General features: G+C 38.0%; 3 protein-coding genes and 5 long non-coding RNA genes across 17 annotated transcripts; 3 read left to right on the top strand and 5 right to left on the bottom strand.

Annotated features, from left to right (window-relative positions):
- Positions 1–10,714: 10,714 nt before the first annotated feature.
- Positions 10,715–12,631, bottom strand: LOC108696984. The gene is made up of 3 exons (XR_001932364.2): positions 12,516–12,631; positions 11,943–11,993; positions 10,715–10,988 (listed from the first exon to the last, which is right to left on the bottom strand). It is a non-coding gene; the product is annotated as an uncharacterized LOC108696984 (long non-coding RNA).
- A 13,584-nt stretch (positions 12,632–26,215) lies between these two features.
- LOC121395409 lies at positions 26,216–29,094 on the bottom strand. Its single transcript, XR_005962463.1, has 3 exons — positions 28,903–29,094; positions 28,210–28,239; positions 26,216–26,417 (listed from the first exon to the last, which is right to left on the bottom strand). It is a non-coding gene; the product is annotated as an uncharacterized LOC121395409 (long non-coding RNA).
- A 5,603-nt stretch (positions 29,095–34,697) lies between these two features.
- On the top strand, positions 34,698–38,545 carry LOC121395408. Its single transcript, XR_005962462.1, has 3 exons — positions 34,698–34,807; positions 36,076–36,117; positions 38,304–38,545. It is a non-coding gene; the product is annotated as an uncharacterized LOC121395408 (long non-coding RNA).
- A 14,684-nt stretch (positions 38,546–53,229) lies between these two features.
- LOC121395407 lies at positions 53,230–57,877 on the bottom strand. The gene is made up of 3 exons (XR_005962461.1): positions 57,682–57,877; positions 55,308–55,355; positions 53,230–53,456 (listed from the first exon to the last, which is right to left on the bottom strand). It is a non-coding gene; the product is annotated as an uncharacterized LOC121395407 (long non-coding RNA).
- A 26,622-nt stretch (positions 57,878–84,499) lies between these two features.
- Positions 84,500–100,550, bottom strand: sncg.L (synuclein gamma L homeolog). Its single transcript, NM_001091732.2, is given in 5 exon segments — positions 84,500–85,160; positions 86,082–86,162; positions 91,249–91,376; positions 93,024–93,065; positions 100,368–100,550. Coding segments are annotated over 5 exon segments (393 nt in total). The 5' UTR covers positions 100,489–100,550; the 3' UTR covers positions 84,500–85,139.
- A 36,899-nt stretch (positions 100,551–137,449) lies between these two features.
- Positions 137,450–167,859, top strand: mmrn2.L (multimerin 2 L homeolog). 2 transcript variants are annotated; one of them, XM_018225519.2, is made up of 7 exons: positions 137,450–138,021; positions 154,094–154,216; positions 155,558–155,664; positions 156,294–156,368; positions 159,313–159,468; positions 161,159–163,036; positions 167,213–167,859. In XM_018225519.2, the coding sequence occupies exons 1-7, from the start codon at positions 137,741–137,743 to the stop codon at positions 167,593–167,595; spliced, it is 3,003 nt and encodes a 1,000-aa protein (XP_018081008.1). In that variant the 5' UTR covers positions 137,450–137,740; the 3' UTR covers positions 167,596–167,859. The 2 variants fall into 2 exon arrangements, with proteins under 2 accessions (XP_018081008.1, XP_041424865.1); XM_041568931.1 differs by lacking the exon at positions 159,313–159,468.
- Positions 167,860–190,132: 22,273 nt separating this feature from the next.
- On the bottom strand, positions 190,133–248,393 carry bmpr1a.L (bone morphogenetic protein receptor type 1A L homeolog). 9 transcript variants are annotated; one of them, XM_041568390.1, is made up of 15 exons: positions 248,240–248,365; positions 224,147–224,321; positions 223,037–223,139; positions 219,502–219,506; positions 210,192–210,355; positions 198,348–198,510; positions 196,747–196,849; positions 196,547–196,643; positions 195,099–195,195; positions 193,783–193,921; positions 193,510–193,702; positions 193,036–193,333; positions 192,669–192,844; positions 191,315–191,445; positions 190,133–190,956 (listed from the first exon to the last, which is right to left on the bottom strand). In XM_041568390.1, the coding sequence occupies exons 5-15, from the start codon at positions 210,250–210,252 to the stop codon at positions 190,831–190,833; spliced, it is 1,584 nt and encodes a 527-aa protein (XP_041424324.1). In that variant the 5' UTR covers positions 210,253–210,355; positions 219,502–219,506; positions 223,037–223,139; positions 224,147–224,321; positions 248,240–248,365; the 3' UTR covers positions 190,133–190,830.
- Positions 248,394–248,538: 145 nt separating this feature from the next.
- Positions 248,539–256,588, top strand: LOC108696281. Its single transcript, XR_001932216.2, has 3 exons — positions 248,539–248,805; positions 255,424–255,477; positions 255,979–256,588. It is a non-coding gene; the product is annotated as an uncharacterized LOC108696281 (long non-coding RNA).
- The last annotated feature ends 14,625 nt before the right edge of the window (positions 256,589–271,213 follow it).

Here is a 271,213-nt window from a genome sequence, read left to right as displayed (position 1 = left end):
AAAACAGTAAGTTCACCCCAGAAAACCATATATTTTCGGAAAGTACACATTCCAACGAATCCAAATTGGGTATGCATGTCTTTCTACGCCAAAGTACCAAGCCGCAAATCATTCCTAAATTTGGTGATTTAGGTGACATTTCCAAAAATCACCTCAAAATATCTACCCTGCAGCATCGTATTACCCACATACTTTTAGGTATCAAGACAAATCACCCCAAATATGAAAGCCTAGGGTCCTCTGAACAGTTTGATGCCCGATATGTATAGGTGTACCCAAGCACGTGGCATACAGGGGCCCCAAAAGGAAGACCCCATATAGTCTGTCATTTCAGGTACTGCAAAATCAACACATTTACATCGTTTTGGGGGGGGGGCAAAAGTAGAAAACAGTAAGTTCACCCCAGAAAACCATATATTTTCGGAAAGTACACATTCCAGCGAATCCAAATTGGGTATGCATGTCTTTCTACGCCAAAGTACCAAGCCGCAAATCATTCCTAAATTTGGTGATTTAGGTGACATTTCCAAAAATCACCTCAAAATATATACCCTGCAGCATCGTATTACCCACATACTTTTAGGTATCAAGAGAAATCACCCCAAATATGAAAGCCTAGGGTCCTCTGAACAGTTTGATGCCCGATATGTATAGTTGTACCCAAGCACGTGGCATACAGGGGCCCCAAAAGGAAGACCCCATATAGTCTGTCATTTCAGGTACTGCAAAATCAACACATTTACATCGTTTTGGGGGGGGCAAAAGTAGAAAACAGTAAGTTCACCCCAGAAAACCATATATTTTCGGAAAGTACACATTCCAACGAATCCAAATTGGGTATGCATGTCTTTCTACGCCAAAGTACCAAGCCGCAAATCATTCCTAAATTTGGTGATTTAGGTGACATTTCCAAAAATCACCTCAAAATATCTACCCTGCAGCATCGTATTACCCACATACTTTTAGGTATCAAGACAAATCACCCCAAATATGAAAGCCTAGGGTCCTCTGAACAGTTTGATGCCCGATATGTATAGGTGTACCCCAGCACGTGGCATACAGGGGCCCCAAAAGGAAGACCCCCATATAGTCTGTCATTTCAGGTACTGCAAAATCAACACATTTACATCGTTTTGGGGGGGGGGGCAAAAGTAGAAAACAGTAAGTTCACCCCAGAAAACCATATATTTTCGGAAAGTACACATTCCAACGAATCCAAATTGGGTATGCATGTCTTTCTACGCCAAAGTACCAAGCCGCAAATCATTCCTAAATCTGGTGATTTTGGTGACATTTCCAAAAATGACCTCAAAATATCTACTCTGCAGCATCGTATTACCCACATACTTTTAGGTATCAAGAGAAATCACCCCAAATATGAAAGCCTAGGGTCCTCTGAACAGTTTGATGCCCGATATGTATAGGTGTACCCAAGCACGTGGCATATAGGGGCCCTAAAATGAAGACCCCTCCTTGTATGTTCTGTCATTTCAGGTACTGCAAAATCAACACATTTACATCGTTTTGGGGGGGGCAAAGGTAGAAAAAAGTAAGTTCACCCCAGAAAACCATATATTTTCGGAAAGTACACATTCCCACGAATCTAAATTGGGTATGCATGTCTTTCTACTACAAAGTACCAAGCCGCAAACCATTCCTAAATTTGGTGATTTGGGGGACATTTCCAAAAATGACTTCAAAATTTCGACCCTGCAGCATCGTATTACCCACATACTTTTAGGTATCAAGACAAATCACCCCAAATATGAAAGCCTGGGGTCCTCTGAACAGTTTGATGCCCAATATGTATAGGTGTACCCAAGCACGTGGCGTATAGGGGCCGCAAAACGAAGACCCCCATATGGTCTGTCATTTCAGGTACTGCAAAATCAACACATTTACATTGTTTTGAGGGGGGCAAATGTAGAAAAAAGTAAGTTCACCCCAGAAAACCATATATTTTTGGAAAGTACACATTCCCACGAATTCAAATTGGGTATGCATGTCTTTCTACGCCAAAGTACCAAGCCGCAAATCATTCCTAAATTTGGTGATTTAGGTGACATTTCCAAAAATCACCTCAAAATATCTACCCTGAAGCATCGTATTACCCACATACTTTTAGGTATCAAGAGAAATCACCCCAAATATGAAAGCCTAGGGTGCTCTGAACAGTTTGATGCCCGATATGTATAGGTGTACCCAAGCACGTGGCATACAGGGGCCCCAAAAGGAAGACCCCCATATAGTTGTCATTTCAGGTACTGCAAAATCAACACATTTACATCGTTTTGGGGGGGGCAAAAGTAGAAAACAGTAAGTTCACCCCAGAAAACCATATATTTTCGGAAAGTACACATTCCAACGAATCCAAATTGGGTATGCATGTCTTTCTACGCCAAAGTACCAAGCCACAAATCATTCCTAAATTTGGTGATTTAGGTGACATTTCCAAAAATCACCTCAAAATATCTACCCTGCAGCATCGTATTACCCACATACTTTTAGGTATCAAGACAAATCACCCCAAATATGAAAGCCTAGGGTCCTCTGAACAGTTTGATGCCCAATATGTATAGATGTACCCAAGCACGTGGCATATAGGGGCCCCAAAAGGAAGACCCCCATATGGTCTGTCATTTCAGGTACTGCAAAATCAACACATATACATAGTTTTGGGGGGAGCAAAGGTAAAAAAAAGTGCATTCACCCCAGAAAACCATATATTTTCGGAAAGTACACATTCCCACGAATCCAAATTGGGTATGCATGTCCTTGTACTCCAAAGTACCAAGCCGCAAGCCTTTCCTAAATTTGGCGATAAAAGCAACAGTTTTTACATTTTTGAAAATTGCCTAAAAATATTGCAATTGGCTGCATTTATCTCACCCAATTTCTTACATACAATTCTAAAACACCATAAATACTGATGCCAAGGGTCAATTGAACCGTTTGATGCCCAATATGCATTGATATACCAAGGCAGCTGGCATGTGCGGACCCAAAATGAAAATAGTGCATATGATTTTTCTCTGCTGCCGATTCGCCTTCTGTGAACATAGACCCTTGACTTCATATTATATGCCTCAAGACCCTCCTAACAGCAAAGACCCCCCCAAAACCATATATTTTTGGAATGTACACATTCTGACGAATCCAAAAAAGATAAAGACGTCTTTCTACACCAAACTGCAAAGCTTTTCTAAACGCAGAGGTTTTTACATTTCTGAAAATCGCCTAAAATTGTTGCAGTTTGCCGCATTTATCACACACACTGTTTTACGTATAAAGAAAAATCACCCTAAATATGGACGTCAGAGGTCTACTAAATAGTTTGATGCCCAATATGCATAGATTTACCAAAGTATGTGGCGTGTACAGACCCCAAATGAAAAACATGCCTATGAATTTTCACGCTAGCCAACTAAGCTGCAGAAAAGAGAGCCCCAACTGTGCGTTATGTGCCATAAGACCCCAAAACTGTAAAAAGACCCCCAGAAACCCATATATTTTTGGAAAGCATATATTCTGGCGAATCAAACTAAGTAAAATAAATCTTTCTATACCAAAGCACCAAACAGCAAAACTATACTAAAGATACATAAGGAACAATAATGCATGGATAAAATTGCAATAAAACCACAAAAATAGCGTAAATCAATGAAATAACAAAATAATTGATCCGGCAGCGTAATTAGTGGCCGAAATCGATTATCCAATAGTCACGCTGTCAAAATAACATGCTTTTAGGCAAAACAAACAGTACAATGAATAAGTAAAAAAAAAAAAAAAAAAACCCTGTTTGTGAGTTTTTGTGTATACATATTTGTGCACTAATAAAAGTTGTCTGAGTGTGCAAATACATGTAATTAAGTGTAAATAAGTGTACAAAATCGACTAAGTGTGCTAAAATAAAAAAATAAAAAATAAAAAAACACAAATTTTTACTAAAATGTTCATGTAAGTGTATAAATGTACTGTAGGTATGTGTAAGTGCAGGTAAGTGTGTAAAAAAAAGTGCACTTACCGTTTTTGTAGCAGGAGGATCGCTGGAACCGAAGGACGACTCCTGGCAGCGTGTCTGCAGAGTTACTGCGCAGCAGGAAGTGACTGGGCGCGTGGTGCGACGAGGAGGAGGTAAGCCAGCAGCAGCAGCGCTTACATTGCGCTTCTGCTACTTTGAAGTCGGATCTGCGACAATCGCGTCGCAGATCCGACTTGACAGCCCCCCAGCCACGTTGCCCAGGGGGCTGTCTACCCTCCTGACTCTCTGCAGAGGCGGCAAAAGCCGCCGATGCAGAGAGAAGGGCTCAGCTGCAAAAGAACGTACGAGGTACGTTCTTGGCAGCCTGAGCCCTGAACCGCCAGCACGTACGCCGTACGTGCTTGGCGGTTAAAGGGTTAAATATGCATATGGGTAAATTTTAAATTCTATGGATTATTCATTACTACTACAGTGGGATTTAAAAAAGTGAGTTGCTGACCTTATTATAAGTATGTAGCCAGTCTGAGCTGATTGATACACATTTAAAGGGTCTGTATACCCAGAAATATAGTTCTGTTACTGAAGGTAAAATACATTTTAAACAATTTTCCAGTCTACATGAATTCAATTATTTTGAAGTTCATTTGAAATTACAAATATAACTAGATGGTGTCGTTTCTGAAGAAACCACAAGATGTTGGCTTTGAAACGCAAGAGGTGTTGGGGCCAGTCGCCCCTGGTGCATAGAGAGTACACAAAGTTGGTAGAATCTGGTTTAAAACTGTGAAAATTGAAGCAGATCAAATTGTACCATTAAAATCAATCCAAAAAACCTGATTGGCTGTTTTTGGCTCCACCCACTTTTAAAATTTGAACCCCAGTCCCCCTGTGACCGACTGTGCCAAGTTTGATGTCCCTGCCATTAACTGTGAAAGAATGGCAGCAACTTATATATTGACATTGATTAGCAATAGGTAACATTTGATTGGCTGTTTTAAGCTCCACCCAGTTTTCCGAATTTTAACCCCAGTCACCCAGTCATGGTCTGTACCAAGTTTGGGGCGTCTGGCTTTAAAACTGTGAGAATGGCAGTATTTGAAACTTTTACATTGAAGTCAATAGGTAAAATCTGATTGGCTGTTATTGGCTCCGCCCACTTTTCCTAAATTTTGACCACAGTCACCCAGTGAGTAATTGTGCTGAGTTTGGGACACTTGGCATGGACGCCATAATAATAGCAGCAATTTGGCGTTTTTCATTAAGGTCAATGGCTGAAGTCCGATTGGCTGTTGTTGCCCCGCCCCCTTTTTTTCCTAATTCTGAACCAGAGTCACCAAGTGACTAACACTTTAAGGTTTCGGAATCATGACATTTAACCTGTAAAAATGGCAGCAGTTTTATGTTTTTCTCTTGAAAATCAATGAATGACATTTGATTGGTTGTTGGTGGCTCCACCCACTTTTCCTAACTTTGAAGTGCAAACACCCAGTGAGCACATTTGTGATACTCGAGGTCCATGACATCAATAACGTGCAAATGGCAGCAATTTTAATTTTTCCCATTGAAATCATCAAAGAAATCTGATTGGTTGTTTTTGGCTCCACCCACTTTTCCAGATTTTGATCCCGGTCCTCCAGGGACCAACTGTGCCAAGTTTGAGGACCCTCCCATGAACAATCTAAGAGCGGCGACAGTTTTAACTTTTCCCATTGAAACAAATGGCTAATATTTGATTGGCTGTGGTAGACTCCGCCCACTTTTCAAAATTTTAACCCCAGTGACCCATGGTGCTAAGTTTTGGGTCTCTGGCTTTAACACTGTGGGAATGACAGTGTTTGACATTTTCTCATTGAAGTCAATAGGGAAAATCTGATTGGCTGTTTGTTGCTCCGCCCACTTTTTATAGTCCCCAAAATGTGACAGAACTTTTCAAGTTGACCCCATGACTAAGTGACCCAAGTTTGGTGAGTGTAACTTTAATGCTGTACGAGTGGCAAAAGTTTCAAATTTCCCAATGAAAGTCTATGGGGAAAAAATGGGGTCTTTGGGGGGCCACCACAGGGCCACGGAGGGTGGGATTGCTTAACAGAGCACAAGCAACCTATTCGGGTATGAGCCAAACAAGTGTGCAAAGTTTCATAATTGTACTCCTAAAACTCTGGGAGGAGTAGCGTTTAGAAAATTGCTAAAATTTCATTGGCTGTTGGTAGCTCCGCCCACTTTGGGGTGCCCCCCCAAAATACATATTTTTATTCGCTGTGGCACCAATAATATGCGGTCCGAGTTTGGGGAGTGTAGCTTCAAAACTGTACGAGCGGCAGCGATTTGAAAATTTTCCCTGTCAAAGTCAATACGATAAAAACGGCGTCTTCGGTGGTCCGCCGCACGGGAGCAGTGGGTGGGATCGCTTACTAAAGCACAAGCAACGTACTTTGCTATAAGGCGAATAGGTGTGGAAAGTTTGGCGCTTGTACCCCTAAAACTGTAGGAGGAGTAGCGTTTAGAAAACCGGGGGGCACTAATAATAATAATAACTAGAGAGGTACATTTCCTGAAGAAAATGTGAGTGGTGCTTGCCGTGGCAAAACTCAGGCCCAAATCTGATTGGCTGTTGTTGCCCCGCCCCTTTTTTTCCTAATTGTGAACCACAGTCACTCAGTGACTAACATACCAAAGTTTGGGAATGCTGTCATTTAATGTGTAAAAATGGCAGCATTTCTATTTTTTTCTATTGAAAATCAATGAATGAAATTTGATTGGTTGTTGGTGGCTCCGCCCACTTTTTCTAAACTTGAAGTGGAAACCCCCAGCGACCACATTTGTGATATTCAAGGTCCCTGACATCAATACTGAGAGAATGGTAGCCTTCTTAATTTTTCCCATTAAAACCAATCAAAGAAATCTGATTGGTTGGTTTTGGCTCCACCCACTTTTCTTAATTTTAATCCCAGTCCCCCAGTGACCAACTGTGCCAACTTTGAGGAGGCTGCCATTAACCGTCTAAGAGCGGCAGCAGTTTAAAATTTTCCTATTTAATTGAATGGCTGAAATTTGATTGGCTGTTGTAGACTCCGCCCACTTTTTGTAAATTTTGGCCGCAGTCACCCAGTGACCCACGGTGCCAAGTTTGGGAGCTCTGGCTTTATTACTGTGAGAATTACAGCTGTTTACATTTTCTCATTGAAGTCAATAGGGAAAATCTGATTGGTTGTTTGCGGCTCCGCTCACTTTTTTGGGTCCCCAAAATAGGACAGAAAAGTCACAACACCCCATTCCCGAATAAACTGAACGGTTTGACACCTCATTCATGGGTCTGCGACAAACTAATTATTCGATAAATTCCCCATTATAAGTCAATGGAGCAAATTTGGGGACCTCTCCTGCCCCGGGGGTAAAATGTATACCCTCGTGTGGGGTATCCTCTGACACAGGTCGCAAACCTCTTCAAATGTGGTAAATTTAACGTTTCTACAAGATTCCCTCTCTGCGCTAGAATCCGTCAAAAGTTGGCCTCAATGTTAATCTATGGGACTTTTCAGGGTGGTTAATTGCCCCCGCAAGGGGCAATTAACCACCCACCCCTTAGAAAAGTCATACCACCCCATTCCTGATTAAGCCGCACGATTTGACACCTCATTCATGGGTCTAGGACAAACGGTGCGGGACTAGTTACGCGCCAAACTTTCATACGGAAGAAGAATAAAAATAAGTTTGCAAGATAACAGTAGTGATGCTTTGCTTCGCAAGCACCACTAAATAAAAATAAGTTTGCAAGATAACAGTAGTGATGCTTTGCTTCGCAAGCACCACTAAATAACAGTAGTGATGCTTTGCTTCGCAAGCACCACTAATAAGTTTGCAAGATAACAGTAGTGATGCTTTGCTTCGCAAGCACCACTAATAAGTTTGCAAGATAACAGTAGTGATGCTTTGCTTCGCAAGCACCACTAATAAGAAGAAGAAGAAGAAGAACGAGCTGAACTAGTAGATCAAGATGTTGGCTTTTTCAAAGCCAACATAATGACTGTGTCTTTCCTTTGCGTAGTGCATAACCTTGACACAATTTAGCAGCAGTCAGCTCTTTAGCCAAGGCTGCAGTTCCCAAAAAACCTTGCACAACTCTTTAGCTCAGTTAATCACACAACATGAAAGTTGTTGTGGGAAGTGTAGTCGTAAGTTGGAGGGGAGCTGACTGCTGCAACAAACTAATACCACATTCATTAGAAAATTAATTTGTAATAAATGCATTTTTTTTATCATGCATTCAGCTTAGCAGATAGCACTTGCTTTACTGGCTGGATGCAAAAAGGGTTTGCTGACTGTGTTGGCATCTCCAACAGTCACTACTTTGCACAGTTTCTTTAAGTTTTCTAAGCCATCCAAAGCACTAAATATTGTGTCCTGTTAACTACCTGACATGGATCCCATATACTAAATCTCTTTACTTGAGTCAGAGCATATGCATAGCATGATGGATACCAATACGTATTAGGGCCCTACTGCAATATGAATCAGAACTAGCACTCCACATGAATGAGTTGCCTCATAAACTGAGCTTTGGATGACCTGCCCACTCATGTAATGGAACAATTGTATGGTGTAAACATTGACTCTCAAGCTTCATTCCAAAGAAGTCACACAAAGCCTGCTATCATGGCCAGCAACTGACATGATACACTGCTCAGTGTAGTCTGTAGACTGGATTTCCTCATGAACTGATCCAGAGATGTGCAACTCTGTACATAACTTTAGTTTCCCAGTGTGGATTTTGCTTGAAAAACCACAAAATCTTCGGATTATTGCACAAAACCCAGCACAGATCAGGATATCTTCGGGACTTCTCCCATTGACTTATATACAACCTTGGCAGGTCTGAGATGCAGACTTTTTCCATCCTTGGGGTATAATAAATCTAGAAAAAATTTGAGTTTTTTTCACAAAAAATTTGGATTTTTTGTAAAAAAAAAAAAAAAAACCCTAATTTTTTGAGTTTTTGGCATCCAGACTTTAATAAATAACTTCCATAATGTTTGGGGCTTGGGCCCTCCCCGCCAAAAATTTCCAGGTGAACCATGACACACAAATAATTGTGGATGACAAGTTATTACATTTGCATGGTGAATCACCCATGACCCCCCCTGCGAGGCCCTTAAATAATGGAAGCAGACTGGCTCCTCTATAGTTACGCCAATTGACATGTCATTGGTGCAGCCCCTGCATCTGAAAATTGTGGTTAGGGCAATCCTGTGGAAGCCACCTTTCTGTTCTTTGGTAACTGTAAAGGTACCAGACACAACTATGCACAGGGGCCCTATGCTACTTACCTGGTGATAAGTAAAACTAATTGCAGGGAAAGAAAGATTTGACCTTACAGCACCATGTGTTACTGCCTGAATCTCAGATTAATATACAAACCCTAGTTTACAGTAGCATTAAGTATTCAATTTTTGTTTTATCTATCCCAGCATGGATTAATGTATTGGAGACCTATAGTCTGATGTACTAACATACTGTTTGTGGTGAATTGGACCAATACTATTACCCATAGCAACGTTACATCACTGTGCTTTATATTTTATAAAGTGCAATAGACTGTTCAAAATGGTGATCTGTCGATGTGGACAAGTGCACTGGTATAATTGTAGTGCCTTTGTTAATAAATGGACTTTTTAGTGCCTTTGTTAATAAATGGACTTTGCAAAATTATGTACTTCTTGATGTTGGCAATGAACCAGTGAGACAAGTCCTAGCAGAGACCAACCCAAGAAATGTCTGGCTTTCCTGCCAGGTTCTGTTTTATTATAAAGAAGCCTTGACAGTAGCTTTGAAAACAAAAACATGTTCTCACAAAGACACTGCATTGTGAAATTTCTCTAGAAGTGAAATGATAAATTAGGATACATGAGGCACTTGCCTAAAAGGAACTAATACAATTTGCAGAAGACCCTTCCCTATAAGCTAAAAAACACTGACTTGCATTTTTTGGGTCAAACATGCTGATAAAGGTTATCTAAAGAGAGTCTTATAATTAAATACAGGTAGAGGATCCCTTACCCAGATACCCAATATCCAGAAAACTTTAGATTATGGGTAGGCCATCTCCCATAGATTTGTAAGCAAATAAATATTATGAAAATATACAGAAAAATATTTATTTTTCCTGGGAAAAAAATCTGAAGAAAAGGTACGATACAAATTTTCTCTAGATTTTTTCGTGTTTGTCCCTGATCTGATAAAATTGTGATCGTAAATAGGATCCAATCGTGGATTCTAGTTTGGTCAGACTTTTTTCAATAAAATAGTCAGATAAATTTGCACTTTGATAAATAAGGCCCCCCATGTTTAAATGTCTGTCTAAAGTTATGTTGATTAATGCAGAACACATTACCTGGAAAACTAGTCCCAAAGTATTCTTATTTATTATTCAAATAGCAAATAAATGTGATATGGAACCCTTTTCAGATTAAGGATTTGAGATATGATTCATTTCTAGTCTGTTTTTATTCCATAGACAGGGAGCAGTTTTTATTATCCACTATTGTAAAGATATTTACATACTTTTGAGCTTCCAAGCAGGTCACAGGAATATGTGCAACCAATGCTCATTCCCTACCCCATAACAGATAAATTACTTTTTTTCCTGCTCTACCGGATCTGAGGTGTTGGACAGAAATAGAAAATGGAAACAGTCAGTTTAATTGTACTATAATCACACTTATAGACAAATAGTTTCAGCAGGGGAATGTTTAATTGATTCGAAAAAATCATTTGTTATTTGAGATACATGGTAGCATGCTGATTGGTGAACAGATTTTTAATTTTGATTGAGATTTGAGGAGATAGATCAATGCAGTTAAACATTAATTTCTTCATTTCTTGGCTGAACCGCCTCCATGATGCTGTTGATGACCTTGGCTTTGTGTCTGACAGCCTCCACTATAGGTGACTTGAGCACCAGGCCCATGACTTTGTGTTTGACAAGGGTCAGAAATCACACAAGGGTCTAGGGAAGAAATAGGGAAGAAAAATAAAATGTACATTTAGCCCTGAAACCTTTGAAAATTACAATCATTACAATTGTTCTTGCTTCTTTTCTTTTAACAGAATTGCCAGATTTTCACCTATTTTTTATGGTGTAGTTAGGTTTAATAATGCAGATTAAAACCTTTATATAACAAGTAGTAATTTGCATTAATCCATCAATTTATTTTATGTTAGGGCTTATGTTTAAATCACACTTGTAAAAAGAGAACTACCCCTGATTTGCTCAACTATCTCAGTAAGTCAGTTTAGGAATGGGATGTGATTAACATGTCATAACATTTGATCTTGATCAGTTTGGGATCTTCGATTGCAAACTTGGACTGTCTAATTGGATACTGCTTAGACCTAGGACAAAGGAGTGATAAAGAAGTCCTCTTTTACACCCGATTAGCCACCGCATACTAATGGGAGGGGGTCAATTAACTTTTTAGTTGACTGATGAGCCCACATCTAGTGATGGGTGACCAATTCAGTTACTCTATTGTTAGCATGAGGATCATGGAGTGCAATGCTATTTTATATTTTACGGTTCTATTTTACAGCATACAGGTTTTCATCTTTATCCATTGCACAGAGCAATACATGAAATATGATCCCTGATTATGATCACTTAAGTAGTATGCATAATTTATCTGTTACATGCTATGCAAAAGTAGACCCTTGAATGCATACTTATATTACAGCTTAGTTCTATACTCTTTATTGGAACATCTGAATATTATATATAGTATATTATATTTAAATGCATACAAAAGCTCTTCAGCTATTCATGTTCTGGCCCTATAAGTACATAGCAAACAGATCAGGAAATAAATAATTCACAAACTTATTTTCAAGACATTCATTGTATTTAAGCATGGACAACAGAGAAAATTATGAGTTTGAAATGAATCTTATGTTCAGGTGCACCTACCCTGGCATGTTGGTACTTCAACACAGGGGGTGGGCTGTACTGGGACACATGCTAAAAAATAAAAAGACATACTTATTTAAGGCATAGTTCATACTCATGTATATATAGTATATCAGCCTCTTTGATTTGAATAATTATTTGAAATAGCACTTGTATTTGAAACAAGCATACAATCAGAATGGAAACTGTATTACAGAATTGTACAGTATTACTTAAAATGGTACATTCAAAGAGTTAAAGTACATGTTGCTCAATCTATTTATCAATCTATGTATGCTTTATTTATGTTTACTCAAATTTCAATTCAAAAAGCAACAGGCTAAGCCAACATGGTGTTTACTGGCCTCTGTTGCCTTTAATCCAATGAGCATTTTAATTAGGAACATTAACAACTGTCATACATCATTATTTCTGTTCAATCTTTATTTGTTAGAGCTAATATAGACAAGTCATTTTAATTACTGAATTGTGTTTTTTTGAAGAAATACAATTCATAGCACCAGAATAAACTGTCCTAAATGTTTTCAAGCTAAAATATATAATCAATATATTTTTGTTCAAAGCTGTACTTACGGTCCTTTGATTGATGGCTGCCTCCTTTGGCCGACATTGCTGATCCTTGGATGTAATCTGCTGAGAGAAAGGAGATCACAATTGTACTACAGACCTACTAACACTGTGCATCTTTTCTGCTATATATACAAACCTAATGTTTAGGTTTAACAATAAAGTAATATTCATGACCTTACAACTACCAATCAGATTAAATTCCAGATATAATTTACATAGTTTCTGTTATTATTTGCATAGCTTAAGGACAGGGTGTTATTCTTTGGAGTTTCTAATGCTAATGAGATGCCATAATTTAATTTTACTGATAATTTATAAACTTTAAGATGCATCTCACTGTAAAAAATAATTCAATTTCTATTATATAAAATAGTTTCCAGCATATACTAAATGCCTTTTAAAGATATTTAGGGAATATTACCTATCTATAATGTAATGCTTGTACAGGTCTGCCCAGTAAACTAGATTCTCATAATTTCTTTATGTAGTGCTGGCATCCTATATAATAAAGTTGAAGTGTCTCTGCGTCCAGTCCCTGTGTCCGTGGGATTGCGCTACTGCGCATGTGCCCCACGGACCGTCTCTGGCGAATGTTGGACTACATATGTTCTAGCGCCCGTTAATTTAACAGGCTTAATGTCTAGTATTCAATAATTGACCTTAGTCCCTACTACAATGGATCTCATTCCACATGGACAAATGGACACTTCATTTTAATAAGGAGCCAATTAACCTTTATGAAGCATTTGAGGAAAGCTATTCAAATAGAGGCATAGGTACTCTATGTGAATAGTGCCCTGGTAGTTTTTCACCAAAACTAGACTACATTAACCTTACCATTCATAGGCATTTGTGTGGTTTCTACATCATGATGGAAATGTGTTTTGTTTGCTTTTCCTAATGGCAGTTAGTGAAAAACAATTATTACTTTGCTGTATAACAGGAGACCCTAACTGAAACAAGCACTTTATTGGAGAAATATTATTTTTCTGGTTCTAATAATTAGGGTCTTCACCGTGTGCGATTCTGTTGCTAGGTGATACAGTGTAAAGCACAGACTATGCTTGCTTCAAAACACTGTAAAGGGAGTACATTTGGCACACAGTATGGAAGGAGTGCACACCTTAATAATGGGTTCCAGCAGCTCTTCAACTGAATCACATTTTTTTAATAGTTTAGTAAATAGTTCAGGACACAGGGAGAGGCAGCCAAACTCCACATGTTTTTTCTGTACCAGCTGAATAACTGAACTGAATAGCCTTAATTACCAACAGGCAGTCCCAGAACTTCTTTTGGAAGTATCAAAACTGTCTATTGGGGGAATGTAATATGTTTTGCCAGCGCAAAAAACCTGTGCAAAGACAGTTGCGAATGTTAGCCACCATGTTTGTGTCCTTTTGACTGATTTCAGACTTCAACAATTTCATCACAAAGTTTGTAACCAAATGGCTTTTGCGAACATTCACAGTGTTGTAATAAAATTTGCTCTATCACAAAGCGTTTTTTGAGACAAAATATTTAATGAAGCTCCAGAGCAGGTGTTAGCGCTAACTTTGCTTAGCCATAATGCACAATGCAAGACGCCATTTTAAATAACGCTTGCAACTTTTAATTACATTCTCTCTTATGAATTTATCACTAGTGATGGGCGAATTTGGGTCGTTTCCCACGTAATTCACGGCGAAAAATTTGCAAAACGGCGCAGTCTTTGTTGAAATGGCGCCGGCATAAAAAAAAACGGACGCCACCGTCCATTTTTTTTTGATGCCGGTGAATTTTCACAGTGGAATTTATTCACCGACAGCGAATCACGGGAATTTGCCGCAAATTTTGGCCTTGCGAATAAATTCACCCATCACTATTTATCACACTAAAGAAGCTATGCTGGTCACAACTGGTGGTGGCCATACACAGGACAATAAAAGCGGCTCTTTCCCTGCAGACCAAGTCAGCAAAATACTGACCTATGTATGGGAGCACCTGATGCATGGGCCTGCACAACATTGATTTGCATCTTTAACTGTTCTTTAATTTTTCTCGTGTCCTATTTATAAAGAATTTTGGTATCCATTTTAACCGAAATATCTCTGAAACCAGTTCAGATCAGGTTAATTTCCTATAATTTATTACTAGAAAAAAAAGATCAATATTCATTCAAGTGTTGAAATGCTATTAAAATAATGGCATCTCATTTTCATCTTACTATTGTACTTCCATGTGTTAAATGTTTCAACATCCCTCTGATGTGAAAATGTTTTGAAGCTTTATGAATGTACATTTTCCCACAAATTAAAGGATAATTTAAGTCCAATAAATTATTGTACTATTTGTTACACCTTTGGGTTGCGCCCAGATCAAAGAGGATCAAAATCTGACAACCCCAAAATCATGTAAAATCATATTGTTCTCACAGATTTAAGGGTCCACCTCATACTTTTAAAGCAAAGAAGTTCATCTTGTAGGGCAGCAGCAATTTAAAGACTAGGGAAATTCTGGTGTGCCTCTATATTTATTTTTAAAAATATGGATTGGAGAACAAAGTTGCTACTTCACCTTTTTTAATATCAGAAAGCAAGAAATCCCGATGGGTTCAAGGCTATGTAATTAATTCAGATGCATCTTGTATGGCTATTTAGAAACAGAATATGATATACTGTTCTTTACTAAACAGCCATTTAGTATCTGTATCTTTGCCACATTATCTTTTTAAAACTAGTCCTCCATATATGACACTGACCAAAACACCACTTAAGGTGGCCATACACGGGCCAATAAAAGCTGCCAACAGACCGAGTCGGCAGCTTATTGGCCCGTGTATGGGGCCCCCGACGGGCTACCCGGATCGAGATCTGGCCAAAAGTCAGCCAGATCCCGATTGGATGGGACTAAAAATGCCGTCGGATCGCGGCCTCATCTGTTCGTTGATGAGGTCCCGCGATCCGACCGCACGTTCCCATTCATTAGGATCCGATCGTTGGGCCCTAGGGGATATCGGAGAGAGATCCGCTCGTTTGTCGGATTTCTCCGTGCATGGCCACCTTTAGTGGGGATGAAGACAAAATAGGTCCTGAATGGATGCATCTAAATTGGCATAACTGAAAAAATAGCATTGTGAAATGTACATTCAGAATAAGGAAATGGCTAATTAATACTAAAATATCCACCTTAATAACACAGTGCCACAACAAAAAAAAAAAGGAAAGCTAGAGATTATAGCTATAGAGCTGTAGATATTCACTGTTCTAACCATACAATGTATTCTGAGTATGAACAGACTATTTAAGAAAATAGAAATAGAAAAATGTAGAATAATATTGGTGCCAGGAGGTACCAATACATGGTGATTGTTGATTTATGATGATTTAAAGTAGTACTATTAAACCTCATCCATTTAGCTGGTTGACAATTATGGGAGAGTGAGTTCACATAATCCGGGGAGCAGACAGTTTTGACAACCCTGCCTAAAAGGATTAATGTCTAATTATAATGACATTATTTATCATTAAACAGTTTTATGAAAATAAAGCAGCAATAAGCAGAACAATTTTGTTTTAAACCGAACCTCTCATGTACATATTCAGAAATAATTAAATATATATATATGTGTATATATATATATATACACATATATATATAAAACGACCATTTAATTGCATAGTGTTTCCACTAGAGGGATACAGATTATCACTTTTTTAAATTTGCCTGTTCATTCTACCTTATAAACTATTTTAGACATCACAACATTACAATGACAAGTGTCTCATTGATTTTTTATAATATTATACAGCATTGGCTGGTAGGCCAAATTTATTCCTTTGTTACATCTCACGATGTGCACATTTTCTTTGACTCTGCTGCCCAAGACAGAAATTCGATTAAAGTGTCCTTACTAGTAGGAGGATGTACAAAATCATATACATGCAAGGAAAAGCAATTTTTGAATAGAAAGTCCAAAATAGTCAGTGTATTCTGGCATCTTAATAATTAAACTGGAAGGGGAAAGTACTTTTACCTATACCATGCTGGCAAACTGTGTTAATGCCATGTAGGACTTTTTAGGACAATCATAATAATTTGAAACAAAAACAAGTTATGTGAATGTTGTGTTGTAGCCATGGGGGCAGCTATTCAAGGTGAATAGGGCAAAAAGGCATATGTTAATAAACAGATTTCATGAATGGCTCTTCTACATTAGAACTTATACTGTGATAGTGAACCCAATGGCATAGGGTACTGTTTGTAAAGCTGAAAAGTTCTGGGCTTCCTGCTGTAGTATCCAATTCCACACAGAATTGGCCCTCCTGTAATGCCCAAGGAATCAGGCATAAGTGGGAGTAGCAAGGAGGAGAATGTTTATTTCAGTGCAAGCAGTACATTAGTGTCAGCTACCATGTAAGTAGTATGGACATGTAACATAATTCACTATTCTCTGGAGAAGCATGATAAAGCATGGGTTTAAGAATGGGTTTTGGTTGGTATCAGTGCATAAGTATCACAAGAATGTGCAGGTGTCATTATGTAACATGTCTGAGCATGCAGGCCAAGCAGGGTGCAAAGTGAATTTGAACATTAAAGCAAGAAGCAATCTGACTCATAAACAAATGGTGGGGCAGTGTAAAGTGAAAATAACAGAGGAGAGCCTTCATGTTTTTCACATTTTGTCCCCAATCCAGCCAGCAGTGCCTAGTGGTAGATTGTAAGGGCAGGGCTGCCTTGTACACGTGGGCATTGCCTACATTTTAATTGGAGGTGCTGAGCTCAGGCATGTCCTCAGTGCAAGTGTTTTCTGAATGATCACTAAATTCTGAATTAAACCATACTGCTAAAGAAAGTATGAAATACTAAATGAACTGCAAACTATAATGCACTCTCAATGTTAACAGGATACATCATTCAGTAGAATGCTGTGATTTGCTTTAAAGAAATGGATCGCTGATGGTTAATCTGTAAGCATTTAGAATATAATTGCACAGTGTTTGTTGTATGACTTTATACTTTATACCTTTGTGTAAAAAGGTAATTTTTCCTTTTGCCAATATAAAACTGCTAACATATATTTAATGTTGTAAACCCTGTCAAAGTTTTTTATAGAATGGCAAGTCCCAGACTTGCATTTAATATGAATCTGAATCATGCTCTTCTTCCCTCTCTTTCATGACAATTTGCAATATAGTATTTTATGCTCTCTTAATCACAATGCTGGCTCAGTGCTCAAATCAAAGAAGTTTTTGGTTATTCATCTTGCAATTAAACATTTTGTAATTCCTGCTATTACTCCCAAACGTGTGTGCATTTATATGTTGTGTTGGCAATGATGCACACCAAATAAAAATTCTCATAGTATGACAAGTCCTAACCACCTATTGCATTTAATATGAATCTGAATCATGCTCTTCTTCCCTCATTTTTCATGACATTTCAACCATAGATAGAGTAGTGGATGAAGTACTGGATCAAGGAAGTTTTTGGTTATTCCTCTTGCAATTAAGTATTTTGTAATTAGGGCTGTTGTACTTCTAGTAGTGTAACAATACTACAGAGACATGAACACTATTGGCACATATCTTTAATTTAGTTTGTTGTTTTAAAGCACAATAGATCAGTAGTATATTATGACATAGTACAGTATGTATAAAAAGTAATCTGATTGAATCGGTTAATTACATTTAAAATGCAGTTGCTTTAAATGTTGTTATCTTTCTTCAGGGGGCTGATTCACTAACTTCGAGTGAAGGATTCGAAGTAAAAAAACTTCGAATTTTTGTGCTCCTCGACTATCGAATTGTCGTAAATTCGCCTGAATAGAATGATTCGAATAGATTGAGCGCAAAAACGCTGCAACTATTCGCCATTCGATATTCGAAGTACTGGATCGAGCGCAAAAACGATGCGACTATTCGCCCATTCAATAGTCGAAGTACTGTCTCTTTTAAAAATACTTCGACTGCCTACTTCGCCGCCTAAAACCTACCGAATTGCTTTAAAAGCCTATGGGAAAGTCCCATAGGCTTGTTTTCCAAGTTTTTGATCAAATAAAAAGGCATCCGAACGAATGATAATCCTTCGATCGAATATTCGATCGAGCGCCTATTCGCCTGGCGAATATTCGCCAATTCGACTATTCGCCGGCGCGTAAATTCGCCCGAATTGCCTATTCGATTCTATTCCCCAGTCGAATTTCGAGGGATTTAACCCCTCGAAATTCGACCCTTGATGAATTTGCCCCCAATTGTTCAATTGTTTTTCTAGTAGTTACAGAATCTAGCACAAAATTTTAAAAGGGTAGTTTACCGTTAAATTAACTTTTACAGTAATATTGTGATAAATTGCATCAATACATCACTGACTGCATTTGTCAGTGCTGTATTTGGGGGGAAATGGGGGAGGCATTTAGGCATCTTCCCTCCCACCCCTATCATGTTCCCTAACTTGCATTCAGACACACAATTAAAGGAGGTATTATGGATAGGGCTTCCTTGCACCTACCAATTCTGATCTCTGTGACACCTTGCTTGCATTTCTATACAGAATTTAAATAAATTAATCTTTTCTTTTTACTTAATTAATTACTTCTATAAACTTCATTAGCCTGGTTTCACATACATCACTTTTGAGATTGTCTAAGATCAGCTTCAGAACTACAGTATTGTAGTCCCCCTCACTTATGCTATTTTTGTCGAAAGTGTGGCAGAAGTGTGGTGAACACAACAAGTTCAGGGTAGGGTTGGGAGGCTGAATGGGGGTGGGGCAGTGGCATAACTGCAAACGCCTGGCCTCCCTGAAGATTTTTTTTGAAGGGAACCCAGTCACTTGTAATTATGCCATTGCTTAAGATCTTAAGGCAAGACTCCCATTGTTGATTTGATAATTTTATATGTTCTGAACATATTGTATTTTCATTGCCATTTTGTATTATAAATTCTACATTAATAAATGCTTAACTATTATAGCACTTAAAACAAAGTAGGTAATTAAATTAAAAAAAAACATTTGCAGTAGTGATGAGGGAATCTGAGGCTCATTGACTTCAAGGCGTTTCATGAATTTTTCACAGTTTCGCAATTTTTTTCACTGTTTCAGCGAAGGGAAACAGCAAGAAATTTGTGAAATACCTTAAAGTCAATGGGCATCAATTTTTCTTGTTCCAAATGCATTTAAGTCAATGGCCATTTTTTCTTATGGCGACTTTTTTTTTCTCTGCGACTTTTTTTTGTTCAAATGCAAAAAGTCAATGGGCATTTTTCTTATGGTGACTTTTTTGTCCAAATGCATTAAAGTCAATGGGTGTTGAAGTTGAAGTCCTTAAGCCATGAAAAGACCCAAAGCTACAAAAGGAGCCAAAGGAAACCAAAGAAGCTGAAGAAGTACCTAAGGTAAGTTCCACTGAATACCAATGTTTATTATTTTATTGAGCTCCTGCCCACCAATGTTTTTAAAAAATATTTTATGGGGCCCCTGACCACAAATGTTTTTGTAAAAACTTTTATGGGGGGCCCTGGCAGCAATTTTTTTAATGTATGGGGGACCCTGACTACCAAGGATTTTTTTTAAGCTTGTCGGGGAGCATGAACACCAATGTTTTTTTTAAAAAAAAACTTATGTGGGACCCTGACTGGCAATTGTTTTTTTTCAATTTGTTTTTTTATTGAGAAAATTTTACAACATCTTGAAAAATAGCATATTTATACACAGTGACACCATTAGAAGAACAAAATAGTATATGGTCAGTGGCATGAGTACGGAGGTTTTGATGGATTCATCGATACTATACATGTTAAGGAGTTCTCGGATTCTGAAGTAATGGTCCAGAAGAGCAGCCATGACCCTCCCAAGTGAATCCAAGATACAAGATTAAATCACAATTCCTCCACCTATAGAGGAAGCAACCTTGTGTCTACTGTGTGTTGAAAATGTTTAGAACCAGAAAAGAAAGAGGTGGCAAAAGAGAGGGAGAAAAGGTTTAGAGGGTTCCTAACATGGATCAGTGGGTTTGTCATTTTGTTGGTAGTGGTACATACTTGACTATCTCTCACAAATTGAGATATGAGGGAAGAAAGATCCAGCTCCGGAGGCGAGGTATACCTGGAAGATATTGATTTTGGTTCGATGTGGAACCCAAGTGTTTCTTATTAGTATGAATGTAGAAGGTGGTCCTATCACATTGAGGTTTTGGCTTGGGTATACACCACTCAGAGGTCACTAATTCTCTAGCCATATGGTTTTGAATTGGTCTTTTCCATAAATTGGAACCAATAGTACAATTTCTTTGTGAACTGTGTCGTATCCTTTTCTTAAGTTCCTCAAATTTCTGGATCTCCTTTACCCTGACCAGCCATTCCTTGATAGTAGGGCTTAGTGTAGATTTCCAGTGGAGGGGAATTAATGCTTTTGATGCGTCTAGCAGAATGGGTGTAAGGGATTTCCGATAGCCTTTCAGTGAGTGGACAGTGTCGTCTCATAAAAGAGCTAATGCAGTATTGAGAATGCTATCGCCCATAAGCGTTTCAATAGTATCACGGATAGAGGTCCAATAGTCACTGAGGGAAGGGCAGGAGTGAAAAATATGAGTGAGCGTCCCTGGGTGTTTTTTACATCTCCAGCATAGAGGGGAAGCAGAGGTGAATATTTTGGCTAATTTGGTCGGGTTACGGTACTATTGTGTTAGCAATTTGTAATTGAGTTCCTGTAGCTTTGTGCATCTAGAGGTTTTATGAGTTAGTTTTATTATTTTATTCCAGTTCTCGGTTGCTATGGGTTTGCCTAATTCCATCTCCCATTTTTCCTTCAATTTCGGTAATGGGTCGGGTCGAAGTTGTTGAATGAGCTTACAGATAAGCCTCTCGGGGGTGCCGCTTTCGATAGCCATATGCACTCAATAGGTGTCGGGTCTGGTCTTACATTATTATGAGGGAAGTAGGAATGAATAAAGTGTGTGATTTGTCTGTATTTAAATCGGTCTAGATCCATGATCGGGCGGTTTGGTATCAAATCTTTCAGTGTTTTAAGGGTATTGCCTCCACAGAAGGAGGAGGATCCTTCGTGGAGGTCAATACCCCATCCTTTGTAGTTGCTAAGATCTAGGCCTGGGGTGAAAGAGGGATTTCCGATGACCGGGGTATGTAGTGTTGGTTAATTTAACCATTTCCCAGATTTAGTAAGAGAGTCCCAAATTTGAAGGGTATATGTAAGCTTGGTATCGCCTTTATCTGAAATTACTCTATTTTGCGGTGAGAGCCACTGGAGTGCCCATAATGGGGACACTGATGAATTTTGTTCAACTCTTACCCACAGTTTATTATGTCTATGAAATGCCCAATCTAAGCATCTAATCACAATTGTAGCTCTATGGTATGTGTCCCAGTCTGAAAGACTCAGACCTCCCTGGTCTTTAGGGGCCTTAGCGTAGATCTAGCTATCCGCGGTGTTTTATTGGCCCAGATGAATTTGGTGGTGAGTGAAGTCAGTTCCTTGAGCGTACCAGGAGTTGGGGGATATAGAAGAGACTGGGAAATATATAGGAATCGGGGTAAAATATTCATTTTGAGAATATTGACTTTGCCTATCCATGAGAATGAAGGTTGTTGCCAGTTTTTAAGGTCTTGCTTAACTGCTAGCAGGAAGTCTTAGTAGTTCCGTTTCACTGTAGTTTTTAAATCTGGAAATATCTTGATTCCTAGGTAGGTGTATGCAGATGTTGTGCTTTTTATGGGAAAGTTAGACATTAGGTCCGTATATTCCGGGACAGGGATCGATAAGTTTTGGGCAACTGACTTGGATAAATTAATTTAAAATCACTTTCCGAAGTTCAGCCATAAGATTGGGAAGGGAAATTCTAGGTTGTTTAACAAATATGAGCAGATCATCAGCAAATGCTGCTGTTTTGCGTATTGTTTTTCCACTTTGTATCCCTTGTATATTGGGGTTTAGGCTTATCCTATTGAGAAGGCTTTCTGTGGAGAGAACAAATAAGATTGGGGAGAGTCGACAACCTTGGCTCGTTCCGTTTTTTATTTGTATGGGGACTGAAAGGTGACCGTTGACCAGTATTCTGGAGGGTTGGGTGTATAGAGTTGTAATCCAGCGAAATTTTGGGCCTAAAGTGGCATGTAGGAATGACCAGTCAAGTCTATCAAAGGCTTTTTCCGCATCCAGGGAGAGAAGCATGAGAGGGATGTTCTTATGTTTACAATAATGTGTAATGCTGAAGAGCCTATTGAGATTATCTCTTTCTTCCCTCCCTGGAATAAAGCCCACTTGTGCTGGAGATATTATGGTGGAAACGATCTGTGTTAATCTATTGGCAAGGACTTTTGCGTAAAGTTTAATGTCATTGTTCAAAAGGGAAATGGGTCTGTAGCTTCCAGGGTCTGCAGGGTCCTTGCCCTTTTTATGAATAAGAGAGATGTGGGCTTCTAAGGCTTCAGGGGGTACTGCAGCAGTTGGGGAGATGGAATTAGCGGCCTCTAGTAGGTGGGGCAGGAGCTGATCTCTTAGTTCCTTGTAATATGATTTGACGAGGCCATCGGGCCTGGGGCTTTACCTGATTTAGCTGTTTTGAGGGCTAGTAGGAATTCCTCTATGGTTAAGGGAGAGTCTAAGATATACTTTTCATCTTCTGTGATCTTGGGTAGGGCTGCCTCTGCAATATAGTCTTTACGTGCTTGGAGGTGAGGTGGTGGATATTTGGGGGGACAATGAATTTGGTAGAGCTTGGTGTAAAAGTGTGTGAAGGTGTCAGCTGTATCTGTGATAGAGATCGCCAAAGTACCTCCAGGTTTTCTCAGTTTGGTGATGTGATTCCTGAGTTGTTTTTTCCTGAGAGCAGAAGTGAGTATGCGACTGCATTTGTTGCCATGTTCGAAATACAGCAATTTACATAATTCTATTGCTCTGTTGTGATAAGAGTAGTGGAGATCTCGTAGTTGTTGTCTAGCTATGGTTAGGTCTTTGAGGACCAGATTGAGGTGGGATTGTTTGTGTTGGCTCTCTAAATTGTGGATTTTCGTTATGAGTTTTTGAGTTTTGGTTAAGTGGCTTGCTTTTTTCCTGCCACCGTGTTTAATCAAGTCTCCCCGAATGACACATTTGTGGGCCATCCAAATCTAAAGGCATTCAGTTTTATTTTCAGAAAAAAAGTGTTTTAGGGATTGGGTAATATGCTGTTTAATGGTCGCATCTCGGAGGAGAGATTCATTTAGTTTCCAGTGTGTAGATTTTCTGAGTGGGGTATGTCTTTTAAGATTACAGGTTATGGGGGCATGGTCGGACCAGGATATTACATCTATGTGTGCTTTTTTAAGATTTGGGAGTTCCCGATGGCTAATCAATATATAGTCTAGTCTACTATAGACTTGGTGGGGTTGAGAGTAGTAAGTTTAGTCACGGGCATTTGGGTTAATCAGCCGCCATGTATCCATGAGAGTTTGTTGTCTCAATTGGGACTTGATCGCCTCTAGTTTTTTTTATGTGATATGCTGGAATGACCCGACGAGGAATCATTGGTGGTTTCTAAAGTAACATTCAGGTCACCTCCGATTATCACCGTGCCTGCTGCTAGCTCAGATAGTGCCTTAAGGGTTGCAAGAAGGGCTTGGTGTTGATATGTAGGTGGGAGGTATACTGAAGCTAGTGTGTAGGTAACATTTTGTTTTGATTTATATTAAATCTGCCTAGGGAATCAGTTTTAGTCTCCTGAATAGAGAAACGTAATGAGTCAGCAATTAAGATCATGGTCCCCCTGGTCTTGGAGGTCAAGGGCAGGCTATGTCTAAGCAGTTGGAAACCCCGAAATCTGAGGAATGGAACATTTTGTCTTTTGAAATGAGATTCTTGCACAAACATAATGTTTACCTTAAGGCGTTTCATATCTCTGAGCAGATTATGGTGTTTGAGTGGTGTATTCAGGCCCCTAACATTCAATGAGCCGATGGTTAGATCACCCATTTGTTCTGAATTGTGGTGTCTGGCTGAGATGACCTCGCCTCCGGAGATGAGCTCCCTTATGGTGTTTCTTGTGGGAATGTTGCCAAGATTGTAAGGGAATTGGGTCTAGGAAATCCCCATTGTATGCCATTTCTTTCCAACCTTGTAGATCGGGCAACGGTAAGTCCAGTAAGGCACAGAACGCCTCTACTTCATCCGGTTCCTGCAGGCTATATTGTTTGCCATTCTTGGTGGCTATTAAGGTGAAAGGGAAGCCCCATCTGTAAGTGATGCTCTTGCTCCTAAGAACCGTGCTGAGGGGTTTCAGCAATCATCTTTGTTGAATAGTGAGCCAGGCTAGGTCTTGAAATACAGATACCTCATAGTCCCCAAATATGTAGGTCTCCGTATTGCACATTTCCCATATTTGACATTTTTAGCGCTGGTGTCGGTATTTTCACTGTGGTGTGGGATGGGCGGGATCCGTGGTGGGGCTTGGTCAGGATCTTGGATGGGTGGGAACCAGGGGGCCCAGAAAATTTTGCTGTATGGGGCCCTGTGATTTCTGATGTCGGCCCTGCCTGTGCTCAATTTACTTTTTGCTTATTGCTTTAAATGTCTATATTTCATGCACTAAACAAGCCAAATAATGAAATTCAATCAACTTTCACTTTCTAGTTTCCTGGTTCTACTGAGCCACAAATAAGTTGGTATAATAAGCTGCTCCCTACATCAAAGGCCAAGAAAGAATACTGCTTAGAACAGGCAGAATTCATTGTCAACATTCCTATCTACTATGCTTATGCTGAGCAAATGTGCAGATAAATACTTTATCTTTTTCTACCTCATCCAGCATTATATGCCAGATAATTTTGTATGTGTATATGGACAAAGCTCAGTAACTGATAGCAACCAGCAATCAGCTTCACCCATTATCATACTTACCAGTGTAAAGTTATTTTTATATTTTAAACCACAAGTTGCTGCAAAGTGTTGCGTATAGAAGGGGTAATTGACCAAAACACCAAAAATTACCAACATTACCAAACTTTTTGCAAGAGGTAAAAAATACATTCACTTGAGGGCATACAATTTAAAAGAATGGATAAAAGGTGAAAAGAAATATGGGGCTGTACTAGTATTGTACAAAAAATGAATGGCAGACCAACTGCACCTAACTTTGTGAAAGTATCTTGGAAGGAATTTTAGAGTAAGACTGTACAAGGAATTGTATACTATGCTGAAATTCTATAAAATAAAAAATTGAAGATTAACTTATTTGAAGGGGAGACACATTTCTCATATTTACCCAGGGTTAGGTTAAACAGTTTGGCAAAATATGACCATACTCAGCCACTGTCAGACAGTGTTAGGTGGTTGGCAGTTTTGACAGACAATCATCTATTTCATCTTCCTTTCCTGGCAGAAAATGTACAAGGTCCTGAGGCTCCCCCCCCCCCCACATGGGAGTCTGTTGTTCCATTCTTAATAATAGATTTGTCATTGGCATCTCATAACAATAGGGAAATTACTTAAAACTGTTCCATAAATGTTCATTTATAATGTGCATTTTGTTTATGCAATGTGTAAAAAAAATATGCTTTCTTTTTATTTAAACATTCTATTATTTTTTCTTTGTAGGGTTCACATCATAAATGTAAAGTTTATTTAAGTGACTCTGAGAATTAATTGTTGTTGTATAGGCAAGTACTATGTCATCCTTTTCTACCTTTAATTAGCATAGTGTGACAAAAAATAAAAGTTAAAAAGTGAAACAATAGTTAAACGATGAATTATTTTATTGATAGAATAGAATGCAATTGATACATTTTAAGAGTCAGACTTTAATATTGGTAATTTTTTGTAGGTACAGGAAGATGTAAAGTATGTCGATTATTGCCTCTTCATAGCAGGCAGTCCATAAGTTGTGCCATTGCTTCTTTCAGTGTTGACCTCCATGGGTCTGGTGTTGCTTACATGGATCTAATTAAAAAAAATAAGACAAAGATAAATCCCGTGTAAGATTAACTGAAATTCCAATAATGTGCCTGCCCTTTACATACAAACATATGTCAAAAGACAAATTAAAATGGCCAATAATATAGGAGAATTTCAATGTAAATCTTTATGTAAAGGGTTATGCTGGGCCAAAAGTTCCACTGTTTGTCAGATGCCATGTGTATTTTCATATACAGTAAATATGCGATAATATGTGGGCTTTTTTTCCTTTTTAAAACTTGTTATAATATTTCAGGGCTGTCCATCTGGAGGCCCTCAAGTCACACATGGCCCTGTAAGTAATTTTTATTGGCTCCTCTATGGCTCCAAAGACTTATCTGCATTCCAACCTATGAATTTGTGATATGTTAAATATAGTGGTTGAAAAACACTACTTTTGGTGGTGGAGTCTTTTTAAGTGGTTGAAAAACACTACTTTGGGTGGTGGAGTCTTTTTTTTTTTTGCTTATGTACATATGGTCTCATTGAAAACTGACATAATACGAATTCTAGCCAATACATTCTTACCTCTGTGTTCAATCAAAGAGTACCATATGGACTTACCCCCTTGTTTTTAGAACACAGGGCAGTCAATCTACCTGTGATCCTTAATATTTATTGTACAACCTTGGAAGATTTCCACTACTTTGCAATAACACATGAGAATTTTCTGCTCATTATTAATTTGACCCTAAAGCTGGCCACAGAGGCAAAGATATAGTCATACGAAACAAAGATTTGTGCAATTTTCAGACCATGTGTGGAGTCTCCCGACATTTTTTGTACCATGGCAATCGGTCCTTTAGTCAATTGGACAGGTTAACAGATTTATATTGTCTATGGATAAGATCTCTACATGCATTTCTCAATGGGAGATTGTCACAGCTATGTCTGTCAATTCATGGCCAGAACATTGTTTGATTTGTTTTTTTACTGCATTATTTAATCTGAATGGTTAGTAGTAGATTGTTAGACTTAACCGAACGATCGTTCATGGCACACAGAATAAAATCTGTGCATCTATCTTAAGTCTAGCTTAAGTCGGTATCAGGTGGTGTTGTTATATGGGTAAGGTCTAATGTTTCTGTGGCCTCCTTCTTAATATGCTGTGTGTTTTTTTATCTTTTAAAAGACCAAATACAACATATTGTAGATTGATGTGTAAGGTATGTTAAGGTTGTAGCACCCCACACCTGTCCCTTTAATGAAAGTCATGTTCTTTTGAAAATGGGTGTTCAGCTGGGCAATCTATCTCCTTTAAAAGCCATAAGCAAGGGAGGACTAAGCCTGTGTAACCAATGCTTTGGTCTTGTCAGTCTCTCTTCTTATAAAGCTAATGGTAATGGAGAATCAATCCTGTGACTGAGACCAGTGCCCAAGTCAGGAGACATGTATCCAGATAAATGCTACCATGTAGGGAAGTGGCAGCCTATGAAAAATATGACTGGAGATAAATATCTAGGACCACCATATGGGTATTTAAGTTAATGTGGTATGGTGTGGTATGGTGGCTTGCCATTTCTGATCATAATTTCACAACTAAAACCCCCTGTTTTTGAAAGTATATGCACTTGCACAGATACAAAATATTAATGAAAAGAGGAATGTGCTTTTATCAATCCCCTTTCTTTTATATGTTTTTTTTAGACATTACCAATAAGTGCTTTTTTTTGCAAAAGTTAAGACATTTCTTGCCTCAAACTCCGTCTAGTTTACATTGTCTTTATGCTTATGTTTTGCAAATAATTTTATATCTGTCTCATTAAAAGATCAGTACCTGGGCATTGTGGGACTGGCTTGGGGCAAGCTGAAAAACAAAAGAAAAAAAGATTGTTACTCAGCGGAAGCATCACATAATAAAAGAATCTGAAGTTTCAGAAAAACGGAATAGTCAGGGACATGCAATAAATTCTTCAATTACACTGCTCACAAATGATTTTAGGTTGTGTCTTTGCCAAGCAGGATCTCACTTCCTAATTTGTTGCTATTTTACACTTAGCATTGCACTATTTCTCCCAGACTAAACTTAATTTTATATAATGCTTCTATTAAGACATTACTTCATACCATTCAGTACATTATATTAAAATACATAGATAGGTTTATGTGTTACTCAGTAAAACATTAGCTTTTCTATGAGATTAATTAGACTATGCTGTTTTATATATGTTATGATGTCTACTAGTATTACATGTACAGAGCACATCTAGATGAACTCTTATATTCCAGCTTAATAATGCCAAAGATTTAAATGCACTTTTATCTATCAGGTAAAGAAAGAGTGGAATACAATCTGCTCTGAACATCATTTAACAAACATGCATTGTCAACTGAAACTGAATATTTTAACTGAATATTTCAAATAAATAATTTAGTAAAGAGCATTTTAGTGTATTTCATAATACATACACATTTGAAATAACAATAAACAGAGGCTTCTAAGGAGAATAGCAAAAAGCATTATACTTACGATCCTGACACTTCGGTGGAGGGCATGGGTTACAGGGCTGTGGAGGGCATGGATTGCAGGGCTGTGGTGGGGTTTGCTCTTGGCATTTCTTTTGTTGACCTTTAACTCCAGACATGGTTTGAAGTGTTTAAAGCAAAAGGATTGCAAGTCTCTAAAATGAAGTCTTAGATGGTCTGATTGCTACTCAGCTGTTAGTGCTGAATGTATTTATACAGAGTTGAAGGAAAGCAGTATGCAAATTAGAAACCAGGATATTCCTTGTCATGATTGGAAAACTAATTGAATAGTTCTAAATATGGAAAAGAATAAGAATAATTTGAATATAATTGTTTTGTTATTTCTCTTTAGGCCAAGGTGTGTCTTTAATGAAGGGTGTGTTCTTTGTATGCAGTTTAGGTGTGGAAAGAAATCATTAGTGTCAAAAGAATGCTTGCATAAATGGGGCAATCTGGATACAAAAAGCAAATTGAACAATTTTAAATAGTTTTTAGCTGCGCTCCCCTTATTTTCCAGTTTCATGCGTTTAGCCACAGGGGAGTGCAGGAGTGGACGCACTGAATTCTTTTCAATGGGGCTATACTCACACAGACGAAGGGACACAGTTGGGATGCAGCATGTTGCATTGTTCCTGTGTTCGGCGCTTACATGCGTCTGTGTGAGTACAGCCCCATTGAAAAGAATTCAGTGCATCTACTCCTGCGCTCCCCTGCAGCTGAACGCATGAAACCAGAACTTAGGGGAGCACAGCTAAAAACGCTCGTCTTTAAGAGCCCTAAAGCATGCCTTTTCCCAGTAAGGAAAGGCGCATTTTTGGAAAATCCAGGTCTGAAGCATTTCAAATAATACTTGTAGTAGAAATGAGGGCCTTCATTGATCTAAAAAGATGCAATAGTGGAGATATATATTTATGTTAAATGAATATTGCAATGTCACAGGGGACAAGAGTAAGAATAGATTCCTATAAGGCTTGGTTACCTCTAGATCAACTATCCAACTGTAAGACTGGCCTAATTTACTCTTTAGCAAAATAATGTGATTTGTACTTATTCACTCTGTATCCCCTTTGGTGAAGAAAATGCCAGTAGAGCATTTTAAATTAGTAGATTTTTATTCATAAAGTCATTTATTCTGTTGAACAATGGAAGAGTCAGTCAACATGAGCAATCAAGCGCCTTGGCACTACTGTTGTATTTTAGCAGCAATATTTCTTCCGACTTATAATCATTATGTGGGCAGTTGCCCAAGGAAGAAAAAAAGAGGGCATGAGATTACACTGTCATCAAATAGAGCAAATTTCTTACTGAGAGGAATTCAAGGGCTAATTGCCTATAAATCCCATAATGCCTATAAATCATATTAAGCTAATTTGTGACAAAACAAATACAAAGAACACCAGCAGTGATTAGCTAAGCAGTGGAAACTATTCATATTTTTAGCTCTATATTTTACTTTTTATGGCCAAAAGAAAACAAGCAATCTTCCAATTTTTCACTAGAGTTTTTTTAATTACAATTTATGAATCCATATTCTAGTCAGAACAACCAGTACAGCAGCTCCCACTTGTTTACCTTATCCAAAATAAATGAATACAAATAGGCTTACTGTATCTATTTGAATATGTTTTAGTGACAAATGTAAAAAAAGTCTCATATATTGGGCATATTTTGTCTTCAAAAGTATAACTATGTGATCGAGTACCTGGAAAACCATTATCCATTAAGCACAGCATTTCATGTGGTATACTGTTTAAAAAGATCATTGTTTTTTTCTTTTCTCTTTGTACTAAATGTCAGTGAGCTTCCACAAATTAATTTAATTTTTTAGGTTTACTTTGAAAGTGTGTTCCAAATTACAAAAATAACCCTATAAAACTTCATGTCCTAAGCAGTCTATATCTGTACATTCTGTTTTCATTATTATGGCAGTTATCAATCACTTATACTGGTATACACTCAACCAGATTCTTTCTGGATGCTGTGCAGTGTGTTTATTGTTTCATTACTCTTGTAACCTCCCTTATTGTTTTATGCAATGCCATGTTTCCAGACTTTACAAGAAAAAAACCACATCATAAACTCTTATTAAGCAATGCATACCTCATAGTTTCAGCCAACAGAAACAGTAATTATTATTGTTATTCACAATGAAAGAATTGATATATATGACCATAGCGGTGACTGTTTGAATAGCATCATCATTAAATATGTGTGAAGTCATTATTATAGACCTTTATTATAAGCATATAGTTTGAGTCCTTCAGAGACTTCTTTATAAAATTACATGAATTAAAACCCAATAACACAAATCACTTTTAAATGCTACTCTTCTCTATCTATGAGGAAAATCATATCCAGTGTCTGGATTCTGGTACGGGTATGGGACCTGTTAGCCAAAATTCTTGGGACCTGGGGTTATCCAGATAATGGATCTTTCCATAATTTGGATCTTCATACCTACTAGAAAATCATGGAAACCTTAAATAAACCCAGTAGGCTGTTTTTGCTTCCAGTAAGGATATCATATAATATCTTATCTTAGGTACAAGGTACTGTTTGTTATTATTTGGGGCAGTAGATATATTTGGATTTTGCCAAAACGTTTGTTACCGTGTCCCGCAACCTAATCTAAGGTCTGTTGGGCTTGATGAAGTCATTTGCACGTGGATAGGAAACTAGCTACAGAATTGGGAACAGAGGGTGGTAGTTAATAGTACATTCTCTACTTGGAGTAAGGTTCTTAGTGGGGTCCCTCAGGGCTCGTTATTGGGTCCACTTTTATTTAACTTGTTCATTAATGACTTAGGGGAGGGTATTGTAAGTAATGTATCAGTGTTTGTAGATGGCACAAAACTATCCTGCCCAATTAATTCCATCCAGGATGTGGCATCCTTGCAGGATCTTGACAAACTGGCAATCTGGGCAGCTAAGTGGCAAATGAGATTCAATGTTGATAAATGTAAAGTCATGCACCTGGGATGTAAGAATATCCAAGCCACTTATACCCTTAATGGGACTGCACTATGCAAATCCATTATGGAAAAGGACCTTGGAGTCCTTGTAGATGATAAACTTGGCTGCAGTAAGCAATGCCAGTCAGAAGAATCAAGGGCAAATAAAGTTTTGAGCTGTATTAAAAGGCAGGAAGGGGCCATTCTTTCACTTTACTTTATTGAGAACTATTAAGACCCCATCTACAATATGCTATATCCAGTTTTGGTCTCCAGTGCTCAAACAGGACTGAATTAAAGAGGTTCCAGAGAAGGGCAACTAAGCTGGTAAAAGGTATGGAAAATCTTATCTATGATGAAAGACTGCCCAAATTCTGGATGTTCATGCTGGAGAAGAGGCACTTAAGGGGTTATATGATAACTATGTATAAATATATAAGGGGATCATATAATAATCTCTCTAATGCTTTTTTTACCAGTAGTTCTTTCCAGCTGACGCAAGGTCACCCATTCCTATTAGAAGAAAATAGGTTCCAGCCAAATATTATAGCAAAAAGGGATTTGTACAGGCTGATACATTAGATAGCTTTAAAAGGGGGTTGGATGTTTTTTTAGCAAGTGAGCGAATACAGGATAATGGAAGATAGCTCATAGTACAAGTTGATCCAGGGACTAGTCCGTTTGCCATTTTGGAGCCAGGAAGTAATTTTTCCTCCCTCTGAGGCAAATTGGTGAGGCCTCAGATGGTTTTTTTTTGCCTTCCTCTGGATCAAATGGCAGTTAGGCAGGTTGATGGACGAACTTGATGGACGTTTGTCTTTTTTCAACCTAACTTACTATGTTACTATGACATATTTCTACAAAGGTGTAAGTCTCCAAAATGGCTTAATATTAAAATATATCCATAATATATTTGTGCAAAATTATTGAATAATATAAGAAGTACGTTAACAACAATAATGAAAATGTACCTATTGCAACATCCCATTGTTCAATTAAATCTATAAATTCTATAAGGATATGAAAATTCCACAATCTAAAGTTATTATATGAACACAAAAGAGTATAAATATCTCTAACTATATATAACACCTCCTTGTTTTAAAACACATTATAATATCTCAGTGTTGCATGAAAAATAAGAATACTTATCGCATTATATTATATATCATATAAGTAACCGCACATTTACTAAAATCATAATATATGCCTAGTCTATAAAAGATGTAATACTAAATTGCTCAACCCACTCATTTTAACTGTATCTAGAATAAATAACCACTTGACTCTTCTTTTGGACAATATTTTTTCCCCAATTTCACAGATTCAATTGCCTGAAAAGGTATAAAGTGCTCCTTAGCGTCATGTTTCTCAATTATATGCTCTGCTATAGCAGAGTAAGAATCTTCCCTATTGATGCAGGCTATGGGGCAAATTTACAAACCTCCGAAAATTTGCCAGCGGCGGCTTTGCTCACAGCACAACACTTCGCCAGGCGTAGATTCGCCAGGACAACGCTAATTCACTAAAATCCGAAGTTGCTTCCAAGTGTTACTGCATTAAGTGAAGAGAAGTTGCGCTAGCGTTGGCTAATTTGCATATGGCAGGAAGTTGAAGTTTAATGGACGTATACGTTGCAGCACATGCATTACACTACACTACACAAACCCAGGGAACCCTAATAAAATAAAATAAAGTTGTTATATTGCCCTACACATGAGCCCAGTGTATAGTTTATGTGCCATGTTAGGAAATTTAGGGGGTAAGCGGCTTACCCCCCAAAAAATTTACACTATTTTTCAGCCTATCACCATGACAAAGTTAGACCAAAAGTTAGGCACCCCCAAGTGACTACTTTTACTTACCTGACACCCCAGGCCAGTTCTCCTATCAGCAGTTCTTCTAGCGAGCACCACGGACCAATCCTCTTCCAGTTTCTTGGGTTTTTAAATTTCCCGGACCAGATGCTTACGCATTAGAGAGAAATAGTCAGCTTTTTCGTTCAGCATAATTCAGCATAATACAATACAATACAAAACAATACAATTCTTTTGGCTCTTATATTGATTAATTGTATCTTTTGTACAATGTACTGTTTTATCATTACAGAGAAAAATATATCATTTTAAATACATAATTATTTCATTAAAATTAACTATATCAGAAATGTCTTTCCTGTAATTTGGAACTGTAATTTGGAACTTTCTGGATAACAGATTTCCAGATAACAGATCCCATACCTATAGCTGCAAATACAAAGGTCAATTTTTCCAATATGCACAATATACAAAGTGGAGGCATCTAAGATTTTTGACTAAAATAATAAGTAGGCAATAAAAATATGGCACTGTAGTGTTAATAAGAAGTATATGTCACTGTGTAAAAATAAATACAATATGTAACATTGCAAAAGTGGATTTGAATAGTACCATGGTGAAGAACATAAAACACTGTTGTTAGATGTATATGAGTTATGTACAAGCAGATCCACAAGTACACTGTCCATATTTGTTGACCATACTTCCTACAATATGTTCTACTTTTGCATACACATAAGGGAACAGTTTATTTTTATTTTAATAAATGCAAACGATTTTTTTAAAATGTCAGCCATGCACAAGCAATACATCATTGTGAAATAATAAGCCATTAATTAGGCACACCCTGTCCTGAAGGGAAAAAAAAAACAGAACATTTCATGCAAATACTTCCTTTACTTCCTTCCATTCGAGTTTTTCCTTATCATTTTTGACCTCTTACGAGAATTATTCTTGTTATTTGCATACAGTTTTGTATAAATAATTGCAACACTCCTAACTAAAACCAACCAGAGAATCCTAAACCAAATCGTTGTGCCTGCAATCCTTTGCCTTCTAGCACAGATAACCATGTCTGGAGTTAAGGGTCAGCAAAAGAAATGCCCTGATCCATGCCCTCCACCACCAAAATGTCAAGATCGTAAGTATTAGATAATCTTTTTTCACAGCTAAGATGCTTTTGTTCCTCCACCAACTAATCTTTGGAAAAATATTAAAATTATCATTAGGATTTATAGGACTATTTTTATTACATTTTACAGTAAAGGATAGAAGTGTGCAACCAATTTTGCACTATTTTGTACAATTAATATTAAGAACTAATTCTTAAATAAAGACGTATGGCAGAAATGTACATTGTGCTGTAGGATTCTATACCAAACCAAGGTTAACACAGCCCTTTAGCATTGAAGATCTGTAGCTCCAAAGTTTCCCTCTGTGGGTCCCCAACTTCTGTTCTGCTAAGTCACTGTGCATGCTTTGTGCCACTGTCAGTTACTGAGCTTAGGGACTGACACACAATATATTGAATATATATATATATATATATATATATATATATATATATCATATAAATGTCACAATATATGGCTTTATTAGTAAATAATTCAGACTGATGCATGGCAGCTCAGAAACCAGTAAAATTAACATGATAATTTAATAATCAGCTCTGTAGTATCCAGTTACAGTATATGACAAGCAAACCTAATTTTCTGCTTATTTGTGATGACCCCTAAGCCAAAGCTTCACAACAGCTGCTCAAAGCATACTGAGCATGTGCATGTTGCAGACACTCCAAACAAGATGGGAAACTGACTTATTACTGTAGAGATGCTGAATCTTTAAGCTGTTGCAATAAGTTCCATCATGTTAATTTTTAGGGTTTATTTCTCCTTTAAGATAACATTTCTTTATATTATTATTTTATTAACATGTATTTATATAGCGCCAACATATTGCGTAGCACTGTAAAGTAACTGTGATTATACAACTACATCACATGAATTACATACATAGAATATATGGAGTAACAAACATCACAATCAATACAGGTACAAAGAGGTGAGGAAGGCCCTATGCATAGGCATACAGTCTAAAGGGAAGGGAGTAATACACAAGTACAAATGCCTTAGATTTGTCAAGCTTTATACAGTTAAAAATTTATTTTATAAAAATGTATTTACTGTATAATAAAATATCTACAGTTTGCCACATCTATTAACCCACAGCAACTAATCAGACCAGTAATGCTACAGATAATTGTTTGCTGTGGGTTACTAGACAAGTAGCAAACCTAAGACCACTTGTAACATTAACCCTTTTTATTGAAATTTAATGCTTGTTTTTGTAGAGCATTGCAACATTCTGTTTTCAAATATATTAATCTATGTATATTATTTTCTATTGCAGCCTGCAAGGATCCTTGCCATAAGACAGTCCCACAGTGCCAAGGTACTGCACTTTTCATGGTTCACTTAACTTACCAAATGTTCTGCAACACACAAAATTGGCTGATGTAATAATATACGCTGTTTGCCAAGGTCTGGTCCCCCATAGCAACCAATCAGAAGTATGTTCTGACAAGACCAGTACATATAAACTGCCATTGGTTGGTATGTTTCTAGGCTTTTTTTATTACATAGCCGCAAAAGAGAATATTGGTAATGTGTCATCTTTCTTTGATCTATTTTACTAGTTTACAACATTTTATGGACTAGAGAATAATATTCTGCATATATAAGGAGTATTTGGTTATGACTTATAAGTTTTCTGTAGGTATCAGAGATCTCAGATATAGATCTTTGGGTAAAGTTGAGTGGCGATGACCAATTAGAGTTTGTATCTGAGTACAACTTGCTAATGCTAATTGCCAAGATTCAACGTAAAGGACTCAAGCATTTTCAATATAAGTGACAGATTTAATCACGCCAGCATGGTCTTTCACTTATTTGCTGTAAAATCAATCTAGGTCTATAATCTTTTTATATGACAGCAAACTGAAACCAGATTGCAAACCAGACTATTAGCAAAGCAGTTTGCATCTTTACATTTATTTTGCCCTATTATTATGTATAAAATCAGAATATATCAGATGCTATGGTGAATACTGGGGACTCCCAAACAGTCGGGTCTTTAATGTTATACACAGTAAAATATTAAATAAATGTTCTAAATTATATTTTATATTTTAATTAAAATTACAAAGTGACATACAAATATCTATTTAAGAAGATTCATAACTACCATAATCTGCCTGTTGTGCAGTAATTATTATACATTTTGGTCAGAATAGGAAATGTATGTGAAGCTGAAATTGATGGAATAAAATGCTATTATATACTGCAGGTGTAAAAGTTTAGTACTGTCAAAACAGACCAATAATAAGTTGGTGATTATTTAATATCTTGTTGGCTTTTTGATTGATCATAGTATCAAGCATAGTATCAAAAACCTCAAATTAATTTACAGCAAAAGCTGAAAGCCAGCTGTGTTAACAGAAATGTTTAAACCTGTTGTTTTCACGATGATTTTATTTTAAATTGTATATACATATGGGAACTGTTATCCAGAATGCTTTGAACCTTGGTTTTTCTAGATAAGGGGTCTTTCTGTAATTTTCATCTCCATACCTTCTAAAATCGACTAAAAAATAATTTAAACATCAAAGCGTAGTTCACCTTCAAGTTAAGTTTTGGAATGTTATAAAATGGCTAATTCTAAGAAACTTTGCAATTGGCTTTCATTTTTTCTTTTTTATAGTATTTGAACTATTTGCCTTCTTCTGACTCTTTCCTTTGCTTTATATAATAAACAAATGCTACAAATGTATTCTTACTGCTACTTTTTATTACTCATCTTTCTATTCAGGTCCTCTCCTATTCATATGGCAGTCTCTCTTTTAAATAAATGCACACTAGCAACCAGATTTTAAAATTGCAAACTTGCTTGCTGCTGGACAAAAACACACAGAGCCGGAACAAGGGGTAGGCAGAGTAGGAACGTGCCTAGGGTGCAAAGCTGGGGGGGGGGGGCGCCAGACATGCACCTTCTCTGCCTCTCCTACCCCCTAGTCCGGTCCCTGCTCCCTGCTCTGGGGACGTGTGCAATGTTTTTCGCACATGTGTGCTGTGCCTTCCATCCTCTTCTTTTGTTTTCACATGCGCTGCAAATTTTTTCGCACATACACAAGCATTTTTTAGGCGATACAATTGGCCAGGCCGCCTGGGGCGCCGGGCACTGAAACGACACATAATAAAAAATGAAAACCAAGTGAGAATTGTCTCATAATATCACTCTCTACATCATACTTAAAGTTTATTTAAAGGTGAGAAACCCCTTTAAATAAACCCAGTAGGATTGTTTTGCCTCCAATTAGGTTCCATTTTATCATAGTTGGGATCAAGTACAAGGTGCTGTTTTATTATAACAGAGATGAAGACAGAAATAATTTTGAAAATGTATTTGTTCAAAATGGAGTTTATGTGAGTCTTATGTATCTTGGAGCTTTCTAATGGGTTTCCAGATAATGGATCCATATCTATAAAAAAATAAATGTACAGGTTAAAAACAAACATTTCTGAACTACTGTGCTATTGTGTATAACATTTCTTAATTATCATTTTATATCTTTTCCATAGACCCATGCCAGAAGACTCACCAAAAGCAGGTCCATAGCCAGGACCATATCCAGGACCAGAACCCACCCCATCACTAAAGGACATAATGAGATGAGAATCTTCTCCCAGCTATTGCCTTCTATGGATACAACAAGACAATGATCTGCTGGTGGCTGCAGCTTTCTACAATCTAAAGATGATTTCACAACTTAAAAATGAAAATCCTTGAAATTTACTAATAAATAATTTAATTTGAAAGGCCATATTATGTCTAAATCTGTTTTTTTTTTTGCTTTGGATCTCTTTATTTTCAATACAAAAACATTTCATTATACTGTACATCCTATCTAAAGTGAAATGTACAATATTTTACTACAAATCCCATTTAAGCAAAAAGGTAGCACAATAGACCATTCTGTTAAGCCAGATTCATTACGTTAAACCAGAAGTACAAAGACTAGATATCAATTGTAACTAGATGGTGTCGTTTCTGAAGAAACCACAAGATGTTGGCTTTGAACGCAAGAGGTTCTCTCGCCCCTGGTGCATAGAGAGTACACAAAGTTGGTAGAATCTGGTTTAAAACTGTGAAAATTGAAGCAGATCAAATTGTGCCATTAAAATCAATCAAAAAACCTGATTGGCTGTTTTTGGCTCCACCCACTTTTAAAATTTGAATCCCAGCCCCCCTGTGACCGACTGTGCCAAGTTTGATGTCCCTGCCATTAACAATCTAAGAGCGGCAACAGTTTTAACTTCTCCCATTGAAAAACATGGCTAATATTTGATTGGCTGTGGTAGACTCCGCCCACTTGTCAAAATTTTAACCCCAGTGACCAATGGTGCCAAGTTTTGGGTCTCTGGCTTTAACACTGTGGGAATGACAGTGTTTGACATTTTCTCATTGAAGTCAATAGGGAAAATCTGATTGGCTGTTTGTTGCTCCACCTCCTTTTTGGAGTCTTAAAATGTTACAGAACAGGTTGACCCCATGACTAAGTGACCCAAGTTTGGTGAGTGTAACTTTAATGCTGTACGAGTGGCAAAAGTTTCAAATTTTCCAATAAAAGTCTATGGGAAAAAATGGGGTCTTTGGGGGCCGCCATAGGGCCATGGAGGGTGGAATTGCTTAACAGAGCACAAGCAACCTATTCGGGTACGAGCCGAACAAGTGTGCAAAGTTTCATAATTGTACTCCTAAAACTCTGGGAGGAGAAGCGTTTAGAAAATTGCTAAAATTTCATTGGCTGTTGGTAGCTCTGCCCACTTAAGGGTTGTCCTCCAAAATACACATTTTTATTCGGGGTGGCACCAACAATATGCGGTCCGAGTTTGGGGACTGTAGCTTCAAAACTGTACGAGCGGCAGCGTTTTTAAAATTTTCCCTGTCAAAGTCAATACGAAAAAAGGCGTCTTCAGTGGTCCACCGCACGGCCGCAGTGGGTGGGATTGCTTAATAAAGCACAAGCAACGTACTTTGCTATAAGGCGAATAGGTGTGGAAAGTTTGGCGCTTGTACCCCCAAAACTGTAGGAGGAGTAGCGTTTAGAAAATGGGGGGGCTAATAATAATAAGAACTAGTAGATCAAGATGTTGGCTTTTTCAAAGCCAACATAATAATAAGAATAATAAGAATAAGAACGAGCTGAACTAGTAGATCAATATGTTGGCTTCTTCAAAGCCAACATAATAATAAGAACTAGATGGTGTAGTTTCTGAAGAAACCACAAGATGTTGGCTTTAAAACGCAAGAGGTGTTGGGGCCAGTCGCCCCTGGTGCATAGAGAGTACACAAAGTTGGTAGAATCTGGTTTGAAACTGTGAAAATTGAAGCAGATCGAATTGTACCATTAAAATCAATCCAAAAACCTGATTGGCTGTTTTTGGCTCCACCCACTTTTAAAATTTGAATCCCAGTCCCCCTGTGACCGACTGTGCCAAGTTTGATGTCCCTGCCATTAACTGTGAAAGAATGGCAGCAACTTATATATTGACATTGATTAGCAATAGGTAACATTTGATTGGCTGTTTTAAGCTCCACCCAGTTTTCTGAATTTTCACCCCAGTCATCCAGTCATGGTCTGTACCAAGTTTGGGGCCTCTGGCTTTAAAACTGTGAGAATGGCAGTATTTGAAACTTTTACATTGAAGTCAGTAGGTAAAATCTGATGGCTGTTATTGGCTCCACACACTTTTCATAAATTTTGACCACAGTCACCCAGTGAGTAATTGTGCTGAGTTTGGGACACTTGGCATTGACGCCGTAATAATAGCAGCAATTTGGCTTTTTTCATTAAGGTCAATGGCTGAAATCCGATTGGCTGTTGTTGCCCCACCCCCTTTTTTTCCTAATTCTGAACCAGAGCCACCAACACTTTAAGGTTTCACACAGAGGGCCCTGTGGCGGAGGGATTGCTTAACAGAGAACAAGCAACCTATTCGGGTATGAGCCGAACAAGTGTGCAAAGTTTCATAATTGTACTCCTAAAACTCTGGGAGTAGTAGCTTTTAGAAAAGTGCTAAAATTTCATTGGCTGTTGGTAGCTCCGCCCACTTTGGGATGCCCCCCCAAAATACATATTTTTATTCGGGGTGGCACCAACAATATGCGGTCCGAGTTTGGGGAGTGTAGCCTCAAAACTGTACGAGCAGCAGCGATTTGAACATTTTCCCTGTCAAAGTCAACACGAAAAAAGGCGTCTTCAGTGGTCCGCCGCACGGGCGCAGTGGGTGGGATCGCTTACTAAAGCACAAGAAACGTACTTTGCTATAAGGCGAATAGGTGTGGAAAGTTTGGCGCTTGTACCCCTAAAACTGTAGGAGGAGTAGCGTATAGAAAATGGGGAGGGGGGCGCTAATAAGAAGAAGAAGAAGAAGAAGCTGAACTAGTAGATCAATATGTTGGCTTCTTCAAAGCCAACATAATAATAAGAATAAGAACGAGCTGAACTAGTAGATCAGTATGGTGGCAGCCAAATTACACTGGTTTATATTTAAAGACTGGCAAAATCAGAGGTAGCTGAGTGGGTGAGAAGGAATAAGTTAAGGCAGGGAAATGCCAGGCTGGGGGCGGAGAAAGACAGGAATGTGATGTCAGGGGAAGAAGCTGTTCACTTCCTTATCTTCTGAGCAGGTAGAAACATGAGGCAGAGCTCTCTCTGTAATATAATGTTATTAGCTGCAGCATATAAACATTGATGCCTCAGTAAACTGCTGGCTTTGGGGGGTAGAACTATTTGGGCAGCTGTTTGTTAGTTTCTTGCTGTTTATTTACTGTTTTGCAGCAGTTAACTTTGCTGTAGTCACTGAGGCAGCATGGAAGTCAGCCTGGGCCCAACAGGCACCCTCTGTATTATATAGAAATCCAGCCTGTGACACTGAGCTGCTGCTACTGCAACTCATTAGAGTATACAGAGAGCTGCAGTTGGACTATACAGAGAGGGTGGTGGGCAGTATTTCTATAGATATTACTTGATTCAGCAGCCCATCTTCAGAGTCTCACCTCTGATTTTACTGGGCTTTATTGCGTTACAACATTCCAGCTGCCCTGTCATCATACCCTATAGAGGCTGAACACTGTCATTCAGGCTGTGCATAGGGCAGAATAAGTTCTACTGTGTGAAAACAGTTCAACCTGTGAGTTTATCATGGAACATGTGGCAGAGCTCTCTCTTTTACATAAGTGCATTCAGTGTTGGACTGGGCTGGCGGGACACCGGGAAAAAACATGGTGGGCCCCAGCCCTTGTGGGCCCCTCCGGCCCAGACCCGTCCACACAGCCTGCGCTCTGAGCCCCCGCCTGATGTAAACTGATACACACTGGCGGTGATTTACGGCTGGGAAGGGAGCAAGGGCCTTGATCCGCCAGCTCCCTGGCCCAGACCCACTGCACACAGCCTGCCTGCCCTCCACCCCCCAGCCTGATCGTAGAAATGGTGAGCACAGGTTAGGGGGGGTTGGGGTGATTTTCAGCTTAGGAGGGGGGCCCTGAAGGGGGCAGGGGGGGCCTGATACGACGGCTCTACTGGCCTCGCTGGCCCAGGTCCGTCCTCAACGAATACACTCTAAAAATTTCACCCCTGCCTGACGTGCACCGGTATGCGCTGGGAAGAAGTGATTTATGGCTAGGGAGGGGGGCGAGGGCCTTGATCCGCCAGCTCTCCTGGCCCGCAGGCCCAGACCCACTGCACATAGCCTGCCTGCCCTCCTGCCCCCCACCCCCTGCTAGATCGTAGAACAGGTAGGTGGGGGGGTTAGGGTGATTTGCTTAGGAAGGGGGCTTGAAGGGACGGGGGGCCCTGATGCGGCAACCAAGGTGGGCCCAGACCCCCCCGGTCCGACACTGAGTACATTTACTCCTCATTATACTGCTAGCTACTATTTATCTGCTGTTTTACAACAGTCAATCACACTGAAGTCACTCAGGCAGCATGGAGGATGGAAACTACATATAGTAATCCTCTGTTAAAATGTCTAGTAGGTTTCTAGATACAGAGGGGTAAGTATAAAGCAGTGACTGCTTATTGTAGCTTAAACCAGATGTAAATTACTATATTTAAGTGTGTGCATATACAGTATATATATATAATATATATATTTATTTATAGCAGACGCCAAAATACAATAAGTCTTGCAGTGCCTGTGGCTTGCAACTATGCTTGCCTTGGGGGGCTATGGCCAGAGTTGATTGGGCTGAGTAGCCAACTGGTATCAAAATAGGCTCTTGATGGGCAAGGGTCCGGCAGGATTAGTGACAAGTGGCTGCCTGGTTACATTTGACCACCTGACCACTAGCAATTGGGTGGCCAGCATATCAGGTAGTCCAGGAAGGCGGATGGTGTTTGATTATTGGCAAAGCACTCGTTTTGGGAAAAGGGGTAGGGATGTAGCGAACGGCGGAAAAAATGTTCGCGAACATATTCGCGAACTTGCATCAAAAATGCGAACGGTTCGCGAACGTCGCGAACCCCATAGACTTCAATGGGAAGGCGAACTTTAAAAGCTAGAAAAGATATTTCTGGCCAGAAAAATGATTTTAAAGTTGTTTAAAGGGTGCAACGACCTGGACAGTGGCATGCCAGAGGGGGATCAAGGGCAAAAATGTATCTGAAAAATACATTGTTGACACAGCGCTTCGTTTTGTGCTGTAAAGGGCAGAAATCACACTACGTCACTCAGGTGATGTTTCTGGACACGGAATGTGAAAAAGCTCACACAGCTAGGCGGCAGTTGTTTGAAGAACACACTGGGCAAACAATGCCTGCAAGGTCAACGTATACACTACAGCAGTGGATACGGAATATATTATTGCTGCTTGGAAAACGTCACTCAGGTGGTGTTTCTGGAGACGGTATTATTATTGATATTTAGACAGAATGTGAAAAAGCTCACACAGCTAGGCGGCAGTTGTTTGAAGAACACACTGGGCAAACAATGTCTGCAAGGTCAACGTATACACTACAGCAGTGGATACGGAATATATTATTGCTGCTTGGAAAACGTCACTCAGGTGGTGTTTCTGGAGACGGTATTATTATTGATATTTAGACAGAATGTGAAAAAGCTCACACAGCTAGGTGGCAGTTGTTTGAAGAACACACTGGGCAAACAATGTCTGCAAGGTCAACGTATACACTACAGCAGTGGATACGGAATATATTATTGCTGCTTTGAAAACGTCACTCAGGTGGTGTTTCTGGAGACGGTATTATTATTGATATTTAGACAGAATGTGAACAAGCTCACACAGCTAGGTGGCAGTTGTTTGAAGAACACACTGGGCAAACAATGTCTGCAAGGTCAACGTATACACTACAGCAGTGGATACGGAATATATTATTGCTGCTTGGAAAACGTCACTCAGGTGGTGTTTCTGGAGACGGTATTATTATTGATATTTAGACAGAATGTGAACAAGCTCACACAGCTAGGTGGCAGTTGTTTGAAGAACACACTGGGCAAACAATGCCTGCAAGTGCACTACTATTGGTGCACTACTATGAAGAACAGCAAACAGCACTGGACACGTTAAAGAACAGTAAGATAAGTAAAATAAAAAAATATATATATGTATATTAAAAAAAAAAATTACTCTGGTTGGTGCTGAACTACTAGGAGCAGCACACCAGTCCCACTCCCCAACACAGCTAGACTAATAGCACTGGGCTCTTATAGTAGCAAAGTAAAAAAACAAAAAAGAAAATAAAAGCAGTCCTTACAAGGACTATTGGGTTACAGGCAGCAGTCAGCAGATGAGAGATCAGCAGCAGGACAGCTGCCCACAGCAGCTACATACAGAGCACTGTAGTAGAAGGTAGATTACTAGCCAGCAAAGCTACCTAACCTAAAATGTCCCTCAAATCCCTGCAGAGTTCTGTCCCTACAATACAGAGCAGTATCAAGTAGATTACTAGCCAGCAAAGTTACTATCAACTGTCCCTCAAATCACTCAACAGCTCTCTCCCTACACTAGCTCTTCCAAGCACACACAGGCAGAATGAAAAAACGCTGCAGGGCTTCAGTTTATATATGGAAGGGGAGTGGTCCAGGGGGTGTGGGGGTGGTCCAGGAGGGAGAGCTTCCTGATTGGCTGCCATGTATCTGCTGGTCTGGGGTGAGAGGTCAAAAATAAGCGCCAGCTAAGACGAACCCAAATTGGCGAACGTCGCGCGACGTTCGCGAACATTCGGTGGACGTGAACAGTCGATGTTCGCGCGAATTAGTTCGCGGGCGAACAGTCCGCGACATCCCTAAAAAGGGGTAATTTCACTTCATGCTTTAAGTTTGCATAAAATCTATAGCGCCTGCAAAAAACTAAAATAATAATACTACCATACACTTATGGTTAGAGTTAGGAGTTAGAGGAAATTTCACTGTATCTGGGCAAGTATATACAGGGTAGCATTAACAGCCCCCAATATTATATCATATGGGCCTGCTATTGCAATTTCTCTTTGTGAGCCGCTATCAGCTGGCTATCAGAGCATAGGTCTCCACAGCATGTGTGGGCTGTCGGAGTGCGTGGCTCCACGGCATAGAAGGGCTGCAGGAGCATGGGGCTCCATAGCATGGAAGGGCTGCGGGGAGCACAGGCTCCATGGCATGGAAGGGCTGCAGGAGCATGGGGCTCCACAGCATGGAAGGGCTGTCGGAGCGCGGGCTCCACATCGCAGAAGGGCAGTCAGAGCTCAGGACTCCACAGCGTGGAAGAGCTGTCGGAGCATGGGCTTCACCGCATGGAAGGGCAGTTGGAGCTCGGATCTCCACAGTGTGGGCTGTCAGAGCACAGGTCTCAACAGCGTGGAAGGGCTGTCGGAGCATGGGCTTCACAGCGTGGAAGGGCAGTTGGAGCTCGGATCTCCACAGTGTGGAGGGGCTCCATAGCGTGTGTGGGCTGTCAGAGCACAGGTCTCAACAGCTCCATGGCATGGAAGGGCTGCAGGAGCACGGGGCTCCACAGCATGGAAGGGCTGTCGGAGCGCGGGCTCCACATCGCAGAAGGGCAGTCGGAGCTCAGGACTCCACAGCGTGGAAGGGCTGTTGGAGCATGGGCTCCACAGTGTGGAAGGGCAGTTGGAGCTCGGATCTCCACAGCATGGAGGGGCTCCACAGCATGTGTGGGCTGTCAGAGCACAGGTCTCCAAAACCTGTTTGGGCTGCTGGAGCACGGGTTCTCCACAGCGAGGTTGGGCTGCTGCAGCGGGTCTCCACAGCGCGGTTGGGCAGTCTGAACTGATCTACACATCGTGGATTGGCAGCTATGGGACCAGCATGCTAAGTGGTTGCTTGACCTTACCCTCTGAGCCAGGCAAAAACGGCTGGAGGGGGGTCTTTTACAGAGCGGATGCACTGCTATGGAAAGAAGCATGGTAAGTGTTGTTGACCTTACCCTTGAAGGTGGGCAGGGACAGCTGTGGGCCCCCAGAACTGATGGGCAGGCTGACTTGCACTCCATTGTTATTGAAAGAAGGGTAAGTTGGTATCTGGGATGGAATCAAATTGCCTACCATGTTAGCATCATAGTCCACCACGTGGGCAGAGTAAATGCCATGATTATCTAGGCCAAATCTCTTTAGTGGTTTTGGCTTTTTATGCTCATCCAGTGCTTTAGCAGTGAACTATTTGGGCTGATATGTGAGGCAACCTAGTAGGAAGCCCACCTTGCTATAACCTGTCCAATAATTATACATCCACAGGGGGGTAGCTGGCTATGCCGGCAATTGGACATGGTCATAGATTAGTTAAAGGTATTTCAACGAAGGAATGTATTTAACTATGTTTTGCATACCTACAATATTTAAATATATATATTCCATAATGTTAATGGTTACATTTATTCCATCCTGGGGTACAGAATGTATGATACAAAGGAAATGCTTAGATATTATGTGAATATTTAATTTTCATTCTTTTTCTATGTTTTATTAACCAATAATTATAAAGTTATGGTGGGGACGAACCCGACTGAAGGTTTCCAATTGGGCTCGTTGTGGCAGTAGGACCTTGCCAGAGTACTGCATAGGTACATTTAGAAGAGGGAAAAAGGAGGTTCTCTCCAGTGACTGCACAGTGGGTTGATTGATACCAACGCTACTACTGCTTGTGCTAGGTGACAGCCTGCTTGGATTTCCTATCATCAACACACTGCAGATTCAGGACCCACAGCAGGGCTGCTGAACCTCCCTCATGGTAGGAAATGCAGCTCCTGCTCGTAGCAGAGTTTGGGGCCATCCTCTTTGTAGGTAGAGGCAGCCTAGTACTCAGTGGTGGATATAATGACATAGTGCTGACCTCAATTGAGGAGCGGCAGAGCATAGTAGCGATCTCTTATGGAATTCTGGCTTTGAATATTGCCTTGGGGTGAGTCTGGCAAGGTCCTATTTATTTGATAAAATGTGAATAAATGCTGTGGCCATTTTCACCATTTCTGAGTCCTGATGTCTCTCATTATGGTATGTAACAATGGGGTTCATATGGGATAGCTGAAGGCGAAGGGTCAATTGAGGAGTCCCCTTCTCATGGCTGTGGGTGGTACATGTGAATCCCCTTGGATGCCCCCTAGCTTGCACATCATTCAACACCAATGTATGCAAGGTGCTACAGAGTCCTGTGTTTACTGTTGAGTGTCTCACTGTGCTCTGCTCCTTATAATCTGGCACAAAATACAGATCACAGTTTGCAGAAGCCATTGCCCTAGTAAGAATTGAACGGGTCGTAAGGGCAATCTGTTGTACTGCAGTGGAAAATGAGTCCTAGTGACTTTTATTACTACTGTCTATTGCACCTGGCTCACTAAGTAAAAACCTTTATCACTTAATCTGCTGAAGCACAGTGTCTTATATCGTTGTACCAACACATTGTAATGATAGCTTGTGATCACTATCCCCATGCTGACACATAATGACTGCTACTGTATTAACCTTTTGCACTTATGGTAATACATCAAATTCCAGCTGTTGCATTTGTGTCTGAAGTTAAGGGTCAACAAAAGAAATTCCCAGATCCATGCCCACCATGCCCATGTGATCCATGCCCTCTACCACAAATATGCCAGGTTCATATTACATAAATATTAGATCATGTATATTTCATGGTTGTGTTTTAACCTGAAATCATGTCTTTAGTTTTAATATATCTAATGTAAATTCTTAGATCACAAACCAAATACATATAAATACATTCATCAAGAATAGAGTAAACTGCCCCTGATTATGTAGGGAGGCTGCTCTTCCATATAAGATACAAAAAAATACAACTATTAATTAGACCCAACTATCTACTGTTGTACTATTAAGAAGGCCCCATAGCAAATACCCTACCCTATAAAGAGATGTATATACTGTATCATGCACTGATGCCTACTTCAATTCAAGACCATAAGGTTACCTATTATTAGACATACATGATCTGCTGGTATGAATTAGAGCTGCCATTCCACTCTTCTTTCCAGCTTACAGTACATATGATCTACAGATTCAAATCGAACAGTGTAACTATCAAATAGCCAGGAAAACATTGAGATCTGTCGTATTACTACTTTGTACTAAAACAAAAGTACCTTTTTATTATCCTAGTAGTATCACAGTAAATATTTTGTATAAATACTTAAAACTTGGGGCACTTTCCTATGCCTTATTGTTCTAACAATACGTTACCTCTTCTACAAGGTTATAAACTTGGAAACAGTAACTAGTAGATTTATTTCTGCTCAAAATAGCATTTATATAAATAAACGTTTTTTCTTTCCTAGCTTGTGTGTATATATATATATATATATATATATATATATATATATATATATATATATATATATACAAACAGTCCAAACATATCGGGGGGCAGGGGACCCCCGAAACGTCGCGTGATGTCTCCCATGATACGATGTCTCCCATGTAGATGAGTATACTTTACTGAACATGTTTTTATGATGGAACAATAAATGCTACGTTTTACAATTTTGGAGTGCGACTCTGCTGGAACATATATATATATATAAATATATATATATATATACCAAGAGAGAGAGAGAGAGAGAGAGAGAGAGAGAGAGAGAGAGAGAGAGAGAGAGAGAGAGAGAGAGAGAGAGAGAGAGAGACCATATTTGAAGCTTCTCCATTTTAATGCAGTGGGGGAAACAGAAGGTAGGTAGACACAGAAGATAGCAGACGTACTCCAGGACTGGAATGTAGTTGTTGTATCTCAAGACTCAAGTGTCCCAAACAGAGACCAAAACATTGACAATAAATATTTTCTTTTTTTACTATAATGTGTAGTCCTGGAGTGTGTCTGTTACCTGCTGTGTCCAGGCATGTTTTGATCAATATCTGGAGTGTTTGCCGTCTTGCAGTCAGGAAGTATTTTTCCCCCACTGCAGAAAAATGGAGAGGCTTCAAATACGGCTATTTGCCTTTCTCTGGATCAACTAGCAGTTGGGCAGATTATTTATATATATATATATATATATATATATATATATATATATATATATATATATATATATATATATATATATATATACAAAAAATAAATATTTGAATTTATTACTGAGAGACTAACATGTCAGCTAACAATCTAGCCTTTCTCAAAGTGCTAATACAATAAAAAAAAGTGCCTTATATAATCATATTGGTAGTAAAAGGATGATGTTACTACAGCATCACTCAAGAGAGACGATTATACAACCACACACATATAATCTGTATAATTTAGTATCTCATAAAGAAAGCCCCCCACGCATAATCTCAAAATAAATATTGCACTAAAAATCTATTTAAAGCAAATAAAAACAATTCAGCAAATATTGAGAGCAGCAAACCATTGTTGTGATAACGATCTCAACTGGTAGTTTAGGACCGATTCCTTGTTCTAATTGTCTAATTGTTAAACTCCCATTGTGAATTTAGGATGATAAATGAACATCCACATTGGTCTGAAATTGCCATTCCATTATATACTTTATATCTTGACAATCAGGAAAGTGATAACAGATTATAAAAATAGAAAATTGTTCCTTCTGGATTACCTAGTTTAATATTTTTCTGCCTCGAGTGTAGGAATAAAAATTTCAGATTAATGAAAAACTTCAATTCAATGTAGCAGCTCAAAGCCAATTAATTTAGTAGAAATACTTGTGCAAATCTGTAGAAGTGTTTTAACATGAACTTTGCTTTTAGTATAATCATTGAAAGGGTTACAAAAATTACATTATTGGCCTATTGGATTGCTCTGTATAAAATCTAAAGAATGCTTTTTATATATTTTACACAAATACATGCGAGAAGACTCACAAGAACAGAATGGTCAACCCCATCATTAAAGGAAATTGAGATAAAAAAATGTCAAACATTTATTGCCTTCTAGGATCTAAATGATACTATGAGATCAAAAATTACAGTTATTTCCTTCTCACTCTATTGTATTCAACAATGCAAATATCACCTAAAATCTTTAATAATATTATTAAAACATAAAAAGAAGCTCTTGTCTAAATCTATTTATATTCTCTATTTTCAGTTCAAATACATCATAACACATATGAGATAAAATCTAAAGTTTATTTGAGAATAGCTAGTATAATTAGATGGCTATTAGAGCACATCAATGCATTAATATGTACAGATATAGCAACGGGTAGTTCAGCTCAGGGTAGCTCATTTTATATATTGTAGTGTATTGAGATTACACATTATTAACATAACCACAATAATCCCTAGTCTAGGATAATAAATAGTGCTAATGATCAGGGATTTGTTAGCCTTACTATTAGATATTAATCTTTGTAGCCCTTTCTTTTATGTTTTCCATCTCTGGTTTTTTTTTCAGATTGAAGAATTTGGACAGATGCAACTCTGCTAATAATAGAACTATCACAGGTTTAAAAAACTCTAAAACCTTTTAAGCGATTATGAGAGAAATGTGTACATCCATTGTCTGTATTACAATACACCAAGATTCGACACCTCAAAGTGTTGTTTCTACAGCTACATTCATAGTATACTATACAAGCCCATAAATCTTAGCGTTGAGTCTGTCAGCACATATTATGGAATCATTCATTAATGCAGGTGTGTCTGACTCAATTCCCAAAGGGCAGATACTGTGAATGCTTCTCATAAAGATGTCAGGATTAAAATATTCAAGATGCAGATTTTCACACCTGCTCAACTGAAGAATTTTTTATTTTCACCTCTTAAGCATAAAGCTACCAAATTAATTGGATTGCAGAATTGTAATTTATCCCAAGCAGAATGTCCATGTATTTAAATGCATTGTCCCAGTATTAGCCACTTCTGTATTAAGCACATTCTGTATACATTGATTATACACAGACTTTCATCTCCAGAGACAACCTCCAAAAAAATAACTAGAATAAAAAAAATCAACCAACATGACATATATATGAAAAGGGTCAATATACTATTCATTTTCTATTCATTTTCTTCCAATTTTCCAATTGTGTAGTAATGCTTCAGTCTTAAACTTCTTCTGTGTGTGCCTCAGGATTATCAAGGGAATAGAGAAACATATAACATGAGTTGCTACAGTGGTGTGTATCTTTAAAAGTGATCATTAAAAAAAATAGATATTGTAAAAAAAGATATTATAAAAAATATTTTTACTGACATGGGCTGTTCATATTCACACCATTGTCTCAAGCTGAACATTTCAGTTAGCTATTTGCAGAAGCTGGATGCTTTCTTAACTGAAGTCACATCTTTTCAAAAGTCTTCTGAAGTGGTATAATCTCCGATCAGACTTCTTTCTGATAGTTCTATGGATGCATTTCCAGTAAAGGAAATCACAAAAATGTTATGTTGTCCACTTACTCTATCACGGTACCTGTGATTTGTAAATCTGTTTGCTTGATTTTGAACTGATCTAAAGTCTATGATCAACCATTTTTATGTTTTCGTTATTTTCCCCATACTTATTTACATCTAGTCACTAGGGGGCACATTTACTTAGCTCGAGTGAAGGAATAGAGCAAAAAATACTTCGAATTGGCTACTTCAACCTTCGACTATGACTTTGAATCGAACGATTCGAACTAAAAATCGTTAGACTATCGAATGGTCGAATAGTCGAAGTACTGTCTCTTTAAAAAAACTTCGACCCCCTACTTCGCCACCTAAAACCTACCGAGCATCAATGTTAGCCTATGGGGAAGGTCCCCATAGGCTTTCCTAGGTTTTTTTGATCGAAGGAAAATCGTTCGATTAAAATCCTTCGAACGAAGGAAATGCGGTAAATCCTTTGACTTCGATATTCGAAGTCAAAGGATTTTACTTCAACGCTCGAATACCCTCGATATTCGACCCTAAGTAAATGTGGCCCTAGTTGTCTATAGGCTGTCTTCTTGGATGACATCAGCTATTGAGGTATTGTCGGCAAATTAACTGCTGGATCAACTAGCAGTTAGGCAGGTTGAAATAGAGTTAAAAGGTTGAACTTGATGGACGGTTGTCTTTTTTCAACCTAACTTACTATGTTTCTATATTACATTTAACAGTTATGTATGTGGATACACAGTTATAGGTATATATGGAGAACAGTTTAGTGCTGGAACAGCATCCTTATTGTTTCCCTCTGCTCATTGATATTGTAGATGACAAATTCCTTCTGATTTTGACAGATTTGGGTCAATTTAGCACCCAGTTCAATATTGTACTTAGAAGACCAAGGTACTTTATTTTTAAGAGTTCTTTATTAATATCATAAAATTTAACAGATTTAACAAGAACCCAAAGTTTTGATAATATTAATAAACTGACTCCTGTTTTTAGTCTTGTATAGAAGTAAACAGTACAGAAAATATCTAAAATATCTAGGAACCATTTATTTTAACGTCATCCCATGAAGGAGTAATGTTAATTTCTGGGTATTGTCTTACCTCAAAAGAGTATGCATCACAGCCATTTGATTATTAATTTTGAGTCTGATCTTCATTTCTCAATAGGCAATGGCCCAAATGATACTGGCAGAATGAAAGCTTGAATATTGTAAAAATTATTTTAACTGTATCTCTATTAAATAACTCCATTCTTAATCACCATTTTTCTAAATCCTCGACTGATGTTTTCTTTTCCATGTACAATAATACCAAATAATTATGATGAGACCAATAAACAAGAGTACCTCAGTTACAATACGGTGTGCTCATACAGCAAACTGCTAGGTATAGACAGGTTAGGCACACTTATTGATAGACATAAAAAATCAAATACTACTATTATTTTTCCAGCCACTGTATTTTAAGCTGGAACAAATAGTTTTAGTGGAACAAATATAATTGTTTGTCTTTGTGAGATGATAAAAACCTTTAATTCACTTCTCATTAGCCCACTGAACTGCAATGTTAAAACTTTCTCTCAATAGAAATTTATTAGAAAGTCTGGATGAGTGTGGTATAATTTTGATTCAATTATAAGGAAAAAAAGTGTACAGCAAATGAGTTTATAGCTCCATTTATTCAGATATTATTCTGGATATCATTGGATAAAGCCTGAACAATTTATGCTATTCCAAGGGACTATGAGACACACCATAACTTGATATGAGCAAGATCTTGGACAGATGTCTTAAAATAAATAGATAACAGAGTAGTTATTTTAGTCCTTGTTTAACACTTCTTGACACATTTTTTGTCTTGGGTACAATCTTGTGGCTTGCAGGGATCTACAAATTAAAAAGACATAACATGATCAAAAACAGTTGACATTAAGGAAACTTCTTAATGCATATGCTTACTTTTAAATACTGTAGTAGAATTAATTTTAAATCATGTTCAGTGAACTTCAGTGTTGATGACTTATCACACAACAGATTGTTTAGAGTAATGTCATAATATGCATGAAGTTTGCCTAGATCTAGTAGCCAACAGCAACCAATGAGATTCTGTTTTCACTAAGCTAACCAGTAAATGGTATCTGATGATTGGGTGATATGAGTTATTAGACTATTAGTGAACATTTCACTTTTTAATACATTACACCATTTTGTTTTTCAGAAATATAGGTTATAAATATGTATTTATAACAAATACTGTATTTATAAAAATGTGTTCATTTGTAGAACAGTTTTGTTGTCTCCCTAATATGCAACTGAACCCTCATCAAATAATCTTTATGTGGGAAACAATTCTTGACCCTAGGCGACAAAAAAAAGCCCTAAATCATGAATTGGGCAGCATACACGGTTTTCAACAAATAGGGCTTGTGCAGAACGTATGTTTTGCCTTTTCTTTTAGCATAGATATTCAAAGTTCCTTGCATGTTAGACAATTAAATTATTAATATACAACCCCTTCCTTCTTACTTTGTTTTGACTGGTTTATTAGCAGCAGTCCATTATGCAGGGGGATAATCTGTGCACTGTTAATCTAATTATCTACCTAGAGTAGCTTCAAATTCCTTGTTTGCCCAGTTTAGCTGAAGAAAATTCACGATAGGTAAAATGTATGTATGTTTAAAACAATCCTTATTCATTGTTAAACAAGCAGGTATAATGCCCTTTTAATCCTAGTATTTATATCCAGTAGAATATTTCATTTCCTAATATCTCATATCTCCTATCAATCTTCACTTGAATAGACAAATTGGGTTATATTCAATCATTCTATGCTCTATTATCTTCAATAACAGAATCATGCTCCCTTATATAATTTATATCTTAATAAAGCAAAGAACAATATCCACTGTTTTGCAAAGTGAGCTAAGTCTGTATGCCTTATAAAAAAGCTTCTTGGGGTGGTAGATAAAGTTACCTGTGTCTGTAATCATCATCCAGGTCAACTATATAGAATGGACTGTATAAAAATAAGGCATAATATGATCATTTCGAGAATTGTTTAAAATCTGATCCGGCTCCTCACTTCAATTTGTAAACTCATTTGCAGTTTATTTATGTACAGAAATAATGAATATTTTGGTGAAAGCCACAACAATAATCATGTGCTTGACCCAGGAGGAAATTCAAAACTGAACTTTTAGCAAAGACATGCAGGGTTGCTAACTTGGTTTTCTGACAATGTTTTAAATAGGCAAATTTATATAAATATGTTCTGCTAGTACTTCTTTATTGTTGTTTTAAAGCTAAAGGACATCAAAAACTAAAATGTGTGACATCCCCAACGCACTTAGATTTTCACCTGGACAGTGTTCCTTTTTGTAACAAAAAAAAGAAAGTGCTGTGGTACCATGTTACTCCCAGGGATCTCTTGAGTGGGCTTGCTCATGGGCATTATTTAAAATTAATTTGTGCAAGTCTACTCATGGCGTTTTTGGGAATACAAGTAAGATGTCAGTGTGCCACTTTCTTAGAAGATTCCAGGGTCAGTGCATTTTTTTTGAAAAGGAAAACCAGACCAGGGGAAAAAGTGATTTAATTTACTGGGGGATGCCTACCATTTTGGAGCTCCTTAGTGAATCAGCCTTTCCTTGACCTTTAGGCTGAATCTTCTTATTAGAAAAGGAAATAACAATTAGAATACAAAGTCAGGTATGCAGTCTATAATGAAACATTAGGTACCTTTGCATTTTGGTGCAGGTTTAGGGCATTTTGGAGTAGTCTTGCAAGCTATGGAAGAAAAAGAGAAAAGACCTTGTGAGAAATATAAACAAAATAGCCACATATATATTTGTAAATTTAAATAGTAAGTGGCAAGTTCTGTGTTCCAGCTTATGTTACATTACTAAACATTCCATTAAATGAGATAGTGTTATAGTTTAAAGGTTATGCATATAGGTGACTTTCATACTGCATTTAAGTGACAGGTCACCAAATAACACAGCTTTATAAATAAAAATCAATTGAGACACTCACTTAGGCTACTAAGCATATTTCTCCAGATCTACATAAGTGTACCTTAAGGTGGATTTATAGGTATCTTTCCACTCATAGGCTAATACTGCAGGTCAGCTAGAAAGACTGGGACAATTAATCACATTTTTTTTCATTGTCCTACCTGCATCTGGTTGAATGTAGGTAATCACTGATTGGTTATTATGGCTTACTGGTCTGTCCAAATGTGCCTAGTATAGATAGGTACGCCCAGTCAATGTCTAAGACATCAACATTAATGTCCCAGGAAGATCCAAGGTTATCTGCTGCCTGACATGGCAGAGTTCAGGGTGCCCTTTGCCACCTGAGCTTCTTCATCCCATCCGGGTGCAAGTTTCCTCTAGAGCAGTGGTGTGAAACTGCATTATTCACAACTGTAATCCCCCGTATTGTTCACACCTGTAATCATTTTATTGTTCACATGTAAAGCCCTGTACTGTTCACACCTCAGACCCATACTGAGTGCCCATATTGTTCACCTGTTCACACCTCATACAAACTGCTGGAGGGGCACCAGCATTGTGTCACTGTGTGTAGTACAGTATGAACTGTTTATCTTAGAGTTGTCCCTGTCTCCTGTTGTATTCTGCCTTCTCTATGCTCCCTGTGTGCCAAACTCCAACTGCCCTATGCTCCTTGCATGTGCCATACTGTGTCTGCCCTATGCTCCCTGTGAGTGCCATACTCTGCCTGCTCCATGCTTCCTGTATGTGCCCTACTCTGCCTGCCCTATGCTCCCTGTGTGTCATACGCTGTCTGCCCTATGCTCCCTGTGTGTCCCATACTCTGCCTGCCTGGTTTAAAGTGGGTCCGGTTTAATATCCACTGGCTTTCACCACATAGGCTGAAAACATCCGGCCCTCAGTACCACAGAAGTTGGGCAGCACTGCTCTAGAGGAAAGTGCACTGATGAGATCTCTAACATAGAAATTAATTTCCTTAGTTTGGATCTTGAAGTCACATGGAATTAGTAGAAACATATTTGCCATTCTTGAAGAACAGCTATGAGCAGCATGGTGGTGCAATAGTCTGCAGTGCTGCATTGCAGCACTTGGGTCCTAGGTTTAATTCCAACCAGGACAGTATCCGCAAGGTGTTTGTATGTTCTTCCTGTGTCTGTGTGGGCTTCTTCTGGGTACACTGATTTCCTTCCACATTCCTTCCACATTCCAAAAACAAACTGGCAGGCTAATAGAATTTAATCCCCAAATGTAATAAAAGGCACTAGGGGCCCCATTTAAGAACACTTTAACATTCGGCTAGTAACAAATCATGAGAGTTCCTAAACTCTTGCATGGTTTCGTCATGTTAATACAAGCGGGGTTTTTTTTTTAAAAAAAAACCCAAAAACCTTGGCACCTAAAACCTGCCCAGGAGCTGTAATCCATAACAACCTATGAGATGTTTGCTTTTAAACAGATGACCATTAAATGCTACCAGCTGATTGGTTGCTACGGGTTACTGCACCTGGGTAAACGTAGTGCCTTACATTGTAAGCTCCACTTTAGGCACTCTTGCACAAACTCCTCTCTTGTGATCTCTGTACATACAGCATGGTCTTGAGCAATAAAAAAACGCTCCATTATTTATGGTCACTTTTTGCAACTAAAGTCATTTATGGTGGCCTACTGAAAGGTGTAATGTATTAGCATTTTCTGTTGATTTGTTTTGAAATGGATAACAGCAAGACCAAGGAATTCAAGGAAATTATTAAACTATTTCTTTCAAATATATATATATCTCTATAATATTTTATTGGTCCTCATGTCCAAACTTTATCTCTGCAACTATGATTTAAAAAAATATTAAGGTGTATATTAAATAAGATTTTGTTTGGAAACCTACACTGGCGTCTATATTTACGGTCCAAAATTAGCATTTGTTCATAATGCAGTTTATATTTGAAATGAATCTAAAGGCCAATATAGACAGCAGCCCCTCACATTTTCTATTGACTTCACTCTTATCTACCCAGAGGGGATCTGCATGCTAGTATATAAAAGTAATCAAAAATACAGTTTCAGTTGTCCTTTATATAATAATTAAGAGAATTATTACTTACGATCTTTGCATTTCTGGGGCTTTGGTTTTGGGCATGGGTCTGGGCATTTCTTCTTGTCTGCTTTTCCAGGCATGGTTTTATCTTGTTGAGTTCACAGAGCAGTCCTTATGAAAAATATGAAGTTATGAATTGTTCAGCTGTTGATGGTGTGTATATTTATACTTGTATGAGCAAAGATAACAATTGAGTTAGGGAGATCTTTTTCCTTGAGATGATACACAGTGCATTCCAAAATGGCCTATACATGTGTCATGAATGATAATTTAAATATAATTATTATGGATTATTTCCATGTGACTGGGTGTGTCCATTTTGAGACCAAGGCTCATGTTTGGATCATGTGTTTAATTAATATTGTATTTAAACTCATTTAACTAAGTAATTACATTTGTCTCCCAAACATACAAAACTTGCCTTTTCAAAAAAAGCAGAATATCTATCATCAGATGAGAATACTGCAAAAGTGTTGCCTTGACCCAACAAATATACATAACACAGTATAACTCTATTATTTCCTATCCTAAGGGTATTCTGTAAAATAAAAGATTTACTTTTTTAATGCTGACTATTGTTTGTTTAAATATACGGTATGTTCAGTATTAGTTTAAAGGGTATCAAAACTGAATATAGAAAATCATCATAACTGTAATGCACTTAAATCTGTTTTATTTTGTTTTCCCCAACCGTACTTTTTTCCTAGTTGCAAACATCACAACAATGCTGTGAATCACTGACTGATGTTACTTGTTCTAATTGACCAATTCCACCACAAGCCATTTAAAATTACCTTCTAACAAACAGCATGGTTAAGTTGCCATTAGTAAGATGAGGAAGTACATGAGTAAACCACATATATTTTAAAAAAATTAAACCTGCTTGTGAAAAATAAATTATTAAACATCAGTTACAGTTTCCAGATTCATATTTATATCAATGACTATTTTGCTGGTAGTCACTTGTAGTGATGAAACCTCATTTTCTTCTTCCTGTAAGGAAATATATTATAGTTAGACATTCCATGAGTCATAGTAAGATGAATCCTTTTCTTAAAGGCACAGAGATTTGTGGTACAAAAGGGCTTTGAATGGACAACTACAGATAAATTAAAGTACTGGTCAAAAATAATGGTGCCTCAATTCACAAATTACTTTGAAATAAACTGATCTACAAAATAAGTTTGAAGTTGATAAAATCAAGTTTCCACAATTCCTTATTTCACTATTTATATTACAAAATTTGTATTCTATTTAGAACTTAACATATAATTTCAGTTAATAAAAAATGACCCCAGTCAAAATATGTGGCAGCAAATCTTTAGAAAGAATAACTGAAATAAGAGGGCTTTGGTTCATTGTCTTGCTGGAATCATTATTTGCAACATAAATTGTAACAGAGATTGCCCATGCTTTTTTATAATTATGTATCTCACCTCATTGGACAGTTCAGACTAGTTCAGACTAGTTATGTGCATTAAAGATACCTGTAACTTATCATTGATTAGTTTACTTGCATAACTTATGTATTAAATGAGAATCATCTTAAAATTCAAATATTTCTTATAGTTAGTGCCGCTAACTTTGTCCAGTCCATTTTGGGATACCTATGTGAAGTTAGGTAAGATTTAGGGGCCAGTTTAAGAATGGTTTGCTCAAGTGATTTTCCATTAAGGAAACGCCATGTGAGTTTACTAATCATGTGGGGTTTTGTGCCAAAAAAACAGGGTCGACCAGTCAAAAATTGGTCCCTTCATAATTTTTTCCAGTTATTTTGTGTTGTTTCTTTGCTATGATTACAATAACATTGCTATTGCCAATATTTTTTCTGGTAGAACTGGTGCATGTTTTCGAAAAAGAGAGCAATTGTGTCAATATGACTGTATATATAAGTTCTACCTAGGGATGCTTTGATACCATTAAAAAAGCATAGTAGAGCATTACTGGTTACATGTTATATAAAAAGAATAATATAGGTGATTAAGAGAGCTGTCAAATAGACTGTAATTTAGCAAATTAATATGCATTATGACAAATTATTAGTTTATTATTTATATTAATCCAATTTACATAGCATTTTAGCAAGGATTGTACTGTGCCTTGACGCACACTTGGCACGACCTATGGAATATTTTTGTATCTGTGCAACACTATCAGTACCAGGTGGTAAATTAAAAAGTAGAACTTGATGAATAAATATATAGATTTTTTCAACCCAAATGACTATGTGGCAAACATATAACATTGTTTCCAAATGCATATGAGCTATCCATTGGGCTGTTGTTGTGGCAACACTGCGGGGGTTGGTTGCTGTGTGTTAAAGTATACACTAGAAATACTGTAAAAAAACATCTTGAGCTAAGAACACCTAGAGCAAAGAACATAGGTCTGCATCACTCTTTCAAATGTATGAAATGTCCAAAGTGCAATTAGAGTAATTCTTAAAAGGAACAGTAACACCAAAAAATGTAAGTGTTTTAAAGTAATAAAAATATAATGCCGTGTTGCCATGTACTGTTAAAACTGGTGTGTTTCCTTCAGACACACTACTATTGTTTATATAAATAAGCTGCTGTGTAGCAGGGAAGCCATTCAAAGGAGAAAAGGCTCAGTTTACACAGCAGATAGCAGATAAACTCTGTAGAACATAATGGTGTTATCTGTTATCCACTATTTAACCTGTGCCATATAGCCTTTTTCCAATTTCCGCCATTGCTACACAGCAGCTTGTTTATAAAAAACTATAGTAGTGTTTCTGAAGTTTTACCAGTACAGGGGAACAGTACATGATATTCAGGTGCGCTCCGCCAATGAGGCGAGCTGAGGCGCTCGCCTCAGGCGGCAGCGCCAGATAAGTTTCCAGGGGCGGCAAAAAGCCGCTCCTGTCACTTTAAAGAGCCGAATTTCCGGTTTTGAAACCGGAAATTCGGCTTTACTAGCGCGAGAGAGCGCAGTTGCGCTCTCCGCACTAGTGTTTCTGCCAGGGAAGGGGCGGCATTTAAGGAGCCGCCTCAGGCGGCGTCTTCATTAGAATCGGCGCTGATGATATTTTCATAACTTTAAAACACTTTCATTTTTTATGACTATGAAGATTTTCCATTCATCCAGGTCATGGTATATAATCATCATTTATTTATATAGTGCCGACAAGATACGCAGTGCTTTACCTTAGTTATAACAAACAGGGAATAAATGGAGGATAACAAACAAGGGATACAGAGTACAATAGGATTAGATGGTCCTACAAATTAGTGTTTACAAAGTAAATGTTATGGTACAATTGAGACTTTAGGATTTTAGAAACAATTTTGTGATTTTGATACAGCAATGATTGATTAATTAAGGTACATTGAATAAGCTTCTTTAAACAGGTGGGTCTTTAAGGATCGCTTGAAGGTTTGGAAAGAAGGAGAAAGTCTGACAGCTCGAGGCAGAGAGTTCCAGAGAAAAGCAGAAGCCCGAGAAAAGTCTTGTAGATGAGAATGGGCAGAAGTGATGAGAGGAGAAGAGAGGCGAAGATCAGAAGCAGATCGAAGGTTGCGTGAAGGAGTGTATTTGGAGATCAGAGATGAAAAATAGGGAGGGGCTTCATTATTAAGTGCCTTGAAAGGTAGTGTTAGTAATTTGAATTTGATTCTAGAGGAAATTGGGAGCCAGTGAAGGGACATGCACATGGGAGCTGCTGATGTTGAGTGGTGAGATAGATGAATGAGTCTAGTGGCCACATTTAGAACAGATTGGAGCTATGAAAGGTGACTTGTTGGTGTATATCTAATATAAGTAATTTAAAAAACAACTGGACTTGCTGGGTAATTATTGAATACTCATCCGAGCAGCTTCTTCTGTTCAACTGACTGGTGTGGGAAGTTCTCAGCAAATAGACTATTCCACTAATCCAATTACAACGGCACATTGTAACTCTTCAGAGAGGTGAAATCTGAAATTCACAGAGGTATTAGTTCTGTGATAGGATTATCAATGTGTCATGCAACTCCTAGAAACAGGTGTTACTTGTGAGAGTTGCATGAATGGATTTGTGAAGTGTTCTGAAACCGCCAGGGTACAGATGTTAGAACAGCATTGTATGTAGCAGACAGGTGGTGTCGAAGGCCCCCGCCTCTTTCAAACCAGCAGCCTTCTTTATCCAAGATTTGGACATCTTCAAAGGAGTGTCCCTTGTCTTTTAGGTGTAGAAAGACAGCTGAGTCTTGCCCTGTAGAGCTCGCCCTTCATGCTGAGCCATTCATTTGGTGAGCAGTTGTTTTGTCTCCCCAATGTATAGATCAGTGCACTTCTGACTACACTGGACTGCATATACCACATTGCTTTGTTTTTCTTTAGGCGTTGGATCCTTCAGGTGTACCAGTTTTTGTCTCAGTGTGTTGCTAGGTTTGAAAAACACAGGGATGTGGTGTTTGTTGAAAATCCTCCCGAATTTCTCTCTATGGGATGACTATGTTTCGCCTACTATGTGTTTCCGGGTGGTTATTACTTTTGGTGTTCCTTTTTGGGCTTGGTTGCTGCTGTTTTGAAATAGGACCAATCTGGGTAGATACACACTTTCAAAGCGCCTCTGAGATGTGTATGCTTGTCCTTGGACTCTGTATCAGTTGCCACACATTCCGCCCTGTGGTGCAGAGTTCTAATTACACCCAGTTTGTGTTCCGGCGGATGGTGGGAATTGAACAACAGATATTGATCTGTATGAGTGGGTTTCCTGTATACTTCCTCTTGGATGCATATCAAACAGTCTAAAAAGGCAAGTTTGTTCCCATGGACATCTTCCAAGAAGATGTCCACTGAGTTAAACTGAGTTCATTGGATCTGATTTTAACCCAAGTGTCATCCACATATCTGAACCAGTGACTTTGTGTAGTTCCCTGGAAAGTAAGTAAGGCCATCCTTTCCACTTCCTCCATGTACAAGTTAGCTACAATGGGAGAGACTGGAGAACCCATTGCACAGCCATGTTTCTGTCTATAAAAAAGGTCCTTGTACTTGAAGTATGTGGTGTCAAGGCACAAAAAAGCACAGATAACAGAAAAAAACATATTTTTTTCTCCTTTTAAAACACACAGTAATACACTTTCCCCTACTAAAATTAATAATGTATTATTTTCTTTTTGTAAGTCAAGTGTGGAAATAAAGTGAGTTACTGAATTAGTGGTCACATGCTTCCTGAAATGAGTAAGAATTGGAAACAGGTCATTAAAAATCTGATGCCTATAGTAATGATAATTGAACACATGATGACACATGAAGAAATCGTTTCTACAATGTTTGTATTCACAAAGCAAAACCTCAAGAAGAAACAGGAATCTCAAGCTCTTCCTATGTATTATGAATACCCTCCTACTTCAAAATGTGTACCTAAATGAATGAACTACCAATACAAACATCAAACCAACATATGCTACTCATGATGGAATGTTACACAGGCAGCTAGTAGAAAACAAGGAGTAGGAAATAGCTTTACTCTAGCCACAATGTTGTTCAACTGGCGGCCCACAGGCACCCCTTGTGTGGCCCCCCACACGAAAGTCTCCCTGCTGTGACTGCTTACCTTGTGGAAGCTTTAAAATGTATCAGTACTAAGATTAACTGGTCCCTACAAATGAGTTATTACTAAAATTGTCCACATTGGAGGTGTTAGACACTAATTGTACCTTATGCAGTATTGACATTGTCAGTTTATATACATCTATACCTCAAGATGAGGGAATTATGCATATTGAAGAGTGTCTTCTTGAAACAAATTTAACACGCACCATAGTGTACTTCTTGATTGATTGTTTAACACTGATATTGAAACGCAATTATTTCAGATTCGAAGACAAATTTTATTGGCAATGTCAATGTACATCGATGGGGGCGGCGGTCGCTCCCTCATTTGCGAATTTATTCGTCCACAAGTTGGAAAAAATGTTTTTCCTTAATGCAGAATTTAAAGAGCATATTGCACTCTATCTCAGGTTTGTGGACGATATATTGATTATATGGAAGGGGGACATTACTGTTTTTCAGGACATGGTAAATAAGGCCAATACTAAACACCCTTCAGTTAAATTCACCTTAGAGATTTTGACTCATTCTCTTAACTTCCTTGATGTAAAACTAACGCTTAACCAGGGCATTATTGAGACTGCTTTGTATCAAAAAGTTACAGATCGTAACAGCCTACTCCATGCCTCTAGTTATCACAATCCTCACTGCATTGCAGCGATTCCAAAAAGTCAGTTTTTGAGAGCAAGGCGGATTGCCTCGGATGATGCTAGATATTGGGAGGCGGCTGATACGCTCATTAACAGATTCAAAGCTAAAGGGTATAAGTTATATAGCCTATATAAAGTCGCAAATGATGTAGGAGCCACATCTAGAAGTGAATTATTAGCCCACAAACCGGTACCAAAAAATAATAAGAGAATGACATTTGTCAGTAAATTTTCATGAGCAAGTGCCCAGATAGAAAATGTGATTAAAAAGTTTGGCCCATGTTGCAGCATGATAAATCACTGAAATCACTGAAATGTCCTTGTAATGAAATTCCAATGTTTTGCTATACTAGAGGACAGACATTACGCGATAAATTGTGTCCAGCAGAACCTCGTAAGCCCAACAAATTACAGTCCCTCTTTCAAGGACCACCAAAAAAGGGTACCCTCCCATGCCTTAATTGCATATGCTGTTCATCTATCATTAAAGGGGAAGTTGTACACCACCCTATAAATGGTAAGGGATTAAAGCTTCATTCCTATGCTACGTGCGAAAGTGCAAATGTGGTATATCTGTTGAAATGCCCGTGTGGACTAGTGTATATAGGACAAACATCCCGTCCAGTTAAAGAGAGAATTAAAGAACATAGATCCAACATAAGTAATTTTAAAGTAGGGACTCAAACAGATACGCCCATTTCAAGACATTTCTCTTCTTTTAAACACAATTTATCACAGCTCAAATGGCAAGTGATAGAAGTGATTTGTAAACCACAAAGAGGGGGCAATATGCTTAAATTACTACTTCAAGAAGAAGCAAAGTGGATTAAAAAATTTAATATCTTACATCCAGAAGGTTTAAATGAACACTGGAGTATTAGCAGCTTCCTGTGAATTTTACACTATTTATACCTTGTAACATATTCAGTTATCCTTTTGATACATTTTTTGATCTTTTCCCTTCCAGATAAAATGGATACTTATTGACTAATATTATGAATGTGAAATTCTCTACTTAAGGGTAAGAATGTTTCTATTACAGATATTGAGACATCGTTTGATGTCCTATGATTAAATGTAGCTGGCTCAGGGTAGGCTCTTAGAGCAGTACCCAGGTAATTGTTTTTAAGTGTATTAAACTAATTTTTTTTATGTCATATTTACAGATTCACTGTCCACGTTATGGATTTGGAAATGCACAGTTATGTTTCGTGCTGTGATTAATATGAAACTTGTCTACACATTATGGGACTTTGTAAATTGTCTGTATAACTTTTTTCGAATGGGGTCAGGCTGAATAATTACCTAACAGCAATAACCTGCATCCGATTACTACTAATGATGGGTGTGGTTTAAACTATATAGGGTTGTGTGGTGCCTTTTTGTATTACACTTGACAAAGAGCCTAGCTTGAAACATGTTGTGTCGAATAAAGCACTGATTTTGCAGCAACCCACTGCGTTGGACTGAAATTCATCACTTTCTTGTTCTATAAGATTAACTGGTCCCTGCTTTGTTTACCCCTCAGAATCAGACAGTAAAATAAATTGTTCACACCTTTAATCCCCTTGCATTGTTCACTACTTTGAAACTTCTATTGTTCACACCGCTAAAGCCCTGTACTGTTCACACCTCAGTCCCAGACTATACTGTAAGTGCGCCCATCATTTACCTCTTCATACAAACTGCTGAAGGGGCACCAGGGCCAGATAAATTTCCCTGTCTCTTGCTGTATTCTGCCTGCTCTATGCTCCCTGTGTTCCATACTCTGTCTGCCCTATGCTCCTTGCAGGGATGTATCTACAGATGAAGCAGACCCTGCGGCTTCAGGGGAGCTCAGGAGGTAGAGGGGGCCCGTGAAGCCCTAATTAATGAGCCCTTTAAATATGTAATGGTAAAATAGGACAACCTCTGCATATTTGGTGGCCCTAAAATTAATTTGCTGTGGGGCCCAATAACACCTAGTTAGTTATTTGCTGGCTCCTTGTGTGTGCCATACTCTGCATGCCCTATGCTCTGTGTATGAGCCATGCTCTGCCTGCTCTATGCTGCCTGTATTTGCCATGCTCTGCCTGCAGGAAGTGAACCTGGTGGGAGCTTGTTAGCATTTGAAAATACTAGTTAACGGGTCCCCATGGTGTTTAATTATGTGCTGGGGTGCTGTGTTATCCACAGGTGAGGATGAGGCATATGGAATTAAAGGTATGTCTTAATATGGTTTAATAAACTTGAGAAAGGGGTCACGCCCCGAAACGTTGCATCCGCAATAAACGAGCAAGGTTTTACCTGCTGGAATTACCCATGTTGTGCCGGTGTGTCCTATTTCTTAATAAACTTGTTTCACATATGAGTGATGAGTGATTTCCCCTCAGTGTAAACCACTCCCGTTTTTAAACCACACCCACTTTAAACCATACCCATGTTACCACATGATCACATTATGGTAGTAGTACACCAAAAAAAACAAATGGTTGGTGCTCACTGCAGGGATATCACTTATCACTCATATGTGGAAAAATTGTGAGGTTTTTTAAGACACTACCATAAATCCTCACCTGTGGATAACACAGCACTCACCAGAACATGATTAAAACACCTTAGGGCCCCCTAACAACAATTTTAAAATGCCCAGAACAAACCTTACCAGACTCATGTCCCATGGGTAGGCAGAGTAGGGCACACACACAGAGAGCATAGGGAAAGCAGAGTATGGCACACACAGGGAGCATAGGGAAGGCAGAGTATGGCACACAGGGAGCATAGGGCAGGCAGAGTATGGCACACACAGGAAGCATAGGGCAGGCAAAGTATGGCACACACAGGGAGCATAGGGCAGGCAGAGTATGGCACACAAGGAGTATAGGACAGGCAGAGTATGGCACACACAGGAAGCATAGGGCAGGCAAAGTATGGCACACACAGGGAGCATAGGGCAGGCAGAGTATGGCACACAGGGAGCATAGGACAGGCAGAGTATGGCACACTCAGGGAGCATAGGGAAGGCAGAGTATGGCACACACAGGGAGCTTAGAGAAGGCAGAATATGGCACACATAGGCAGAGTATGGCACACACAAGGAGCATAGGGAAGGCAGAACAGAACAGGAGACAGGGAAACCTATAAGGACCACTCTAAGATGTACTACATACAGTGACACAGTGCTGGTGCCCCTTCAGCAGTCTGTATGATGCATAAACAGGTGAACTATGTGGGCAGTTTCAGTCTGGGTCTGAGGTGTGAACAGTACAGAGCTTTACAAGTATGAACAATGCAGGATCTTAAAGTCTGAATTTGAGGTGTAAACAATGCAGGGGCCAGTTAATCTCTGTAGTGATAGCCTTTAAAGCTTACACATGGTAAGCAGACACAGAAGGTAGACTTTCATGTGGGGAGCCACACAAGGGGGGCCCACGGACTGCATTACATAAAGAGTTCTTTTAGATTCAAACATGTTAGCTGAAAGCAAACAGTTAAATCTGCAGTGGTGTGCTTCTCTCTAAATTAATTTTCAACATGAATATCTGTTCTTACATTTTGTAGTATCTTAAGCTTTAATAATAACAGAAATATTGGCTTGTATGTGCCAAAAAGAACTCCAAAGTGGTAAAACCCCTCACGAACTGGCAGATTGACCAAGTTTAAGTATGTTGACAGACATGTTAATAGTCCCTACCCTATTTTATGGGGGAATGCAAAGTAGATGTGAACATCCAGATGAGCTTTTCCTTTAACTTTAAAACATTTCACGTTTAAACCTCCCCCTCCTGTGATTGGCCCAGCTCTACTTGCCAATTGTGATTTTTTGACAAGTAAAAATTGGAACAATTTCATAAATTACATTTTTATATAATTTTCATCTGATACAACTAAAAAACTTTCTAAATATAATCAATTTAACATTGTACAGGTATGGGATCCATTATCTGGAAACCCATTATCTAGAAAGTTCCAAATTAAGGAAGAACATCTCCCATAGACTCCATTTTCATAAAATAAATCAGATTTTTCAAAAAAATTTTCTATGTAATAATAAAACAGTACCTATGCTACCATATCACTTAATTCTTCCTCTTTGATTTCTCCACTTTCTAACAAAAGCGATTCTAACAGGTCCACATCTATATATAATCATAGTGCTTAATTTTACTTTAAACAGGTTTTTACCATACAATTTCTTTAAAATTAAATGTCTAGCAAAAAGGTGAAGATCTTTTACAACTTCAAATTTATCCAGCTGTGCTTTTAGGCAGAACCCCAACCAAACTGACCAACTTAGCCAAACATTACAGGATTGCTATACTGTAGCTCAAAACCCCCTTTATGGGCAATGTACTGCCACTTCAGTACAGGCAAGTCTGTCTATTTTGTGCAAGATCTGATTTGGTCAGTTCATGGCAGACGTCTTCAGATTTTGCTTGTCTTGTCTACAAAATATAAACCCTCTTATAGTACCACACATAAAAATATGATTCATAGCAAAATGTGGCTAATACACCCACATATCCTTTATCGCTGTACCATATGTTATTGATTGTCCTTCTTCTTTTAATGTCGCCCACAGGCACTGTTCTGTCTAACTGCTGTTACTGAGTCACAGACAGAAGCAATTTATCTTCTCAAAGTAGAAAACATTAACAAAACATTAAGATGTCTCTAGTGACAGTGAGGTTATACAATGCAAAAGTGAAAATATAAAGGTTTGCTAGAGTACAGATACTTTTTAGAAAAGGCCTATAGAGCTACTGATTGGTTGCTGTGGGTTACTGCACCAGGGCAAAGTTAATGCCTTCTATTTCATAAAGCTTTTGTATGTTTTATGTTGGGGCATTTGCTTAAAAAAAGCTTGTCCACCTAATTATGCCACATTACACAACATACGTATGCCCTAGGCACCCAGTCAGCTACCCCTGCCCTCCCCCATGTGAGCGTGTGTGCTTGTTACCACATGCATGCGCAAGTGCACATGCGCTATATGGGAGACGCATGCTCGAGTGTGCATGCACTATACGGGGAGATTAAAGAAAGGGAAGGGGAAGGGCAGGTTAGTGACAGAGGGAGGGGCGTGATGGAGGGGCGTGACGAGGAAGTGATGGACAGAGGGTGGGAAGTGACGGACAGAGGGAGGAAGGGGAGTGACCGACAGAGAAAGGAAGGGGAGTGATGGACAGAGGGAGTGGAGGTGAGGAGGAAATCGAGCAGGGGAGCAAACAAGCCGAACTAGGGGTAGGCAGAAAACTTTTGAACAGGTACCTGCCCAGCGCCCCCACATCTTTGCGCCCTAGGCAGGTGCCTCTTCTGCCTACCCCTAGTTCCGGCCCTGCATTGCTAAGTTACAGTACATGTTACTATGCAATACATTAGGGTCATTTTTTTTAATGTGGCAAAATGCTCAGAGTTTCTTTTGGATTTCAATTGCTAATCTGACACTTAACACTAAGGAGGGTTATTTATTAAAGTCCAAAACTGTCCAAAACTGAAAAAAATGTATTGATTTATTTTCAGATCAAACTACTTTATTCCAAAATCGCAACAAACTAGAGTAAAATACATATAATTAAAAATCCCACAAGGTGGAATGGTGAATTCAAAATGAAATATATTATAATGTTATTGAAGTATCAATATAGAATTGCTGAACGCAATAGAGTGATTAATAAAGAAGTACCCCACTCCCTCCCTTCCAATGTTCCCACACGTGCAGAACCTACCTATCTACGTGGGGAGCAAGTGGGAGATACTCTCGCCACCATCCACTAGTGATGTGCGTATGACCCAATACCTGCAGGACCCCTGGGTTTATCGGCGGGTCGGGCGGGTTCGGGTCGACCTCGCAGTGCTCCTCGCGGGTGGCGGGCAGGTGCTGGTTGAGCTCTTCTCCTGCTCTCCCCGCCACCTTCAAATGCCGGCATCCGACTTCCGGGTTCCCGTTTTATAGTCTCGTGTCTGCTCGTCATTGTGACGTCATCGACAGGGCGGGTCAGCACAGGTCTATAAAAGGACCCCCAGAAGCGGGTGCGGGCTGGCGCAGGTCATAGCAGGGTGGATTAGGGTTGGGTGCGTGTCAGGGAAACCCTGACCCGCACATCACTACAGTCCACCTATGCCGCCCTTCGTGTTTTGCTGACTGCTCAGCTTCATCAGGGGCATAAGTAATGGGGGCGATGCAGTTCGAAGTTTAAATAGGTATATGAGTTGTGTGTCACCAGTATCTTCCAGAAGTGCGATACCGTTGTACGTCAATATCTATTCTGCACATGCTTTGCCCTCACATCGCTGCTTACAGTTGCCGAACCTGTGGAACACTTAGTGCTTAACCGGTTTTTAGAACAATTTTGACGCAGACTTCTCTAGTAGAATGAATTAGCTAACTTACTATGAATTCGTACCTACTTATGCTTTATAATTAAATTGCATACGAAAATCAATTGCTGTGAGCCTGAATTAATTATGTAAATAATATATGAATGAATTATATGAATAAATATTAAATTACTGATTACTAATATTGTGCGTCTCCTAATTTTTATTTAGTGTAAATATATAGTGAAAAATAAATAGTAAATTAATTAACAATTCATTCTTTATTATTAAATTAATTATTTTCCAATTTTTTTATATATAGTATATATAGTAACAGACTGCCTATTTAACTTCCTCAATGACCTAAAAGATCCTTATGTATATAGATTTTTATACTTATATTCACAATAAATTATTTTTTTATAGAAATGGTATGAAGGTAAAGCCTTCATTTAAACCATATGGGGCTTTACTTTTAAGCCAATAGGTCTATTAGGCTTCACATTGAAGTAGTTTTTAATCGGTCTCCTCTTCTAGTTGTTGAATAAATATGGTCAAAGGCAATACATTTCATAACTTCAGTGTTGCCCCCATGGGATTCATTTATATGGTTTGCTACAGAAGAGTTCATTTTATGTTTAATGTCGCCGTTCAAGTCTGTGTTCAAGAATCCTCCTTCTAAATTCTCTTTTAGTCTTTCCTACATAATTTTTTCCACATGCACATTTCATAACATATATTACACCTTTAGTTTTGCAGTTCATTAAATGTTTTAATTTATAATCATCAATATCAGATCTTCCTTTAATTGATGATGCTTTATTTACCCATGGACAAGCTTGACAATTTCCACATCTAAAGCACCCCTTTAGCTTGTTCGTGAGCCAAGTGGATTTTGGAACGTTACTGTAGTGGCTGCGTGTCAACATGTCCGTTAAATTTTCGACTTCTCCTGAAGGTAATGCGGGGTCTTTCACCTATGACTTTTTTTAAATTCTCATCCTGTTCTAGGATATGCCAGTGCTTGTTCAATATTTGTGTTATTTCTTTGTGCTGCTCACTGTAATCACCAGTTAATTTAATGGAGTGCATATGTCCCTCATACTTTTTTGCCAATGTTTTATGTGGAATTAATAAACTGGTCCTGTCTGCCTCCAATGCTCTCTTGTATGCTTTGTAAGCCCCTCTGTTTAAATCTTGTATATAGCTTTTTAGCTACTTTTTTAAAATCATCTAGAGAGCTATACAGTCTTCTAACCCTCAGATATTGTCCTATTGGTATGCCACAGATTGTGTTATGGGGGTGTTGACTACTGGCATGTAAGAGATTGTTGGTGGCTGTCTGTTTCCTGAATACCAATGTTTTTACTCTATTTTCTTGACCCCTAAAGATATATATATATCCAAAAAGTTAACTTTATTTTTATTAATTTCAGCTGTTACTTTTAAGTTTATATCATTCACATTTAGTCTGTTAACAAATTCTTGGAACTTAATGGGATACTGTCATGGGAAAAAAATATTTTTTTTCAAAATGAATCAGTTAATAGTGCTGCTCCAGTAGAATTCTGCACTGAAATCCATTTCTCAAAAGAACAAACAGATTTTTTTATATTCAATTTTGAAATCTGACATGGGGCTAGACATATTGTCAATTTCCCAGCTGCCCCAAGTCATGTGACTTGTGCTCTGATAAACTTCAATCACAATCACAATTCAATATCTTATGCTCTTGGGGCCCTATTGTGATACCTCTGATTTCTTGTAATTGTCTTACAGCTTGTGCTACTGGTTCTATGCTTAGAACTGCCTGGTCCCGTTTGTTAAGGAGAAGGGCTCTGACAAGAAACCATTTACATTGACTTGGGCCGTCAGAGTATAATGCCATAATAGCAGTAATCAATGGGGTAGGTATTTTAAACATTTCCAAAACCTGTCTAAGATACAACCAATTTACACGATCAAATGCCTTTTCGGCATCCAATTCTAAAACCAGTGATGATGACTGTCTACTATGTAATTGCTGTATCAAAGTAACGAGCCGCCTCGTGTTATCGTGAATGTGAAGACCTTGTATGAAATCACAGCAGAATGGAAGAGAGCAGCACAACACCATTTTTGTTGCAGGTGGGGAGCTTCCCCATTTATTTTTCACCACAAGAAAATCAACGTTTCGGGGGGGTTTTCACCCACCCTTCATCAGGATAAACACACAGTGCAAACCATCACATTTTAAAGCCAATTAGGCCACACCCACCAACCACATGTTCCCAAGTTCCTGTATGGATCCAAATCGAGGCTTGGTACTCAGTCCTGTCCAAACACTAATTTGTGGGTCCATTTTGTAGTGTCACAAAAAAAGTTTTTTTCTTCAATAAATCCAGTCGAGGATGTACGTGTATAGCATCAGATAAACCCAAATATCTCAGTGCAAGAATATACAAATAAAGACTACAATGGTATATATAAATATATATTTATATAAATATAGACTCTAAAGGTACAATTACTCACAGCCAGCTGGGTTTTTTATCATTAGCTCTATCATTTCTCTTCTCCCTCTGGCCGGTTTATCTGTGAAAAGTAAAAAAGTGTTACAATTTTTTTATTAAAAATAACTTATTATAAGAAACAATTTAAACTGAAATGTTCATTAAGACCTTTAGGATGTAATGTTTCCAGAAAGCCTCCCTTTTAAGTAAAGCTAATTTTTTATTGATAACATTACTTGGAGACACCAACACCTCTTCCAAAATTTGCCATCTTATTTGTGAGACTGTATGTCTTTTATCAAAGAAATGTTTCGCAAGTATGGTCTCTTTTTTCACCTTTTCTTTAATCTTCTCTTCCTCAATTTTCTCTTTCGGCTTATAGTTTCTTATGACACTTTTATGCTCATTGAGTCTTATCCTAAATGCCCTTTTTGTTTGACATAAGTAGCCTAAGCCACAGGGGCATTTTAACAGGTAGATCACCCCTTCTGTATTACAAGTTGTGAAGGCTCTGAGTTTAATGGGATGCCCTCTGCTTGGATGGGTGCAGACCTCCCCCTTTATAATCCCATTACAATGGCTACAGTTCATACATGGATATGTTCCCACCCTTACGGTTTGTTTTTTTGTAATCAGAGGGTCCTCTGTGTAAACTTTTCAACCAATTCTTTTGCCTGTGAAGGGGCTCCCCAAAAGCCACTTTGTAAGAGCAAGACGCATAAAATCGTCAGATGCCCTTTATAGAAACCAGGCAAAAGAATTGGTGGAAAAGTTTACGCAGAGAGGGTATGGCAAGGCGGAACTAGAAGGTTACACACAGGAAGTAGTGACCCTCAAAAGGGAGGATTTACTTGAAAAGAAAAAAGACAAACAGAGAAACCTAGGGATTCCTTGTGTTACAACTTATGGTCCACATAGTTCCCTGATTAAAAAGGTGATAAGAAAACATTGGCCCATATTGCAGAATGACAAAACATTTGGGAAACTGTTCACTGAGGCCCCACTATTTTCTACAAAAAAGGCAGAAGTATTGGGGATCATCTAACTAAAACGGATGTTAGGAACCCTCTGATTACAAAAAAACAAACCGTAAGGGTGGGAACATATCCATGTATGAACTGTAGCCATTGTAATGGGATCATAAAAGGGGAGGTCTGCACCCATCCAACCAGAGGGCATCCCATTAAACTCAGAGGCTTCGCAACTTGTAATACAGAAGGTGTGATCTACCTGTTAAAATGCCCCTGTGGCTTTTAAGCATCTCTCAGGGGAAATTCCCTTGGGTGGCTGCTGCATTTAGGGCTCTTGTGAGATATGGAGCTAAGACATTACTGAATTTTTTATAGTACATGTTCGTATATCAATCAGGGCCTGGGGCTTTATTCTTTGGCATAGTCCTAATCATGTCTTCGGTCAATATCCGCTTAGTTAAGGATGACGTGGCTGTGGCGGGTAAAGATGGCAATTGTAGTTGATTTAAGAAATCCCTTATATCTTTCTCCTAGGGCAAAGCTGTAGTTGGGTTATCCTTAAGGTTATATAGATTACTGTAAAATTTAGCAAACTTGTCTGCTATATCTTTGGGATTAATTTTGAGTTTGTGAGAGGCATCTTGTATTTTCCCAATTCTATACTGCAAGGTTTGGCGAACAAGTTGTTTTTTAAGGATAGCTGAGGCCCTATTTCCCATAACATAGGTCGTGCTTTTGAGCTTCGTAAATTGGGCTTGGCACCTACCTAGAATAAGAAGGTTTACTTCTTCCTTAAGTTTACTCAGTTCTTCTAGTATAATATGTGAAGGGGCTATACATTTTTGTTGCTCCAGGGTATTGATTCGTAGGAGTAACTGTTCTTGCTTTTTCCTTGCCTGTTTTATTTTATATGATGCTATGCTAATCAGTTATCCTCTAATCGTTGCTTTATGAGCACACCAGAGGGTTAGGTCTGCCATATCCACGTTATCATTTAAGGAGAAGAAGTCTATGATATTTGACTCTATCTGTTTATGTGTAATGCCATCCATTAACAGGGCATTGTTTAGCCTCCATGGGGGTCTTGTAGTAAATTGATGTTGTTCTTGGAGTGAAAATACTACTAAAGAGTGATCTGTCCAAGTTGTATTCCTAATTGTACAATCTGAAATCAAGTTTAGCATTTGTGGGTGTGCCAAATACAGGTCTATTCTAGTATGCGATTTATTCTTTGCTGAGTAGTAAGTGAAATCTTTTTGTGTCGGATTTTGCACTCGCCATACATCGTACAAGTTGTTCTGTTCTAAGAGTTTAGTGAACTTCAAGGATTTTTTTTATAACTACTCTGCTGTAGCTTTTTGGTAAAGTCTCTACATTGGGGGTTCTGTCCATCTTGGGGTCGAGTATATTATTAAAGTCCCCTCCAATTATAACCACACCTTGTTTAAGGTTATGCGCCTGCTCTAGCACTTGTTTAAGGAATACATTTTATTCCGTATTTGGGGCATACAGATTTACTAAGGTATATACCTGCTGGTTAATATTACAAATAACAATTAGGCATCTGCCCCTGGAATCAGCCAGATGTCTCACACTTGTAATATTTAATGTTTTTTTATCTATAATAGCTACTCCTCTTTTTTTTGATGTTGAGGTAGCTGCTGCTATCATCTTATATTGTTTATTTTCAAATTTATTTTGGTCTTTAGTTCTAAAATGAGTCTCTTGGGCCAAATTAGGTCCGCCTGTTGTCTTTTGCATTCTGCTAGCATTAACAGTCTTTTTTCGGGGGATATTTAGGCCCCTTGAATTAACACTTATACATTTAAGGACCATTGAAACAGTATATGCTGCTAAGATGAATACATGTGGCTGAGTCCTTGGTCATAATTGCCCATACATCAATATATAACATACCAGTCTCCAAAGTAGGACAGGAAAAGTACAGGTTTAGAGGGAAAGAAAAGAGGATAGTATAAACAATGTTAACATACCATATGTACAATCTGGCCAAATATCTTGGCCTTTCTCTGTTTGCATACATGCCCTTTATGGGCAGAAAGTCCAGCAGTGAGAGATGTGAAGGGATTGTTTGGACCAGGTGTTAATTAGATCCTACACATCTCCGTCCCGGTGTCAGGAGTAGGTAACCCAGGGTTGGGTAGGGATTTTAAGCAGGCACCCATATGGTTAGGATTAGGCTTTGCTCCATTCTTTCTCAACATACATAGGCCCTTGTGATGGTAATGGCTGTAGCTGTGTGTCTGCTTGGATATTCCATTGTTTGAAAGCAGCTTTACCCTCAGCTACTGTAGAAATTATTTTTGTGGTATTCTGCCATTGGACTATTAACTTGTTCGGATAGCCCCACTTATAGTGTATTTCATTTTGGCGCAGGATCTGTGTAATCGTTGCCAATTCCCGTCTTTTAACCATGGTAGCTGCCGACAGGCCAGCATATACTTGGATTTTGTCATATGGTGATAGAAGCACCTTGTGCTGTTTAGTAAAGTGCATCAGAGCTTCTTTTATGTGAAAGAAGTGGATCCTAAGAATAGTGTCTCTGGGGGCCCCGCTTGGCTCATTTTTGGCCTTGGGAATCCTGTGGATCCTGTCTATTATTAGTTGTTCCCTTGGGGTATCTGGGAGTGCCGCTAGGATTAGATCCTGGGCATATTGGCACAATTAGGGCTGGAGGATTTCCTCTGGTATACCTCTCAACCACACGTTATTCCTCCTAGAGCAGTTTTATTCTGCAACCTTTCTAACTCCATATCCTGTGTGTTAACTGTGTCTGCCATGGAGTTATGCACTTCAACTGATTCTGCCATTTTGTTTTCAGGCGGTCAGTGCGTTCGCCTATTGCTTGTAATTCCATTCTTAAGTCCTGCACTGTGCGTTTAGTATCTGCGCATATGTCCTCTCTGAGCTGTATGAGCATTGCTTTTAAGTTTGCCTGTGTTAAACTTTGTGCAGCATCTGCATACCTATCTGGTTGTTGCTCTGTTTCAGCTCCAATCCGTGCAGGTGAAGATGCATTAGAAGAGGCACGGGCGCCATCTTGGTTGCAGTCTCTTAGAGAAATCTTCGGCTGGGACTCTTCACTTTATGCGACACCAGAACCGGAGCTACACAGATATGCATGTGTTCACATGCACGTGCAAACCACACACCCCCCCGCATTAAAAATTGTTGTGCGTCAAAATTATTCGGACTCCCATTGACTTCAATACATTTGGACAAAAGAGTTGTGTGTATAAAAATTGTCGCTCATGTCAAAATTAGCGTGTCAAAATTATTTTGATGCTCATTGACTTCAATGCGTTTCGTGAATTTTTTTGCACTTTCGCAAATTTTTCAGTGAAATGAAACGGGACAGATCTCCCATCACTGTTTTATTATTACAGAGAAAAAGAATATCATTGAATTATTTGATTAAAATTGAGTTAAGAGGTAGAGAGGTAACTTGTGTAAACATAGATACAATGATATTTGTTAGCGGCTTCCCTGCCCTGGAAGAGATAAAGTGTAACCAATAGTGTTCCATTCATATAGCCTATTGCTTGTTTAGTACTGAATTTGAAAGCTGTAAGATCTTGCTTGATTCAGAGGCTCAACAATTTAATTTTGCTTGTCTAACAACAGCTTGTTGGTGGAGCTCTGTTCCATGATCTGCAGTCTATGCTTTCCAGTTACCAGTCATTAGCAAGCTTCAGATTGATCAAAAGTTTATATATATATATATTTTGTGGCTTTGTTCATTGCGATTGCGAATAGCATATTCATTATACCTTTCATATGTTATTTTGGTGATTATAATGCAATTTTGGTGATTTTGGTGCATTTTTTAGGGATTCTATTGCATTGAAGGTGTTGTTAACTTGTTTCTGTCCATGATACCTATTTGGCCAAGCAAAAATATTTAAACTGTGGGTCTCTGTGCAATGCATAGTTTGGTATATATTCAAATTGGGCATCAAACTATTTAGTAGACCCTGCTGTTAAAATCTAGGATGTTTTATGCTGGTACGTTATGAAATGTGGGGCATAATGGGGTAAAATGCAAGCTTTGTGATGATTTTCAAATATAAATCGGCTTTCAGTCAGCTGTGAAAAATTTATATTCACTATTTTCATTTGGATGCTTCTGTATGCCATATAGTTTAGTAAATCTATGCATATTGGGCATCAAAGTGTTCAGAAGACCCATGGGGTTCATATTTATGATATTTTATGCTGATTTGTTATGAAATGTGGGGCATATAATGGGCTAAAATGCAAGCTTTGTAACGATTATCAGAAATTTAATAAAAACAGCTACATTCAGCATAGCTTTGCAGTTTGGTAGTTTGCAGTAGAAAGATGTATTTACCCATTTTAGATTCATCAGAGGGTCTCCATTCTGGGGGGTCTTATGGCACATAATACCAGGTACCTATTGCAGCAGAAGTGTCAGGTGTAAAAATGTACTGTATATGCACTATTTACATTTGGGGGTCTCTGTACACCAGATAGTTCGGGCATCAAACTGTTCAGTAGACCTCTGACATTCATAGTTAGGATGTTTTCTCTTGGTACCTAATGCTATGTGGACAATAAGATGCTAGAAAGTGGAAGCTTTGAGGTGATTTTTAGCTATTTCATCAAAATTTTGGGAAAGTATTGCGACTCAGTAGTGTGGAGTAGAAAGACATGGGTAACCATCTTAGATTGGTCTGAATGTGTACTTTACATAAATTTGTGGTTTTGAGGGGTCAACATTTTATTGTGTTTTTATCACACAAAAAATGCAGTAAATGTGATGACTATTCAGTAGCAATTTGTATGCACTAACTTCATTTTAGGATCTCTAAACACCAGATAATTTGGTAATCTTATGCACAATGGGCATCAAACTGTTCAGTGCACCCCTAGCATTCATATTTAGGATGTTCTCTTTGCAACTCAGTAGATTAGAGTAGAAAGTCATGGTTAACCATTTTAGATTCATCTGAATGTGTACTCAGTAAATGTGATGATTATTCAGTAGCTGAAGTGACTTCCGGGACAAGGTGTATGCACTTCATTTTGGGGCCTCTAAACACCAGATACTTTGGTAATTCTATGCCTAATGGGCATCAACCTGTTCAGTAAAAACATTCATATTTAGGATGTTTTTTGTTGCCTAATGCTATGTGGGCGATACTAACTTACAACTGAAAAGTTTGAGGTGATTTTTCAGAATTTTCACATATTTTCATAGAAAACACTGTTCAGAAAAGCTTCCATGTTTGGTAATTAGGAGTAGAAAGACATAGTTACACATTTTGGATTCAACAGAATCTGTACTTTCCAAAAATATATGTTTTTTTGTAGTGATGAGTGAATAAATTTGCCTGGCGCAAATTTGCGGCAAATTTCCACGTTTTGCCGCTAGCGAATACATTCACGGAAAAAAAACTTTGGACGTGCATCCAAAAAGTCGCTCGCATCAAAATTGTCGCACATCAACAGTATTTGGACGTCCATTGACTTTAACACCGGCGTCAAAATTTACGTGAGTGACTTTTCGGACAGGCGTCCGAAATTGACACGGGCATCAATTTTCGAGTTTTAATAATTTTTCGGCAAAGTGAAAAGGGAGAAATTCTTCCATCACTAATTTTCTGGGGTAAACCTATTGTTCTAGGATTTACTGCCTTTGGATTCCAGAATATGCCATATTCTACTGTACTGTTTTGAAATTCTGTAATTTAGTTTTTGATCTATTGTAGATAGATAGAGAACCCTGTGGGCCCCGGGCCTTGGTGGGCCTCTGGGGCCCTTGCTTTAATTAATTGTGGTCTGGGTGAATATTGTCTGCAGGCTTCCATTCCGCCCACAGTTGCTGCCTGCTGCCAGTACTGCCTACCACGTGACCATTCTATGCACCTGCTATACGCCTGCACGTAATGTAAATCCTACGTTATAGGCAGGGAGGCAGCCGGCAGGCAGGAATAGCGCAGCCAACGTCCCTGGGCCGCACCTGTTGCATTATATTAGGTGCGGTGGGCCTTTGACTGACTCTTCTGTGATCTTCTTCAAATTACGGTACTTCAGCAGCAGCTGCAGCATCACCGATCAGCAGGATTGGACTGGGCTGGCCAGCCTAGAACCGCTCCATGGAGCTGGCACGCCTAACCTCGCAGGGGCCCTGTGACTGGGTAGAGGGGCCCTTGGGGGGGCGGGGGCCCTGATGCCCGACCCTCCCAGTCCAACCCTGGGCACTTTCGAGACACTTGAGGCTTTTCCAAACAGTTGAATTTTTGTGCATAAAATAGTATATTTTTCTGGTATAAATCTTTTTTCTACCTTTGCCCCCCCTCCCAAAATGATGTAAATGTGTTGATTTTGCAGTATCTGGAATTACAGAACTGATAGCTCGAATGGAGTGTCTACATTTTGGGGCCCCTATATGCCACATGCTTAGGTAAACCTATGCATATTAGGCATCAAACTGTTCAGTGAACTCCTGGCATTCATAGAGTGTTTTACATTGGTACCTAATGATGTGTGGGAGATATGATGCTGTAAATTGGAAGCTTTGAGGTAATTTTTCAAAAAATTCACCAATTTCTATAAAAAATTATAAATTTAGGAAAGAATTGTAACTTGGTAGTTTGGAGTACATAGATATATTTACCCATTTTTGATTTTCCAGAATCTGTTCTTTCTAATAATGGGTAGTTTTCTAGGGTAAACCAACTGTTAGTGGAATGTTTGGCCTTGAAATCAGTTTGCCGTTTTGTGGAGCGATGCTTTGGAAATTTGGTAGTGTGCTGCATGGAGATTTTGATCTATAAAAGTGAGGAATCTCCATAAAACGATATATATATATTTGATATTGCCGTGTTCAGTAGACATAGATCTTTCCTAATCGGCTGTGTTTTCATACATAAAATAAATTATGTTTCTAATATATGTGATGTACTATCATCATCATCATCATTTATTTATATAGCGCTGTCAAGATACACAGTGCTTTACTGCAGTTATAGCAAACAGGGAATAAATGGTGGATAACAGACAAGGATTACAGAGTACAATAGGGTTAGAAGGACCTAGAGATTAGAATTTACAAACTAAAAGGTTAGGGTACAATTGAGACATTAGGATTATATAAACACTTTGTCATTTTTGATACAGCAATGATTAATTAAGGTGCATCGAATAAGCCTCTTTAAACAGATGGGTCTTTAAGGAGCGCTTGAAAGGAAGGAGAAAGTCTGACAGCTTGTGGCAGAGAGTTCCAGAGAAAAGCAGAAGCCCGAGAGAAGTCTTGTAGACGAGAATGGGCAGAAGTGACCAGAGGAGAAGTGAGGCGAAGATCAGAAGCAGAGCGTAGGTTTCGTGAAGGAGAGTATTTGGAGATTAGAGATGAAATATAGGGAGGGGTTTCATAATTAAGGGCCTTGAATGTGAGTGTAAGTAATTTGAATTTTATTCTAGAAGAGATTGGGAGCCAGTGAAGGGACATACATATGGGAGCAGCTGATGTTGAGCGGCGAGCTAGATGAATGAGTCTAGCGGCTGCGTTTAGAACAGATTGGAGTTGTGAAAGGTGACTTGTTGGAATACCTGTGAGGAGTAAGTTGCAGTAATCAAGGCGAGAGATGATGAGAGACTGAATCAGTGTTTTAGTTGATTCTGAACTGAGATATGGTCGTATTCGAGCAATGTTGCGCAGTTGAATACGGCAAGATTTTGCAAGTGTTTGAATGTGTGGTGAAAAAGACAGATGTGAGTCTAAGATAACTCCTAGGCAGCGTGCCTGTGTGGTGGAATGAAAGGTGGTGTTGTTTACGGTGAGTGATATCTGAGGGACAGGGGAAGATCTTGGAGGAAATATAATGAGTTCTGTTTTAGAAAGGTTCAGTTCCAGGTGGCGCTGTGACATCCAGGAGGAGACAGCAGAGAGACAGTCTGTGACTTGGGAAAGTATAGAATTAGAAAGATCAGGAGTAGACAAGTAGAGTTGGGCGTCATCAGCATAAAGGTGATACTGAAGTCCAAATGACTGAATGAGTTTTCCTAGTGAAGTTGTATAGAGCGAGAACAGCAGGGGGCCTAGAACAGAGCCTTGAGGAACTCCAACAGAGAGTGGGAAAGTAGTAGAAGTAGAGTTAGAGAAGGAAACTTTAAAGGAACGGTCAGACATACGGTCAGATGTAAACCATGAAAGAGCAGTGTCCCGAATGCCAGATGAGTGTAGAATGTCAAGGAGGAGTGTGTGGTCAACTGTGTCAAAGGCTGCAGAGAGATCTAGAAGGATTAGAATGGAATAATGACCTTTAGACTTTGCCAATAGAAGATCATTGGTTACTTTGGTGAGTGCAGTTTCAGTCGAGAGTGATGGGCGGAAGCCAGATTGCAAGGGGTCGAGGAGGGAGTTGTGAGTGAGATGCTGGATCAGGCGTTGGTAAACAAGCCTTTCTAGTAATTTGGATGCGAATGGAAAAAGGGAGACCGGTCGATAGTTAGTGGGAGAGCTGGGATCAAGGGAAGGTTTTTTGAGGATAGGAGTGATTAGTGCTTGTTTGTATAATGATGGAAAGGTACCAGTAGAGAGTGAAAGATTGAATAGGTGGGTAAGTGCAGGAGAGAGTGTATCAGAGATTGGGTGGAGAAGGCGAGAGGGTATGGGGTCAAGGGAGCAGGTGGTGGGTTTTGAGCTGGCTAGAAGTTTGCTAACTTCATCTAGAGTTGCAGGGGTGAAGGAGTGCAAAGTAGATGTGAGTGGACTGCACGTTGGTCTGAGATTGTTGTCGGACGGTATGCTCAGCCTAATAAGATCGATTTTTTCATTAAAGAAATGAGCAAGGTCTTGGGCGGTAACATTAATAGGTGGAGGAGGTGGAGGGGGGCATAGGAGTGAGTTAAATGTGGCAAACAGCTGCTGTGGTTTGGAGGACATAGTAGATATTAGATAAGAGAAGTATTGTTCTTTGGCTAATGATAGAGCTCGGTTATAGCAGGAGAGCATGAATTTGAAGTGTATGAAGTCAGGATCAGTTTGTGACTTTCTCCACCGTCGCTCAGCTGATCTACTACATCTTCTGAGGTACCGAGTTACACTAGTGTGCCAGGGTTGGGGTTTAGCTGGCCGGCTGTGACGGGTGGTAGAAGGTGCAAGGGAGTCAAGTGCTGTTGAAAGGGCATCGTTGTAGAGAGAAGCTGCCATATTGGGACAGGAGAGAGTATTAATATGAGATATGGATTGTGCTGATACTGTTGATAATTGTTGTCAACAATGTGACAACCTGATTGTTTTCATTTTATTAGACACTTAGAAGCCTAGTGGAAGTGGAATTACTTATTTTGAAAGCTCAGGTTATCCTGAAAAAAAAACATATATTGTTTTCCTGGGTAAACTAAAAGACCCCCCAAGGAAAGGCCCTTAAAGTGAAAGAGTACAAAATGTTCAAAAATGGTCTGGCAATAAAAGACCCAGTATTCTCTCTGATAGTGGATATGCTTTTCTAGCTTCATTTTTTGTTTGCTCTCCATAATTTGATATACAGGTATGGGACCTGTTATCCAGAATGATCGGGACCTGGGGTTTTCCGGATAACTGATCTTTCGGTAATTTGGGTCTTCATGCCTTAAGTCTACTAGAAATTCATTTACACATTAAATAAACCCAATAGACTGGGTTTGTTTCCAATAAGGATTAATTATATCTTAATTGGGATAAAGTACAAGGTACTGTATTATTATTACAGAGAAAAAGGAAATCATTTTTAAAAATTTGGATTATTTGGATAAAATGTAGTCTATGGGAGACAGCCTTTCCGTAATTCGGAGCTTTCTGGATATCGGGTTTTCGGATAAGGGATCCTATACCTGTATTTCCTTCTTGAAATGCATGTACATAGTAAGCCATGTTGGAGCTTAAATAAACAAGTTGTTTAAGAATAGCCAGTCCTGAACACAACAATATATACAAATAGATGAGTGGCATTTCAGTGTGTTTTTTAATTATATATTATATGGAGGTGGTTCTCTCCTCAATGCCTGCTCTCACAAACCGACATTGTGCACATCCTCTACATCGGAACATTCCGTCAATGTCCGATGTAGAGGCAACTTGCGCGACTCAGTCATTCGTGATGTCGACACAGCCTTATCTAGATGTGCAACGAAGGAAAATACTGTTTAAATCATTTTGACCTGTTATGAGGACATACTTGAAAAAGGGAGCAGTCAGCCCCTGAAACTTTGTGATATTGCCTCTGTACAGATGAGCATATACAAAACTATCTGCTGATGTTTTTTACAACACAACAATAACTGCTATGTTTTAAGAATTTTATATCGATGGTGTGCGACTCTGCTGGAATGGATATATGATATAATGAATTGACTCATCATGATAAGTTAACGCACCCAACTGCTGGCGGAATATTTGAGAGTACATTATGGTTTGCTGGACTGTGTATATATATATATATATATATATATATATATATATATATATATATATATATATATGTATATATATTTATATATATATATATATATGTATATATATTTATATATATATATATATATGTATATATATATATATATATATATATATATATATATATATATATATATATATATATATATATATATATATATATATATATATATATATATATAATGACAAAAAGAAACAGTCATGATACTCAAATAAAGTTATATTTATATGGCTGAATGATACAATACATGATACACATGATACAATAGGCTTCAATACAAAAAAAAATTTGTACGATATTCGGTGCGTGTATGGTGGGTGACAAGCAGACCGATATAGGCGGAAGGCTTGGATAACGGTCGACTCATCGATCGGGCTGGCCGGAACATTTTGATCCGGCACCTTTGAAGGCAGCCGCATATTGGCCATTATTAGTGCTGAATCGTCAGCTACAGATAGAATTCTATTGTTTCTACCTGTATATATGATGACTCAGCTTTACAAGTGTGGATTGAAACAAACAATCTTTCTTGAAAAGATCTTTTCCAGGAAAGATCGTAATTGTTACACCTATGGCCACCTTAAGAAAACTATTCACAGATGGAGTAATGCAGAGCACTGGATCAGTAGTAGGTGCCATCAAATAGATACACATACAAATGAAGATTGGCAGGAAATGAAAGAGTAAAAATACACTGTTAGTAAAACCATGCGGATTCAGAGCTCAGGGTCAAACAAAATTGTGTATAATAAATACAATGGAGATGTGAAGGATATATAACAAAGGATCAGGTGTGAGTGGTGCTATGTCAGTTGGGTTACAAAGCTGTACATTCACAATTATGACATGAATGCATACACTGATGGATTTGTTAGTTCAACAGGATTTTTTTTCAATTTCAGGTGTTGGTTGGCTTTAAGCCTGTGGTATTCTTGTGGTATTAATTGCTTCCCTTCAATGTCCTTAGCTAGTTTTTCAAAGATTCCCAGTGGCACACAAGGGTGAATGATTAATTCTCTCCATCACCAGCCTGAAAAGAAACAGAGACACTTTACAACTAGGAAAAAACAATTAAAAACAGGTATGGGGTCCGTTATCCAAAATGCCATTATCTAGAAAACTCCTAATTAAGGGAATGCCATCTCCCATAGACTCCATTTTAATAAAATAATGCACATTCCTTTTTCTTTGTATTAATAAAACAGTACCTGAAACTTTATTCCAACTAAGATATAATTAATCCTTACTGGAGGTAAAACAATCATATTGGGTTTATTTCTTGTTTGAATGATTTTTAGTAGGTGTGGGGATCCAAATATCTCTTATTTAGAAAACCACAGGCCCTGAGCATTCTGGATAACAGGTCCCATTTCATTAATGACACAGTGATTAGCACAGCTTCCCTGCAATATTAGAGCCTTGGGTTTTACTCCATCCACATCATCATGAAAAAGCATAATATGTTGTGGGCCTGTGTCAATGAGAGATATTCTAATAGGCAGGTGATGGAGGTTACAAGGTGCTGGGAAAAAGAAACTGAACTGTAGGGGAGTAAAAAGGGTAAGTCAAATTGGGATTTCTAATTTTCATAAATGATACTGAATAGGGTTGAATTATCTAGCCAAGTATTCATGCATGTCACATCCTACCAATAAACTAACATATTCAATATACTTCCCGCAGATTAAATTATTTTCCAAAGATGCCTCTGTTTTTTAACTGCCTCTTAAGCTTTCTTCTGTTACTGCACTCTTCTGTAACTGCTCCTCTACTTATTAATACACACACACAATGACATTATTGGTACATTTGCACAAAGACTCCCAATCATAGCAAAAATATTATGTGAAGGCAAGGGAGCAGGCAAGCAAGGGCATCTGACATATGAGGAAAATTCTGTAGATATCTAAACACCAGCATGTGATTGGCTACTGTTGTTTTGTATTTCTACCTGCTCAGTGCTTTCTGTAGCCTCCACTGCCAGATCTTCTTCTGCAGCAGGTTCTTCTAGCTGACCTGGGTGTAGATCGTCCTGTGTACAAGTAAAATATAAATGAAATAGTTGTTAACTCTGCTAGTCAACTAGTCATAACATTTCTTAGTCACTGTCTATAAAGATGTTTTTTTTCATATCCTAACAGAGAACATGAGAATATGTCTAAATAACTTAACTATGCTTTAATGCACATTACTGGGATATTAAATGCTTGTATGACATACTGTTGCAGAGGAATTCAGAAAAATGGTATATAAAGGACAGGTTTTAGTCAGTTGATTGAGGTATTGAACACTTGTCATATCATTATTTCCCAACTTTCTGTATTTTTTTTTTCTTTAAGACCTGTGTTCCCAGCTCCTCAACTCCTGTCTCCAGTTTAACCTTCAGTGCTTTTTCTGCATCTCAGCAGACATTTCACCAACCTTATTTTGATTTCTCTTTATGTCCTTATCCAAATGAAGCTATCAAAACCAATAATCCTATGCATAGAAGGGGGCCAATTGGTGAATTTTTAAGGCAAAATATCAATGAGGAAGCAGAATGATTGTACATTCTGTAAAATAAATTTATATTACATTGTTTTTAACATATAAGTCCAGGTCCACATGGGTGACAAATTTACAGGGGACTCTTAAAGATATCGGTAGGAGGATTAATCTCCATGTTATTGCTGACATCCCAGGAAAGTGACAGGCTGACCCATGGAAGGGGAAGCACAACATCCTTTTTTGGGATTTGTGGCTTAAATTTTTCTGTACTAGGTACTATGTGTGATGGCTACCATGCATCCAGAGAACACAGTACCACAATGAACCCAAAGTGCATGAAAGCTAACTCACTAAAGCACTATATTTCTAGTTCTTTTAGTCACTGCTGGTCTATGGAAATAAACAGAGAGTGGTTACTCCCTGAGAGTCATCTCTGCACACATTAATAAGTTCCACTGCAGGACCCTGGACACCTTTTTCAGCTGTTTTTTCATATTATTCAAATGAGCTTTTGCTTTAGAAACAATAAGATATGTAGTATTTATGTTATTTTTTCAAGAGCCTTTTGCTTGCCTATATTGAATAAACTACAATTTAGAAAACAATTAGAAACCACCACCTAGTGGCATATACCCAATCATGACATGTGAATGATATGGCGCATTGCATAAATTTGCCTTAATACGTAGAACACACCAATGAAACAGTGTGCTCCCATTATGACCATTTTCTTTATGCTAAAAACAAGTTATATTGGGATACCATATAGTAATTTACTTTTCAGGAGCATTTTAGTAATATGATGCATCAAAAGGGCATTTACCCATTTCATGATTTTTGGTAGTCTGAGACTATTTGTAATTGGCTTTCATGTTCTATTTTAGTGAATTTTGGCTGAGGTTTTTGCTCAGTTTGGAATTTCATCAACTATATGGTTGCCACCATCCAATCTACAATCAAGCAGTGGTTTGAATGAAAGTTTGGATTATGAATAAGTGCCTGTTAAGTTTATTTACAAACATTAAACCATTTACATTTTTAATTAATTTATATTGAAAAGATGCCTAGATTAACATTTTCTTTCATAATACATAAAAACTGTATTTGGGGGGACATTCCCTTTAAAACAAGGAGGCAATCGTATCAATGAAATATCATTACTAATGTGTTCACATTACTAATGATTCACATACCTTGCCCATTTTAATTTAATATTTATCTTCTCACAATTTTACACCTACCTATTTCTCTGGAAGTTTATCTCCCTGTAGCTGATTTCCTAGTACAGACCTGTGGAACTGGTTGCAGTGCTACTGTGGGAGATCTTATCACCCTATATTTTATTCACTTGTCTTCTTGCAAAGAGGAGCTTGTATTGTCATTATATAAGATATAGTATTTTTTATGTATTTATTTGTTAAAGGAACAGTAACAGGAATAAAAGAGCTTTAAAGTAAATAAAATATAATATACTGTTGCTATGCATTGTTTATGTGTTTGTTTTTTAAAGAAAACTGCAGTTTTTGTAAATACCCAATGGTGTAGCCATGGGGCAGCCATTCAAGCTAACAAAGGAGAAAAGGCACAGGCTTCTTAGCAGATAACAGATATGCTCTGTAGTAGAACACAATGGGATTTCACATCTGCTATGTACTGTAACTTGTGCTTGTGAATGACTGCTTGGCTACACAGCAGCTTGCCTATATAAACTATAGTAGTGTTTCTGCAAACACACCAGTTGTACCAGTGCTAGGAAACAGTACATTCAATTTTAAAACACTTGAAATTGTTGATGTTACTGTTGCTTTAAATGTAGGGTATTTGGAATATTTGGTTCCCAAACTGTGGGGTTAGTCCCACTAGGATTCCCAAAGCAATGACTCTAGCTCCAGTCTCAAGGTCAGTTAGTTGACCATTGGTTCTTCTAAGTGCCCCTAGAAGCCCAGTTGAGGGTGAGCAGTTCTTTTATATATCTGTTATCTTGTTGTTGGCTGAGGCAGTGATCTTCAACCAGTCAAGTGATGAGCAAAATTGTTCACCAAGCTTCGCCGCAAAAATGACTCCAATGAGTAAAAAAATTGTGTTGCGTCAAAAACATTTTGTCAATGCATTTCGGCAAATTTTAAGCAAAGTGAAATGGGTCAGATTTGCCCATAACTACTTGTGTGCTGTTGCTCACCAGTGGCCTAAAACCAGGTGCTTATTTTAAAGTCATAACTTGATTTCAAGCTTTGGAGAAATAAGGACACAAGTTTATAGATAAATAGATCTTCTTACACACTTACAGTACACATGGAGTTACCATATAGCCAATGAAAGCTTCTATATAGCAACCCTTGAGAACTTTTTTCTTGCCTGTGTGGTTCTCCCACACATTTTACATTTGAATGTGGCTCCCGGGTAAAAATGGTGGGGGACCACTGAGCTAAGAGATGCCCTGAGAAAATGCTGGGGAAGTTAGACCAAAATGATTTAAAAGTCACAAATATGGAATGTGGTGGGACCATACATATAGGGGCAGATTTACAAAATTCGAGTGAAGAATTCGAATGTAAAAAACTTCGAATTTCGAAGTATTTTTTGGGTACTTCGACCATCGAATTGGTTAAATTCATTCGAATTCGAACGATTCGAACGATTCGAAGTAAAAATCGTTCGACTATTCGACCATTCGATAATCAAAGTACTGTCTCTTTAAAAAATACTTCGACCACCTACTTCGGTAGATAAAACCTACCGAAGTCAATGTTAGCCTATGGGGAAGGTCCCCATAGGCTTGCCTGTGATTTTTTGATCGAAGGATTTTCCTTCGATCGTTGGATTCAAATCCTTCGAATCGATCGATCGCAGGATTTGCGCAAAATCGTTCGACTTCGATATTCGAAGTCGAACGATTTTAGTTCCCAGTCGAATATCGAGGGTTAATTAACCCTCGATATTCGACTCTTGATGAATCGGCCCCATAGTGTATGTACACGATCATTGAGAATTGAAATGTTTTTCTATAAAATTGTCATTACTATTTGCCAAAAATGAGTTTTATCAACTGAATATGAAACAAACACAATACAACCCTTGAATGGTATCTAGACCACTTTCTTACTAGATAAACATATGCTTTTCTGCTTGAAAAATATGAGGGTACCCTGTATAAGGGTAAGAGAAGGATTTTTTTGTGTTACTCAACAGGGAGCCATCGCTAACTGAACCTTAGTGCCTACACATTATTTTTCACAAATACGTTTTATTATTTTTTATTTTCATTTTTGAGATATAAATGCTTTGACTTGTGTGCATCCTCAACCTAACATTTTGTTTCTTACTGTAAACACCTCCTCCATACTGTTCCGTAAATTGCGAACTCCTTGCTGGAATCAGACAATTAGGCTAGGAGAAATCTGTCAATCACTCATAGTATGAATGTGTTAGTTTCATTAAAGGGAACAATGGTATGTTGAGGTGCTTACAAAAATTGTTAATAATATATGTAAGTGCAAGAAAAAAACTATTTTTGAAACAAATGTATTAAACATTCACTAGAATTTTGTGAATATTTATAATAGTGATAGTTCCCTTTGAAATAATCCAGACTTCTAGATAAATGGTCAATTATCCCGAAACAATTATTAAGAATTAAATCGGAGTTAATAAGAACAATTTGCTAAGAAAAGACCAACAGGAAAAATTATTGTTATAATGTGAGGGAAAGCATATTCCTATGTAAAGGTTTAACTGAATGCTGGTGTGTAAAACACATGCATCGCCATAGTAAACTAACTGGAAATATGCACAGGTTTCTAAAGAAGCAATACTGCCACCTTGTGGCAGGACCTATACATTGCAGTGTTGGCTAAAGGCACAGCATTTTCTCTTTAGGTTGCTAGTTGTTGGCATAATGACTCTCCATTTCAATTGTTTTTCCAAAATATCCCTGTGTGGACTGGCAGCCTATGGGAGAATCAGTATGTATGGTTTTTTATGCAACTAAAGCTTGCCTTCAAGCCAAGAATTAAAAAATAAGCACCTGCTCTGAAGCCACTGGGAGCAACATCCAAGGGATAGGTGAGCAACATGTTGCTCTAGAGCCACTGGTTGGGGATCACTCCTCTATGGTATTAAGGCACTACTTCATTTTTAAATATGACACAGAAAAAGCATAATAAACTTCACTCGTTTTGGAATTAACTTTATTGTGTTTACTATAGAGTACACTATATTCTATAGTAAAGACTATTTCATTTCCTGATCTCCCACTTATACATATTCAATGTAAAGTGAATATATATACCAAGGTGCAGTTTACACTGCTTTGTGTAGGCTAACTGCCACGTCTTTGCAAGACCTTTGAGTGCAGTTTTATGTTATATTTTGTGTATATACACTGTATGGCTGTGCTTTTGGTTCCTTTGGTTCCAGGACTAAAAAATGCAAATACTACTGGTGCTCCTTTTGGAATTCCCCATTTTCCTGTTACCAATTGGTTGTAATTCCACAACTACAGATTTGATCCATATCCCCTTCACAGTGAAATTGAGCCACATTCTCTTGTTTAATTCTCATGCTCTTGTTTTTGCTTCACTTCTCCCTCCAAAGAAAGGTAATGGGGAAAAAGTAAAAGAATTGCTGCATACCTTTTTTACTATACCAGTAGAGCTTACAACATTCTCTGTGCCTTCTACAGTCTTTGTAGCTACTTGATTTACTCCAGAAACCACAGCTCCGCCAACCACATTGGCCTGTTCTTTGGTTTTTTCAGCAACTAAAAATGACAATACAAGAGTAGATGTTTTAACAGTGGCTTCCTTCCTAGACAGTATTATATTTCCTTAGAAATCATGTTTTGACTAATACAGGCTTCCCTTATTGCTTTTATGTTTTTATACGGAAACAGCATTTATGCCAAACATCCTCTAAATGGTATAAAAGCATCAGGATGCATTGTTTTTAACATTTTACATATATATCAGCTAAGGTTTCATTTGTATTACATTTTAATTCCATGTTTACTGACATCCTGGGGGCATTTATTTAAGTATCCCAATAGTGACATATGTAAAATGAAATCATTATGGGGCTTTCATCTTTTCAAGAGATGCATTGTGTAAAGGGAGAGGTAGAATCTACCATGAGTTGGCACACAACAGTTAAAGGAGAAGCTAAACCTTAATAAAAAAAACCCTACCCCCCTACCCTACATAGACCTCCCTCCACCCCCAGCCTAGCTGTCCCCCGGGCAAATGCCCCTAATTTTTTACTTACTCCACCATGCAGATTCTGTCCAGTGTAGTTCACGGGCGCCATCTTCAGCCGCTTCGGTGATCTTCGGAATAGGGCAGACGATTTGGCAATTTCCGTGAGTTTCGGCGCATGTGCAGTTGTAGTGAAACGGAAAATTGCTCCAACTGCGCATGTGCCGCTTTGCCGGTCTCATTCCGAAGATTACCGAAGAGAAGAAGATGGCACCCATGAACTCCGCTGGACAGAATCTGCACGGATGGGTAAGTAAAGAGTTAGGGGCATTTGCCAGGAGGGGGCAGCTAGGCTGGGGGGTGAGGGTCTATGTAGAGTAGGGGGTAGGTTTTTTTTTATTAAGGGTTTGTTTCTCCTTTAAACAGCTCTGACCTGTCCAGGTGTAAATTGGGCTCTGATGGTGTCACGTGTCCAACAAGGTAAAATAGAGCCCAAGTCTAGCATACAATGTGACACAATAGTTGCTGCTTCATTTACAGTATTGGACTGGGACACCAGGGGCCCATCCAAAAACCTTAGACAAGGGGCCCACCATAAAACCTTAGACCACTATTATTCTTCATCTCCTCAATCAACCTCTATTCTCCTAGTCTGTTTTCTTTACATACTATAATCAATTATTCCATCTATTTAGCCTCTTTGTTCTCATACAAATAGGGAATGGCCATGAAATAGGCCACAAGTTTAGCAGCATGAGGGCCCACTGATATTTTGGCCCACCGGGAGTTGTCCTGGTATCCCGGTCGGCCAGTCCGACACTATTCATTTAGTGCCGGACCATGGTGGGCCACCACCATATAGGCCTCTCTATTTTAATCTATACAGATGTGCCAGGGATATGCAAATATCATTGTTCATCACCCTTTAATTAACGTTTGCCTCTTGGATAAGTGACTACTAGACATTTTAGGATCATATTCATGGAAAATAGTGGTGTTATTTGTATTTTATATAATCAAAGAATGTTTCCTTAAAAAAAACTTTCTAAATATTGTAGTATAATATATGGGGTGATTGTACAATGTCTTTGTTGTGTTTTTAGTAACAGAAGAATAGAAAATTGAATGTTTTCTGCAATTTGCTATACTTTAGTTCTGAACGGAGGCTTCTTCTTTCTTCTATGAAACACAAAATTCTTTGGGCCTTGGTTGCTTACCTGTATTCACACTGTGCACAACACCCTCTTTAGTTTTTGCTCCTGCAAAATAAAATGTCAGATGTTGTCATCACTATTAGGAAATTCTTGAAGAACCAGATCTCAATAGTAATTTGCATGTAATTGGAGGTGTTAGCTGAAATCTAGGGAGGAGCAGCATAAGGCTTATTTTAAACTTGACAAACATGCCTAGTTTCATAACAGTACACACCCTTGTTTTAATTCTAAGACCTATTATCAAAGATGAGACGTCTCACACATAAAACTACTTTAATGGGTGATTACATAAAGCTAATTTATCAAGGGTGCCCAAATGACAATAATTTCATTTTTGTATTAGTATTATATTTTGTATTATTCTATTGAAAAGGTGCTATGTATAGGAACTATGCTCAGCAGAAAGAATAGCAGTTACGCCTTTTCTCTGCAGTAATTGAGATATTATTTGAAAATTGTTTTCAGATTAACCCCTATCTGTAACAAAAGGTATTAGGTTTGACCAGATGCAGTAATCCTTAGTAGTAAATAAGATGTTTACTCTTAAATGGGTAGTAAGTGCAATGAATAGGGCATATACAGTACAAAACATAGCTTCTGTTTTAATCACAAAATATCTATAGTTTTTGTTAATTTTTAGCTAAACCATGCAAGCTACTCCATATTTGGTCCTTGCAAGGTAGATAATTAGTATACAATCCTGTACTTTAAACCTTTGTTGTTACAGTTTTGATAGCAGGAGTCCATTATCCTAGGGGATTATCTGTGAACTGTTAATCTAATTATCTACCACCTACCTTATCTATTTTTCATTGAATTTATGAGGGACAAGGTGGTGCCCCAGTAAATTGACCAGTAAATGCTACCTGTAGCATGGTTGCTATATGTGATTATACCTGTAGCACCTTTGTTACATGTTTTATGAGCACACTGTTACTTCTTTGCTTGATTCATTAGTAAAATGTTATTAGTAGAGAGTGATACTAAGAGGCCTATTCATGAAAATTCGAATTTGGGAAGTTTTCAAATTTTTTTCTAAATTTGAATTAACTAGGAATTTTACAAACACAAATGTTTGCTTATTTATTAAAATCTCAGAATAGAAAAAACTTGATTGAATAAAACCATGAAAACAAACTTGATTGCATCAAATTCATATTCTACGCATCATTTCAATGGCTCTACATACATAACAAAAAGATTCAAAGAACTGAAAAAAAAACACACAGATTTTGCCTCCCGCTGACTTCTGCATGAACTCACAAGCTTTTAGATGTTGAAGTTTTAGTAGAAAAAAATTTGAATCACTGTAATAATTCTAATTTAAACAATGATTTTATTACTGTATATTACCCCTTAGGCTGGCAGCATGGATTTGAATGGGTGGGGAAGGGTTCAATTAGCGGTGTTGAAAGTAAATGAGGGGTGACAATCAAAGTACAGTAAAAATGATTAAGTTGATTTGCTTGTTTATATTTTTATGGTTGAAGAATGTAAGGTTCATCAGAATTTTTGATATGTGGCTAAACGTAAGCCACTTCACACCATTTTTTTTAATAGGAAGTGTCACCCAATGTCACCCATGCCAGCTTGATTAATTGATCTGTGATGATCTGACTGGAAGATATTTAGATTTTTCAAAATGATCATTGGTAATGACAATAGCATGGAGGACAACAACAACTTATTTTAGGCTGTTTAAATATCTAATGCGAGACAAGGATCTGATCTGGAAATGGTTCCATCACTCTCATCCAGTGATGACTGCCTGGCTGCAGAGCCACCATCTGCTCAGGCTGTCTGTTTGTGGTGGTCCCATGCTGAATAAGCACACCTTTCTATGAAATTCTCACCTGTCACTGTTCAGTGACATTTTTATTGAACTGGGCAAGAGCAATTGGTAAACAAACACATTGTTTATAAAATCATTTATAATGTCACTGCAGTCTGCCGGTAGTGACAGGTCAAGAAACATCCAGATCACTGCTAGTTTAGCTGGTTCAGTGGTGTCCATGATTCCTGGCTTCTCATTGATGAGAATTCAGACTATTTCTCAGTGGCCTGTTGAACTTTCAGTGAGCTGCAAGATTGAAAACCTGGAAGTTCTGGACACTGAAGCTGTTTGGTCGATGTTTAGGCAGCTTGGCCCACTTAATATAATGCAACTCCTCTGTTTGGTGGGGCAAGTACCAAGGGTAGCATTCTACTTAACATGATCACCTGGATTTCATGAAATAATAGACTAAGCTTTCCGACTGATTGTAGAATCACAAAATTAAATGATTTATCATATTTTCTTATGTGTTTTCAGTACACAAAAAGATCTGAATTATGGGGAGGTCATCTCCTATAGACTCCATTTTAATCAAATATTTTTTTTTTCTGTAATAATAAAACGGTACCTTGTATTTGTTCCTATCTGGGATATAATGAATCCTTATACGAGGCTAAACAATCCCATCGGGTTTATTTCATGTTTAAATGATTTTTATCTAACTAATATTATGATTTAACCTATAAAGAACATTTCACACCATATTTTAGAGCATTTGGAACGTATCTGCAGTTTCTATTCACTGACAAGCACACCCCATGAGACATTTTTCCCTGTGCAAATTCCCAGAATAATTAGCTTTACACTAGACGTGTACGGTAGATATAGTTTATTGAATTAGGACATGAAAACCGCACCCAGAGTTTACTGCAGTACTCTCTGGCAAATGGACATTAAAAGCTTATGCTGTCATGATCTGTCTTGTTTGACTGCATATTGCAAAAGACTAGGAACAAATTGATTGTTCTTTAAAGAAAATCAATATTGAGATGCATTCAAATCATCCACATCCCCTGATCTTTATTTAAAAATAAAGATATATGTATGTGGAAGAATTATAATGGTACCTATTTTCGGAATAAATTAATTAAAATAAAAAGGGATAAGAGAATGAGCATCAAACCAGTAGTAACATTGTTACTACTTTATTTCCAATTCCAACAAAGTCACAACTGGAACCCAGTGTGCAAGCAGATGCTACAGTAATTGTACATAACATTGTGCAGCATCTCAAACATGTAGGGCAAATTTATCAAAGTGTTAAATAGTAAAAATCTGTCACACTATTCATTCCTATGGTAGAGACAAATTTATCAAATGGCGACTGCTAACTTTCAGCAATTAATAAATACGCCTTTATGGACAGTGATGGAATTTTACTGTGGTGAGCTCTACTTTCACACTTCTGGGGCATATTTATCAGAGACAGCCACAAGAGGGGACTCTACCACTCTATGTGCCATAGTATAGGGTAAAATTTATCCTAGAGTGGGAATTCTGCTTTATCTTATTTATCCAAGGATGAACTCTGCCCCTAAATATCAAACACACGCATGGGACCTGTTATGCAGAATGCATAACACACATGCTTGGGACCTGGGGTTTTCTGGTTAAGTGATCTTTCAGTAATTTGGATCACCATACTTAAAAAAAAACAAGTAAACATCAATTAAACCCAATAGGAGTGTTTTGCCTCCAATGGGGATTCAATTATATTTAAGTTGGAATCAAGTATAATGTAATGTTTTATTATTACAGAGTAAATGGATATCATTTTTAAAAACTTAAAATTAAACTTAACCATGCACAATTATAACAGTCGGATGAGCAATACAACAGAGGGTTCCAAGCCCAAAGGAAAGAAAAAAGCAGAACTGCACTGCGAATAAGTACTTACACGCGACTAAGTCCGAGGATCCTGTAAGTAATAACTAAGCAGAGACCCTGTGTCACAGTGGTGTACACCTGCTCTTTTGTTTTGTGTCTCTGAGGTTGAGCAGTGAGGTGGTGTGATTGGAGGGAGAGATCGCTAACCGTAAACTAAGAGGCACACTTCCAAACTCGACGCGATCTAAGAGGCATTAAAGGTCTTCGGACAAGTTAGAGACTTAATACTTTGTGAAACATTTATTATAGCTTTTTTTATTTTTAAAAACTTGAATTATTTGATTAAAACAGCTCTATCAGAGATGGTCTCCCTGTAATTTGAAGCTTTCTGGATAAAGGATTTCTGTAAAATAAATCCCATACCTGTACAAATGAATAGAGAGCTATGGACTTACCTTGTGTGAGTGGTCCATTCTATTTTCACCTTTAATAAATATGCCCCTTTTTGACCCACAAAAGTGTAAAGGATATATATTTATATAGATTTACCAAGTTATTTTTCTACAGGCAGAATATCTCTGGTGTAAGAAGTCCCTTCATCTGAAGCCTGACAGGCCTACCAAGCCAACTATATATTAATATGTCACTAATAAATACTCTATTCTGGGCATAACATACGTAGATACAATCACCTAAATGTGTTAGCTTGTTTAAAGATATAAAACTATGCTGCCATAAGTAGAAAAATGATACAGTATAGAGGCCCTTAAGCAGCATTACATAATTTCTATATATTGTTTTGTAAATGACCTTTTTTTCAGGAGGTGTCAAAAAGACCTATGACTAGACTTTTAACAGTGTGTCTAATGTACCATCTAGCTATTAAGGGTAACATAAACTGTTAATATATTTTTTTATCTAAAGTATTATAAGACTTTAAAAAGATAATTTGTTTTAATGTCTTTATCTGATCACTTTCTCAGCTTTTGAAAATATATAACCAGAAAAGCAGTTTGTTGTAGGAAGGTAAGGATAAATAAGGAAATCCCATTGGTTTATCAAAAGCATGTCAGTATCACAATAATTAAGGCACTATAAGTGTCACCATCATCCACTAGTATCCTAACTATGAGGAGTCAAAGTGCACTTGCCTTGTATCAAGAATGGCTATGCATGTCAAATAGGAGCTCACAGAATTAACAAATAAAACAAGTCAACACTCTGTTAGCACCTAATAATGAACCTGTTGTAAAATACAAGGATATTAGAAGTCAAGGAAAAGTTCAAAGACCATATAGAGGCCCGTGGCCAGTATTAATGTGACATATAACATTAAGTACCAATCATAACCAATCACTAATCACCATTTATGTTGATATACTGTATAGAATATTCTCGGCTGTTGGTTATTAAATATGAATACATAAAAATATATATACAACGTCCTATACAAGGAGCATTCAGAAGGATTTCATTAGTGAGCCAATTACAAACATCCATATATAATCTTATCATTGCTTCAGAATAATGTATAAAGGGATATTTCACCTTTACTAAACATGGTGGCAAATTTACTATATGCTGAAGTGGGGAAAACAGAGGGATTTCTGACAGTTCAATGTGTTTTTTTATTTAGTTTACTTTTTATCTTTTTTGTGCCAGTTCATGAAATAGTGCTTCACTGCTTTGAGCAGTCAAACTCCATTTCATGCTGTAGGGCGTTAGAGCTCATAGAGTTCTAACACCCCAAAGAAGTGTCAAACACCAAAATATTAGCAAGTATTGCATTACAATGAGTATAATTGTAAGGGAGGCTTAAGGGAAGATTTAGAAGATTTGACCCATGACCTATTTGTAGGTCTATAAAAGGGTCTTTATTGTCAGTTCTCAAAATTTCAAGATGCATTGTATGCCTTGAGAAGCACAGTGACTACAGATTTAGCCATGCCATCATGGTGACAGTATGGGCTTCTAGTTCTTAAGACTAAAAAAGTCTAAAATCTATTTTAGAAAACGGAAAAAACTACAAAAAGCCATGTACTTGGCCATTTTCACCTACAATGAACTCTTGTTTTTAGTTGATTGTTATGCAGTTTTTTAAATGATCATTGATATGATCATTGATTGGCAACATACCCAGGTATGGTTAGGTATTAATTATGTGGGAATCTGAATTAATGTAGTTGAGAAAAAATACAGGGGTGCTACTGCAGCTGAAACTGACACACCCAGATGAATGCTGAAAAACCAGTATTTGCTGCTTGCTCCACCCAAATATGGGTAATGCACAGATCTTATTCACTGCAGAGAGAATCAAAATCACCAAAATAGGCAATACATGCCGTTTTTTAGAGTTGCTTTATCTGTCTGCCTGGTTTGCAATTATTTTCATATATTGTCTTCCCAACATTTAACACATACTAGAGAATGTGTGGTTTACCCATATCGTGTCACAGTCCTTGATTTTGTTCTAAAACTTGCTGGAGAAAATAATCCAAAAATTCTAGCAAAATAACACTCTAAACATGTTGTAGTGAGAATGACAGACAAAGACAGACTGAACGACAAATCCATTTTATTCTATAGTCTATGATTTTTCTGTATCCAAGCAAAGTTAACTTTTAAAAAAAGTCAGCACTGTGGATAGTTCCTGTTTAATCATTAAGGACCCCTTTAAATTAAGGTTTGCGGCTGTTTTCACAATTTCGCATTGAAGCAGGAATTATTAGACTATAGAATTGGACAGAAAGGATGTGTGCTTTTAGTCAGCTTTAGCTACTACATTACGTATAGATTTAATTAAATGTTTTCAATTCTATCTCTTCTACTGCAGGAAATAAATCACTTAACGATATAAAGACGCACTTAATACTTGGGGGGGTGGGCTGATTTTTTCTAAATACTAACCAGTAACTATACATATGGTATAGGGCATGCTGCTGTATTTATCGAAAGGAATTTAACATTGTCACATGAATTAAATACCTAAGCAAGCAGAAAAGCAAATTAATTCTTAAAATAACGATGAATATTTAAAAGTTGCTGTTGGCCAGTGGCAAGGGGCACTATGTGTATTAGTTGAATAGAATCATCACAGGGGATATCTTAACAATAACTAACCGGTCTCGCCTACACATCAGAAAAACAGCTATAAACTGGTGTAGCTTGCAGTTTAAATGATTAGAAAAAAAGAGATCTGTAGCCTGCGTTGTCTTACTAAGGGATTACAGTTTTCTGCAAATACTAATAAGTGTGCAATTTGCAGATCATTGCTCTCATTCAGTAAATTTTATATCTCCATTCACATACTGTAGGATAAGTACATGCACATCCCTTACTCAGATATGTATGCTTTTCATTCATACAGTGACTGACAAGCAGTTGCATCACAGCTTTATTCTGGGTGGTGTAGTTCTGCAAAGTAAAACTAAAAGGAAGGATTTTCAGGGTGTAAATCTGATCTTTTTCTGTTGCAGCACGAAGGGGCATGTTAGCACACATACAATAGGATACTCCCTAAAAAAGTGCAAGAAGCACATCTTGCAGTATTTTTCCACATGTGAACTCAGGGCAGTTCTTGGAAGCATCTGACCTGTTATATGGGAAGCATTTTGGCTGAGAATTTCTAACTTACTGCACAATGTCCTTGTTTAATTCCCTTTATAAACTAGCAAATATGTACTTACCTACATACATGACCCCCTCCTTGGTTTTTTCTGCAGCTTCTGTCACACCCTGTTTGGTTTTCTCTGCTGCAGCAACCACACCTTCTTTAGCCATAGAAAAACCTTTCTTAAACACATCCATGTTGATTTGCTTTCTGCAGGGCAAACTTGGGGGTCCTCAACTTTGTGTGTGTCACACTTGAGGAAATGCACCGATCCTGTGGAGGGTGGGAACAGTCAGGCAGCTTCTTATTAAACTGGTGCACTGCAGTCTGGCCAATAACCACCAGAATCCAGCTCTAAAATATTAATGATATGGATTAGGATGGTACATCTAGTTGGGATAGGGGGCAGAGGAGGAGGAGGTTGAAGATGGGTGGGTGAGAGCAGAATACATTGGGGGAGGGGACTTAAAGGACCACTGGAACATTTCCAGCCACTATTCATGCTTGATTTTGCTGTGCTGCAGTAACAGCCTTTCAAGGGCAAGCTGCAGATGCAGAGAAAGATGCTGTAGAAGCACAACCTGCCTTAAGATTTAATCAGAAGAGACATTATGCAGATGGCTCTATAATTCGGTTATTATATAAAAAGTATCATATAACATTTTTCGAATTGTGTAACATTGTATGCAGTCGGGGTCGGCATAATGCACCTGAATTATTGAATGACCTTCAGGGTTATTGAATCTTCATAAGAATCTTCATAAGAAAATGAATGCCAGCCCTGCCACTGTAGGCCAGAGTTTGCAGTAAAATATTTATCTTCTATAGTATTCTATAGGTTATTCTAAAGGTTCTATCTCAAAAATGATAAACCACTGCATCCTGATATTTTAAAAAAAGTAAATTATAAAGGGAAAGCTAAAGATGTACTGATAAGGGCCCAGCTACAGTATGCATATTAGAGAAACTGTAATTCATTTCTTCACACTACAAACATGAAAAGATTTCCAGAATCCTTTCTCTAAACACACTCAGACGCATGTGAGCTGAGCTTTTAGCATTATTAAGCATTATCTAATAAAGTCTTTGAGCAGAACAGATATTAAAAGCATTGCAAGTGGCAGAAGCAGACATATAGCAAATTATAAAATATGCTGAGTCACAGTCTTTATGGCTTTGTGCACTGAAATAGTTGCCAGAAAAGGGCCTTTATAAATGAATATCACAATAATGATTAATCACAATAAATAGCACATTAATTAGGAAGCATTTATATTTCTGATCTTAAACAGAAACAAGCATTGCAAATCAAGAACATTTTGATTAAAGTGATTTGACATCCCTTTTGTACTATGCAGAGCTCTGGGTTGCATAGATGTGTTTCAAAAGGAGTCATGAAATATGGAAAGCCAGCTTTTAAGAGTCAGTGTTCTCACCTAGCATGGAAAGCCATATTATGGTATTATGAACACCCCTCATATTCCACACCCTATTTTTTTCACTAAATACTCTGTATTGATTGTTTTTCTCAGTTCTGGGAAACACCTTATGGAACAAGCTTGGTGGAAGTGATGTACTACCAATTTGTGTGGTTGCACAAAGTAGATAATCCAGTCTATGTACAGTTCTAGCTAAAATCCATGCCTATATCAATTCTGAGCTAAATATGGGTATGTAACATTGTCATGTCAGGGGTATTTTTTGTGCAGTGATGTCATATTCACATGCTTGAAGAAATAGAAGCTCTCAAGATTTCTTTGACTAGACAATATAAGCATAAACCATACCAAACCTGGATTAAGTCACAAGAGCAAAGCGGGTTCTGCGGGTTCATATCTGAAATAAAATGTTATATGGCTTCTAAAATTACCTACAAAGTACTTCAAGAGACCAAGTGAACTCCATGTATTTGCCAAGTAGTAAAGTGGCCTTCTTGTTTCAAGTTATATAAATGTAATGGAAGGTGCATAAAAAAAATTAATGTGGTATCTGCAACAGAAGCAAAAAGATGCTGATTGGACTATTTTTCTGTACCAGATTCAAATGGCCGTTATTCTTAACTAACCCTCTTTTTATAGGGGGCCATACTGATATATTTTATGCAAATTGCTTAGTAAACATAATAAATATCTCTAAAATTATCTGGTCAGCTTTAAAAAGGGCCACTATGGCTCAAATTGTACTTTGTACAAGGTTAACACATTTTATTATTCTGTATAATTACAGGTAGTTAGACATTAGACATTCTCGCCCCTTATTCATGCATTGCCCCAGTATTACCCTAGTTTTCTAGTTCTACCTTTGCTTTTCATAACTGTTTTATAGTCTCCTATAACTAAACTCTGGTAGTGAATTTTTGCCCTTGCCAATGCCTGCACTACAACTCTACCACCAGTATATGGTTTCAAATTTTAAAAGGTTGGGACAAGTTTAATAAACTCAATAGTGATGGCAAGTTCAGTTTAACCTATCATGTGTAATGAATAAAACTTGCAATGTTTCATCTCAGCATTTTTATTCATAAACCCAAAAAGCCCTACAATAAACAATCCAGTACCTGCTACCTGACCATAATTATAAAAATTGCCTCCCATTTGTCCTACTACAACTGAGTACAGTGGGAAGTACCTTGTGTTGGTTCTGGCCATTTTGAACAATAGTTACTACATGTATCATATTCTGAGTTTATTGGTAAGATTAGTGAGATATTAGTAAATTTAACTAACGTCCTATCAAAGGAGAAGGAAAGCTACGGAGGCATTTTATTGCCAATAGATTAGCTGCAATAGTGCAAACTAGAATGCTATATTTATTCTGTAGAATGTTTTACCATACCTGAGTAAAAAGCTCTAGAAACTCTGTTTGTTTAGGATAGGAGCTGCAGTATTAACGTGGTGTGACATCACTTCCTGCCTGAGTCTCTCCCTGCTCTGGGCTCAGATTACAGTAGAGAAGGGAGGGGTGGGGGGAGAGGAGCAAACTGAGCATGCTCTTGCCCAGGGCAATGAGGTTTAAGCTGAAGGCAGGAAGTCTGATACAGAAGCCCATGTGTACACAATAGAAGGAAAGAAATGCTGTGTTTCTTTTGACAGGGGACTCAGAGCAGCACTACTTTGGGGGTTTACTGGTATATTTAGATGGACCTTTCTGTTAAGGCTTACTTAGTTTTAGCCTTTCCTTCTCCTTCAAATGTGCATTGATTTGGATACACTGTAATATAAAGACAATATAAGATGTGCAGATTGACTCCTGTGTGGGGAGGAAGATTATGGTTTTAAGACCTATAACAGCACCAAACTTGCCTTTTACTGTATTTCCTGCAGTTGTCTAATCTCATCAAAGTGTTTTAAATGTTTTGTAAGCCCCACAAAGACAAGGAGATGTTCCAAGCAACACATTAAAGGAAAATAAATGTATTAGATGTAAGTGGAGCTAACAAAATCAATTAGCATTGTAAGGACTTTCTCAATGTCAGTCCTGAAAGCTTTAATTCTAGTAAAAAGGTACTGACTACTGAATGTTTACATTGCACTGGAAGATAGATCGCCCACAAAAAACATTAATTAAAGCAGCAGCATAAGATTTAAACTCAAATAATATACTGTATGTGTTTGTATATTATAAGCTAGGCTGGATAGAATCAGTTATAGCTAACTAATTGCAGCATTAAATGGGCCCTCTACACTAACATTTCCTCCATAATGGTGCCTAGTACACACATATACCTACTAAGCTGACATGTTTTATGATATCTACAGACTATGAGAAATCTTTACAGAATTGTGTCTGCTGAACAATTCCATTTTATGTTAATTCTCAATGGAGACAGAGAGAGAGCGAGATTGAGAGAGCGCAACATACTGGCTTCTGGCTTCTTTAAAGACACTAAGACAGTTATAACATAATAAGAGGACTGTGGAATATAATAATAATGGCAGCTTAGGTGATATCAAATATCGAGTAACACCTTCATAGAAACTATAGGGGGGGGAATAATTGTACATTCAATTAATATCTCATTAGCCAAATTCAAAGTGAAAAAAAATGTATAATCCCATTAAAGACCAAATGAAGCCCTAAAAATAGGTATTAATAATAAAACCTATATGCAAATGACGATGATGTCAAAATTATTCTCCATAGCTTTAGATTTTGTTGTTCTTTGACTTCCCCCTGTCGAATTGCTATAGATGCTTTTTGGAAATGGGCAAATACACCATTACACTGATGTTTAAGGAGTAACTTTGGTTCTTCACTGTTCTGAACCTCCAGGTTGCTATAGCGAACCTATTTACAAACCCTTTGATAGTCTTTAGTTCCTGTTTAAGTCAATGAAAACTCCTCCTGTTTTAAGAGTGCTAGCTGAAGTGTTTGCTCATTCTTGGAAAGTTTCCACATTGTTGCTTACTATATGTAAGGCGAGCTATAGGCTATCACTAAAAATGTACAAGACTCGCAAGCAAGCCTTATAGTTATGTCCTGTGTTTGTGACTATTCTTAATTTGTCATTATATGCATGACTTAGACAGCAGTGTATTATATTATTCAGCAGGGCATTATTATCAGCCTACTTTAAATGTACTGGATCTGTTGTTTCTAATGCTTCTGATCCTGGCTTTCCCATATAAGCAGTATTCACGGGGGCAGATTTACAAAGCTCGAGTGAAGGATTCGAATTAAAAAAACTTCGAATTTCGAAGTGTTTTTTGGGCTACTTCGACCATCGAATGGGCTACTTCGACCTTCGACTACTACTTCGACTTCGAATCGAACGATTCGAACTAAAAATCGTTCGACTATTCGACCATTCGATAGTCGAAGTACTGTCTCTTTAAGAAAAACTTCGACCCCCTACTTCGGCAGCTAAAAGCTACCGAAGTCAATGTTAGCCTATGGGGAAGGTCCCCATAGGCTTGCCTGTGATTTTTTGATCGAAGGATATTCCTTCGATCGTTGTATTAAAATCTTTCGAATCGTTCGATTCGAAGGATTTAATCGTTCGATCGAACGAATAATCCTTCGATCGTTCGATCGCAGGATTTGCGCTAAATCGTTCGACTTCGATATTCGAAGTCGAACGATTTTAGTTCCTGGTCGAATATCGAGGGTTAATTAACCCTCGATATTCGACCCTTCTTAAATCTGCCCCTTAATGTTGTGGACCATGCTAAAAATCCTTTTAAATGAATTTAAACAAAATTAAATTTAAGAAGAGACCAGCAAATCATAGAATAATTCATAGACAATTACATAGTCACTGCACTATAAGGAAAGGTATTGCTGTTTTTCAGAGCAAACTGCATGACAAACCTTATGCCTTTACTTATAATGCCTGATAATTAAAGGGTTTTAGTACTCTATACAGGCACCAGTCATTCATCTGTGTATATGGCTATTATATAGAGCATATTTACTTTAATGAATTAACAGTGCTAATTCTGGTTACTGAAGGCCTTGTTTTCATTGCTTGTGGCTGGCTGCTGAATGCGCTATAAAGGGGCACTATAGAATGTCTGCAACAGGGATGTGAGACCCACAATCTGAAATATGACTATTAGGTCTCAACTCAACCAGTCCAAGCTTAATAAAAGGAAGCTATGTCTACACAGGAACATCTTCTTTTGGCTGGGGTCAGTCTGTGCGAATTTCTGTTCTGAAACAAAGCTAAAACCAGAGAGCACTTTGTCAAACAAAGCAAAAGCACATTCACAGTGATAGCTTTAGAATTGTTTTTTACTTTAAAGGGCCCAATGTGGCACAGTAGCTAGCCTTATCACAATTTTGGGGCCTTTTCATTTCATACTAAAACAGATTACTATCTATGTAGGGGTTTTTATATGAGGTTTCGTGGATTCTTTCCTCTAATGATTAAAAAGCATGCCTGTAGGTTAGTTGGCTTCTGATGAAACTATGCTCATTGTACTTGTGGTATGGATATAAGATTGTAAGCTCCAATGTAGCAGGGAGAGCTAGACATTTGTTGGTACAGGTATGAGACCTATTATCCAGAATGTTCGGGACTTGGGGTTTTCTAGATAAGAGGTCTTTCCATAATTTGGGTTTCTATATATTAAATCTGCTACAAAACATTAAATTAACCCAAAAGACTCCCAATAAATGTAGAGACCCTTAGGGTTTAGAGTTTATCAGGCAGTTCCCCTATATAGTTGGACACCTAAGTGGTCCTTTGATCTACCCAGTGTCAGGAGTGCCTGATGACACTCCTGTCCTCTTTGGCACCGCATCCAAGATGGTGGCACCCATAGCTGCCAGGTCGATAGCGGTGCCTGCGACGTGGAGCATAGATGCGTGTCTTCATCACACCGCGTCTGGTGTGAAAATTTTAAATAAAAGCTTGCCCAGGTTATGGGTTCAATGCCCGATTATAGGTCATGCTCATAGTGTTCCTGGGTGTTACTAAATTCCTGATTTATTGATCCTTGGACCCTGACATCGATCTTTGCCGCCTGCCTACTGAATTTGCCTGAAACTTGACTGCACTACTTCTTAATCCTTTTGCTACCGCAAATCAGATTTTAACCCTTGGGCTTCATCCTTCGTCCAGACTCCTCCACTACCGGAGCCGCAAGGCCCATGGCATAGGGCAAGTGCTAGAGGCCATTCTCTTCTGGATGCCATCTGTTTCTCCAGTTACAGGAAATCATCCCACAGGAATGGCTCAGCCTGCGGCTTCATCGGTTGGTGAGCCCCCGCATCCCCCCCACCTCACTATAACGGGGATCCTCAGGCCTGCAGAGGTTTCGTGATGCAGTGCCTTATCCAGTTCGAGTTTCAACCTTCGCAGTACTCCAATAAGCGGGCTAAGGTGGGGTATGTGGGGGTGGGGGATGAACAGATTGGAGGGTAAACCCCTAGTGGGCAACCACTCTTTGGGAGAAGAACTCCCCCCTGACCTTTGATGCCAAGGCTTTCCTCCAATCCTTGAGAACCATGTTTGATGCCCTGGGTTGTGTCACTAATGCCTCTTCCTGTCTCCTATAGATCCAGCAAGGGAACCGCAGTGTCAGTGGGTAAGCATTTGACTTTAGAACTTTGATGGCTGAAACTAATTGGAACAATGAGGCTTATGGGGTTGCATTCTATCAAGGCCTGTCGAGCAGACTCATAGACAACTTAAGGTGGCCATACACAGGCAGATTAAAGCTGCCTATATCGGTCCTTTAGACCGATTCGGCATCTTATCTGCCCATGTGTGGGGGCTCTGGACGGGTAAGTCGACTCGTCTGGTGTCCAACCCTTCGGAAGGATATGAAAGACTTTGTGGCATCCTGTGCTATCTGTGCCTGTTCAAAACCTAGTCATTCTTGTCCATGGGGTGTTTTGCAACCTCTACCAATTCCTTCCCATGCCTGGACTCACTTAGCTATGGACTTTATTGTCGAACTGCCACCTTCCAAGGGGTACTTATTGACCGCTTCAGTTAGATGCACACTGCATCCCTCAAAAACTTTTCTTTGTACTAGACCTCTCTCAGTTTTTTATTTAATACATCTTCCGACTTCATGGCTTTCTGGTGGAGATTGTGTCGGACAGAGGTTCCCAATTTGTGGCAGTGCTTGTGCAAAGTTCTGGGTATTGTTCTTCAATTCTCCTCTGCCTACCACCCTTAGACAAACGGGGCACCTAAGAGAGTTAACCAAGCACTGTAGCAGTTCCTGAGAAGTCACGTATATATATCTGTCAGGACGATTGGTCCAATTTACTCCCTTGTGCAAATTTTGCTCATAATAATGCTTGTCATGCCTCCACTAGTGTATTGCCCTTCTTGACCACTTACGGGCAACAACCGCAAGCTTTCCCTCAGGACTTCCTTTTGTTGGATGTTCCAGCAGCTAATGATCATGTGGCCCACATGTCAGCCATTTGGTCTGCCACCAAAACAAATTTGGAAAAGAGTGCATTGGTCTACAAAGACTATGCTGACCGAAGATGGAAATCTTCTCCCCAGTAAAAAGTAGGGGACAAAGTGTGGTTTGCAACTGGAAACATTAATCTTAAAATTACTTCCTTCGAGTTGGGTCCAAAATTTGTTGCACCTTTTCCCATTGTGGAGATTGTTAATCATGTGGCTGTCAGACTTCAACTATCCCCTGAGATGCAAATCCCTAATGTGTTCCATGTGTCTCTGTTAAAACCGGCTATTATTAATCGCTTCTCTTCTGAACAATCTCCTCCTTCTTCTGTCACCGTGTTCCATCAACAGGACAATGAAGTGGAGAAGATTTTCGACTCTAGATTCTCCAGAGATTCACTACATTTCCTGATTCACTGGAAAGGCTTTGGTTCAGAGGAGTGGGCATCATCCTAATTCTTGAAAATATAACAGAATACCCACTTTAAATGACAAGTGCATGTCAACACATCAGAGGAAAGGGAATGTATTCCATTTCATAAGCTTGCAGACATATTTGGCAAAGTAAGGACTTTCTCAAGATTGAACATTGGATGCTTTGATTTTAGATTGAACATCATCCCCAGATGAGTCTGTTATAATGATTGCCTACAAATCACAGGGCAGCACCATTGATTTGTAGCATTCAAATAAATTATTTACATTTGTGCTGGGTCAGGTAGATGACTGTAACACAGGAGGGCCATCATTATATTGCATTAAAAAAGTTATTGGTTCATGTTTTATTTACTGGATACACCATTTTGGATATGTGATTTGCAGAGCATTGTTTGCATTTAACTAAGATAATAACTGATAATTCTAACTGTGATATTTACAAGCAGCAACACACCAATTTCATGCTTCAACTAACAAACTAAGGCTGACACAGCAGAACTCTGCCCTATAATAAATCAGAATTACAGTAAAATAAATTATGGAACAAAACCACCACATTAGAGCTTTCCACTGGTGTGCGTCAGAAGGTTTCATAAAATATGACAGCACTCTTTTCCAGTTTACTAATAGCACTTGTTTTTATGGTAAACATCTTTAGTAGAATCTGGCCGTATTCAGAATGTAAGAATAGAAGCCCAGAACTGGTGGTGGTAGCTAGAAAGCATTCATATCGGAGACTTTGTAATTATTCCCTGCATTTTAGCATTCTATAAGATAAGTATTTATCAGAAGGGATGTAGCAAAAGAGGCAGCAGACCTGACTAATGGAAGGCATGGTGGGGTCCAGACAGATGAGAAATATCTGGATATGTTTGTAATACGTCTCATCTTCCCCAAAGTTTGGAGGCACATACTCTTTACAGAATGTTTTGCAAAGTATTCAGGAGTATATTTGATTAGAACTTTCCAAATGGTTCAGTTCATCTATACTTATCATTTTATACCCTATAATTCAGTATCACTAAGGGACACTAATTTTTTTCCATGGACCCATAACCTTGCCAGATAAAAGGAGAGCTGGTTCTGTCAGTCAAACTGGGCTGGGGACAGTACAGTCCTTGCACATAGACTATTTACATTTGTACTATTTACAGTTGTCTTCTAGACGGATCATACAAGTCAAGCTCTATGGGAATTAGAGTCCTGAAAAAGAAGCGTTGATTACTGATACATTATTTAAAGGGCAGAACTAAAGGATCTGTTATTTGGAATGCTTGGAACCTGGGGATTTTCTGGAAAAGGGATAATTAATTTTATTCTCAGATTAATGCTTTCAAACATTGGTTCAGAGTCCATATTTAATTTATCAAGTGTCAATACATTTTAACAATTCTTAAGGACTTAACTATTTATTTTCCAGAACAGGAAAATAATCATCTGAATTGTTCTCTTTACATGGGAACAAGAATTCAGAAGATTCAGACAGAATAGTCTGAAACAGAATAGTGTTGGGAATCCTCATTGTCAAATCTCAAACTGATTGGAATTCTTGTGAATTCCCAAGAATAATATAATAATATATTAATAATAAATGTGCCTCAGAATTTTATTTGCTGGTAAAGATTAGAGATGTCGCGAACTGTTCGCCGGCGAACTTGTTCGCGCGAACATCGGGTGTTCGCGCTCGCCGGAAGTTCGCGAACGTCGCGCGACGTTCGCCATTTTGGGTTCGCCATTGTTGGCGCTTTTTTTTGCCCTCTCACCCCAGACCAGCAGGTACATGGCAGCCAATCAGGAAGCTCTCCCCTGGACCACTCCCCTTCCCTATAAAAACCGAAGCCCTGCAGCGTTTTTTCACTCTGCCTGTGTGTGCTGAAGAGATAGTGTAGGGAGAGAGCTGCTGCCTGTTAGTGATTTCAGGGACAGTTGAAAGTTTGCTGGCTAGTAATCGTTTTGATACTGCTCTGTTATTGGAGGGACAGAAGTCTGCAGGGGTTTGAGGGACATTTTAGCTTAGGTAGCTTTGCTGGCTAGTAATCTACCTTCTACTGCAGTGCTCTGTATGTAGCTGCAGTGGGCAGCTGTCCTGCTTCTGATCTCATCTGCTGACTGCTGCAATAACAGTAGTCCTTGTAAGGACTGCTTTTATTTATTTTTTTGTTGTTTTACTACTACTACTACTACTACTACTATAAGAGCCCAGTGCTATTAGTCTAGCAGTGTTGGGGAGTGGGACTGGTGTGCTAATCTGCTGCTCCTAGTAGTTCAGCAGCACCAACTTTAATTTTTTTTTTTAATATTCATTTTTTTTATTTTACTTTTTTTATTTTACTACCGCTGTAGTAGTGTATAAGTTGACCTTTTAGGCATTATTTGCCCTGTAGGCATTATTTGCACACTGTTTTCTTCAACCCGCCATCGAGCTGTGTGACCTTGTTCACATTCTGTCTAAATATCCATAATATTACCGTCTCCAGAAAAAAACACCGGAGTCACTTTTTTCAAGCAGCATTCATATATTTTACGTAATCCGTATCCACCGCTGTAGTAGTGTATACGTTGGCCTTGTAGGCATTATTTGCACACTGTTTTCTTCAACCCGCCATCGAGCTGTGTGACCTTGTTCCCATTCTGTCTAAATATCCATAATATTACCGTCTCCAGAAAAAACACCGGAGTCACTTTTTTCAAGCAGCATTCATATATTTTACGTAATCCGTATCCACCGCTGTAGTAGTGTATACGTTGGCCTTGTAGGCATTATTTGCACACTGTTTTCTTCAACCCGCCATCGAGCTGTGTGACCTTGTTCACATTTTGTCTAAATATTGATAATATTATCGTCTCTAGAAAAACCACTTGAGTTACTTTTTTTCAAGCAGCATTCATATATTTTACGTAATCCGTATCCACCGCTGTAGTAGTGTATACGTTGACCTTGTAGGCATTATTTGCACACTGTTTTCTTCAACCCGCCATCGAGCTGTGTGACCTTGTTCACATTTTGTCTAAATATTGATAATATTATCGTCTCTAGAAAAACCACTTGAGTTACTTTTTTTCAAGCAGCATTCATATATTTTACGTAATTCGTATCCACCGCTGTAGTAGTGTATACGTTGACCTTGTAGGCATTATTTGCACACTGTTTTCTTCAACCCGCCATCGAGCTGTGTGACCTTGTTCACATTTTGTCTAAATATTGATAATATTATCGTCTCTAGAAAAACCACTTGAGTTACTTTTTTTCAAGCAGCATTCATATATTTTACGTAATCCGTATCCACCGCTGTAGTAGTGTATACGTTGACCTTGTAGGCATTATTTGCACACTGTTTTCTTCAACCCGCCATCGAGCTGTGTGACCTTGTTCACATTTTGTCTAAATATTGATAATATTATCGTCTCTAGAAAAACCACTTGAGTTACTTTTTTTCAAGCAGCATTCATATATTTTACGTAATCCGTATCCACCGCTGTAGTAGTGTATACGTTGACTTTGTAGGCATTATTTGCACACTGTTTTCTTCAACCCGCCATCGAGCTGTGTGACCTTGTTCACATTTTGTCTAAATATTGATAATATTATCGTCTCTAGAAAAACCACTTGAGTTACTTTTTTTCAAGCAGCATTCATATATTTTACGTAATCCGTATCCACCGCTGTAGTAGTGTATACGTTGACCTTGTAGGCATTATTTGCACACTGTTTTCTTCAACCCGCCATCGAGCTGTGTGACCTTGTTCACATTTTGTCTAAATATTGATAATATTATCGTCTCTAGAAAAACCACTTGAGTTACTTTTTTTCAAGCAGCATTCATATATTTTACGTAATCCGTATCCACCGCTGTAGTAGTGTATACGTTGACTTTGTAGGCATTATTTGCACAGTGTTTTCTTCAACCCGCCATCTAGCTGTGTGTATTATCGTTTCCAGAAAAACCAACTGAGTTTTTGTTGTTGTTGTTGTTTTTTTAAAAATAATGCCAGGCAAAGGCAGGCCGCCACGCAGAGGCCGTGCTAGGGGCCGTGCTGCTATGCAATCCTGTGGCCCTAGCAAATTGCCCAGTTTTAAAAAGCCAATGACCCTGAACTCCCCAAAATGCTGAAGAGGTAGTTGACTGGCTTACACAGCACACCCCATCCTCTACCGTTTCTAACTTTACCACAACATCCTCCTCATCCTCCACTGCTATGGCCACCCCACGTAACACTTCCTCCACCACCGGTGCCCCTTCTTCACTGGGGTCAGAGGAGTTATTTTCCAATGAGTTTCTTGAACTGAGTAATGCGCAACCATTATTGCCAGAAGAAGATGAAGGAGATGAGGACCTTACACCAGATTTAATTCTGGCAGAGAACACGATAGAGATGGACATAATGAGTGATGAGGAGGAGGTCCCCGCTGCTGCTTCCTTCTGTGATGTGTCAGAAGAAATTGATGCATCTGAGGAGAATGATGATGAGGAGATTGATGTTTTGTGGGTGCCTAGTAGAAGAGAGCAAGAGGAGGGTAGTTCAGATGGAGAGACGGAGAGTCAGAGAGGCAGTAGGAGAATAAGACTTAGAAGAAGCAGGGAGGACAGCCCGCAGGGATCAGTAGGGCAACAACATGTATCGGCACCTGTGTTCAGCCGGCCAACGCACCCGCCATTGCCGCCAATACCGCCAACTCCGCCAACTTCTACTGTTACCGCCAGATCGCACACTTCCAAAAAGTCAGCAGTGTGGGATTTTTTTAATGTGTGTGCCTCTGACAAAAGCATTGTAATTTGCAATGAGTGCAGTCAGAAACTGAGCCTTGGTAAGCCCAACAGCCACATAGGTACAACTTCTATGCGAAGGCACATGAGCGGCAAGCACAAAGCACTTTGGGAGCAACACCTCAAAGGCAACAGGCAAACTAAAAGCCACACTCCTTCTGGTCCAGCATCTTACTGCTCTACCTCTGCTCTCCTTGACCCGTCTGAACCACCCTCCACTCCGCCTTCCACCTTGACCACCTGTTCCCATTCCCAGTCATCTGCCACCAGCCAAGTTTCTGTGAAGGCCATGTTTGAGCGTAAGAAGCCAATGTCTGACTGTCACCCCCTTGCCCGGCGTCTGACAGCTGGCTTGTCTGCACTCTTAGCCCGCCAGCTTTTACCATACCAGCTGGTGGACTCTGAGGCCTTCCGCAAATTTGTAGCAATTGGGACACCGCAGTGGAAGGTAACCAGCCGCAATTTTTTTTCTAAAAAGGGAATACCACACCTGTACCAACATGTGCAGAGCCAAGTTACCGCATCTCTGTCACTTAGTGTTGGGCCAAAGGTCCATATGACTACTGACGCATGGTCCTCCAAGCATGGTCAGGGCAGGTATGTCACCTACACTGCCCACTGGGTGAACTTGGTAATGGCTGGGAAGCAGGGAATGGGTAGCTCAACAACAACAGTGGAGTTGGTGTCACCGCCACGGATTGCACGCGGTTCTGCCACCACCTCTACTCCTCCATCGCTCTCTACCTCGTCTTCTTCTTCTTCTTACTCTGCTGCTGGGTCCTCCTTCTCCTCCTCCACACCTGTGCACCCCCAGCTCCCCCTAGGCTATTCGACGTGCCAGGTACGCCGTTGTCACGCTGTCTTGGGGATGACGTGCCTGGAAAGCAAAAACCATACCGGATCTGTACTCCTGTCATCTCTGCAGTCACAGGCCGATCGGTGGCTGACCCCACACCAACTGCAGATCGGAAAAGTGGTGTGTGACAATGGAAGCAATCTGTTGGCAGCGTTGAGACTAGGCAATTTAACACATGTGCCCTGCATGGCACATGTGTTAAATTTAATAGTCCAACGTTTTGTCTCCAAGTACCCAGGATTCCAGGACGTTCTCACCCAGTCCAGAAAGGTGTCGGCCCATTTCAGACGTTCCTACACAGCCATGGCACGCCTTGCTGACATTCAGCAGCGCTACAACATGCCAGTCAGGCGTTTGATTTCTGACAGCCAGACTCGCTGGAATTCAACGCTCCTTATGTTGGAACGTCTGCTGCAACAACAAAGGGCCGTCAACGAGTACCTTTTTGAACTGGGTGGTAGGACTGGATCTGCACAGCTGGGGATTTTTTTCCCCCGTTACTGGGTGCTTATGCGCGATGCCTGCAGGCTCATGCGACCTTTTGAAGAGGTGACAAATATGGTCAGTCGCACCGAAGGCACCATCAGCGACCTAATACCCTTCGCTTTCTTCCTGGAGCGTGCCGTGCGACGAGTGACAGATGAGGCTGTAGACCAGCGTGACGAGGAGCTGGAAGCGCACGATTTCTGGTCGGAATCACCAGAACGAACCCAGGCACCTGCTGCAACGCAGGGAGAGGTGCCAGAAGTGGAGTCAGAGGAGGAAGGTGGCTTTGTGGAGGAGGAGGACCAACAGGAGCAGGCTTCCCAGGGGGCTAGTGGTGACCTTTTGGGGACCCCTGGTCTTGTACGTGGCTGGGGGAGGAGACCGTGGATGATGCAGTCCTTGATAATGAGGAAGCGGAGATGGATAGCTCTGCATCCAACCTTGTGAGAATGGGGTCTTTCATGCTGTCATGCCTGTTGAAGGACCCCCGTATCAAGAGGCTTAAGGAGAAGGACCTGTACTGGGTCGCAACGCTACTAGACCCTCGGTACAAGCATAAAGTGTCAGAAATGTTACCAACATACCACAAGTCCGAAAAGATGCGGCATTTACAAACCAGCCTGCAAAACATGTTGTACAATGCTTTTAAGGGTGATGTCACTTCAGGAACTCATCAACATTCCAGGGGCAGAGGTGCCAGTAATCCTGCCACGAGCACACCTGCAAGGACAAAGCCCTTTGGCCAGTCTGTAACGTCAGACATGCAAATGTTTTTCTGTCCAAGGCAGCGCCACAACCCTTCTGGATCCACCCTCAAAGAACGCCTCGACCGGCAGGTAGCGGACTACCTGGCATTAACTGCAGATATCGACACTCTGAGGAGCGATGAACCCCTGGACTACTGGGTGCGCAGGCTTGATCTGTGGCCAGAGCTGTCACAATTTGCCATGAACCTCTTGTCTTGCCCAGCCTCAAGTGTGCTCTCAGAAAGGACCTTCAGTGCAGCAGGAGGGATTGTAACTGAGAAGAGAACTCGCCTAGGTCACAAAAGTGTCGATTACCTGACCTTTATTAAAATGAATGAGGGGTGGATCTCGGAGGGTTACTGCACGCCGGAAGACTTGTTCTGACTTCTATGCAGCTGTCCTTCTCTTCAAGCCTCATGACTCCACACACAGCTGTCCTTTAGCGTCCTCCTCCTCCCTCCGCCACCGTTACAAACTAGGGTGCAAACCCTACTGGTTTAATTTTTTCTGGCCTCTGTGCTTCAGTGGCTGCGACCAAAAAAATGCCTATTTTCTGCATTTATATGACATAATTTTTCTGGCCTCTGTGCTTCAGTGGCTGCAACCAAAAAAATTTATATTTTCAGCATTTATATGGCATAATTTTTCTGTCAACTGTGCTTCAGTGGCTGCGACCAAAAAAATGCATATTTTCTGCATTTATATGGCATAATTTTTCTGGCCTCTGTGCTTCAGTGGCTGCAACCAAAAAAATTACTATTTTCAGCATTTATATGGCATAATTTTTCTGGCAACTGTGCTTCAGTGGCTGCGACCAAAAAAATGCATATTTTCTGCATTTATATGGCATAATTTTTCTGGCCTCTGTGCTTCAGTGGCTGCAACCAAAAAAATTTATATTTTCAGCATTTATATGGCATAATTTTTCTGTCAACTGTGCTTCAGTGGCTGCGACCAAAAAAATGCATATTTTCTGCATTTATATGGCATAATTTTTTCTGGCCTCTGTGCTTCAGTGGCTGCAACCAAAAAAATTTATATTTTCAGCATTTATATGGCATAATTTTTCTGGCAACTGTGCTTCAGTGGCTGCGACCAAAAAAATGACTATTTTCAGCATTTATATGGCATATTTTTTCTGGCCTCTGTGCTTCAGTGGCTGTGGCCAAAAAAACTGGGCAAACAATGCCTACAAGGTCAACGACCTTGTAGGCATTGTTTCCAAGCACACACAGGCAGATTTTTCAGATACATTTTTGCCCTTGATCCCCCTCTGGCATGCCACTGTCCAGGTCGTTGCACCCTTTAAACAACTTTAAAATCATTTTTCTGGCCAGAAATGTCTTTTCTAGATGTTAAAGTTCGCCTTCCCATTGAAGTCTATGGGGTTCGCGAACCGTTCGCGAACCGCTCGCATTTTTGCGCAAGTTCGCGAATATGTTCGCGAACTTTTTTTCCGACGTTCGCTACATCCCTAGTAAAGATATATTTATATCTTTAATGACATTTATATGTTTAACAAACAAGTAATTGCAAAGATCACCTAAATCAAATGAAGGAATGATGGAATGGTATGGGAATGTTGCAATGAGGTGCAATTAAAAGGTTTGTGGATGACGGGACAGTGATACATTTTTTTGTTTCTTTATTTAATAGAATTGACATCTTCCTTAAGGTAATTTTGCAAGAGATTTTATTGGGTCAGTGTTAATTAGTCACATTACAGCATATTTATATAAATATATTCTTAAAATTGCTTCACATTTGATTAAAAAATAATTAATGACAAATTACATTTGGCTGTGTAAAATTATACACTGTACTTTTAGCACACAACATTTCTGTCGTGCAGATTGATCTGCTAGGGTTCAAAGCTAGAGGGGGGTTGTGGGTGCACTCCTAAGGCCATATAAAAAAATATTTAAATACAATAATCCCCTGTCTAAAAAAAAGAAAAACAGGGTTTTTTGTTACAAAGTTATGATCATAAAATTGGTAAGCCGCCATACCACGTCAAGGTAAACCCCATACGGCAGCCCCTAATCTGTTTACCTGCGATCAAAATTTAAAACCTTGGTTTCAATCTGGACTAGATCCTCCCCCGCCACCTGCATATGCGGCTTTTGAAGGGGAGACTGCCCAGACCAACGCCCATTTTTTTTTTTTTTTTTTAAAAATGTGATTGTGAAGGGACTATAATAAAGGAAAAGTAAAGTTGTATATATAATTGTGTTTGTATGTTTGTGAGTATAAGTATAAGTACAGGTGTGAGTATAGATTTAGAGGGAGATGAAAAAGGAAAAGCTAAATGTGGAGTGTAATAAGTGTAATGTGTGTGGGCCTGTGCAAGTGTTACCTAGTGATAAGTGCAGCAAATATAATGGGTGTCTCACAGGCGTTGGTAATAAAAAGGCCAAAGCCTCCCCAGCCACTAGCATTTGTGGCTTTTAAGGGATAGAAATTGCCCAAACCAAGGATTGATAAAAAAACAACAAGGACATAGGGCCACCGTTAATTTAAAGGGGTGGGTATGAGGGTGCACTAACCACATGAAGCTCAGCCACAGCTTTGCTGCACTTATCACTAGGTAACACTTGCACAGACCCACACACATTACACCTATTACACTCCACATTTAGCTTTTCCTTTTTCATCTCCCTCTAAATCTATACTCACACTTGTACTTATACTCACACACATACACACACAAGTGTGCACTTATATATACAACTTTACTTTTCCTTCATTATAGTCTCTTCACAATCACATTTTTTTAGACAGGGGATTATTGTATTTAAATATTTTTTTATATGGCCTTAGGAGTGCACCCACAACCCCCCTCTTGTACCTAGGGTTCAAAGCTACACTAAAGGTGGCCATCCGCTCTCCGTGTATTGGCGATGAGGTGGGCAATATCGGGCTGATCCGATCGTGGGCACTAGGGCCCAACGATTGTATCCTAACGAATCGTAACGGGCGGTCGGATTGCGGGACCGCATCAACGAATAGATGCGGCCGCGATCCAACGGGATTTTTTGTCCCATCGATCGAGATCTGGCCAACTTACGGCCAGATTTTGATCAGGGAAGCCCGTCGGGGGGGCCCCATACACGGGCCAATAAGCTGCCTACACGGTCTGTCGGCAGCTTTTATCGGCCCGTGTTTGGCCACTTTAAGAGATTACACCTCAAAGGTAAAGTTGTATATTGAGCCAGAATGGCCCAAAATAACAGCATGCAACCACTTTCAAGATATCACATTTTCATGGGTCCTATCTTTATAATATACTGTAGTTCCTTCATTTGGGCAGACTCTATTCCTGCCTGTGCACTCCTAACCTCAGGATATTGTATGCAGTGCATATTTGGATGCAGTTTTTTAGGTGCTTACTATCAGTACACTTGTAATTACACATACAAACTAGATCAAAGAAATGCTCATAAATTTTGAATATACGGTGCTAGAAACTAGGTACTTGGTTGCCATAGCTGTAGATTCAATGATCTATGGCAGGAAGAAAGCATATGTTTTATGTTAGTGCACTTTAAGACTGTAAGGATATTAATAAAGAGAGAGAAATGATTTTTATAATGTTTTAATTGCTGAAAGTAGGGCTTTCTGCTAAAGTAAGGTCAAGTTCATGATGATGATGGATTTATGTGCCTTTCATATACATTATAGGGTGTTACTGACCGTTCCAAGCAACGTTTTAGATTGTCTTTTTTGTATCGTTATTACCCTCTTCTTGGGTAACCCTGACAACCATGATACTAATACTTTTTATTTTTTATCTTTCTTTAAACATCTCTAAATCTGACACCTATAACTGTTTGTTCCTCTCATAGGTCGCTCCTCTTCATCTCTATATTGTCTATAAGTAGCCTGGCCATTAGTTTAGTATGCCTTAACTGCCTTCCAAATATGCTGCTACATGTTCCCTAACTCTGCAACACATGGTTTCACTAACTCTATACATTAAAATTCTTAATATCAGTCAAACAGAGTTTATTGTTGAAAAAATCTAAGGGGTGGAAACTTCATGAGATTACATTTTAGAGACTGTAACCATGACTATAGCACATATTAAAGCAGCATATTTCGTTACTAAAACAGCACTTTCACAGCTCAAACAGCTGTTTTAGAGAGGCTTTATGGGCCATGTCATGTCTGATTGATGACTCCCACTCTCCACTTACTGCTTCAAATGTGGGGGGAAAACAATTCTCAGCTGCTTAATAACAAAAAATGTGGCAGGCTCTGAAACAAATCATTTCACTAATCCTTTACAAACAATTCTCCAGAAATAGCCTCATAGCATTCTAGCAAAGGCATTTAATAACATTTAAGATGAGTAGTCTAGTCTTGCTTAAGAAACCAGTTGGATTAATGAGATTGAGATTAGTGAGGCCCTCAGGCTACAATGTTTAGGCCCCCTTGACCCAGCGTAGAAAGGCGCATGCGTGCCTGGATCTGTGCACATCCAGGCACATTGCCTGCCTTCATATCCCTGGTGCACCTAACAGGACCCAGCACAAATAAAAATAAATATTAAAAGATTTAGAAAGAGAGATAATAATTTAAAGTTAGATGAGCCCCTGATCAGAATCAGCACTCCACAGCCTGGAGTGCAAGTCCCAGGTAAACTCTGGGATGACCCACAAGCACTTCAGACTGATACAAGTCTACAAGCCTGAACTGGCAATCTGTGGATTTTGGCAAATGCCAGATGGGCTGCTGTAAGATGCCATACAAAGTCACTATTTAGTGGTCTGTTTGGGCCTCTGTGTACTTGAAATGCTAGGGCCTATTCTGAATGCCAGTTGGGGCCTGATAATATACCCCAGGAATGGAACAAACAATGAAGAGAGGCTTGTAACTAGGGGTGATGACAGGAGCTAGTGCTGGTCAAGGCTGAGGCAGGCAGAAAAAGTTCACAGGTAGGTAGACAGACAGGGGACAATCAGCAAAGTCAATAACAGCCGAGGCCACAACAGAAGGTTTCAGGAAACATGAGTAAATGCCATAAATTACCCTACACCTTACTTAAAGCATCATGCTTTAATGCATCATGCATCATGCTATGAGTGTTCTAAGGCCTGGGCCTAGACGTAGTTTGGAAGTACACCAAGGTAATGTTTATCCAAGGGGGCTCTTTAATAAGGAATAGGACTACTGACAATATAAAATCTTGTTTTCTTATTCGAGGATACACTGCATCCTAAATTGATTTATGCTCATGTGACCCATAGCCAACAAACCATATAGAGCTCTCTATTTTGCAAGTGGAATAATATCTGCTTGACACCAGCTCAGGTGTCTGAAACTATGTGGTACTCACAGTCACATTATTATCAGTTTTGAAAAATTCTGACTGTTAACACTTGCATTAAAAATGTTGTATTCTGCATTCAAGACCAATAGAGCTTATTGTTTATTCTAGAGCCTTTGCCTGTGATTTATTTTCTACATGTTTTGATACATGTTTTCTGAAAAGCCAAAGCAATGACCAAATCATTTTGTATGACATTACCCATACATTCATTTTATTAACAGCCTCTAATATCCAGTTCTATGCTGCATTAATTTACAACCATAATCACGTTGGACATAGCTGAAAAGGGCCGAACATGATCGCACCTAAATAATGTATGTATAATTATATAGTATTAAATATTACAACATTTTAATATTGGGGTTGGATCAATGTGGCAAGTAATTATTATCTGAGTCATAAGGTGTCACCTCATAGTCACTACTATGTGCTGAACAACTGGAATATTTTATATTCTTATACACAGTGGTTTTATAGTTATAATTATAATTACACAACAGAAAACAGACCCTGCTCTAGAAAAAAGGGGCAAAATATAAATATACAAATCTGTGAACCATTTAGAAATAAAGAATACCATGTACATAACATCATAACATTTTTCAGAATTTTCTTCCAAATAGCTAGATTTTTTCCCCGAAAACAACAAATTTATTGGATTATCGGGCTAAACCCAGTGGAAACTACAACATCTTCCAATTGGGATAGGGACATCGCACACTGACTTATACATGACCTCGACAGGTCTGAAATGGGTACTTTTCGGATTCTGACTTTTTGCAGCATCGTGGTATAATAAATCTTGAGGGTTTTTTCCATGAAAAATTTGGAGTTTTTGACCCAAAAAGCCGGACCAGATAAATTAAAGGTTTAGTAAATAACCCCCTAAGTCTATTAGAAAATAATGTCAACATGAAATAAACCCAATAAGCTTGTTTTGCTTCCAATACGGATTAATTAAATCTTAGTTGGGATCAGGTGCAACATACTATTTTATAATTAAAGAGATGAAATAAATCATTTTGAAGATTTTGGATTATTTGGATTAAATGGAGTATATGGGAGATGGCCTTTCCATAATTTGGAGCTTTCTGGATATCATGGCTAGGGATGTCGCGGACTGTTCTGTGGCGAACTTGTTTCGCGCGAACATCGGCTGTTCGCGTCCGCCGCAAGTTCGCGAACGTCGCGTGACGTTCGCCAATAGGCGTTCGCGTCAAAATCGTTCGACCATTCGACCATTCGGTCGCTAAAATCGAACGATTTTCGTTCGATTCGAACGAAAATCGTTCGATCGAACGATTAAAATCCTTCGATCGTTCAAATCGAACGATTTTCGGATGTTCGAAGTTCGCGAACTGTTCGCGAACTGTTCGCATTTTTTGCCGGTGTTCGCGAACGGTGTTCGCGAACGGCGTTCGCGAACACATTATTGGCGGTTCGCTACATCCCTAATCTTGGCCCATACCTGTACTTGTTTATATAGGGGGAGTTATAGAGTTTTGGATCCAAAACAGCTCCAATGTCACAACCCGGGGCATCAAGAAGAAAGATGATGATAATTACAAACATTGCATATAGCTTGTAATAATACAATTGTACTAGCTACAGTATGCCAGTAGATGGTGCTTTGATAGTGAATAACTGCATTGGTTTTTATCCTCATACAGAAATGTTATGCTGCTATTGTACTAAAATTGTACAGGGACAGGCTTGGATTTATTGAAAAGCCACATAGCTGTTATTGCTTAAGGGCAACAGCAGATATTTATCAATGATGCAATAATACAACATTGAACCACTTTCAAAGAGAAACCACTGACAAAACATGCCTGGTGTCTAGATTATAGAAGGTTAAATAGAAGGTTCAGTGTATGACTTCCTGTTTTATATCTTTGCTCAGAAACTACGTGCTACTGCGCCATAGCTTGAACAAAACTGTTATAAAACAGGCAATTTCCTGTGCCAGAATAAACTCTGAGATGTAACAAGATAAATAGCCTGAAATCCGTGGGATTGTGAGCATTAAGCTAGAACAACAGATCTTGCTTGTGTCCTATACGCTACCTTTCCATGGCAAATAAGCAATGCCAAAAAATGTTTTTTTGATAAAGGATGTCTGACCTCACTGAAGATCTTGCTGTTTGTGGACTATCCAAAGTGGCTTAAAGGTGATACCTTTATTGGCTTACTAATATAATCATAGCAAGATTTCAGACCATTTTAGTTCCTTCTTCAAGCTGATTACACTGAAGCTGTGGTGTTCTCTGATATATATATATATATATTATATATATATATATATATAATATATATATATATATATATATATATATATAAATAAAACATTCAGCTCATAGGTCGAATGACCAATAAAAAGGAATATCAATCTATGTGTGAGGTGTCAAAGTCATTTAGAAGGAGATTTGCAAGAGACAAGCAGATAAGGTACAAGATAATGTGGGTCAAATAGGCTGAGTATAAATTAGGGCTGAATTATTGTTGTGTAGAGTAGAATCAAAGGAATTCCATATGATCTCTTAGTCCAGATCCACACATGTTGGTATTTCTGACCTGGTGCAGTCCTTTCTTAGTCCACATAATTAGCCATAAATCCAAGTTCAAGGTTAAGTCGGACCAGGCCTGGGCTGGGAGTCAAAAATAAGCCCTGCCATTCCAAGTACACAGAGGCCCAAACAACCCATTTAGCAGCCCAAGCATCCCCCTACCAGCCCACTATATGGTAACTTTCTATGGAACCATACAGCAGCCCCTCTGGCATTTGCCAGAACCCACAGATTGCCAGTCCGGGCCTAGTCCCTTCTCCAGAGAATTGAACCTGTGCATTAATTCGTATTCCCACACTTTTCTATCATTGTCTGTTTTAAAGTTGCCCTTAAGAACCAAAATTCTTAAATCCTTTATGGAGTGATGAGGGCCATTGAAGTGATTTCCTATTGGTGTGTCCAGTTTTTTATTGGTTATAGTGAATCGGTGGTGTGTATTTCTCTTTCTCAGAGTTTGCCCAGTCTCTCTTATATACCCCATATAGATGACATATTCATAATATGGACACATACTGAACAAGTAAAGATTTCACCTTTATACCACTTTTGTTATGTTTTATTTTTTTATTTCAAAAGGGTTTCCCTGTAACATTTTTACTGGCTAACACGGTACAGCAACTATTAAGGATTGGATAATAGCATGAAGTGGCTACAGGAGTGTCTAACAGGATGAACAAAAAAAAAGTAAAACTAGAAACAATGTTTGTATGTGAAAGCTTTCCAAGTCAGAGACCTTATAGAATTGTTTTTCTATTATTATTATTATTATTAATTTATGTAGCACCCACATATCCTGCAGAACTTTACGAAGCTTACAATTTAATATCCCTACTACACACACAGAGATAATATAGTCAGTTTCATCAGGGGCCAATAAATTTGCCTAAGGTTTTTTTATCATGTGGGAGGGAAACAAAATATGTGGATGAAACACCATGAGTTGTGAGACAACATACTGTATATACTCTTTGCAGATATCTGACCTGCTCAGAATCAAATCCAGGATATCACCACTGTAATGCAAACATATATTGCTCCTAGAGCAGGGACGGATAACCTGAAACATTCCAGTCTTTGTAGAATGAACATTCCCTGCAGTTCTGGTTTGCTATATATTTGTCTAACCCTGCACTAGTGATCTTTAATGACTATAAGGCTCATTTACAGTGCCCCACACAGTGTGCAAAGTGCAGCAGGCAGGGGGCTTAAGTGCTTCCTAAATGTGAATGTGTCCCTTAGCGGTCTTGCTCTTGTGCCCCCTGAGGTCATAAATGGCCCTTTATGAACCTTTAGCAAGTACAAAGCTCAGGGGTAATTCTTATTCAGATAGAAACCCAATGTTGCTATTTATGGCAAATTTAATGATAATTGTCAGATACTCTGAAATACAGCATAAAGTGCTGGTCAGGCTTGTTCTACCAGTATTTGTGTAGGTACACCTGGTTAACAAGTCTTAAGGAGTCAACTGAACAATTTAAAAATTTAGATTTTTGTAATTGCATGTACATTATATATAGAAAAATGTAAACTGTGATGGGCACTCAATGAATCCACAAAGGCTAGCCAAGTGCCTATTGGGCGCTAAACACATATAAAGATGGTGTCATAAACCATCATATGTATGTAGTTTTTGTGGATTCCTTGGGTGTCCATTGTCTTTTTTGTCTTTCTATGGATTGCTGCTTCCCTACCTGGGGGTCTGGGGATGGGGCACTTGGACCACTTCTTCACTTTGATGAGTTTTTCTACTTTTACATGCTCTCATGCTCTCTTATTTGGTTAGAGATACCAGATCTCTCCTTTGTCAGATAAAGATTTTTTAGAGAAGACCCAGCTATCCAGACTTAATGTAAATAGAGCAATACATCCTAAAAACAGAGTAGATATGGCACTTAAATTCTGTATTAGATTTAGGTCAGTGACAATGGATCTGTGGTTCTTTGTAATTATTTAAATTACAAATGTGTTTCCAAGCATTCCCCAAACCATGATTTTTATGATGTTTGTTATATAAATGAATTTTGTTTTGCAGATACTTAAATTACTATTGTATGGAAGTGTTACATCTGACCCTTTAATGCTGGAATTAGACAATCCCTAAGTGCACTGCAAAATCAAATTATACAAATATATGAATGAGAAGGAGGTTAAGTTCTTTATTGACCACACAGACACTGAGTAGTACTATAACTTAAAGCTAATGATTATAGTATTATCATCCTAATATACATGAGGAGAAGCAGTGTTGGTTTGAAATGGTTATCTATCAAAATGCAATACATCTCAATGATATACTAGGTCCTAAGAGAAAGTGGTCAATGTCTAGCACAGTGATCCTCAAAAAGTGACTTGCAGGCAACATGTTGCTCACCAACCCTTTAGCTGTTGGATGTTGAAGGCAAGACTTAGTTGCATACAAACTATGTCTAAATAGCTTTCTGTAGGCTACCTGCCCACATAAGCACTATCAGTAGCCAACCACATGCCATATTTGGCACCCCAGGAACTCTTTGCATGCTACTGTTGCTCATGGGTAAAAACAAGATTGGTGACCCCTGATCTAGCAGATACAGTGCCATGCTACTAACCCTGTAATGATATTGAGTGTTTTTACGTTTTAATCTCTGTTGGTTGCAGATTGCAATACTTCTAAAGACTTCTAAAGATTTCTAAAGACCCTCCAACTTTTCTAAAAGAAATAGATCACCCACTGTTTCACCTATGCTTGTATAACTTCAAAGGCCTGCAACACCTTTAAACAATCCACCTATCTTTGATGAGAAAAGGAGTAACAAATTTTCATATAATGTAATGAATGTTTAAATAATTAAAAGGGAGAGTGCTGTACAGTTGCTCTAAAAGACCACATACATATGTGTGCACAAATGACAGTCAATGTAATAAATGCAATTCAGATTCATTTTAAAAATGGTTTTGTTTATTTTTCTTTTCTGTAACAAAAGAACAGTGAGCTTGCCAAATAATGGTAACATTCAATTACTGCCACACCCAGAACAGGGTGGGGAATAAATAATACCTCTGAAGCACTTTGTTATATATTATGTTGATCATTTCCTTCTTATAGGGCAGTGCCTAGAACCCTATAAATGTTTGTGGCTCCATAAAGCTTTGATGTCCTGTGGTACCTTTGCTTTGGTTTTCTGCCCTCTTGTGGTTTCCAATGTGATTTAACAAAATATTATTTCAGTACAGCAAACATCCACATCCTTCCTTCTTCTTTCCTCAAACCCTTTTATTGCTGAAGCAACTTCCTTTTAAGGGTTATGTGTCGTGGCTAATATTTTAGCGTTTCCTAGTTTGGTCTGGTGTTATTCTTCTTCTTCTTTCTTGTTAAGAAATATAGATCTATCTGCTTTTCCTGTGACTCATTAATCCTTTATTGATATTTTTAAGTTATAACCCCCAACTGTGGCTGTTGCCTTTCATGTACTGTATTTACTTTTATCCAACTGCCATTATCCCTACACATCTTCCATGTCTCTTATCGTAATGTCTAGACTGTCCTCCTGTATTCCTGTTCCTGAAGGTGCCTAATATAATAACAAAATAGTGTACATCATAACAAAGGTATTATTTAGAGATATAAAATAATTGTTGGCTTAGTATTTCATTATTTCACTACCACATTATTATTTATACAGCCACCCTTTAATTTGAATGGCTTTGAAGAACACATATCGAAATCATATATTTTGTACAAACATTTAGGGCTTCACTTCTGTTTCTTTAATATTCTTACCTATACCATTGGACTAACCCTGATTTAATGACATGACATGCACTTGCACACATACCCATAGTAGATCCTTTAAAATATCAACAATTTATTGGCTTTATTATCCCCTTTGTAATTTGTTTTCTTTCCTTTGACTTTTCCACTCTGTATGAACTTGATTTAACATGCCTGGCTTGATTCTCTTATGCCCCAATATACTTAAACATGCAATTTCGAAAGATTTATACCTGTGTCCTGGAGGCTTTGTGCTGATAGAGCATACTTTATCATGTTCTATAAAGCTGCTGGGCATCCAGTTATAGAATTAATCCTCTTTCAGCAAGGCCATCTTCCACCTTGTGGATATTTGCTCAAGAAACATCACTTTACCCAATACTTTCTGCAACTACTTGCCTTCTACCACCACTGGCAAGAAGGTGAGCATAATTTGCTTTTGAGACACTAGATGGCAGTTGACTATGTTTAGGAATCCCATTGGTAAGTAGTAAGTATAGAGGAGATTTTGAACCCTGCAATCAGTATAAGGGGGTTCATGAAAGAGTAAGGGCCTCTTTTACCTAAGTAAGACCAAGGGTGGATATCTCAGAACCCTAAAATAAGCGCTTCTTTAGCCCAGAACCAGCATCAGAGACTGAGAAGCAGTCAGGCTAGATAATATGGGCATTTCTGGGCCCATAGAGAAGCAATATTCCTCTTTCCCCCAGCCCAGGGGTGCTTCGCCAATGAGGCAAGTTGAGGCTGTCGCTTCAGGCGGCAGCGCCCCACTAGGTACCAGGGGCAGCAAAAATGCTGCTCCTGGTACTTTAAGAGCGAATTTCTGGGGGAGGGGGGCAGCAGAGGGGCCTGGATCGCCCCTGCCCCAGCCTCCCCAATAAGGATCACCTAGTGAGGTTAGAGAGGTTGGTACCTCTGCTACAATAAAAATCCAGACAAAAAACCATGCACACTGAGAAAAGTGTAGTAGGAGACACCCTGCACATTTATTGCATCAATCTGTATAACATTTTGGGGGTCATTTGAAATAAAAAGAAAGATAGTAAAAAGCCCCCGCACTCTCAAATGAAATGAATTGATCAATATCTAAATTTTACCGTAGACCGGCCAATTAATATAAATAAAGTGCGTGTGCTAATGATGAAGTTAATTGCTTAGTTAATTAAAAACCTTCTAATAATTTAATTAAATATTAAGCAAATATCGAACAACAAGTTCAGAAAAGCATAGAATTGCTTTTTCTGTATATATTAAAAATTACCGTATATACTCGAGTATAAGCCGACCCGAGTATAAGCCGTGGTACCTAATTTTACCTACGAAAACTGGGAAAACTTATTGACTTGAGTATAAGCCTAGACAAAACTACAGCCCTGTCTCCCTGCAGCGCACATTCCGCCAAAGCGACCCCCCCAGCAATCAACCGGACTTCTTTGCAAAGTTGATGGTGACAAAGAATTGCCAAACGGATTACTGTGTGCATTGTCCCACTGTCCCACTACCATGTGCAGAGGGTGCTGTGTGATATTGCCATCACTGTTAATCTTTTGTATAACCAACAGAGGGTGCTGTGTGATATTGCCATCACTGTTAATCCTTCATATAACCAACAGAGGGTGCTGTGTGATATTGCAGTCACTGTTATTCTTTCATATAACCAACAGAGGGCGCTGTGTGATATTGCAGTCACTGTTAATCTTTCATATAACCAACAGAGGGCGCACTGTTATTCTTTCATATAACCAACAGAGGGTGCTGTGTGATATTGCAATCACTGTTATTCTTTCATATAACTAACAGATGGCGCTGTGTGATATTGCAGTCACTGTTATTCTTTCATGTAACCAACAGAGGGCGCACTGTTATTCTTTCATATAACCAACAGAAGGTACTGTGTGATATTGCAGTCACTGTTATTCTTTCATATAACCAACAGAGGGCGCACTGTTATTCTTTCATATAACCAACAGAGGGCGCTGTGTGATATTGCAGTCTCTCCCCAAGCGAACTGTTGGTATAGAAATGATTAGAAGTGACTGCAATCTCAGCTACTGCCCGCTGACTCGAGTATAAGCCGACTTTTTCAGCACATTTTGGATGCTGAAAATGCATATACTCGAGTATATACAGTAATAATTTTTGCAAGTGCTAGTGCATTATATGATCAAGAGGTAATTCATTTAACAAAACAATTAGTTAAAAAAGAGATCCAGGACCGCCATTCAAGGAAAATTGAGTAGGAAAAAGAATATAGTGTAGAGGTGAAGTCCCAAAGAAACTGCTACCTATTGATTTTCTAAACCCACACGGGGAGAAAGTAGTACACTGAGGACTGTGGTCTCCTATATTACATATCCTATCTCATTAGAAGAGCTAACATTTCCTAAAAAAACCACAAATCCACCAGTGCCACAGAAATAACAGAGAATGAGAGAAATTGAATGCGGTTTCTTGGACCAGGTGTTTTGTAAAAAAATTGTACAAAAGTAATCAAGGGATTATAAGGATCTGAGCAATATATAAAATCAAATTATTTTGAAGAGAGGCTCTGCCTATATGGCACTGGGCGATTTGTGTTTTTTTAGGAAATTTTAGCTCTTCTAATGAGATAGGATATGTACCGTAATATACAAGATCACAGTCGTAAGTGTACTACTTTCTCCCCCTGTGGGGTCCCAGGGTTTAGAAAATCAATAGGTAGCAGTTTCTTTGGGACTTCTCCACCTCTACACTATTTTCTTTTTCCTACTCAATTTTCCTTGAATGACGGTCCTGGATCTGTTTTTTAACTAATTTTTTTGTTAAATGAATTACCTCTCGATCATATAATGCACTAGCACTTGCAAAAATTATTAATTTTGAATCACAAGCAGTCAGTGACTGTAACTAATTTAGCACTTGCACTTTATAAATTATTAGAATTTTGAATTAATTGTCAACGAACACAGCATATGCTTAACACTACGTCAGCACCAGTTATTATTTTTTAATATATACAGAAAAAGCAATTCTCTGCTTTTCTGAACTTGTTGTTCGATATTTGCTTAATATTTAATTAAATTATTAGAAGGTATTTAATTAACTAAGCAATTAACTTCATCATTGGCACACGCACTTTATTTATATTAATTGACCGGTCTACGGTAAAATTTCGATATTGATCAATTCATTTCATTTGAGAGTGTGGAGGCTTTTTACTATCTTTCTCTTTATTTAGAATAATTGTTAACAGTAATTCACGCCTCCGACTTTCTACGAGGTATTAACTTTCTTAACTTAAAAGACTGCCTTACTTCTTTGTGTTTTTAACATTTTGGGGGTGTCATGTCTGATGAAGTGGTCTGCCCCCAAAATGTTACACAGCTTGATGCAATAAACATGCAGGGTTCTTCCTACTACACTTGCTTAATGCGCATGGTATTTTGTGGAGGCAGCTCTGGTCCCAAAAATCATTAGACATAAATTTGAGTTGAGGCAGGAGAGAAAATATGCAGTGTAGGGCATATACAGTAGATAATAGGGGAAGTACGCACCTCTAGTTGCTGGTCCCTGTGAAGCGTTAGAGGAGCCTCCCATGAGGCTGTATACAGGCCACAGGAGACACCAAGGCTAATAGCACATGAGGCTGAATCTTGACCTGCAGAAATATGCAGGTCGAGAATCAGCCCCTACACTGACCTCAGTCTTCTTCTTTGCCTACTCCCTGAACCACGTCATCGGCCCAAGGTGCAGGCACCTGCTGCGTATTTCCGCAGGCTGATATTCAGCTCCATGTACCATCCATTTAAGTGTAAGTTCTGAGTGAATTTGTCAGTAGTGGAAGAGGAAGCATTGAAGGGGTTGTTCACCTTTAAATGAACTTTAGTATGATATATATGATATATAGAGTGATATTCTGAGACAATTTGCAATTGGATTTCATTTTTTATTATTTGTGGTTTTAGCCTTATCAATTTTTTAATTTAGCAGCTCTCCAGTTTTCAATTTCAGCCATATGGTTGCTCAGGTACAAATCACCCTAGCAACCATGCATTGATTTACATAAGAGACTGGAAAATGAATAGGAGAGGTCTTAAGTAGAAAAATGAGTAATAAAAAGTAGCAATAACAATATATTTGTAGCCTTACAGAGCATTTGTTTTTTAGATGGGGTCAGTGACCCCCATTTAAAAGCTGGAAAGAGTCAGAAGAAGATGAATACCGTAATTCAAAAACTATACTAAATAAAAAATAAAGCCCAATTGAAAAGTAACATTCTAAAAGTTAACTTAAAAGTGAACCACCCTTTTAACATGGCTCTAATTAATATGCAGTTAATCTTTGTTGAGTGTTTGTAGTACAGTTTAAATGATCTTTTGGCTTTGACTACACCAAAGGTTAATCATTCTATCATTTAGTAACAAACCTCAAAGGTAGCAGATTTAGAGATGCAACATCAAAGCACCTTCATCTTAAACACAATGGGTGTGAGGAAACAGAACATGTTGCTCTGCAGATCTGTTATGTAGATTATTGTGATTTAGTAACAAGAGCAGATTCAGTTCAGAAGGCAGTAGAAGCCCTGAAATCAGTTTATGTGATACAGTGAGCGAACGTTTCCCAAGCTCCAGTACACATAGTAACTACAGCAATTAACAGATACCTTATTCTAGTCTAGTGCAGTCCACGGAGGAAAGCAAACAATTGCACAGATGGTATGGGTTACTAGACAAACTTTGCCCCTGCATTTATATGGCGTGAGAAAGTCTCTTGTTTGACCCTGGCCTAAAGAATCTTTATTCATTAATTCTGAGAGCACAGACATCATAAATGATAGCACAATAAATAAAGATGATTAATGTGTCTATTAATGAGAAGATTGTAGGCAGTTTTACTGATTTTAAACACGCTGATAAATGACAAGTACAGTATAGCCATATCAAGGACAGATTATATAGACCATCCTCTAATTCCACTGGATTGCAGTTAGTCTCAAAAAGAAAAGATTAAATTAGCTTGGGTGGGGCATCAGTATCCTCTGAAGCTGTATAACTCACACACACACACACACCATTCATTCATTCATTCATTATATGCATCATAAGATCATTTAAAGATCATTTAAACATTTTGCATCCAATAAGGATTAATTATCTTAGTTTAAATCAAGTACAAGGTACTGATTCATTATTACAGAGAATTGGAGAATCATTTAGATAAAATGGAGTCCATGGGAGATGGTCTTTCCTGCAAGTCAGAACTTTCTGGATAACTGGTTTCTGGTTAATCAATCCCATACCTGTATTGATTAATACCCGTGCCTCTGGCAAAGGCTTGTGTTGATTTTTGTGTAGATGCAATCAGCCTCTTTGCGAAAGGTTTACTTATACCTCCTTGTGGGCGTACAATAATTCCAGTTACAGCGCTTGGTACACTAACCATGCCAGCTCTGTTGTATACAAGTCTGATGCCATTTTGCTCCAAGCTGACATTTTTATTTTTTATCAACATCTACATAGTTAATAGTTAGTTACATAGTTAAATTGGGTTGAAAAAAGACAAAGTCCATCAAGTTCAACCCCTCCAAATGAAAAGCCAGCATCCATACACACACCCCTACCTACTTTTAATGAAATTCTATATACCCATACTAACTATCGAGTTTAGTATCACAATAGCCTTTGATATTATGTCTGTCCAAAAAATCATCCAAGCCATTCTTAAAGGCATTAACTGAATCAGCCATCACAACATCACCCGGCAGTGCATTCCACAACCTCACTGCCCTGACTGTGAAGAACCCCCTACATTGCTTCAAATGAAAGTTGTTTTCTTCTAGTCTAAAGGGGTGGCCTCTGGTACGTTGATCCTCTTTATGGGTAAAAAGGTCCCCTGCTATTTGTCTATAATGTCCTCTAATGTACTTGTAAAGTGTAATCATGTCCCCTCGCAAGCGCCTTTTTTCCAGAGAAAACAACCCCAACCTTGACAGTCTACCCACATAATTTAAGTCTTCCATCCCTCTAACCAATTTAGTTGCACGTCTCTGCACTCTCTCCAGCTCATTTATATCCCTCTTAAGGACTGAAGTCCAAAACTGCACTGCATACTCCAGATGAGGCCTTACCAGGGACCTATAAAGAGGCATAATTATGTTTTCATCCCTTGAGTTAATGTCCTTTTTTATGCAAAACAGAACTTTATTTGCTTTAGTAGCCACAGAATGACACTGCCCAGAATTAGACAACGTGTTATCTACAAAGACCCCTAGATCCTTCTCATTTAAGGAAACTCCCAACACACTGCCATTTAGTGTATAACTTGCCAAAGTTTTTTTTGCCAAAGTGCATAACCTTGCATTTATCAACATTGAACCTCATTTTCCAGTTTGCTGCCCAGTTTTCCAATTGAGACAAATCACTCTGCAAAGTGGCAGCATCCTGCATGGAACCTATAGCTCTGCACAATGTAGTATCATCTGCAAAAATAGAAACAGTACTTTCAATGCCCACCTCCAGGTCATTAATAAACAAGTTGAAAAGCTTAATCATATGTAGTAAATTCAATCTCCAAGATTGTTAGCTTGCACCAATATCTGTTTTTCAATTCCTGCCTAAGGTATATGCAATATGATATAGTGACATTTTAGAAGTAAGTAGGAGTTAGTTATAGTAAGTGCTGGTAATAGCTTTGGCTCACATCTCACCCCATATTCAGATTTATGGAATCTCCTTCTGCAAGCTTGTCAGAAACATAACGCTTAGCAGTGCTTCCAAGTGCCAGGAATCTGCAAGGATATTTAAACCCATGAGGCCAAGGAGTTTCTTCACACATCTGTTTTGCATGATCTATATAGACAAAATACATTTTACACATGGAATTGACATTTGTGTATTAGTTAGATTTGTACATGAAACCTGCATGGAACTACTTCCATAAACAATCTATACATTTCAAGCTGTATCTTTTTCCAAAATGCTTTCAATGACACAAAGTTCCACAGCTTACTGGAAAGGTGTAGCTTATTGTTAAAAAGTGCGTGATGGAAATATCTGACATGGCAGACACATATTGCACAATGCATACTGTACTTATTTGGTTCAATTGTAAATGCAGAAACAGTTTGGGGTCAATCGGGGATGTGGCTGTATCATAGGTGGTTATGGGACACTGGCCATTTAATTCCATATAGGAAGGAAGCACACTAATACATACAGCAAATGCTTTTGAAACAATTATTGCAACAGAACTGTGGCACAAGCTTTAGGGGAACAACCCCTTCCTCAAGTGAAAATTCATTAAATACCCATAACACCATGTGATGCATGATGTGACCAATTCAACCCCTACATTACTTTAAAATTTGTCTGAATAAAATATACAAGTATCTAGATTCATAGTAGTTCATGTGATTCATTGCCTCTGAAATGTAACAATATATTTTGAATGTTCTCCTCATGGGTTGGTAATTGAGCTAGTATAAATCCATATAAACAATCCTGTTCTTTAAAGTATGATGATGCAATAATAAATCCCATACTTGTATTTAGGTAGTATTAATCTTTTTTATTCAATTATATTGGCTGACATTTTACAGCTATTTATTTTAGGTTAACTTTTCTTTCCTATTTATGATTTGATTTGATATGATATGATTTGATATGATTTAAATGTGTTGCAGTATAATCTGATTTCTTAGAGACATATGCAGCATTACCCAAACCCCTCTGGATTTACTGTATAAAACTTACACATCTTGCATTAAAAACATACTAAATGTAATGTTGGTTTTACAAACAATGAAACTGTTTCTCTTCTTGATGTTGATCCATGTTGTCTCACTGTCATCTTACATAAAAGAATCCAAAGGGGTTGATGTGATAGAGTTACATTACACATGTAGTGAAGATAAGCAAATTAATCACAGTAGGCACTTAGAGAAACAAATCAGTGTGCTGGTTCATAGGTTAAATGGAGTACTTAAATTAGATGACTTTAAAATTATTATAGGACCACAGTTATATTAAATGATGTGAAACAAATCCCTGTAATGGATCAATTCCAACAACAAGAAATATTGTGCACCTCAAATTTCCAAAAGGGATGCTAATTTCAAGCATCCCTTCTAAGTAATGTAATTATCTATGTAACTCTATCTTGTCAGTAATACCTATTCCAGCTTCTTTCCAGGCAGAACACCATTACATTGAAATCCTCTCTCTCATCTTTGCATTTGCATGGTAGTGGAGAAAGGTTGGTGGAAGATAAGCTGTATCATCCAGTTAGTACTTTAAGAAATGCCTGGGCACTAGTGATACCTAAAAAAAGATGATGTATTGAATAGTGATGGGCGAATTTGCGCCGTTTCGCTTCGCCGAAAAATTCTCGTTTTTGACGCCGGCGTCCGTTTTTTCGAAAAAAAATTTTTTGGCGCCGGCGAATTTTTTCTGCGAATTTTCGCGGGCGTTTTGCGAATTTATTCGCCAGACGCGAATCGCGCAAATTCGCTGCGAATTCGCGCCTGGCGAATAAATTCGCCCATCACTAGTATTGAACAATAGCAATGTAAAATGCTGCAAACAAGCCCTGGACGGGGATTGAAACTAGGCCCTGGAATTTCAAGTACACAGAGGCCCAAACAGTCCTCCACCAACCCACTAAATAGTGACTGTCTATGGAATCTTAAAGCAGCCCCTCTGGCATTAGCCAAATTGCCATTCCAGGCCTGCTACAAACATTAAGCAGTTTTATAATGTACAAATGCCTAGGCACTCCTACAGCTTGTGAAGGCTTAAGCTGGCTATAGATGCAAAGATCCGATAGTTCGAATCCTCGAAAGATCGGACTTCCCCATCTCCCGACCTGCCACTAACCAATCAGATCAAATAAAGTACAAAAGAACAGATCAGCCGATGTTCTGCCCCTGACAGCAACAGTAGGAAAGTTAAGTCCGACCAAAGCTAGTGACAGTCTCCCACTGAAAATCGTACGATCGACAATACATGCAGAGATATTATCGGCAGCCGAGAAATTTTTTAACCTGTCCGTACGACGGATCTCCGCCGGACGAAAAACGTTGGGACTATCCACACTAGGTCCGAAAATCGGACGAATCGTCAATTCGTACGGTCGGATCTTTGCATCTATGGCCAGCTTAAGTCTTGCCACTCCATGTAAGAGATCCCCTCCAGTGGAAATCTTTCATGGAAAAACTAACTTGGTCCCTACACTTTTATCCCTTATTATTTTGGAAAGCTAACTCCACACTGTTGTTCCTTGGTTGAGCCAAATACTGCTCTTGCTAAGCCTGTAACATGGCCATCTGCTGCTGGCAAGATGTTTAGGTAGGACGTTGCTGTGAAAAGCAGTCATGGACCTTGCAGAAGTGATGAACCAAGGCAAGACTTCTTTGCTTCCCCAAGAAACGGTCATCAGTCATCCTAACATCAAGTGATTGTTTATGACAAGAGCAACAACAGTTCAGCCACAAAGTGATATAAGGGACCACTGACTGTTGAAGTGCTTAGTGCTTACTATTCTCAGTTGGAGGAATTGGTGAGTTGCTGCATTCAAGTTTAATATCAGCATAAATGATTAAATATTGTAGCAGAGGAAAGCACAACTTGCACTCCAACCCTCTGGTGAGTCTGGGTTTGTCAGGATAGTGCAAAGATTGGTAGAGGAGGAATAATAAAAGTCTTCCAAGAAGCAGAGAGACTGGTAAAGACACAAAGGAAAAATCAATTTATATTAATACCCTTGATTTTAGGAATAAGAGGTTGGACAGTCAGCTAATTTAATAGAAATATAAAATAGAATGGAAAATGTATTTTGCTTCTAGCTTCTATGCTTGCATTGCTGGCAGTTAAGTCATTATGTAAGTCTCAATTTTCATCAGTGTTTGCCAAGGCCATAACAGTTCTCATTTTTTGCGTTGGCTCTGTTAAGCTCTTGTTGGCAGCAAGGGGCACTGTCTGGTTACCAAGCCGGTGTGTTGTTACACTGCTTGGGGCATGGCCATTTGAAAATAGAATTTGTTCAGTATAACTGATGCAGAAAGAAAATAATCAGAGAGAGACATTACAATTATTAGCATAGGTATTCTTTTGTTAACTTTTTTTTTGCAATTCTAATCTTTCCCTTTAAGATGTTGCTTCTTTTTTTAAAGTATAGCTCTATACCTTCACTGTGTATCAGAGGGATTATAGACTATTTACTCAATATAGGTTTAATGGTTTTTACAGAAACATAATGTAAACGTTGTGTTATTGGCTCTGCTAAAACAAACATCCTTTTCCTTCCTCTGTCAGCCCTATTTCACACTGACCACAGAGGAAGATTCTGATAAGACCATCATTCCCAGGAACAACATTACTGAAGAGGCTGCCAGAATCCAAAGCTTCCTTAGAAAATACCCTTTTTTTTGCTTAACTAAATTTTGTGCTCACCACACAGGAACAGGCCCTCACATTGTCTGCTGACCTTTCACATTTCCACACTGGCTGGGAGGGATTGTGAGTTTTTTCCGTTCTTTGTTGAGAGCCTCCCCCCACCCCTAGTTTCTAACTTGAAGGCAGTTCAAAGGGGTTTCTCTGAGTCCTTCAGACTGAGCACGGGGAAGCTCAAGTGGATATTAGCCTGTGAGAGAGAAAACCATGGCAGGGAAGCTGTGTGTGTTTATCTGCTTCACTGGCCTGATATACCTGGTAACTCCATCAGCAAGCAGATATCATTATGATGCTGGATTATCCCCCATAGGTGCCAAACTGGAGGTGCATGGGGTATCCTCATACCCTCACGGACTTCCTGGTCACACTGATAAGTTGGACAGCAAAGGTGTTTTGGATCAGGGCTTAACTGATGTACCAAGTACTGTTCCGTCAGAAGGCAGTAAAGCAGATGTCCATGATGCCAAAGAGCCTTACCCAACAAACGGGTGAGTGAAATGTTATTTGTTGCTTCTGCACATCTGAAATGCTTCTGCTGTTCCGTTATGCAACATGTTTAGATTGTTGTGTTGTGCACTAATGTAAATGTTAAAATGTCACAAAAATGCCAGATGGACATGAGTAGCTCACCGTCTTCAAGCAAGAGATATGGACTTCTGAATATGTATACAATTATTTGCAGAAGAATCAGATTATATAGCAAATCCATTTTCTTTCCTTTATTATTCTTGCTTCATACACAGGAAAAGCTGGCATTGTGTCATTGGGTTTAGTAGCATGCAGAGGCTCAGCTGTCAGACTGGGAGCTGGAAGCAAATAGGAATTACAAGCAGATCTTTATTTACTATGGCCATTCATATTTGCTTCTTGTATACTGAATAAAAGAGCACAAGGCATTGCATGAATGGGTTCAATTGAACCACTACTTTCAAAACAACCGGCAGTAGCATTATTTACCTTCCATGGAATTGTATATTTTCTGAGATTACGGTAAATATTATCCACACTGCCTGCTTTAGCCCCCTCACATTGCTGGTGGCTGTGCTCTGCTATTTCACCTGTCAGAAATCAAGTCAAGCAATACAGACATGATGTCATTTAGTGATAGGGTTCTGTTGATTACTCTGCTACTTATTTTCCACATCATATCTTACCCTGTCTGCAAGCAGGATGCTTTGAAGAGACTGCCATAATGTTTTTATAAGTGACAGCTACATTTCATATAAACACAATGAAAAAGATAGTTAATGGAAAATGTAAATGGAGCCCATGGTTAAGGAAACTAAGCTTAGGGATGTAGCGAACGGCGGAAAAAATGTTCGCGAACATATTCGCGAACTTGCGTCAAAAATGCGAACGGTTCGCGAACGTCGCGAACCCCATAGACTTCAATGGGAAGGCGAATTTTAAAAGCTAGAAAAGAAATTTCTGGCCAGAAAAATGATTTTAAAGTTGTTTAAAGGGTGCAACGACCTGGACAGTGGCATGCCAGAGGGGGATCAAGGGCAAAAATGTATCTGAAAAATACATTGTTGACACAGCGCTGCGTTATGTGCTGTAAAGGGCAGAAATCACACTACGTCACTCAGGTGATGTTTCTGGACACGGAATGTGAAAAAGCTCACACAGCTAGGTGGCACTTGGTTAAAGACTGGGCAAACAATGCCTGCAAGGGCAACGTATACAGTAGTGGATACGGAATATATTATTGCTGCTGTAAAAACATCACTCAGGTGATGTTTACGGACACGGAATTATTATTGTTATTTAGACAGAATGTGAAAAAGCTCACACAGCTAGGTGGCACTTGCATACCTCCCAACTGTCCCTCTTTTGACCACTCAACCCCCTGTCCCTCTTTTGTACTGGAAAGTCCCTCTTTTCTCTGCACTGAACAGCCAGAAAAAAAACAGTTTCTAACTTAATTAGCTTTTGGCAGAGAGCTCAGAACAGCTAACAGGTGCAAATAAGATACTTTGTAACAATTTTGACTCTGGTTGGTGCTGGTAGTGGTGAACTACTAGGAGGAGCAGCACACCAGTCCCTCTTTTCTCTGAACTGAACAGCCAGAAAAAAAACAGTTTCTAACTTAATTAGCTTTTGGCAGAGAGCTCAGAACAGCTAACAGGTGCAAATAAGATACTTTGTAACAATTTTGACTCTGGTTGGTGCTGGTGGTGGTGAACTACTAGGAGGAGCAGCACACCAGTCCCACTCCCCAACACAGCTAGACTAATAGCACTGGGCTCTTACAGTAGCAAAGTAAAAAAAACAAAAAAGAAAATAAAAGCAGTCCTTACAAGGACTATTGGGTTACAGGCAGCAGTCAGCAGATGAGAGATCAGCAGCAGGACAGCTGCCCACAGCAGCTACATACAGAGCACTGCAGTAGAAGGTAGATTACTAGCCAGCAAAGCTACCTAACCTAAAATGTCCCTCAAATCCCTGCAGAGTTCTGTCCCTACAATACAGAGCAGTATCAAGTAGATTACTAGCCAGCAAAGTTACTATCAACTGTCCCTCAAATCACTAAACAGCTCTCTCCCTACACTAGCTCTTCCAAGCACACACAGGCAGAATGAAAAAACGCTGCAGGGCTTCAGTTTATATATGGAAGGGGAGTGGTCCAGGGGGTGTGGGGGTGGTCCAGGAGGGAGAGCTTCCTGATTGGCTGCCATGTATCTGCTGGTCTGGGGTGAGAGGTCAAAAATAAGCGCCAGCTAAGGCGAACCCAAATTGGCGAACGTCGCGCGACGTTCGCGAACATTCGGTGGACGCGAACAGCCGATGTTCGCGCGAATTAGTTCGTGGGCGAACAGTCCGCGACATCCCTAACTAAGCTATAAAGGACTGCCCTTGTTATTATAGAGGGAAATATTCCAAAAACATATGTAAGTTATACATTGACTTTGTTACTAAAAAAAATTGCCTGGTCATTATGTGAGATGTGGTTTATTCTGACAGTAAAGATTAATTATTGGCATATAATCAAGAACTGCCATACTGGTTGATGGGGAGTATACATTTAAAATCATCATCATTAAGGTTTGAAGAAATAATGGCAAATATTAGTTACTTACAGGGTGCAAATCGCTATCTGTGCAATATGCTATGTTTTTTCCAGCAACAGTAATTTTTTTTGCAAATATAAGTGAAATTAGAGTTTTTATAAATGACATGCACATTGCATGTGTCAACATGGGATTCATACAGGAATGGAGTCAGCATTCTTGTTTACTCTCTGTATTTGCACAAAGTGGGCACAAATGCAATAGTGTGTGGGTGCAGAGTGCAAAGCAAACCATAGACTTAATAGGGTAGGTATAATGTACAGGGTTCTTCTCCAGCTATAGTGCCTCAAATGGTGACTTTGAACTCAAACATAATTAATTGGCTCTAAGGCATAGGTTTTAAATTAATGATCCTTAACACTGCGGCCACATGGGGTGAATTATTTCTTGATTATACTAATGCAAATTTGCACTTTTTTGCTCTTTGTAAAATGTAGCTGCTTTTGATAAATGTGTCTTTAAGGTGCAGCAGTGTCACATTTAAAATGGCAAAAAAATAGCTTGGTTTAATATCTTCTGAATTGAGCATCTTTCAAATTTGTACCCATACCTAACTTGTAAATAACAGACTCAAAGTGTTATGTTGGGGCCCACAATCTGATTTTTTTTGTACCCACCACTGTTGGGGCAAACTTTTGCACCACCACAGACAATAAACGGGCCACCAGCAAGGTCACAACTTATATGTAGGAGAAGCTCATGGGCATCCGCTTGCATCCCTTTACCTGTGATGTAAATTTTTTAGGCACAAAAAGGAGCATGGGAAAATGTGGTACAAGGTTCATCCAGAGCCCTTAGTGCACAGTAGCTCATTTGTGCTCCTCTGTGCTGTAGTCTGCTCCTTGATACTGATGAACAAGTACTAAATGTATGGTGTGTCTTAGCACCCCAGTGTTTGCACCTATCCCTTCATAACTGTATAATTTTTTTCATCTATAGGGTAGTATGAAGCTGTTGACTGTCTCATGGGATTCAGAGAGTGAATTCGCCTGTTTAAAAAGTGGTTTTCCTCTACAGAAGGCAGGAGTGTACTTATTTTCCTATAAAGAACTACTACTATGATGACTAGCAGTTTTAGCTTTGCCTAAGCAGTAACTCACTGGCAGACTGACCACAAGCTCCTTATTATCTATAATTTCTGATTTAGTTTATAATACCATTACAAGAAGCCAGAAGAGATGAAGCCTATCAATTCAGGGATCGCAGAATTACATAATTGACAGTGGTTAATTTACTAGGCTATAAACTCCCTATCTTTCTTCTATAACCTATAATACCATAAATCTATGACAGCAAAGGTACTACCCAGAACTAGGTACAGTTCTATTAGAGAATGTTATGGTTTAGTGGCCCTTTAATGGAATTTCAAAGAACCACTAAGACAGAGCTGTTATGACTATTTTTCTTACTTTTCTCCCCAAGAATGTACCTTTTTGCTACCCTTTGGCTTTTGCCAACTAGAAATCCCAGGTACCTAAACAAGAAAGCAGGAGAAGTAGTTCAAAGCGGTTGGTTCAAAGTGGGCTGTGAGGCAGTGTCAGACTGGAACACCAGGGGCCCACCAAAAACCTCAGGGGCACACTCTCAGTACTATTATTTTTCATTTCCTCACTCAACCTCTATTCTCCTATTCTCTTTTCTTTAAATACTATAATCCATTATTTCACCTATTTAGCCTCTTTTTCTTATAGAAATAGGGAATGGCCATGAAATAGGCCAAATGTTTAGCAGCATGAGGGCCCGCTGACGCCTGGGCCCATCGGGACTTCTCCTGGTATCCCTGTGGGCCAGTCCAACACTGGAGTTAGGCATAGTTTATTAATAAAGAAGCTGGACTATACAGCCCCTTAAGAGTAAACCACAGATACAAAGTTAACATTTACATTTTACATTTACCAATACTTTTAGAACACCTATTCATTTATTTGGAAGAACCTTTTACCTTCTAATTTTGCAGTAGTATTCGGCATTTTGGCTGAGCTTGCTTAACATGGTCTTTATAACCCTAATTAGTTATAAGGCAATACTATTGTGTGCCGCTTTTAGCTTGATAGGAGTAAATGGCACTGTCTCCCTCTGACCTGGAATAATTGTCAAATATAGAAACACACAACTCTTATAATACTGAAAGATTATTTTAATAATACTCATAATTAGAGGACCTACTGTCCAATATGTAGTCTCCTAACAAATTAGTGTGTCTTTTCGCTCCCTGCTGACTCATTGATTCAATGCTTCCACCAAGGCATCTGTTCCACTGGCACCTTCTCCGTATAGACATTTTTTTTTTGATACCATTTTGCTGTTTAATGTACAAGCCACATTCATATGCAGCCTGGAGAATAGTTTCATTGTTTTATTCTCCCATATTGCTACCTTACAGTCATGCAGGTTTTTCCATGTCCATTTGCACCACCCCTCCTGTGGTTCTCCATGCAGAATCCTCTGGCCTTTCAGGGAAATGCTTCCAAAGACCTTGCATCGACCATAAAAGTAACAGGGGTACTTTGGACCTGCTGTCTCCTTAGCCAACAAGCCTGACTATGTGCCTCATGGGCTTACATCCAGCACTTGGAGTGGGATCACTAGTTTATAGGCAACAATAATAGAGCCACATTTCTAGTTACAAACAACACTGGGGAGCAATTTCACTTGTTTTGTTTCATTTCTATTCCAGCAGCTATAATCCATCCAACAATTATAATTATAAACAAAATAAAAGTCATCAGAAGCAATGTTTCCTCTAAGCTGTGCAGCCAAATTTGAGGTCAGAATCACAACAAATTGTGGTCAGCACAAAGGGTCAAATTTACTTACATGCAAATTTTCACTTCAGAAGGTTCCGCCATACATCGTGCAACTACGGCAGACGTTATTTCGTAGCGAATGCGTGTATTTGCAAAACTTTGTCTCAGCAAATGAATGCTGCCATACTTACTTAGCTAATTTTCTCCAGCGTTACTTTCTTCCTAGCAAAACCTTGTTAACATACTTACGTCAATTTAAATATGGCAGGTACATGCAGGTCATATGTTTTGGCCAATTATTAATAAAAATGTCCAAGGAAGAAAAATAAAGACAAAAGAGATCCTCTATTTTCCTAGACATAAGCCTACCCTGAAACAAATGTGGCATGAGCTTCAAGTGGCTAAAAAAGTGTAAATAATATATATTTAATTGTTACAACTTGTAAACATAATCCTATATCCTAATAATATGATGTATCTGACATAATAATGGTGAGGATATAGCTTCATCTCATCAATAAGCCAGGTAGAACCTGGTGAAATACACTTTGGTGAAAAGGGTAACGTATTGGAGAGTTCACACTTATGATAAATTTGCAGATTACGATTGTTCACCTTAGCGATATTTTGACTGGCGTAAGGGCGCAAAACTTCTCTAGCACTGAGCTTTTTCACAGTAGCGAATAGTCTTCTATGCCTTTTAGTAAATTGGTGATGTCCCTGTGAATTACCATTTTACATTTATTCTGACCTGCGCACACAGTTTTTAAAAATGCGCACACAAAATATTTTTTTTTGTTGAGCTGAGAAGGGTCCAATAAATAGGGCCAATAGATAACCCACAGCACACCCTGGCCTCTTGTTCAGACATGTCTGACAAAGGGGCGTGCCCCCAAAATGTTACACTTTAATAAATACGCAGGGGTTTCCCTGCTTGCAAAGAATTAGAGGGAACATTGGTCAGAAGTGACACGATCCAGCTTTAGAATATTTTCAGTGCAATTTTGTCCGATTTACATTGAAGCACAAATGTGAGTGTGCAAACTTTCCATAATTGCATCTCACATCACCTCCTCAAGGCAGCAAAGATGCTGGAATTGGGCAAAAATGTTGCATTGTGGCAATTGCATCCAACATTGAACTATACATTCATATTAATTAATATTTTCTGATAGTAAGACCAGATACTTTCTTGCAGATGGCAGATTTTTTTAAATTGATTTTAAAGGCAATAATTTCAGAAGATACAGAATCATATTTTTGTAGATGATGTTATGTTATATCATACACTAATGACAATCTCTGAGGGTAAACTATAGAAATTGCTTCTCAATTCTGCATGTACCCATAAATAATCAATTATTACTAGTGAGTCTGCCAGTGCTTTTCCCATAATGCAGACACTTTGATAGATAACTTTTATAATGAACTAGAAGACAGATCTGGCATAAGAAGCCATTTGCTCAGTAGGATGAAATGTTCTTTGTAGTTCTGTATAAAACAGCTTATTCTTTGTAAATTAAATCGAGAAATTACGAGCTCATAAATTTGGAATTAGATTACCCGGACCCCAGAACCACAAATACGCTCTCTCTTTTTATAGCATTCTTTCAAGAAAATTTGATTTGTTACAACCATAACAACTGTTTACCGCATGGGAACTTAATGGAAGGGGCTATATAAACAGCAGAAAGTTACATTTTGTCATCAAATGCTTGGCACATTTGCAATTGCTTGAGGCTTGAGCAGCAGCATTTGTTTATTAACAACTGTTATACGTATAAGTTTATACATGTGTATATTTATATATTTTATCCTTGAAAAGGGTCCCAATAAGGACCGAAAACGTTGGAACACTAATATGTGTATATAAATAAAAAGCAATGATGTATGTGTATATCTAAGAATTGACCGTGTACCCCAAAAATTACCCAGGTAAAGTGCGGATGCTTAACAGAATTTTTTGGAGATATATATATATATATTGTTGATCTGTGCAATTATTTCACCTATGTGTGTGTCCTAATCACATATAATCTGTCAGATTTACCTGTGTGTCATCTGATCACATTGTCCAAGTGTTAGCCCACATGCAGCTTTCTGCACAAATCCTAAAAATTCTTAACCCCATTTCTAAGGCTGAAAACATGACTCCAAGTTAGCAACACAATGATGGTGGAATTATCCTGTTTATGATGTTTAACAAATAGTTTGTAGAAGTAAACTGGAACAGCACCATGGATTTGTTCAAATTAAAATGCCTTAATTGGATACATAGGGCATTACAGAAACATTTCAGGCTATGTGGCCCTTTATCAAGCAAAACAAATATTTTGAACACAGCTTGAGTGTTAGTTAGATCAATGAGCCTCATTCAATTATAACTATAGTACTTCATGTACGCGTGTTTTTTGGTGTACATTAAGTAGAACTATGGGGAGGCACTGGCAGTATTTTACAAAGCTTTATACAGTAAAGTTGATACATTATTACAACATAGTAAAAATGGATAAATAACATGTTTTTAATGTACACCTGACAACAGCATTTAAAATATGCGAATGTTAGTATAAAACTGTATTGAAGGATTGCTGGTTTGGCTCTGTTGGTTCCCAAGATAGGAAAAAACATCCCTCAAAAGAGTACAGTTAATTATGCAGGCTGTGTGTGTCCTGCACTGCACATCAGAATGATGCGCAAGATAGGGTGGGAATGGGGAAGACTTCTACTTGCCTCCCCCCACCCACCGCTATTGAATGGAGCGCTGACTAATGCAGACAGTGTTCCATCCAAAAGGATTCCACAGGTCTCCTGAAATGGAGCTCAGAGGCCTCCAGATATTTGCACAATGCCCCACGCATTGGGCAAATTTAAAAAAAAAAAAAAAATCGCAGCATTGTGAATGACCCCTATTAACTGCTAGGGCAGCATAGACAGTGAGAATGTAACATGTTAATGGAGCGAATTAGAGGGTATGTAGACTAATTAAGTCTTTGAACTATACATTTTCAGTAATTGCTGCGCAACCCAATATGAATGAGGTGAACACAAAGAATCAGTGTTGGACTAGCCTGCCACAGCACCAGTGAATCTCATGGGGGCCAGATTAGGACAAATAGGAATAAATATTGTCACATGATGAACCAAGAAAGAGACGAAGAAAAAGGAACACTGCATGTGTGCCTCAGTGGCAGAGACAGCTTTTGTGTGTTACTGTGCGTGACAGCCTGTGAGATAGGCAGCCTACATTATATAGTTCATGTATGTCTATGTGCGTAGGACAGTTCTAGCATGTGCTGCTATGTTACAAAACAAGTGGTTTTGCAGGACAGTCTGTGTATGTGAGAAACAGCCTTATGTTTACAGAGTGAAACATCCGTAGCATGTGTGATTCAGCCTATGTGTACCAGTGTGTGTATGATTTGTGACAGCCTGTATATGTAAAAGACAGTCTTTAGCAGTGTATGTGAAAGAGACAGTCTGCCAGTGTTTGTGTGATGTAATTTCACAATAATAACATTTAAACATCAAACCTTCCTGCCTATATTCTTGCTGGCTGGTTTATTGGTCAATTATAAGGGCAACACCCTGAATAATTATCCAGATTAACTGTGTCTGCAGACAAATGTTATTCTACACCAGGACCCCCCCCCCCACCCAAAGACACTGTGTGCAGTTGCTGGGAACCACAAATAAACACACAAAGTTTCCTAGGTTCAAAACGAGGCACAATAAAATATGTTGATACATTTTCTAAAGTAGCTTGATAAAAAAAAAAAAAGCTGACAGATTTTAATCAGTGTGAATTAGTCAGCAAAAAGTCTTTTTTTTTCTCTTCCATAGCAGCCACCTTCCACTGTCATCCATTATAGTCATGATCACTTCACTTCTACCGATTTTTAATCAACCGGTACCAGACAGCAATTTAATATAAGCAATTTAATAAACACGCGTCACAGTGCACACAAAAATATATGCATGGACATAAAATAGGTATTACTTAAATGAACAGTTCAGTGTACAAATTAAAAACTGGATAAATAGATAGCCTGTGCAAAATAAAACATGTTTCTAATATATTTAGTTATCCAAAAATGTCATCTGTAAAGGATGAAGTGACTGGACGTCTAACATAACAGAACAGAACAAAACTTCCTGTTTTTCAGCTCTCTAACTCTGAGTTAGTCAGTGACTTGAAGGGGGGCCACATTGGAAATAACTGTTCAGTGAGTTTGTAATTGATCCTCAGCATGCAGCTCAGATTCAAAAGCAACAGTTTTGTCCCATGTGGCCCCCCTCAAGTCACTGATTGGTTACGGCCTGGTAACCAATCAGTGAAAACCAAGAGAGCTGCAAAGCAGGAAGTAGTGTTCTGGCTATTATGTAAAGGTGGCCATAAACGTAGAATGAGCAGATCTCTCCCTGATATGACCACATTGAGGTGGGCAATATCGGGCTGATCCAATCGTGGGCCCTAGTGCCCAATGTGCGGATCATAAAGGACAGGTGGATAGTGGGGCTGCATCAGCGAACAGAGGTGGCCATGATATGAAGGGATTTTTAACCCTGCCTGATCGACATCTGGCCGACTTTCAGCCAGATTTTGATCGGAGAAGCCGAAGGGCCCCGCACGCAACTCGGTCCGTCAGCAGCTTTTATCGGCCCTGTATGGCCAGTTTTACACATCCAGTAACTCCAGCCTTTATACATTACATTTTTGGCTAACTAACTATATTAGAAACATTTTTGTATTTTGCACATACAATCGATTTACTCAGTTTTTAGTTTTACATTGAATAATTCCTTCAGTGTAAAAGAAGTGGATAAAAATCAAATTTTAAATCCCTTTTTGATATAGCACAGTACATTGGCAGTGGAGCAGGGGGGTTGGAACAATGTAGGCTTTAGTCATCACAGAGTATAGTGTTAATGTTCATGTGAGATGCTCCACACTGTCACCTGTTCGGTGTGAAGGTTGAAAACTGGTAAAGCTCATTAAACACCCATAATTCCCTCTGGTTCATCAGGGGAAACCAAGCCTAGGAAGGCACAGTTAGAATTGCCTGCAATATTATAACTCATCCTCTCCTTCAAATACCCTTGGTGACTTGTGGTTACTGTGACCTGTAGCATCTACTGTACCTTGTTTGAAATGACTAAAGACCTGGATCAAACCTTGTCCCTGTTATGATATTACTCACTATATTGTAATGTAGTAACAGGCACATCTGTTGTAGTTCTAGTAAGCCATATCAACCAATCAGATGCTTGCTTTTAAACAATAGTAGTAAATAGTAGCTGTTAATTTGTTGCTATAGGTTACTAAAACTGGTACATACTTGCGCCTGTTCTCACAATACGCAATATGTGCATATACACATATTTGAAATGGAACTGCATATATTTACTCTTTTAAGGTTACTTAAATATGAATAATACATTTGCTTCATTAACGAAGAATTGATGTTAGCACAGAATGCAGCCCACTCCCATAAATACAGACTGAAAAAAGGCTAAAACCAAGTGTAGAAGGATGGCTGGAAGGAAGTAAGAACAATGCAACACTTCTAGATGATTTAAGTTTGAACTTTTTCCAGCAAATATCTCATTTCAGTTGATTGTGTATTGATGAGGTAACACACACGGGTCCAGCTAGAATATTTTTACTAAACATCATCATGCATATGGGATGTTAATCAAATATATAATTAAAGAAAAAAACTATGGTTCAACATAATAAAAACAGCTTGTCTTTTACAATTACAATATTAAGTATTGCCTGGTAACGTTGTTGACTGATCAGTTCTCCATCAATCAGTAGATTTTTAGCCATTATTATAGTTTATGAATAATTTGCATTCTTCTTCTTTCTCTTTTTAGCTTTAAATTGGGGATCACCGACCCCATCTAAAAACAAATGCTCTGTACGGCTGCAAATGTAGTTATTGCTCAGGTCCTCTCCTATTCATATTCCAGTTTCGTATTCAAATCAGTGCATGGTTGCTATGGTAATTTGAACTCTAGCAACCAGATTGTTGAAACTGCAAACTGGAGAGCTGCTGAATAAAAAGATAAATAACTCAAAAACCACAAACAATAAAAAATGAAAACCAAATGCAAATTGTATCAGAATATCACTCTCTACATCATACTAAAAGTTAACTCAAAGGTGAACAACCCCTTTAAGTTACAGTGATAATTTAGCATGTGTACTTTTATGGCCTTGGTCCCATTTATGGGGAATGTGAGTTGGCAAAGTTATGTAATATCAAGGCTATGAAATTATTTTTCTTCCTATGAGAAAAACAAATATTTATGAGACAAAAAAATGGAGCAAAAAGGTGAAACTGCTAGTGTTTTGGTGACATTATTTCCTAAATCAATTAAAGCATGCTATGTGTAACTTCCATTTGCCTCTTGAACATAATTAATAACCCAATAATTATTTTGCAGATTTAAGGAATACCTTGCTTTTTGTCTCACTACAAAACAAAGTGCACATTTCTCTATTCCTGGAAGTGATGCAGGTCAGCAAATTTGGGATGTGATAGTCCTGGCATAGTATTAAACTGAATTCTCATCTGGTGTTGGTTTGCATTAGAAAAAACATAGAGACATTAAAGAGTGTATGCTATTACATTTGTATGTGTTAAGTTATTCACTGGTTCTCCTCCAATTTTCCACATGTACTTAAATACATTTCCTCTAGACTTTAATAGGGAAGAAAGCACAATGTTACTTTTCATAGAATACAGTCCCTAGAAAAAAAGGGTGGAGGGAACATCTTCTAGGGTCTGAATTGAGGAGTTTGCAATAAGCTTATTAAAATAATTTGAAAATTCATGGTTATTACCACATTGCACTTTATTAAAGAAAGGGCATTTTGATAGCATGTATTAATCAGCACTTTACAGTTCACAACACCACACACTGCATGCTTATTTCCCTTGTCTGTAATGATAATTTCTGTAGAACTCATTTTCCAGTTTTAAAGTCAAGTGACATTTATTTCTGCCCTTTCCTAAGAATAAAATTCAACCAAAACCTTTATTTAATTTATTTTTATATATATATATATATATATATATATATATATATATATATATATATATATATATACTTTCTCCAATGAGTATCCGCACTCCAAGGCTGCTGTTGATGGCGGGGTGCACGGTGATTATATGTATATATCACTTAGCAATGGACCAGCACTCCCTTTTCTTAAAACGTAATATTCTTTATTGTTGTCTTGGTATCAAACCGACGTTTCGGTCCACCTTAGGACATCATCCTTGAAAAAGGTCCTAAGGTGGAGCGAAACGTCGGTTTGATACCAAGACAACAATAAAGAATATTACGTTTTAAGAAAAGGGAGTGCTGGTCCATTGCTAAGTGATATATATATATATATATATATATATATATATATATATATATATATATAGGAACTGTTATGCAGAATGCTCGGGACCTGGCGTTTTCTAGATAAGGGATCTTTCTTTAATTTGGATCTCCATACCTTAAAGGGATTCTGTCGTGATTTTTATGATGGTAGTTTTTAATTCTAAATTACACTGTTTACACTGCAAATAATTCACTCTACAATATAAAATGTCATTCCTGAACCAGCAAGTGTATTTTTTTTCAAGTTGTAATATTGGTAGTGTAGTAGTAGTGTAGGCAGCCATCTCAGGTCATTTTGCCTGGTCATGTGCTTTCAGAAAGAGCCACCACTTTAGGTTGGAACTGCTTGACAAGGGGACTCCTCAATTTGACCCTTCACCTTGAGCTATCCCACTGCACCCGATTATTACATACCTTAATGAACCAGGAGTCAGAGATGGGTGTAAAATGGCCACAGCATTTATTCACATTTTATTAAATAAATAGGACTTTGTCAGCTTAACCCAAGGCAATATTTTAAAGTCAGAATTTAACAAGAGATCACTACTACGCTCTGCCGCCAACATGAGAGAAGTTCAGCAGTCCTGCTGCCGGACCTGCATCTGCAGCGTGTCGATGATAGGAAATCCAAGCAGGCTGCCCCCTAGCACACCCAGTAGTAGCGTCTGTATCAATCAATCCACTGTGCAGTCACAGGAGAGAACTTCCTTTCTCCCTCTTCTAAACTTACCTGTGCAGTACTCTGGCAAGGTCCTACCACTGCTGTGACAAAGGAAATCGAGAGGAAGGCAAAAAACCCAGCCCGAACCCAGAGCCAATTATGCTTCAAGAGGGAAAAAATTCCTTCCTGACCCCAATGGCGATCAGAAACATTCCCTGGATCAAGCGATTCACATTAATTTAACATAAATAAATACAATACAGACTCTCACAATTATAATGTGTAAAGATACAGAAACCACAATATAACATCGCTTTCATGAAAACATCCGTATTCAGCTATTTATAGAAAATGTGAGAACATAAAGTAGAAAACTCCTGACATTTCACAAAATTTGCAAAGCGGGGGAGGGTGGGTGGGATGTTTTTACCTGCTCAGAAGATAAGTAAGTAAACTGCTTCTTCCCCTGACATCACATCTTACTCCACCCCTGGGCCTGGCCATCTCCTGCTTTATCTCATTCATTCTCACCTAAACACAGCTACATATGATTCTGCACATCTCGGACCTAGACCAGTATAATTTGGCTTCTGGTCATTCGGATCCCTTGTCATGCAGCCCCTGCTCTTATAACTCCAGGGCTTTCCTTTCTGGCAGACTGTTGTTTCTCCTACTCAATGTAACTGAAAGTGTTGCAGTAGGACCTGGATTTTATTAGTGAGTGCTGTTCTTAGATCTGCCAGGCAGCTGTTATCTTGTATTAGGGAGCTGCTATCTGGTCACATTCCCATTGTTCTGGCTGCTGGGGGAGGGGAGGCGGGGGGTGATATCACTCCAGCTTGCATTACAGCTATAAAAAAATGACTGAAGTTTATCAGAGCACAAGTCACATGACTAGGGGCAGCTGGGAAACTGACAATATGTCTAGCCCCATGTCAGATTTTAAAATTATATATAACAAAATCTGTTTGCTTTTTTGAGAAATGAATTTCAGTGCAGAAAGCACTATTAACTAATGATTTTTTGAAAAAAACATTTTTTCATATTAGTTAGGATCAAGTACAAATGATCCATAAATACATATAACAAGTCCTTTTTTTGCTTAATGAGCCAACAGAAACATAATGCTGAGCAAATATGCCCCTTTTGTTTTCTTATAAAGTAGTACAACTACAATACAATACAAAACTGTTTTTAGCACCATATAGTTAGTACATTTTGCATTTAATAGAAAGTTTAATCTATTTCCATCCTAATGAATTTAGGATGTGTGTTTGCTAAATAAGAATTTCCTTTAGCAGCATAGTTTTTGTAAGGAACCAGTCGGTGGTGGGAATCCGCACACACCCCTAATAAGATGTAGATTTGGTGTCATTTTGTCCACAGAGATTGCCTATCTGCTGGAAACGCTGTGGTAAATTAATGTGATTGTAAACATACAATGACCTGTAAAAAGCCCCCATTTCCTAAGATTGTTCTCTCCTCAAACAAACACAATTCCTGGCTTTTCTGAGTGGGTGTTCAGTTAAATACAGTAGCTTGCTTAGGTCATGTGAAAGACCTTCCAGATGTGTGTAATCACTGCCCTTTTCAATACTCTTTCCATAATTACAATAGCAATATGGAATGCACTGACCTATTCTGGACTGTGTAGGGGTCATTGAACTTTAGGTAGGAAAACTTGTAGGAGTTGGTTTAAATGTATAGGTCGAAATGGGCAATCCAGGAAGATCCAAAGCAGTTCTATGTATTTAATGAATTAACATAACTTACAATTTCCTGTCAGTCAAGAAATCTTTTTTTGTGAACTTATCAAAGCTAATAGAAGTGTCAGTCGTTCCAGCAAAAATATTTAATTGTTAAAGTTAAAACTATGAATTCTTTCACACAAGCGTATGGGTAATAAATCAGGCCCTTCATGTTAGCTCAACATATTTTATTTATGTTTGTTACACCTCTGATATAAAAAAAAGAACAGGGGAAAACATGAAAAAAGTATGTGGCAGAACTGGGGAAGTGGCCTCTAAATTTCTCTGCCTATATCTACAAGCATCTTCAGACATCTTCAGCCTCTGTGTGCCATTGATATTTTGCTGGCTTGTATAAATGAAAGTCACAAAGTTTACATCAGGTCTAGTAACCCATAGCAAGAGGCAAACTTGACCTAGTGCAAACTTTGCATGAAATTACTGACAATAGTTACACAAGCACCAATGTTAAGTTGAAAGGACTGCAAGGTTAGCAGAACACAACTATTCGGGGACAAGATTCCATTAGTGCCCCCTAACGCTTCTGAGGGTAGGATTTATCGAGGAATGATATAGGTACAAGGGCATGAAGCAATTGCAATGTGACTGCCAAAAAATACTCCCATGACTCACTAGCTATGATTGCCTTTTAAAGGGGAAGGAAAGTCTGTTTGCACTTGGGGGTGCCAAATGTTAGGCACCCCCAAGTGATTGTATTGACTTACCTGAAACCTATCAGCAGAAAACTGCATCGGCCCACGGAGCGATCTTCTTCCTCTTTCTTCAAAATTTGGCACCCCCAAGTGCAAACAGACTTTCCTTCTCCTTTAAAGTTGTCAGTGATGCCATCATTTGTCATATCATATATTGTCATGCTTTTATTGATTAGTGTTATGAAATTATAACAGTGTGTATCATTTTATTTTAAGAAACCGATGTCCATATGTTCATTCAAGAATCGTGTCATTTGCACACCTTTGTAAAACAGAGAAGTATGTTATAAGGTCCCAAACCAACTGCCCACCTGATACACCAGACTGCCAAAGAATTATGTGAGTATGCAAACAATTATAGTAGCTACAACCATATATATATATATATATATATAGAGAGAGAGAGAGAGAGAGAGAGAGAGAGAGAGAGAGAGAGAGAGAGAGAGAGAGATAATCCTACTGCACATTTAACAGTTTTTAGTTCATAGTTAAAAACCCATTAGTGCAATGTGTGAGGGGGTTCATACATTTCCAGGCAAATTTAAGGGATATCCCCATATAAGGAACAATAACCCAATAATGTAGAATCTCAAAGGCCGATCTTTCATCTTTGGCATATCGGTTATATAAACCTATCAATTATGCTGGCTAATTTCTGTGAGCTAATAATATGACTTTGTCTTTTTCAAGTTGCATTTATTGTAGCTTCCCACGGGGAGTTAGGTAGCAGGTTGGCAGAAGTGCAGAATTCTACTAAACTATCTCAGAGCACTTTACCAGCAAACAGCTGCTGCAGTAGCTCTCAATGGTTAATATCTATGTTTTTCTCATAAATAATCTAGAAAATGTTAGAAAAGGTTCTATTATGTATATCAGTAATTGTCCCACATAATGGCAAGAACTGCTTGCAAGTGTGGACTGATATGATTTTAAAGTACTCTTATGTTTTAAAAGTAACAAGTTACATAAGGGAAAGGAGAATTATTTATGTAGTGCTTTTCTCCAGCAAGACTCAAAGCCCTTTACAGCAAATAACGCAACCATTATATGTATGCCAGGATGACACTAGAAAAATGGTGACTTGTCCAGGGTCAAAACAACTCCTCCTAAAACATTATAAAAACCACAATAATCAGGTATTATTGAATTAATCATACCCACCTATAGTTTCTGCTTTTTACATTTTCGAGGATCATAGCACTAGAGGTAGACCAACTCCCTCTTATTGAATCCAATACATGTTTACCAAAGTGTTACATCAAAAGCTGCCACAACAACCCGGTGCCTCTTACAGTGGATAGAATTTTTTTTTTTTTGATAGAATGCCTGCATGGGTTTCCTTCCACACTCCAAATAGATACAGAATGGTTAATTGACCCTATAGAGGTCTTATATTGTAAGTTCTAATTTGAAATTGGATAGACCCAAACTGATAGCGATTGGGATCATGCATCCATTTACAGTCAAAACAGAAACACAGTTGCTGCTTTGCATGGAATCCATACGAGCATGAACAATGATGTTAGAGGCAAGGCACAAGGAATATTGTATTTCATGGCATATCTTTTAAGTTTAGGAATGATATAACCAATAGGCTTCCACAAGTTTATTTTGTGAGTTATAAAATATCACTACTTTGTAATTACACTGAGAAAAAATAAAATTATATGAATTTTACAGGTACCGACTTGCTCAGAAACCAGTGTATGAAACTAAAAGGAAAGAAGTAACCAGTTTAGAATGGAAATGTTGCCCTGGGTATGTTGGTACCAACTGTGAGGTCATTGGTAAGAACCATTATTTTCTAATAGTTTTATTGGTTGACAGCAGTTTCATTTGCCACCTTCATGGGCAAAATTTGACTATTATGTCTGTCAAATTTGGTTAGACCTTGTTTGGCCCCTAAAGAATTGTGTGGTTCACTTAACCTTGAAAACTCAAATATGAACTCCTATCTCTGCTCTAAAAAAACAATAAAAAGCAAAACAATACCATTATAGACTGCAGAAAAATACTTCATGTTTTAGGCTTTTCTCTTAGCTGATGGGCTGAACAATAATTATATCATGGGGATAATTAAAATGGGGATCTACCATTTATGGGTGATGCTTCATTCAATGCTGATGGTGACCTGCCTAAAATGCCTGATAAGTTAAAGTAGCCATGTAATAAACAGAATTTCAAAATAGAAAGACAAAATGATAAAATAAGTCTGCTATACCTCAAAATAATTTTAACATAAGTTTTGGATTAAGGACTATTGCATAAGTACCAATGCATTTATGTATCTCTTCCTTATCTGAAACATACTCAACTAATAAAAGTACTATATTGGAATCATAAAATTCTCAACACGATTACATGTTTTTTGCATTAATATTCTATTGTTCCTCATGTTTATTTTTATCCATTGCAGATCCCAATTCAATTCAGATTCCTGAATCACAAGCAGCAAGGTCTGAGACTGAACGGGAACCTTTGCTAAACCCAGGTATGGTCAATTGATAAGATACATGTTCAATTGATAACAGCAACTATACAAAGAATAATATGGTAAATAATTTAATGTAGTTATGATTGTCCAATGACTGTCCAACATAAAAAGCAGTTTCAGTTAAAGGAAAACTATACCCCCAAAATGAATAAAGTGTAATCCACTATTTAACCTGTGCCATATAGCCTTTTTTTCAATTTCCACCATTGCTACACAGCAGCTTGTTTATATGAACTGTAGTAGAGTTTCTGAAGCAAAGAAGATCAGTTTTACCAATGCAGGGCAACAGTACATGATATTTTCATTACTTTCAAACACTTTCATGAAACTGTTCCTAACTAGCTGCTAGATGCATATGTGCTTCTAGCCTTAGTGATGGTCATAGCTGATGAAGAGTCTTGTTTGAGTCAAAAGGGATTTCAATAGGTCACATCTGTTTGCCAGTTTCTGCTTGAATTATTTTACAGTCTCTCAGTAGATATAAACATTCATCTTTGTTTATATGAGCGATAGTGTTAGTGTTAACCACAGAAGATACACTGTCATTAAAAACCAACAAAAGATTGAGTCAATCTGTTTTGGACAGTTGACTTGTATTTGACTTGCAATTTGTAGACCACACAAATTGTTAGGAAAAGTTTGGAGAAGAATTTGCATATTGGAAAAGGTGAATTTGGTAACACCATGACCATACTACCAAACTACCACCTTCTGTATAAAAAATGATAGTTGTAGAGCGCTGCAGTAATTTTGAAAGTTTCTTTTAAATATACAGTAATATATTGTGAAGTATGTGACTTTCACCTGCCAGAAAGAAAGAAATAATTATCATTTTTAAAGTTAAAGGAGAACGAAAGCTAAAAAAGAACTAAAGCTGTTTGATAAGGCTGTTAGAAGAAGCACTTACAGGGCTGAGTTAATCCGCTGTCCCTGGTGTCTAGCAGCAGGAAACGCGCTCTGTTGAGAATGAGAGTGAAGGAGTCCAGTGACGTCACTGTTTTCGCAGCAAGCTTTCTACAGGCTGCCCGAGGCAGCCTTCAGGCGCATTAGGAAAAAATAGATACCACTGCGCATGCTTTTTTCACTTCTACGATGAAGCGCGTGCAAATTAAGCTAATCCACCCCCTGTAACCACGCTCCTGTAGTTTGCACGACGCAGATCTCCATGGAGACACTCAACTCATTTATGCAGGCAGGAGCTTATAGGCAGCGCCAAACGCTAGAAGTGCGCAGCAAAGGGCACAAAGTGTTTTTAATGTTTCTATGATGCGTGCCTGGGTCAAGGGGAGTGATTTTTCGCGCATGTGCAATAGTGAAAGCAGAAGCCTATATTCCTTTCCTAAGATGGCGGCCGCATTCTTCCAAATGACCTAGGAACATTACAGACAGTTCTCTAATTTAATATGCACATTGGTGAGCTAAACTTATAGCGATTTAAGGCATTGGCATGTGAACTTTCCAAAGAGTTAGTGTATAACTTTTGCCTTTCATTCTCCTTTAAAGAAAGAAATAAAATACAAAATATTTTATCAGTTTCCCTCTTGCTCACCATATCTTTCCTGCTAAAAATGTTTTTCTTCTTCTTTTTCCTACAGTTTGCAAAGTCTAGTTTTGGTTAAACATACCATAATATTGTGACTTTTTCATAGATACACAAATTGAATCTGCATAAAGCTATTATTTGTATTCCTTATGTTTTACATGGTCTCCATGCACTTTTATACAGAATTGTGCTAAAGAGGTTTACCTTTTCTAAGATAATATGTAGTACATGTATAGGACCTATTGTCCAGAATGCTTGGGGTTTTCGGGATAAGGGGTCTTTCTATTATTTGGATCTCCATACCTTGAATTTACAAAAAAATGAATGAATGAAAAAAAATCATTTACACAGTAATTAAACCCAATAGAATTGATTTGCTGCCAATAAGGATTAATTAAATCTTAGCTGAGATCAAGTACAATGCACTGTCTTATTATTTCATTAAAAAAGGAAATCATTTTTAAAAAAATGAATTGTTTGATTAAAATTGAGTCTAATGGAGAGATCCTTTCTGTAATTCTTAACGTTCTGGATAACAGGGCTCCAGATAATGGATCCTATACCTGTATCTTTCTGCACAGGTTGCACTGGTTGCTGCAAAGATGCCTGCAAAATTCAAGCTGATCATATCCACAGTTCATGCCATATTAGGTGATACATATAACCCCTTTCTAAGATAACCACAGAGAGGTTAATGGAGATATTCTTCATACCAACTACTGATAAACATAATAGGGGTCATTTACAAATGCAACTGCAGATTAGATGCAGGAGCTCTAAAATGGACCCAATTCAGAGTGCATATTAGCACAATTCATTAAGCTAGTTGTGTCCAACCAAGCTCCTGTATTTCCACATGGTTGCCAATGCTTCCATTCTGCCTCTTCTGATGAATGGTGTACAATTGCACCTATTGACACTGCAGTACCATAGAGTTACCACCAGCCTGGACCTGGACACCACTGGGAGCATGGCCAAAATAATTGCAATATGCATAAAAAAACATGCAGATTTGCATCCAAAATTTCACTTTACACACTGCACATTCCTTCTCTTGATATTTAACAGAGGTTGTTATTTTTGTTTGGCCACATTCCTTCATGATGCCTTCTGTATATTCTTTTAAAGCAGGCAATTCAGAAGCTGCCTCAGGTAAGGCAAATCTGTCAATTCTGCCACCATGGACAGTGGAGCTGCTTCTTTTATGTGGCTTTTAACTGTCGGAAAGCAAATATTTGTATTTTTATTGCACACATTATGTAATATTACTCCCAGGTTGCACTGGAGCCTGCATTAGTAAGATGGTCCAATGTTCCACAAAATTACCAAACATGATTCTTTCTCCAGATGATTCTTTATTAATTTCAACCACAGCTTACACTTATGTACTATTTACAGAGGTATCTCAGATTATGCAGTCAATAGAAAAACAAGAAACACTTCTTGAGGATATCCAAAATGACATTCATCAGGCAACAGGCAACCTTCTGGATTTACAGAATGCACTAGAAAAAAACATCAGTCTTTCATCAAACATGAATCAAACTAAGTCAGGTAAATTATGGTAAAAAACAAAGTGAGAGATGTTTTGGTGGTTTAAATTGTTTTATTTATGGTTTTAATAAGACAAAAATGCACTTCAAACGAATTAAAAAAAAAAAAGAACAAAAACCATAGCCAAAGAAGACAAGAGTAGAAGGACACTAAGGGCCAGATTTATTAAGGATCAAGTTGAGTTCTTTTTTTTGTTGTAAAATGTCATGTAGGAGTCATGGCAATGGTCCCTTGAACCACTGGAAGATGTTAATAGCCTTCATGATGTTCGAGTTTTTTTCGGTGGGTTTTACTCAAAACTCAATCAATTTGATTTGTTAACCCAAACTCACTGATTCAAGTTTAGAATTTTTTTCTAGAATTAGAAACTATTGAGTGAGTTAATTTTAGTTAATTCGAGGTATAAATAACAGGCTACAGTCTACAGTCAATTAGATCGCTTGAGATTCTGTTAAATCTTTTGCCATTTGTCTGGGTACCCTCTGGCTGGTATATATTCATGTTTAAATTGACAAGAAAAAATGTGATAAGAAGGTCCCAAAGATAAGTAAGAGTTGCTATATTGGAAGAGGCTAGGCTATTCTTAGCCATAAGCCTGAGCTCTATGAAAGACTGAGCTGTTGATACGTCTGTGCTAATATTATATTGAACCTATAGTGTATCTGTAACTGTGTTGTGCAGCTAAGAGGCTATACTACCTTCCTAAATGGGGCATCTATACACATTATTAGTGTTAGTGAGTTATCATTTATATTTTTTTTACTGTGAACAGTATTAGCCTTCCTTTGGTTCAAATTATAAACTCTGCAACTTTACCTATACATCCTGTTTTTCTCATCCATCCCTGAAATATGCTACCACACCTAGGCTAGTGTTATATCTCAACGGATATTAAAAAACAAGGTAGGAGTATAATTTAAGAGAATTAAGAGGTAAGAGAATATATTTTACACTTGTGTGAAGAATCTATTGTGCCCAGTGATCTAATTGTATATGTCCCGGAAATGCCCCTTGTGAATCCAATCTCCAGTATGCGGCATCCTTTTCTTGAGAAAATGACAAACATAATTTAACATTATCCACATAAAACACTTTCAAGTGTAAAGTCTCTCTTTCTATCAGGATAAGGTGCTCTAAGCTCTATTTAAAATGCAAGTTGCTACTGCAAGAAAAATTAAAGGGGTTGTTCACCATTCAGCTAACTTTTACTACCATATGGAGAGTGATATTCCAAATTAATTTGTCATTGTTTTGTGTTTTGAGTTATTTAGCAGACTCCAGTTTGCAATTTCAGCAATCTGGTTGCTAGGGTCCACATTACCCTAGCAACCATTCACTGATTTGTATAAAAGACTGGAATATGAATAGGAGAGGGCCATATAAAAAGATGAGTAATAAAAAGTAACAATAACAATACACGTGTTGCGTTACAGAGCACATGTTTTGATGGGGTCAGCGACCTCATTTGAAAGCTGGAGACAGGCAGATGAAGAAGGCAAACAATCAAGAATTATTTAAAAAATAAAAAATGAAGGCCAATAGAAAAGTTGCTTAGAATTGGCCATTCTATAACATACTAATAGTTAACGTAAATGTGAACCACCCCTTTAAGCTGTTGAAGAAACCGATGTTTACATTTTATAACAGTTACATTTTTATTTACTGCATAAATATTTTTGATTTACTGCAGATACTGAGGATCGTCTGCTTAGAGACGTATTTCTACCGTATGTGGAAAACTTCCTGCGGGAGCAGTTTAATCCAATGTGGGATAGTTTTAACAAAAGCTTACAAAATCTTTCAGACATGGTAAATAACCTCTCAGAAAATGTTGAATCAAACCGGAAGAGAATGGATATGTTTCTGGAGAATACATTACCAAAAAAAGATCTTCATGAGCTAGGCACAAAGTTTGAGTCAAAAATCCAGGAAAATATTGTTAAACTTGATCACATGAAGCATGAATTGTACAACCAATTGCATTTTCAGCAGACTGGAATTCACTATAATTTTACTGTGATAAAGGCAGACACAGACATGAAACTTAAGCGAAGTCAAAAATTGCAACAGTCTCAGTTTGCACACTTGAACATAAGCATGGATGAACTCAGGAGGGGACAAGACCAAATTCAAGATCAACTTCAGTCTCTAGCTCAAAATATTTCCGAGTTGTCGGTGTCTTGTCGTACTGGAGGAGAAGAAACAACACAGATTACCTCTGAACAAATTAATCAGACTCTCACAGAATACAAAGGGCAAATTAGGGACTTATACACTGAATCAGATGCAGCATTTGAGAACCTTTCTACTTTGGAGAAATGGTTTAAAGAACTACGAACCGAATTTAAAAAGAATGCTCACGAAGTTCAAATTTCCTTGATGGAGAAAAGTCTTATTATGGAAGAGAATAAGGACATTCTTTTGAAGCAGATAATAGAACTAAATTCTACAATAGGAAGTTTACAGGGGGGAAATGATGATTTGTGGAAAGATTGTGACTGCCAAAAAATAACAATGGATATTCTCACTCTTGAAGAAGGTCAAAATAATCTTTCCAGCTTACTTAAGAATGTTTCATATGGAATAGAAGATGTCAAAGAAAAAGAAGGGTCTTCAAAGACTTCATTGCAGAATTCTGTTGAGGACCTCTCTTTAGCTCTTCATCTTAACCGTCAGTCTCTATCTGCCCAACAGGAACAAGGGAGAACCCTAGCACGCATTACTTCTCAACTGGAATCCCGATCTAAGAACTTTTCAGAAGATGTTGAATTTCTCAAGAAAGATAATGACGTGATAAACAACCATATCAAACTTCTTGACAGTACATTTAGTTCACTTTTGGAGGATGCCACTAGACACGATAGAGCTCTACAAGCTTTACTTGGTGAGGATGTTTTAGAGGTCATGTCTGAAGATGATCCTGTAGTGTTACAAATGTCACTATTAGAGATATATGACGTGGTCAATGAAACACGTCACAGACTTGAAAACCAACAGCTGATTACAGATTTACTCAATAGCAGATTACAGGTTCTTGAGATACAGCCTCAGAAAAGAGACTCGCCTGACATTTCTACAATCTTTAATGTTGAGCAGCAAACAGAAGGCATTCCAAATTATGGTCATTTCAGTGATTTCAAACAACCAAACAGCGATGATCATTTAGATGAATCAATGTACAGTGATATTGCGATCTTGAAAAATGACATAAGAAATCTAAACGTAAAGTTAACAGCCATAGAATCTCAAGTCACTGAAGGAAATTATTGCATTAATGATACTATAGTTAATGTTTTAAAACCATATAATATCTCCTTGGGATCCATGAGGTCAGATGTTTTCACACTGAGAGAGCTTTTTACAGATCATGTACAAACCTTCCAGAAGATATTTAGCAATTATGAAACATTGATTGCAACCAATACAACTTTAAATGTTGCAAAGATTCAAGCTTTTGTTGATAAGAAAATGAAAAAGAAACAGAATGAAGGAGTGATCCAAAAGACCAAAAAGGAATTAGAGCATCACTGGCAGTCCGATGGAGCAAGAAGACTTGCAGTGAAACATGGTAAGGATAATGATTTATTTTCTGTACGAGTATTTTCTGTATCGCATTGATTTTTTTTACATCAAAAATTTTTGTTTTTACATTGAGGGAATTATAACAATTCCAAATACTGCTGTTACATTCCTACCTTATATTACAGATTGTAATGTATAATGCTGTATTTATCTAAAGGTGGTAATATGAAATAAATGTATAGGGTGAAAAATGTTGAAAAATGTAAGAAGAATATAAATGAGCTGGATAGACACAGACGGGGATGGAATATTTAAATTATGAGCAATGACTGTTGAGGTTTGTTTTTTCTGCATAAAAAGTTTTTTACAAGTACATTAGAGAACATTATAGACAGATAGTGGGGGATCTCTTTTTACATATAAAAGATCAAAGAACCAGAGGCCACCCAGTTAGACTTTCGGCCTTTTTCAACACAATGTATATATGTAACTATGTATTTATAGTAAATTAAATTACTGCCCTGGTTTGCTACCAACACACAGATCTATTCTTAAAGGAAAAGTCAACCAAAAAAACATTTTTTTATTAATAAAAGAAAACATACAGTAATACTAAGCAACTTTGCAATATACATTCATTACAAATTTTCTATGGTTTATTTTTAGTTACTTATATCTGTATTGCAAGTAGTGATGGGCGAATAAATTTGGCAGGCGCAAATTGGCGACAAATTTCCATGTTTCGCCACCGGCAAATAAATTCACGAAATGACATCAAAATTTTTGCTGTGTCAAAAAAATTTGGGTGAGAGGCAGAATAGTCGCTTACATAAAAATTGTCTTGAGTCAAAATTATTGAGACACCAATTGACTTTAATGAAATTGATACAAAATGGTTGCGCATATATAAATTGTAGCAGGCATCACAATTTATCCTCGTCAAAATGCGTTTTGCAAATTTGTCGCCGTTTAGCAAATTTTGTGGGAAATTTGCAAATTTTTCCCAGAATGAGGAAACGTGACAAATTTGCCCATCACTAATTGCAAGCAATAGCACTGTTTGTCTGTCCCTTTCTATTGTCTGTCCTGATGGCTCAGACTGTTGATACAATGTAAAACAAGCCAGCAGATTAACAGACCTGTTTTTGCTGGGGAACTAAAGGCCCCGATACACGGGCCGATAAAAGCTGACGACAGATCGAGTCGGCAGCTTATTGGCCCGTGTGTGGGGCCATCCAACGGGCGTCCACGATCGGTATCTGGTAGGGATGGGCGAATTTGGCCTTGTTTCGCCAAAAAAAAATTGCCAATACACTTGTATGGCAGCGTGCGTCAAAAAAAAAAAAGACGCGCGTCAAAACTATTTCGCTTTGCGACAAAATCTTTTTGACACCCATAGACTTTAATGGGTGTCTGCGACATTTTGGCGAAACTAAACGGGTCGAATTTGCCCATCCCTAGTATCTGGCCAAAAGTTGGGCAGATGCCGATCAGGCAGGTTAGAAAATTCCGTCGGATTGTGGTCGCATCTTTTTGTTGATGCAGTCCCACGATCCGACTGCCCATTTTGCCTCTATCCTGATCCGACCGTTGGGTCCTCGGGCCCACGATCCGATCAGCCCGATATCACCCACTTCAATGTGGGCAGAGAGATCCGCTCGCTTGGCGACATCGCCAAACAAGCGGATCTCCCTGTGTATGGCCACCTTAAGACTTTTGCAACACTGGTTAAAATTTAACAACCAGGAGTTAGGCAAATGCTTCTTTCAATTACAATTTTTTATACAAGTAACTTTAAAAGCACTGAAAATGTTCTAATATATATTGAAATTTGCTTAGAATTAAGTTTTCTTTTATTAAGCAAATTTTTATTTTGGGGTTGATTTGCCCTTTAATATTAAACTCGTGCAATTTTACTGATCAGTCTGAGTAATTAGGGTAATGGCAGATGGGGAGATTAGTCGCCCAGCGACAAATCTTCTCATCTTCGGGCGACTAATCTCCCAAAAATGCCTTCCCGCCTCCAGCGGGATGGCATACGAGTTGCTTTGGATTTCCGAAGTAGCCCGAAGATTCCTTGTGAGGCAACTTTGGGTGACTTCTGAAATATATGCCATCCCGCTGTCGATTCTAATCTCCCCATCTGCCACCACCCTTAAGAGACCTTTTCAGTATGTTGTTACTGGATACTGGCTAATAAACAAAGCATAAGCATAAAACATAAATGCTTTATGTGTTTCCATTACAAATCACAGGACTAACTTCAAAATCATAACACTGTCTGTATATGGTGCCATGCCATGTATGTGTCATACAGCCTGTATAATTTCTTAATTTCCTCTTTGAAATTACCACAGTATGGAAAAGCAGGCTTATTTCTCAGCACTGGGCAAAAGTGAACCTTTGCAGTAACCCATAGCAATTAATAATTAGCTTCTTTCCGCCACTATAAGGTATGACAATAAAAGTAAAGTTATGATTGGATGACACGGATTACTGCCCAGGTGAAAATTTGGCCCAATTGTGTATTTTTATAGTCTCTGTGCATTTACAGTTTGCTCCAACTACTACAGACCTGCTTTCCAAATAAGTGGTATCATCTATAGCATGACCAAATTTGCAAACATTATTCAATGCTAGAAGAATTAGGGCTCTTACTGACGAGCGGTTGAAGCTGTGCTCCCCTGCGTTCCGTTTTTCTGCGTAAAGCTGCAGGGGAGCGCAGGAATAGATGCATTTAGCTTTTTTCAATGAGGCTGTACTCACACAGGCGCATGTAGGTGCTGAATGCAGGAAAAATGCAGCATGTTGCGTCTCAACCTACATTCAGCGCTAGACGCACCTGTGTGAATACAGCCCCATTGAAAAAAGCTTAATTCATCTATTCCTGCGCTCACCTGCGGCTGAACACAGAAAAACGGAACGCAGGGGAGCGCAGCTTCAACCGCTCATCAGTAAGAGTCCTAAGGGGGGGTTAAATCCATAAATGCTGAATGTGTCTTAGAGAACTATGAATTACAAGTCACATAGAAGCCTGTTATAAATGTGAGCCCATTGATAATTTATGGCCATTCATTGAATTCAATCAGAGTAATAGTATGTGTAGCTAGTTCAGCAACTCTCTAGATAATATGATGAAGGCAAATTTAATTAAGAAAAATCCAAAAAAAAAAAAAAAAAGTTTAACTATCTAATATACAAAGGTCTGTAGGTTAATACAGTAAATATATATTGCAGCATTGGGCTGGTTAACTCATGTATGTGGTTTAAAAGTGCCCCTGAGTGCAATTATAATGTAATTATCATACATGCAGTCTCCTTAGTTATTTGTGTTACAGAGACTCTCACTGTCTAAACTGTTTACTGTTTATAACAGCAGTGTCCAACATTTTGGGCCAGTTATTCACTAAAGTTTATGTTTAAGCCCAGATTATGACATAATGATGATGTCATCCAAGGGATCAGTCGAGCTCTTGTTGAAGTCTAGAAGAAATATGAAGAAATATAAGGGTGCAAACAAGAGTCTTGTTGGCAGTCCGTTCGTGTTGAATTTGTAATGGGTGTAATGCTTACTTCCCTTTCTTTAAGACAGTGGGTGAAAGTTTACCTAGGCATTTTAAATCCATGAGTCAAGCAGTTTCTCAGTGGCGCTAATGCCATGAAGCAAGATGAGAACCATACCTCAGGCAAGCAGTGAGTGGCCAGTTACCAGGGGCAGCCAGTTATTACCCTCTATTGCACCTACACAAAAGTTATGCAGAGTAGTAGAGGGGTGGCAGCTGGCTGCTGTCTAAGGTGGCAGTAGCCCCAGAATCGGAGCTGCAGGATCTAACAGTTAATTATGCTGATGGACAATAAGACACCATCTCTATGCAAATCACTATCTGGTGCTCTCAATGAAGAGGTAAATGATGGGCGCACTTACAGTATAGTCTGGGACTGAGGTAGTCAAATAAAGTGACCTGGAGTTTTATTGTATCAAGGTTATATTCAAATAACAGTGCAGAGAAAAGTATTTATTTCCCCCTGACATTTTAATATCTATATAATTAATAGGGATGGCAGTAATGTTATATGATTCATATGGATGCATCCCATAATATTAGATAATATCTAACTTCTTATTTACCAGAGTAAATGTTTATTGACTCTTCCTAAACATACACTGTATGTCTACAGTTTCAGCTTCTCTAATTCACATTTAACATTTTGCTCTTTCCAGATTCTTCAGTTGCATTTGCTGCTGGTTTTACCGAAGGAGCAGAGGGAGTCAAGATCATATCCTTCAACAAAATTTTCCTCAACTATGGGAATGTGTTATCCCCAGAAGACGGGGTTTTCTATGCCCCATATAATGGAGTTTATGCTTTTTCAATTACTGTGGACTTCAGTCCTGGAAATGCCCTGAGTTATTTAATATTAGGAGGGCGACAAAAAGTTATTCTTTACAACAGCAGCAAAGAAGAAAATGAAAGCGTAAAAGACAGTTTTGTGGTGGTGGAGCTTCAGAAGGATGATAAAGTATGGCTTGAACTTCTTCAAGGTTCTATTAAGAAGAATTCTTCTGGCACCCTTCTTGCTGGTTACTTGATTTTCAAAACGTGAACTTAATATGCTAGAAGACTTTGCAAATATGTTCAAAAATAGCTCAAAGTGATGCTGATTAACAATACAGTTTAAGAAAGTATATATCAAAATTCTTTGTCCTACCAGATTATATCATGCGTGGTAGTGTCTTAGTGATTGCTTTCATGGATCACACTGCAAGCTATTTTTACAACCTCACCTTCTTTTGGTAGTACATGTATGGGACCTGTTATCCAGAATGCTCGGGACCTGGGGTTTTCTGGAAAATGGATCTTTCCGTAGTTTGGATCTTCATTCCTTAAGTCTACTAGAAAATCAAACAAATTTTAAATAAACCCAATAGGCTGGTTTTGCTTCCAATAAGAATTAATAATACCTTAGTTGGGATCAAGTATAAGCTACTGTTTTATTATTACAGAGAAAAAGGAATTCATTTTTTAAAATTCGGATTTAATTATTATAATGGAGTCAATGGGAGACGGCCTTTTCTGTAATTCGTAACTTTCTGGAAAACTGGTTCCCGGATAATGGATCCCATACCTGAAGTAATCTTTAGACAAAACCAAAAATACAGGTATGGGATCCATTATCCAGAAACCCGTTATCCAGGCCATCTATCATAGACTCCATTTTATTCAAATCATTTTTAAATATGATTTCCTTTTTCTCTGTAATAATAAAACAGTATCTTGTACTTAATCCAAACTAAGATTTAATAATAAAACACAGCCTATTTGGTTTATTTAGTGTTTAAATGATTTTCTAGTAAATCTAAGGTATGAAGATCCAAATTACAGAAAGATCTGTTATCTGAAAAAACCCCGGTCCTGAGCATTCTGGATAACAGGTCCCATACCTGTACAAAATTCAGCCATCTTTAATGAAAATAGTAATGGTTGTTTTCAAATGTATAATAAATCTGACATGCAAATTATGGTAGGAGAGTATTAGGATATAACACTTATTTATGCAATTCTGTCTGTAATCCATCAGTTTTGGCTATCCAGCAGGACCATAGTTGGAGAAGGCACAATTAAATAGAATAGAGCTTGAAACCTTTCTGGACATCCAGATTGCCTAAAGTGAATCAGTTGCTTTTACTCTTGTGTATTTCAAATCTTGCGCTGATGAGACAGCTTTCTGCAAGCTAAAAATCTAAAGCTATTAATTTATAGCTGAATTTTGCTATGTCAGTTTACTGAAAGGATAAATAGAGTGACTGCATCTATCTACCGGTTTACCAGTGTTATGTTATTTTTTTTATCTACATCTCTGTTGCCCACAATTGCACTTGGTTTAATTTCCTAATTTTTTGGTGTTTTCTTGCAATGCAATTACTTTTTATATTGCACATCCTGTTTAGTTATAGATCAACATGCAATGCTCTGTATATATTCAGAACACTAAGGGGCCTATTAACATGCAGAGTAACATGATCAGTGTCGGATTGGGATGCCAGGGGCCCACCAGAAAACCTTAGGCCGAGGGCCCACTTTCTAAACTATTATACCTCCTCTCCTCACTCAACCTCTTTATTCTCCTAGTCTCTTTTCTCTACATACTATACTCTATACTTCCATTATTCAGCCCCTTTATTCCCATGAAGAAATAGGGAATGACCATGAACTATGCCAAATGTTTAGAAGCAAGAGGCCCACTCACACCTGGGCCCACCGGGATTTTTCCTGGTATCTCAGGGTGGGCCAGTCCGACACTGAACATGATTAACTAGCGAAATTTCTAAACGTGTGTATTTTCTTTTATACCACCCAACTACTTTATTTAAAAGGGGTTGTTTGCCTTAGTCTGTTATAGAATGTTCTATACCTAGAGACTTTGCAGTTGGTCTCTTTGTGTATTTTTTATAGTTTTTTTTATTTGCCTTCCTTTTCTGCCTCTTTCCAGCTTTCAGATGTTAGTCACTGACCCCAGCAAACAAAAAAACTATTGCTCTATGAGGTTACAATTTTATTGTTATTGCTACTTTATTGCGTATCATTCTATCTGGCCCCTCTGCTCTTCAACCTGGTTGCTAGAGTAATTGGACCCTAGCAACCAGATACCTGCTGAAATTTCAATCTGGAGAGCTACCAAACAAAATGCTTAACTGGAAAATAAAAAATGAAGACCAAATGCAAATTTTCTCAGAGTATCAATCTCATATTAAAGTTAATTTAAAAGTGAACCACCCCTTTAACACTGCTATTTTGTGATATTATTTTTATATGGAGCAACCCATTCAGAGAAAAATCCAGGCAGCAAGTAAATTCTGGTAGTATAAAAAAAGTTTTAAAAAAGCATTGCTGGAGGATCGCTGGAATTTTACCACTGAAAATGAACATAGCGCTTAATAATTACACAGTTTTTCTTTCACTGGGATGCCTGCTGATCAGGTGGTGATGGTTACAAAGGTATATATACACACAAAATATATAAAAGGCCCAAATATTTTTGATACTACACTATTTATTTTATTGTTGTTCACCAACAGTAGTTTTCTTACAAATGTTCCTGTCTGCCCTGTACTGCTTCTTTTCTTTACTATATTCACTTTTGTTATTTTTGTAAAAACATATATTTGTGGATACATATATTTGTAAATTGTGCTCTGGCAGCATTGAATAAATACGATTAAATATGATATGTCCTGCGTGTATTTTCAACAAACTCAATGACCTGAAAATTTAAATATACAGTTGTCCGGAAGATGATGTGAAACAGAGCCTTATCAAGCATCACTCAAATGTCATTGAGAACACTCACACCTGTGTCACTTTTACTGGTTGAGAAAAGAATGATGTTTGCAGAGAGTTCCCTCTGCTGTTCCCTAATATACTAGCAAACTTCCATGCTTGAAATGGAGCATATAAATGCTTTCACACTCTCAAGATGCACAGGAATCTGCCTGTTTTTTTTGGTCGAATAGGTCTGTTCAAGCAATGAGTATGCTTGGGCAGAAATGGCTCATCTGCAGAACATGGTTAAAATAGCATATGGACAATCTCATGCAAAACATCACACAAGGGGCCCATTTACTAACAATTGAATTTTGTTTTTTTCCATGAATTTTCCTATTCCTATTTTCAAATGAAAAAAATCTAATTCCGAGATATTATTTGTGTACTTCGACTAGGGAATAGTCCAAATTCAATTCGAATTTGAAAAAAAAAAAATATCGCAATTTATCATGTACTGTCTCGACTTCGACCATTTGCCATCTAAAACCTGCCGAGTTGCTATTTTAGCCTATGGGGGACCTCCTAAAACCTATTTGGAGTCAATTGGTGGACTTTGAAAAATCTAAGTTTTTTTGGGAAAAACTTTGAATCAAAGTACGATTCGAATTTGGCTGAATACGGCCCTATTCGATCAAAAACAGACCTTTTCGACCAAAAAAAAAACTTTGACTTAATTTCGGTTGGTCTTTTTGAATTAGAATTACGAAGTTTTTTTCAATTTGAAATTCGACCCTTGATAAATATGCCCCTAAGTGTAAAAAACACAAAAACCCTGTAATGTAAAATTTTGCCAGGTAAAAGTTGTCAAGGTACTGTCGAAGTCAATGGGAGCTGCGCTGATCCTGTTGGGCTGTTTATAAATCAATTCATATTTAAATAGTTACATAATTAAATTGGGTTAAAAAAAGACAAAATCCATCAAGTCCAACCCCTCCAAATGAAAACCCAGCATCCATACACACACCCCTCCCTACTTTCACATAAATTATATATACCCATATCTATACTAACTATAGACTTTAGTATCACAATAGCCTTTGATATTATGTCTGTCCAAATCATCCAAGCCATTCTTAAAGGCATTAACTGAATCAGCCATCACAACATCACCCGACAGTGCATTCCACAACCTCACTGTCCTGACTGTGAAGAACCCCCTACGTTGCTTCAAATGAAAGTTCTATTCTTTTAGTCTAAAGGGGTGGTCTCTGGTATGGTGATCCACTTTATGGGTAAAAAGGTCTCCTGCTATTTGTCTATAATGTCCTCTAATGGTAATCATATCCCCTTGCAAGCACCTTTTTTCCAGAGAAAACAACCCCAATTTGGACTTAAAGGTTTTCTGATTTTTTTCCACTAGGAATTGAAAAACCAACATCTTTAGAGGTTAGAGGTATTCGTATTTTTTTCTGATCGTTCAGCGTTATTTTCCCTTTGTGTTTTTTTTTATTCATAACTTTTAGGGGCAGATTTACTAAAGTTCGAGTGAATTTTCGAAGTTAAAAAAGTTCGAATTTTGAAGTAATTTTTTGTGTACTTCGGCCATCGAATAGGCCATAAAGGTTTTCTGATTTTTTTCCACTAGGAATTGAAAAACCAACATCTTTAGAGGTTAGAGGTATTCGTATTTTTTTCTGATCGTTCAGCGTTATTTTCCCTTTGTGTTTTTTTTTATTCATAACTTTTAGGGGCAGATTTACTAAAGTTCGAGTGAATTTTCGAAGTTAAAAAAGTTCGAATTTTGAAGTAATTTTTTGTGTACTTCGGCCATCGAATAGGCCATATCCGACTTCGATTCGAACGATTCGAACGATTCGCAGTAAAAAGTCGAAAACTTCGATTTCAATACTTCGCCAAATTAAACCTGCCGAAGTGCAAATTTACAGACCTATATACAAAGTTTCTTTCCAATAGCAATGCAAGATTTGAGATGATTTGCCGTACTATTTTTCTTTGTAGGTCCAGTCATACTGGACCTCACTTTGCCCTTCTATTTTGTTCTGAATATCCCTATTAAAAATCTAACCCTATCTAAATTCCCATCTGCAAAACTTACAGAACCCTCCTAGTACCATTGCTTACTACTGATACAGCAGTGTTCCTGGAAAGGTGTCATTACAATTGAACTGTTGGTTGTTTCTAATGAGTGGAGCTTAGAGCCACCACAAGGAATCATCAAGCAGGGGTATTGATTGCACACATTAGTAAACATTATCACACAGAGCACAATACTGCCTTTTTGTTTGGGTTATGCTTTTAAAGTCCATTTTTTTTTAAATTTTTAACAAAAATTCAGATATTGCATTAGTATTAAGTCATATATGATGTGATATAGTCAGAGAAGCAGGACAGACAATATATGATTGACAGCTGAGATTTGCAAGTGATAGACAAATTGCAGTTGGTTTTTATTTTTAGTTATTTAGCTTTATTTTTTATCTGGTTGCTAGGGTTCAAATTGCCATAGCAATCATGACTTGATTGGAATAAGAGACTAGAATATAAGTAAGAGAGACCTGAATAGAAAAGTAAGTAAGAAAAAGTAGCAATAACAATTAATGTGTAGCCTTACAGAGCAGTTTAGAAACTGACGTCAGGTGGCAGTGGCTTACAGGCCTTACTATACATGTTCTTACTACACATCTGTATTTATTGTTAATATTTTATATTCTATTTGTGACTTTATGTTTAATTCCGAATACACACCCTGCTATTGACTGAATGCATACTGAATGTATAACAAAAATGTTAACTGCAGAAGACGGTCCATTTATCTTAGTCTGAAAGTTACAAGCACCTGAAATTCGCAGTGACAATTTAACCACCATGATGTGTATAGTTATCTAAATACACTTAGGGAAGGAACTCCATGGGCGATTTCGGCACGATCTGACGCAAAAACGCAGGCATCAAGTCGGATGCGAAATAAAGTAAATAATAGCATTGTTGGATGGTGTTGCAGCGTTGATCCGATGCGACATGACTGTCGGATGCAGACGCTGCATGCTGCTTTTGCATCTGAGAGTCGTGTCGGATCACTGCTGCGACACCATCCAACCTTTCCATTTCTTACCTTATTTCCGAGGTGACGCCTGTGTTTTGCGCCGAGTTCTCCCCTTTACAGGCACGCATCCTCACAAGTGCAAAGCATTACTCACCTCACAACCTGCATTTGACTAGGCTGCTAGAAGTTCTAATTAACATCTGAACGGATTTGCCTTCAGTGCTTTAAATGGCACAATGCTGCCATCATGTGGTAAATACAATCTATGCAGCATTTCCAGGTCTGATTTTAATTCTGGTATGTATTACAAAGTTTGTTAAAGGGGTTGTTAACCTTCCAACACTTTTTCAGTTCAGATAGGTTACAAGAAATAGACATTTTAAAATTACTTAAAAGTTTTCTATTCGATTAAAAACTGGGTTAATAGGCCGTGGAAAATAAAAAAATGTTTTCAATATACTGACCCAAAGCCACACTCTGGGAGGGCTTGTTGTAAAACATCAGGAACTTTGAGATGTGGTGCCTGTGACAATGTCAGTTTATACAAATCTCTAACGCCTTTGGACAAGATGGCAGCATGTACGTGGGCAAAGCGAAAAGGCCTTTCAAAAGGAGGATACAGGGCCGGAACTAGGGGTAGGCAGAGTAGGCGCCTACCTAGGGCGCAATCATGATGGGGGGCGCACATTTAAGGGGCTCTTGTTTTCTTTTCTTTTTTTAAAAACGCTGGTATGCTTGGCCTTTAATAGTTTTTAAATTTTATAAACCACCTATTCCAACCCCCTCTTGCCTGTGATTTGTACTTCTGGCACTCCCCATCTCCCTCTTGGGAGCTGGCACAAGTACAAATTAGGGGCAATATGTTGGATTATTTTGGGTGCTGCTGGCGTAATTACAGACTGGGGGTAACAATATGATGGATGTTTTGTTTTATGCTGGCATAGGTACAGATTGGGGGCTTGGGAGCAATCTGAGAGATTGACTGCCGTTGGCACAGGTACATATGGGGCAATATGATAGGTGCTGGCACAAGTACATGGGGCAACATAATGGGTGTGCAATTTGAATGGTAAGGGGGGAAATGGTAATGTAGGTCCTGGTGGGGGCACTGATTGAAGTCCTTGCCTAGGGTACCAAAATACCTTGGCCCGGCCCTGGGAGGATATATGAGCATATACGAGACATTAAGGGGCAGATTTATCAAGGGTCGAAGTGAATTCAAGGGAATTTTCAAAGTAAAAAAAATCGAAATTCGAAGTAATTTTTTGGATACTTTGACCATCGATTAGGATACTACGACTTAGAATTTACTTTGAATTCGATTCGAAGTAAAATAGTTTGAATATTCGATAATCGATGTACTGTCTCTTTAAAAAAACTTTGACTTCAATAATTTCAATACAAATAAAACCTGCCGAAGTGCTATGTTAGCCTATGGGGACCTTCTAGACCATTTTTCGAATTCTTCACACATCGAAGAAAAATCGTTTGATCGTACGCTAAAATCGTTTGATCGAACGATTTTACTTCTATTGTTCAATGGGCAAATTCGGTGAAAAATACTTCGACTTCGATATTCAAAGTATTTTAATTCGATGGTTGAATTTCGAAGTATTTTACACTTCGAAATTCGACCCTTGATAAATCTGCCCCTATAAAGTGTAATCTCATGTCGAGCATTGCTAAACATATTTTTTGCCTACATAATGGTCAGTACACAGGTTCCAATTTTCAAGGCATAGACCATCTCCATGGGGACATAAGGGGTGGTAACCTGGATCACAAATAAACAGTTGGAGACTACTTGGATTTTCAGATTTAACACCTATAAATCTGAATTGGGATTAAATGGACAAGCCTTTGTCAATAGATAGATATAATTGGACCAAATGGCGTGTACATTTCATTTGTACTATAATTGCATCCCTATTTGATTCAATTGCTCATATTTGCTTAGGTTTTTTCCTTTTCTTTCTTTATTTTATCATCTTTATAATTTTCCTTTTCTTTTCATTTTTTTAGTGCATTCTTGTCTATGTATTAGACATACTGGTAACATTTTTTACCAAATTTTTTCTTCATTTTTGCTTAGCGCAATTAATCTAATCTTACTATTGAGTATGACATTAATTACAATTACAGAATTTTCATGTTATCACCATGTCATGATATGCTCGAGTCGCAGAGACACTATATTTTGTGCTTATACACATGGTTCATGTTCTTCTCCACAGGAATGGGTTTTTGTTGGAATGTACTTCAGGATACGCGCCCAGAGTTTTGGACACTGTTTTCTATTTTGAAACTCCATCTTTTGTGGAGCTGATATCTAATTCTTGAACACCCCTGTTGGGAAAAACAACCCGCGCGCAATTGCAATCGGGCATTTACAGGCGTTATTTATGATTGTAATATATATCACTGCGACGCGGAGCATCATGGTCACATGACGCTTCTTTTAAATACCACAGCACTTTCGGATTTACGGCCTCTTGACAAAGCCACGTTTGTGGCGAAACGGCTGTCTAGGTGAGGTGCACCTGGGGATCCCCTACAGATGTTTTGTGATGTGCCACACAGAGAATATGGATATATGGTTGACCGGAAAGTGAGGTGAAGTCTTGATGGTTATCATATTGAACACATGGTCGGTATTAAACTTTCTATATATCGTACAAGCTGGATATTGCCAGGCCTGGGGGCATCTTGACATAATTTACAAGCTAGTGAACTGTTGCCTCCTAACATTGTGATTGCTATATCTCTAATCCTGGATCTAATTATTGACCTGTGTGCCTACGGCTCCATTGAGAGCTTTTCTGCAAACATACAGACTCCGCCACTAAGAGTACTCACTAACCCAGACATGTCCAAAGTGTGGCCCGCGGCCCAATTGTGGCCCTTTATCAAATTTACACTGGTCCTCAGCCTCCATCATGAAATTAATAATAATGCTGCCCACCAGCATAGTTCAATCAAAAATCACGTAAACCTCTTTACTTAATTTTTCAGGATTCATTGAGATCTGGCATAGTGCCGAGAGACTGGCAAATTGCTAATGTGGTGCCTTTATTCAAAAAAGGATCCCGTTCTCAGCCTCAAAACTATAGGCCACTTAGTCTGACGTCAGTGGTAGGAAAGCTTTTTGAAGGGTTAATAAAGGATAAGATACTGGACTTCATAGCAAATCATAATACTATGAGTTTGTGCCAGCATGGTTTTATGCGTAATAGATCTTGCCAGACTAACTTAATTTCTTTTTATGAGAAGGTAAGTAGAGACCTCGATTCTGGGATGGCAGTGGATGTGATTTACTTAGACTTTGCTAAAGCATTTGATACAGTGCCACACAAAAGGTTACTGGTTAAATGAAGGAATGTTGGCCTGGAACATAGTATTTGTACCTGGATAGAGAACTGGCTAAAAAATAGACTACAAAGAGTGGTGGTAAATGGAAAATTTTCTAATTGGACCAGTGTTGTTAGTGGAGTACCACAGGGCTCTATACTAGGTCCCTTGCTTTTCAACTTGTTTATTAATGACCTGGAGGTGGGCATTGAAAGTACTGTTTCTATTTTTGCAGATGATACTATATTGAGCAGAACTATAGGTTCCATGCAGGATGCTGCCACTTTGCAGAGTGATTTGTCTCAATTGGAAAACTGGGCAGCAAACTGGAAAATGAGGTTCAATGTTGATAAATGCAAGGTTATGCACATTGGCAAAAATAATATAAATGCAAGTTATACACTAAATGGCAGTGTGTTGGGAGTTTCCTTAAATGAGAAGGATCTGGGGATCTTTGTAGATAACACGTTGTCTAATTCTGGGCAGTGTCATTCTGTGGCTACTAAAGCAAATAAAGTTCTGTCTTGCATAAAAAAGGGCATTAACTCAAGGGATGAAAACATAATTATGCCTCTTTATAGGTCCCTGGTAAGGCCTCATCTGGAGTACGCAGTGCAGTTTTGGACTCCAGTCCTTAAGAGGGATATAAATGAGCTGGAGAGAGTGCAGAGACGTGCAACTAAATTGGTTAGAGGGATGGAAGACTTAAATTATGAGGGGAGACTGTCAAGGTTGGGGTTGTTTTCTCTGGAAAAAAGGCGCTTGCGAGGGGACATGATTACACTTTACAAGTACATTAGAGGACATTATAGACAAATAGCAGGGGACCTTTTTACCCATAAAGTGGATCACCGTACCAGAGGCCACCCCTTTAGACTAGAAGAAAAGAACTTTCATTTGAAGCAACGTAGGGGGTTCTTCACAGTCAGGACAGTGAGGTTGTGGAATGCACTGCGGGTTGATGTTGTGATGGCTGATTCAGTTAATGCCTTTAAGAATGGCTTGGATGATTTTTTGGACAGACAATATCAAAGGCTATTGTGATACTAAACTCTATAGTTAATATAGGTATGGTATATAGAATTTGTATAAAAGTAGGGAGGGGTGTATGTATGGATGCTGGGTTTTCATTTGGAGGGGTTGGACTGGATGGACTTTGTCTTTTTTCAACCCGATTTAACTATGTAACTATTTAACTATGTGCTAACTGTGTGCTAAAGGTGTTAGCAATAGACATGTACTGGCACGCAGTGATGCGCCGCTCTCGCATACTTGGCAGATCATTTCACTAATGTGCCAAATATTACCGCTATGGCTACGCGATTCCTTATTTAAATGAGTTAAACTGTGCTAATGGTTCAAAGAATGTCGGGCTAAATGATCGGCCCCCACACATTTTCACCTTGTTTATATAATATATATCTGGAACGGTCTAAATCCTAAGACGGACGAATGGCTAGTGTCAGAGGGTTGATATTTGTCACCCCCGCCCTCTATGACGCCATAACGCTATAGGGCCCAAGGCAGGATGGACTATAAGGGCTAATGGTCTACTGTGGACAATGGTCACTCATATAGCTTATACTAGGCCATACAAACAAAAGATCATCACTCTGTTACTTAAATTCCAGAGTGTCAGCATAACGCCAGCCTGTCTGATGGGGCCCCTTTTAGCTGAAGTGCTGCTCAAATTACTGGAAATACCACAATGGCCTTGGTTAGCCAATAGCTGATTGCGAGGTTGTGGACCGTTGGAGCTAGGCACAGTATGTTACAACATTCCTTTGATAACATGTAAGACTAAGTAAATCATTTAGACATTAATTGTACAAGGAGGAGTCAGACTATGTATGGTATTTCCGTGAACCCTTTTGTCACTATTACTGTAAATGCCTTCTGAAAGCTATAGAACGCCTGGACCAAGAGGTGTGTCTTTGGTAAGCCCTTGGCTGACATTCTGTGTTACTCCAACAGCTTACCCAGACAAAACTGTTATGTTGTATGAATAAATTGCCTGACTATTACTAAAGGTTTTCCTTTACTGAGTTTTGTCTTACACGAGGTCAAAATGGTACTACTAAAAGTACCATCAACCTCACCAAATCTGGCCCTCGTTGCAAAAAGTTTGGGCACCCTTGCACTAACCCCTAATGCTGGAAGTGTGGTAACATTCATCTTGGACAATTTTTTGGCCCTCTGTGAAACTTTGGGATTCATTCCTTATATGACGACGAAGGATTCATTTATTTCCATATAGACAGCCTACCTTTATCGCATTATTCTTGTGTCTACATTATACATTATATTGTGTAGGCCGACTTACTATTCTGTCCCCTACAGGTAGATAGACCAACATTCCATTTATTTTGCATGCATTTTCCTCACACCTGATTCACAGAATCGGTGCATTGGGTCAAGTATCTATAATTAGAGGGATCCCTCGTCCCACATGCAGCGCTGCTTGTTTTTAAGTTAATTTTAACTTGAGCATTATGGCATGGTGGTGAATAAATATTGCCTTTTTACGTTTATATGTGATTATTTATATTACAGTATTTCTTGGGCAGGTGGTATGGGGGTTGAGTCCCAATTTGAGCGTGTATATAATGTTTTCTATATAGTTATCCAAAAATGTAATAAATAAAAGCTGGAGAGACTGGATGTCTAACAGCAATAATGTATAATAGCAATAACACTACTTCCTGTTTTGTAGTTCTCTTGGTTTCCACTGACTTGAAGGGGGGGGGGGCATATGCGTCATAACGTTTTGCTTTTGAATCTGACCTGTGTGCTAAAATTGCAAACTCACTGAACAGTTGTGTCCCATGTGGCCCTCCTTAGTTGACCAACGAAGAGTTAGAGAGCTGAAAAGCAGAAAGTTAGGTTATGTTCAGTTATATTAGACATCCAGTCACTCCAGCCTTTATAGATTACATTAACTATATTAGAAACATTTTTTTTTATTTTGCACATGATCTATTTACCCAGTTTTTATTTTCAGACTGAACTGTTCCTTTAAACCACACTTTTCAAGTATCTGCTTAAACTGTGGTAAGACGTGACAGCAACTGTTATTAAAAGGGAACTGTAGCGAAAATGAAAATTTAATATCAGTTTCAGAATACTGAAATAAACATTCTAAATATAATCAATTAAAAATTCTGTACCGTTTCTGAAATAATGAAGTTTATATTCACGATTCCTCTCTCAGCATCTGTATCTCTTCATTCTGTCTTTATTCAAGAATTGGGTGTCAGATGAATGATTCAATATATCTTATAGGGGGGCTCCCTTTGCCTAGAAGATGTATTAGAGCTCAATCTATTAAAATCACCAGAAATCCTGTCTCTCTACATGCAGAATTTGTGCAAAAGGCATTTTGATAGATTCTGTTTGTACTGGAATCAGTTATTTGAGTGAGCTCTAATAAATCTGCTAGGAAAGGGAGAAATATTGGATCATTCATCTGACACCCAACTGCTGCAAGAAGACAGAATGAAGAGAAACAGATGTTCAATAAGCGTGAATATAAACTTGATTATTTCAAAAACATTGCAGAATTTTAATTGATTGTATTTAGAAAGTTTCCTACTTCAATATGAGGAAGCTTATCTAAAGTTTTCATTTTCACAATAGTTCCCCTTTAAATGTGTGTAGGGCACAGAGCAAGCGAATACATTGACCTGCACTGAAATATATCTTAGCAAGGTCAGACTGGGCCAGTGAGGCATGTGGATAAAACTGTGGACCCTCGAGGGCTCCCTCGACCCAGGAGGCCTTTCTGCCCTCCCTACTGGCTAAGATCTGTGGGCCAACCCTTCTGCTGGCTGAGATCTGCAGGTCCAAGAGGAAAGAGGCAGTAGCAGTGAAGCAGGAATTTGCAACCCAGAATCGCTGTCTGGGTCTGGGGTCTGCAATCCCCCACTTCTGGCTGAATTCTATTATATTGGAATGAAAATATAATGTAGTATTGCCCTGCCCTGTTAAAACTGCGTTTTTGCTTCAGAAAGACTACCATCATTTATATAAACAAACTGCTGTGCAGTCATGGGTGTAGCCATTCAAGCACATAATAAACAGATATTCTGAAGAATCCCATTGTATACAAACGAGTTTATCTGTTATCAGCTGTGTATCCTGTGCCTTTTCTCCTTTTTCAGCTATTAACGGCTGCCCCCATGACTACACAGCAGATTGTTTATAAAAACTATAGAATATCTGAAGTAAATATCTGAAGTAGGTCCTGAACACCCAGCCCAACACTCATTCTCCGTATTCTGCATAACTGGGTAAGATACCAAATTAACAATGTGCATGATTTTTGGTATGAGTACTCTCTCATTCAGATGCAATTCAGGTATATGGCTGTTAACACACTGAGGGCTATTTATCACATGGTCTAAAATAAATTGCAAATATATAAAGGAAAGTAGATATGTTGCCTGAACGTGACAAGAAACCCATTCAAGTCAATGAGGAAAAAAAAATGTAGACGGCAAGCAAATTCCAAGAGCAAAGATACGTTTTTTTCCGCAGCATTTTCAAGTGGCTGCTGGATTTTACATTTAAATGTTATACTATAAATACACAGCTTGTTTTTTCACATCGCAATGGCCATGATGTATGGTATATTTAATAACCTGGTCAGGTAACTATGTTCAGGCGTGACAGTGGGACTATTACCTATGGATTATTTTTTATTTTGTGTATTGATATTCATATCTGGTCTATGTCTGTTACATCTAACTGCTCCTTTACACCAGATCTTCTGTATATACTGATACCCACCATGTAATAACGGCAGAGATCAAGACAAACGTTTTTTGTCTTTTGTGTCAAGAAAAATTTTGAATGAAATTTTCTCATGAATTAGATGAAATGACAATATTTGTAATTCTTTTATTTTTATGAAGCTTTATTTAAAGGAATTGTTCACCTTCCACACTTTTTTTCAGTGCAATTGGTTTCTGATTGTTCACATAAACATATACTTTTTTCAATGACTTTCCAATTTTTTTTCAACATTTTTCCAAAATCTAAATTTAAAGATTAATTCCCCTGTGCCGGGTGGCACTCTGATCGATTTGTTCTCCGAAGTTGCCCAAGGGAGGCAGTTCAGGGAGATTTGAAGAAGAAGAGATTTGTCGTCGGGCGACTAATCTCCCCGCATCTGCCAGTGTGTCTCTGTCCTTAGAAGGTGAAAAGTTTACACTTCAATATTAGAACGGTCACTCATAGAAAGTAATTGGAAAAAGTCTGGTGAACAAGCTGAAAACAACTGAACTGAAAAAAGTGTTGGAAGGTGAACAACTCCTTTAATTGTTTTCTTTTTAGCTCTATGTATTTTAAAAGGGTTGTTTACCTTTAAATTAACTTTTAGTATGATGTAGAGAGTGATATTGTGAGACAATTTGCACTTGGTTTTCATTTTTTTAATCATTTGTGTGTAGTATTCTTGTTTTATGTAGCTTTTTATTCAGCAGCTCTCAAATTTGCAATGTCAGAAATCTGGTTGGCTAGTGTGCAAATTAACAAAGCAACCATGGATTGATTTGAATAAGAGACTGGAATATGTATAGGGGAGGCCTGGATAGAAAGATGGATTATAAAAAGTAGGGATGCACCGAATCCACTATTTAGGATTCGGCCGAACCCCCGAATCCTTTGCAAAAGTTTCGGCTGAATACAGAACCAAATCCTAATTTGCATATGCAAATTAGGGGTGGGAAGGGGGAAACTATTTTACTTCCTTGTTTTGTGACAAAGTCGCAAAAATTTCTCTCCCGTCCCTAATTTGCATATGCAAATCTGCATATGCAAATTAGGGTTCAGATTCGGTTCGGCCAGGCAGAAGGATTTGTCCGAATCCTGCTGGAAAAGGCCGAATCACGTACTGAATCCTGGATTTGGTGCATCCCTAATAAAAAGTAGCAATAACAATGCATTTGCAGAACATTTGTTTGTAGATGGTGTCCAATGATTCCCATGTGAAAGCTGGAAAGAGACAGATGGAGAAGGCAAAAAAACAAAAAAAACCCAAAAAAACAATGAAGACCAATTGAAAAGTTGCTTCGAATTTGCCATTTTAGAACATACTAAAAGTTCACTTAAGGGTGAACCACCCCTTTAATGCTGTTCATTCGAGGGGGATTTAACATAACAATTAAGCATACATAGATCCACTCCTGCATCCTTTATTTTTTATCATGATGTAATAACTACTGTGTTATTACTACTATGTAATGTTTTGCTGCTCCTAATTGTATATATCACCTTAATGTGAGTCAACAAACAATTACCAGACATATACACGCAACAATAATTTACTAAAATAAGCTTATTTACTTAGAAATGATACATTGAACATAATCGGTGTACAGAACAAAGCAATTTATGGTAAACTTAATATAAGGCACCTCTGAAACCAGATGCTGTACAAAATACATTTAGTGTTACATTTTAAATTGTTATTCTACATTTTTTTCATATATCACAATAGTATAACCATACAGCTTATTTTAACCTTATATACAAGTACACGAATTTAACTACTTATTGTATACATTATACTACATGGTATAGATTGAACATTAGAACGGTAATGTCACATGTAAGAAAATGTTCCCTTTAACACTCTGCATGCCGGACGTGTTTTTTGTAAAAAAAAAAAAAAAAAAAAATTATATATATATATATATATATATATATATATATATATATATATATATATATATATATATATATATATATATATATATATATATATATATATATCTATATCTATATATATCTATATATCTATATCTATATATATATATATATATGGGATCACAAGGTACCAGGCAAGTTGCAACCCTGCATCAATCAAAATGCAACTCATAAACATAAAATATAGACACTGGTACTTGGTAACTTGCTTGCCAGTGCTGTATGTTTTACAAACTGTGGTGTGTAAAAGGTTAATCCCCTTCGATGCTGAAAAACAATTGAGAACACAGGAGGAAAAATGTATTACTTGTATTAATTGCCTCACAATAAAGGCTTTACCGTAACAACCTGTGAAGCTAAAGCAAGTCATAGCTACGCTGTAAATTATTTTAAAATATTATTTTAAAAATGGCAATGTATATTGCATTACAGTTGTACCTTTAATTTCCATGCACAGTTCTGATATGACTCCATAGAGATCAGGAAATACAAAGCAATGATGCTGCATGCCTAACTACCACTATCATAGTTGGATCTGATATAAATGCAGGACAAAGAATTACTGTTCAGTTGATTTTTTTTTTTTTTATTAAAGTTAGTATTAGTGTGATTAGACCACTCTGTTTAGTGGCTGGTGCATTCTACATGTTGATTGGTCTCATTCTTTCCTGGGTACAGACCTGCAGCAATGAATGAACTAGTATGTAATGCATGGCACAGTTGGTATATTAAGTATCACTGGTGGCTATAAGCCCTTTTGATATAGGTAACCAATGGTCTTGAGTAATAATAAAAAAAAAATACCATTTTGACAAAAAAAACGTATCACCTGCATTATTCAATGATCCTTTAACACTAGGTACTAGGCTTTCCAAAAACAAATGAATCCACATTTTATGCTTAAACACAAAACACAAGTTCACTCATATCATGAGAGATTTGTGCACCACTAACATAGTTTAAAGGGGTTGTTCACCTTTAACTTTTAGTGATATTCTGAGACACTTTGGAATTGGTTTTCGTTTTTTATTATTTGTGGTATTTGAATTATTTAGCTTTTTATTCAGCAGTTCTCCAGTTTGCAATTTCAGTTATTTGGTTATTTGCTAGGATACAAATTTGCCCAGCAACCATATACTGATCTGAATAGGAGACGACCTGCATAGAAAGATGAGTAATAAAAAGTAAAAATAACAATGCATTTTTTAGATGGCGTCAGTGACCCTCATTTGAAATTTGAAAGAGAAGAAAAGGGCAAATAAATTAAAAAAAATATATAAAACAATTAATGAAGACCAATGGAAAAGTTGCTTAGAAGTGGCCATACTAAAAGTTAATTTAAAGGTGAACTACCCCTTTAACATGAACAAAAAGTGCATATATGTATTTGTCCTGCAGTGGAAGGCTATGCAAGCATCTAATGATTCTGCCTTATGGGTCTGTAAACAATGGAGACTGTTGGTCTTCTGCAATTTTTTCTCTGTTCAGAAAAGGTATATTTTCTTGGGAAAAACAATTCATATAAGTAATCATACAATAAAAAGCCTACAGCAACCTTACCCTAAATCATTTTCTATGTCTTCCAACTCGAATACATAATTCTAAGCAACTTTCCAATCTACATTCATTAAAAGTTTTCAGTGCTTTTAAAGTTTTTTGTAAAAACAATTGATATTGAAAGCAGCATTGGCTTAACTCCCAGTTGTTACTTTTTAAACAATGTTGCAACAGACTTGGTTCCTCAGCAAAGACAGGTCTGTTAATCAGCTGCCTTGTCTTACATTGTATCAACCGTCTTAGCCATCAGGGCAGAGAATAGAAAGGGACAGAATGCTACTTTCAATAGCAATACATATACATATAACTTAACATAGACAATTTGTAATGAAAGTATATTGCAAAGTTGCTTAGAATTCTGTTTTCTTTAATTATGCAAATTTTTATTTTGGGGTTGACTTGCCCTTTAAAGAAGAGTTTGTATGCATTAAAGGCTGATGTAAATGACATATTTCCTTATAGCAATTTAGATATTTTAGATGTAAATGGTTTTCATTCTGCTGTTCTATTAGTGGTTAAAACTCCATGAATGACATTTGACCCTTGATTATCTCCACACGTCTATTATACAATTTGCTTAACTGTTACGTGAATGTGGCTCTTATCCACTCAATTGGAACTTCCCTGGGGCAACAAACTGGACCCCTATTTATCATGATGTGTAAAAAGTGGAGTGATGCATTTCTGGTGATGTTGCCCAGAACAAACAATCAACAATTAGATTCCAATAGTTGGAAAATGAAAGCAAAAATCTGATTGGTTGCTATGAGCAACATCACCATTAATGGTTCACTCCGCTTTTTATACAACATGATAAATAGACCCCAGTACTAGCTTCCTTGTAGAAACTATAGTAGGCTAATGTCATGCATAGTTTTTAATATCCACCAACGTTTTCATAAACTAGTGGGAAAATACTGCCTGACACTCCCCATGAAAGCTGTAGCTGAATTTAATGGCAACCGCCTGTGGCAGATTTTGGCCCCAAAACCTACAAATATAACATTTTGGTTCAAAATGTTTACTGATGCGTGAAGGGACAGGCAATTTCCATTAAATTCGGTTGCAGCATAACAACACTGGCTACATGTAACATTTGCTTTATAGCTTCTGAAGCAAGCAGACAACATATCATATTAACTTCAAATTCACACATTTTTGTTGCCACTGGCCCTTTTGAAAAGTGAAGGGAGACCATTTTATTTCAAAATAAACTGTTTGTTTCTAGCTATAATTTTTTCTGGCACAGCAGCAAATGTTGGCTTTTCGTGAAGATTACTTTAACCACATTGAAATATTCAGCCAAAACAAAACAAAAAAAAAAATTTGTATAAAGGACAACTAAGGCATTTCACATTGAGTCACCTTGAATATAAAGCATTGCATAGACATAAAATGACTTACTGGTCTAAGGTGGCTAATTCATACTCTTAATTGTATGCAGCTTGATACACACCACATAGAATACTGGGAAAAAGACCTAGTTGTTTAAAGGGATCCTGTCATGGGAAAACATTTTTTTTTTTTTTCCCAAAACGCATCAGTTAATAGTGCAATGAAATCCAATTCTCAAAAGAGCAAACAGATTTTTTTATATTCAATTTTGAAATCTGACATGGGGCTAGACATAGTCAGTTTCCCAGCAGCCCCAGTCATGTGACTTGTGCCAGCACTTTAGGATGGAACTACTTTCCGGCAGGCTGTTATTTCTCCTACTTAATGTAACTGAATCAGTCTCAGTGGGACTTGGCTTTTACTATTGAGTGTTGTTCTTAGATCTACCAGGCAGCTGTTATCTTGTGTTAGGGAGCGGTTATCTGGTTACCTTCCCATTGTTCTTTTGTCAGGCAGCTCGGGGGACAAGTGAGGGGGGTGATATCACTACAACTTGCAGTACCACATTAAAGAGTGACTAAAGTTTATCAGAGCACAAGTCACATGACTGGGGCAGCTGGGAAACTGACATTATGTATAGCCCCATGTCAGATTTCAAAACTGAATATATAAAAAAAAATCTGCTCTTTTGAAAAATGGATTTCAATGCAGAATTCTGTTGGAGCATTACTATTAACCAAAGCTTTTTGAAAAAAAAAAAACACATTTTCCCATGACAGTATCCCTTTAAGTCTAAATTTAGAGTATAATTTTTTGGAGTATTAATAAGAACCCAATAGTGTTGCACGTTTTAAAAAACAATCATTAACAATATAGTCAATTAACGCAGTGTCATTGGTACGCCCTGTGACTTATACTATTGGTTCACATTCCACATATATTCTCTGATTCCTTTGTTATTTAAACTTTAGTTATTTAAATCAAACATGTTTTTGATTAAAAACTGCTGAACATGCCAGTTCTGGATTTCAGTTTGGCAACTTTAGTGTTGGTCATTTAAATGACATTATGTAATTAAAAACAAAACGAAAAATGTTTAAAACATAGCAGTGCCTTACTAGAACTTGCAATGGATACATGGTATATACGTTTGGCAAATATTAGGCACACAACATACAAAAATTTGCTATACATTAAAATGAGGTAAAATCTCTACATTCATTAATAAGATTATTCTGTGTGAGTATTCGTCCAAGTCTGCTAATCAGAAACCAAACATTTTCCTTTCTTTAATATTTTTGTAACATCTGCAGTTTGATTAAACTTCACATATCCAAAAACATATTACATAGCTTAGATTTAACAGTCCTAAAAATATGAAAGATACCCTATTTCAAAAAGTACTGTATTTGCGAAGCAGTGTTTATAAAAAGTACAAAACAGATATTGCTTGCTTCATTGTTTTGATGTTCTTACAGTTTGATTAAATTAAACTGGATATGCTGTTTTTAGACAGACCAGATACTATTTTATTTAGTTACTCTACTCTAGCTGTAGGCAGGCTTTACCTTAGCAAGATAAAACAGAAGGGGAATAATGGCTTAAGAATGATTTTTTTACAGTATAATAAACAAAGGCATGCAGTAAGTTTTATAAAGCATTTTGCTAAGCAATGGCCAAGCTATGAAACGTATCAGCAGGGCTGGTGTAATCAATGTTCTGTCTTTATAATCAGATATTTAGTACCATTGATAAACCTGTAGCCTTCAGGCTGTAGTAGAACTTGAGAAGGCCGAGATACTACAGTTTGCACAGAGACGTAAACCTTAACTGTTTGGAGGATTGTACATTTTAGAAGTGATTTTAGTTGTGATTTGATATCTATGCTTACAAATATTACAATTCTTATATTTGAAGACCCAGTAATTAAAGCAATGTCTTAATTGTATCCTTTACTGCAGCTTATTAAAGGACCAGTAACAAAAAAAAATGTAAACAAAAAAAACCCACCAAGGCAATGTTAACTTTAAATTCTCAAAGTCTTTATTAAGAAATTACTTGCCAATCCTCTGCTTGCGTTCCTCTTCAGAAACGGCGACAGGGTGATGATCCATCATGCAGCGCTCGATTTCTCCTCCCTGGCTATCTCCTATAGAAGGCAGGGAGGAGAAATTGAGCGCCACACAATGGATTGTCGCTCTGTCGCCGTTTCTGATATGCAAGCAGAGAATCGGTAAGTCATTTCTTAATGAAGACTTTGCGAATTTAAAGTTAAAACAAATTTTTTTTTTTTTTTTTAAATTATGTTACTGGTCTTTTAAAGGGGCAATATACAAAATCTATAAGAAGATTATGGCTCTTTAATTTGTTTCCCCTTAAACCCAGCAAACTCTGCGGCTATTTTCTGGGCTAACATGGGATATACAAGACATTGGTTATTGTATATTCAAACACACAAACAACCTAAACTGCATTCATGTACTAACTGCATTCATGTACTAACTGCATTCATGTACTAACTGCATTCATGTACTAACTGGATTCATGTACTAACTGGATTTATGGACCCACAGATGGTCAGTGCTCCTTGATAATACAATACTATGATAAAATCACTTATCAATATACTGATTATATTGTAAACATTCCACGTCTTTGCTGGAGAATTGGTACTACCTAGTCTGCTTACCACATTCCCATGCCTCTGATAACATCACATGAATATGGCAAGCTTATGCTGTATAGGCCCTGTCAACTCTTATACATGATATGTGGCCACTAGTGGGGATGCAATAAGCAAAATGTGTTAAAGGAACAGTTCAGTGTGATAATAAAAACTGGGTAAATAGATAGGCTGTGCAAAATAAAAAATGTTTCTAATATAGTTAGTTAGCCAAAAATGTAATGTATAAAGGTTGGAGTGACTGGATGTGTAACATAATACCAAGAACACTCCTTCCTGCTTTTCAGCTCTATAACTGAGTTAGTCAGCAACTTGAAGGGGGGCCACATGGTACATATTGAGTTTGCAATTGATCCTCAGCATTCAGTTCAGATTCAAAAGCAACAGATATGACCCATGTGCCCCCCCCTCAAGTCTCTGATTGGTTACTGCCTGGTAACCAGTCAGTGTAAACCAAGAGAGCTGAAAAGCAGGAAGTAGTGTTCTGGCTACTATGTTAGACATCCAGTAACTACAGACATTATACATTTAAATTATATATTAGAAACAAATTTTATTTTGCACAGCCTATGTATCCAGTTTTTATGTTTACAATGAATAATTCCTTTAAGCAAATTGTGTTTGATCATGTGCATGATATGTTATTTTAATTCTATCCAGTATCTTGGAATACATTTTTATCTTTGCCTAAATACTTTTGAAGGTATTTATGATGGGGAAGGATCTGATGACAGCTATTACCCAGAAAATAGGACAAGGAATGCTTTATTAGGTGTTAAGTAATAGCAATAACCTGGCAGGGACTGAAATACCTTTAACTGTATATACTGTAAAATATGGTGTTTAGTTAAATGCTCTATTTTGCCACTGTTTGCTCTTATTAGAATAAACTTGCAGGTGAGTACTGGCGATATAAATATATGTAGTGTCATGCAGTGAGTCACATTACACTTCTGGAATAAGCAGTTACATCTTAGTTAAAATTGGTAGCATGCAACTGTGTATCACAGAAACAATATAAATCATTAAACATATTCTTACACTGCCATGCAGCAGTGCTGAGGGAAGCAATAAAGATGTTAGGTTCGGCTGAATCTCTGAGCATTATTCTTGTGCTCTGCAGGATCCTTTACGTTTAGTCACAAGAAGTAGCAGCATGCTGATTCACTTTAGTCATTTTAAAAGGTTTGATATTTGTTGTTTCAATAAGGTAAAGCATCTAGGTTACTAGGCACATATTTTAGCATTATACATTTTTAACATATTTATGAAAAAATAATATAAACAAGGAAATCTTACATGGGTTCTTCATAATGATGTTCAACCTATGGAGACGTGGCAAATGATTTCTGGCAAAAAGATTATATATATATATATATATATATATATATATATATATATATATATATATATATATATATTTTTTTTTTTTTTTCTTCCTCCTTTTTTTGGTTTACTCGTAATGTATGGAGTTAGGATTGAGATTTACCGCCATTCAATCCACAATAAAGCGAGAGCTGTTGAATTATTACTTTTATCGTATTACTTCTCCAGGATAATAATGGCAATAAGGGAATAAAATGCCTTTAACATGGTTACTGCTTTCACAGAAAGCAAAATTTTCTGAACATGCGATTCAGTAACCATCAAGCTGAATACTTTCATGTTAAAATGACCAAAGATTCGATATAAAAATTTTGAACGAAAATAATCTGTCCATGAGTACACAGAGTACTGTGTAATTCTACACAGTACTTAAAAGTAAATATATAGCAGCCAGCAAAATAAAACAAGGAGGTGCACAGGAAGTATTGATTGCCTCCTCTTTGCACTTGGCTTCTTTTCAAAAAAGTTCTGATACCAGTGTCCTATCTTCCATGTCAAATCTTGACGTCCTGGGACTCCACCATCTTTGCAAGTGTTTTCTTGATTCGCAGAGCTGTGAGACGGGAAGCAGGATTTTGAGCCCAGCACTCTGCCATCAGTTTTAAAACAGCTCTCAAACACTGCAAAGAAAGACATTATGTATATGTTATTATTAACAGCAGATGAAGCGATAAGTCAGCCATTGCCATCACAACTACTTCAATCAATGGATTTATTGGAAACTTCTAAAGCAATTAATGCTTGCAACATTATCACTAGATAATTTATAACCATTTCCTTTTTAACTCATCAGATCAGATTACACAGACATTCTAATAGCAGTCTAATTATATGGCATTATCTTCAGACCATGGCAGTAAGTAGGCATACATTGTCATCCTTATAAATAAACACTTATAAATATGCCCAGATTCATAGTATTAAAGTTTATAAAACCAATGTGAATTAGTGAAGTTAAAAACATTGTATAAAACTTACTTCATCACTGTTCCATCTATTTGATACTGTAGGCCTTAGGCATTTCATGCAGACAACTTCTCTCATATCCTCAAAGGATGGATCATTTGGCACCATGTCATAGTAAGGCAGTTGGTACTCTTCAACAATTCCTTCAAACAAATTATATGATATCATTTCCATTAGGATGGAAGGGCTAGTAAAATCATTGATAAATATATCTGATGTAAATTAAACTATGTATGTATGTATGTATGTATGTATGTATGTATGTATGTATGTATGTATGTATGTGTCCTGCCATTATTCACTAAATATGCTACTTCAGTTTCCCCACTCATTTTGTTGTAATCTTTTTTTTATGTAAAAATGGGTAAACAGCACACAGCATAATATGTGATGCATTGTCAACCATGTTTTCTTCGTTAGGTAAGGGCACACAAAGCATTGGCTCCGCTGCTCTCAGTCTGCATTTTTTTTTTCAGGGCAGATTTAAACATAAATGGACCTGAGGAATCCAAAAGAATTATTAGCAGTCTTGCCTGTTTAGCAAGTTGGGCATCCTAGTCTTTAAAGGACCAGTAACATCAAAAAATGAAATTGTTTTTAAGTAATAAAAATATAATGCAGTGTTGCCCTGCACTAAATTGCTGTGTTTGCAAACAAGCTGCGGTGTAGCCATGGAGGCAGCTATTCAAAGGAGAAAAGGCTCAAGTTACACAGCAGATAAGCTCTGTAGAACATAATGTTATCTGTTATCCACTAATAATCCTGTTCCATATAGCCTTTTTTCGATTTCAGCCATTGATAGTCAGCAGCTTGTTTATATAAACTATAGTAGTGTTTCTGAAGTAGTGCAACAGTACATGATATTTTCATTACTTTAAAAATATTCATTTTTTGCCGTTACCGTTTCTTTTAAGTCATGGAGTTTCTGTTTTGTTTTTTTTAAACAAAAGGTCTTATCGTACTTTGGAGCACTGTGGCTTTAGGCTGCTTGAAAAATATTTTCATATGAAAAACCATGTTTTAATAATAACATGGATTTATGAAGTGCGTTTTCGCAAATATACCTTTGCACTGGTTGGGCATGTTTTATATAGAGAAAGGTGCTTGCGAGGGGAGTGTTTGTGTTTTCTGATGAAACAAAGTTTCTACTACATAATTACATAATGCAGTAGAACTAAATTTTTTGGCCATAGGAAATTGTCATAGTAGTGGCCCTATATGCAGCAAATCAAAGCAATGTAATTAATAACATGGGCAATCTAAACAAGATTTAGCCCCATAAACAGCATGTAAGAGCAAAACCTTGGTTTTGTAGTTGTGTTTTCTCTAGCTAAATAGTCTATAGGTTTTGCCTGTGAAGCCTTACCTCCAGTTATGCAGCGACGGGTCATCTCCCAGATAATTAAACTGAAGCTGTAGATATCTGCCATAATATAAGCTTGGAAGTGATTCTTATTTAGACTTTCATCCAAAACTTCTGGGGCCATATAACGTTTTGTACCAACACGTGTGTTCAGGGGAATATCAACTTCATGAGTGTCACTAAGAAAGAAGGAATAGAGAAAAGAAAGAAGGAATAGCACAAACAATATGAATAAGTGTTCAATGTTGGAGACATAGGAAACTATTAGACACCTTATATTGGTATGTTTACTTGCAAGGAGCTGAACTTTTCATACTCATTTGTTCCACAGCATACGTAACCTCATTCATGAATGCAGAGCGAGACCTACCTGTTAAATTTTACTGCCAGTCCAAGGTCAGCAATGCAGCATGTCCAATTTTCTTTTATAAGTATGTTTTTACTTTTCAGATCCCTGTGTGCAATAGCAGGTTTTCCTTGAGTGCCATATATTTCAGTGTGGAGGTGACACAATCCACAAGCTGCCGAATAAGCAAGCTTGAGTAAAGATCTAGTATCCAAAGTGGTACACTTAAGGAAGTCATACAGTGATCCGTTTTCATGGTATTCTGTTATCAGGTACATCTGCGTCCATGAACCTGTTCCTTTAATGTCAGCTGCTATGAAACCTAAATAACAAAAAAAGTCTATTTATTTTATGGACAATGGTCTCTTAAAACAATGCCTGTTGTTAGTTACTCAAAGTCTTCATAAATACAGTTACATAAGTTATATAAGGGTATACAAAGATTATGTTGTAAAATATGATCAACGTTTAACTTTTTTTTTTTTTTGCATTCCTTACCAAGTATGTTTTCATGTCGCATGAGAACAGTTTGGTAGATTTCAGTTTCCCGGAACCAGCTGGCTTCTTCAGCAGTAAAGAACACTTTGACAGCCACCTTCTCTCCTCTCCATTTTCCCATCCATACTTCACCATACCTTCCCTTTCCTATCTGTCGAACCATTTGGATCTGCTTTGCTATAGTACGCTGAACCTACAGATTAAATGCATCACAAGATTAAAAATAAATGTAATATTATCAACACAAAATAAGTAAATGAAATGCATCCTTACCAATAATGGTAGCCCTGAGCCACTACCAGAGCTTTGTGATATATCAATAAGAGCCTTTAGGGACTCCCCAGCAGGTATAAAGGCATCATCAGGATCCAAATTTCTGTTATAAAGCATCCTTTGGGAATGCAGTTTATGTCTGTAAAAAAAATTACACTTGTTTGAACAAGGTGGCTGCACTAATATACATAGACACAGATATAGCAAAAATCACTCTCATATCATGTATACACAAGAAACAGGGTTCCCAGGGGCTAAAATATTTACTTAACTAGGTCAAACTTCTCCAAGTATTCTTAAATATAATATCGGTTTTTCCAGACTACAAATTTTAAAATGAATCCCTTACACTTAAAACCACTTCCTTGTAGAACTCCAAATGGCCTTCCTTGGGCTTAAATGTTATATCTACCGTTCTCCCACCTCTTCACTTTCCTGCACTTTGAATATACATTGGACTTGTTGCTATGGAACTGATAGGTGTAAGGGGTTAATAATTGAAGTTGTATGGTTAACCATTGCATTATGGGTGAAAAGGGTGGGGCTTTGCACTTATAGGTGTGTGTGGCACTTTTTATCCTGATGAAGGGAGGTTGGAACCCCCCTAAACGTTGATCATTGTGGTGAAAAATCAATAAAAAGAGGGGCACATCCCCGACTGCAGATAAATAGAGTGTGTGCGGATCCGAGAATTTTCTACTCTTTCTTGGGCTTTGCATTTTGACTCTTTAAGGTGCACAAAATCAGTTTTTTTTTTTTAAATCATTAAAGTATTTTGAAATCTGCTAAAAACAAAACAATAAAAATGCCAACGTTCCACAAATATACCATAAACATAATAGGTCATATTCTACATTATGCAACTACAGGTATGGGATCTGTTATCCGGAAATCCGTTATCCAGAAAGCTCTGAATTACAAAATAGGCTGCCTCCCATAGACTCAATATTATCCAAATAAATCAAATTTTTAAAAATGATTTTGGTGTACTTGATCCAAACAGAGATATAATTAATACTTATTGGAAGCAAATCCAGCCTATTGGGTTTATATAATGTTTACATGATTTTCTAGTAGACTTGAGGTAGGACGATCCAATTTAGGGAAAGATCCATAATCCGGAAAACCCCAGGTCCCAAGTATGCTGATTAACAGGTCCCATAAATAAGACTGCAATCATTACTGTGACTATTGCAGTCTAAAAGTACATCTGAGCTATCAATAATTGCCCCAATTTAACCTATTTGTGCTATAAAACACAAATTATTGTGCCAAGATGCACAGGCTATTGGAATATTCAAATAAAAATGTCTTACTTGTAAATCCATATGATAAGAATGAAGCCCACAATTAAAATCAAGCAGACCACCAATGAAATGATGAGAGCAATGAAGCGCAAGCCATATTCTCCATCTGAAACAATGAAAGGAATTAATGCTTAGGAAATCACAAAGAAATTTTCCCTCAAGTGTATTCCTCCATTGGTTTCACTCTACTACATAAGCAAAAAAGGAATGGAAGACACCTGTAACAACTGTAACAGTAATCTTCCATTTACTTGAAAAAAAAAAAATCTCCTGTGCAAATATATCTGCAACTGCACAAATCAAAAGAATTGTGGCTGCATTTGATTTATATGCACATATAAATGTGTTTGCTTTCAAAATAGCAAAAACAAGTATGCTCTGTATACATGTAATGTCTCTGTCAATTTAAGGGCATCGTCTACCACAATCTTAAAGGAACATCATCATCGAAAAATGAAAGGGTTTTAAAGTAATAAAAATATTATGCAGTGTTGCTTCAGAAACACAACTATTGTTTATATAAATAAGCTGCTGTGTAGCAAAGGGGGCAGCCATTCAAATGAGAAAAGGCTCAGGTTACACAGCAGTTAGCAGATAAGCTCTGTAGAACATTATGGTGTTATCTGTTATCGACTATTCAACATGTGCCATATAGCCTTTTTTCAATTTCTGCCATTGCTACACTGAAACTTGTTTATATGAACTATATTAGTGTTTCTGAAGCAAACAGATCAGTTTTACCAGTGCAGGGAATCAGTACATGATATTTACATTACTTTAAAACACTTTCATTTTTCAATGTTACTGTTCCTTTAAAAAAAAAAAAAAAACTAACACCAAAAAAAGTGTTTTAATGTAATTAAAATACATTACAATATACATATACAATATACAGTATATTAAAATATAATGCACTGTTGCCTTACATAAAACTGGTGTTTGCTTCAGTGAAACGCTATAGTTATACAGTCGAATATAAATGAGCTGCTTTGTAGCTGTGCGACATTTATTCCAAGTAGAAAGGGTTCAGGTTGCAGAGCAGATCCTTGTGCTATTTAGTCCTATTTCAATTGCCTCCGTAGCTACAAAGCAGCTTGTTTATATAAACGTTAGTTGTGTTACTAAAGCACAAAGAGCAGTTTTTATATTTTAAATTACTTTTATAAACTTTCATTTTTTTGGTGTTACTGTGCCTTTAAAAAAACCTTTCTTCCAAAGTATTCTATCATCCTCGATTGTAATCGTGAAATAGGTCAAATAAGGGCAGACTGTGAACTGCCGTTTCATATGGATTTAACTCTTTTACGACTAACAATGACAAATTATATTATTTTGTTTTGCTAATTGCACAATTATAAAGAAGCAATCAGCAAAATGTAATTCCTGACATAAAAAACGTGTGTATATCAATATAATAAGCGGCAATAATGAAAGTACCTAAAATTAATTAATCGTACCTGATATCTTTGGTGACAACGTAGGCTCCAAATCTCTGTTACAGAAATCCGTCCGGCAACATTCAATAGTTCTCCGTGACAGGGCTTTTGGAGAATCCTATTTAAATAACATTTCACAGATATTAGGCAAGGATAACAAATTACTTTCCACTTGAATATTTTTTTAGTCAAATAGACTTTTAACATATTAAGAATCTTACCTTGCACTGAAAGTCTGAACCTTCCATTTTCATGCAGCCAGATGTTAAAATGATATCCCCATGGTCATCTTCTTCAATCATTGCAAAGCATTGGCCATTCGTGCTGGAAACAAAAAAAATTAGACTCAAATATTTATCAAAACCATATGGAGAAATACAAGAAGTAGAATCTACAAATGGAAAAAACAACATTTTAAAATGTAATAGTTTAAAATAAATCAAGGGAATGTTTAGAGAAAATGTGCCTACCCTAGTAAAAGTTAAATGTGTATATCCTTCTATGTTAAGGGTTTTTAAGCCAAAACCAAGGCAGAGAAAAGTTAAGAATAGCATAGAACATAGCTTAAATATGCACAATTGAACAGATGTGGTCTTGTCTCAGTGATTTTTCCTCACTATGCTTCATGCATTCAGCAATATAAATTGTGATATAAATAGCCACATGATGGCAGTATTGCATCCTTGTTTTAAAACACACAATGTTTTTAATGGTAAAAACTTAGGAAAAACCTGCCTGTCTTCTATTAACTCTTTCACTACCATTCCATTTTCATAAAAGCACTTTCCAACTGAAAGACATTATTTCAATATTTTCACGAAGGGTATTTCCTAACGGTTAGTTCACACGAGAAGATTTGGGGAGATTTTGTCGCCTGGCAACTAATCGCCTCTTCTGGGTGACAATCTCCCCGAACTGCCTTTGTGTGTCTTCCCATCTACTATAATGAAAAGTCGCCTGCGCTAAACCACACGTGGCGCTTCGTTTTCCGAAGTTGACTCGTGAGGCAACTTCCGCCAATTTCTGAAAACGCAGCGCTGCGTGTGCTCTAGCGCAAGCGACTTTTCATTATAGTGGATGGCAAGACACGCAAAGGCAGTTCGGGGAGATTGTCGCCCAGAAGAAGAGGCTATTACTTGCCAGGCGACAAAATCTCCCCGAATCTCCTCGTGTGAACTAACCCTAAGGGTAATGTTCAGTCTAATCAGGCAAAATAAATGAAGTTGTATACTTTTCAGGAAGCCTAACCTTTATAATGCCTGCATTTTTAAATTATTCCATGTGAAGAAAATGGTAAAATTTACCTTCATACAGAGAATCATCAGATTTTTTTTTTTTCTTGCATGAAAATGTAACTAATTTGAAATGCTCCACGTCTCTTAAGGATATCAATTTCAATTATGGATAGTTTTATCAATATTCCTGACATGTATAGATCAAAAAATGTGTCTTCTGGCATTAGTGTATATATCTACATTATGAAAAATATGTCATTGTCTTTCATATAGTTATATCAAACAGTTTGATATAATAGTGTGATAACCTGCTCACATAAGTTTTTCAAACGGTTTATAGAGTGTATGATTAACGCGTTTCGGCTCAACTGGAGCCGTCGTCAGGCTCCAGGTGAGCCGAAACGCGTTGATACACCATGCACCAATAAACAACCTTTTTGATACACGCTGGATGACATCTGATGTGAGTGCTTTCATGGACTGGAATATATTTTATATATACACAAACACATACATACACACACATTCATAAAAGTTACAGACAGTATATATTTGAAAGCAGATATGTCTGCCATAGTACCACTTACATGCATGTATTGTTTACAGCATTTTGAGGACAGTATCCAGAGCAGTAACAGTTTAGAAATGGTAGTGTATCCTCTGGTGCCAGTGTTACACCATTTTCCTGTTTCTTTGGGTCTGAATTGGATTTCATTCCTGTTCTGTGTGGCAAGATGTTAAAGTCCTGTCCTGTAAGTGGAAAAAGGATGCAATTTAACAACCTGACAATATAAGTTTGCATAAATGCTTTGGTCTGAACATCAAGACTAATCAATTAAAATTCATGTTGATATTTATAAAGAAAAAGATAATTAGTGACCTAAATGTTACACCACCTGCCAAGTACCACAGTGTGGTAATCTTCAATAAAATCATTAGAATAAATCTATATAGCCTATATGTTCATATGGTGACATCCAATCTAGAGAGGTTTATAAAGAGGGCAAATATTGATAGTGACTGTGCAAACCATCAGTCCTACAGAGATATTGAATACCATGGTTTCCCTTCGTTATTACTCCTTAGATGCAGATCCTGCATGTATTCGCATTAACCAACTGGACCACATAGATATAAATGTGTGTGCTTGGCCAAATAATAAAGGAAAGCCATTAGTACAGACTGGATTCTGGCAACATAAGACTGACAGGTACAGTCCTGCATTGGGAATGATTACACATGGAATACCCACAAAGAGCTCAGTATTTGGTCGGCAAACTTGTCTCCTTGTCTACTGAATAAAGCTCCCATAGACGCGACGATTCTTCTTGCCGAACGACCGATTTTAGGGAAGTCCGACCAATCCATCGAAATTATCGTGCGGTTAGTGGGATTCGAACGATCGTACATCTTACGATTTTTCGGCCGACCCCCAAAATGAACACTTAAGCAACAGATAGTTCATATAATATTAAGTGGCATATTAAAGAATCTCACCAAACTAGAATATATATTTAAGCAAATATTGCCCTTTTACATCTCTTGCCTTGAGCCACCATTTCGTGATGGTCTGTGTGCTGCCTCAGAGATCACCTGACCAGAAATACAACTCTAACTGTAACAGGAAGAAGTGTGGAAGCAAAAGACACAGCTCTGTCTGTTAATTGGCTCATGTGACCTAACATGTATAGTTTGTTGGTATATTTGTGAGTACAGTGAATCCTACGATCCCAGGGGGCAGCCCTTATTTTAAAATGGCAATTTTCTATTTATGATTACCCAATGGCACATACTACTATAAAAGTATATTATTCTGAAAATGGTTTATTTACATGAAGCAGGGTTTTACATATGAGCTGTTGTATGCAATATATTTTTATGGAGTCCTACATTGTTTGGGGGGTATAGTTTTCCTTTAAAGGCAAATAAAACAAATGCAAATTGATAAAGATTTCTAATTGTATAAAAAAATTGTGAAATGAACTCCAAATTCCAGTAAAGGAATGAAATGCAGACAAGTTTCCAGACATGCTCAAATGATAGGAAATACTTTTTTTTCTGCTGCAAGCATTTCCTTAAAATTGTGTAAGTGTTTCATTTGGAAATGAAGACAAAACACAATCCAGTGCAGAGGCCAAAGCAGTGCTCATGATCTAACTTTCCAAGTCAGAAAAGAACTGCAATTAAAAAAAAAAACTGCCTCCTTGTGCAGGAGTTACGGTAGACTGGTTATCGCCATAAGATTTGCAGTGGCTTATAATTTAAATACTTTATTTCTCAAATACATGTATGGGATCTATTAACGAGAATGACTGGGACCTGTGATTTTCGATGATAAGGGATCCTACCATAATGAGGTGTAAATAGGTTAGTGTCACACATGGGGGCAGATTTATCAAGGGTCGAATTTCGAGGGTTAATAAACCCTCAAAGTTAAATCCTTCAAATTCAAATATCGAATTCGAAGGATTTAGCGCAAATACTTTGAACGATTTAATAAAAATCGGTCGATCGAACGATAAAATCCTTCTAATCGAACGATTTTAAGTGAACAAGCGAATGATTTTTATTCGACCAAAAAAAAGCTTAGAAAAGTGCTGTGGAAGGTCCCCATAGGCTAACATTACAGCTCGGTAGGTTTAAAGTGGCGAAGTATGAAGTCAAAGTATTTTTTGAAGAGACAGTACTTCGACTATTAAATGGTCGAGTGGTCAAACGTTTTTTACTTCGAATTGTTCGAATCATTCAATTCAATCTAATTTAACCCATTCGATGGTCAAAGTACCCAAAAAAATACTTCGAAATTAGAATTTTGTTTTCGTTTGAATTCTTCACTCGAGCTTAGTAAATCTGCCCCATGGTGTTTTCTCAACTTCAGCAAAGGTAATTAAACCGACAGAGAAAATGCTGATCTGCTCTACCTTCTGGCCTGTCTTTGGTATGTACTGAAAGGCACCTGTCAATACACACATGCCTATATTGGCATTAAAATAAATGGCGGGTGGGTGCCATATGTGACACTAGCTTTTAGAGACATACCTGATTCCATATATAAAAATTACATTTGCAGTGCTGTGGAATATGTTGGCACTTTAAAAAATAAGTGTTAATAATAATTATAAGAATAATACCCATGTCAGTTTGCCTGTGCCACCAGGTTCAGATCCCCCCACCTTAGGATCACAGTGTGTTCCAACCCCACATTCAGCTTGTGAAACAATACAGTTAAAACAGTTACAATTGTTTGTATAATGTAAATCATCAGCTCACTATGCCTTCTGCAAGATCTCCCCTATCTCCACTGCAGTTCTAGCTGAGGCAGGCATTTTGGATTTCACTGGATCCTCCTACCTATATCTTCCCAGCCAACTGTAGCTCTGAAATCTCAGACATGCTCAGTTGAAATTCCTTGATTGCTTATCAACCCTTCTAAGCTATTTTCAAATCAGCCAAACCTCTGTCTTAAGCTCCCCATAGACGCCACGATTCTTCTTGCCGAACGACCAATTTTAGGGAAGTCCGACCAATCCTTCGAAATTATCGTGCGGTTAGTGGGATTCGAACGATCGTACATCTTACGATTTTTCGCCCGACATCTGTCAGGAAATTGACCGGCCAGGACAAAAAATCTTTGTTGGTCCCAGTGCAATCTATCTATGTTTGCAGGGCCAAGCAGGCAGCTCCCCTTTGTTTTCCTGGCAAATTGGTCTTTTTAGTTGGTGGTAAATTCGTACGATCATTCCGAGAAGATCGTGGTCTAACGATCAGGATATGTATGATCTTTTAAAAATCTCAACATCTATGGCCAGCTTAAGCTGCTGTTCAGTAGTGCTGCCACCTTCTGGAAGTTAGTGTGTGCCCTTCATTTGCATAATAACATCACCAGCAGGGGACACGATAGGGAAATCTCGTGATACTTCTAGTGGAGGAGTTTAAAAAACAAGGCATTCTAGGTAGGAGACTCAAGCCAGTGCTACAACCTGAGCATGCTCCTGAAATTTGCATGTTATAGACTGTTATAGTTAGGGATGCACCGAATCCAATATTTTGGATTCGGCCGAACCAACCAAAACCTTCGCAAAAGATTCGGTCGAATAACGAACCGAATCCGAACCCTAATTTGCATATGCTAATTAGGGGTGGGAATGGGAAAACATTTTTTACCTTGTCTTGTGACAAAAAGTCATGAGATTTCCCATCCTCCCCCTAATTTACATATGCAAATCAGGATTCGGATTCGGTTCGGCTGAGCAGAGGGATTCAGCCGAATCCCAATCCTGCTGAATTACGCCGAATCCTGGATTCGGTGCATCCCTAGTTATAGTCTCAGTATGGACTACCTCAGTGAAAGAACCCATTTGACAAAGTAAGGGATCTTTTAAAACAAAACCTGCAGTTTTTTTTAAAAAAACAATATATATTTAGTTTGGTTAAACATGATTAGGTTGTACTGGTCATATTGTTAATATGTGTTTGATTTTGGCTGTGATAGGTGCCCTTTAAAGGGTGTTGGAAAATAGTTTTTAAAGGAGTTGTTCACCTTCCAGTTCAGTTGGTTTCAGATAGTTCACCACAAATAAAAACTTTTTCCAATTACTTTCTATTTCCTATGTGTGACCGTTTTGCTAATATTGAAGTTTAGTTTAATTTTTTACCTTCTTTTGTCTTTCTAAAGCTGCTGGAAGAACTGCAACAGCAGTTCCAGAAAAAGCATCATTTTATGACCCAACAGCACCAGAGCTCGACACCTGCTATTTCTTGGCTCTTATACCACTAGCTTAGGAAGGTTCAGTCCCCAACCCCTGCAGATAGTGGGTAAGTGGCAGCATTGCGGCTGCTGAATGAGACAACAGCAGTTCCAGAAAAAGCATCATAACAGCACCAGAGCCTTACACCACTAGCTTAGGAAGGTTCAAATCTCAATCCCTGCAGACCTGTCACCCAAAAAAAATCCAACTCATATTTTATCATGTTTGTCAAGCAAAATAAAATTTAATTACATTATATAAATATATAAATTATATATAGCAGCCATTTTGTGGACACTATTATTAAGGCAAGCCTTGCATCATCTCAAAATCTTGTTTGTGCACCAGATGTCCATCCCCATGCCCTGGTTACACAATTCAATGGTAAAGAGAGAGGGGGGAATGAGAGGAGTGCAGTGACATAACTGCCTGCCCAGCCTCTATGCCTAAGGCATAGAGGAGAGGCAGGAAATATTTGATTGACAGCTGGGATTTTTAAATGATAAAGTTTACAACAGCAATGGATGATTTCATAAAAAAAAAAGAATTTGGATTTTATGTTTAATTTGCAAATGATTCCTATTATACAGCTTTTTATGTCATGGTGACAGGTCCACTTTTAGGAACAGCATACACCTATATACTTTTCATATATTTTTCAACATGTGTAAATATAACAGAGTTTTCTACCTGTTCTTCTGAAACTAGGTTTAATGCCTGTTTGCCCTTTTTACTTAAAGAAATAATGATGCCAAAAAGTGTTCTATTACATGGAGTTATGTTGAAAAATGCAATCCGTAAAGTGAAGAAAGATGAAAGTATCTGATTAAAAATATTTAACGTGAGCATATGGGAAGGTATTCTGAAAAACAAAGCTTATATCTTGTCTCCACATGTGTTACTGCTCCCCCCTCCCTGTTTATAGCCTCAGCAGTCACAAAGGAGTCTGAGGTCTGGCAAAGCACAGTGAATCAGCTTTTCCTCCAAAATGCTTTCCTATTGCTGTTTCAAAGGAAAACAACATCAAACAATACTCCTGCATAAGGATGACTGACTTAAAGCCACTTTGTCAGGCATCGCAGTACATGTTAAGTGCATAAGGTTAACTTTTAAAGATTACATGGGGCCATGTACACAAAAAGTGAAGGTCATTAATCATTTCTATAGAGCGATATTGTGAATAAATATATGCAGCAGATTTAAAGTTTATGTTTGATACTGTATACCATATTTTTAAGCAACACCCATAAAGATGGGGGGGAGCTATTTTGAGCAATTTGTCTAAATTATATAAATAACAATTTGTACCACATTGGGCTTGTATAGTGGGGCAACTAATTACAAATATTTGTGTTTCTTCTCAAACATAGGATTCTTACCACCAAAATAAAAACAGATTAGTCTCCCAAGCAACATTTAAAGTATGATGGGTATAGTTACTTTCTACTGACTGGATCAAAACAATATGTCAACAATTGTGATTTTATTTTATATAAAACACTTACACTAAACTTTTGACAATGTTTTGTCACCAATGATGTTACACAACTGACATCTCTGAAGTAACAACAAAGGTCTAATGCTAGCCATAGACTGATTATTAGGCTATATTGGATGAATGAATGCCCATTCCAATTTTCCAACTTGCAACTAACCATTCAGATTAAAATAAATTAGTAAAGAGGACAAATCACGCAAAGCTCGGATCATTAATTGACAGACAGCAATCGTTTCAAATTTATGTCCGACAACTAGTAGTGAGAATCTACCATTGATATCATCAGATAGGCAATACATGTAGAGATATTATCAGTAGCCGATATAAATCTTTTAACCTTTCCGATTGACTGAACAACCGATCGTCATGGCACAAAAAATTACGAGACAATCTGCACATGGTCCAAAAATCGCACAAATCTTCGTCTCGTACGATCTTTGCATCTATGGCCAGCTTAAGGCCTTTAAAGGAAAACTATACCCCCCAAACAATGTAGGTCTCTATTAAAAGATACTGAGTAAAACAGCTCATGTGTAAAACCCTGCTTCATGTTAATGAACCATTATCATAATAATATACTTTTTTAGTAGTATGTGCCATTGGGTAATCATAAATAGAAAATTGCCATTTTAAAAAATAAGGGCCGCCCCCTGAGATCGTAAGATTCACTGTGTACACATACAGACCACATGTAAGGCCACATGAGCCAATTAACAGACAGAGTTCTGCCTTTTGCTTCCTCACTTCTTCCTGTTACAGTTAGAGTTGTAGTATTTCTGGTCAGGTGATCTCTGAGGCAGCACAGATAGAGTCATGAAATGGTGGCTCAAGGCAAGAGATGTAAAAGGGCAATATTTATGTAAATATACATTCCAGTTTGGTAAGATTCTTTAATATGTCATTCAATTTGATATAAACTATCTGTTGCTTAAGTATTCATTTTGGGGGTATAGTTTTCCTTTAACAGTCCCAATACACTAAAGAATATTTCACAGAAAAAAACATTTTTAAAAAACTCAAGTGTGCTTTTCTTATAATGCTCACATTTTTTTATGTATAATGGCGCAAAATTAAAGGAATTTTAAATTTAGTATGTGTAAATCTACTAGTGTATACATATATAACAAAAGCATTAGGGACACAGAAATTGTCCAGCAACTAAATAGTATCACAGAAAATCAGTCCTGGATGTGTGTGAAAGTTTTACAAGTGCTCATGTATCTTTTATTTAGAACCTTGGACATCTTCTATTTGACAACCCTATAAAAATGAACCTATAATGTACTTATCCATAATTGCAATAAGTTTGTAGTAGTGTGTTTGCAAATGAAATATGCCAATGACCACGCCTATAGATGAATTTCTGCATGCAGGGCATACAGACAACAGCACTATAAACCAAATTAAACACTGCAACAACCATTTAGGACATAAGTGGCTGTGTAGTTTCCATACAGGTCAACCATGGAATGGGACTACAGTTTTAATGGACAAACTAGTATGTTTAATAAATTAAAAGCTCAGTATGTAATGGGGAAGTGTATGTAAGCACATGCTTTCTCTCAGGTGGTCACTTTGCAATTTTATTTAATGCTCAACATCACACAACACTGCATATCTGTGTGTACCTGTGATTGCATTGAACAATTAATGCTGAAAACATTCTTTAATCATGTGCCAATACTTAAAGGAATACTGTCATGGGAAAAAAATTTTTTTTTCAAAATTAATCAGTTAATAGTGCTGCTCCATGACATGACTGGGGGCAGCTGGGAAATTGACAAAATGTCTAGCCCCATGTCAGATTTCAATATTGAATATAAAAAAATCTGTTTGCTCTTTTGAGAAATGGATTTCAATGCAGAATTCTGCTGGAGTAGCACTATTAACTGATGTGTTTTGAAAAAAACATGTTTTCCAATGACAGGATCCCTTTAAGGGGAGCCACATGGGACATAACTGTTCAGTGAGTTTGCAACTGATGCTTAGCATACAGGTCAGTCACGGGATCAGCCCCATGAGGGAAGAAATGGTTAAATGGTTGTATGTAATATTACTGAAATGTCCCCCAACGTCCTCACGAGCTTTCAGGACGTGTGAGCTATTATTTAAAGGGATCCTGTCATCGGAAAACATGTTTTTTTCCAAAATGCATCAGTTAATAGTGCTACAGATTTTTTTATATTCAATTTTGAAATCCAAGAGCAAACAGATTTTTTTGTCAATTTCCCAGCTGTCCCAAGTCATGTGACTTGTGCTCTGATAAACTTCAATACTGCTGTACTGCAAGTTGGAGTGATATCACCCCTCCCTTTCCCCCCCAGCAGCCAAACAAAAGAACAATGGGAAGGTAACCAGATAGCAGCTCCCTAACACAAGATAACAGCTGCCTGGTAGATCTAAGAACAGCACTCAATAGTAAAAACCCATCTCCCACTGAGACACATTCAGTTAAATTGAGAAGGAAAAACAGCAGCCTGCCAGAAAGCATTTCTCTCCTAATGTGCAGGCACAAGTCACATGACCAGCGGTAGCTGGGAAATTGACAATATGTCTAGCCCCATGTCAGATTTCAAAAAACAGCACTATTAACTGGTTCATTTTGAAAAAAATATTTCCCATGACAGTATCCCTTTAAGTTTATGGAGTGGGGGGAGGAAGCTGGAGTATTAGAAAGAAACCTACACAAGCAGGGGAGAGCATATAAACTTCATGCAGACAGGTTCAAAAGAAGGCTGAACACCAGAACTGCACAAGAGAATTGTATTGCTACCTAAAACTAGTGATGCACCGAGTACAATATTTTGGATTCGGCTGAACCCTTAAATCCTTCGTAAAAGATTGGCCAAATACCGAACCAAATCTGAACCCCAATTTCCATATGCAAATCAGCGCCGGGGGGGGGGGGTTTACTTTCTTTTGTGACAAAAAGTCACATGATTTTCGGGTTCAGCCAGGCACAAATCTGAATCCTGCTGAAAGCCTAACTGAATCCTGGATTCGGTGCATCCCTAACTAAAACCAACTGCCCTATAACACAAGCTTAAGTGTAATACCTAAAAATCACACCTTTCCTGACCTACTAGCATGGTCTTCTACAGATTCATAGATTGTGTATTTTTAGGTGTTGGCATAAATTCATGTGGGCAACTACAGGCAGGAGCATATTTACCATATAGGCAGTCCAGGGCCTGTGCCTAGGGCTGCAGCATAAAGGGAGCAACGCTCGGATCCCTATATGGTAAAAGAAACTTTGTAGAAAAATCCTACTTCCCATGCTGCCAGATGCTCTCCTATTAAATACAGCATATGATTGACAGCAACGGACCTGAATAAGCTACTGACTACAGGTATGCAACCTGAATACGCCGCTGACTACAGGTATGCAATCTATCATCAGGAATGCTTAGGACCTGGTATTTTACTAAAAAAAATATGTTTTTCCATAATTTCATTCACCATACTACGAAAACATTTAAACATTCAATGAACCCAAAAGGATTGCAGTGGCTCTAGTACAAGATTCTGTAGTATTATTAGAGAAAAATGTAATTATCTTAAATTAGAATTGTTTGCTTAAAGTGGACTCTATGCAAGACAGCCTTCAGATAATTCAGAGCTAACTGAATAACAGATCTGCAGACCTCCCAACTGTTCCGTTTAGAGGGATAGTCCCTCTTTTTGTACTGGAAAGTCCCATTTTTCTCTGCACTGAACAGCCAGAAAAAGAAACAAAGTTTCTTATTTAAATTGGCTTTTTTTTCAGAGAGCCCAGAATACCCACCAGGTGCACTTGGAAAATGTTGTAACAATTTCAGATAAGCAAAAAAGTAATTGTAACAATTTAAGATAACAGTTCACTTGGGAAAATATAATAGCAACTATTGTATCAATTCTAACAGCTGCCTTCAATGAAATTGAGGGATTCTCAACTAAATGTATCAATTTAGAGAGTCTGTGACACCCCCTCCCCTGAGCTGCTTTACAAAGTGAACATAGAAAAACGGTCACACATAGAACATAGAAAGTAACTGGAAAAAGTCTATTTTTGGTGAATTATTGGTGAAACCAGCTGAACTAAAAAAAAGTGTTGGAAGGTGAAAACCTCTTTAACAACAGTGTTCACAACATGGAAGCTACCTGCTTGCAGTGATTGTGAATTTCAACAGACAACAGATTCAATGTAGGGAGATAGGCACAGTATACCACCTTTGAGCCTTTTTAGGGATTTGAAAACAAAATGTTTAGAATAAATACTTAAAGGAACTGTAAGACTAATTAATGCCAGACAGGGCTGAAAATGGGCCTACTAAAATACGTAGGCCAAGAATCAGCCCCTACACTAGCATTAGTATCTTGTTCTGCCTGCACACGGAACACTGATGTCAACTTAGGTGCAGGCACATGGCCAAAATCAGGAGCGTATTCCTGCACACAGGTAGACAATTGTTTTCTGGGTTCAGAGAGGACAGGATACTAATGCCAGTGTAGGAGCTGGTTTTTGGCCTACAAATATCATCAGGCCGGTTTTCAACCCCGTCTGGCATTAGTGGCTTATAAGTAAATAGAATAGAATGTATCGTTAAACGATGTGCGTTTGCTTCAGAATGATTACTATAGTTAATACAAGCAAGCTGCTTTGTAGCAATGGGGGTAGCGTTTCAAGATGAAAAAGCACAGCTTACATATAACAGATAAGCTCTGTAAAATACAATGGTATACTACAGCGTTATAGGTTATCTAATATGTAAGCCATTTAGACCTATTTCAATTTCTGTCCCCAGCAACTTGTTTATAGTAATCTTTCTCAGGCAGGCACACAACTTTTACTAGAGCAAGGTACCGTATATACTCGAGTATAAGCCGAGTTTTTCAGCCCCCAAAATATGCTGAAAAACTCTTATACTCGGACGCCGGCGACCATTTTTGCGCTTGACCCAAGAATAGTCGCCAAGAATAATCGCCGGTGTCCAAGAATGGTCGCCGGCATCCAAAAACTAGACGCCGGCACCTCCAATGTAAGCAGAAACTCTCAATTTTTTGATTGAAACTTACCAGAAGCTGCTGCATTTCTCACCCTCGGCTTATACTCGAGTCAATAAGCTATCCCAGTTTTTGGAGGTAAAATTAAGTACCTCGGCTTATACTCGGGACGGCTTATATAGTATATACGGTAACATTATATAATATTTTAATGACTTTGATACTTGAATTTTTTGGTGAATGTGTTTTACAAATGGATTGTTTATGAGCTATACTTTTTATAGAAAACTCAATGCATAGGACTATATAGTTTCCCTTTGAGTACATCAGTATTTTTTATGTCAGCAGAGACATAGTTAGAGCTCAAGCAGAATTAACAGGCCACACCCACAATCAGGGAGTTCTGCAGCAACAGCACGAGCAAGAACACAACCACACTCAGTGGGATAGAATTTTTTGGTGTAGTACAGAAGTAGACCTGTTATCCAGAATGCTTGGGACCTAGGGTTTTCGGGATAATGGATCTTTCCGTAATTTGGATCTTCATACGTCTAGTAGAAAATCATGGAAACATTAAATGAACCCAACTGACTGGTCTTCCTTCCAATAAGGATTTATTATATCTTAGTTAGGCTCAAGTACAATGTAAGGTTTTATTATTACAGGAAAAAAGGAAATAGCTTATAGAAGTCTGTTTTTTTTGGATAAAATGCAGTCTATGGGAGATGGCCTTCCCATAACTCTGAACTTTCTGGATAACAGATCCCATACCTGTACAAACTTTTGGCTCTAAACCAGGGGTCCCCAACCTTTTGAGCCCGTGAGCAACATTCAGAAGTAAAAGTAGTTGGGGAGCAACGCTAGCATGAAAAATGTTCTTGGGGTGCCAAATAAGTGCTGTGATTGGCCATTTAGTAGCCCCTATATGGATTGTCAACCTAAATTGAGGCTCTGTTTGGCAGTGCACCTGGTTTTTATGAAACCAAAACTTGCCTCCAAGCCAGGAATTCAAAAATAAGCAGCTGCTTTGAGGCTACTGGGAGCAACATCCAAGGGGTTGGAGAGCAACATGTTGCTCACGAGCTACTGGTTGGGGATCACTGCTCTAAACCTTTATTATGTATGCTCCCCCTATTAACATTACAATAAAATATAACCTACCTTATTTCTGTTTTTCCAATTGATACAATCAGGTTTCTTACCTTGGGTATGAATAACAAGCAGTAAGGCTCCAAAGCATGCAATGAAAAGTCGTTCTCTCATTTTGGGAACTTTTCAATCAACCAGTGGCTGTACAAAGCAGGTACCACTTAAAACACAGCTCAAATATGGGGCAACCGATTCCTTGAAGGAGTACACTTGTCTTCTGGAATAAAGAGATATGCAATATGAAAAGTGAGACAATTGTGCAAATAAGATATTTAAAATTTTCTGATCTTGTTATGCAGGTAAAAATCAACATGTTATTTTTAAAACTTACACATATACAGTAAATGTGTATAGAGTTGCAGTCTTCAGCATGGTAATTTAACATGCTTTTCAATACAAAAAGTTATAAATAGACCTCAATGGGCTGTGGGAGCAGTTTACACACCTAAATGGTTAATGTAGACAAAGAGGCTTGTGTTAAGATGAATGGAACACTGGTTTTGGCTTACTTTGGCCTCTTGTTTCGGTGAGCTTGACCTGCACGACCCTGTCAGCCTGGCGCTATTTCTAAATGGAGAAATTGGTATTTGTTCAAGGATGTGCCTCAATTACTCTTGGTGGCTACATCCACCATAAATAACACAATCTGTCTGTTCATCAAAACCCAGGAACTTTTTATTTTAATTGGGGCTTTGGAGGCATTTAACACAGAGGGAAATTAGTGGCAAAGCAACAAGATGCATGTCATTTCCAATTTCACTGTTCTGGGCATGCAGCCTCTGACCTGTGGCCTACTTTTCACACATCTGTGACTTTTCACTAATAAGGAAACAAAAGGAGTTCATCCAACAAGAGAAGAGAGACAGGACAGCTACAGGGGGGATCCATACTTAAAATGCAAAAGCGAGACTAATAGAAAATCATGCACTACAGTACAGTATTCATACAACTTACTTGACAATTGTGTTGTCAGATGTCACTAAAAATAATGCTAAATTAAAACATATTATTTTGCATGCTTTAGGTTAAACAGCCAGTATATTATACTTGTGAGTAGGTCCCTCTAATCCTATTCTTACTATGTAAACCCCTGTTTGTTAATTTTTTTTGTAAGATCCTTGTTCATTATAAATTAATGTAAAGCACTGCGTAATTTGCTAGTGCTATATAAATAAATGATAAATTAATGATGATGAAATGATGATGTTGCAAAATACCTCTGCAATCAAGTAATTTGATTTGGGTGTGGTCCGTCAAACACTGGACCTAGTGACATTCAGCCACACACATGGAAAGAAATCAGCCAAGTGTGTTTGCCCAGAAGCCAACACGAAAGAAGGTAGGGGCTGAAATTGGCCTGTGGACTTCAGCAGACTGACTTCAGTCCTGAGTGGCCTTAGCCTAAAAAGATCAGTTAGCAAGCTTTACCCTACACTTGAGCTGACTTAGCTGTAACACAAACATTAACCTCTGAAATGTACTCTGTGTTTACATCGCTTAGCGTGGCAACGGCCTTCCTTGTTTAAACACCATAAACTCTCTCCACAGTACAGTGGATTGCAAATGAACTGCCTGGCCTGGCAAAAGAAAGGAAAAGTCAAGAACATCATCCATCGATATCTAATCTCAAAGTCCATACTCCAATCATTTCTCATGTGACTCCCTTCCTCAGAAAGGCCCTTAAGGTGGCCATACAAGGGCCAATAAAAGCTGACAGACAGGCTTCCCCGATTGTTATCTGGCCGAGAGTCTGGAAGATGTCGATCGGGCAGGGTTAAAAAATCACGTCGGATCAGACTGCCCATATGCCATACATTATGATCTGATCGTTGTGCCCTAGGTCCACGATCGGATCAGCCCGATATCCTCCACTCCAATTGTGTATCTCTACCCCCAATAAAGAAACTATTGCAGTCCAGTTGCTGCCTTGGATGTGTCCCACACCTTCATATTTTCTACCGATATCCTCCACCTCAAGATGGGCATATCAGGGAGAGATCCGCTTGTTTGGCGGAATCGTATGCCATCCCGCCAGTGATTCGTATTCTTGCCGGCGGGAAGGTATTTGGGGAGATTAGTCAGCCGCAGTACAGAAGATTTGTTGCTGGTCAACTAATCTCCCCGTCTGCCACCACCCTTAAAGGGGTTGTTCACCTTTGTAACAAAATGACAAATCTAACAGTTCACATGAATAGAACAAACTTTTCCATAGAAATAGTTAACAGAAAAAGTACAGTTCAAGAGATATTCACCTCAGAAGTGTCCCTGTACTAATCCTTCAGTTCCACACAGACCCTGTGCTGGGAGGGGGTCACTGAACCCCAAAAACACTACAGTGTTCACTTCCTCTTCCTTATATGACATCACACATTGTACTGGCAGCTAACTTAACTCCTATTGGCTATGTCTGCTGTCAATCTGCCACTGCTTCCTGTGCTGGGCTGTGCTGGGGAATTTGAGCAGCATTCAGGTACTGAAGAGAAACTGTTACAAGTTTGTGAGAGGGAGGGGCAGTGTGGGCTGTGTGCTGCAGAGACTTCAACTGTGCAGATGGGGGATCAAGGTGCTTGGGACCTGGAGTTTTACGGATAAAGGATCTTTCCATAACTTGGATCTTCATACCTTAAGTCTACTAGAAAATCATGTAAACATTAAATAAACCCAATAGGCTGGTTTTGCTTCCAATAAAGATTAATTATATCTTAGTTGGGCTCAAGTACAAGCGACTATTTTATTATTACAGAGAAAAAAGGAATCATTTTTAAAATGGATACTATGGGAGATGACACTTGTACTTTCCAGAAATATATAATTTGGGGGGGGGGGCATGTATTATTTTGTGTATTTACCTCATAAAAAATCATTATTCAGCAGCTGACTATTTGTATGAGCTTGAGGCTTTCCAAATGAGTTGAATTTTTGTGCATAAAGTAAAATATTTTTCTGGTATAGATCCCTATAATCATGAAAAATATAACTTTTAAATTTTTTGGTATTTAGAGCTCTAAATCTTGTTCCAGAACTGGAACACTTAAACACTTAAAAAAGGTATCGTTTTCCTAGGTAAATTACTGCCCCCCCCCCAGGAGAGCGCACAAAATCACTTAGGGTTGCCGTCTCCCTTTTAAAACCAAACACATCTGAAATCCACAGCCTGCATGGCTAATTAGCAATTCATTTAGATGCATGATACATGGCTGCACAGAAATCAGTTCAGTCTGCAGCATCTAAATGAGTTGATAATTAGCCATGCAGGCTGTGGATTTCATATGTGTTTGGTTTTAAAAGGGTGAGGTGGCAGCCCTACTGTCCCTGCTAGATGTGTAAGTTACATACGTTTCTAAGCAAGTCAGTGCTGGTTTTTGTTGCAATTTTGTAAATAACTGACATTATGCTTAATGCCAAAGGTATTAAAAGATAAAAATATAGAAAAGCCAGTATTTATTCCCAGAAAAGGTTGCACCCCTTTGGCACTCCATTCAGTTTTAGTCTAGGCAGAAGGAGAGTCCCAGAATTGGGAGAACAATGTTGCTCCTTCCTTTTCTGCAGTATTTGTCTGCATGGCTGTGTGATTGTTTGTTGCAAGGCAGGTTTGTTTATATGCTGCGTCTGTTAACCTCTGCCATTACAATTGAGTAATCAACCAATGACCATTCAAATTATGTGACTGGTTACAGTTCACAAGCACCCAATAAATTACTAGGAGGAGGGCAGTATCAACATCCAATAGGAAACAAGTAAGGGCAAAGCCTGGGCATAATGATGTCATCATATAGGAAGTTATTGGTGTGTCAGGTTCAAAATAGGCCACTCCCATCACTTCAGAAAACTGGTCAGAGAGACAGGAGAAGGACTGAGTTAATAGGTATAAAAATTAGCTTTTACAATGGCATTTTTACTTTTTGTTATGGAAAATGGGGTTTCTAACACATTGAGAACATTGTTAGTGGTTTCATAAGATTTGTACATTGAAGGTGAACAACCCCTTTAAGGTGGCCATACACGGGCCGATAAAAGCTGCCGACAGACTGTGTCGGCAGCTTATTGGCCCGTGTATGGGGGCCCCCGACGGGCTTCCCCGATCGAGATCTGGCCGAAAGTCGGCCAGATCTTGATCGGATGGGTTTAAAAATCCCGTCGGATCGCGGCCGCATCTGTTCGTTGATGCGGTCCCGCGATCCGACCGCCCGTTTGAGAATGCTAGGATCCGATCGTTGGGCCCTAGGGCCCACGATCGGATCTGCCCGATATTGCCCACCTCAAGGTGGGCATATCGGAGGGAGATCCGCTCGTTTGGCGACATCGCCAAACGAGCGGATCTATCCATGTATGGGGACCTTTAGAAAAGAGATTTGATAGAACATATTACCACACGATCATTCCAAACACCGCACTATAATGCGTAGTTTGACTTACTTTACTTAGGGTGGGCCGTCCAGATTTCCTTAAATAAATGGTGCTAACTAAAAGTAAAAGCATAATTAGGTCCAAACCTTATCTTGAGCCCCGAAGATGACCTGCACCCAATACAAAAATCCATTTTCAAAAAGTTGCTGCAGACATAGGCATCATATTTGCAGAACTACAGCTAGGCCAGCCAGCCAGCCATGCCTTAAAAACCTTTTCTATCCTTGACCCTCACCTACTAACAAGAAAAACATGAAAGTACTGTGGCAAATATACAGCTGCTTGTCAGGTTTTGTTAACTGAAGGAAATAAAGCCATCTTAAAAATCAATACACTAGAGGGGTTCATTAAAGAATTTCTTTACAAACTTTTTTAGGCATGGTACACTTAAAGTGTGAGTGCGACCTCCTAAACTGGAAAAGTAAAAAGAAAACTGCCTGCTCCAGAAAGCTACAAAACATTATACAGTATTCTTATTTCAGCAAAGCAATCTCTGGAACAGCAGTTATTGTAAAGACATTAAGTCTTTTAACACACATTAGGGGGGAGGAGAAAATATACTTCCAACTGCCTTGTAATGTTTTTATATTTCATGAACGAACCTCTTATTTGTTCAGCTGTACATCAAATCTACTTTACTGCATAAACATTTAATACCGTACCTATACAAATATTATATAGTGTTTCCCCAAACTACATCACGCCTACATCTGCAAAAAGATTAGTAAATATTAAAGTATATTCCAGTTTGAGCTATAGCCTGTTGTGAAGCAGGAGAGAGTTAAAATATTGCATGTAACAGTATGTGGCGTTCATGATTGTGGCTTCATTTTTACTCCTTATGTGCTTCTGAACAACAATAATAGCACATCAGTGAGAAGGCTGGCTATTTCCACTATAGCTTGTTATATTTGGACATGAAAAAGGGACTTCTCAACTTCTCAGGTTTTATTTTAGGTTAACAAATTGTTTTTTTGTATTTAAAAAAAAAAAAAAAAAAAACCATTTATAGATAAGATGCATAAGTGAGCTTCAAAAATATATGAATTTACATCATGGTAAAATGCAGAAAACTTTAGCATTCATACGTTTCATACAATGCCCAATGCAGAGTACTAAAGCACATAAACTTTATACGCTCTCCAGCTCCTGCATTTCTTGAATTAACATTTGCAGTTTTCACTCCTGGCTATATGCCAGCACAATAAAGAAGCAGGGACCCTCCTCTTCCTTGAGCTCCTGCCCCTAAAGGCTGCCTCAGGCGCCCTGTCTGACATGCTTTTCAAGGCGCGCTAGACTACAGGCCAGACATCCTGGCTCCACTTCCATTGTGTGCAGGGGGCTGCCTCTCTCTCTCCTTATCCAAGAACTGGATTAGCATAAGAATATCATCCACCCTAAAACAGCAAATTCAAGAAACACCCCTCCCTCTATACTCTTAATACATTGCAGGTTTTACCCCACTTCAGTATAATTTATCCACAAATATTTCATCCCGTTTGGAGCCCTTTGAGAAATTATAACACTTAGCAGGCGACAAGAGACCATCGTATAATGCAAGCCTATTATTTTAAGCCTGCACTGGGGATTCCACATTTAAGGCAGACAACAGATTAGTAAAGCTAGATGGGATAAGGCTTCCTTGCCAGCATGTTATATTCTGTTGCCTTGCTTACAGAGAATCCAAAATCTGTAAAAGCTTGCTGTCTTTCAAACGTGAACATAATGAAAGAGAGCATACTCTTAAACTGTGAATTAAGTTAAAGAAATGATTATTAATTTTATCAGTACCAAAAAAAGCAAACTGCCTGGAATCTGTGGAATTCTACTTTTCTTCTCCAATGACCTTAATATTTGTAGCTCGGAATAAGAAAAACAAACATATCTATCACTTATTTAAGGCATTCAGACATTCTGGGCAGTAGATTCCTTTTCTTTACACATGAATACCGTAGACATATTCACACAGCAGATCAATGTGACGCCAATAGAAGCAATGATGTTTTTATGATCTGTAGGTATGATCTATCCCACAGACGACAAAACCCCTGAAAATAATTTTAGTCCAGAAAAATAGGGATCACTGCACATAACATACCAACATGCAGAAAAAGGCATTTCCCAAAATGCTAGATTGCAGCAAGTAAAGTCTTTTAAATGTGTGGTAATCCCCTTACCTTGCATTGTTTTTGCCCTTAGGTAAGACACACTGGTTCATAAAAATCAAATAAGTCAAGTGTATTATGAATGACATGTTTTCAGGCAGGCACTCTCACAAATATAAACAAGAAATTGTTTGGGCATAATTATGACTGTCTATAGAATAAAACATTTCAATGGGCCGTACACAGGCATTGTGGGATAAACAGTATGGCCAAAATTCTATTATTTCATTCGGCTGACAGTGTGAGCAACCATAAGGGAACACAAGGCCCCTGCTTTTTTCCACCGTGTTTTGTATGCAGGTAGACAGAAGTCAATCCTCTCATATCAGCTCCAGTGCGTAGCTCCACTGGCGTGGTGTGAGCCATAGGTTAGTTACACATAGCAGATATGCATATGCCTTTTTCTACAAGTTGCTGCGGAATGACAAGCACCCATTTTTGGCACAATCTTTGGAAGGGGTTGAAACCTGGGGTCATAGAGGAAACCAAAACTTTAGTTCTTTAAAGACTGCTATGATTTATTGATATTACAATACTATGTTGAAAAAAGCACCTTGTCACTTAATCCATATGTAAATTCAGACCAAGTCGGCAGCATACCTGCCCGTGTATAGGCTCTCCCAGACTGCCTCCCCAATAAATATCTGGCCGAAAATCAGCCAGATATCTATTGGGCAGAAATCAAAACCCTGCCAGGCGGGGACTGTATTGGCATGTTTATGCAGCCCTCTGTGCAACCTATTAGAATTAAATTAATGATTTATTTAACCAGATTTGAACCAGAATGTAAGTGGCTATAAATCAGACAAATCTGTATGTATATGGCTTCCATTACTATATTTTATTCCAGATATAGGTTTGGTAACCTACACAGAGCCAAGATTTCAAAATGTTAAGAATATTTTAAAGGGATAGCGACACATTCCAGGTTTTAAAAGGAACATGTCACTATGAAAAACTAGAGTTTATTTTGGCATAGTGACATATTGCGGTTAATATTGGACCATGTCTCTACCCCTTTAAAAATAGATCTAATGTTTGATTTTTAATGTCTATAATCTGTTGAGTACCCACAGCTGTGAGACTCACAGTCAAAACAGGCATTAAAAAGTAGGCAGAAACTCTTTTAGGCCCAGTTTGCAAAGAGGTGGATTAGGAAGGCATGAAAACTCCTGACACACACATCACTAGTATGGTAAGCCCAGACAGAGTAAAATCCAGTGCACTGCACCATAGATGTCTTTTTTGCCAACTAGCTTGTTCCAATTTTCTTATCACTGAACAGAAGTCTCCCATTGTGCTATTATCTCCTTTAATACAAGGGGCTTATCCTAGCAATCAAGAATAGTAAGTCAAATTGCACAATCCATATCAGGAACAGAGGATTAGTCAGCAGTTTTTAACGGCCCATTGATGTACAAATTACTACACAGAACCGATAGTTGCATGAAACACACGAAAGCAGGCATTTTGAAGTAGATCTCTGTGTAGATGCACATAGGCAGAAACTGTTCTATTAAGATACAGGAAGTCCAGATTTCAGCGCATACGCTTCCATGGTCTAGTCACTAGTTTTATGCATCGCAGGGCAGATTTAGGCACAAAAGCGTGTGAATGTATGCATTTTTGCTCAGAATGAGATGGGGAGGACACTGCCATGGCTTTTCTCCTCAAGCAGAGAAAAAAAACAGTCCTGTGTGCTATTAGACTTGAAGGGGAAATGAACTGCAACAGAAACGTCTGTCTCATGCCGTTTCTTTAATAGAAATTACATTTACCTATACAACTGTTGAAAATGTGTAATTAATGTATATTTAAAAGTTGCCGAGAATTTAATTGCTTTTATTATGCAAAACATTTTTTCTTAATAACTGTGCCAACATTACAGGAGTTGAATCTGCGTTCTGTTGCGGAAAACTTACAAAAACTAATGGCATAGATTTCTTTCTTAAGGTAATGGCTCATGGGCTATAAAATTAAATGCATTAAGTGCCGAACTGTGCTTCAATCGGTGGGTGTCAAAAGAAAACCTGATCAAGTCGGCAAAACCATGGTTTTGTGTTTACCTTTCAACAGAAAATTTTCTTCTCATGCTTCAAAGCACCTTTATTGTTTTGAAAACAAGTTTAGCTTTGTGAAGCAAGCATTGAAAGTAGGACAAAAAAAAATATAATAAAGTATAAGCAGGGATGTATTAACATTAACTAGAATTGTGTGTCACATAATAGCTGCTTAAAGGAACAGTTAACATCAAAAAATAAAAGTGTTTTAAAGTAATGAAAATATAATGCAAAGAAACACTACTATTGTTTATATAAATAAGCTGCTGTGTAGCAATGGGGGCAGCCATTCAAAAGAGAAAAGGCTCAGGTTACACAACAGATTGCAAATAAGCTCTGTCTGTCTAATGGTGTTATCTGTTATCCATTAGTTAACCTGTGCCATATAGCCGTTTTTCAATTTCCGCCATTGCTCCACAGCAGCTTGTTTATAATAACTATACTAGTGTTTCTGGAGCAAACAGATCAGTTTTACCAGTGCAGGGCAACACTGCATGATATTTTTTTTTTTACTTTAAACACTTCCATTTTTTGGTGTTACCGTTCCTTTAAGAGCGATGACAGTGTTTTGTAAGCTGTAGCGGACGAGTTGAAATGCGTAATGTGGAACCATTTTTGCGAGATTCAACGGACTAGGACATGGTGGTTTATCAACAATTGTTAATCAGTCCTCCACAGCAGTAATGGGCAGGTCTGAAAAATAACAGGTCATATAAAAAAAAAGTTACCACTTAAACTGCATCCCACCTACAACTTTAGTGGCAGCAGTTGCAAAATACATCTTAGGGTGATAGCACACAGTAATATTTGTTGCTTTTGGTTAAATCTGTGCTACTTGGACAACAATCAAAACTTGTTTGTGCCTTTATATGTTTAAAAAACAAAAAAGGTACGTTATCTGATGGAAAGCAACAAAGTCGAAATTGTCGAAATAAAGTGCCACACTCACACTGTTCCGTTTGAGGCGTCTGGTGCACGCTGTAATCCTCTCTGCAGGGGTTAGATCCACATGAAAATAATTGCTGCAGCAGCACTCCGATTGTTATTGTTTATCAAGGCTTGATTAGGGCTGGTATAGCCCGAAACGTTGCCGTGTTATTTGTACAAATAAAAAGTTGAAATCAACAATCGGAGTGCTGCTGCAGCAATTATTATCTGATGGGAAGTGCACAATGTTGGCTCTGCTACAAACAAGAGCTTCCATAAAATAGAAATAAAGGCACACTCTACGCAATGCTTCTGCAAAACTACAAGGTTTCTTTTATTAAGACAAGATCCCAGCATTGCGTGGAGTGTGCCTTTGTTTCTATTCTTGTGTCTATACTTGGACGACAAACCTCCGTAAAAGGCCACTCCCATCACTAACATTAAATTGCCGGATTACCTTTCTCTTGGCAATTAGGATTGTCACTTGGCCGGAAAAAATGTTGGTTGATCCCAATGTTATTAATAGGGAAAATTGATAAATATATAGGAAGGTCGTATTTTTTTCTAGAAAAGGTGGCAACCCTAGTGGCAATCCAGCTCAAACATGGGAAAATGGCATTAAAGGGATACTGTCATGGGAAAAAAAAATTTTTTCAAAATGAATCAGTTAATAGTGCTGCTCTAGCAGAATTTGGCACTGAAATCCATTTCTCAAAAGAGCAAACAGACTTTTTTATATTCAATTTTAAAATCGGACATGGGGCTAGACATTTTGTCAATTTCCCAGCTGCCCCCAGTCATGTGACTTGTGCCTGCACTTTAAGAGAGAAATGCTTTCTGGCAGGCTGCTGTTTTTCCTTCTCAATGTAACTGAATGTGTCTCAGTGGGACATGGGTTTTTACTATTGAGTGCTGTTCTTAGATCTGCCAGGCAGCTGTTATCTTGTGTTAGGGAGCTGCTATCTGGTTAGGTAACCAGTTAGCAGACAAAAGAACAATGGGAAGGTTCCCATTGTTCTTTTGTTTGGCTGCTGGGGGGAAAAGGGAGGGGGTGATATTACTCTAAAGCTGGCCATAGATGTACAGATTTTCAACAGATCCAATCCACATCGTGAGACCAAGATCTTCTGAGAACCATCGTACGAACGTTCGAACTGTCCATCAACTAAAACGACCAATTTACCAGGAAAACAAAGGGGAGCTGCCTGCTTGGCCCTGCAAACATCCATAGATTGTACTGGGACCGACAAAGATTTTTTAACCTGGCCGATCAATTTCCTGGCAGATGTCGGACGAAAAATCGTAAGATGTACGATCGTTTGAATCCCACTAACCGCACGATAATTTGACGAATCGGTCGGGCTGCGCTGAAATCGGTCGTTTCGCAAAGAAGAATCGTCGCGTCTATGGGGGCCTTAACTTGCAGTACAGCAGTAAAGAGTGATTGAAGTTTATCAGAGCACAAATCACATGACCAGGGGCAGCTGGGAAATTGACAAAATGTCTAGCCCCATGTCAGATTTCAAAATTGAATATAAAAAAATCTGTTTGCTCTTTTGAGAAATGGATTTCAGTGCAGAATTCTGCTGGAGCAGCACTATTAACTGATTCATTTTGAAAAAAAATTTTTTTCCCATGACAGTATCCCTTTAAGGAAGGCATTTGCTCATGATTAAGCAAAAACCCTGCTTAATGTAATTTACTTGTGGCAATTCTAGGGTTAGTAAGAGGGATGGGCATTTTCAGGAGATTTGTCACTCTTGATGTTGTATTTTTACAGTGGGCGACAAATCTCATCAGTGTGCCATTGTTCTTGTACAAAGTTTTTTTAATTATGCTCCTACTGCGCATGCGCCGTTCAAAGCAGGAAGAAGATCGCATGGAAGAAGATGTCGTCTGTGAACTCCCTGGACTGGACCTGCGCAGAAGGGTAAGTAACAAGTTAGGGGCATTTGCCCAGCGGGACAGGTAGGCCAGGGGGGAAGAGGGAGGGTGGGCAACACACGTGGGGGGAAGGTTTTTGTGCTGACTAGGTTTCCTTCCCCTTTAAAGAACAGATCAGCCGATGTTCTGCCCCTGACAGCAATCGTACAATAGACAAAGCTAGTGACAGTCTCCCACTGAAAATCGTAAGATCAGCAATACATGCAGAGATATTATCGGCAGCCAACAGAAATTTTTTAACCTGTCCGATCGACCAAACAACCGATCTCCGCCGGATGAAAAATGTCTAATTTCACCTAATCTGCCCGTGTGCCCTTACCCGTAGATCGATTCGGCAGCTTAGGAGGGACAGTGTATATATTAATGAGTGACAAGAAGCCTGGAGAGAGGGGGGAATAGGTCCGGTATGAGAGAGCAGCAAGATCCGGCTTCTTGTGCCTGGCAGGAGTCAAATGGATTCCACATGTGATCCCTACAGCTTGTGAGCATCAGGGATCTGGCAAGGCTGTATAGCTGGGCGATGTAGAGGGTGACTTCCAGAAGAGCACGGAGAACCCGAGCCAGGGCTTAGATCCTCCAGCTGCCCCGTGTCTTCCAGTGGTTTGTACTCGGGAACTGGTAGTTACACAGAAGCCGGGGTGATGTGTACAATTTTGCAAAATGCAGCACAATGGTTGGGCGCTATATCGCCTTTTCTGAACAGGAATGGAAGTGGAAGAGTTTCGGTAAGTTATTTCTTAATAAAGGCTTTGCTATTTTAAAGTTTTATTTGTCTTGGTGTTTATTTTTTTATGTATACTAATGCATTTTTTTGAAAAAAATGTTGATGTTACTGTTCCTTTTAAAAAAGATCTGCCTACGAATGCATAAAGTGGGGTTAAAAACAAAATGAAGTTAATGTTTGGAAGAAAATAAACCATTTATACAGAAGACAACTGGAAAAACTTGAGCCCCCCCCCCCCCCGTTTCCATTCAAGTTAAACAGGCAAGAGTGATTAAAGTTAAACAATGCTCTCCCCTTCTGCAGCTGTCGGGCTTCACACATCCCCTCAAGAAGGAAAATCCTGAGATGATAGCCCTGCAAGAGATGTCACCACCTTTCTGGAAAAAATTGCAACAACCAAAATTAATCAGATTTGCATGTGAATGATCCGATTGCTTGGGATTTCACTGGAGTGTGGACAGTGGATTGTCAATCTTCTATTATCAATGTTTTCAAAAAGCGAAAACATATTTTGCAGCTCTGTACAATAAATTTGTGTGTACATTGAACATATAATTCACACACAAAAATAAACTGAATACAAAAGGTAAACAGGGCCCTACTCAATAAATCTTACAATCTAAAAGGAGAAAAAAAGTACAGCAAAAAAAATAAAAATTAGAAATACTTACTTACTAACAGCCTTCACCAGCGATAAGAAAATTCTCTGCAGCTTAAAATGTATTTCCAGTTCACTTCTATAGCAATATCAAACTGGAACATATTCTCGCAGATCTAGAAAAGATTAAAATAATACCTGTAAACAATGTATGCTTAATTAAGAGAATCCAGAGAATAATCTAATCTTTTCACAGCAACCTAAAGAAGAATTTCAGGATTTACATGACCCCATTCCCAAGGTTACAAATCTCATTCTACAGAATCCATTAGAATAAGTCATTAGTAATGTGGCATTGTTTACTCTTTGGTAGACACCAAGGAACCTTACTCTGCAAAGCATATTGAACAGCTTTAGCTATGTGAACCACTCTGCTTAACAGGGAACTAACACTTCACATTTGTTCTTTCACTGATCAATTAGACAGACAAACACTTGGGCAACCACACCAGTTTAGTTTTCAATTATATATGGCAGACTGCACTGATTATTTGTATGCAGTGAATGCAGACGATATATTAAATTATTGTCTTCATAAGACTCAGGAAAAGTTGCAAAATCTCTCTCTCGCTTTATACACTGTAGGTTAAAACCAATAAGCAGCACTCAATTCATTTTATCACATATTCTGTATTTGTATATCAGCTATTGCATATAAATTGAAAAAGCATGCACACTGTATGAGGGGAAACAGTGTTGCTAGTTGAAAAATGCCTGTTCTAACTCAAAGACATGGAAATAGAATACAAACTCCTTTCATGTAAGAACCAAACTCAGCACCCCCGGCATTAATGCTATGCCATTTGTTACACTAACTTGAACATGAGGTTTATAGGTATAGTATACTGGACCGGATTTACCATCACGTAAATTGTACAAGTACAGTTACCAATAGTAAGACATTTGATTTAATTCTCAAACTTTTAGCAGAAGTATCATCATGACTGCTCATCCACCTGCACAGATCACGCTGCATTGCCCAGAACAAAATAAAAGAAGGAAACCAACTAATTTCAAACTGGAATCAGATGATATAGTATTAACTTTAGAAAGGAGAAGGAAAATGCTTTTATGCTTGGGGGTGCCAAAAGTTAGGCACCCCCAAGTGATTGTATTTACTCACCTGACACTCCCGAGCCAATACTCCCATCAGCAGAAAACTGCACTGGCCCAGGGTTCTGCCAGCAAGCACCACAGAGTTATCTTCTTCCTGGTTCTGCCTTCAGCTCGCAGCTGTGCATGTGCAGTAGCCAAACTTTAACGCAAAAGCCAGCTATTTCGCTCTACTGCATATGCGTCTGCCCGGGAAATGTAAAAAGCGAAGATCAATGCCTGGTCCTCGTTGGCACCAGGGTAAGTTGTATATACCTGACACTCCTGGCTGGTGCTCCTATCAGCAGAAAACCACACCGGCCCAGAGTGTCCGGTAAGTACATACAACCACTTGGGGGTGCCAAACTTTATACCGATAAACACTATGCTACTGAAAATGCCAACTAGTATTATGAAAATGGTGAAATATTTGTTTGTGGTAGGGCCCTTCAAATGTTTTTTTTTCATGTCTAGTGTTTTCAAACATGCATGGAAGAGATTCCATATTATTTTGCCTCGTTTTACCCAGCACTACCACATTTATCATGTTTTTTTTACAAATGCAACATGCTGCATTTTATATGCTCAGCAAGTGTTCAAAATATTCATTCAACATTCATTTCAACAGATGCACATTCTAATGCCTGCATGCAAGAGCCCTTAGGCTAGTGCCACAAATAGAGAATTTCTTGTCTGCGGCTGATTTGATGTTAAAATGGCATAAAATCTGTAATTTACTCTACTTTTTCAATTCCCCCCCCCCCCCTCATAGGTCTGTTAATTGATTGGCTTCTGATATAAAGTACACTGTATTGATTTACAAACATAACACTAATATGACTATAAATCAGACAAATATTGTTTTCAATAACAAATACATTTACTAATCAATTTAAAAGTATTGAAAATCCTTTTATTATCGCCGTATTCTTATTACATATTGTATTTTCATTTTTATTACTGAAGATACAACTTATGCACCTACAAAACATATAACAAAAAAAGTAATAAAATGTACAACCAATCACGATGTTTTGAAGTGAATGTGATTTATTGTTAAAATAAATAAACAGAGCGAAGTTAAAAAAAAAAAAAGTATTGAAAATGTTTCATAAATGTATACTGGAAAAACGAAAGTCGATGACAGGGAAGCAAAGGGGGAGTGAAAATATGCACGATTCCTGTGTATGTATATATATATATATATATATATATATATATATATATACACACACACACACGGGAAAGTTGTGCTCAATGAGGCTGTGACCAGAAAATACATAGAGACAAATACAAGAGTTCTTTGCACTCAGCCCTACGGTAGAGGCAGGCTGCACACCTCTAAAAAATTCACAACCTGGGTGCTCTAGTCAGGAGGATAAATACAAACAGTCTATATTACTGGCACTCACAGGGTTTTCATAGAGAGTCAAACAGTTGATGTTGTGAAAAAAGTGATCAGGTTTATTAATCTGACGTTTCGGTTCCCTACAGGAACCTTTCTCCTTGAGCAAGGTTCCTGTAGGGAACCGAAACTTCAGATTAATAAACCTGATCACTTTTTTCACAACATCAACTGTTTGACTCTCTATGAAAACCCTGTGAGTGAGTGAGTGAGTGAGTGAGTGAGTGAGTGAGTGAGTGAGTGAGTGAGTGAGTGAGTGAGTGAGTGAGAGAGAGAGAGAGAGAGAGAGAGAGAGAGAGAGAGAGAGAGAGAGAGAGAAAGTCCATGTATCCTTGAATGGCAATTGCTACTCAAGGAGTCACTCAAATGAGCTGTAGATTTCAGCAATAATGAGTACCATATGTCACAAGCAGCTAGGGACAGGCCAATGCAGAGCCGGATTAAGACTAAATGGTGCCCTAGTCAAAGTAGTTCTTTTGGGGCACCCCTTCAAAAGAACCTGAAAGAAAGAAAGAAATAATGGTCTGCTGTGCTCAGCGATTTTTTGGACCACACACAAATACGGTGGCCATTTTTCAAAAACATAACCTTTTCCATGCTTGGAATAGAGGTATCAGAATCACAAAATGCACCAGAGAACACAAATACAGTGGCCCCTACATATTCCTTGACATATTGTGGCCCAAACAATTCTACAACACACTGTGGCTCCTGCATTTCATTACAGTAAGATCACTGCAGAAATGGCAAATGAGCACTCCATTAACCCAAGACTTGCCAGTAAAATCACTGCACTAATGGCCATTCCATTATCCCCTACGGCTGCATAATTTCAAATCCAATTTTTGCAAATACCGGTAGGCAGGGGTCAATAGGCACCTTATATTTGCTTGTGTATGGCCAGATTATGGGGCTGTACTCAAGGAGAAAAGAACAGCAGCCCCACCCCATCTGCCTGTAAACAGTGAATCTGTATTAGGTTGTATACGCGAGTATCTTTTTTTTTTTTTTTTTTTTGGTCATGATACTGAAATATTTCACTTGTAGAAAATTTATGAAAATATTTGACTCCAAAAAACATAAGCAGGCACAAAAGAATTTGCGCTCAAAATTTTTTATATATATGTTAACAGTTTAGCTCAAAAAGGGAAACATTTTGTTACCATGGGAAAACCATAGCAAATGGTAACATTAGTTTCACTATCTGATTCTCCCCCTGTGCAAATATTTACATAAAGAGGCATCCTCTGATGTCTGTTGAGTCAGACCCAGATAAAAAGTGTAAATTAGAAACACACAATCCTTATTGTCAGCACAAGGAAAATATATTTTTCCTTGCAGCAGCAGAAAGGAAAAAAATAGAGAAATTCACATATGGGTGGTGGCAGACGAGGCTACTGGGGGAGTGTAGCCCAGCGACAAATCGCCTCTTCTTCGAGCAAATAATCTCCCCTAAATGCCTTCCTGCCGGCGATTTACATTCTAGTCGGCCGGCTGGCACTCAGAACACTTCGTTTTCCAGAAGTCGCCCAAAGTTGACTCACCAGGAAACTTTGGGCAACATTGGAAAGCCGAAGCGATCAGAGTGCCATCCCGCCAGAGATTTACATTCTAGCCGGCGGGAAAGCATTTAGGGGAGATTATTTACTCGAAGAAGAGACGATTTTTCGCTGGGTGACTGATCTCCCCCAGTAGCCTCGTCTGCCACCACCCTTAAAGGGGATGTAAAGGCAAAAAAATAAAATCCCATTTTTACTTTCTTTAATGAAAAAGAAACCTATCTTCAATATACTTTAATTAAAAAATGTATACCGTTTTTATAAGAAACCTGACTGTATGCAATACATTTCCCCCTTCATTTACTTGCTATGACAGCTGCAGTTAGGAAACTTCAGATGGTCCCTAACTGCTGTGCAGGGAAACGATCATACTTTCAAACGACAGTGGGGAGTCTTACTTTCCAGAACTCAAGCAGCTTTGTTGTGTAGATTTGTATCCAAAGACCCAATGCAGTCTTGCTGTATGGGCTTCTGGCAGATATTATTTGACTTGTGCTGTTTTGATCATTTATATCCCTAAGCTTAAACCTCCCAACTGAAGACCACACTGAGCATGTGCGTAGTCTTGGTATTGCAAAGATGTTTAACTAAGTTACAAGATGACAACCCCCTGGGCCAAATTTAAAACATAAATTAGTTTAAAGGAAAACTATACCCCCCAAACAATGTAGATCTCTATTAAAAGATACTGAGTAAAACAGCTCATGTGTAAAACCCTGCTTCATGTAAATGAACCATTATCATAATAATATACTTTTTTAGTAGTATGTGCCATTGGGTAATCCATAAATAGAAAATTGCCATTTTAAAAAATAAGGGCCGCCCCCTGGGATCGTACGATTCACTGTGCACACATACAAACCACATGTAAGGTCACATGAGCCAATTAACAGACAGAGTTCTGCCTTTTGCTTCCTCACTTCTTCCTGTTACAGTTAGTGTTGTAGTATTTCTGGTCAGGTGATCTCTGAGGCAGCACAGATAGAGTCACGAAATGGTGGTTCAAGGCAAGAGATGTAAAAGGGCAATATTTATGTAAATATATATTCCAGTTTGGTAAGATTCTTTAATATGTCATTCAATTTGATATAAACTATCTGTTGCTTAAGTATTCATTTTGGGGGTATAGTTTTCCTTTAATTGGGCTTTTGTTTAATTGGGCTTCTGGTGTAGTACGTTCATATTTATATTTAGTATACAAAATACAGCATTGCTAAGATTATTCTTAGCTTATTATTTTAAACTTTAGTTGCCCTTTAAGGTGCCAAAATCCCATTTATGCAGCTGTTTGAAAGGAATTTCTATATTTCTTTTTTTTCTTTCTGCTGCTGCGGCAAAGAGGAGGTCTTTTTGTGACCACAACAGTGGCAGTAACAAAAAAAAGCTGTTTATATTGTGAAAAACCAAATCTCTTATCTCCTAACATGCAATAGCTCAACAACAGCCAGGGCAAGAGACAGAGCACAACTGCTTTATACATTAACCACTAGCTGATGACTGCTTAAAATGTAATTATGTGATGTTAATTAATGAACATTAAGCAGGCTGTAGGGTGAAGTCAGGACATCAAATATGAACTGTGGGAGTAATGGGATGCAACTTTCTGAATGGCCTTCAGCTTTTCATTGTGAATCTGCAAGCTGTTCTTCATTGTTGTGAGCAAATTAACGAACAGTAGAAGAGTGCTAAGCAAGCACATTATATATAATAATTATGAAAAAAAAGGTTTCTAGTTAACCACTGAAAGACAGATAGAGATTGTGTATGTATTGAAATAGAATACACAAGAGCCATGAATATCCAGTAAATTATATTGAATAAAGTAGCCTCTATTATAAAATATGAGGATATTATAAGTTCCATGACCATATAAAAGCCTCGGCCTCGTGCTTTTATACAGATCATGGAACTCCGAGGTTACTTCTCATATCCTCATATTTTCCAACAAGGGGTACTTTATTTATTATAATACACAAGTTTGTCATGTCATGTGACAAAAATGACATCACTAGTAACCGTTTATAACTGATGACATCACTAGTCACCATTTTTATAAGGATATAATTTACAAGATAGTCATGGCTTTTGTGTATTATATACTTATAATAAATGGTGCTTTATAAATAAATAAACATAAAAAAAATGAAGACCAATTAAAAAAATTGAAAAATTAAAAGATAATTGATCAGTCCTAGTCTTGTGAGATAATCGTCTCTTATCAAAGTATAACAAAGGGCGCAGAGGGGGAGAGAAGTGGGTCCACTATATGGCCATAGATGTAAAGATTTTTAAAAGATCCAATCGTTATCGTGAGACCACGATTATCTCGAAATGATCGTTTAAATGTACGATGTGTCCATGAACTAAAAAGACCATTTAAGGCGATATTGGCAGTAAAACTGATGGGTAGCTGCCTGCTTGGCCCTGCAGACTTAGATAGATTGCATTAGGACCGAAAAAAGATTTTTTTAACCTTGCCAATCAATTTTCTAACCGATGTACTATCGTTCGTATCCCACTAACCTCACGATAATTTGACAAATTGTTCGCTAAAATTGGTCGTTCGGCAAAGAAAAATCTTAGCATCTATGGGGACCTTTATTTGCACCTGTGTGTAGCATCACTGACAGACACAGAGTCAGTCTGAGTGCAGCTACACAAAACTGAGATCACCCTGAAAATGCAGGATTTCCATTTTTTTGACCCATCTCAGCTCCATATATCTGCACTCAGAGCAATGCCATGCCTGTCAGGGGAGCTATATAGGAGCGAATAGGAACTGATCTGCTTCTCTCCGACTGCATCCAAAATGTAGACAGAGAGAAGCTGACCTTACTCACTACGAGACCTTAGACTGAATGTCCAAAAACATTGCATCGTAGCCCAAAATTGCCTTGCATGATGCATATGTTTTCCCACCAGATATTTACATTACTGCTGGTGTGAAAGGTAACAGTTTTGCTGTCCACACTGTGGATACTGGCCTAGCTGTGAGTGCACTTAATTGATTTTCAATCATTTATATTTTGTATATATTGCCCATTAACAAAGTTGCGCCTTGCCAGTGGCTATTTCAGAAAAGAATTAGAGATGCACATTACTGCAGCCCTTTTAGAACAGTTGGGGTATACAGTTTTACCAACTACTAAACATTATGCCCTCCTCATTTGGGACAACATTATGCATAAGTAACATCTGTTAAGTAGGGGGATTAAAAGGTTTAAAAAGCATTACGAGGAAACCCCTACTCACCTTGTAGTTTATTCATTGCTTCAGAATAGGTCTAGGAATGGTTTCACACAAGTAGAAACTTGTATATTTTGAATAAGAATGGCTGGGAAATGTGTAGCTATATTTGCTCTCACTTGAAAAATCAGTATAAGCCCCATTCATTAAGGGTGTATACTGCTCCTTAAGACATAATGCATACGTGGGATTATGATCAATCAAAATGACCAAACATGGATACTCCAGGCTTACACACTATTAAAAATTTTATGAGCAATGTTCCCTCTAAGGTGTGCGCACATAAATTTTGAGGCCAGCGCACACAAAAAATTGTGGCGTGCACAAAGAATTTTGTGTAAAAAGCACAACATTTTGTTTTATTTCCGACCTGAGCACAGTGTTTTTAAAAACTGCACAAACAAGTTTAAAATATGCGCACGAAAAAAAAAATTTGTGCACATAGCCGAGAAGGAAATGGAGGGAACATTGTTTATGAGTTAAGTTTTTTCACTAAAGGGAGTGCTGGTCTGGAAACTAATGGTGTATACAAGATGTGCTGGCTTTCAGTACATGTGCAGTATATGTAATGTTTACCCTGTTATAGCTACCAAACATGGAATCTACAGAATCTGGGAAAAATAATTACATTATTAGAGTAGACGATTGTGTGCAGCATAGTTCAAAGATCAGATCAGGGCATGAAAAAGGTTATATGTCCACTATTCCTACACTATCCCTTTGAATTTAAATGTATAGTTTTTCATAAAATTTCCCTTTAGTGCCTATAAAGGTGCTACTGCACCAGACACATTAAGAAGCTTAAACTTTAAGGAACAGTAATATCAAAAAATTAAAGCATTTTAAAATAATGAAAATGTAATGTACTGTTGTCATGCACTGGTGTGTTTGCTTCAGAAATGCTACTATACTTTATATAAACATGCTGATGTGTACCTATGGGGGCAGCTATTCAAGCACATAATACATAGTAGATATAATATAACCCCCATTGAATGCTACAAATCGTATCTGTTATCTGCTCTGTAACCTATGCCTTTTCTCATTTTAACTTTAAATGACTAATGGCTAAACAGCAGCTTGTTTTACTTACTATAGTAGTGTTTTAGAAGAAAATACACCAGTTTTACCAGTACAAGGCTACAGAACATTAAATTGTATTAACATTAAAATGCTTTAATTTTTTGGTGTTACTGTGCCTTTAAGGTTCATCATTATTTCCGCCTGCTCTATCAAGAAGCCAAAAGGGCAGGGTTCAGTGAGACATTTACTGGGAGCTTTGACATTGAGGGCAACAGATGAATCTCTTCATAGCAGTCACCTGCCTACATTTTCGTAAAGGGATTTATGTACTCACAGTTAAATCCATTTCTCTGTCCTCAACAGGGGGAAACAGGAGACAGCAGGGTAAAGCATCTCCCTCCAGGAGGTAGGACACTTGAGGTAATCAAAATAGGCATGCCTTAGTAGCTTTACCCCCTGGCACTAGCCTTACCACTAAAGTGTGTAGCTAAGACCAAGGGGCTCCAGTAAAATAACAGAAGTAGTAGAACATTAGAACCCTTCCCTGACCAGCGTGGTCTATGAACACAACGTCTGATGAACTTGGAACGCTCAAGGTTTGTGTATTCTCTTTCTCCTTGTTGTTCTTGGCATAATCACAGAACCACCACATCTTCATTAGGTAGAAAGGATGGTATTGGTCCAAAGGGTGAATCCAGCATAGCCTCGAGTACCAAGTTGGAGGTTCCAGCCCAGAACTGGGGGTCGGATTGGTGGGCTCAGATGTTCACTCCTTGCATAAATGTCTGGACAGAGCTCGAGGGCCAGTCGAGATTGGAATAGTACCGCAAGGGCTGATTGAATCCCATATCCATGCCGTTTTGGAGAAATCTCAAAATCTGTGGTATGGATAGTGTCAAATGGAACGTTGTAGTCATGACACCACTGACAATAGGTGCGTCACACCCTGTGGTAGGCTTTAGATGAGACAGGCTTCCGGGCTCGTAACATTGTTGCTATTACCTCTTCTGCTAGACCCTGACGTCGCCAAATGGAGGCTTCAGTAGCCATGCCATCAAAGCAAACAGGCCCGGGTTGGGGTGCCGGATTAGCCCTTAATAGGTCTGTTCTTTATGGAAGATGAATCGCTCTGTGCTGGACCTTTCTCGATGGTCGTGGAACCAGGTCCTGCGTGGTCATTAGGGAGCTATGAAGATCACCCTGGTGTGCAATTGATGTATCTTTTTGAGAACCCTTGGCAGCATTGTGGCGGAAATACGTAAGCTAGATGGAATGTCCACTCTTGGGTCGTGGCGTCAACTCCTTCTGTCGCAATGTATTCAAACATCCTGATTGTGAAGGTTGTGAAACCAGTGCCTGAGGGCAAGGTAGATTGCCCTGAGTTCCAATATGTTTATGGGCAGTTTGGACTCCTCTGGAAACCAGCATCCTTGAGCGGTCATCCTGTTCCATGTTGCTCCCCATCCCACCAGACTGAGTGCACAACCTGCTGCCAAAAAATAGCCTTTAGTCCTCCCTCTAGTTGTTTATCTGTGGGATATTTGAAGGCCACTGCGTCTGTAACTGGTAGTGTATTTGATTTAGATTGTCTAGAGACTGGTGCATCTACTACTGGCAGGGAACTCCACTTGTCCAAAACTTCCTTGGGGAATGGATATGACTTATTTTCTGGAGCGTTCCATTCATCTTGAACTAGAGCTAGCAACTGCTCATGAACTGAAAACACAAGTAAGTCTTTTTTTTGTCGCTTGAAGAATACTTTAGCCTGCTGTTGACCTTAGGGAGGATCAATCTCTATGTCCATGCCCTCTATGTCATGGTGGGATCCCCGTTCCTTGTCTTCATCCTCATAATTGCTAGAGTGTTCATCTGAGCATATTAATGCCCCTTCTGAGGCAGAAGGGTTGGATCTTTCGGGTGATGACACCCGCCCCATTACGTCCCACTGGAAGTTTAGCTTGGCACATGCAAAATAAGTAATCTGCATGGTAGCTGTTAAGGGGACACTGCCCCTTACCCATTTTGTGCGAGCCACACTGAAGAGAGAAAGACTCTACCCGCTGCTCCCGAGTGCTCTGTGCCGGCAACAGGAGGAAGCGGAGACGTGCTGCTGCGAGTCAGACGAGGTCTGGCTCAGTGCAGTTCTCCCGGGAAACTTTGGCACCAGGAAGTGTACAGAGAGGAGCTCCGCGTCACTTCTGCTGTGTCTTCCCACCTGCCTCTCTCGTCACCTCCCGTTGCCATGGCAGCGGTCCAAAGTGTGCCCAGAGCAGCGCTCAGCTAAGCACCCCGGTAGATTACAAGCCCTGCACAGGGAGGTCCGGGAATTCCTCTAGGTGGTTCTAGCCCTGCCAGGCTGTTATAACCCTGGTGGGTCTGTCCCGCATAGGAGGTTAACCTCTATGGATGCAGAGAGCTCTCTGCCCATTATCTCACCCCGGGTGTCAACACTAAGGGTAGGACTACATGGCCGACTTTGATGCGTGTCCGTCATATCCAACGCTGGGCGACAAAACGCACGCGCAAGTCAGATGCGACAGGAACAAGCTAAGCAATATAAAGTCGGATGGTGTCGCAGAGGTGAACCTACGCGACACGACTGTTGGATGCAAATGCTGCGTCTGCATCCGACAGTCGTGTCTCGTCGGATCACCATTTGCGACACCATCTGACTTTATATTACTTACCTTGTTCCTGTCGCATCCGACTTGACGTGTGCGTTTTGTCGCCCAGCGTTGGATCCGACAGAAACGCATCGAAGTCATCCGTGTAGTCCTACCCTAACTGTTGCAACGGTGTTATCCTTGCATTGGGTCTCTCTAGAGACTGAGATCCAACCTCCTGGGGACTGTACACATAAAAAGCTGTTTTTTTCTGTCCCCCAGAGAGGGCTGAGAAATAGCAGTTACAATTCTAACACTACGGACTACAAAAAATGTTGTGCTGTTATGTTTTAAAGGTCATTTTAAACTATCTTATGGTGCATTACAGTGAAAAAATTCCTAAAGTAAACATTAACAACTATAATTTTATCCTGGAAAAAGGCGAGCACTCACAGGTCTTAAGATGCAAAAAAAATCGGTTAAATTTATTGTAAATAAATAACTGAGATTTCGGCTAATCCTTTAGCCTTTCTCAAAAGTGACTATAATTTTAATGATTTAATCACCGCTAACAATAGCAAGGATCAGATTTGCATCCATTGAGAACTGCAAGATTCCATGCAGAATGAATCCAAATACCTGTAATCCATACCAACTAATAGAACAGTTTTTCCTTTGCTCTCCAAGGTTGGGGCAGGGTTTAAACACACAGAGATTGCATATCTCCTCCCAGTCAGCATGGCTCCAGCCTTCAAGTGTAGCTACAAACAGTGGAACGGAGAATGTGTAACTTGATCTTTTTTTTACCCCCCTTCTACCATAGCCACATTTAGCATGTAATTTGAGCTCTTAGAATGGCATAGCACATCAGCCCGGAGAAAAAATCACCCTCCTTAAGTCAGAATTCAAGTCTTAAAATCAAAGCACGAAATCATTTATGAACCCACTAAGTGTCGAGAGCTAAATCTTAACAGTATCACAACAAATAAAAAGGAACATTTATGTAGATAAATCACAGGAAGATATCAATAACTAAAACTTATCTGCCTGACTTTTCAGCAAATATAATGTTTTCCAAGCCCAAGGTAAAATAAAGAACTTGAGAGGGGGTCAGACAAGGACATGTTAAATCAATGTGAAAACAACTGTTATATCATAAACAATGCCATATATGCAGCAATTGACTTAGAAGAAAATATTCTGCCATTTAAAGTTAAATATGACTGCAAACTGTAAAAATTAGCATATATATGTAATACATTTATACACATGTATAAATACAATATGTTGAAAAGGAATTTTTATACTTTACATACATAGAAGAGAGGTCTCCATCACATTTAAACATGCTCTAAAATTCTCAGTTGTCAACAAACTGTAACTAACATACATGTTACCTACATGTTACAGTTTATTTAAAGTAATGATTGGATAGAGCCTAATTATAGCAGAAAGGGCACTATAAGAGTAATGGTACATAGGGTGTTCTTAACACGATTGGCTTTTCAACTGTAACTATAACCTGACAAACACTGGCACAAGTTTTTCTATGTCTGTGAAATAGTTCTGTAATCTACAAGTGGACGGTAATAAAAGTACTCTATGGGAGCAGGCAGTTTTAAGCACGTGGTGCTGCTTTTCTGAGGTACATAAAAAAGCAGCACTTAAATTACCCCAAATTGCCCCATGTGCCATTCTCCTTAAAAGTTGCTCTTGCATACACCAGAGAAACCCCACAATGACTTGGGGAGAACAAACAAACTCCTTTAAAATAGTGCCCAGGTAAGAATTAAAGGAGCACAATAGATCTCTGCTTAAAATGATCACAACAAATAGGATGTGTTAAAAAGATATTCAGCCTACATTCCCACTCTCTGTCTATAAACAAGGTAATTTGATTAAAGGTAAATGTGCTCTGTATAAACAAATCCAAAAATGCAGTCTAAATTGATACACAGTTAGTTGATAGATTTCTTATCTTTGGCCCTGCTGAGCAGAATCTCTGGGTTTCAGCTGTTGCCAATACTCCAGAGATGCTGCTGAAAAATGTATCAACTAAATGTTGCAAAACTGTAAGGGCTCTTACTGACGAGCGGTTGAAGCTGCGCTCCCCTGCGTTCCGGTTTTCTGCGTTCAGCCGCAGGGGAGTGCAGGAACTGACGCATTAAGTTCTTTACGGTTTCAATATTTTTTATTGAATTTTTTTTTTTTAAAATAGAACATACAGTCATAAATATGACATATCTTATTAATAACAGTAAAATGTTTACATCACAAGATAAAAACAGATAAACGGACCAGGTCTGAACTTTAATGTATAAAGAATTGGTTAATAGCTGTAATTATACATTAAAACATTCTTGTGAAATATTTGCTTAATCTATAGGACCAATCACACTACAACTTTATTTTTGTATTTTCCTAAATGGAGCAGAGCCTAATAGAAACTGGGGGACCAAGATCCTCCCTGCTAAGTTTCCAAGGGTCGCATCCATCCCTTAAGGATATATGCAGCGCATTTGTGTCCTTTTTTTTTTTTTAAATTTGTTTTTATTAACTTTTTTCAAAAAGACATACAAAGTACAGAAGAAAAGAGAGTCTTACAATTGTCTACCAAAGGTTACATAGTAGGTACTACAAAACAATATACATGCATTAGCTTCAAGAGGAGCAATATCACCATGCCTAAGTCAATGCTTGAAATGAGTGAGTAGCAGTGTCAGGCAACTCAAGCCAAGGGCCCCATATCTTTAGGAATTTTTCCGGGCACCCTCTAGCCAAATACACTGCCTTCTGCAGGGGGAGAATTTCGTTTATCAGTCGTTTCCATCGACTTAAAGAGGGAGGGGAAGTATCCTTCCAAGTCAACAAGATGGCTTTCTTAGCATAATAAAGTAATTGCAAATAAAACAATCTCTGGCACTGGGGGAAAGTAAGTGGTTCAGTGTGACCCATTAGGCATAGCTCCGGGGAGCGAATATTCGGTAAGTCAAAACTAGACTGAATAAAATCTAGTACTCTCCCCCAGTAACCTTGAATACTAGGGCATTCCCAAAACACATGGAAGAGAGTACCAACCTCTACCCCACATTTGTAGCAGGTGTCTGGCGTTCCCGGGTAGATCTTGGCAAGCCGTTGGGGAGTAAGATACACCCTGTTGAAAAATTTTAACTGTATCAGTCTATCCCTATTAGACATGAAAAGTTCTGGAATCTGCTCTATGACACCCGTCCAGGCCTCCTCATCCAGACCTGGGATATCCACTTCCCATTTTAGGGCATTTGTGTCCTTTTAACTAATAAACTTAACGTATTATTTTTATTTGTAGATATGTCTACTATATTAAGGGATACTAATATGAAGTGCTATCGCTTACTAGTTTATATCGATAACCATAAGTAATCAAATAATGAACAAATGAACAGGGATTGTCTAACGGGACATGTCACTGAGTATATGGATAGGATAATTAGCTATAATGACCAGTTGTTTAAGTATTGCAGAATCAAAGTAAATTTAACTAGTGAGAGATCTAAAATTCAGATAATTTGGATGCAGGATACACTGACAACCAAAGACTCGCCCTGTCGAGAAAGGTTTGTAGATTTCCACATTTAACAGCCCAAGACTTCTCAGCTGTCAAGTTGAAATCCACTTTTTTCAGAATTTCAGTAATTTTTGGAACATATGGAGATTTCCAGTTATCAACAATTAGAAGTCTTGTGGATACAAATATATGATGTAATATGAGCCTCTCTCTCTTGGGCAGGTCCCTGATTCCCAAGTGTAACAAAGCCATACCTGGGGGATATGAGTAAGGTTAACTGGTAATTTTTGTAAAACTTTTTCTACTTCTTCCCATATTGGTGTAATTTTAGGGCAGTGCCAGAAAATATGGTCCAATGAGCCTGTTTGGCCACAGTTCCTCCAGCACAAAGGTGTTGTTCTGCTGTCAAATTTGGATATTTTTTCAGGCGTCATATACCATTGCCAAACCATTTTGATCCAGTTCTCATGATGTGAAACACAATGGGATGCTTTCTTTAAAGATTTTAGGGCACATTCCCAATCTTCTTGTGAGATGTCAGTTTGTAAAGTTTCTTGCCACTTTTTCAATTGCCATTTGGGTGTGTCATCTTTTAATGATAATAATGCTCTATATAATACTGATGTTCCTTTTTGATTATTTTTTCAGATTTTAGCAGTCTATTTATCTGGGGAGGTAAATTTATTGGATTAGGGGGATTTTTAGATAGAAATTTATGTATGGTAAGATATTTGTTGTTTTCAGATCTAGGAATATTGTAAAGGTTTACTAATTCATCAAATGTTTTCAGTTTAGTGTCATCAAAAAGATTGTCTACCGAATCCAGGCCTAATTCTATCCAGTTACCTATATCTAAGCCTTTAATCATACTAGATACATTTATTATGGGATTTATTTGGATATTTGCTAATGGGTCTTCACTGTTAAGTTTAATAAATTCTTTCCATACTCTCAAGGTGTTGGCTGTAATGGGATTGGAGGTTTGCTGTTGGGTTTTCCATATCAATCTAGATTCCAGAAATGCTCTATAGTTTTTGAGGGGGAGTTGGTCTTGTTCCAAATGTATCCATTGCTTGGACAAGTCATTTGTCCAAATCACTCTAGATTGTTCTAATATAGTGGCCTTATAGTATTTTTCTATGTCTGGGACACCAAAACCTAGTTCTGAGGAATGTAGGGTTAAAATTTTATTTGAAAACCTAGAAGATTTATTTATTAATACAAATTTATTTATCATTCTCTGTAATGAGGTAAAGAATTTTTTGGGGATTCTAATTGGGATATTCCTAAATAAATATAGCAACTGTGGAAGAACCATAATTTTAAATGCAGCTGTTCCATGAGAATTCTAATTTGGAAAGTGCTTCTAATTTTGTTTTTAGCTTGGTAATCCAGGGCTCATAATTTTCTTTATATAGTAAGAGAGATGGGGTAATATAAATTCCAAGGTATTTAATTGATTTGGTTGACCATGAAAAAGGGCAAGTACCTTTAAGTGATTGGAGTGTATCTTTTTTGATATTGCAGGGTAAAATTACTGTTTTTTGTTCATTCAATTTATAATAAGAGATATTTGAGAAATTTTTAAGCTCTTTTCTTAGGTTTGGCAAAGATACAGACGGTTTTTGTAGGTACAATATTATGTCATCTGCATAAAGTCCTAGTTTTATTTCAGAGTCATAAACACTGACTCCATGAATAGTTTTGTTTTCTCTAATTTTTTGTGCTAGAGGTTCCAGTGACAAAATAAATATTGTTGGTGAAAGTGGGCATCCCTGTCGGGTACCATTGGTGATACTAAAAGGGGCAGACAAGGAACCTGAAGATGATACCATAGCTGTTGGTTGTGAATATAAGGCTAGAATAGCTTTTTGTAAGTAACCTACACATCCAAATTTGGTTAGCATACTGGACAGATATTTCCAATTAACTCTGTCAAACGCCTTCTCAGCGTCTAAGGAGACGAAGAGAGTAGGCGTCCGACAGAGCCCGATTTTGTGCAGAAGTGCAAGAACTTTCCTGGTACCATCATTGGTGACTCTACCTTTTACAAACCCAACCTGGTCTGGGTGTACTAATTGTGGAATCAAGGGAGCGAGCCTGTTAGAAATTATTTGGGCGTAAATATTTAGGTCTGTGTTTAGCAGTGAGATAGGCCTATAACTGCTAGGATCACTAGGGTCCTTGCCTTCTTTGGGAATTGTGGAAATAACAGCAGTTAAAGATTCTTTAGGAAATATGCCTGTTGATGCCACTTCATTATACATATTGGTTAATGGTCTGGATAGGATATTACTAAATTTTTTGAAATAGTCATTAATAAAACCATCAATTCCAGGTGCCTTATCATGTTTCAAAGATCTGATTGCTATCTCAACCTCTTTTTGGCTAAAGGGGAGATTTAGTTGTTTTTGCTCAAACTCTGAGATTGAGGGTAGTTGAACGCTATCTAGATATTCATTAATCTCTAATTGGGTGGGGTTGTGTGTTTCAGGATCCTGGCCCAGATTATAGAGTGACTCATAATATGATGCTAAAGCATCAACAATATCATTGGGGTGGTAAGTCATGATATTCGATTTTGGATGTTTAATTTTTAGTATTCTTTGAGCCATTCTACGGCCTTTTATCTTATGAGCCATGGCCTTGCCTGCCTTATTCCTGTCTGTGTACCAATTTTCTTTCATAATAGTCTGCCATTTGTCATATTGTTGGTATAATACATCTGTTAATTCCTGGCGTATCGATTCCAATTTGGGAATTAAGTTCTTTTCAATGGGGCTGTACTCACACAGGCGTGTGTAGGCGCCGAACGCAGGAAAAATGCAGCATGTTGCGTCTCAACCTGCGTTTGGCGCCTACACGCGCCTGTGTGAGTACAGTCCCATTGAAAAGAACTTAATGCGTCTATTCCTGCGCTCCCCTGCGGCTGAACGCAGAAAAATGGAATGCAGGGGAGAGCAGCTTCAACTGCTCGTCAGTAAGAGCCCTAACAGTTTAGAGTCTACACCTGAATTACTGAGTTGCCAGACAAACACTCGAGACAGGGACTTTAAACTTAGATTTTGGAAATATGGTGAACAATTTGAAAATAATTGAACTGGGAAAAAAAGTGTTTGGCTGGTGAAAAACCCCTTTAAAACAATCGTACCGGTTAACTCTTTACTTCCCTATCCACTGATCGCCAAATGTCAGCAAGTGTATGGTGCATTGGCAGATAATTGTTTTGGAGCCTGCCTGACCCTTAAAATGACTAATATCCACAGTAACTGGATATCAGACAGAATAATACACCCACAGAAATCATAAAAACCTGACTAATTTGTATCTTTACTTTGCAGTCAGATCCAACTTGGATCCAAATTAGTGGACCTTTCAATGTATGGTCACCTTAAAATTTTAACCTTTAAATTAACTTTTAGTATATTATAGAATGGCTTATTCTAAGCAACTTGTCAATTGGACTTTTTTTTTTTATATATATATAGTTTTTTAATTATTTGCCTTTTTTCTTCTGACTCCCTCCAACTTTCAAATGGGGGGGGGGTAACAAATGTTCTGTAAGGCTAAAAATTTATTGTTATTGCTATTTTTTATTATTCGTCTATTCAGGCCCTCTCCTATTCATATTCCAGTTTTATTCAAATCAATGAATGGTTGCTAGGGTAATTTGGACCCTAGCAACCAGATTGCTGAATCTGCAAACTGGAGAGCTGCTGAATAAAAAGCTAAATAACTAATAAAACAAATATAAAATGAAAAACAATTGCAAATTGTCTTAAAATATTACTCTCTACGTCATACTAAAAGTGAATTTAAAGGCTTACAACCCCTTTAATTCAGGTAATGGAAACCAGGGCTGTAGTAAGAAAACCCCTCTGGAAGGCGGATAATTAAAAGAAAACATTTTCTAGAACAGAATAAATGTAATATCTAAATTAAAATCAACAAAATTAACTGTAAATGTTTCATTGTATGCAGTAATTATTAACTAGATAAAAAAAAAGCTTGCCCTTCAGTACATACATCAGCAAGGGTATTATATAGCACTGCGCAGGGTCAGAGAGACTTAGAACTTTCAGGAATTTACACAGATAAGCTTACACATGGTGCCTAAATTTCATCCACCAGACCATGACTAAACTAATAAAGGTACCTGAAATTTCATAGTAGATTGGAATTTTTTACTATGAGGTTTGGCAAGCATTTTATTATTCATGTCCTCATTAAGACATTCAGTACCAATAGATCATTCAATTTAAATTTCTGACACATAATCCAATAAGATTTTTGCATCTGCAGACAAATTTCCAAAAGACTTTCCTTACATATGTGCCTGCCTAAACACACTGCAGTCGAAGACACTGTTGGTTACAAGGAGTAAATGAAGACATTCAGTCTTGCGCTTTAAACACATTCATATCATACAGAAATTCATTCATATAACAATACATTGCTGGACGTATCTGCAAAAAAAACCACACTATGGATATATATTATATATCAATGTATGGGACCTAATAGCCAGATCCTTGGGACCTGGGGCTTTTCAGACAATGGGTTTTCCATAATTTAGGTCACAAAAAAACACATTTGAACATTGAATAAACCCAACAGGATTGTTTTGCCACTACACAATATAATTTATGCAAACTTAGGTTCAAATATAAGGTACTGCTTTATTATTACAGAGAAAAGGAAAAAATACATTGCAAAATGCACTCTAAGAGACATTCAGGTAATTTGGATCTTTCTGGATTTCCTGTTTATCCCAATCCCATACCTGCATTTAGAATACATTAAGCAATAACATACATTCACAGCCTTTTGCAATACCTGCTACACTTGGATTAAGTGGAACAAAATATTAATTGCTTTCCATCCTAATGGATAAGAATCTTGTGGACAGATTTTTTAACGCCATGATTTTCATCAGACAAGGTACATGTTCCCTATTTAAATAGGTTTCAAAAGATAAAGGCAATATCTACTGGTAGTAAATAATAAAAGGTCATTTTAGAATGGCATGTCAAATACTGTTTTCAATAGTAATTACATTTAACTAAGGGGTAGATTTATCAATGAGTATTCAGAATATTTCTGCAAATTCTTTTTTTGCTGTAAAACTCCTGAATTATGCTTTCAAAAACTTGTACGTACAAAATGTTTAAAGTGCAAAAAATACGCAATGCTCAAATGTAAAAGTTCAACCTAATTTATCAATCCACTGAAAGCAAGAGTAAAAATTAAAGGCATTCAAATTTTATTTCATAAATTTATTCCATGTTTTTTAGATTTAAATTCGAGTTTAATCAAAGCAGAAAAAACATCTAACATTACACAAATTAAAATTTTGATCAACAGGTCTTCTTGTTTACCTACATTCAGTAAACCATTGCAACCATCAGCAGGTAGCATTTACCAGCCACCTATTTAAAACTAATATATTATTGCTATGGTAACCCATTATCTATGGGTTACTGCAACTGTTACTTAGTACCTTTTATTACATATGGAGGTAAATAAATATTTGATTCCCATAACAAAAAAAATATCTTTACTAACTAAACTGAAGCACTAGAAAAATCTTACACAGTTGAAATACAGCAGCCATAAGCAGAGGTACAGTATTAACACACCCCCAGTCCCCACCAAACCCACTTAATCTAATTCCCAAATTCAACCATGGGAATAAGGAAATATGTAATTTTAAGCAGCACTACAATATGTATTCAAATAAATAGAATTTTCTAATTAAAGTTATCTGCTAATGTGATTGTTACCAATAGCAGTATCAAAATGTGATGTATAAAACCAGGAAAAATACATTATTCAAAATTCCAATTTCTGTATTTACCTTTATTTTTTAATTAAGTTAACTGCAATAACATTTGAACAATATCACTCAACTAGGGCAAAGCCTTCATATTAATCAGTGCAAATATTTATATATCAGGTTTTGAAGATGGAAATGGTTTGATATGTCTGTCTCTCTGTATTGCTGGTTCTGATGCTTGAATTTGGGAGAAGTCAACACTCCTGCAGCTAAGACTGCCTTGATTTCTCCTTCTTAGGTCTATAAATCCTGGCACCTGCTAGATTGTTCAGCAGTCAAAATAGCAAATGGCAGAAACTGCTTTCCATAACAATTAGTTTTATAAATACCATTAAAAGCAGTGAAAACAGATTTTACAACCATTTTAAGCTGAAAATTTAGGGACAGTACTACCAAAAACTTTGACTGCAAAGGAAAGCTGGCAATACACAAAAAGATGTATTGGTGAGGTCGTTCCTGGACCAACAATCGGATCATAACAGAGGCGTATGGAAGCCGGGACCTCATCAACGCGCTGAAGTGATCTTTGTCCAACAGGATTTTGAAATCAATCAGCCCAATATCTGTCAGGGAGCCAATCAGGAAGGCCAATATACAAGCAAATGAGAAGCTAACTTGGTCTGAAGGGGCTGAATAATTTGCTTAAATCTACCCATGTATATTCAAGACATGGTCATCTTAAAGCTGCATAGACAGCACTGCTAAGAAATGAAATACGGTGGGTGTTGAGACCTGCTAGCTGTTTTATTTATTTTTTTAATTATTTCTAAAAGGATACCTGATTTTTCATATAATTTGGTAACTTTAGTTGTTATGTTACACACTCTACCCTCTCTAATACTAGCTTGAAAGCAGGCTAAGGACAAGGGCACACAGTGTTGGCTCCGCTGCGATCATCCTGCATATTTTTTGTAAGCAGATAGAAGCGGGTTCACGCATCTCCCTGTATCTGCACTGAAAGTACAGCTTCCACGTAGTTGCAGGTACACAGTGCAGAGCGGTTATCATCCAGAAAACCGCAAAATAAGGTATTTTTGGGACAATCTCCACTTTGAATGCCTGCACTCAGTTGGAAGCTGTACTTTTCATTGCAGATACACAGAGTTGCAGAAGAGAGTGAGTCCACTGGCAATAAAAACACAGCCTGAGTGGGGCCAATTCTCCATGTGCCCTTGGCCTAAATACTGTTGGCAACTCAATTATGTAATGTCACATTACACAGACATTAAACAGACCACTTTATGTGTGGCTACTAAACAAACCTACCGGTAAAGCTAATCTGGAACTATTACGAGGGTTCATTGTATTAAAAATCAGACCAAACTCTTACTTAGCTCAATAAACTATAATGGTCATTAAACAATAAAATGCTTCATGTGCCTATAATTCCACGGGGTAATCAGAACAACCGGCCTGCAAACCAATATAGCCATTTATGTAGTGCCATAATTTAGGCAATCTACATATGGCAACCATATAACTTGGCCTTATGAATTTATGAATGGCCAGGTTATGGTTTAGTAATTTGTGCATCAGTGCTAAATACTTCAATATTTAATTTGAGGTGAGAATGGTAATGCTACATTGTTACCTGTAAAGGTAAACTTATTTTGTTGTTGGTGTGCAACCAAAAACCTGTTTGATAGCATTAATGAGCTTTCTAACATACACAATAGTACTGAATACCTTACATGGTTTTCACCAAAGCAAGGCCTGCTTATTTCAATTAAAATCAAAATGAAACCAAATGTAAAGTTAACACTTTTTAAAAATACAAAGATTCAAATTAGAGAGTATTTTCCTAAATAAAATACAACACTTTTTTACAAAAATCCATTCAACTTCAAAATACAGTTGTTTTTCAGGTTAAAGCAGTTATGAACAAAACGCAACAGCATTAAATCTAGGGTCAGACAATGAGGAAAAATGCAGTCCAAGAATCAGCTCCTCCGTTGCTGCTCTGTACCTGCACCCAAATGCATTTCCTTGGCTGGTGCAGACAGAAGCAGTGGATATTGCGTCAAAATGCAAGATTTAGCATTTCACCTCAAAATCCACAGTATCTGCCTGCACCTGAGCTAATGTAATCAGGTACAGGCACACAGAGAGCAGATCAGAAGCAGAGGATTCTCAGCAGGCCAAGATCCGCATTGTCAGGCCCTAGCCTAAAAAGTGTGATATGTGAAAAAAGAAAATTTTAAATTCAGCTACTGCATTAGCACCATTTGTGTGTTTCTCCTAATAAGCCAAAACGCCAATCTGCCTAAAAGCAAGCAATGGTTCTAACTATGGTACAATGGTACTAACTAGAGATCAGTAATATACCACTTCAGCAGTTATGGTAGAATGATGAAAAATAGAGGTACCTTATTAAGGTGTCCTACAGCCAAAAACTATTCTTCACAAGAGAAAGAAAATATGATTCTAAGCAACTTTCCAATGTACATTACAACAAATCATATATATGTTATTGTTACTTCTAGATTTATTAAAAGCAGTATGTCTGATTGTTTACATTCTCTGAGCCCCTTGCGCTGACTGCTACAACACGGTTTCAAGCCAGCTGATTAAACTGGATGAGACCTGATCTGCTCTCAGTGTGTAAGGTGTCAGACTCAATGAACAGAAAGAAATACACAAGAAGTGAAAAGCAAATGGCAATGGGGTGTTTTGGAACCTGAGGTAAATCTGGGCTACTGCACGTGACAAAATGGTCCTTGTTTACTTTCCACAGGCACCAAAGTGAATTTCCATGAGAAACTATATGCCTTGCGAAGTGAGGCAACTATGGGAAGTGGACACGACGTGTATGATTTCCCACCTGTCTTTTATCACACACAGAAGCCCAGATTTACAGTGGGTGAAAAAAATGTCCATGTGTCATTGGCTAATGGCTCAGAATTATTACGTTTATTTATAATGCACCATAATTCAAGGAATATTATGAATGTAATAGTGATGTATGGTTCAGGGTTTCCCTGACCCGCACCCGACCCTAACCCGCCCGCGCTTCCGAGGTCCTTTTATAGACCCCTGCCGACCCGCAGATGACGTCACAAAAGGGGCGGGACGAGCAGACGCGAGACTATAAAACCGGAACCCGGAAGTCGGATGCCGGCATCAACCCGCCCGCCACCCACAAGGAGCAGTGCGAGGTCGACCTGAACCCGTCCGACCCACGGGTCCCGCGGGTATCGGGTCGGCCCGCACATCACTAGAATGTAAGTTAACATTAACACAAAGCTACAACTATGTCAGGTATAATGTTTTAACATTCACAAATACATGTGTTGATATCTTTGGCCATATTAACAAAATATCTGTTGAACGACTGTGATGACTGTTACTCTTTAAAACCTAAACAATGTCAGTTTTATACTATACTTTGTTCAGTAAAATTTTAAATGGGTGGTTCACCTTTAGTATGTTATAGAATGACCAATTCTAAGCAACTTCTCAATTGGTCTACATTATTTAGTTTTTATCGTTTTTTCACTATTTTCCATTTCTTCTGACTCTGCACCATCTAAAAACAAATGCTCTTTAAAGCTACAATCGTTATTGCTACTTTTTATTACTCCTCTTTCTATTTGGACCTTTTCCTATTCATATTCCAGTCTCTTATTTAAATCAGTGCATGGTTCCTAGTGTAATTTGGACCCTAGCAACCAGATTGGTGAAACTGCAAACTGGACAACTATCAAATAAAAAGCTTTTCACAGCCCTTATTTGGCACCCTCATGGACTTTTTCATGCTTGTGTTGCTCCCCAACTCTTTTTACATTTGAATGTGGCTCACAGATAAAAAAAAGGTTGGGGACCCCTGCTCTACATTATACTAAAAGTTAACTTAAAGGTGAACAACCCCTTTAACACCTAAGTGTACTGCTATTTGAATATAACATGCTATATGTAATGTAAAGCACACAAGGATACCAGCAAAAATGAATATTCTACACAAATATTGCAAGCATCCAACAGGTTGGAGTAAGCTTATTTCACTAGATATGTACAATAAACACGATGACAATCGTCAGCATAAACCTGTGCTACAAATTACATCAGTGTTAACTACAGCAGATGACTCCAAAACAATATATACTAGAAAAGTTTAAAGTTGTTCCTAGTCCCTCAAAACACACTCATCTGGATATGTTTGTCATTGGCAAAGCAACGGTTCAACAAAATCAATGTATATATTCAAAAATTGAAGGTCAAATGAAATACAAGTTGTCATTACACATTCACGGAGAAGTCAAAATATAAAACACCTAAGAGAAACCATATGTAACTATGCCAATCAAAAAGTAAGCAAAGAAAAAAAATAGCTGTTCAGCTTGTGGATATTCAGTGGCTCCTAAACTACAACTCCCAACATTCCCCTAAAGGGACATACATATACTTGGGAAGGGGGGGAGCTGAGTTGTAGAACAGCTGGAGGGCCCCATCTTTCATTGCACAAACAGCTAAACAGCTAAAAGTAAATATACTCGACACATGAGGCAGGAGGAACAAGATGGTGGAGAGACAACTGCAAATAAGAACTAAACATACACCCAGAGGTGACCAAAGGAAATGAAAAGCTCAGATTTGCAGGTGAAGCAAAGAACCCCTATTGTATATTTCAACGAACTAAAATGAATTCCAATACGGACTGTGCGTAAAAGTGGAGCGAAACCATGGCAATACAATACTTTATAGCACAACAACAATATATTGCTTAGAAATGGCTCCCAGTAACCAGGCAGCAGTTTTCCGACACCACAAGCAATACGATAACAAATGGAAGTCTGCAAATAGCCCGCCTCCCACTATCGCCTAAACAAACACTGTCCTGAATAGGAAAACTACGGGAAACGTTTCTATCAACCAACACCAAATTGCCTCCCATGCCTGTTCACTCACTGGTACTCCGGGGATCCCATCTGTCTTCTGGCCGAATCCCGATAAAATCCCGTCACCCGACTGCGTAAATCGCCGCCAGTCGCTTATCCCGAGTTCTCACACCTCCCCCCGTGCGCGCGACATAAGCTTCATGCACAGCGCCGCCGCCGCCACGCCACATAGCGAGCTGCCCGCTGGGACACGCACGCGTTGACGTCATTCCACGCTGTCTCAAAAAATTAACATTGTCAGTGCTGTTTTCATTGAAGGTACTAATGTGGCAAAGACGTCTTCGAGACTCCACCTCCTAGTAACTCTGGATAAAGAATAGTAGTACCTGTACCTACTGTACTGCAAAAGGCGGACCCATGTTTTACTGGGATGTTTCAATATTTGCTGTTTTGTAGTAAGAGGCGTATGAATTGCATTTTTAGATGGCCTTCATTGCATTTACTGCACTGTGTGAGTAGCTTCTCGGCTTCTTTTGATCTTTCTCGCGCTCACCTTGATGGAATCTCACTACTACAGAGCTCAATATTTACATGTCCATGAAGTGCTGCAGAACAATATTTGTGGACTCGTGTTTGGTCAGTATTAGTCTACTCTGAAGCTCTGATGCACCTGGATTTCTTTGGATCCAGGTGGTCATCTCTATAGATTCCGTACCTCTATTGAAACCGTCATTCTAAAATGAGTATAACAAATGTATAACTTTATACAAGGATATTTTGTTACTTTATACATATTCAACCAGCCAATTATTAACACTGTGTGTAAATTAGTGTAGGTCATATTAAAAAAATCCAAGAATGGCAGGGAATATCCATTGTTACTGACGGTAATTATTAATGCACATTATGAACCAAAGGGCAAGTTCAGATTGTATGTAGACCAGCAGGAAATACAGCTGTTTTCCTTTCTAGCGCAATTAATGATTTCCCCTGTGTATAAAACGGAATATATTAGCCAATTTGGAAGATGTAGAGGATATCCTGCAGTACTTCTCTTATTTCCTCCACACAGTATATTAGTTAGCCACAGCAGTGGTGCAAACAATTGTGGAAATTCTCACTGTAAGAGCAGTATTTTTGGCCTGCTCGGACACCACAGTAGAAAATAGGTGCAAGCGTTTATTCATATAAACATTTTTACAAAAAGGAGAATATAGTAGTATTGGTGTTTTAATCCTAACAGGGAAATATGCAGTTATGTAATAAAAATGCAGACTGGTGTCCATGGGTAAGTGACTTCTCTGCCCTTTCCTAAAAGTATGTTAGTGTCGACCATCTGAAGATCTGGATTTGTGCTGTGTTTTGTTTTGTTTTCACAAACCCCTATGAAACAAACAATTGCATCTAATTTATAGCTTTGTAGTTTCTATTGCCAAGAAAGCTTCTGGAATACACATTTTATTATTTTGCTTGCATTAAAAAGTATCGTTATTGGACCAAATGCATCTGAATAAGAATTCAGTCACGCCTATGTTTTTCAAGCTCAAAAAGACAAAAAAAATATCAGGATTACTTTCTTCAAAGTTGACTTTACATGGGTAACTCAAGGTGAGAGAAAGCATTTATTCATTACTAATAACAGAGTGTTTAGCCAGAGGCCAAAAGGTCAATAAAAACCAAACCAATTGGTGACCTACAGGAAGTATGGCAACCCCCCTGCCCCCTACTAAACAGTTGACTTGCAAATCAATGCATTCAAAAGCAAATGCCAAAATAAGTAGAGGTGAATTTTAATGAAGGCTTGGGGAGGCTAAGCCTTCCCAAACCAGCATTAAAGAGGTTGTTCATCTTTAAATTAATTTTTAGTATCATGTAGAGAGTAATATTCTGAGACAATTGAAAATGGTTTTAATTCTTTATTATTTTTGGTTTTTGCGTTAGTTAGCTTTTTATCAGCAGCTCTCCAGTTTGCAGTTTCTGCAATCTGGTTGCTAGGGTCCACATTTTCCTAGGAACCATGCACTGATTTGTATGAGACTGGAATATGAATAGGAGAGGACCTGAGTAGAAATATGCGTAATAAAAACTAACAATAATAATACATTAATAGCCTTATAGAACATTTGTTTTTAAGATGGGTTCAGTGACCCCCATTTGTAGCCTTATAGAATATTAGATTTTTAGATGGGGTAAGTGACCCCCATTTAAAAGCTGGAAAGGGCCAGAAGAAGGCAAATAATTAAAAAAAACTATGAAAAAATAAATAATGAAGACCAATTGAAAAGTTGCTTAGAACTGGCCATTCTGGTACATACTAAAACCTAACTTAAAGGTGAATCACATCTTTAATGAATTTCCTTAAAACGAAGGTATTATAAATGAAGTTGGCACTGCATGTTCTTTACATTGTTTTTATTATACATAACATTTGAAATTGACACTGTATGAACACTACCATGTGTTCTGGGGGCATTATATTTGGACTTGGGACTGTATTTACCCTGCCATGTGTCCCGGGACATATATAATTGGCATAATATAATCTTGTGACATGTTCTGGGATATTATATATGAAACTTGTGCTATATTTAGCACTGTTATGTGTTCTGCATCAACGTGGATTTTTCTAAAGGAATCTCTGCAGGGACTTTAATTGGCCTATGAAGTTATGTTAAATAGTTTGAACCAAAAAAAATGTATAAACGATTGTGTAAAATAAATGCCATATTTATTAAGATGTGCTCTTGTCCTAATGCATAAATGTATGCATTGTCATCAAGAAAATAACTGGTTACAAATAGGTAATTGGTGCTTTCAAAAAACATGAATAATATAAATGTTTGCCAATAATTTACTCCACAGTCGATCTGTTGTAACATATTTAAGTTAATGGGACAAATTTATAAGGTAAAGAAATAAAAAGTGGTGAAAAAGTCAGTGTAATAAGGGCTGACACTCAACATCAGCTTTATAGGGCTTTTTTCACACTGGCACCTTGTTTTTACACCAGATATTTACATACAGCTACAAATGGGGTCCGTTTGTTTCACAGAATAATAGGACAGTGTTTGTTTCTCGAAGAGAGACCGTATGTGATTATGTGGGTTAGAAAGTGGCAAAAGTGTAAAGCTGGCCACAGACACAAAGATCCGATCTCCCATCTCCCGACCTGCCACTAACCATTAAGATCAAAGTCTTACCATTCAGATTAAATAAAGTAGTTAAAGGAAAACTATACCCCCCAAACAATGTAGGTCTCTATAAAAAGATATTGCATAAAACAGCTCATATGTAAAATCCTGCTTCATGTAAATAAACAATTTTCATAATAATATACTTTTCTAGTAGTATGTGCCATTGGGTAATCATAAATAGAAAATTGCCATTTTAAAAAATAAGGGCCGCCCCCTGGGATCGTAGGATTCACTGTACTCACAAACATACCAACAAACCATACATGTTAGGTCACATGAGCCAATTAACAGACAGAGTTGTGTCTTTTGCTTCCACACTTCTTCCTGTTACAGTTAGAGTTGAAGTATTTCTGGTCAGGTGATCTCTGAGACAGCACACAGACCATCACGAAATGGTGGCTCAAGGCAAGAGATGTAAAAGGGCAATATTTACTTAAATATATATTCCAGTTTGGTAAGATTCTTTAATATGCCACTTAATATGATATGAACTATCTGTTGCTTAAGTGTTCATTTTGGGGGTATAGTTTTCCTTTAAAGAACAGATTCTGCCCCTGACAGCAATCATACGATAGTTATGTCACGCAGAGATATTATCGGCAGCCGACAAAAATGTTCTAACCTGTCCAATCGACCAAAACAACCGATCTCCACCGGACGAAAAATGACGGGACTCTCCAAACACGGTCCGAAAATCGGATCTTTGCGTCTATGGCCAGCTTTAGTAATGTCTGTGTAAACAAAATCAGTATATGAGGCCTCATATACATCTGCATTTTTTCAATTCAAGTTTAGCAAGGGCACCAGGAGATCTAATCCATTGAATTTGAATGTGAGAGTTTTGGATGCTTTCCCATTTGAACTACCGTATATACTTGAGTATAAGCCGTCCCGAGTATAAGCCGAGGTACCTAATTTTACCTCCAAAAACTGGGAAAGCTTATTGACTCGAGTATAAGCCTAGGTTGAGAAATGCAGCAGCTTCTGGTAAGTTTCAATCAAAAAATTGAGGGTTTCTGCTCCCATTGGAGGTGCCGGCGTCTTGTTTTTGGATGCCGGCGATCATTCCTGGACGCCGGCGAATATTCTTGGAGATTATTCTTGGACGCCGGCGACTATTCTTGGACGCTGGCGACTATTCTTAGACGCCGGCGACCGTTTTTGTGCTTGACCCAGGTATAAGCCGAGGTAGCGTTTTTCAGCATATTTTGGGGGCTGAAAAACTCGGCTTATACTCGAGAATATACGGTATCACACCACACTGGAAGTACAAGCAATATGCACACTCACAAATTGTATCAGACTGTAACAGAAATCAGTGGATGCCATTGCTAAGGACGAGGTCACATGTGGCGGGGTTTACGTTGCATTTTTAAAAACGAGCAGCCAATCGTAAATACGCACAAAATGAAGCCCTGTTGAAAATAATGGAATAGGCACTACAGCAATTATCACGGGGCCATTGCGAGCCAGCATCCACCACCCAACTCCAGTATTTGCCCTTTTCAGAAGAAATGTCAGGGGAATGCCATATTATTGAAATCTATGGGATCCGCAGGTTTGAAAATATACTTAGCTGAAATATGCAGCATATTTTCAATATGGCAGCCAAACTTTGCAAGATGGATTGTGCATATACATATTTGCGGCGTTGTATGCTGGTGACGTAATTACGTTGCATATTGACGATCAGTAGTGGGCTCTCTCCAGTGGGGTACATGACTGCAATGCTTCAATGGTAAACGTTAGATATTTTTCTTCAAATAAATTGCAGAACACCTTAAACACATGGAAACAGCTTTCTGTAATGCTTTATGTATAAGATCACAATGAATATCAGTTGAAATGCAATATGTGACTGGAAGATTTGGCTTTGCTTGTATATGAGGTCACTGGCAAACCGAACATACATGGGCTGTGCTACCTCTGGGTAGACAACCTCATGACCAGCTTACAGGACTTTGGTGCAGGGTATTATTGCATGGAAATTCTGAAGTTCTGCAGTCATACACTGCCATACCTCCATTCATTTGAAAAATGTAAAGAGTTTTGACCACTCCCACTTTGTGACCACCCACCCTAAATACCATGTAAATTTTACAAAACTTGGGAGGTTATGGAAAGTTTTAACACATTTCTGGGGATTTTATGTGTTATTACAGTTTTGCTAATGAAGATGAAATTGCCCTTTAAGCTGCCAGACACAGTTCCCCCAAGAGACTTGATTATCTTATTAAATCTAAGTACAGGTGCTGAGTATTCTGGGCTATCTGCCGAAAGCCTCCTTATTTAATAAATCGTCAGAAACTTTGTATCTTCTTCTGGCATCAGTGCAGGAGATCAAAGACAACTCCAGACATTTTAAAAATCTGGGACTACGGGCTGAGCTTTCACAATCGGGACTGTCCTGCGAAAATCAGGACAGTTGGGAGGTATGCACCAAAAATGGGAATGCAATGTATAATGGCAGACTTAGCAGCTTAGAAGGGAAGGGAAGGGAGATAGAGAAAAGTGAACTTTGAAAATCAGACAGCAAAACCACAGAGGTGCAGGTGGCCAAAAAGTATAACAGAATGGTATTGAAAAACAAAGAAGTGTGGTTAGACAAAAGAAGGTGGCAAAAGAGAAAAGGTTGACAAGAACTCCAAAAAAGGGTAGAACAAGAGAATAGTAGAATAGAATGGAGAAAAGGACAGCAGAAGGTGGACAATGACATTGGGGAATAAAGCAGAAAGGAAACTTGCAACAGAAAAGGCATGGGTGAGAAATAGAAGGGAAAGAAGATAAGAAATGTGACCAGACATGTCTGTGAACTTGAATCAGCGTTTAGATTGTAAACTGTTTTGGCCATGGCCCTTTTTACGAGTTTGAGGTTTTTTTTGTTGTTGTTGTGAACTGTATGTTTATTTTATAAACTCATATATTGTACAATACTGCAGAAAATTTTGGCGTTTTATAAATATGATAATAATATTGGTTACTATTAAGTTTACCAGTGAAACAGGGGGACATTGCATAAATTTTTTGGATGTCACATTAACTATTACTGATGGCAATATCAGTACTAGTTTGTATCGAAAAAACACAGAAAAAAACAATGTTCTATTAGACTCTAGTTTCCATGCCCCTAAAGTCAGGGCCAGTTTATAAGGACACGGAGGATTTTCCTCCGAAGAAGGGAATTATACCTCAGCGGTGGAAACGTTTAAACAAAGATTTGTAAAAAGAGGCTATAAAACTAAAGACATAGAAAATTGTGCCATAGAAGTGGGTAATTTACCTAGAAAAGAGCTGTTAACATATAAACCTAAATGTAATAAGAATGTTTTCCCATTTGTAAGTAAATATAATTCCAATAGTAAAGCAATAGAACGTATCATTCATAAATATTGGACAATACTGCAACAGGATAAAACAATGAAGAGTGTTTTGTTAAATCCACCTGTTTTCAGCTACAAAAAAGGTTCGTCCCTTCGAGACTTATTGTGTCCCTCAGAGGTTAATCCCCCACAAAAAGGAACTCAAAGGTTTTTAGGGAAACCAAAAGTTGGTACATATGCATGTTTAAGTTGTAACTGCTGTTCCTCTATTATTAAAGGAGATGCTATGCGACATCCTACACAGGGGACTCCGGTTAAGTTGAAGCACTATGCCACATGTGACACAAGTAGTGTTGTCTACCTGCTTAAGTGCCCTTGTGGTCTAGTGTATATTTGCCAAACGAAAAGATCCATAAAAACTCGTATTAAGGAACATAAGGGAAATATTCGAAATTTTAAAAAAGGAACAGCAACAGACACTACAGTGTCTAGACATTTTAATTCTGCTAATCATAACCAATCCCAGCTAAGGTGGGCAGTCGTGGAAGTAGTTACCCCCTCCCAGAGAGGTGGGAATACTAATAAAAGGTTATTGCAAAGGGAAGCCTATTGGATTAAGAGATTGGATACATTACAGCCAAAAGGCACGAATGACAGCTGGAGTGTGAAATGTTTTCTTTAATGTTGTTACAATGTTGCCTATGATTGAAACTGATGCTGTACCTGTTTCCTTTTTGCAGATAAATATCTCTGTGCTCAAGATAGATACAATATACTAATTTGTACGGCTACTGGTAAGATTACCTGGGCTTTTCCTTCCTTTCATATTTAACACAGGACAATCAAGCTTTTTCATAGCAGGCCCTTATAATGGGCAGTACTATGTATGAATTTTTGTACTTTTGTAAGCCTTTCTTTATAAAAAAAATTTTTCTATTTAATAGTGTTTCTACTAAATGCTTTTGTAATTTTTATATGTTTGGATATTATAACAGTAATTTATTCATACGAAATGTGATTATATGGTAATTACCTGTTCTAATTAAGGTAACTTGCACCTACCTTGTGTGACCTCACTTCCTGTCTACACCTTTAAAAGTTTGTGAATAATACGTTTGTTTTACACTTGATAAAGGGCGTGCAGCCTGAAACATGTTGTGAAAAATAAATCACTTAGCAGTTAACCTGCATTGCGTGCTTTCTCTCAGTTCCATTGAGCTATTGGATAATAATATTGGTTGTTATGCACAAAATATTTGTTTCAGGTCAATAATGCTTTTCTCTTTCTTTTTCAGATTTGCATACTTTGTCCTACTGTAACCTGCCCTGCGGTCGCCATTCCTTGCTTACCTCTAGACGTGCGGACCAGCGGGTTTGGGCTCTCCCGGCACAGAGGCGCATGCGCGCCAAGCGAATCTTCGCTCACTGCCTCCACAGTTGACGCATGCGCTTCAATAATCGGATGCCTGTGTCCAAATTGGACGCTGATTGTTTAATCTCCCTCACCATTGGTTCCTATTGCTGCCTATCTTGCCTATCTCCCCTCCCATTGGTCCTTCTGCCTTTAAATAGCTGCTTCCTTTTTCCACCTTTGCCCAAAATGGTTCCAGTTTTACTGTTCCTGCCAAAGCGTTTGTTTGTGACTTGACTTCCTGGTTTTGACTTCTGCCCGACCCTTGACTACGATCTCTGCCTCCTGTCTTGAACTCTTCAACTGACTTTGACTTCGTCTTCTCTAACTCCCTGTTGGTACCTCTCTTACGGACTTGTTTCGTGCTTCCTTGTTGGCTTCCACAGCAGAAAGCCCGGGCCCCAAAAGGGCGTCAGTGAACACCGGACTTTCTGTGTTTTATAGAATACTAGACATTAAGCCCGTTAAATTAACGGGCGCTAGAACATATGTAGTCAAACATTCGCCAGAGACGGTCCGTGGGGCACATGCACAGTAGCGCAATCCCACGGACACAGGGACTGGACGCAGAGACATTTCAACTTTATTATATAGGATTATATAGGATAGGATGATGAAGAGACAATAAAGGATCTTCCACAGAGAAGGAAATGCCAGAAACTTGATACCGTGAGTGAGGCACGCTAACTCCGTGCTCATAATTCTCGGGACAGCCAAACATTTGCCAGAGACGGTCCGTGGGGCACATGCGCAGTAGCGCATTCCCACGGACACAGGGACTGGACGCAGAGACACTTCAACTTTATTATATAGGATACAGTACACCGGGTAAGCACTTTTTTTCCCAGTATGTTGTTTATTAATGAACTTAACAAGCCTGTGAGAGGTATATTCTTTTCAAGTCAATAACAGGAGGAATGGAGTAGCTTTTTAGGCATTCCTCTACCAGTTAAACTACCAGCCAAGAAATGAATTTATCTCATATTTTATTAAAAAAAACACGACCAAACTCTCATGCCCGATTGTAGCTTATTTATTCATAAAAAAAACTCACTTTAATCGGATTGCGGCAAACCCGAATTGCTCAAATTTTTCAGGCTTTTTTTCCAGAATTTCTCAAATTTTTAGTTTTTTTTCCTGATTTGCTAGTTTTTTTGAGTTTTTGCCAAAAACCCTGAAAAAGTCAGATTTTCAGGCTGTGATAACTTCAGACCATGATAACTTCAAATTGAGATAGGTGCCTCTCCCATTGACTTATACAGGACCTCGACAGGTCTGAGATGTTTTTTTATTTCCTCTTTCCTCTTTATTTCCAATCAACCACAAGCTTCAAATACACCCAAATCAGTGACAAGCAAACTCAAGAGTATTGGGTCCAGTTATTGCAGGACTACAATGCCAGCTTTCACTGCCACATCTTTATTTTTGCATAGCAAGTGACAGAGTTTATCTTGGAATGTAATCTCTTGTGAGTAGGGCCCTCTGATCCTATTTTTTACTCTGTATCCCTTGTTTATAACAGTTCTGTTTGTTATAAACTAATGTAAAGTGCTGTGTAACTTCCTGACACTACAGTATACAGGTATGGGATCCATTAAATCAAAGTCTGGCAGGGAGTGGGCCTGGGTCCCTCTGGGTTTTTTCCCCCGGTGTACCACTGACCCATTCCGACCCTGACGATAGGTAATATCAACGGTGATATTTTTCTCCACTGTTTTAATAGCATAATAAATGTTCCCATAAATGTGCTGTTTGATGTGCTGTTTGTGATCCTGACAGTCAGCGAATATTTCACCTGCAGGCTGGAAAGAGCTAGAATAGACATGCTAATAAAACAAGAACTATACATAATAAATATTGAGGACAACTAAAAAGTTGCTTAGAATAGTTTCATCCCATCTATAATATACTACAATTTCATATATAGTTAAATTTTTCCTTTAAGTAAAATATTTATTTCTTCATATCTGTCAAGATTCTGATAAACGTGTATATTGCAATTATTCTTTGGGAAATGCATTAAATGTATAAATAGTTATTTAAGGGTCATGTAAAGTGTTTTATGATGTCAAAGTTATATGTAAAAAGCAAATGTGTTATTCAGACTACAAATATAACTACATGATAATAGTCACTATATTTTATAACATAACATACTAAACTGCATAAATTATTTATACCACCACAACATTTTTTGTTATTTTTTATTATTATTATTTAGTGTAAGCCTTTCCAAAGACATATTTGCTACAGTATTCAAAGACTAAAACATGCATGATAAAGTCACACAATTGCACATTATGCTTGGAAACACTAATAATACAAAAGCAATATAAAAGCAAGAGCACTTGGTGAAATAGGCAGTGTTTAGATAAATAGGTAATTTGCATTTACAGCACTCCTACTGCATACAAGAAATAACCACAGGAGAATGTTCAGAAGCAGACCCTGTTAATGGGGACCTATCACACAGATATAAAAAGCTGTATAATAAAAATACTTTTTCAATTAAGCATGAAACCCAAATTCTTTTTTAATTAAAAAATGCATACCCGTTATAAACTCATTTAAAAATATCAGCTGTCAATCATATAGATACAGTAGATGCATAGAGGCGAAGCAGGCAATTATTTCACTTTCCATTCTGCACTTCCTTGATGTCACTCATCAAGGAGCATTATCCCTCTCTCCTCACCATCAAATTAGTGAGCCATTGCAAGGACATGGACATCAAGTGCCACATTCTGGTGCATAAACAAGATTTTGGCATGAGGAAAAGCTTGCCTTAATAACAATGTCCACAAAATGGTGCCTGCCTGCTTTGTGTGATTTTGAATTCCAAGACTAAAAGAAACAAGATTTTCATTTATAAAGTTTCAATTAAGTTTGTTTTGTCTCTGTAACATCATAAAATAGGATTTGAAATTATTTCTTAGGGTGACAGGTCCCCTTTAAAAAAACTTAAAGGGATACTGTCATGGGAAAAAAAAATGTTCAAAATAAATCAGTTAATAGTGCTGCTCCAGCAGAATTCTGCACTGAAATCCATTTCTCAAAAGAGCAAACTGATTTTTTTATATTCAATTTTGAAATCTGACATGGGGCTAGACATATTGTCAATTTCCCAGCTGCCTCAAGTCATGTGACTTGTGCTCTGATAAACTTCAATCACTCTTTACTGCTGTACTGCAAGTTGGAGTGATATCACCCCCTCCCTTTTCCCCCCCAGCAGCCTAACAAAAGAACAATGGGAAGGTAACCAGATAGCAGCTCCCTAACACAAGATAACAGCTGCCTGGTAGATCTAAGAACAGCACTCAATAGTAAAAGCCCATGTCCCACTGAGACACATTCAGTTACATTGAGAAGGAAAAACAGCAGCCTGCCAGAAAGCATTTCTCTCCTAAAGTGCAGGCACAAGTCACATGACCAGGGGCAGCTGGGAAATTGACAAAATGTCTAGCCCCATGTCAGATTTCAAAATTGAATATTAAAAAAATCTGTTTGCTCTTTTGAGAAATGGATTTGAGTGCAGAATTCTACTCGAGCAGCACTATTAACTGATTCATTTTGAAAAAAATGTTTTTTCCCATGACAGTATCCCTTTAAGGTTTGCTCCTGGATTCTTAGTACAAAATCTTCTGTTTCGGTGTCTAAATATACAGTTGTAACTAGAGGGGGTGCTACGTGGTCAAACCTTTCAGAATAGCCACACAGCAAGAATCCAAATCTGACAGTACATTGAGACTGCAATCCCTTACTTTACATGTTGTATCATTATCTGATTTTGTAAAAAAAAAAATGATATTTGTTTACAGGGTTATTTAATAAATGGTGCAATGTTTTCTGCAGGTATAATCACATATAGCATACAATTAGCAGGTAGTATGTACTGGTCACTTGTTCAAAAGTTTATGTGTAGCTATGGGTAACTGCACCTGAGCAAACATTGTTCCTTTTATTACATATAAGAAAAAATCATTATCTGTATTTGCTGTGGTATTTATCAGAAGTCATGCATACAAACAAATGGATTTAAAGGGATAGACTACCTAAATAAGACAGGTATTTTTATAGGCAGTAATAATTTGTTAAACTGTAATCTCTTATTTTTTTACCTTTTTTTTGAAGGGGAATAACTGAAATAGTAAAAATAAAAAACTCAAGCAGTCAAACAATTATCTGCCTGCTAGAATGGAAACCCTAGAAACCAGATTTAAGTTATAGACCTCAAAGGGGGCATTTGAAATACAGGAATAAAATGCACAAAAAATAATAATAAAAACAACAAAAGTGATTGTAAAGTAACAGAATACCAGTGCTTTGCTAAAGTTTATACGCTAGAAGGTTTTTAGGTGATTTTCCCTTTAAACAATGACATAAACTGTTATTCGCTTATATTTATGTATATATTCATTTTATGCACGCAACAACAAGTATTTAACGTACTTACTGAATTCATTTACAGAGAGAATATTTCCTTTGCACTGCTAATTGTGTGAGCTCATATCATAATGTACAGTACACTATGAGCTCTGTAATACAGGACTGGAACAGTGCAAATGACAATAGCATCTCCTGACCTTGGCTTTTTCCTTGAGAAACAGGATATGCATTTCAGATAATCAAAGCTCCGTGAAAGCATGAGTAATTGTAAATGTATATCTGTGAATATTTTAACATACCCTTCTGTAGCCTTTTCTTGACTTTGTTATACATTACAGGGCAGATTTATTAAGGGTTGAATTGAAAATTCGAATTAGAATTTTCTAAATTTTTTTATGGTCAATGCTGTCAAATTCAACTAGGGAATTATCCAAACTCGATTCGAGTTTTTAAAAAAAATCAAATTCTATTTTCAAGATTTATCATACTCTAGCCCTTTAAGAATTAGAATTTGACTATATGCCACATAAAACCTGCCAAATTACCATATAAGTCAATGGGAGAGGAGCAGTGACCGATTTGGAGTTGTTTGTAGCCTTCCTGACATTCAATTTTTTTTCAGTCAGTCAGTAATATTCGTCCCAGTTTTACATATTCAATTTTTTTTAAATAAATAATCGAATTTCTGAATTTCAAGTAAAATCAAATTCATGTGAGTTTAAAAAACCTCACATGAATTCAAAATAAGCAGTGACCGATTTGGAGTTGTTTGTAGCCTTCCTGACATTCAAATTTTTTTCAGTCAGTAATATTCGTCCCAGTTTTACATATTCAATTTTTTTTAAATAAATAATCGAATTTCTGAATTTCAAGTAAAATCAAATTCATGTGAGTTTAAAAAACCTCACATGAATTCAAAATTTGACCCTTAATAAATGTGCCTCTACATGTCATTTAACTGCTCCTACCTTTCTTGATACACCGGCATAATCACTGTTATGGCACATTCATTAATTTATGTTGTTTCTTCCATTTTAAGACAATGAGGAAAAAAATATTTAAAATTGATTTACAAGCACTGGTCTATGGCAGCTTTTAGCAGCTCTTTTGGTGTTTTCCAGAATATACAGATTGCCAGTTCGTGGCCTACCTACAGCCTTGAACTACTGAACAAATCTAGTTCTAGTGACATTCTAAGGGCTTTTACACATGGGCGTTTTTTATATGCTTTTTACAAACCCACGATGAGCGTGAAAAAATACATATATTGTGTTTGTATGCTTTTTTTTAAAACTTGCATTGTACTACCAGGCAGAATATAATGGAATTAATTAGCTAATGCGTTTAGGTGCACTTGAACCTGGTCTCAGATTTGTAGCAAAAGAATAAAAACCACCTGTCTGTCCTAAAGGGAGTGATTGCTTGCAGTGCATAAAATCTGATCATACATTTGACATACAGGGGCACATTTACTTAGCTCGAGTGAAGGATTAGAATAAAAAATACTTTGAATTTCGAAGTTTTTTTTGGCTACTTCGACCTTTGACTACGACTTCGAATTGAACGACTATTCGACCATTGGATAGTCGAAGTACTGTCTCTTTAAAAAAAACTTCAAACACCTACTTCGGCACCTAAAACCTACCGAGCACCAATGTTAGCCTATGGGGAAGGTCCCCATAGGCTTTCTAGCCAATTTGGGATCGAAGGAAAATCGTTCGATCGATGGATTTAATTGTTCGATCGAACGATTTTTCCTTCAATCGTTCGATCGCAGGAAATGCGGTAAATCCTTCGATTTCGATAGTCGAAGGATTTTACTTAGACGGTCGAATATCGAGGGTTAATTAACCCTCGATATTCGACCCATAGTAAATGTGCCCCTAAAGTTCTGGTTAGAGGCATAATCAACACCAACTTGTAATTTGTGAATATGTTTTATACTAGCATTAAAGGAGAGTTTTCATGAAAAATGTAAACTTCATCTCAAGAAAATAAGAAACTCTAAATACAATCAACAAAATGCAGTACTAATGCAGTACTAATTCTGGAATAGCCCCCTGTCTCTATATGCATGATTAGTTTATTATTTCCATGAGAAAACATTCATTACATTTTGTTTTTGTAATTCCTCTTCAAATATTTTAAAATATTGTAAAATCTGAAAGTATTGTTAAACAGATGAGATTGCAATTTCTCTGTCCAGACTGACCCCTCTCAGAGATTGGCCATGAATGAACCTCTCATATACAGTGATATATGAGAGGTTCACTGGTTTGTAGGCATTTTGTCAGTATAATTGAAAAAGTAATTGACCATTTTTAAAATTGAAATCGTACAAACAACTAAGGGAGGTAATACACACCGCTTTATGTAAACATTCAGAAAGATGAAGGCAGTTTCAGAGAAATACACATCTAGTTTTTCAGTTGAAATATTCAACCATTCTTCCAGAAAAAAAGCAATGCATTGCTTGCCTTCATTGGAGGAAAGAGGTGAAGCGAAATTATCATGAGTGCTTTTAAATGTTATATGTATATTGGAAGACATGCCTGCAACACTTCTAAATCAGGAATGTTAAAATCACAACCTTTCAGCCAGTATTAACTACAACTGCCAGCAGTTCAAAACTACAGAGGGTGCATATGACCTGCAGGCTACTGGGTCCTGGGAATTGATGGGGCACTAAGAATGAGCTCCAAAAGAATCCCCCACATTATATATTGATCATGCAGAATGTAACACCCTCACTACTAAGGAACTTATCAGACTGTAGATGAGGACTGTGACAAACAGCTCTACAAGGGGAGCCCAATGTGATGCTGTCAGTGGTCAAGTAATTGCATCAGCCTGATTTGGCTTTCTTATTGCTCCTTTGGTGACCTGACAAAAAAAAAAAAGCAGACATTGTTCAGATTTTTTGCCACTAATTATGTCATAAATTCCCAGGATCCATAGCCAGATTGTAGGATTAAAGTTTATAGCTGAGATAGAAGACTGATATGTTATGTCCCTGTTTTTAATTTGTCACCCTCATATTTAAACCTTGATATTTTATTTCTACGTCACTGAAATTAAATGTATTAACATTATGTTTTAGACATTTAAGATCTCACTCTCTTCAGTTATATCTTTCTCTATATTATAATTTTTTAAAATTCTTTACTCTTTCAGTAACAGTCACATATGAATTTCCCTGAATTTCTGTACTGACATCTTGTTTATTTTCTATCTTTTCTATCTTCTAAAATTTGAAACATTGTTCTTGCTTAGATTCCTTCAACAGAATCAAAAGATTCTTACAAACACTTGTTCAAATTTTTTTCAGTGTAATGGTAAGTTCACAATGTTTGTATTTGTTTCTCTGATGACGCCCTGAACCTACCCTGGTATCTTATGTTGCTTTAAGGTGTCGCAGGATGTTTATGGGGGGTATTTACTAAAACTCGAGTTTATTAATACAAAGTTGACCAAACTCCCATTCGTGAATTTAACTCATTTATCAATAATCTGTCTCGAAAAAGTCAGAGCGAAAAAACATTGAATCGTACAACTAACGTTTTGAAATGCTGAGGGATATTACCAATCAAGCTGCATGTTATAGCTGAACAGTAGTGGACAAATTAGCTTTTTTGACTATTTTTTCACCACTGTAAAGAAAGAAAGAAAAGAAATGACAAAATAAACTGTTATATACAAAAAACAAGATTTCTTGTTAAATAAATAATAATTTCTCTTAAGAAACCGTGACACTAGGGGGTCCAAAGCAACCAATCAGCAATTAGATTTCTGATTGGTTGCTATGAGCAACATCACCGATAATGTTTCACTCCACTTTTTACACAGCATGATACAGTATATCAAGTCAAGTATAAGTTTATTGCTATGCGTACTAGAAGTACATAGGAACTCTTGTGCAGCATAGGGCAGTAAGACTCACTTAGGGGGTCATTTATCAAAGTCCGAATTTATCTTAGTATTTTCTGCTTCAAACTCCGTTCAAATCTGCTCAGGTATGCTTATTTATAATTACATTTTCCTGAAAATTTGAATTGCGGTAAAAAAAAAAAATCAGTTTTTCACCATTTTTTTCAGATTTTTTTATAGAATTTTCAACCGAAAACTTTGGAGTATTGCACGAAACCCAGCGCACATCGTTGGGACTTCTCCCATTGACATGGACAGGTCTGAGATGCCAGATTTTCAGATTCTGACTTTTCCATCCTCGGGGTTTAATAAATTCTGAAAAATTTGGGATTTTTTGAAAGTCTGATGCACAATGCTCCACGTTTTTGCGCCATACCCAGCGGGCTAAATTAATAGGCACAGATTTTTGCACAGGAAAGTTGAGCACCAAGTTTTGCCAATCCTATGAATACAGTGCTACCTGTGATTTGCTTTCAAACATTTCCTATTCGAGTCAATAAATGCAATTTTGTGCAGCTGAAAAGCATCACATGGGACATTGCTGAATTCTGAATTACTGATACTTGTAACAGTAAATAAACAGCCAGCTACCTGCCTTAGATTACTTAAAGGATCAACTCTTAGTTGCCCATGATAGACAATTATCATAGGAAAATTCAGTGATGCATATTTTTATTGTCTATGTAAGGCACCAAATACAAGTTTCCTTTCAAATAACTATGAAGCAATTTCTCTCAGAAAACATGAATGGTGGGGATATGTTACTTAGATCAAGGTCCCACAGGCCACTCACTTCCAGTTATCATGAGGCCAGTTCGATCTACCTAGCTAGACCAATAGTAGTGATTATGTTTCTGTACTTGCAATTATTTGAAATATAAGCAAAGTTATATTAAACATTACTGCTCATGGGCACACAAAGACCACTTCCACATAAATCACAAGAAGACCATTATCATATTCTAACTGTTGAGACAAGCATACACTATTCTTCTTGATCTTCTTTTCATTACTATCTCTTTTCTTCCTTAACTCTTTTTTGTAAAACTGATTTAAAACCTCTAATGACATTTTGTTCTATCAAATATGCTGTTACACTGTAAATTGTAATAAATTATACATAAAAGAGCATAACTGCCCATGTATCTGTTTTACTCTCACTTTTATATTTAAGTTTATTAGCCAAAGCTGAATACATTTATTGATATGAATAGCATATCTGTTCTAAGCAGTGTAAACATGGAGTTCTAGATTGTCTGAAAATAATCTACAGCATCAAATGATCCTAGACCAGGTCCAGGTGTAGCCTGAAAATGTTTATCATCAAATTATGTAAAGCATATATATTATATTAGGGCCATCTTTAGATGTATTGGGGCTCAGAACAACAATTGTCTAACCTATTGCCTGTCACCTATATATTGGCACCCCAACAGTCTTCAGAGCATGCTTTAAAGGGGATTAAAAGCCAGACATTAAAGGGGTTATTTAGTAAACCTTGATTTGTTCTGGTCAGGGTGTTTTGGGAAAAAACACCTGAAACTTTTCGAGATTTATCCTCCATCTCAAACCTATCAAGGTCATGTAGAAGTCAATGGCAGATGCCCCTTTTACAATTTGAAGATCTATGCTGTGTTTTGTCCAATAATCAGAAATTTTTTGGGTTTTCTGGCAATAACCTCGAGTTTTTACCTGACCCGACTGTTTCAAGTTATTTTATTGAGAAATAAGATAAAATCATGGAGGAGAGTTTGTCGACCTTGGTTTATTAAAAATATGAGATAAAGTTGAGTTTTAGTAAATAACCCCCAAAATGTATTGTTTCCTGTGAGCCCTCTTTCCTCCCACCTGAACTGCACCAGTTTACACCCCAAATCTGCCCCATTTTCCTAGCATAATGAATGGAAGCACAGTAGTGGAGCATCTTATGGCACTGAATCCACTCTTTCTTATCAATGAGCATGTTGTTTGAAGCCTATCCAGACTAGGCTTCATCTACGCATGATCTGCAATCAGTTGCAAGTGAAGATTAGTTGGTGTGAGATGGTGCCTTACAACCACGCTGCATCACTTTGCTTCTTATTAACATAGGAAAATGGGGCAGGTTTAGGGGGGGCAAACTTGTGTAGTTCTGTTTGGGGAAGGGCTCATAAGACATACTGTATTTCATGCTGAACTTTCTTTCTCCTTTAACAACAACCACACGTTGGATAATACTGAATTAGTGTTACAGTACCGATGCTTCCTACCTAGATCTGCTACTCTGAGGAACACCACTATGTGTGAGACTTACTCCCTCTTGCTCCCCACCCAAGACTGCTCTGATTACAAACATTTTTGTAGAAATGTCTATTTATAATGTGCTTTATTGTACTTATTGTGTTTGCTCAGATACCCTGTCATGAACACTGGGAGGAGTAACTGAAAAAACATGTGTCCAGCACATGAAGCAGAGTATGGCTACCTGTGGATAAATAATTACTGCAACAGTAGCGATAAGCTTAATTATTTGAAAACCACCATACACTCAACTTGTCAATACAATTTCTGAAATGGTCAGGAAACACTTCTGGGTAAGTCTCTTGCCTAAATATTTTTCAGTGCTTGATTGTTTGCTGCTGTAGTGTGCACACTGTTTGCTCAAGACAGGTTTTAAAACCAAAACAATTTGAAAAAAAATAAGGAAAGAAATCAGCCTAAAAGCTAGAAGTCACATAAGTCCATTTATTTTCTCATCAGCAACACACATATCCACACAACATTTTCAAACATTATTTGTGTCTACAAAGCAGCCTTTAAATAAAAGATAAGATTTAGAAGTGTCAGGCAGGGTCAGGCTGCCGACCCAGACCAGCTCCCTGCCCAAATCTCTCACCGATTTCCAGTCTCCGGAAGAAAAGGGACGTGTGGGGGGGGGGATGTGCGGAAGGGGGGTTGTGGAAGTGGGGGGACCCAGAGGGGCTTTGTGGCAGAGGCAGAGGGGCGCCCCTGAGACAGCAGCCCCATTGGGCACGTCCAACCTTGGTGTCAGGTTACTGAAATTTGGAAACTACAAAAGAAACTCAGAACTTGTGCTTCCAATCCATTTTTTCAGGGACTTTCACTTATTTGCTTATTGACAGTTATTCCCTATGTCAGTTTGTCAGTGTATTTTAAACCACAAAGCATTTGTTTCTTCAGTTCAGTGAGGTTATGGAGCCACCTAGATATTTTCGTTACTAATTGTGTTATTCTGAGCAAGCATGAGATTTCTAGGGTATTTATTCCATTAATTAAAAGAAACATATCATGGGTTTTAAAATGCACAAATACAAAATGGGGGAAAACGTAAGAAAATATAAGTCATGGCTATGACATGGCCTGTACAAGAAAAAGTAAACCTCAACCTTTGGCATGCTGCCTGGATTACTTCCACCTACATAACATGGTTTATAGAAAATACTGCTTGGTAAATAAAAATTATATTGTCAACTGTTAATACAATTGTAAAATGCTCACACACACACCAAAATAATAAATAAAATGAACAACTTCATACCTATCAAGATTTGCCAAATATATGCTTACTGATAAATAGTTAATCTAACAATTTATCAAGCCAAGATGTGTTAAGGCACTGACAATGATATTAGCATTGTAACTAAATGTATTATAAATATAGTTTCAATATTACATTTTTTTAATTTTCCCAAAAAATCATGAGAATTTTTAAAAAGTTAGAAAAAGTGACTTATTCCTAGCTTCATAGGCCTTAGTAGACATTGGCTTAATTTTTGTAACATAAAAATGTTCTTATTCTTTTTAGGTTCAATTAACAAAGTATATGGAAAATATGTGCATATTTTTACTAGCAGATGCCTAGGATAGGGGGACTGCTATCTTTGACTGCAAATCTGTAGGTTTAAGTTCCTCTGCTGTTAGATTCTGGAAAGTTACTTTTGCTACAGTTTGAAAGCCACAAGCTGCAGGTTCCTGGCCTATGAAGTCATAAAATACAAATATAAAAAACTCTTTCAGTCCAAAAACAAAATGAAGGCATGAATAGTCCTGAAGTGAAATCAAAATAAACATTTTTTCTCTCTTACCACAAACCTACTTTGTATGACTTACAGAAATGTAATGATGTTAAAATGCTATCATCGTTTAGAACTATTTAGAAGTTAAATAACAGCAACAAATACAAGGAAAATGTTAACACAGTGAACATTTTGTACACAATATCAAATTCTACATTCAAAATCACTAGGGGGGTTATTTACTAAACTCCGAATACCCGTAATCCCCCGAAATCCAAAAAATTCATGGTTTTTTTATAAAATTGGACTTTTAAAAAAATCTCAAATTTTTTGGAATTCATTACACCCCCGAGGGCTAAAAAGCCCGAATATAAAAACACGGCATCTCAAACCTGTCGAGGTTGCATAAAAGTCAATTAGAACAATCCTATTGATTTTTGGTTGTGTCGGGGGTTTCGGGCAATTTCAATGTTTTCGGAGCTTTCAGGTGAACGGGAAAATTCACGAAAAAATCGTGAAAATCTGAGCTTTTCCCGCAAAGCAAATTTTCGGGAAAATGTAATAATAAATGAGCGTTAAAAACCCGAGCGGGTTAGATCAGAATTTGTAGCAGCCGATATTGAGATAAATTCGGACCTTGATAAATAACCCCCTAGGTGTATTGTGTGTGGGAAATATTGGTGCTTAATTGGTCTGTAGACCCAAATAAAAACAAATTAACAAATACATAGATTCGTGTTTTCAAGCAGTGGTATGTCACAAGCATCCATATGGTATGAACTAATATTCCCAATGTTATTTAAAATATTTAGAATTTGGCATCCCTAACAAGAAAGAGAGGAGTGTTTAGAATCAGTGAAATAATGTAAAAAGTTTGTTCAGTTTGATCATGATGCTAATATTACATTATTAATTTTTTTATGTGCTTCATCTCCTTACTCTGCTGAACTCTCTAAATTACCTAATTGATGCCAATCAGGCTAATGTCATATGTGTTTTCTTTTTACAAAAAAAAATGGCAGTCCTGCACGATGTCTCACTGTGTATGTATCAATTGAGATGAACTGTTACCTAGCATAAGGGGATGGATTTCAGCTAGAAAATGTGCTGTCTTGGGTAGAGTTTTCCCCACTGGCAGAAAAAATGTTCTGTATAGTGTTTTTTTGTCTCCTCTTAGTGAAAGAGTCAAACAGCTTTCCTTACTTGTTCTTGCAGACTTGGTAAAGTTTTAAGAAAGATGTTTACATTATTTATTTACCATGCTAAATCATTAAAACATAGGCAGAGAGTTAGCAATGCCAGGAATATCAGTAGTAGTAGTATACATTAATGAAAAAAAAATATCTGCCATGCAGCAGAAGCAATGTGTCCCTTCACTGGAAAACAAAAAACGTTGAAATCCATTTTCAACCTCAGAAAAATATATTTCTGGACTGAGGGTTTCCTTCCACTCGTGCCTTTCCCCTCTACTATTGTGGCCCCACCAGAGCTGTTGGGTCTGCTTTCTCTTTTGTTATGCCACTGTATTAACATATACATTTACACATTACAACATAAATTTATACATGGGTAAATGGTCTTAATTTGCTCCTCAGTCGTTTAATAAAAATATTATTGTAACAATGGGCAGCAGAAGGATTTCTGAGCACATTTTAGTCAAGCTGTCTCTGATTGTTCTGTCTGGGATGGGACAGTGCAGGCTTAGATTCTTTGAAGGGTATTAAAGGGATACTGTATCTAAAATGGAATATTGTTCTGCAACATACATATACACAGGTATGGGATCCCTTATCCAGAAACCCATTATCCAGAAAGCTTCAAATTACAGAAAGGCCATTTCCCATAGACTCAATTATATCCAAGTATTCCAAATTTTAAATTATGATTTCCTTTTTCTCTGTAATAATAAAACAGTATATTTTACTGGATCCAAACTAAGATATAATGAATCCTTATTTGAAGTGAAACCAGCCTATTGGGTTTATTTAATGTTTATGTGATTTTCTAGTAGACTTAAGGTATGAAGATCCAAATTACGGAAAACCCCCTTATCTGGAAAACCTCAGGTCCCCAGCATTCTGAATAACAGGTCCCATACCTGTATAGATATACATTTATATATTGAGCAATGTAGTTAGTCCGATCATGACTGTATTTAATGAAAAGATTTCTGAGAGACAGCCTTAAAAAATCTAGCTGATTTCTGGGGGAAATGCAGTCACAATCATTGCTATCTGTTTGCTATTACACCAGAAAGTGGTTGTCGGTACAATTTAAATTATTATTATTTAAACACATAAATTACTATTCAGTCCTCACTTTTTCTCCTTCAGGCAAAATCTATTTATGGTCATTTAGTAAATTTAATTTAAAAACTACACACACACACACACACACACACACACACACACACACAGTTAAAATAAAGTCCCTTTGCATTACTGTTATCTTCAACGTACTGTAGTTCCTTTAAAGGACAATTCACATTGTCAGTTCAGATACTGCAAAACTAAGGGGCAGATTTATTAAGGGTTGAATTGAAAATTCAACGTTTCAAATTTTTTTATAGTCTAAACTCTCAAATTCGAATTGTGAATTATACAAACTCGATTTGAATTCTAATTCAAACCGATTTTCGAGATTTATCACACTCTGGCCCTTTAAAAATTAGAATTCAACTATTCGCCGAGTTCATGTATAAGTTCATATAATATAAGTCAATGTGAGAGGTCCAGGGACAAATTTGGACACATTACTAGCCTTCTTTTTCGGAGAAAAAACTCGAATCAA

This window comes from Xenopus laevis, chromosome 7L (assembly GCF_017654675.1).
Source record: "Xenopus laevis strain J_2021 chromosome 7L, Xenopus_laevis_v10.1, whole genome shotgun sequence".
Taxonomy (NCBI): domain Eukaryota; kingdom Metazoa; phylum Chordata; class Amphibia; order Anura; family Pipidae; genus Xenopus; species Xenopus laevis.
This window is presented reverse-complemented; position numbering and strand designations above follow the sequence as displayed.

Bases quoted from the DNA above. Each gene is read 5' to 3' on its own strand.
- mmrn2.L (XM_018225519.2), top strand. From the start codon at position 137,741: ATGGCAGGGAAGCTGTGTGTGTTTATCTGCTTCACTGGCCTGATATAC. The intron at 154,217-155,557 runs GTGAGTATGCAA...TGAATTTTACAG, and splicing joins CCAGACTGCCAAAGAATTAT to GTACCGACTTGCTCAGAAAC. The intron at 155,665-156,293 runs GTAAGAACCATT...TATCCATTGCAG, and splicing joins TACCAACTGTGAGGTCATTG to ATCCCAATTCAATTCAGATT.
- bmpr1a.L (XM_041568388.1), bottom strand. From the start codon at position 210,252: ATGAGAGAACGACTTTTCATTGCATGCTTTGGAGCCTTACTGCTTGTT. The intron at 196,644-196,746 runs GTAAGATTCTTA...TTATTTAAATAG, and splicing joins GTTCAGACTTTCAGTGCAAG to GATTCTCCAAAAGCCCTGTC. The intron at 193,334-193,509 runs GTAAGGAATGCA...TTTGTTATTTAG, and splicing joins GCGACATGAAAACATACTTG to GTTTCATAGCAGCTGACATT.